Raw genomic sequence first — 253,431 nt, forward strand, 5'->3', positions numbered from 1 at the left:
AAAGTTTCCTATAAACTGACTTTGGTTTGGAGGGCAAGAACAGGAAGACTAGAGCGCTAGAGTCTCAGCTATGTCTTTTGGAATAACATTAAAAAAGTAACACATCTGAATATTATCTTTTATCAGATAATTTGCATTGTCATTGTTGAGCAGCTTATGACTATTTTGAGTAGGAGAGGCAATAAATAGGAAACTTAAAACAAACCATTCCATTCCCATCTAAATTTAATGCTGGTTAATTTAATCCAGACACTGTTTGGTTCAATCTTTGTGTTGCTTATTTGTAGACAAAAGGCCTGCTATTGGTTTCTGTGACATCTGGAGCACAAGACTGCAAAGCTGATCGATTTGCTCCTATCACATGCTTCCTGGTTAGCATTTCAGGCATTTGTTTATCTTCCCTCATCTGCTTTTGTTTTTCTCCACAACCTTTTAAAGATTTTAGAAAACAGTTGATTTATGTAATGCTCTTAATGTGATTAAAGGACCAAAAGAACTTTACAGGAACACTTCCAAACAAAGTAACATATTGAACCTTATAAGGAAATCAGATAACCAGTAGTTTGGTTCAAGAGTTAGATTTTAAGTTAAGATTCAAAAATGAGGTTGAGGAGGTTGGGTGTGTGTATATGGTGGTGGGGAGGTGGTGATGGTTGTTCCAGAACTTAGGAAAACAAGGATGAGATTTTTAAAATCTAGATGTCTCTCGACTGGGAGCCAGTATAGGTCAGTGAGCAATAGGGAAGTATGTCTTGGTTTGAGTTCAGGTATAGGCTGCAGAATTTTGAATGGCTGGAGTTTGAAGGGTACAACGTAGGTGACCAGCTAGGAGTTCATTGGAATAGTGGAGTAACAAAGGCATGAAGATTTCAGTCACTGATGACTTGAGGCAAGGGTGAAGTCAGATAATGTCACTGAGCGCAAATGAAGTTGTGACAGCAAGATTGCAAACAGGTTGAGTTATTCTCTCTGGCGTGAAGTCAGTAACTGGTAGTGTTTGGAGTGAGAGCTAGAAGATGGATTTCCAATATTTAATGGGTGGAAGTTTAATGTTCATCTGCTGGATGTTAGATAAGTATTGGTTTAACAGCAGTTAATATCATAAGAGAAGCAGAAGTAGGCCACTTAGCCTGAGTCGTCATCTCCATCATAGCTGCTCTGATGATCCTCAGTACCACTTTCCTGTTGAATTGAGTGAAGTCATGGTGCAGTGTGGCTGGTATGTATCAAAATTGCATTCAGATGTTATTACAAAGGGGTGGTGTGTAGATGAGAAATGGGAGGAGGCTGACTACGTATTCTCCTGGCACCAGAGATCCATAACAGGTGTAGGAAGACAAGCCATTGCAAGTGATTGTCTGCAATTTTGTAAGACTGGAGCTAGGTAAGAGTAGACTCCTCCAACCCCACAAATTTCACCATTTTTACCTTTGACCAGAGGTCATTTGGTGTCATGAATGGTGTCTCATATGGAATTCTGGCAAGATTTAGAATGCATAGGGCTAAGAGCAGCCAGGAGGAAACATGCAGAAAAGTGTGAGGTAGTTCACTTTGGAAGAAGTAACAGGAATGTAGAGTACTCTGCTAATGGTAAAATTCTTAGCAGTGTAGATGAACCTGTCTGTGTCCAGGTGCATAAGTCCCTGAAAGTTGCCACCCAGGTTGTTAGGGTTGTTAAGAAGGCATATGGTGTGTTGGTGTTTAGTGGTGAGGGATTAAGTTTCGGAGCCATGATGTCATGCTTCAGCTGTACAAGACACTGGTAAGGCCGCACCTGGAGTACTGCGTGCAGTTCTGGTCACCACATTATAGGAAGGATGTGGAAGCTTTGGAAAGAGTTCAGCAGAGATTTACTAGGATGTTGCCTAGTATGGAAGGAAGGTCTTATTGGGAAAGGCTGAGGGAACGGAGGCTGTTTTCGCTGGACAGAAGAAGGTTGAGAGATGACTTAATCAAGACGTAGAAGATAATTCGAGGGTTAATAGGGTGGACAGAGCCTTTTTCCTCTGGTGAAGGCTAACAATAGGGGACATAGCTTTAAATTGAGGGGTGATAGGTTGAGGACAGATATTAGGGGTAGTTTCTTCACTCAGAGCAGTAGAGGCGTGGAATGACCTGCCTGCAACAGTAGTGGACTCGCTGACGTTAAGGGCATTGGACATACATATGGATAGTAATGGAAACGTGGGCATCAGATTAATTTCACAGGTTGGCACAACATCGAGGGCCGAAGGCCTGTACTGTGCTGTAACATTCTATGTTCTGTGTATTTAGGTGACAGCACTTTCAAGGACTTTGAAGAGTAAGGGGTTGGAGGAGTGGCTTCACGGGTTGGCTGTTTTGAAGAGAGTGGTAATGACAGCAGATTAAAAGGAGAAAAGGGCAGGACCTGAAGAGAGAACGGTTTATCAGTCAACATGGGGGACGGGCAGGGAGATTGGGACGATCAGTTTTGAGAGATTAAGTTTCAGGGATTAGGATATGGATCTGATAGGGCAGGAAATGAGATGGGAGTTTGGGGGTATGGCATGGGGGCCATGGGAAGTTTGGTCAGGTAGACTAGTGAAAGGGAGGCACCTGATAGGCAGCTGATCAAGTTTTCTTGCTTTTAGCACCAAAGTAGTCCATGAGTTGTTGGCAGGTATTCCTGGAAGGAGAAGGGCTTTACAAGACGGTTATCAATCAAGAAAATAAGCAGGAGCTTAGCTTTGTATTCTATGGAGATCTACACACAAAACGGACTTTGACCGACTGAGTCTGCACTGGTCAAAAACCAAGCATCTATCCATTCTAATCCCAATTTTCAGCACTTGACCTACAGCCTTGGCATCACAAGTATATATCTCAACACTTCAATGTGATGAGAGTTTCTGCCTTTGCCACCATTGCAGTGGGTTCCAGATTCCCCCCACAGTCTGGTGGGAAAATGCTAATCCTGCCATCATCTGTAAACCTCTTGTCCCTTCAATCTGTGCCCCTGTCCATTGATCCCTGCACCAAGGGACAAAGTTTCTTCGTGTCGATGCCCCTGTAGTTTTATAATCTCAATCATGTCTCTGCACTCCTTCTCTGCTCTTCCAAAACTGCTCCAAGAAAAACAATCCTGGTCTATCCAATCTCTGGTCAGAATCGAAACTCTCCAGCCAAGATGACCGCCTGGTAAATCTCTTCTGCAGACTCCAATGCAGTCACATCCCTCCTCCAGAACTGCATGCAATCCTCTAGCTGTGGCTTCACCAACTTTTTGAACAGTTCCAGCATCACTTCCATGCTCTTACAATCTTAGTTTCTGCTAATAAAAGCAAGTATCCTGTGTGCCTTAACCACTGTATCTGTCTGTCCTATTGTCTTGGTGTGGACATGCACACCAAGTTTCCTCTGATCCTTAATGCTTCCATTCATCATGTATTCCCTTGCCTTACTTGTTCCGCTCAACTTGAATTTAATTTCATTTCCCTCTCACCATCTTTATCCTCCTATAATTTAAAAGTGTCATAGAGTCATAGAGATGTACAGCATGGAAACAGACCCTTCAGTCCAACCTGTCCATGCCAACCAGATATCCCAACCCAATCTAGTCCCAACTGCCAGCACCTGGCCCATATCCCTCCAAACCCTTCCTATTCATATACCCATCCAAATGCCTCTTAAATGCTGCAATTGTACCAGCCTCCACCACTTCCTCTGGCAGCTCATTCCATACACTTACCACCCTCTGTGAAAAAGTTGCCCCTTAGGGATGTCTCATATTTTTCCCCTCTCACCCTAAACCTATGTCCTCTAGTTCTGGACTCCCTGACCCCAGAGAAAAGACTTTGCCTATTTACCCTATCCATGCCCCTCATAATTTTGTAAACCTCTATAAGGTCATCCCTCAGCCTCCAACGCTCCAGGGAAAACAACCCTGGCCTGTTCAGCCTCTCCCTGTAGCTCAAATCTTCCAACCCTGGCAACAACCTTATAAATCTTTTCTGAACACTTCCAAGTTTCACAACATCTTTCCAATAGGAAGGAGACCAGAATTGCACGCAATATTCCAGTCCTGTTCACTATTTATCAAACTACCAATTTTTGTATCATCTGTGAATTTACTTATCAACCCTCCTACATTCAAGGTTAAATCCAATTCCAGAATAAACCTGGAATACTGATCAGTTCTAACATTTAACAACAGGGTCCAAGAATACTTCATGTTCCAGCCAGATTTAGTGGTGGAAGGCTAAGCTGTTGCCCATTAGGTATTTTAAAATGTGTGCCCTGCAGATGTAAATGAATGAAGACAGGGTCCCTAGTGGGAGTAATAGCCAGGAGAGAAGTGATGGTTTTAGTGGGGACTAGAGAGCTAATCTTTCTACTTTCAAGCTGGATTTGAGGATATGTTTCAGCCAATCAGTTGCTGCAGAAATGGGGCAAACTACTAAATAGTTGGGATATTAAAGCTGCAGTTGTCAGTGAATTAAGGGATTTTTTTTTTTAAGGATTAGTAAGAATTGGGCATGGAAGGAGGATGTGTGTGATAGAAGGAAGTGATGAGAGAGCTTAATTTGTAATTGCAATTTAATAGGAGAAAGTGAGGACTGCAGATGTTGGAGATCAGAGTCGAGAGTACTGGAAAAGACAGTAGGTCAGGCAGCATTTGAGGAGCAGGAGAATCGACGGTTCAAGCATAAGTCCTTTGTCAGGAATGAGGCTGTGGACCAGGGGGCGAAAAGTAGCTGAGATTGCGATAGGTAGATGAATGGGGGTGAAAAGGTGATAGGTCGGAGAGGAGAGTGGAATGGATAGATGGGAAAGGTGATGGACAGGTCATGAAGGTGGTGCTGTTTTGGAGGCTTGGGACTGGGATAATGTGGGGGGAGGGGAAATGAGGAAACTGGTGAAATCCACATTGATCCCATGTGGTTGTAGGGTCCCAGGGTGGAATATGAAGCGTTCTTCCTCCAGGCATTGGGTGATAAGGGTTTGGCGATGGAAGAGACCCAGGACCTGCATGTCCTTGGCGGAGTGGGAGGGAGAGTTGAAGTGTTCAGCCATGGGGCGGTGGGGTTGGGTGGTGCTGGTGTCCCAGAGATGTTCTCTGAAATGATCTACATGTTTGACAATCTGTCTCCCCGATGGAGAGGAGACCACATCGGATGCAATGGATATAGTCGATGAAATTGGTGGAGGTACAGTTAATTTCTTTTGGATGTGGAAGGATCCTTGGATGGAGGTGAGAGGGGAGGTGTGGGCACAAGTTTGCACTTCCTGTGGTGGCAGGGAAAGGTGCCAGGAGTGGGGTGAGGGCTGGTGGGGGGTATGGATCTGACAAGGGAGTTGTGGAGGGAATGATCTTCTGGAATGCTGATAGGGTTGGGGAGGGAAATATATCTCTGGTGGTGGGGTTTTAATCTCAATATAATTAAATTTTAATAAGCAAGATGCTTTTTAATTGGTGCACAAAGCAACTGATTGGAAAATGTTTTAACCAATGAAAGACAGAGTGTCATACGGCATGGAAACAGACCCTTCAGTCCAAGTTTCACAAAACTAAATAAGTCTCACTTGCCTTGGTTTGGCCCTTTTCCCTCTAAACCTTTCTTATTCATGTACCCGTCCAAATATCTTTTAAATGTCGTAACTTACCTGCATCTACCACTTCCTCTGGACATTTATTCTATACTTTAACCACCCTCTGTGTGGAAAAGGTTGCCCCTTGGGTCTTCCTTAAATCTTTTTCATCTCATCTTAAAAATATGCCTCCTAGTTTAGAATTCCCCCACCCTAGGAAAAAGACTCTTACTATTTACCTTATCTATGACCCTCATGATTTTATAAAACAGCATAAGGTCATCCCTTAACTTCCTACGCTCCACAGGGGAGAAAAGTCCCAGCCTATCCCGCCACCTCTTATAACTCAAAACTTCTGTCCCAGCAACATCCTGGTCAATCTTTTCTGAACCCTCTCCAATAATATCCTTCCTATGGCAGGGCGACCAGAACTGTGCATAATACTCTAAAAGAGGCCTCATCGATGTCCTGTACAACCTCAACATGACATTTCAACTCTTAAACTCAAAAATATGAGCAATTAAGGCAAGTGTGCCAAATGCCATCTTAGCCACCTTGTCTACCTGTGATGCAACTTTCAAAGAACTATGTACCTGAGCCTCTAGTTCTCTCTGTCCCATCACCCAGGGCCCGACCATAAACTGTATAAGTCCTGCCCTTGGTTGTTTTACCAACATGCAATATCTCGCGTTTATCCAAATTAAACTCTATCTGCTGCTCCTCAGCCCACTGGCCCAATTAATCAAGATGCCTTTGCGAACTCAGCTCTTGAGTCAAGGTGGTTACAAGTTGTGATTTAATACTTCACTGAAAAGTTGCTGATGTTAACTATCGCTGCTTTAGGAAAGTGATCTTCTACTTGCTGATCCTGTAGATTACTTTAGGCCGTCAGTCCCAATCCTGATTCTCTTTTGCTGATTCAGTTCTACGTTTGGAAGCTTCCTTTTGTTTGCATGATCAAGGTGCTCGAGACTATTGACCCTGCAGTGGCTGAATCTGCTCTCTATCTCCATATTTTTAACAGGGATGTTTATCCATTTTTAAAAACTAGTATCTTCCTGTCCCTTATATGGTGAGCTGGTGATTTCAGATCTTCCTGTTCTGGACCTGACTCTCTTCCTCTTTCAAATGTAACTTACATCTTCTCATTGTTAAAATTTGCTTAATTTCATGGTCATTGTTTCAGGACTCCATTCTTTCTAAAGCCAAAGTATATTTAAGACTCTTAATCTAGTTCCTTTTCAGTTAAAAATGGAATTATTACCTTAGAGGGAATGCAACATAGGTTCACCCGAGAGATTACAAACTAGGCCTATGTTCTGTAGTGTTTGAAAAATGAGACCTGATCTAATTGAAAGCTACAAAATACTGAAAGGGATAGACAAGGTAAATGCAGGTATGGTATTTCCCCTGGTTAGGGAGTCTAGATCCAGGGGCACCATTTAAAAATAAATTGCCATTTAAGATGAAGGTGAGAATTTTTTTACTCAAGAATTGTGAATTTTTGGAATTTTCTACCACAGATGGTTGTGGCAGCTCAGCCTTTGAGTATGTCTAAAGTCAAAAGGAATAGATCAATTTTTCTGATTACCAATGGCATGAAAGATTATGTGGATAGTGAGACTGTAATACCATAAGATATAAGAAAAAGGCATTGAAGTGTTTGATCAGTTGTGATCATATTAAATTGTGATACAGGCTCAATGACCAACTCCTATTCCTGCATTCTTCAGCAAGTGTAGATGATATGACCCTTAGGTCTGCTGTGTTGTTCAGTCAGACATTGCTGACCAATTTCACTTTCCTGGCTAACCTCATACTCCTTTGATTTCCTTAGGGGGACGGTCTGAGAAAAGGATATTTTACTGAGCAAACCCACCCCTTTTACATAGGAACAGGAGTGGCCTGTTCTGCTTTACAGTGGTCGTTCTGTGGCCGAACTCCGTATCCCTACCTCTGAGCCATATCTGATAGTACCTTTGCTGAATGAAAAGCTATCTCTGATTTAAAACAAACAACTGATCTAGCACCAACTGCCGCTTGTGGAAGACAGTTCCAAACCTCTCCCAGCCTTTGTGTATAGAAGTGCTTCCTAACATCTCTCCTGAATGGTCTGGCCCTAATTCTCAGACTATCCCTCCTAATTCTTGAATTTCCAACCAGTGGAAATAGTTTGTTTTTATCTAGCCTGTTAATATCTCAAAGACTTTGACCAGATAACCCCTTAATGTTCTAAACACACAGAAAAACAATTTGTAATTTATATAATCTCTCCTCATAACTTAACCCTGAACTCCAGGTATCATTCTGGTAAACCTGCATTGTTCTCCTTTCAAGACAGATCTATCCTTCCTAAGGTGTAGTGCCCAGATCTATTCACAGTGCTCTCAGTGGGGTCTAACTAGGGTTTTGTATAACTGCAGCACAACTTCTGCAAACTTGTACTCCAGTCCTCAAGATATAAAGGCTAGTTTCCAATAGCTTTCTTGATTATTTTCTGCACGTTTGTGGCATTTTAAAGATTTATACATCTGCACCCCAGGTCTCTTTGTTCATCCACTGTATTTAAATTCATACCATCTAGAAAGTTCCCTGATGTATTCTTTTTCATCCAAAATGAATAACCTCTCAATTGCTCACACTGAACTTCATCTGCCACGGTTTTGTCCATTTATCAAATCAATCAATTTGTCGCCTACAATGCTAACTAACGTTGTGTCATCAGCAAATTTGGAGATTTGATTTCAATGCCATTATCCAAGTTGTTAATGAGCAATGTGGATAATTACAAAGGTGCAAGTGAAGAAACTTCTTTCACCTCAATCTTAAACAATCAATCCTTTAAATCTCAGTTTTAGCGTCCCTAACCAAGGGGAAACAGCTTCTAGATATCTTCCCTGTTCAGCCCTTTCATTTCAATGAGTATCTATTTGTCATATCACCAGAAAATAGAGACATATCCAACTCCATCTCTCGTCTGGAACTGCCATCTATCCCGGTATCACTCATCACTGATCAAGTATATCCTCCCTTAAGTATGAGGTCTGAACAAAATGCAGTGTTTCAGCTGTGGTTTCACCAAAGCTCTATATAAACGCAGCAACAATTCCTTACTCCAACCTTTTTGAAGTAACTTGCCTTCCTTATTGCTATTTGTGCGTGCACGTAAGCTTTGAGCTGTTGATACCATCTAAAGACATCTGAACGCTAACGTTTCTCCCCTGAATCTCTTGTTTAGTTTACCTGTTTTATTGCAATTGTGGTGCCCTGCGAGACTGGGGACTGGAGAGTAATCTCAGTGGCTGCTCCTCCTGCCTCTGAGCCAGAGGGCCTGAGGGTAAATCCCACTCTGCGACTCAATGGCTCCAGAAGGACTTAGCCACTGGAGCAGGCAAAGCCAGTGTGTTTCAATGCTGGTCATTAACCTAGATACGTGGGGTAGGGTTAGGGACAAGAATATCCGAAATAATGCTTAATGGGAATTGAGATCAGCCAGCATCATAGTAACCCGATGTAATAAGTGAAACGCTGAAGGAGGAAGGAAACTCTATGCTTCTCTGAACTTCCTTCTTTCTTTACTTTTTATACTTTCTGTTCCTTGCATGTTATCATGGAGTGTCCTGTTGTAAATTGTTCTTTCTCAAGACTTTAAAGCTTTGTAGGAGAAAGTGAGGACTGCAGATGCTGGAGATCAGAGCTTAAAAATGTGTTGCTGGAAAAGTGCAGCAGGTCAGGCAGCATCAAAGGAACAGGAGAATCGACGTTTCGGGCATACGCCTCTAGGAATTCCCTGTCTAATCTCTGTTTGGCTTGTCCTATAATAGTAGTGTTGTTCCAGTCGAACTCATGTTGCTTGTCACCTGAGGGTGTGGCTACTAAGGATAGCTGGTCATGTCGTTTCGTGGCTAGTTGGTGTTCATGGATGCGGATCGTTAGCTGTCTTCCTGTTTGTCCTAAGTAGTGTTTTGTGCAGTCTTTGCATGGGATATGTTTTGCATAGGTTTTGCTCATGCTGGGTATTGGGTCCTTCGTCCTGATGAGTTGTTGTCTGAGAGTTGCTGTTGGTTTGTGTGCTGTTATGAGTCCTAGTGGTCGCAGTAGTCTGGCAGTCAGTTCAGAAATGTTTTTGATGTATAGTAGTGTGGCTAGTCCTTTGGGTTGTGGCATGTCCTCATTCTGTTGTCTTTCCCTTAGGCATCTGTTGATGAAATTGCGGGGGTATCCGTTTTTGGCGAATACATTGTATAGGTGTACTTCTTCCTCTTTTTGCAGTTCTGGTGTACTGCAGTGTGTTGTGGCCCTTTTGAATAATGTCTTGATGCAACTTCTTTTGTGTGTGTTGGGGTGGTTGCTTTCGTAGTTTAGGACTTGGTCTGTGTGTGTGGCTTTCCTGTATACCTTTGTGGTGAATTCTCCGTTCGGTGTTCTCTATACCATCACGTAGGAGGCATGGCACTCATCCACAGATTCAATCAATAAGCACATCGACCTGGACCAAATATACCGGCCACTGCAGCAGTCTGCTGGAACTGACAACCGGAAGCGGCAGATACAAATCACTATAAATGCCGGAGGAAAGATCACAGATGCGCTTCACTGGAGGCTCCCAAGCACTGAGGATGTCACCTAGACAGGGGACGAAACATCTGCAACACAAATTCCCAGCTCGGTGAACAGAACCACAACAACTCATACTATAGTGTTCCAGTCAGTATTTTCTTGCCCATGTTTGAGAGAATTGCAAATGAATGGGAACATCAGTTTCCTGTGCAGCCCATGGCAATGTATGATGGTGCTGGCAAGAGCAAGCAGCTTGCACACTTCTGATCTCATTGATTACATTGATCTGGTGAACAGCTACCATTTGAGAACTAAGACAGGTCTAATCAGAGTGTGGCTGGAGGAGGACAAAAACCAATCAGATTCTTGCATTTAATACCACATTCATGCCACTTCCTCATTTATTCTTGCCTTGAGAAAACAGAAGGATGGTAGTTACAGACATCAGACAGATATTGCCTGGTGAAACAGGCAGAGGAAATCTGGGAAAAAAAAATGTGAAGCAATGTGTTTTCAGAAACTGCTTGAAAAGCTCAGCAGGTCTGAGGAGAGAAATCAGTTAATATTTTGGGTTCAGTGACCCTTAGAAAATTTTTGAGGAATTCAGGCTAAGTAGTATTAATGAAAAGGTACAAATTTGAGGGTGATAGAGTGGAGATCTGGGACAGTGGGGTCCAGATATTCTAATTTGAAGTTGGTAGGGCAAGTTGCTAAGGCTGTTGGCAAAAGCATTTGGGATTTTTGTTTTATAAATGAAGGCATTAAGTGAAAAAAACTATGTCTGTTACATTAGATCATTGCCTGTCTTCTGCTACAATATAGGTCCAATACTCCGTTTCAGTAAACTGTTGGAAAGAAAGCAGAGGAGATTTACGAGAGTGCCCTAAGGATGGAGGCCTTGGTTATATGAAGAGACGAAAAGGAACTGGAATCCTTTCCATCTCCCAGCCTTGCCCATCAGCATCGACAAGGGCAGCAGGTACATGGGAGCACACCAGCTGCAAATTCCTCTCCAAGCCACACACCATCCTAACATGGAAATATATCATCGTTCCTTCAGATCAAAATCCCAGAACTTTCTCCCTGACGGCAGCGAGTATGTATGTGCCCCACATGGTCTGCAACAGTTTAAAAGTACTGTCTCACTGCCATCTTCTCAAGGGAATTAGTAATGTGCAATGAATAATGGCCTCTACAGCAATGCTTGCATTGCCTGAAGAACACTGAGTATAGGAGTTGGAATGTCATGTTGTGGTTGTACAGGACATTGGTTAGGCCACTTTTGGAAGTCTGCATTCAATTCTGGACTTCCTGCTACAGGAATGATGCTGTTAAAAGTTGAGAGGGTGCAGAAAAAAATATAGAGATGTTGGAGAGTTTGAGCTATAGGGATTGGCTGAATCTGCTGAGGCTATTTTCACTGGAGCATCAGAAGCTGAGGGGTGACTTTATAAAATTTTAAGGGGCATGGATTGGGTGAATAGCCAAGGTCTTTTTCCCAGGGTAGGGCAGTCTGAAACTAGAGGGATGAGAGGGGAATGATTTAAAAAGGATCTGTGGTGTAACTTTTTCACACAGAGGGTGGTGTGTGTGTATGTAATAAGCTACCAAAGAAAATGGTGGAGGCTGGTACAATTACAACATTTAAAAGGCATCTGGATGGGTATATGAATAGGAGGGGTTGAAATGCTGGAAAATGGGGCTAGGTCAGATTGAAATGTCTGGTTTCTGTGTCGTGTGACTCCATGAAAACAAAATCTGTTCAAACACCAGATTGGTTGAAGGGAGCTTTAATGAAGTGTCCAGTTTTTAAGTTTTTACTCTAAGGAAGGACAAACTGTTTCCATCAATCGGGGAGACCAGTAATTAATTCACAGATCTAAGTTAATTGGTAAAAGAATCAGGGGGTATGTTTATTTTTATGTATTTTGCCCAATGATTCTTAAAGAATGATGAAAACAGATCTCTCAGTAATTTTTAAAATGGGAATTGGATGTTTGCTCAATAAAGATCAGTTTTCAAGACCCCTTTCTATTTCTGAACCTTACCCAGAACACTTTCCTTATTTCATAGGCATTAACTAACCTCTGGAAGTTAATTTCTGAAGGTGTGAGCACAGATTCACTAAGGTCACAGCCAGATTGTCATCTCAGTGAATGGGACTGGAGTGGCAGTCCAGATATTTAAGTCTACTGATTGATGACCATTGTTGAAGTAAGATTTTTTTTTTTCTGGTTTGTTACATGTAAGAACATGGCAAGGTAACATTTTGCTATGTTAGCTATTTTACTGAAACTGTCAACTCTGGAAATCACCAGCGCTGTATCGAAGTATTAATGAGAAGAGAAATAAGTGTTTTCAGCAGTTTCCATTTCATATTGTGAGAATAATGAATCTGATTGCTTCCCAAATACAGGGGTAAATTTTCAGCTTGTGAGTTCATAACCTAAAATTATAAAGAGATCTTGATTATTTAATTGGGTCACTGGGCTGAGGAGTGGCAGATGGAGTTTAATTTGGATAAATGTGAGGTGCTGCATTTTACTAAAACAAACAAGGACAAGACTTCTTCAACTAATGGTACGGCCTTGGGTGATGTTATAAAACAGAGATCTAGGGGTTCAGGGACATAATTCTTTGAAGTTTGCTTCACATGTAGACAGGGCGATTAAGGCATTTCGCACACTTGTTTTCATTGTTCAGACTTTTGAGTACAGGAGTTAGGATGTCATGTTGAGGTTGTACAGGATGTTGGTAAGGCCTCTTCTGCAGTACTGTGTCTAGTTCTGGTCGCCCTGTTATAGGAAGAATAAAAGTAAACTGGAGGGTTCAGAAAAGATTAACCAGGATGTTGCAGGAAATGAAGGGTTTGAGTTATAAAATGATTATTGGTGATTCTGTTTCCATTATTCTTTCAACCATTCAAATCATAAGAATGGTATAAGCAAAATATTCCTCCTTCCTCTTATTGTGTGTCAATTATCTTAATAACTATGTTATGTTGTAGAACAGAGAGACCAGGGGTTCAGGTGCATAGTTCTTTGAAATTTGCATCACAGGTAGACAGGGTGGCTCAGAAGGCATTTAGTACGCTTGCCATCATTGCTCAGACCTTTGTAGTGGAGGAGATGGGATGCCATGTTGAGGTTGTACAGGATGTCGATGAGGCTCTTCTGGAATACTGTGTTTAGTTCTGGTCACCTTGCTATAGGAAGGATATAATTAAACTGGAATGGGTTCAGAAAAGATTAACCAGGATGTTGCTAGGAATGGAGGGTTTGAGTCATAAATATAGGCTGAAGAGGCTGGGACGTTTTCCACTGGAGTGTAGGAGGTTGAGGAGTGACCTTATAGAGGTTTATAAAATCATGAGGGGCATAGATCAGGTGAATGGCAGGTGTCATTTCCCTAGGATGGGGGATTTCAAAACTGGGAGGCATATTTTTAAGGTGAGAGGAGAAAGATTTTTAAAAAAGACATGAGGGACAACCTTTTTTCACACAGAGAGTGGTTCAAGTATGAAATGAACTTCCAGAGGAAGTGGGAGATTACAATACTCAAAAGACATTTGGATAAGTTCATGAATAAGAAATGTTTGGAAGGGTATGGGTCATGGGCAGGGACTAGTTTGGGATTATGGTCAGCAAGGACTGGTCGGACCGAAGATTCTGTTTCTGAACTGTATGAGTATGACTCTGTAATCAACCATTCACTTGTGAACGTGTGCCTCCCGTTTTATTGTGTGCCTGTCACTGAAACGATAGCCTGTCTTGCTCAACCTACTAAGACATTCTGCCCACAATCCTGCCTCAGCTTGTGTCGACGTGAGTCAGAACTACGGTGTTGGATGTACAGTGGTTTGAGAAATTATAAAGAGCTGAGATTATCTTCACCCAAAACTCCTGGCTCTCCCCTTATTGAAAGGCTTATGCCCGAAACGTCGATTCTCCTGTTCTTGGATGCTGCCTGACCTGCTGCGCTTTTCCAGCAACACATTTTCAGCTCTCCCCTTATTTGGAAAACAAGAAAAGACAAAGTGAAGGGTAAACCCGGCACTGGAAATCTGAGTAAGGCCAGAAGCAATCACCTCACCTGAAATTATGAAGAAATATATTTCTCAACCACTTTGCCACATCCATATTGTTTTTCTTCAACTGTTTATATCTTAAAAGATCTTTTATCTGTGTATTTTTGAAGTATGTCATACTCACATCCTGCGACATGTTTTTACATGCATTTCAAATTTGCTAATGTAAAGGGTTCAATGTTCAAATTTTCCATTAGTTACACAACATTCCATATGGTACGGAACAGTCACAGCCTCTGGCCACTAGATGGAGCTTTCTTTAAACTATTATGTGAGGTTCTCAGTGTCACCCTTTCAGGAGCGCGTTTCAGAAATAAATTTGTCAACTCCCCTCTCATCCTGTCAAACACTGAATTGTGTCCACCAGGGGAGTGACCAGTTGTGGAAATCAGTCCTTCCTTAACCGTTACCAATGAGGCTCATCAGGGCTTTATGCACCTCAATTAAATCTCTCCTTAGCCTCCTCTCGTCTAGAGAAAACAACTCCAGCCACTTTTCACAGCACAGTTGCTTGTTCCTGGGAATAAGCTTTCCCTGTACCTGTTAAGTAGAATCACATTTCTTTTGTAATGCAGTGCTTGAGCTGCACCCTAGTGAATATTTTTATACATTTACAACCTCCCGATGTTTCTGTTCTGTGCCTCCGTTAATAAAAGTATGCTGTATGTCTTCTAAACCATCTTTACCCAACCTGCTAGTTTCAGGAAATGTTTGGACATGCACTCCACTGTTCCTTTGTCCCTCTACATTTCTCAGCATTTTGGGTATTCCACAAGGCACCAGTCAGGAGCACTGGGGGAGAACTGCTTGCCTGGATTAATGCAGCTCAAACAGCACTCCAGAAACTTGATAACATCGAGAATAAAATGACCCTCAACTTCCTGCCACTTACCCAGTTCTCTGGAATACCACCACTCCTTGCCACATTGAACGTTTTTTTCTTTCCATTTGATGCTATCCTTGACGTGTCTGGTTAAACGTGTTTGGCTTATCTCCTTCCTGGAACTCTTCTTTCTCACTGGAATATGTCTTAGTCGTGAGTCATGAATATTTTCTTAAACGTCTGTCATTGTTTCACAACTGTCTTTGCTGCTAAACTCCTTTCCGAATCCACTCCAGCCAGCTCTGCCCTCATTCCTATGTAATTACCCTCAATTAAGTTGAGCACACTTGGTTCCGATCCAAACTGAATGCTAAACTCTACCATGTTATGGTCACTATTCCCAAAGGAATCTTTTACTTTGAGATAATTTATTAAACCTTTTTTGTTACACGTTACCAGATTCAAACAAAGAACTGCAGATGCTGGAGATTTGAAACAAAAATCGAAATTGCTGGAGAAACTCAGCAGGTCTGATGAAGAGTCACTGGACCTGAAACATTAACTCTGCTTTCTCTCTGCACAGATGCTGCCAGACCTGCTCGGTTTCTGCAGCAATGTCATTTCTGTTCTAAAGTACCAGATACCTGGTTGAAGCCACAACATATAGTTCTAGGAAAATGTCCTGAATAGCCGAGGAGATATTCCTCGTGGCCACCTATGCCAACTTGAATATTCCACTTGAATATTAAAGTCCCCATGAGTAATTATAGATCATAGAATTCCTATCAGTGTGGAAACAGGCCATTTGGCCCAATAAGTCCGCAACGACCCTCCAAAGAGTAACCCATCCAGACCTAATCCCCTATCCTATTACCCTACATTTACCCCTGACTAATATACCTAACCTACACATCCCTGAACAATATGGACAATTTAGATGGCCAATTCACCTGACCTTTGCACAGCATTGGATTATGATGAGTAATATACTGCCATTTTTTACACATCCTCTGTCTCCAGACATATTCTTTGTCCAAAGCACAGACACTATTGGGGGCCCTCTGTTGCTATATAAGCCTATGCTTCCCTGCTCCCAATTTATTAACTCTTATTAGCTTAAAGCCCTCTCCACAGCCCCAGTTATTCAATTTTGCCAGGTCACTAGTCCCAGCAAAGTTCAAGTGATGCCTGTCCCATTGGAACATCTCCCTTCTACCTCAGTACTGGTGTCAGTGCTCCATGAACTGAAACCCATTGCACCCAGACCAATTGTTGAACTAGACACTTAACTCCTTGACTTTACCTATCCTATGATATTGGCTAGATGGTGGGTTTCGAGAGTGTGGTGCTGGAGAAGCACAGCAGATCAGGCAGCGTCTGAGGAGCAGAAGAATCAGGATGAAGGGCTTATTCCTGAAACATCGATTCTCCTGCTCCTCGGATACTGCCTGACCTGCTGTGCTTCTCCAGCACCACAGTCTCGTCTCTGATCTCCAGCATCTGCAGTCCTCACTTTCTCCTGGATGGTTGGTTTGCAAAGCAGTGTGATGGCAACAGTATGGCTTAAATTCCCATCACTGGTGGAGGTTACCATTGAAGCATTCTCCTGCTCAACGTCTCCCCTCGCCTGAGGTATGGTGGTCCTCAGGTGTCTCTGCCTAACGAGAGAGTAGCCCTATGTTCTGGTAAGACTATGGTGGCTCGACTTGATGTTAGTCAACTTATTAATTACTTACAAAAATACCCTACTAAAAATTTACAATTTTAAAATAAGTTCAACAGGCCTACTCACCAATGAGCTACTTTCTTTGTAGTTGCATCACATTTGGTTTGTGATGTCTCTCGGACACTGGTCTTACCGCAGGTTGGTCTCTCCATCCATGCTTTTTATCCTTTCCCACTCACCTCTCAAACTGGAGTCTTTACTTCTTGTAGTAAACCTTAGTTAAAGCACCTCTGTTACCCTTTACCCCAAATTCTGAATTTGAACAAAACTCCATAAGACACTCGCCAGACTACAGCTGGAATACTGATAACAGATATGGGCCCTGTATCTAAGTAAAGATAGTCCAGAGAAGATTTACTAAGCTAATACCAGGCATAAAGGTACTGGCTTATGAGAAAAGTTGAGTAGCTTGGGCCTGTACTCATTGGAATATAGAAGAATGAAAGGTGACATAATTGAAATACAAGATCTTTAGGGGACCTGACAGGTTTCCCATTGTGGGAGAGTCCATGACCCGATGGCATAATCTCAGAATAAGGGATAAAATGAAGGAAGAGATGAGACAAATTTCTTCTCTCAGTTGTGAATCTGGAATTCTTTCTCACAGAGGACTAGGTGATTAAATATATTCAAGGCAGAAGTAGACAAATATTTCAGTACAGAAATCAAAGAATATGGGGAAAGGCAGGCATGTAGAGTTGAGGATTTATTTTTGCAGGTGTGAGACACAGTGAGAGACACAAGGTGTACGAATCTTTATTCAATTTCCACCACCAGGAAGATAGGAAAACACCCGGGTGGCCAGTGATAAGCAGTGCCCTTCACATCAAAGGGCAGTGCTGTGTGATCAAAACAGTGAAGGGGAGGGTAGGGACTAAATCAAAATAGAGTTGGAGGGGGAAATAATGCACTCCACTCCCTGCGGGGCCTACCTCTCCCTGAACAACTCCAGGGTGTTGGTGGACACCGCGTGCTCCTTCTCCAAGGACACCCGGGCCCTAACGTAACCGCGGAAGAGGGGCAGGCAGTCGGCCCTAACGACCCCCTCCATGGCCCGCTGCCTGGACCGGTTGATGGCCAGAGTTGAGGATTTTTTTTTTTTCCTTTCCCTTTTTTTTTTAACCCCCACACTACCACCTAAGTGCGGTAGTGCTTATTTTATCCCCAGCACCCATGGTGTGTGTGTGTGCAGGTGTGAGACACAGTGAAAGACACAAAGTGCACGAATCTTTATTCAAATTCCACCACCAGGAAGATAGGAAAACCCGGGTGGCCAGTGACAAACACTGCCCTAACACTCCTGTTTATTTTTTTTTTATTTTTTTTTAATTCAAATTGCACCACCAGGAAGATAGGAAAACACCCGGGTGGCCAGTGACAAGCACTGCCCTTCACATCAAGGGACAGTGCTGTGTGATCAAAACAGTGAAGGGGAGGGTAGGGACTAAATCAAAATAGAGTTGGAGGGGGAAATAATGCACTCCACTCCCTGCGGGGCCTACCTCTCCCTGAACAACTCCAGGGTGTTGATGGACACCGCGTGCTCCTTCTCCAAGGACACCCGGGCCCTAACGTAACAGCGGAAGAGGGGCAGGCAGTCGGCCCTAACGACCCCCTCCACGGCCCGCTGCCTGGACCAGTTGATGGCCAGAGTTGAGGATTATTTTTTTTTCTTTTTTTTTTCTATTTTTAGACACAAAGTGCACCAATCTTTATTCAATTTCCACCACCAGGAAGATAGGAAAACACCCGGGTGGCCAGTGACAAACACTGCCCTTCACAGCAAGGGACAGTGCTGTGTGATCAAAACAGTGAAGGGGAGGGTAGGGACTAAATCAAAATAGAGTTGGAGGGGGAAATAATGCACTCCACTCCCTGCGGGGCCTACCTCTCCCTGAACAACTCCAGGGTGTTGGTGGACACCGCGTGCTCCTTCTCCAAGGACACCCGGGCCCTAACGTAACCGCGGAAGAGGGGCAGGCAGTCGGCCCTAACGACCCCCTCCACGGCCCGCTGCCTGGACCTGTTGATGGCCAGAGTTGAGGATTATTAGATCAGCCATGACCTCATTGATTGGTGGAGCAGACTCGATGGGCTGAATGGCCTATTTCTGTTCCTGCACTCAACGGTCCACCCACTCAGACTTTGCCTCATTCAGGTGAAGTCTCCATACACATTGACCATGCCTTTTTACTGATCATTATCAACATATTCCTCCACTGAGACACATTCCAGTGACCCAGCTTCAATCGAAAGCCATAAGTGTCCCTGCTTTTGGTGGGTTTGCTATTTACTGCTCAAAAAAAAATCAACATTTGTATTTGTGTTTGTAATTGTGTATTTCAAGAACCCTGCACACTCCATGCCTTTTACAATTATCTTATTTTATTCCATTGAACATTAGGATTGTTAAAATCCCTGACTATTGCTTCCCTCTTGTTCCTGTATTTCTCAGCAATCATCTCCTTTAGAAATTTCATTGTCAGCAACTTTTCATTATCTATCTCTTTGAATGTTCGGTGGCCTTTATTAATTCCCATTAGAGTAACTGCCTCTTTTTTGGCCTTCAGTTCAGCCTGTACAACTCTATTTAATGATTCGTTTCACATATCATCCCTTCGCACAGCTTTCTTCAACTTGTTGCGAGTACCTCCAACCTTTTTTATTCCACCTTTCTCTTGTGTGAAAATCCTCTAACAGGGACGTTCAACACCATTCCTACTCTCTTTCAAGTCATGCCTCTGTAATAATTGCTCTAATATAACGCCTTGCTCTGTTTATGATTTGGAGATGCCGGTGTTGGACTGGGGTGTAGAAAGTTAAAAATCACACGACAGCAGGTTATAGTCCAACAGGTTTAATTGGAGCGCTGCTCCGTCATCAGGTGGTTGGTAGGACACAATTGTAAGACACAGAATTTATAGCAAAAGTTTACAGTGTGATGTAACTGAAATTATACATTGAAAAATACCTTGATTGTTTGTTAAGTCTCTTATCTGTTAGAATAACCATGTTAGTTTCACTTCTTTCATATGTAAGTCACAAAACTTTTTTAAAAAGTTACATTCAAGTGAAACTATCACTTGAGCTAGTGCTTCCAATTAAACCTGTTGGACTATAACCTGGTGTTGTGTGATGTTTAACTTTGCTCTGTTTAAACAGCCTATGTTCTGTATATCCTTGTCTGCTATGATCTGCCTGTACTGTTCACAAAACTAAACTTCTCACCATACTTAGGTATGTGGCAATAATAAGTTAAATCAAAATGCTTCAGTGTCTCTCTCTGCCCTCAGTTCATTCGCATTATTCACTAGACTCCCTTGTCTTGAAGTATGTACATTAATCACTAAATAGCTCCTTTGTTGACTATGTTCTAGCCTTTGTTTCACCTGCCTTCATAACTCTCTAATATTCTGCCATCCACTTTCAACTACTTCAATGCCCTTACAAATCTGCACTCAGATCCCCCTCCCTCTGTCAAGGTAGTTTAAACTTTCCTTTTCTTGCTCACTGTGTGCAACTCTGCAGATCAGGTGGCGTATTATCAAAAGCCTGTTGGGTCACTTTCTCTCCAGACTTCCTGTCGTTCCAAGCTTTTGTAATATTTATAACAATAGGAAAACCACCAAGCCTCTCCCCAACTAACAACTCATATCTCCTTCATATTGACTTTTTCTTCTACTCACAGAATTCTCAGATCAGCCGTGATCTCATCGAAGGGTAGTGCAAACTCAATAGGTTGAAATGGAGAAAGTGAGGACTGCAGATGCTGAAGATCAGCGTTGAGAGTGTGGGGCTGAAAAAGCACAGCAGGTCAGGCATCATCAGAGGATCAGGAGAATCGAAATTTTGGGCATAAGCCCTTCATCAGGAATGAGGCTCCTTGTAGAGAGAGGAGGAGAACTTCTTCGAGGTAGGCATCCTTGGAAGAGGCTTCGCAGCAAGGTTAAAACCATTCCTGATGAAGGGCTTATGCCCAAAACGTCAATTCTCCTGCTCCTCGGATGCTACCTGACCGGCTGTGCTTTTCCAGCACCACACACTCGATAGGCTGAATAGCCTATTTCTGCTCCTATGGATGTTGGCGTCACTGACTGGGCAGGCATTTATTGCCCATCCCAGTTATCCTTGAGAAAGTGGTGGTGGTGAGCTGCCTTCTTGAACTGCATAGGTTTAGGGTGAGAGGGGAAAGACATAAAAGAGACCTAAGAGGTCCACATGCTGTAGGTAGACTCTTAATGCCATTAAAGGAGGGAGTTCCAGGAGTTTGACCCAGTGACAGTAAAGGAATGAGAATATATATCCAAATTAGAATGGGCAAGTGGCTAGGACAAAAACATGCTGTAATGTTGTTCCCGTGTATCTTGATGGAAGTGGTCATGGTTTGTAAGGTACCATTTCTGCAGTGCATCTTATAGATAGTACACACTGCTGCTACTGAGTGTTGGTGGCGGAGGAAGTGGATGCTTGTGAATGTGCTGCCAATCAAGCATGCTGCTTTGTGCTGGATGATGTAAAGCTTCTTGAGTGTTGTTGGAGCTGTACCCATCCACCTTCTGCCAAGCTGTTCCAGTGCAGCTACAACACTGGCATCTATCTGACACTGTGTCAGAGTACACAAAGTGTAGCACAAAACCAACTCGACCAAAAAAAATCTTTTCCCTGGGGTGGGGGAAGTCCAGAACTAGAGGGCATAGGTTTAGGGTGAGAGGGGAAAGACATAAAAGAGACCTAAGAGGCAATGTTTTCTGGTGCATGTATGGAATGAGCTGCCAGAGGAAGTGGTGGAGGCTGGTACAACTGCAACATTTAAAAGGTATATGGATGGGAATATGAATAGGAAGGGATTAGAGAGATAAGGGCCAAGTGCTGGCAAATGGGACTAGATTAGGATGGGATATCTGGATGAGTTGGACCAAAGGATCTGTTTGTGTGCTGTACATCTCTATGACTTTAATTAGTGTCCCATGGGTCAAATCAATTATCAGCCAAATGATGGAAAGGACCGTCAACTAGATTATCAAGTGGCATTTGCAAAGGAATAAGCAGCTCACTGCAACTCATTTTAGTTTCCACAATGGCCATTCAGCTTCAGACCTCATTAGAGCTATGGTGTGTATGTGGACAAACAGCTGAACACCAGAAGTCAGGTGAGTCACTCTCCTTGAAGTCAATGATAGCATAGAGCAGCCCCTGATATTTTGGAGCCCATGGAAATTAAGGAAAAAATCCTCTGTTGATTGGAATCATACCAACTACAAAAGATGATCTTGTGATTGTTGGAGGTCAATCATCTCAGCACCAGAACTTCACTGCAGGAGTTCCTTGGAGTGGTATCCTAGGTCTAACCATCTTAAGCTACTTCTTCACTGCTATTATCACATGTAAGATGCTCATTGAGTTGTTGATTTGTGCAATCATCAATCAGTGAAACAGTCCAGGTACAAATACAACAAGACCTGGATGACATTCAAGGCTCCGGTTGACAAGCAGCAAGTAACATTTGAACCAGGTAATGACAATCTCCAACAAGGGAGATATCGTCCCTTGATTTTCAATGGCGTTGCCATCACTGAAACCAATGTCTTGGGGTTACCAAAGACTAGAAACTGAATTGGACCAGCCATTAAATGTTATGGCTACAAGAGCAAGTCAACAGCTGGTAATTTTGCAACAAGTAACACGCCTCCGGCTTTCCCAATGCCCATCCACCATCTCCAAGGCATAAGTCAAGAGAATGATTGACTACTCTCCAATTGCCTGAACAAATGCACCTCCAACAGTCATGAAGCTTGACATGAGCTAGGATAAAGTAATTCACTTGATTGGCATCCTATCCACAATCATAGAATCCCTAGTGTGAAAACAAACCATTTGGCCCAATGAGTCCAGACCGATCCTCCGAAGAGTATCCCCACCCAGACCCATTCCACTACCCCATTACTCTACATTTTATCCCTGATGAATGCACCTAACCTATATAGCCCTGAACACTATGGACAATTTAGTACGACTAATTCACCTAACCTGCACATCTTTGGACTGTGGGAGGAAACTGGAACACACTGAGCAAACCCACACAGACAGTCGCCAAAGGCTGAAATCAAACTCAAGTCTCTGGCACGGTGAGGCAGCAGGGCTAACTACTGAGCCACCGTGCCACCCAAAAAAAAAAACGAGCCTTTAATTTGAAGCAAAGGCACCACTAATCTTCAGCATTCACTCCTTTCATCATAGACACACAGTGGCAACAGTACGTACCATCTGTAAGCTGAACCGTAGTAACTTACTTATGCTCCTTCAACACATCTTACAAATCCATGTCCTTTAAAAGGACAAGGACATGAGATACAAGGGAATACCACTTTCTGAAAGTTCCCCTCCATGCCACACATTGCGAAACAGAAGAATTAGATTAGATTAGAATCCCCTACAGCATGGAAACAGGCCCTTCGGCCCAACAAGTCCACACCGACCCTCTGAAGAGTAACCCACCCAGACTCATTCCCCTACTCCTTACTAACGCACCTATCACTATGGACAATTTAATATGGCCAATTCACCTGAATTGCACATCTTTGGACTGTGGGAGGAAACTGGAGCACCCGGAGGAAATCTATGTAGACCTGAGGCTGGAATCGAACCTGGGTCCCTGGCGCTGCGAGGCACTGAGCCATTGTGCTGCCCTAAGAAGCAGCTGACCATTCAGCATCTTGAGATTGCTCCACCATTTAATAAAATCTCAGCTGATTGTGAAATTCAAAACACAAACCATTCTCATTAACCTTGAAACTTTTATTCCCTTGTCTAACAAAAAAATATCCTTGTCCTTTATGACTGACCCCCTTATCAGAAGGAACATTTTTTTCTTCCAGTTACTCAATGTCCTAAATGTTCATTAAACTTTTGGCAGGCCTTCCACAAGAAAAAAAAAGTTCAAATGTAACATTTAAGTTACAGGCAATCAAAACTAATAATCATGTTTTTTTAAAAAAAGTTTCATGCTTTATGTCAGATTCTGTTAATGAAAATGGAGAATTATTTAGAATCAATTTTGACAACATGGAAAGAAATACACATACAAATCACAAGCAGTTGATGCTAACTGCCTGCTGAGCTCAACAAAATGTAACTGAAGATTTTTTTTAAAAAAAGTGAGAAATTAAGAGATGCCAGCCTCTGAATCTTGCAGAATACACGATGCAGTGCCAGAACTGCCACCAGATGGCACAACAGGCACAGTCTCACCATACTGTACACATGAAAATGAACAGGTAACCTCAAATATAAATGACGACTTTCTAAAATGCAATTTTTTTTTGGAGGTATTTGGTTGCACTGGTAGCTACAATCTTGTAGTGAAGTGTGTAGGTTGCAGACTAGCCTGCAAAATCAGCATTTACAGTCCTAACACCTTCACACAGAGCTCCGATTTCCTTTCTGCAGGCTTATGGTGCTTGAATTACGAGACCGTGGAGGTTTGAAAAAGACTTTATTTGAAGTCCCATTACTTTTTCCTAGAGAGGAGAAACCAATTTGGGCAGCACTGTTGCCTCACAGCGCCAGAGACCTGGGTTCAATTCCCGCCTCAGGCGACTGTGTGTGGAGTTTGCACATTCTCCCCGTGTCTGCGTGGGGGTGCTCCGGGTGCTCCGGTTTCCTCCCACAGTCCAAAGATGTGCAGGTTAGGTAAATTGGCCGTGCTAAATTGTCTGTAGTGCTGGGTGAAGGGGTAAATGAAGGGGAATGGGTCTGGGTGGGTTATGCTTTGGTGGGTCGGTGTGGACTTATTGGGCCGAAGGGCCTGTTTCCACACTGTAAGTAATCTAATCGAAAGACATCAAAATCAGTCAGCCTCAGCTACTTGAGAATAGAAGTGACAAGAAGTCACTTGACCCCTCACGACCCACAACATGCACCTCTTCAGCACTCAAGAATAAAAAGGACCTAATGAGTGGACCTAAAGAACGCTTGAAGGATCATTTTCCCCTTGAAAGAGAAAATTCCCCTTCCATAAGTATCTTTCCACTTGTGGGGGAATTCTAGAATAAAGTGATCACCTGTTTTAAGATCAAGATAAAAATTCTCTCGGTGAATCTTGAACCTTGGAAATTCTCTGGCCTGAGAGTTGTGCAGACTGAGTCGAATATATTGAAGGCAGAGCTACTCAGACTCAGAACAAGGCAAACATTTTCCCCCACTTAAGATGCCTATTTTGAGAGTTGGAAGTTGTTGTGATGTCCAGGTAGGAACCACAAAGGAGTTGGGAAGGTGAAAAAAAAAAGGGTGAATTTCAAGGGCATGGGAGGAGGGTGCTGAGTGCAGGAACCATGTGTTTTAGTTCAGATTAAATTCCACAATAGCCATTGCTGCCTTGGAAGTTACAACACCAAAATTTCAACTCATGAACCCACTCAGGGTACTGACCTCCACTATCCCACCATTGAAGAATTGAGCATCAGGACAAGCCAACAGGAAAGCAGAGTATTTCTGGCTCAATATATTCACGACCTTCTGAAAGTTATAATTAAATTCTTCCACCATCCTTTCAGGTAATAAACTGTGGATTATAAGCAGCTTAAAAACCTGCATTCTCAAGCTAGTTTGCCTGCCAATGGTTCCAATTGACTTGATCAAAATTCCTTAATTTTGATCATGCATATCAAATATTGTCCTAACCTTCTCTGCAATTTGAATGATCCCAATTTCTCCAGTCACTCAACCAATGGTCTCATCCAAATAAAGGCTGAACCTAGAAAGGGGGGCTGTCAAAAGTGCAGCTTTTCTGCTGAGATTTTAAATAGAGATCCCATCTGCCTCCTGGATTAGATGTAAACAAAAAATCCCATGGCCATATTTGAAATAATTAAAGTAATTTCCGATGTCCTGGCCAGTATTTATCCCTCAATGAACAGCATAAAGTCAGTGATTATTATATTGACGGCTGTGGGATCTAACTGTATACATCTGGCTGTCATTTCCTTACAGTAACAGTGAACACACTTCAAAAACTTGTGTAAAAGTTCATTTTTTCTGCGTGCATTTTGAACTGGAGGAATCTGCAGAAAGGATTTCATCAGAAAAAGGACAGTTCTAAGGGACAGAAGATAAAAATCCCCCTGCCAGTTTCTAGGTTTTATTCTGCTGACTAATAGGATCACTGGAACCAAAATGTTAACTGATTTCTCTCCACAGATGCTGCCAGACCTGCTGAGATTTTCCAGAAATTGTTTTTGTTTCAGATTTCCAGCATCCGCAGTCCTCTTTTGGTTTTTTTTTATTTATGACCACAACTACCGTCCTGTGCCAAGCATGACTCCGACCCTTTCCCCTCAGGCCTTCCAGTTTTCTCTTCAGATGATTCTCTTTTGAAAACCATCTTGGAATAGGCCTCAACCATATTTTCTGGTATGTAAGTTATGTAAACCTCAGCTCAGTTTGATTGAATGATTAAGCAACTGGATTGCCATGTACGAGACACCAGTCAAAAATAATATAAATCATCTTAATACAGCGAAATGTAATGTGTTCAACAAACCAATGAGAGACTACTTCATGTTTTTAAGGGTATGACAGTAAATGTTTTCTAAAACAAAGACAGTTTGGACAATGGAAAATGCTGTCTTACTCTTAAGCATATTTGAGGAAGTACTACTCTATCCAAAGCCAGGTGGAAACTATTGGCATCAGAAGAGGCCTGAACTTCTGTCTGGGAGCAGCAGGCTGGAATACTTGCAGTGAATGTGTTCTGCTTGGAGTGTATCTTTTTGCCTTTCAACCCTTTCATTCAAACTCTATAAACTAGAACCAAGAGGGAAGTATTACTGGAGAGATTTTAAATACACAAAGAGAGGCAATTTTATTGGCAAATATAACCTTTTATGGAGGAATTTTCATTGGTTGTACAGTCAAGCTGAGACAGCAAGATGGATGCTGACATTTCCAACCCAATCAATCTTTGCTGCTGCTTCTGCTCAAGGCATTTTTAAAGAAATTATTCAATCAAGGGATGAGTGTGTCCCTGGTGAGGTGAGCATTTATTGCTCATTTCTAGTTGTCCAGAAGGCAAACAAGGACTGTACATATAACCTATGGTCTTATATGATACAAAGGGAGTGTTGAATTACATCAGTTTGATCTGGTCCCTACGAAAAGGCTACACCTGGCCTTAACTCCCAACAGAATATCAACACAGCATGCATATTTGGTTAAGATTAATCATTGTTTTCCTCTCATTAACTGACACAAAAAATGAGTTGTATTGGAGACCATGAGAATTAGAGTACATCAGCCATTTCAAGCAAAAATATATTTATTTCAGCAACAAGTGCTGCAGCTGCTTACAGTCAAACACAATCGATTGGACCTGGTAAGACAAAGCAGCAATCAAGCGATCACGAAATGTGGAGTTATCAGCATGCCGTGATTCACAACATTATCAGACCATACAGTGTTGGCAATGGAGAAGCTTCTTACATTTAGCTTGTTTCAATTACCACCAAGAGAAGAAATTGCCTGTGGACATAACCGCCTTGGAACTGGCTGCTCACCCAAGAGAATCGGGCAGCTTTAGGCTCGTAAGCATACAGATGACTGCCTTGGGTCGCTTAAAACAGAACCCACTCCCCTCCCCCAGCCATTCTCTTCGGCCTCCTGAATTCAGCTAGTTCTTGAATCGATCAGACACAAATATATTAAAACACGAGAGGAGATTACCCTTAATTCAACAAAAATAAACAGCAAAATCAATTCACGTTCTAAGATCAGAGAAGCATTCAGACCTAAGCCCTAAAATGGTTGTACATTTTAATATACAAAAGAAGGCACTTTTCCGGAATTATAAATTTAATTTAGAAAGATGCACATTTTGTATCTCAAATTGAACAGGGAGGAGAACCACCTTCTCTACAATTTTCAAGGATTTGTGTGAAAGAAAGGGGAAAAAACATCTGAGTACACCAAAAAGGTTTTTTTTAAACCTACATACCAACTATATATAATGATAAAGTATTCACATTAAATATGATCTTACAAACTATTTCCCTGATTAAAATACAAAATTAAACTGTTGGATGGCTTTTACTATATCCTTGCCTTCTTGGGTCACACGAAGGAACGAACTAGACTTTTAGCAACACCATGGAATTAGAAGTTTCTTCAAAAGCAATTACAGAAAGATGAATTCTGTAAAATCCATTGTTTGTAAGACAAAGGAAGTGTTGGAATGGTCAGACTCACAGCTGGAATTAACAGCAAGACACTTAAAAAGGTAGAGATTTGAATTTTGTCCATTTCACATGCCCATCCGGATACTTTGAATAATCTGGAAGATAGCTGAGGAAGGAGAAAAAAAAAAGCAGTGTCAGTTTAAAAATCAAATTACAAACAAATGCCAGTCTTGGAAAGGTTGCGATCACCATCAGAACTGTTTTCGTATTTAAAAAAACAAGGTTACATAAGACCAGACATGAGCACAGAATCTATGTGAAGGAATCTGAATTAATTAGCACCTTTTGAAATCAGAAGGCTGTTACAGGTTTAGTTTGAACACTAATCCAATATTTTCAGAGTGTTGGAATTAACTGCAAGTTTAATCTTAACAGCCAAAGCAGGTTCAACTTAAGTTGTGCATAGCCCCACTTTCAATTAACATTCAGAAAACTTTCACTTTGCTAAACAATTGTTGGAGGGGAGAGGAAGTGCATGCTGTTTCAGTTAATGGCCATCTGCTGATTTGCTTACCAAAATGATTTAAAATAGGTTTCTTAGTTTAGAGCAGGAAATCAAATAGGTAGCCACGAAACGCAGAATTGTCTAGTGGACTTGTACAAGATGCACATAAGCAGGCAGCAAGTGTCTAATACATTATACTCCACGAAGTACTGGAGAAAAGATAGTGTCACTCCACGTAACACGTCTGACATCATTTCTATTTCATCCATGTCTTTAGGACCTGTAACACCACAACATATTGCAGTGATTATTGGTTATTGAAACTGACTAACGAACTTATGTACAGTTTCCAAGTCTGTTTGAAGTCATGAATACGACATTGAAAGTAATCCTTTACCCAAATCATCCGTGGAAAAGGCTTCAAAATGACCAATTTCTGTACTCGTTGGTGCACTGACTTAAATTATGGAAGAAGGGAACCAAAACTAAATACTGGAGGACGAACGAGTTGGATTTGAAGCTCTTTACTATGGATGTTCTGTTGGTGGGTAATATTGTAAGACCTGGATTCCATCACATCTGACAAGGCTCCCGCGCTGGGAATCAAATAAGATGATAACGTTATTTGTTGAATGCTCCCTGATGTAAGGCATCAGACAGTCTTCTTGCAGTCTTCAGTAGGATTTGAAAAGCAAACAGCGCCTTACATATGTGCAAAGCGTTCTCCCATTGGAAATTCAACATTACTTAGAAGATGATTGCCCCAATCTGTAATACCTGGTTTCCCAATGTTTATATTCTATAGAGGCAAGGTAGACAGGAGCAGGGAAGCTTTCAGTCTTATTCCCAGCTTAGGACTACATCAGTGTTTTGAACTTACAACATTTGGCATTGTGATCCGTACCACCTAAATTACTCAGTAAAGTGATGCAAAGCAGCACCATCCCTGCCAAAGTCTATGGAATGATTCTGAATGGAAGAGAGCTCCAGGTTGATCTGCTTGTTAACATCATCTTCAAAATATCACCAGAACTCTGCAGCTTCCACAGTTCAGAGACAGAAAGCCATTTCACTCTTGCTCACCTTCTAGAAACCTGTTTCAGAGGCCTGACATTGGTGGACAGCCTCAGCATGGAAGGAATGGGAAAAGGAAGTGAACGGGGACTCACATTCAGCTCTAATTCAACATGAATTTCTGAGTTGTGCCTCTAATACTGTATTCAGGGAGCCACACTTAACCGCCTGGCAACTGGCGGAAGTCGGCAAGTTGGTACCAGCAGTCGAGTATCCTGGAAATTAGTCCTTAGCGTTACAAAGAGCACAGGAGCAAGTCCCTAGCCTATCAACTCATTAGTGAAGGAAACTTTGATTCAATTTGTTTCTTTTGTTCCCTTTGCAATGTGCTCTTTGAAAAGATCACAACAGTACATACTGAATGTATATAAACAATACATTAGCAACAGGCCAGACTACGTGATTCCACAACCAATGTTTTAGATCTAAGTTTTGTAAACTTGCCACAGCCAATGGTGGTGGGGAATTAAACGTAACAGAAGGACGAGCACTCCAAACATCCCTATCTTTAGTAATGGGAGAGTCCAACATACCAGTGCAAAAGTCAAGACTGAAGCATTTGCATTCGACTTCAGCCAGAAGTGCTACACGGCTGATCCATCTCAATCCCCTCCTGAAGTGCCCAGCACCCTAGACTCCAGCTTACTCAATTCATTACACGTGATAAAGAAGATGAAAGTACTAGAAACTGTAAAGGCTATAGGCTGACAACATTCCCTGCATCAGTACTAAAGACTGTTGCTCCAGGACTAACAAGGCCTCTATCAAAGATGCTCCAATATAGATACAATACTGGCATCTATCCAACAATATGCAAAGTTGCTCAGCTATGATCCACCCAAAGTGCAGGAGAAACCAACTTTGCCATTTACAACCCCATCAGCCTACTCTTAAATCAAAGCAATGCAAGAGGTTGTTGACAGTGTTATTATGCAGCTATTACATTCGATTTGACAGGGCGCCTCAGTTCCAGATCTCATTAGCACCTCGGTCCAACTTTGACAAAAACGCTGAACTCCAAAGGAGAGGTGAGAGGGACTGCCCTGGAGTTCATGCATCAAAGGAATATGACATCAAGGAAATCAAGCAAAATTGGAGTCAAGGGAAACAGGAGAAAAGGTCTCCACTGGTTGGAGTCATACCTAACATGAAAGAAAAATGGTTATGGCTGTTGGGAGGTCAATTATCACATTCTGAGGACATCACTTCAGGAGTTCCTCAGGTTAGTGCCTTAGGTCCAATCATCTTCAACTATTGTGTCATTGACTCTACTCCATTAGATGCCACTACCATCGGCACTATTCATGACTCCTTACATTCTGGTGATCCATATCCATATGCAGCAAGACCTGGACAACAGCCTCACTTAGGCTGCCACATTTGTGCCAATGATCATCTCCAGCAGAGAATTTAAACATTGTCCCTCGATGTTCATTGATTGTAGTATCATTGAATCCTCCACTCCAACATCCTAGGGTCACCAATGATCAAACACTGAACTAGATGAGCTATGTAAATAGAAGTTAAATACTGTGGATGCAGGAAATCTAAAAAACAAATTAAAAATGCTGGTAAACTCAGGTCTGGCACCATCTGTGGAGACTGAAAAATGAATGGCATGACTATTCTTCACAACTGAAGGGTTTACAAATGGAAAATGAGCCTTCTCCTGTTCCTTGGATGTTGCCTGACCTGCTGCGCTTTTCCAGCAACACATTTTCAGCTTTGACATATGGCGATTACAAGAGGTCAGCTGCTGGGAATTGCTGTCTTCCCAATACCCATCCACTATCTCAAAGGCAGAAGAAATGTATTTGATGAACTACTCTCCACTCCATGAATAGGTGTAGCCAGAAAACAATTCAAAGCTCACACCACCCAGAACAAATGCAGCCCACTTGACTGGCATCATATAAACCACCTTCAACACTCATTCACTTCATTGCAAGTGGTAGCAATGGGGAGCATAAGATACCACCAGCCCAACCATCTTCAATGACCTTTTCTCCAACATAAAAGGTCAGAAGTGGGGATAATCACTGATAATTGCACAATATTCAGTTCCATTTGCAGCTCCTCAGACATTGAAGCAGTCCATGTCAAAAGGTTAGTTAAGTTTGTAGATGACAACAAAATTAGTGGTATAGTGCACAGCCAAGGAGGTACAATCGGTTCTTGATCAGATGGACCAATAGGCTGAGGAGTGGCAGACTGAGTTTAATTTAGATAAATGTGGAGTGTTGCATTTTTTGAAAAGGCAAATCAGGGCAGGACTTATAGACCTAATGTTAGAGCCCTGGGGAGTGTTGCTGAACAAAATGACCTTGGAGTGCAGATTTATAGTTCGTTGAAATTGGAGTCTCAGGTAGATGATAGTGAAGGTGGTGTTTAGTATGCTTCCCTTTATTGATCAGTGCACTGAGTATAGGAGTTGGGAGGTCATGTTGCGGCTGTAGTGGCTAGGCCCCTTTTGGAATACGGAGTTCAATTCTGGTCTTCCAGCTACATGAAGGATATTGTGAAACTTGAAAGGTTCAGATAAGATTTACAAGGATGTTGCCAGGGTTGAAGGGTCTGAGCTATAGGGAGAGGCTGGATAGGCTAGGGCTATTTTCCCTGGAGCATCAGAAGTTAAGGGTGACCTTATAGAGGTTTATAAAATCAAGAGAGGCATAGATAGGGTGAACAGCCAAGGTTTTTTCCCCAGGGTAGGGAGTCCAAAACTAGATGGTACAAGTTTAAGGTGAGGGGGAAGGATTTATAAGGAAGCCAAGGGGCAACATTTTCACACAGAGGGTGGTGAGTGCATGGAATGAGCTGCAAGAGGAAGTGGAGGAGGCTGGTACAATTACATTTAAAAGGCATCCGGATGAGTATATGAATAGGAAGGGTTTAGAGGGATACGGGCCATATGCTGGCAAATGGACTAGATTAATTAGGATGTGGTCAGCATGGACGAGTTGGACCAAAGGGTCTGTTTCCATTGTGTACAGCTCTGATTACCTTGTTGCATTTGGACAATATCCAGGCTTGGTCTAAAGAGGCAAGAAACATTTCTGCCAAACATATACCAGGTCATGACTACCTAACCATCACCCCTTGACACTGCATCTATTTCCCCTATCTAAACACTTCTATCAACATCCTGAGGGTTATTCATTGACCAGAAACTGGACTAGCCATATAAACACTACAACTACAAAAACAGGCCAGATGCTAGAATACTGCAGTAAGTAACTCACTAAATTCCCCAAAGTCTGTCCACTATTTACAAGGCACAAGTCAGGATTGTGGTGGAATTCTCTGCTCTTGCCTGGATGAGTGCAACTCCAACAAAATTCAACAAGGTCAACACCATCCGGGACAAAACAGCCTCTTGATTGGCACCATATCTACAAATATCCACTGCTGCTGCTGAGCAGTGATATGATCTATCTGCAAGATACACTGCAGAAATTCAAAGCTCTGCCAAGAGCACATTTCAAACCCACAAACACATCCCTCAAAGAAAAAACAAGGAAACAGATAGAGGGAAACACCACCTCCTTAAGGTTTTCCTCAAACTAATCCTCCTGACTTGGAAATATATTGTTAGTTCTTTTGTGTCAGTGGGTCAAAACCTTGGAGTTCCCTCCCTAACAGCATTGTCTACTTAGAGCACCTTGACTGCTGTGATTCCAAGTGGCAGTTTATTACCACCTTCAGCCAGTGATGCTCACATCCCATGAGTGAACAAGAAAAGACTTTCCATCTACCTCTACCATCTATAAACTCCCTCCAAATCTCACACACCACTGACTTGGAACTACATCACTGTTCTTTTACTGTCACTGGGCCAGAAATTCCCTTCCTAACAGCACACTCAACATATCTTCCAAGGACAGCAGTTGTTCAGAAGACAGTAATTAGGGATTTGCAATAAATGATGGCCTGGCCAGCAATTTCCACATCCCACAACTAAATTTTCAAAATCATGTTTTTATCTCTTATTCCAAACTCCTCTACCCATGACAGTAATTGCTTTTTGGCTAACCAGTCATTTCCTTTTTGGAATCTTAAAAGCCTCAAAATTCCCATAAAACATTTTTCCCCCTCTCTGGAATGCAGAGCATTATGCAATCACATCTCAATGCTAATCTTTGGAACCCTGATCAAATTCTGATGGATTTGCCCAAGGCCAGCAGTGAAGGTCTGTGAAAAGCATGACAGAAAGTTGGGCCTCTACTTGAATATTTTACAACTGTCATACATATTTAGTTTAAAAGCACTGTAAATGAATGTGGCAAAATTGTTATACGGTAACCAGGGCAATGTAAAAAAAAAATCAATAAAGTAGCATATTTTAATAGGGACACTGTGACCTTATACATGGTAATGTTTGAACAGTATTGTGAAACCTCTGCCAATGGGCATGAATACACTGCTGAAAGGAGAACTACTACCTTGGATCACCACTTTCCCCACCTTCTAGTTTAACAAGTTTTCATAGAATCCCTAGAGTGTGAAAGCAGGCCATTCAGTCCAATGAGTATATATCAACCGTCCAAAGAGCAACCCACCCACACCCACTACCCTATCCCCTGCATTTCCCAAGGTCAGACCACCTAACCTGAACATCTTTGAACTGTGGGAGGAAACCAGAGTATCCAGAAGAAACCCACGCAGACACGGGGAGAATGTCAGTATGGAGTTTGCACAGTCGCCCAGGGGTGTAACTGAACCTGGGTCTGGGGTGCTGGGAGGTAGCAGTACTAATCACTGAGTCAACGTGCTGCCCTTTTAATAGTTACTTGCTCTGAACATCTTAGAAGATGCCGATTTGTTTATGAAATGGTCAGTAGTATTGACCCTTTCTTCAGGGTCTTTGGAGCACCTGAATCGAGAAGTGTAGTGCTGGAAAAGCACAGCTGGTCAGGCAGCATCTGAGGAGCAGAAGAGTCGATGTTTCGAGCGTATGCCCTTCAACAGGCAGCATCTGGTCCTTCAAATTAAGGTGGAACCACTAACATAGTTAAATCAAAATAGCACTGAAAATGACTTCAATTTAAAATATTGTTGGCATTCATGTGACATTCCAATCTTCCTATGATACCCAGTATTTTGGGAAGGCATCAAGGACATTACTTACACCTTATCAAAAGCTACCCAGATGTTGATTAGAGAACAAGGCTGTCATTCTGAACAACAATATCCAACATCAACACTGGGTCACACTCACTCTGAACTCATGAACAGACATTGCCAGGCCTAGGGAAAGGTCCTACAATGTGCCCCTCTCACACAGGGCAACCATAGACCAGGAAGTGCCAGCTTGTGTGTTATTCATTCATGGATGTGGTGAGGCCTTGTCCAGTGCTAAATGCCCTCAGTAAGATGGGGTGAATCACCACCTTGAATCACTGCAGCCCTTGAGGTGCAGATAAACCCATTGTGCTGAGAGAGAGTTCTACAGGATAGTAAAACAAAAGCTATTAAATTCGTAATGAGAATGGTGTGGGGACAGATCGAGTAGATTGTGCCTGTAAGCTTGGAGGAATGAGAGGTCACGTTATTAAAACACAAGATTCTTAAGAGACTTGACAGGGTAGACGCAGAAAAAATATTTTCCCCTATGACAGAGTCTGGACCAGAGGGCATAATTTAAGAGTAAGGGGTTGCCCACTTAAAAGACAGGAGGGATTTCCTCTCTCAAAGCGTAGCAAGTCTTCGGGTTTGTTGTTCCTGCAGAGAACTGTTGAGGCTCGTCATTACAAATATTCAAGACTCTGACTGACATTTTAAATCAATAAGGTTTGATGTGACTGGACTCTATGCGGTCTGTGCTGTTTCTCTTTCAGTGTTGCCACAGTGGCATTGGAATGTCTTCTTCAGACAGACAGTGGTAAACAGCTTTTTTGTTTTGCTGGAAAAGCACAGCAATTCAGACAGTATCTGAGCAGCAGGAAAGTCAATGTTTTGGCCTGAAACTTTGACTTTCCTGCTCCCTGGATACTGTCTGACCTATTGCGCCATTCCCACTCCACATGGATTCACTCATGCTGAGCTAAAAGTTTGAGTTCCTGGCTGCTAAAATCTTAGTCAGTGAGGCTTCCCCTTAAAAATCAAAAGATTCAGATTGTTTCTTTTTTCTGGACTAGAAAGAGACAGCACATGAGAGCCATAACAGTTTTGCTGGATTACATTATTATAAAATTGTGTTTGTGTGGGATGCAGCTTACACTGGAACAGCTGTTAAGTATCTTAAGTAGCTCAATAAAGTTAAGATTAGGCCAATATGTTTGTATTTTAACTGCATTATAAGAATAAAGTGTGTTTTAATTAAAGCTTGGTGGTGGACCAATAGGATCACACTTGCCTTCAAAGAAATATAACGGATGGGTCTTGTTATCTCCTTACAGTACTGTGGACGCTGGGGGAGGGGGGGGGGGGGGAAGAGGGGAAGAGAGAGAAGATGGCTGGATGAGTGTGGCGTTGGCAATTGAGATCTGGTCAGGTCTATAACATAGGGAAACAAAGGTTATTGGGATTAAGCAGGAAAATGGAGTTGTGGATTATCAGGTCAGCCATGATCTCATTGAATGGAGGAGGAAACATGGGCCGAATTAACTACTACTGCTCTTCCATCCTATGGTCTGATTGACAGAAACAGGCAGCCAGAGACAGAATCAAATTTAATATAATTTTAAAACAAATTAGATGAATGCTAGAAAGGAGTAAAGTAGGAAAACCAATTGGGAAATGACAGGCATGTTGCACTAGTTAGATAGTTCTAGTACAGTGACCTCTTTCTATGTTGTATGATTCTATAATAAACATGTTCAATGTGAAATCCGAGTCTCCAGTCAACCAGGGCAGAAGCAAAGCCACTTGCCACTAACCTCTTAACAGGTCTTGCTGAGAGATCAGGCAATCTTTGGCCAGAAATTCACCTCAATTGCCTTGCTGTGCAAGTGTAGCTGATTGCCATCTCCATTGATGGCACTGACAGCCTGGAGCTGCAGTGAGGTCATTAAGGTGTCCATGCAAACCATTACATTAAATAATCTATACAGACATTGTGAAGAAACACAAAGCACAAAATAAAATCACTTGAAATTTATCCAGCTATTTTTAAAATCGGGAAAAAAATAAAGTTAGGTCAATGTGAAAGAAGAAAGCTTAGCAAATTAGAACTCCATCAAAAATTCAAAGTAGAAATTCCTGAAACTACTCAATAGGTCAGGTAAAACGTGTAGAGAGAAACAGAGTTAATGTTTCAGAATGCTGAAGAGACTTAAAGGGTTATCACCATGAAATGTTAACTCTTCAAAGCATTTTTAGTAGTTTCTTTCAATTTCAAGTTTGCAGCTTCTGCAGCATTTTATTTTCCTAACAATTTTTCAATCTTTTCAAAATGGACCTGACAATTCAACAGCACTCAGCAATCAAGACCTTGTCCCACTCCTCCCCAGGCCAGTTCTGTTGTTCAAATTTTATGAATTATATTGCAGTTAAAAATCCACTAACACTTCGTGAACAAGATGCTAAACTTTTCAAGCGGTGTCAAATAGCAGGAATCCTAACATTCTAACTGGCTTCATGATTGTTAGTTCTGGGGTCAGCCATAGGAGAGGGAATCCTGACTGATAGACCGTCATTACAGGATTTCTTCACTAACTTGTGCTTACCCAACATCCTGAAATTGCAGTCAGTATTGGAAACAATTGTGAAAGCCCACCATCAATGTGCTACACCACCAGAAACCCCTATCAGCAAAATCTGGGATGTTGACCTTTATTTCTCTTTCAGATTCTGATCTGATGCTGAGTGGAGGTTCAAAGCTGCTTTAAATGTACATGAACACACTAATAAATTGCCCGAAGAACAAGTTAGCGTCGTTGAATCTCACGAAATTGAAGGCAGCTCATTGACCTACCTAGACAACCGGTCGAGCAGCACAAGAGACAGTACGGATTGCAGATCCTGTAAATAGCAGACTGTGGACTAGTGTCATTCTATGAGGATATGTTGGGACCTGAACGATTCACTGCATTTATCAACTTAAAATAATGAGGTCAAAAGTCACATACCCAAGTGTACCAGTGACACAAAAGGAGAGGTCATTGCAAATAAGCAGGTAGAATCAAAATTATATCAGCAATTTCAATGAATAAGCAAAACTGCAAGGCACATTAATTGATGTCAACAAATGGGAGGTCAGCCATTACAGACCTAAAAAGAACAGGACAAGGCACTTGCAAAACTGCAAAAAGTTAGAAACTGGTAGGCCCAAAGGGACATGGCAGCTCATATAAATACACTGGAAGATCAGGCAGATAGTGGCATGGTGGTGATGTCGCTGGTCCAGTAACCCCAAGGTATTGGGTCAAATACTACAGAGCTTAAATTCAACTAAAGAAATCAGGAACCTGAAAATTGGTTTGAATAATTGTTATAAAAACTTCTGGTTCATTAATAATGCTCTTTATAGAAGTAAATCTGCTGTCATATCTAGTCTGATCCATATGACCACAGACTCACTGCAACGGGCAATTAGGGATGGACAAGTGAAAGCCCTTCCAATGACACCCACATCTCATGAAACGAGAAAAATTATCATGCACTTGTATAGTAAGTAATGAAAACCTTTACTTGAATGCTGGGTTTCATCTTGGAATTTAAAAAAAAGTACAACATATACTCCAAATATGGTTAATCCACATCTGAAGCACTGAGAGCAACTCCTGATGCTACAGCTATTTACAGAACAATACTGCAGCTACAAGGGTTAAATTATACCATGGGATCATAGCAACCAGGATTGTGTTTTTTTGAATTTACAAAGTTCAAGATTGATCTGAAATTTAATAAATTAAGTGGAACACAGAAGTAGCTTCTCCAAATCTATTCGAAGTTGGGAAATCTAGGACGAGGGGCAATGTCAAAAAAAACCCAGCCAGGGTTTTCAGGAGTGACCTTATTTTAAAAATTTTAAATTGAAGATTGATTTGTTTTGCTATTGGCAAAAGCTGGCACATGGAGTTTAGTCACTGATCAGCCATGATTGTACTAAATGACAATAGGAGGTTAAATGCCCTACTTCTGTACCTATTAGCTTGGTACCCACGTCTGACATTTTATATGGTGATTAGTTGGGCATTATTTTCACTAATTCAGTATATACTGCAAGAAGGAACTATTACCTTTTGGAACGCTTGCTGATTTTTAATTATTTGTTTGATCAATTATGGTGTGAACTGAAAACAGGTCTGAAAATGACCTTTGGATTCTGAGCAGCAGCTTGTGTTGAAACAAAGAGGAGAACAGAAACAAACGTTTGTGAGATAACAACTAGAAATTAATTGCAGGTCAGTTCTTAATCAAATGGTTCTACAGAATCTTTGATGAAGAAGAACAATATGTTTAAATATATAGCACATATGGTCACAAACAAGGCTGACACATGGGATTTGGTTCTAGCAGGTCTGGAAGAAACCTTGCGCTCGAGCAGAAGTCTGATGTTGAACACTAACTAGGACCTCCTGAGGAAGACTATCAATCTGACAGGAAAAGACAGAGTTTGGACATAGATTTTGGGGAAGAGTTTGGCAGTTGATGCTACAACATGAAGATTTGAAAGCTACCTGCCTAACCTCGCATTATCAGCTCTTGAATGTTCGGGGATTAGAAACTAAGTATCACAAACTTTCGCAGAGGACTGAAAAGGAGGCCCTGATAGACATCGTCAAAAAACCAAAAACAATTATCTATGCCTGTGGTACAATGCATTGTGAAAACCAATGAAATCTAGCCAACTTTATTAGTTCTTTTATTTATCCCTTAACTATGTTTGACTATCTTTTGTATGAGTGTGACTGAAAATAAAGGCTATTGGGTTTAAAATCATTTAGATCACTTCATTTTTTAATTTTCCTCTGTTTAATTACTAAGTCCTTTGTTTACACTACAAACCTAGGTGTCTAGAATTGATTATTCAAAGAGTCTGGGACTGGTTATTCAAAAGTCTGAAGAACCATTGGGGTCAATCTTAAGGATATCTGAAGGTTTTTACTGTCCTGCAAATACAGAGGCTGATTTGGTTTGGCTAGCTGTCTGAAGAATAACAGACGTGGTACAGGTGGTATTTTTCCTTAAACGCAAGGACGGATTCATAGCAAGTATATTATTGACCATTCCAAAACTGACTAAAGCTTCTCCACCCACTGCGTTGCATAATACAAGGTCACTTTAAGATAAAGCTGGTGGAATTAGGGGGAAAAATAAGTCAAGGTGACCCATACAGCTTCCAAATACAAACACTGCTGTGCTGTCAGAAAGACAAAGCGGACAATGAGATATTTCCTCACAAAAGGTTGAAATGTAGAAATGAATAGAATCAGGTGACAAAATCTTATCACAGAAGCCATTTGGCCCTTTGCTTTTCAAACAATTAGCATGGACACAATCTAAAGAGTCTCACTCCCTTGTTTTTTTTCCTGTAATTATACAACTTGTTCCTTTTCAAATATTTATCAGATTCCCTTTCGTAATGTTGCTTCCAATACTCTTTCAACCATTCCAAATTATAAGAATGGGATAAATAAAATATTCCTCCTCCCTTTTTTTTGTTTCAATTATCTTAATAACTAGGTTGTGATTAGATTCCCTACAGTGTGGAAACAGGCCCTTTGGCCCAACAAGTCCACACCGATCCTCCGAAGAGTAACCCACCCAGACCCATTTCCCTCTGACCAATGCACCTAACACTATGGGCAATTTAGCATGGCCAATTCACCTGACCTGCACATCTTTGGACTGTGGGAGGACACCGGAGCACTCGGAGGAAACCCACGCAGACACGGGGAGAATGTGCAAACTCCACACAGTCACCTGAGGCTGGAATCGAACCTTGGACCCTGGTGCTGTGAGGCAGCAGTGCTAACCACTGAGCCACTGTGCTGTGTTGTGTTGGAGAACAGACACACCTCAGGGTTTGGGTACACAATTCTTTGCAATTTGCATCACAGGTAGACAGATCGGTGAAGGCGGCATTTAGCACGCTTGCCTTCATTGCTCAAACCTCTAGAGTATAGCAGTTGGATGTTAGGTTGTATAGGACATTAGGGAGGCCTCTTCTGGAGTACTGTGTACAGTTGTGGTCACCCTGTTATTGGAAGGATATTATTAAATTGGAGGGGGTTCAGAAAATATTGACCAGGATATTGCCAGGAATGGAGAGTTTGAGTCTGACAAAAATAGACTGGGACTTTTTTTCACTCCAGTATAGGAGGTTGAGGGGTGACCTTATATAACTTCATACAATCACGAGGGGCACAGATAAGATGAATAGCAAAGGTCTTTTCCCTAAAGCGTAGAAATTCAAAACTGAGACACATTTTTAAGGTGAGGAGAAGGATTTATAAAGGACATTGGGGCAACGTTTTTTTTTAAAAAGTGACTAGTGTGTGGAATAAACTTCCAGAGGAAATGGATACAGGAACAGTTACAATGTTTAAAAGACATTTGGATAAATAGAGGAATACAAAAGATTTGGAGTGATATGGGCCAAATGAAGGCAGGTGGCACTAGTTTAGTTTGGGAGTTTGGTCAGCACGGACAAATTAAACCAAAGGTTCTGTTTTCAGATGCTTTGACTCATCCAGACAATGCCTGCACAATGAACAGAATTTGGTACAAGGAGCAGCCCAGTCTTACATTCAAGAAAAAAGTGCACCACCTGTGATAAAGGGGAACAGCAAAGACTGCTAGGAATGGAGAAAGCGGAATTATCTTCACCAAACCTGTCACAAGATATTACTGATAGTTTATTTTTAAATTTTGTGAGGAAATATTTCAAGAACACAAAGGGCACCTTAAAAAAAAAACCATGGCCAAATGTCACGCTTGGAGAATAACAATGTGTTAAAAGCAAAGGGTCATGTTGACTATTTACTCAAGTTATTGCTTAAAAAGTGTAGTAACTGATTTAATTTGAAGTAATCAGAGGCTGGGACAACTTGTTCCAAGATCAGTAATAATTTTAAATTTAGCAAATTCAACATGTTACTTTGGAGAAAATAAAAAATCTGACTATACCTGATACTAACTATACTTGATGTTTATCAGACTCCTCTTGGCATCAATGTCATTTGCACCAAAACAATTCTCACTACTGTGAAGCAAGAGGAAGGTGTATATGAAATGCATGACCCAAGTAGCCTGCTTTAAAAATAAAGGTACTTCTGACAACTTGCCAAATTTTTCGGAACATTAAAAAAAACTAATCGTTTTTTCTTTCTCGGTTACAAACTTAGAGACCTAAAAGTAGGAAGGAGGCAAGCCTCTCAGATTATTTACCTTGCCTTTCCAATAAAACCTTCAATTCAATCAACGGTATCAACACCATGGGGTTACAATTGACCAGAAACTGAGCTGAACTAACCTCACAAAAGCCTACCCCACCATCTAAAAAGGCACAAGTCTGAAATGTGATAAAATGCTTCTAACCTTGCATGGATGAGTACACTCCAACAGAACCAAGTTTGACACTGACCTGGACAAACCAGCCCACTTGACTGGCATGACATCCACAAGCATGTATTCCCTCCACCACAGATGCTCCGTAGTAGCAGCACAAAGGCAGCAGATAGATGGGAACAATACCATTTAAGATCTCGTCCAAATAACACCATCCTGACTTGGAAATATATCATTTCTGACTGTCCTACTCTTCTTGTTTAAGACACTACTGACAGCCTAAAAGCCTACCACTTTGACCAAATGTTTGATCACCTGCCCTTGTGTAACATGCCTCAGTCAAGACTGTGTGCCACACTCCAATTAAGATACATTTGTGACATTGAAGAAATATGGTCTTGTATATTCAGCAGTCTGTTTACTTTGACAACTGCTGCTTCACCATGACTGGTTAGTCAATATATTCCAGATCTCATTTTGTGTCTCACCTCGACATTCAAATAGAAAATTATTTGATTTGTTGAATGTTATTCTAATGCACAAATTGATTTTTTCTGACCCATTCTAGCTTAGAGGTTGGCTAGGTCTGTCATGTCATTGCTCACAGGCTCTCACCAATTCAATACATTCTGGGGATATTTGGCAATACTGGAATATAGGTCAGTTATGCAAAAATCAAGAAGAAAAAGAAGTCCAAAACTGGAAGGCCATAAATAGCAGGCTGTCTGCATTAGCAAACACAATAAGGAACTATTGAGAAACTTCATTCAGAGATTACATGTAGAACTGGCTGGCTAACAGTAAAAAGCAAATAAACAGATGCAGCTGGGGGGAAGCTAGCTAAGTACATGAAACAGCAAGGACTATGTTATACTGAATGATCAAATCAAGTGACAGCAGGATCTTGTGCAGCAAGACTTGTTGAGCTGAATGGCCTTTCGATATAGAGTCATAGAGATGCATGGAAACAGACCCTTCAGTCCAACCCGTCCTATGATGAAACATTCTCTGCAAGTGTCCAACATCAATGCCTGACCACTCCATTCAATCCTTCCCCCTCAGAGGACAGTGTCCTGAATTAGTAGGTCAAGGACAGCTATAATATGAGCACCAACTTGAAAAGGACAACTGTTCACCTACATCTGATTCACAAAGAAGGATAAACCAAACTCAGGCTGTTATCACCCTGCTAACTACTCCCATGTGATGGAAGGCTTCAACAGCCAAGCCTTTCACCAATACTCCAAATAAGTTCCATCAGGAATATAAATCTTAAACACTCAGACACTGATACCAGGGTTTGAGCGGGGGAAAAAAAAACAAGAATCTCTGCCTTCAACATTCAGGCATTTTCAAATTAGGAGCCATAGCAAAAAGATAAATGAAACCAGGGGTATGGAGACAAAGAAAAGTCAACTGAAGGGGCGAGAAAAATGAAAATGACACCAAGATACTCAAAATATGAGGAGTAATGTGGAAAGTAAAAGTCAAATTTAAAGAACACTCAAGACATTCATAAAAAGTCTGATGTTCAATTAAATCAAAGCAAATTAATTCTACTATTTACAGGACATCAACTTTTGATTAAAAGGCAAACTGCCCGAAAAAGTGAGACTGCACAAAATTGAGGAATTACTCAAATGGTCACTGGTTTCTGCACATGTGCAGAGAGCTGGTGATATCAGTTGGCTGTGACATACGTCAGGATACTGCCACGTCTGTATTGCTGATTTCACCATGTTATGTGCACAGTGACACCAGCTCCAGCACATGAATAGACTGTCCCACTTTTACTTCATATTAATTAGTGTTTGAAAGCAAAGACCAATCCCACCTCTCCTCTTCTCCCCCCCCCCCAAAATGCCTTAGCCACTTCGTCCTGACTTCTCACACAATTCAATCAATGTTGGGTGCTGACAGCAGTGGACTTTAGTAGCTATGGAAAATGCACCAATTAATTATGATTGACAGTCAACTGTCAGGCATAGTTTAAGTTATTAAAAAGTACGAATGCTGGTTTTTGTCTTCAAATTGATAATTTGAAAATTATCTCCCAATGAATGCAAAACAAAAAACGATTAAAATATCTTTTTCCAGCAGTACTCAGGTTCTATGCTGGCAAATGACAATTTACATTATATTTCGTAAAATGCATTATACTAGACAAACAAATTAACCATCAATGGACACTCAATATCATTAAGCATTTTGAAGTAGCTCATCTTCACTATTGAAGCTTCATGATGGCAGCTTTCACCAGATTTTATTCTCAATTATGCTACGTTTCACATAGCTTGAATGCTGATATTACAAAAATGAGTTTTAAGAAGTTAAAAGTTACCTGATCCACAAACAACAAAAATGAAAAGTGCCAACAGCCAGGGACCAACTGATGATTTTTCATCTGGTGCTGTTTTCTGGAATGACAAACATGCCATTCATTACTTCACAACATAGTAATAGAAATAACTGATGCTGGGTATGTTTGAAATGATATTGCCTGAAATAACTAGAATGCATAATATTGTTTCTTATTACTGAAACTTGCAGATTAACTATGTAGTACAGCACAGTAGCTTAACAGGTAACAATGATAAACACATGCCTAAGATTCCAATCAGTTTATCACTGCCTTATGTTGATGAGGTATTATGAAGCTTTCAATCAATTAAGACAGAACTACCAACATTACCACCAGAAAACAGTATCGCAGCTTGGGGATCTTCAGTGGCTCATAAAAGCTGATCAATTCATATTGTGAAAAATTTGGAAAGACTGTCAAGAGATGGAAGAGGAAACCAGTGATGGAGGGAATAATGTTAAAAAAGGGCAGTGAAATTTTTTATTAGGAGTGGTGAACAGACTTTAAGAGGCTATTACTTTCAAATTTTCTAGTACTAAAAATTTAACAGAACAGAGCCTGAAGCTTTCTGTGTAACATAAAATCCCAACAGAGATGAGGTTTGGAAGGGGAAATAAATTAATTCTCAAAGCCCCAGTTATTAGTTGGACAATCTAATTATTGAACCACTTTATAGGTAAATTTAGTTGAAGTTTAATTTATTATTAGCCATAAATCAAGCAATTCCACGGGGCAAAAGGACACAAGTGATTTAATTCAATTTTACAGCACACGTAGAGACATAAAAACTAAGACTTACTGAACTTTTGGGAACATTCCCTCGTTGCGTGATGTTCTTACTGTGTTTCTCGTTTGCCATCCGGATTCTCTGTTTGGCCACCATTATTTTGCTGGGCCAAGCTGGTTTTGTACCACACAAGCTGACTAAAATTCAGTAAAACAAAAGTGAATTAATTCCAAGCATAAGGAAATTAAGTTATCATTTAAATAGGTAATTTGGATTTGCATTAAAAAGAAAAATCACTTTAAAGAAATCACTTCAAAAAATTCACTAATATTTAAATTTTCCTGTCATAGAGATGTACAGCATGGAAACAGACCCTTCAGTCCAACCTGTCCATGCCGACCAGATATCCCAACCCAATTTAGTTCCACCTGCCAGCACCCGGCCCATATCCCTCCAAACCCTTCCTATTCATATACCTATCCAAATGCCTCTTAAATGTTGCAATTGTACTAGCCTCCACCACATCCTCTGGCAGCTCATTCCATACACGTGCCACCCTCTGCGTGAAAAGGTTGCCCCTTAGGTCTCTTTTATATCTTTCCCCTCTCACCCGAAACCTATGCCCTCCAGTTCTGGACTCCACGACCCCACGGAAAAGACTTTGCCTATTTATCCTATCCATGCCCCTCATAATTTTGTAAACCTCTATAATGTCACCCCTCAGCCTCCAATGCTCCAGGGTAAACAGCCCCAGCCTGTTCAGCCTCTCCCTGTAGCTCAAATCCTCCAACCGTGGCAGCATCCTTGTAAATCTTTTCTGAACCCTTTCAAGCTTCACAACATCTTTCTGATAGGAAGGAGACCAGAATTGTATGCAATATTCCAACAGTGGCCTAACCAATGTCCTGTACAGCCGCAACATGACATCACAACTCCTGTACTCAATACTCTGACCAATAAAGGAAAGCATACCAAACACCTTCTTCACTATCCTATCTACTTGCGACTCCACTTTCAAGGAGCTATGAACTTGCACTCCCTAGGACCTTACCATTATGTGTATAAGTCCTGCTAAGATTTGCTTTCCCAAAATGCAGCACCTCACATTTATCTGAATTATACTCCATCTGCTACTTGGCCCATCTGGTCCAGATCCTGTTGTAATTTGAGGTAACCCTCTTCGCTGTCCACCACAACTCCAATTTTGGTGGCATCCGCAAACTTACTAACCATACCTGTTATGCTTGCATCCAAATCATTTACGTAAATGACAAAAAGTAGAGGACCCAGCACCGATCCTTGTGGCACTCCATTGGTCACAGGCCTCCAGTCTGAAAAACAATCCTCCACCACCATGCTCTGTCTTCTTCCTTTGAGCCAGTTCTCCCTGTATTCCATGAGATCTGACCTTGCTAATCAGTCTCCCATGGGGAACCTTGTCAAACGCCTTACTGAAGTCCATATAGATCACATCTACTGCTCTGCCCTCAATCTTCTTTGTTACTTCTTCAAAAACTCAATCAAGTTTGTGAGACATTATTTCCCACGCACAAAGCCATGTTGACTATCCCGAATCAGTCCTTGCCTTTCCAAATACATGTACATCCTGTCCCTCAGGATTCCCTCCAACAACTTTGCAACCACTGAGGTCAGGCTCACTGGTCTATAGTTCCCTGGCTTATCTTTACCACCCTTCTTAAACAGTGGCACCACGTTAGCCAACCTCCAGTCTTCCGGCACCTCACCTGTGACTATTGATGATACAAATATCTCAGCAAGACGCCCAGCAATCACTTCTCTAGCTTCCCAGAGAGTTCTCGGGTACACCTGATCAGGTCCTGGGGATTTATCCACCTTTAACCGTTTCAAGAAATATAGCACTTCCTCCTTTGTAATCTCGACATTTTGAAAGATGTCACCATCTATTTCCCTACAGTCTATATCTTCCATATCCTTTTCAACAGTAAACACTGATGCAAAATATTCATTTAGTACTTCCCCCATTTTCTGTGGCTCCACACAAAGGCCGCCTTGATCTTTGAGGGGCCCTATTCTCTCCCTAGTTACCCTTTTGTCCTTAATATATTTGTAAAAATCCTTAATTCTACTTGTCAAAACTATCTCTCGTCCCCTTTTTGCCCTCCTGATTTCCCTCTTAAGTATACTCCTACTTCCTTTATACTCTTCTAAGGATTGACTTGATCTATCCTGTCAATACCTGACATATGCTTTCTTCTTTTTCTTAACCAAACCCCCAATTTCTTTAGTCATCCAGCATTCCCTATACCTACCAGCCTTCCCTTTCATCCTGACAGGAATATACTTTCTCTAGATTCTTGTTATCTCATTTCTGAAGGCTTCGCATTTTCCAGCCGTCCCTTTACCTGCGAACATCTGCCCCCAATCAGCTTTCGAAAGTTCTTGCCTAATTCCGTCAAAATTGGCCTTTCTCCAATTTAGAACTTCAACTTTTAGATCTGGTCTATCCTTTTCCATCACTATTTTAAAACAAATAGAACTCATTGGTTCCTTTCTTGGATTTCCCCTTCAATTGCTCTGAACAGTTCCCAGCATTTACTAAAGCTTTGCTTAAATCCACAAAGAACAAAATGATCAAGTATAGTCTGATTTCTTTTACCACCTGCCCTGCAGCAGCTCTCCCCGACTCTCCCTCCCCGATTCTTCCCCAAACGAATCTTGGAAAAGTAGCTGAACTTTTATCTTCACAACTGGTAGCAGCCAATACAGGAGGCTACACATGACAACAACCAAAATTAATCCTTGTCCCACCAACAGGATACGAAAAATTGAAGAGGAGGTAATACACTTCTCCAACAGATTGCATCAACCTGTGCTCCTTGACCAGAACCTGGTTGACTGTTCTGCTTCAAGTTTGTATAATTCATTGTGAATGAACCCTGTGCCAACTAAAGTATGCACACTGTCCACAAATCAGCTGCACATAGGTAGTTAAATAAATGGCTATTTTTCACTTTGAATAATAGGCGTATTGGAGATTAAAATCAACATTGTCAAAACTGAGTCTTGAAATTATAGGGAGGATAATACGGTTTAGAAAGCAGCAGCGAGTATGTAAACACAAGCAATAATCCAGACTTAGTGAACAATCTACTCAAATAACCCAACGGTTAAAAAACAAGCATTTTGCATTTCCTCCTCCACAGTCTCTATTTTGTAGGGCTCACCTTATACAGTTAATTAGAACATAAAGACAACTTGCATTTGTACAGCTACTTTAATGTGGGAAAAACATCTAAGATTCAGTAAAAGATGAAAATGGATACTAAGACAAAGGAGGAGGTTCTGATAACATGACCAAGGTTTTGTCAAAATGGTAAGAAATAAAAGTACAGTTCTACAGAGGGAATTCCACAGTGTAGGGCCCAGGCAGTTGATGACCTGGTCAACAATGCAAAATGAGAAGAGGTTGCATAAGAGACCATAATACAGAAGAAGAGAGTAGAGCTTTAAAAGATTACTGAGATAGGACGGGCAATACCAGAAAGAGATTTAGACATAAGAATCAAAGTACAAATACAAAGGCATGGGAAATGGAGGGGGAAATTGGGAACCAATGCAGGCTAAGAAGAACAAGTAGGTAGGGTGAACAAGACTGGAAGAGGATAGGCAGAGTTTTGGGTAAATTGGAACCTACAGGTCCAGAAGTCTGGATTGCACAGCTTTAAAGCAGCCAATTGTGGAAGTGTTCACAAAGCTAGATGATCTAACAAAGATGCGAAGTCAGTAATTTCTGTTGGAGGATATATGGGCAAAAACAAAAGTCAAATGGGATGCAAACATTCCATACAGTCTGGATCAGCATGGAACTGTGGCCATGGAGAGGGATGGAAAGACTAATGAAAACTAAGTTTATTAGGTAGAGTACTTCATTCTTTCATGTCTTAAGAAAAAACACAGTTCACCCAGGAGTAAATATCAAGTGGTTTAATAAAATGTTAATGGAAGGCACAAAGGAGTCAAAATGTTGGTGTTACCAGCGTAGTTTCACAAAGTGGAGTTGTTACCAAAGAGCAGCCTGCAGCTGCACATCCTTGAGGAACTCCAGAGACATTAGAAATTAATGGAAAGAGATACTAATGCTAAAGATTCATTTATGACTGAACAGACAAGAGTGAAATTAAGTGATGGCATTTCCACTGAGCTAGACAACACAAGAAAAAGTCAAAGAGGTTGACGTGGTCGACCATGTCAAAGGTTGCACAAAGTTCAAAGAGAGAGCACCCTGTCAGAAATTTATATCTGTGGATTGGATTGGATTGCTTCAGTGCAAGGTCAGAAACCCATCTGAAGGAAGAGCTGATCTGCTCCCACACATACCTGCTGCAAAAGACATGCATTACACACTAATCCAAACCTTGTTAATATAAAATAATTTTTATTTTGAAGGTCACTTTCTTCATGCTTATTTTAAACGTCATCTACATCCAGAACAATACCATCAATTCAAAAATAACGCACATTTAAATTCCTACTGTTCATTAAAGTTATTTACAGAAGACGACTATGGAGGCAACTTCTCAACTTTAGGCAATTTATTTTCGGGCAGGGGACAGACAGGATTCGAAAACTAAGACAGGCACTAGTGTTCCAGAGACTTTCACTTTCTCCAATGTATGTAACTGTCAACCTAGCAACACCAGTCCTCAGGAATAATTAATAAACTATGCATTTTCTTCACGGGGCATGATATGTGGTAACTTTAAACTGGAAAAGGGTCAAATTAAAAATAAACAGATGGCTCTTCACATTATTTGATTAAATCTCTTCTACTCCAACAAGAAAATAAAAACAAAAATGGAAAAGCATTTCTGGAAAAGCACGATGTTATTGTGCTAAAGGCTTCATAAACCTAACAACCACAGATGACATGATGAAAATGCACAGCTGTCTTGACTCAATCATGACACACTCTTGACCTAATTTCTAAACTATTGCACCATTACAACTGACAGGTACCACTACTGAGCTGTGTGTATAGCTCCAGACTGGAAGAAAACTCATCAAATGCACACTTGCAAAAACAGAAACGATTGTTATGCACTTAAATAAAATTGAAAGGATTTTTGCCTCAGAGGCAGAAAGTTTTAGGTTCCTGGATCTGAGTACTGAAATACCTATTGAATATGTTTTATTGGCATTTTAAATTCAGATTATTGATTAAAGCAAAAAAAACTGCAGTATGGGACTCAGGTGATTCAAAAGCCTATGGCAATATTCAAACAGTTTTCTCAAGTGTTCTGGGCAAATTCATGTGGCATTAACTAGTTTTTCATTGCATTGTAATTTGTAGAATCTCACTGTAACTAAATCCTATTTGCCCACTTACAAGAGTAACTGCCCAATATAATCACATTCTACCTGAAATATTTCCTAAAGCAAGGAGAAGGCCCACACGCAAATTCTTTTATCTTCTCTTAAATGCTGCATACACTGCAGCACAACAATCCTAACATCTCTGCCCTGAGATAGATGAATTACAAAAACATTGGACTAAACAAAAAAGACAGTTGATGCAAAACAAAACTCAGAAGTTGAGAAAGCGAACAACCAATCCCCAACCACAAGCACAGTTGTAATCCATCCTGACATTGATACTAAATGACAAGTTTGCCCAACCATTTTCATTATTGTACAAATATCTATACATCATCACAGCAACACATCATTAAGGCAGGTGCGCAGTGGAGAAGGGGGGTAATCTTTTAAAAAAAGCTTTAAAACTATCCATCTTCCAAAAAAGTCTATTTTGTCTGATTTTCACATGTCTAGTCTTTTTGCACATTTAATGCTGATTTTTGTGCCAGAATTTGACTTAAGGCATGCTAGTGAGAAATACAACCTCTTTCAGCAGCAGCTGTCCAATCAACAATAGTAAACAGCATGGTAAAGTGAAAATACGATACAGGAAAACTACTTTGGACAAAAGACACTAAGATACACGTAAACAAGGTGAATTAACATATACTTATAAATAACAGAGTTTGAGCCCTGGTTTCCTGGGTGCATTTAGAGCCTTGAGCCCAGACTATTGGGTGCATTTAGATTCCCTACAGTATAGGAACAGGCCCTCCGAAGAGTAACTCACCTAGACCCATTCGCCTACTCTTTATTTAAACCTGACTAAAGCACCTAACACAATAGGCAATTTAGCATGGCCAATTCACCTGACCAGCAAGTCTTTAGATTGTGGGAGGAAACTGGAGCACTGAGGAAATCCACACAGACAAAGGGAGAATGAGCCCTCACCCCGGTCCATTGGGGGCATTGAGAGCCCTCACCCCGGTCCATTGGGGGCATTGAGAGCCCTCACCCCATTCCATTGGGGGCATTGAGAGCCCTCACCCCATTCCATTGGGGGCATTGAGAGCCCTCACCACGGTCCATTGGGAGCAATGAGAGCCCTCACCCCGGTCCATTGGGGTACATTTACAGCCCTCACCCCGGTCCATTGGGGCACATTTACAGCCCTCACCCCGGTCCATTGGGGCACATTTACAGCCCTCACCCCGGTCCATTGGGGCACATTTACAGCCCTCACCCCGGTCCATTGGGGCACATTTACAGCCCTCACCCGGTCCATTGAGAGCCCTCACCCCGGTCCATTGGGGTACATTTACAGCCCTCACCCCGGTCCATTGGGGTACATTTACAGCCCTCACCCCGGTCCATTGGGGTACATTTACAGCCCTCACCCCGGTCCATTGGGGTACATTGAGAGCCCTCACCCCGGTCCATTGGGGGCATTGAGAGCCCTCACCCCGGTCCATTGGGGTACATTTACAGCCCTCAACCCGGTCTATTGGGGGCATTTTAAAGCCCTCACCCCGGCCCATTGGGGGCATTGAGAGCCCTCACCCCGGTCCATTGGGGGCATTGAGCCCTCACCCTGGTCCATTTGGGGCATTTTAAAGCCCTCACCTTACTCACCACAGCCGTCGTCTATAACCTATGGAGACTAAAACCAGCGCCCCGCCGGAACCGGAAATATATTGTTCACTCTCCGCCCGCATAACATAGTCCCCTCCCAAACTCCTGCTCCCTCCGCTCAAACCACCGAAAATAACCCCAATCCCAGTTGAGAAACCTTTCCCATTCCGTACGGCGCGGGTGGAAGTACGGTACACCTTCAGCGGGTCCCGTACCTGGTCGTTTTCCGGCTTGGCGGTTGAAAGGAGGCGGATTGGTGACCGGGGCACGGGCGCTCCTGGAGCGACGTGTTGCTCAGCCACGGGAGGAGTGGGCGGGGCGCGACTCCAAGCTCTGGGGGCGTGGTTCCCGGCGAGGGAACGTGGTTCCGAGGCGAGGGGGCGTGGTCCCGTGGTGAGGGGAGGCGGGGTCCGTCTCCGTGGAGAACGGAGGCGTGCGTTCTGGAGCGGATTGTGGATCCGGCCAGGGGGCGTGGCCTGTGATGACACTTCCGGTTGAAGATGGCGCAGTCCACGCCGCTGCTGGCAGGTCGGTGCACGGTTTTATTAAAATGGAGCAAGGCTACCTCTCCCTTCTTAACCCAATTTATTCATTGTCGGTGGCCCTGGCATTGCTAAGAATTAAATATATTTGCACGCGATTTTGTAGAGATCGGCATTTCTTTTTCGTACCGTACGGAAGGAGGCCATTCTGCCGATCGTGTCAACGCTGTCCCTCCAGTCTCCATCCATTCTGGTCCCATTTTTCACTTCTCAGCCTTGTCTGCTGTACCGTTCATCTAAATGCTCCTTAAATGCCTTGAGAGTTATTGCCTCGATCACCCTTTTAGGGGATGGTGAAGTCACCGTTCCGCGTGTAAGCCTTCTTCAAGTCCTGAAGAAGGGTTACACTGAAAGTCGATTTCTCCACCTCCTGATGCTGCCTGGCTCGCTGTGTTCTCCCAACCTCCTGCTTGTTTACCTTGGATTCCAGCATCTGCTTTTTTTTTTGTCTCTACTCCACTCTTTCAGGCAGTGGTTTTCGGATTCCCAGACCCTCTTTACCTCAAATTCTTTTCTGTTCCTTGCCTTACAACTGCACCTTTTGGTTACTGAGCCCTCTACAAAGAGGAAACGCTTTTCCCCCCACCGCTCAAGAAATTTACACTGGAGTGACCAGGTTGAGATGTGTAATCAGATTATCTCCTAAAGTGAGGTGACCAGAACTGCTAACAAGGCCAGCAATTTTTGTCCATTGCTAATCACTCTTGAACTGACTGTTGTCTCTGACCATTTCAGAGGTCGGTTAAGAGCCATATTGCTGTGGGAATGGAGCTGTATGTAGGCCAGACTCGGTAAGAATTGTAGATTTCTTTCACGAAAGACCTTTCTTCAATCAGATGAGATTTTACAAATGTCAGTGTTAATATCCAGGCCTCCATTTCTGAGCCAGTTTTCAGTTCTGGGGTTTATTATTAGTTGCCATGTTAGGATTTGAACTCATGTTTCCAGAGCGATAGCCCAGGCTGCTGGATGCCTTAATTGATATTCAGCAGTGGGCTGGGGTACCTGCAAATGTCTGCCAAGTAGTCAGATTGAATCTGAGTTGAGAGTGCAGTGTTTGGCTCTGCTTGTAATTAGTTGCGGAGGTCATAGTTTATGGCTAAGAAATTTAGCTTTATGTAGATTTAAAATACAAATGAAGAGGAATTCTTCCCAAAGGATCATGAATCTGTTGAATTCACTCCTTTGGGACTCTGAATAAATTTAAGGAGGCAATAGATAGATTTTTGTTTAGTAATGGATAAAAAGGATATGGGGAGTGGGCAGGAGAGTGGAGTTCAGGTTGGGATGAGATTTGCTATATTTGTGTTAAATAGTAGAAAGCCACAAACTTGAGTTACCTACTTTTTGTCTTTGGATCTTATGTTCATTTAAAGGCTTGAAATTTGGCTGGACATTTGCCTTCTTTCCAGAGAGAGAAAGTGAGGGCTGCAGATGCTGGAGATCAGAGCTGAAAATGTGTTGCTGGAAAAGCGCAGCAGGTCAGGCAGCATCCAAGGAACAGGAGAATCGACGTTTTGGGCATAAGCCCTTCTTCAGGAATCCTTTTCCAGCAACACATTTTCAGCTTCTTTCCAGAAAGGTTGGGTTGGTGTGATGAGGGATAACTTGCTTGATGTTTGCTAACTTTGAAACGCAGCAGAAAACTAGATGAGTTGTGAAGTGAAAAAAGCAGGTCTAACAATGCTGGAATTGGAGTCATAGATCCATACTTCATTGAAACAGATCCTTTGGTCCAACCTGTCTGCACCGAACAGATATCTCAATCTGACCTACTCCCATTTGCCAGCATTTGGCCCATGTTCCTGTAAACCTATATTCAATGCATTGATTAATAACGGCAAGCGTACCAAATACCTCCTTCACTACCCTGTCAAGGAACTATGAAGCTGCACGCCAAGGTCTCTTTGTTCAGCAATACACCCCAGAACCCTACCATTAAGTGTATAAGTCCTGCCTTGGTTTGCTTTTCCAAAATGCAGCACATTCCATTTTTCTAAATTAACCTCCATCTGCCACTCCTCAGCCCATTGGCCCATCTGATCAAGGACCTGTTGTACTCTTAGATAACCTTCTTCACTGTCCACTACACCACCAATTTCGGTGTCATCTGCAAACTTACTAACCAATCCTGCTATAATCAAATTCAAACCATTAATATTAATGACAAAAAACATTGTACATACGCCGATCCTTGTGTCACACCGCTTGTCACAGGTCTCCAGTCCAACAAACGGCCCTGTGTCTCCTACCTTAAAGCCAATTTTGTATCCAAATGCAGGCTCTCCTGGATTCCATGTGATCTAACCTTGCTAACAATTTTACTATGCGGAACCTTACTGAAGTCAATGTAGACAATGCCCACCACTCTGCCTTCGTCAACCTTTTTTGTCATTTCTTCAAAAAACTCAATCGTGATAGTGAGACATAATTTCCCACGCAAAAAGCCGTGTTGGCTATCCCTAATTATTCCTTGCCTTTCCAAATGCAGTACAACCTCAATTATCCGAACATCAATTGTCTGAATTTCAGATTATCTGAATGAGATCTCAAGGTCCCATAAAAACGGCAGTAGGCCACTCAGCATTCAGTTATCAGTTAAACAGCATTATGGTGTGCATTGCCGGAAAACTGAGAAATGTCCAATAACCGGCATTCAAATTACCGCTTGTTTACGATAGATCAGTTATTGCTTAAGCAGCATTATGGCATCCATTGCTGGATAACCGGCACTCATAAATTACTGCTTGTTTATGATTACATCGATTATCTGAACAATCAATTATTCGAACAAAATACTCCCCACCCATTTCATTTGACAATCGAGGTTCTACTGTATGTGTAGATCCTGTCCCTCAGAATCCCCTCCAATAACTTACCCACCACTGACATCAGGCTCAACATTCTATAATTCCCTGGCTTTCCCTTACCACCCTTCTTAAATAGCAGCACCACACTACTGCCCTCCAGTCTTCTGGCACCTCACCCTGGCTACAGATGATACAAATAACTCAGCAAGGCACCTAGCAATCACTTCCCTAGCTTCCCATAAAGGTCTGGGATACGCCTGATCAGGTCCCAGGGATTTATCCCATCTTTATGCATCTTAAGACATCCAGCACCACTACCTCCTCTTGTAGTATGGACACTTTTCAAAATATCAGTTTTATTTCTCGAAGTTCTCTAAATTCCATATCCTTCTCAACAGTAAATACTGATGTGAAATACTTGTTTAGTATCTCACCCATCTCCTGCAGTTCCATACATAGATAGCTTTGTTGATTAGGTTAGGTAGCAATCTGTAAAGGGAGAAACAGGAAAAGATTCAACTGGTTGGCCTTTTTATCAGAAGGAGGAATGTATCTTAGGTTTGTTTGGTTTTTGGTTGCTTTGTGATGAGAAAATATCTTAATGCCTTCAGATCATTGGACATAGAAGTAATGAAACAGTTTATAGTCTTTCTTTCCAGTAAATTGAGACTTTGAATTCTTGTTTGCATATCAGTGATTCCTGAGCAGGACAGTCTTAAATTGAGTCAATGTCAATCCCAGGTGAGTCCAGCAAAGCTCTGCAAGCTACATTAAACTTTGAAAGTAGGCCTTTTACAACACATCTATTTGGGCAAGATGCAGTATAACCGGAAATAAGATAAGTCTTACTTATTGAGATTTGTCACATAGATGATGATGGCACGTATATATTCATTGTGATGAAAGAAATTTGAACCACCTTGGACTGCCACTCTGGAACTCCTCATCACCCCTTTAGTTGTCTCCCACTTTCTTAAAATCCACCCTTTTCCTTTAGATCATCTCACAGAGTCATACAGCATGGAACCAGATCCTTCAGTCCCACCATGTTCCCAAAGTAAACTAGTTTCACTTGCCTCCATTTGGCCTATATCCCTCCAAGCCTTTCCTGTTCATGAACTTAATTCAACTGTCTTTTAAACATTGTAACTGTACCTGCATCCACCACTTCCTCTGGAAGCTATTTCACACACGAACCACTGTCTGTGTGAAATAGTTGCCCCCATGTCTTTTTTAAATCTTTCTCCTCACCTTAAAAATATACCCCCTAGTTTTGAATTTCCCCCACCTAGGGAAAAAGCAATTCCTTGCTATTCACCTTATCTATTCCCTTCATGTTGTGTAAACCTCTGTAAAGTCACCCCTCAACCTGTTATGCTCCAGTGAATAAAGTCCCAGCCTATCCAGTCAAATTTTTATAATTCACACCCTCCATTTCCGGCAACATCCTGGTAAATCTTTTCTGAACCCTGTCCAATTTAATAATGCCCTTCCTATAACTGGGCGACCAGAACTGGATACTGTACACCAAAATCCTGTGCGACCTCAACAAGACATCCCAACTCCTATACTCAAAGATCTAAGCAATGTCGGTAAATGTGCTAAACACCTGGCTACTTGTAATGCAAATTTCAAAGACTTACGTACCCGAACTCCTTTGTCTCTCTGTTCTACAACATCACCCAGGTACCTCCTATTAATTGAATGAGTCCTGCCCTTGTTTGTTTTACCAGAATGCAATACCTAACATTTATCCAAATTAAACTCCATTTGCCACTACTCAGCCCATTGACCTAATTGATCAAAATCTCTTTTTTGTCTTCATTTGTGGGACTTGGGCATTGTTTGCTGGCCAGCATTGATAGCCCATCCCTATTTGCCCTTGAGAAGGTGATGGTGAGCTGCCTTCTTGAATCGCTGCAGTCCCCTTGCTGTGAGTTGATCCACAATGCCGGTAGGAAGGGAGTTCCGGGATTTTGATCCAATAACTATGAAGGAACATATTTCCAAGTTTGGGTAGTGGATGGCTTGGAGGGGAACTTGCAGGTGATGGTGTTCCCAAGTACCTGCTGCCCTTATCCTTCTAGGTGGAAGTGGTCGTGGGTTTGGAAGGTGCTGTCTAAGGATCTTTGGTGAATTTCTGCAGTGCATCTTGTGGATAGTACACACTGCTGCTACTGAGCGCCGGTGGTAGAGGGATTGAATGTTTGTAGATTTGGTGCCAATGAAGCATGTTGCTTTGTCCTGGATGATGTCAAGCTTCTTCAGTGTTGTTGGAGCTGCACTCATCGAGGCAAATGTGGAGTGTTCCATCACAATCCTGACTTGTGCCTTGTAGATGGTGGATCGACTTTGGGATATCAGGAGGTGAGTTACTCGTCACAGTATCTCTAGTCTCTGACTTGCTGTTGCAGCCACTGTGTTTATGTGGTGAGTCCAGTTGAGTTTCTCGTCAGTGGTAACCCCAAGGATGTTGACAGTGGGGTTGATGGTTATGGATGAGCTTACCGTTGAATGTCAAGGTGATTAGAGTATCTCTTATTGGTGATGGTTATTGTCTGGCAATTGTGTTACTTGTCACTTGTTGGCCCAAGCCTGGATATTGTCCAGATCTTGTTGCATTTGAATACGGACTGCTTCAGTATCTGAGGAGTTGCGAATGGTGCTGAATGCTGTGCAATCATCGACAAACATCCCCACCTCTGACCTTATGACATAGGGAAGGTCGTTGATGAAGCAGCTGAAGTTTGTTGGGCGGAGGGCACTACCCTGAGGGACACCTGCAGACACATCCTGGGGCTGAGATGACTGACCCTCCACAACCACAACCATCTTCCTTTGTGCCAGGTATGACTCTAACCAGCAGAGTTTTTGCCCTCTGTTTAGCCTCCAGTTTTGCCGGGGCTTCTTGATACCATACTCAGTCAAATGCAGCTTGATGCCAAGGGTTGTCACTCTCACCTCACCTCTGGAATTCAGGTCTTTTGTCCATGTTTGAACCAAAGCTGTCATGAGATCAGGAGTTGAGTGACCCTGGCAAAACCCAAACTGGACGTCACTGAGCAGTTTGTTGCTGAGCAGAATTTGCTTGACAGCACTGTTGATGACCCCATCCATCTCTTTACTGATGATGGAGAGTAGACGCATCGGGTGGCAATTGGCCAGGTTGGATTTGTCCTGTTTTTTGTGCACAGGACATACCTGGGCAGTTTTCCACATTGTCGGGTAGGTGCGAGTATTGTAACTGTACTGGAAGAGCTTGGCTAGGGGAACAGCAAGTTCTGAAGCACATGTCTTCAGTACTGTTGCTGGAATGTTGTCAAGGCCCATTGCCTTTGCAGTATCCAGTGCCTCCAGCCGTTTCTTGGTATCACGTGGAGTGAATCGAATTGGCTGGAGACTGGTATCAATGTCTAGCAATTATATCCTTTAAGACCCAACCAGTTCAATCAGTAATGCTGCTGCCGAGCCATTCTTGATGGTGGACAGTGAAATCCCCCACCCAGAGTACATTTTGCACCCTTGCCACCCTCAGTACTTCCTCCAAGTGTTGTTCAACATGGAGGAGTATTGATTCGTCAGCCGGAGGAGGACGGTACGTGGTAACCAGTAAGAGGTTTCCTTGCTCGTGTTTAACCTGATGCCATGAGACTTCATGGGGGTCTGCAATCAATGGCTCCCAGGGCAACTCCCTCCTGACTGTATACCACTGTGCCGCCACCTCTGCTGGGTCTGATCTGCCGGTGGGGCAGGACATATCCAGGAATGGTAATACTGGTGTCTGGGGTGTTATCTGTAAGATATGATTCTGTAAGAATGACTGTCAGGCTGTTGCTTGACTAGTCTGTGAGACAGCTCTCCCAACTGCGGCACTAGCCCCCAGATGTCACCCTGTCCTTCACCATGGGGAGGCGATGGCCTAGTGGTATTATTCCTTGACTATTAATCCAGAAACCCAGAGTAGTGTTCTAGGGACCTGCGATCAAATCCTGCCATGGCAGATAGTGGAATTTGAATTCAATTTTAAAAATCTGGAATTAAGAGTTGACTGATGACCATGAAACCATTGTCAATTGTCAAAAAAATCTATCTGGTTCACTAATGTCCTTTAGGGAAGGACATCTGCCATCCTTACCTGGTCAGACGTATTGTGAGTCCAGAGCCACAGCAATGTGGTTGACTCTGAACTGCGCTCTGAAATGGCCTAGCAAGCCACTCAGTTGTATCAATCGCTAGAAAGTCTTTATAACCTTAGATAACCTCCTTCACTGTCCACTGAACCAACAATATTAGTGTCATCCGCACTCTTGCTAATCATGCTTCCTATATTCTCATCCAAATCATTTATATCAATGACTACAAATGTGGACCCATTACCTATCCCTGTAGGCCTCCAGTCTGAAAAAACAGCCTTCCACCACCACCCTATGCCTCCTACTGTGAATCTAACTCTTAAGCTCACCTAAATCCCACGGGATCTAACTTTACTAATTTGTCTACTAAGCAGAACCTTGTCAAAACCTTTACAGAAGTCTCTCAGAATCTCTTGTAATTCCTCCCATTTGAAGTTCCTTGGCATAGTTCTGCTATCTAAGTATGAGTCATGGCGATTGTTAAAATGATTTAATGTGGGTATCCCTGTCCTTCGCAACGTAATGTTTTCACCTAAGGCACAAGGAGAAAATAAGTCTGAAATTCAGGTAATAAGTCAAATAATAATTCAAAAGTACATGTAAAATATTTATTATGATTTACTTTCAAATAAATTAAATTGTAAGCACTTTAGATGCAGTTAAAAGCATTTTTGAGATGAAAGTTTGTACAACAGTTTAAATGAAAGATTCACAGAAGTGAAGTTTGTCAAACGTCTTAAGTTTCAAAACACTTCATGTGCAATGAATTATGTTGATGTAATTGCATAAAATATTACTGAACTAAAATACATTATCGGAACAAAGGGGTGCTTCAGTTTCATTTTGAAGAGGACAAACTCTCTCTGAGTAGTTTACTGCCATGTACAATTAATTCTGGTGAAGGCTCTACATAAACATGAAATATTTCAATGGAGGAAATTAATCCATTTTTAAACAATCACTATCCTTAATACAAAGAAAAGATTTTCATTCATTTGGCCATTCTAAGTTTCTTTGACTGACTATAATTCTTTTGCAAGACAAAGCTGCACTTTGGGAAAAAAAGATACATGTCCTGTGGTGTATAGGAGATAAAAATAGTGTTGTCTGTGAACACTTGCTTGGCCTAAATGTGCCATGAATGATATTGAACAACTTTCAAACTGAATTCTTTGTACTCTTGAGATAGGAGCTTTATAATGCTGCTCACTTAAAACAAAAAATGTTAAGTGGTTACATTGACTTTGCAGTTTTTTTATTCATTGGAATTTTGCAGCGACCTAATTGAAAGAAACTGATTCAGAATAGACACATTTAGGTGATTTTCAGTGAATGACTTCATTCACTAAATTAAAATTAAGCCAGGTTTTGTACATTATCTCTGTTTTTGACTTCTTTGAGCTAGATCTTCCAATCATATACTAAATTTACAATGTGACGAAGCTGCACCTTTGACAAGGTTATGCAGTCCTTGGCTTTCTTTTCAGAGAGGTTGTAAACGATACAGATTCTGAAAACTCTGGAGGTGATGGGTTTTAGGGCCAAGTTGATAATAGCTAATAGAGACTGCCTCAGGCAGAAGGCGTTCAAGTGTTTAAAAAAAACCCTTGTTCAATGAAAGGGGAGTGGCCAATTCTCCCAGTTCAGCTTTCTCTGATTTGGTTTGTTTTTAGCAGTAGTGTGAGGAAAAACTGCTGGACCCAATGAAGCAGGTTCAGGCTGGTACTCTTTCTCTGATTTATATCCTGTAAGAACCTGTGTTTGAGTTTACCTTTTGTGCCATGGGGTGTTGATGCAAGTGTTTGGAACAGCATCATTATGTTAGGAAAGTCTATTGGGTTTTTGGATAGGTTAAGTTATTTGGTAATCTGTTTTGTTTGTGTTTCATTCAATAATCTTGTAAAAAAATTCTATTTTGTTTAAAACTAAGTAGTTTGACCAGCTGATTCTCTCCTGGAATATCCACTCTACACCTGCCTAAAACAAATGGCAAAGGTCGGGTCTGGGCTACCTTCTTGAACTATTTTGAGGGGCCTGGCCTGGTCCATAACAACAAATAATAAGCAACAGAGGTGGATTTAAATCTTCCTCAGCTAGCTGCCCTCAGTTTTTACCCCCAAAACGTTGAGTGTGTCCACAACTCTGCTGGCCATATTCTAACTCACATCAAGTTACCATTTATCTTTCGCTTCTGCTTTTATTGGCCTGTATTGTTTTTCGGTCTGTCAAATTTTACAGTTCTCATATCACTCTATGGCCTTGCCCACCCTTTTCTGTAATCTTCTCCAGCCCCCACAACCTAAGATCCCTCCACTCATCTAATTCTGCTCTCTAGCAGATCTCAGATTTTTAATTCCTTCACTATTGGTTCAGTTGCCTAGACCCCAAGCTCTGGCACTCCCTCCTGAAATCTTGCTTCTCTTTCATCTTTTGAGATACCTCGTAAAAATATACTTTTTTGATCAAGTATTTAACCACTTATTGTAATATTTCCAAATGCAACTTAATATCAATCTTTGTTTCATTCCAGCTAGGCACCTTGGGATATTTTGCACCAGTAGGGCACAATATAAGTTCTTCATGAGTTCTTTTGAGTCTCATGCTACATCACCACATACCAGCTGGAATCTCTTTTTAACCCTATGCTTTTGGCATCAATTTGGTCCAGTCAGCTGAGCCAACCAGCTCCCTAAGGAGTTCCGATCGCCGTAGCTATGTGCATTTTTGCATGATGTAGCCTCGAGCAATGAATTGTGATATTTGGGGTGCTAATTTAATTCCATTATGTGACTGATCAGCAATTTCACCCATTCTTACCATTAGCCATTGATCTGTGTTAGAAGGATTTGCAAGTTGATAGTGAACCTGTTTGACAACATTATGATCATGCCTTTCTTGGCCATCAATTTCCAGAGTGGGACTTGAACTGGAATGTAACCCACTCCTCCTCAAGACCTCCACTTTGTAACAAAGGAGCAGAAGTAGATAAGTATGCTCTTGACTATCGCCTCTTGACTTCATTATTCTAAATCACGGTTAACCATTTCTATCAAGGCTATATTCCTTCATCAGTCCCATATCATAGGATCATGGACTCTCTACAGTTTGGAAAGAGGCCTTTTGGCCTATCAATTCTACACTCCCACCCCATTCCCAAAACCCCACATTTAGAATGACAACCTCCCCAACCACCACTACTAGCCTGCACATCTCTGGACACTATGGGGCCATTTCCCATGGCCAATCCACATAACCTGAATATCTTTGCACTGTGGAAGCAAACCAGAACACTTGGCGGAAACCCACGTAGACATTGGGAGAATGTGCAAACTCCACACAGACAGTCATCCAATGCTGGAATCAGACTCAGATCCCTGGCACTGTGAAGCAGCAGCACTAATAACTGAGGCACTGTGCTATCCCTTATCCCTTCATAATCTTAATATCAAGAAAGCTGTTGATCTCTTGTCTTGAATATAGTCAGTTATTGAACTTGTACAGCCTCTTGGGTACAGAAATCCTTTTCGTTCACCACAAGTGAGTGAAGAAATTGCTTTTCATTTCAGTACTAAATGGCTTGCACCTTATTCTGAAATTTGCATCTAACCTATACAATCCTGGACAATTTTTAAAATTTTCCATGAGAATTCTTCTCATTCTTCAAAACTCTCAAGAATGCAGGCTGATTTCCTCAATCCTTCTTCATAGGACAGTCTGACCATCTTGCGAATTCAGTCTGGTGAACCTCCATTGCACTTCCGAGATGGCAAATACATCCTTCCTTATGTCAGGGATCCAAAGCTACACACAGTACTCCAGTTGCGATTTCATCAATCTCCTATATAGTTGAAGCAAGACATCTTTACTGTAGTACTCAAATCCACTTATGATAATGGCTATCATTACATTTGCTAAGTGCTTATGTTGTCGCGCCCCCCCCCAAGCAAAACACTCATACGCAGTATAGTGTTACCTCCTTCATCTTTATTCTGGGCACTGGAGGGAGAGAAAACGATTGCCTATGTGCACAGAGACATGAATTCACAGTCTTCTCTGGACAGCAGTTTTTCAATGAACTATATAGTCATTTTATGGGGAGGAGCATCCAGATAAGGCAACATACGTATTGATTGGGTGACCATTCCAATCAGCGAGCATCAACGATTAAGATTAAGCCATCTGGTGTTACACAATGAATAATTGGTTTCACATAATGTATACTTTTCACCTTGTTAACTGACATTACATACTGAATGCTACCTCGTCTTGTTAAATGGCTCGAAATAATTAATGGTTTTCCACCTTGTTAACCCTTGCCTGCAGTACCCCATTGTTAACTGTAAATTCTTATCTGATCTGAGTCATGCTCAGTTGAACCTCTTCTTTCACAAAACTCCAAACTTAATTCTTTCCCTGCCTGCTTATACCCTAAACAAATTCTCACTTGAGACACCTGCCTTTTGTTTTTTGGTGACTTAGCAATAAGATCCCTTTGGACATCAACACTTGCTGATCTTTTACAATTCAAGAAATATTCTACAACTCCATTTACCCTACTAAAAAATGGAAAACCTCAAATTTATCCATATTATGTTCCATCTGCCATGTTCTTGCTCAATCATGCAGCCTGTGAAAATCCTGTTAAAGCCCTTTAATGCGGTCCTCACGACCCACATTCCTACCTAGTTTTGTGTCATCTGCAAATTTGGATTTACCATGATGTTGCTGGGAATGGAGTGTTTGATTTATTAAAAATAGGCTGGGGTGTTTTTCATTAGAGCATGGGAAGTTGAGGGATGACCTTATAAAAGTTTATAAATCATGAGGAGCACAGATAAGGTAAATGACAAGAATCTTTCCCTAGGGTGAAGGAGTTCACAACTAGGCAGCATATTTTTAAGCTGAGAGGAGAAAGTTTTAACAAGGACATGAGGCGTGATGTTTTACACAGAGCGAAGTGGAGAGTGTGTGGAATGAACTGCCAGAGGAAGTGATGGATGCAGGTATAGCCACGTTTAAAAGAAATTTGGATAGGTTTGTGAATAGGAAAGGTTTGGAGGGAAATGAGCCAAATGCAGGCAGTTGGGAAGAGTTTAGTTTGGGCTCATGGTCTGCACAGACAAATTGGACCGAAGGGTCTCTTTCCAGGCTGGAGAACTCTATGAGTAAATGTAGCAGTATTTAAATTCTGATGTGTTGTCAGACACTAACTCACATATAACAAAGAACGTCTCCATATCTAAATTATTGATATCAATCATGAAAAGCTGGGGCCCAAACACTGATCCTTGTAATGCTCGGCAGTCACAGCCTGCCAACCTGAAGATGAACCATTTATTAGTCCTCTCTGTTTTTTTTCCATTGACAAATCCTCAATCCATATCGATATATTACCACATACACATGTGCTCTAATTTTATCCACTGGCTTCCTGTGTGGGACCCTACCAGAAGCTTTCTAAGAATCTAAATACCCAACATGCACGGGTTCCTCCTTTATCCTATGTGAGTAATATCCTCAAAAGCTTGTCAAATATGATTTGCCTTTCATAAATCCATGTTGATGTTTTGCATTCATATCATTAATCTCTAAGTATCCAGTTATCACAATTATTCGAATCAACTCTAGTAATTTCAATACCGCTGACAGCAGACTCGCAAGTCTGTCATTCCCCATTTTCTCTCTCCCTTCCTGAAATAGTAGGTTTCCATTTACAATCTTCTAATCTGCAGGCACCATTCTAGAATCTTTGGAATTTCAAAAGACCACCACCAGTGCATCCACTATTCCTGTTGTTGCTTTTTTCAACAGTGTAGAATGTTGATTATTTGGTTGCAGTGAATTATAAATTTTAGACCCATTAATTGATCCAGTTTTTTTTGGTAATAATTTATTCCAGTTACTCATTCTGACTAATCTGTTGGATCTCAATTATTTCTGTTTGACCTGTTGTGAAATAGACACGCTGTTTAATAATTAGTAGTGCCATTTTATTAGTTCCCGTTATACACTCTCTCTCTCTCTCTCTCTCTCTCTCTCTCTCTGCCTGTAATGGGCTCACATTTGTTTTTTACAAATCCTTTCTTTTCACGTATCATTAGAAGTTTTTATTCGTTTGTTCTGATATTTCCAGATAATTGAATTTCATTTGCTGTTCTAGCTTCATTCATCAGCTTGTTAATCTGCCTTTATTAAACCACAAACTTCAAATTGTTATTGAAAGGGTGTCCAGGCTAAATCACAGTTTTTTTGTGCTTATTTCAAACAATAACTTAGTCAGCTTTGTCAAAAGTAAAATGCAGTGAATAGTGAGAATGCAATGGATACAATATACATTAAGTTTCAGAATACCTTTGTGAAATTACCAGACAGGCAACCTTTGGGGAGGATTAGGGGTAGAGTAACAAAATGAATTAAAAACTGCTTATGAGGGAAGAAGCAGAGGATTGGGTGTCCAAGGACCCTGGACCAGGAGGCCGGATTCATGTCCCACCTGCTCTAGAGATTGTTTCGAAAAATAGGTTAAGTCGAATTATAGAATCCCTGCTGTGTGGAAGCAGGCCATTTGGTCCACTGAGTCCATGCCGACCCTCCTAAGAGCATCCTACCCAGACCCACCCCCATACCCTGTCCCTTTAACCATACATTATCCATGGTTAATGCACCTAACGTGCACATCTTTGGACTAAGTAAAATTAAATAGGTTAAATAAAACAAAGATACAGAAATTTGGAGTTCAGGTCAGTTTCTCAGAATGGTTGAAAATGAATCCTTGTGTCCTTTTATTGAGATTACGCTATTACACTGCAGTGTATTAATCACATTCTCTACTCCAGGCAATTGTGCAAGGTAGATCATTGAAGGTATTTAAAAGAGGACACAGATTTTTGAAATATCAAGGAGTAGAGGGCCATGAGATGGTGTGAAAGGGGAATTGAGCCTGGGGCAGATCTGCCTTGATCTTATAATATGGTGGGGAAGGCTAGAGGGGCTTAATGGCCTACTCCTACTCCTGTTTCTTATACTGGATCAAATTTTATTCGAAAGCATGAGAGGCTTACCCTTATGACAGAGATAAGGGCAGAGACAGGAGAATTTGTAAGAGGTAGCTGGTGGAGAAAGTAAATATTGCTGTATTTTTATCTTCGAGGAAGACGCAAGTCTCCCTGAAATAATTAAAATCCAAGAGTCAAGTGGGAATATGCAAGTGAAAAAATTAGTAAAAGAAAAGTGCAGTTAGAAAAAATAGTAGTGGGACTGAAAGTAGACAAATTTCCTGAGATTCAATGATCTTCACTCTGGAATGTTGACAGAGATGTAGATAGAGATAATGGGTCTATTCCTGATCATCTTTCAAACACTATTAATTCTGCAATGGTGTCTGCAGATTGAAAGGCAACAAAAATAATCCCACTGTTTAAGAAAGGAAAAAGATAGAAAACGGTGAATAAAAGACTGGCAAGCTTGACTTTAATCAGACTCAAAATGTTAGAATACTGTATGTTAAAATGTGATTAAGGTATATTGAGAATGTTAGTATTTGAGTGGGCAGAATTACATGAATTTTTGAAGAGAGAATTACTTTTGTCAAACCTAATAGAGTCTTTTAAGGATGTTACCAGCAGAGTCGATAAGGAGGAACCTGTGATGTATTTTGGAAGTTTTATAAGTCTTAAAGTCCCTGACAGGAGGATAGTAAACAAAATTAAAATGCTTGAGATTGGGGGTAATATACTGTCATATACTGAGGGGTAATTAACTGGCATAGAGCAGACAGTAGGAATAAATGCGTCATTTTCACTATGCCCAGTGAAGAAGTGCCAAAATCATTGCTTTTCCCAGTGTAAAGCAATGATTTGGATATGGGGGCGAAAGAGCATTTCTCCAAGTAGTAGATGATACATCCCCATGAAGTTTTGAGAGCTGTGAGGAGGAAGCATGAAAAGACGCAGACCCTCTCTCATACGCTCACACGTTCACTTCCACACTCTCACACATGTGCACCCTCTCACAAACTTATACCCCTTTACACTCACACACATACACACTCTGTCTCACAGACACTCATACCCATCCCACACACATGAGGTTGGTGGGCAAGAGCATGGTATATGGAACTGAATGTGGATAAATGTGAGGTTATCCACTTTGGTGGGAGGAACCAAAGCGCAGAGTATTTCTTAAATTGTGGGAAATTAGAAAGTATTGATATCCAAAGGGATGTAAATGTTTTTGTTGATAAGTCACTGAATACAAATGTGCAGGTCCAGCAAACCTGTATGTTAGCCTTTGTTGTAAGAAGATTTGAGTACGTGGTAAAGAAGATTAGCTTCAATTATATGGAACACTGGTGAGTCTGCACTGAGTGTATTGTATGCATTTCTAGGCCTTTGTCGGAAGAGGGATGGATTTACTGTGGAGGGAGTACAGCAGCATCAGTGTTATGGACCAGACCAGACCACCTCAAAATATTTTAAGAAAGTAGCCTAGACCCTAGCTTTTACTCATTTTCATATAAAGTGTTTGTCGTAGATGCAATAACACAACTAAAGTAAGAAGAATTTAGAATAATTTAACTCTTGGAAACTTAACAGAATAATAGATACAGTAGCTATTACTAATTAACTGGTCCAATATAGTAATATGCGATAAACATATCACTTGGCAAAAGAGGCATATTCAATGCAGTTCTCCAATCGAGGAGGTAAAATACATCAAGAGAAAATTCAGAGAGAGTAGCAGCTGAGAGATGTTCACTGAAACTTCCAACTCTTTTGAGACCCTAACAGCTTCTGATCCTGCTCAGAAATCCTGACCTGTAAGAGCATTCAGGTCGGCGTTTAACAAAAACCCAAGGCCTCCGAAGCTGTTTATCCAAGTGGTTTTCAGTAGCTAGCTCACTACCTCTGCCTTACAACCCCTCTTCAAAACAAAAACAGGACAAAATAACCTCAAAGTGACATCACACCAGACTGAACCCTAGGATTTCTTTGATTGATTTAGGTACTGAATTTTTATTCCCTGATGCTTAGAAATATAAGCTGCGATTTTGTAGAAATTTACTAAATTGTTAAAGGGATTGGCACTGTAGATGCTGAATCGTTATGGAGTAGAATGAAGCCATTTGGGCCACAGTGTTTACATTAGCTCTCCAAATCAGCATGGCATAGTGCCATTCTCCCACCCATTTCACGTAGGCCTGCATATTCATCTAATGCCCTCTACCTCAGTTGAATCTGACTACTCCACACTTTCAGGTAATGCCTTTCAGATCAGAAACTGTTCCCACTGATGAAAGGATCAAGAATGAGAAAGCACAGATTTAAAATGATTTGCAAAAAGAGCAAGAAAAATTCTTTTCATGACTGGGAACAGTTTCTCCTTATCTGCTATTCTGGGCCACTTATGATTTTGAAAATTTCAATCAAATCTCATCTCAACCTTCTCCTCTCCAAGGAAAAGAGTCCTAATTTCTCCACGCTATCTTCAAAACTGATGTTTCTCACCCCAGGAATCATTCTCGTCAACCTGTTCTGTACTCCAGTGTGTTTGTGTCCTTCTTAAAGTGTGTCATATTTAGTTCTCATTATCCACTGAACTGCTACCTGCAGATCCATGTAATCCTGAGGTCGACCCCAGATCCTATCTCTTTTTTTTCCCCATTGTCTTGTCTAATTTGCCTCGGTAAACTGATTGCGCAGTCCTTTATGGAACATGGGATTATTATCCATATTGTTGTTATCTATTCCCCTATCCCTTGCTTGTTAATGAGGATTGAGTGAACTTTAGCTGAGATCTGGGTTTGGCATAACTTCCCTGCTCTCTAATGTAGGGCACAATGAATAAAGCCTAGGTTACTGTATTCTTTATTAACCATATTGCTATTCTCTATTCTAGTGCTGTCTGTCTCTCCCAGTATTTTGTGCACTCTGGTGTTGTTTTCTAATGTTTTCTTCTGGTTCCTGCACCCCTACAGAATTAGTTTACAGCCTCCTCAACAGCACTAGCAAAAAGTACTGCACAGGTACTTAGTCCTGGCTCTTTTTAACTGTCCCACTTGTATGGGTACCATCTCCCCCAGGACCAGTCCCACAGTCCCAGAACTTAAAGCTGTCCCTCCTTCATCTTTCAACCACGCATTGATCTGTCTTATCTTCCTATTTCTGTATTCACTTAGTTTGATATTGGGAGTAAACAAAAATTATTACTTGTGACATCTTGCTTGCTAATGTTTTATCTGGCTTCCTGAGTTCTGAATACATTACCCTTCCTATCTGTGCAATTGGCATCAATGTGACCCACATCCTCTGGTTTTGCTCCTTCCTGCAGAAGAATATGTTGCAGGTCATTCAATGACATCCTTGACCCGGGCACCAAGTGGCCAAACATATCATCCTAAAGTCATGTCAGTGGCCACACAAGAACCTGTCTGTTTCTCTCACTAATGATTTTCCATTCTCTACAGCTTTTCTACTTCTTTTCCTTCCCTCCTGTACAGCTGGCCCACGCGTGATACCATGTGCATGACACATGTTGAACTTCCCTGAGGAACTATCGCCCTCAACACAATCCAGACTAAACAACCAATTCTTGAGCAGGACCTCAGGGAATTCATGCACTGCTTGCCTGGTTCTCTTGCCCTGATGAAGGGTTTTTGACCGCAGTGTTGATTCTCCTGCTCCTCGGATACTGCCTGACCTGCTGTGCTTTTCCAGCACCACACACTCCACTCTGGTTCTCTTGTCCTGTCTGGTGATCAACAATTTTGCCAGCCTGTACAGCGAAGTCCACCTTAGCAGTGTGTAACTCAATTACAAGATTGGGAAAGAACCACAATGCAGTTTTAAGGGAATAGCTTGTCTTCAGTTTGTCGCATATGTCGTGCAGTTGTGAAGATTGCAATTCTAACAACAGTCTTTCAAGTAAAAATATCTAATTGAAAAGGTATGATATGTAATATCTTGAAATATTCAGTGATCTGGGAATTGATTCTGTTAATTAGACACCACTGTCAAATTTGGGTGTGTAAGATTATCTCACATATATTCGGACGATTTCTCTCCTTCCTCCTTTTTCCTGGAGTTTGAACAGTTTACGTGAATATTCAAAGAACGACAGTCAGTGGGAGATGAAATGATCTGGGGATAAGACCATAAGAAATAGGAGTGGAAGTAAGGCCATTCAGCACATCGAGCCCACTCTGCCATTCAATCATGGCTGATGGGCATTTCAATGCTACTTACCCGCGCTCTCCCTGTATCCCTTAGTTCCTTGCAAGATGAATAATTTATCACTCTCTGCCTTGAAGACAGTTAACGTCCCAGCCTCCACTGTGCTCCGTGGCAATGAATTCCAGAGGCCCACCGCTATCGGGCTGAAGAAATGTCTCCTCATTTCCGTTCTAAATTGATCCCCTCTAATTCTAAGGCTGTGTCCATGGGTCCTAGTATCCCCACCTTTTGGAAACAATTTCCCGGCGTCCACCCTTTCTAAGCCATGCATTATCTTGTAAGTTTCTATTAGATCCCCTGTCAATCTTCTAAACGCTAATGCATACAATCCCAGGATCGTCAGCTGTTCATCGTATGTTAGGCCAACCATTCCAGGGATCATCTGTGTGAATCTCCGCTGGACATGTTTCAGTGCCAGTATGTCCTTCCTGAGGTGTAGGGCCTAAAACTGGGGCCTAACCAGAGCTTTATAAAGTCTCAGTAGCACATCACAACTTTTACATTCCAACCCTCTTGAGATAAATGACAATATTACATTTGATTTCTTAACCACGGACTCAACCTGCAAGTCAACTTTTAGAGAATCCTGTACTAGCACTCCAAGATGCCTTTGTACTTTGGCTGGGGTAACTGGAAGAATATGCTTTGAGGAGGCAACACTCTGCCCTTCTGAATCCTGTTGTTAAGCTCGGAGATCAGTTGTGTCTACATAGTTGAAGTGAGTGATTGGTTAAGTGCGGTATCCCAGAATTAAAGAAAGGTGTATCATTGGAACACACCAATGTGTGAACAATAACTGGGACAAGCTGAACAGTTTTACAATACCTTCTGGTCTGAAATGTTTCACTTCCACTGGACTATGAGGAATCACTGAGGTGAGGAGAGTGTTGAGTAGTCATCAAATGTTGCAAGGACGGTACTTTTATATTAAGATAACATTCACTGCAATCCAAAAACCATGAATTGTTTTGAGATGCTTCAAGATATTGTGGCAGTAGAAACATATCTTTTTCTTTTCCCTTTTGTAGTAAATATTCTTTAATTTGCACATTCTTTTTGTATTTAATCATGTCCCATAAGATTGGAGGACAAATTTATTCCTGGATTTGAGAATAAAACTTGTTTACAATGATATTTTCAGTTTGCTCATTTTTAATGCCTGGCTGATGACCTGGTTACCAGATTGCACACATGGCGTTGGACAAATATTTCTCAGTGTTAACTGAAAGAAAACATAAATGATAATAACTCGAGAAATAGATAAAGTTTTAGATTTTAAAGGCATCAAAGGGCATGGAGAAGGAGGGGGGAAGGGAAGGGAGTGGGGTGGTTGCAGTGAGGATGAGGGTTGTTTTAACTTTGTTGAATGTTATTCTGTTTAGATTTTAATAGGTAAGGAGTTCTATCTAGTAAATTGATCCCTTTATTTTTGTTTGAAACCAGTTGATTAAGTGGAAGCCATTGCTGAAGAAAAAATTGCCAGGAGTTGCAATATTCTGAAGATAGAATATTGAAATAAACATTTTTCAGAGCTTGAATGACATAGTGTTGTTCTGAATCTCCCAATAAATGAACTTCATGTTGATAACTGTAACACAATTCCTGACTTGTATGTGATCTGACTAAACATATGTGATCAGCAAACTTGGAAGCCATGTTTAATGTCAGTTTCATCTTTTGGTATAGTGAAACAATAATATTCTGAATGAAATGTGAAATGATTTTACAGTGAACCTATATAATTGTGTGTTACAGTTCGAGGCTCGGAAGGAATCTATATGCTCGACGGCCCTCCGACTTATACAGAAAATAGCTCTTTCACAAGGTATTTTAAATTCAGCTGTTTTTATTGCACTTGCGATTTTTGTGTTGATTGCGGCGCAACATTTAGGTGAAAATCCTAGCAAGAAAATCATTTCAGTGTTAACTGTGACTCAGTTGGTCGTATTCTGAGTCAGCAGGTTGTGAGGTCACGCCCCTATTCCAAGGGCTTGCACACAAAAATCAGATGAAGCAGGACAGCACTGTTGATGGTTATGTCTTTAAATCGAGGTCGCCCCCTTGATTCCCACGGACTTACTCTGGAAAAGACCAGGGTAGTTCTCAATGGTGTTCTTATCAGTATTTATCCCTTAAATAAGACCATAAAAACACATTACTAGGTGATTGTCACATTGCTGTTTGCAGGAGCCTGCTGCATGCAAATTGGGTAACCCATTTCCTGCATGACAACAATGGCAACGTTTTAGAAGTACTTATTTGGCTGTAAAACCATCTGGGATATCCTTTGCAAATGAGAAACTATGAAAATCTATAAATACAAGTCTGTCTATGTTTAGAAGCTGAAGCTATGCCCACTGACACAGCTGGTTAATGAACCATTGTGCTTTAGCATAAAATGAGAGGACATGGGAATTACATCTGCGGTCCTAAGTCAAAATTCCTCAGAATGATGGGGTCATGCATTGGGGCCAAGACCAGAAGTCATGTATTTCTGTCTAAGTAAAGAGGTCCAGAGGTTGATTTGTTCTGCGCCACTCTTTGTCAGCTGTTTAGCCCAGTTGTAGCATGGCCAGTTGCAGAACCCCATGTGGCTGTTAGAGATTTATAAACAGTAGAATTGGAAGAGGAGTGGGTGACTGACCAACATTAAAGCAGCCCCAAGTAAAATGGTTGAAGTTGAAAGTGGAGCAGGAAGATTGGCAAAGATCCATTCATCGATCTTCTGTGTCTCTACTCCATCAGCCAGAAACTTACAGACACTATGGAGAGTTGCCCACTCCCTTTACACAAAGAGAATGCTTTTAATCATGAGGAAACTAGAATTAAAATAAGTTTGAATTGTATCGATTGTTTATCATCTTACCAACAGGAAATCCTGCATAACCTAATGGATTTTGCTTCATTGGATTTTGTGTCATTTAAATCATAGCATCCCTACTACAGTGTGGAACCATGCCATTTGGCCCATTGAGTCCACACTGACCCTCCAAAGAGCATCCCTGATAAACCCACCCCTCCTCCCTTTTACCCATATTTCCAGTGGCTAATCTACCTAACCTACACATCACTGTGCAACATGGGCAACCCACCTATCCTGCACATCTTTGGACTGCGGGAGAAAACCCATGCACATACAGGCAGTCACCTGAGAATTGAACCTGAGTCCTTGGTGCTGTGAGGCAACAGCGCTAACCAATGAGCCACCATGCCACCCTAAATGTGCACTATGTCAATATTTTCATGAATTTACTTGGGGAAAGTTGATTTTCTGCAGAGAAACGTAAGAGAATATTTTCAATGCATTATTTTTCTAATCCTTCTATTAATCATGTGCTTTCCATTTTGTGTTTTGCAGAGAAGACAGCAAAAATTGCAAAGGCTTCACTTTCAGCAATGATGGTTCCCTGTTTGCTTGGTGTAATGGTGAAAAGTCAGTAGCAATCTCCAATTTCTTGTCATTGAGCCTTCTACATGTAAAATGAATCACATACTTTAAGGTTCCATCTTTAACCAGGTTGCAGTCCCACCAAAAACAAAATCAGTCCACTGTTGGACCTTAGACTGCTGAAAAGTTTCATTTTTTTCATTTAGCTGCTTGCTCATGCCACCATCTTTTAAGGTGGTGTGTTGATGTACAAATGAGCAAAAGAACGTAAGGAATTTCACACTTCACTGGGGTAGTGCACTGAAAATCAAGACCTGATATTCCCAAATTGTCACAAAAGTTCAAAACTTTACAAAAGTGTACAAAATCCTCACTTTATCGGTGTTGGATAGACTAGGTTAACATAAAACACGATCAGGTTTCTGCATTTAACAAGAACCATTAATAATTATAAATAATTAGATTCTAATCACAGGTAAGCACTGACTAAATTCTGAACCCACTTCTAAAACCCCCTCCACACATGTACACACAGACATGGGTACGGGGAAAAAAATACTGGAGAAACTGCTTAATAATGGCAGACTTCCTGATTTGAAGGAGTATTCCTTTTAATTCCTTCAGTTCTCTGATCTTTTCCTTCAAGTCCTCTCTCTTCTTCACAGGAGGCATAGAGCAGCTGATTCGTAAATTATGAACTCTTTGATTTATTGGTTAAAAGCAACAGCTTACAGCAACTGGTAGAAGGCAGTAAACTGGATTTCTTCATGATTTAGGTGTTTTACTGGAGTGAGAAAAACACACTATCTGTCCTTTCAGTGGTCCAAAGGCTAGTATCATTCATACTAACTAAGCCATTCAGCTACCTAGGAGACAAACAGATAGTTATTGTCACAACTGGTGACAACTCCACAAACCAATTATCAATGTGTTGTTTGCTGAATTTCACTTAGTACAGACACCCACTTTAACCCCAAAGCCAGCCCATGTACAAATGTCTTATATCACTGCTTGAACAAAACAGATGAGCTTTAATAACTTGTTTTTTTTGAAAGTACAACAATTCTGTCCTCAATATTTTTCTGTAGAACAGTCATCTTCCCAGTTCAGTCCACTATTAAAGTAAAGTAAAAAGATGTGGTCTTGACGGAAGGTAAACTTTGATAGACAGGATAACATTAGATGAATGAATACACCAGTCCCTGTATGCATGTCGCTATTTGATCTATATTTTTCAACATGCTGCTCACAGCCAGTTAATCAACCCTTTCCTTTTTAGCTATCATGTTGTATTGACTATTATGCAACCACTTGTGATAAGCTTTTGTTTGAATAATTTATCCTCTTTCTCTCTAGTGTAAATATTGTGAATACCCGAGACAGTCGGTTATTACACACACTTGACCTACCTAGAGTGACTTTGCTGGAATTCTCTCCTCAAAGCAATGTCTTGACAACGTGGCAACCTTACATGAGTGAGTAACTCAGTGTAGAGTAATTCCTTGTTCACCACTTTGTCCTTTGTTCTTACATCAATGATTCTTTTCATGAGACTGCTTAAAAAGACGAGAGGTGGGTTGTGTTTGGTTCGAGGAAATGTCAGTGTGACAGTATTTATTTTGTTAAAATATGACTGTCCCATGCGATGTCTGACTTGTTGCAGAGAAAATAACAAGCCAGGATTTTCCATCAAGTGACAGGGGGCTGCCAGATGATAGCCATTGCTGTCCAACCTTTTTGTTTTCATTAGTCACATAAGTGCAAACTATGGAGGCTTGCAAACACAAATTCCAGTCAAATGGTATATGTCTTGGTATGAACAGATCATGGTTTTCCACTTTAATATGATGTTTCCAGCAATGATGAAACCATAAGATGTAGCAGAAGTAGGCCATTCAGCCCATTGTGCATGCTCCACCATTTATGGTTCATGGCTGATCTGATTGTCAACATCACTTTCCTGCCTTTTCCCCCCACTCCTTGATTTCCTCACAGATTAAAAGTATGCCTGTCTCAGCCTTGAAAATACTTAATGATGTAGCTTTTACTCACTGCAGTGTGGTTTATTAACGACCCTCTAAAATCACCAAACAAACCACTCAGTTCAAGGAAATTAGGAATGGACAACAAATGCTGACCTGGTCAGTGACATCCATTTCATGTGAAAGAACAAAACTCCCCATCAAAGTTTGCAAGTGATTCATTACCAGTTAAGTAAGATATGGTGGGTATGCTACACATGCAATCAAACCCGTGAAGGAATAGATTATTAACAAGAATGTGAGTCTAAAATAAGTATGTTGTATTTTCATAATACAAACTGCAAAAATCTCTCCACACCAGGGTAACTATATCGCATATTTTTATTTAAGGCTGGAATACGCTGCCTTAAAATGTGGTTTGTTCAGGTTCAATTGAAACATTCAGAAGAAAATTAAACTGTTATCTGAAAAGGACAAGTATACAGAGTTATGGGGAGAAGCCAGGAGCATAGCATGAAATGAATTGCTCATTCACTGAGCTGGTGCAGATATGATGGGCTGAGCGACCTTCTGTACTGTAATTTTTTCTGTGATTTTGTGAAGTATCCGCCTCAAAAACTAATAAGTTACATTTGCAAATTTTTATGGCCAGATGGCAACCTGCCTATCGCATGTACATTGCAGACTATCTTATTGTGAAATCCAATGTTATTCGTCAAGGTCGTTTAGTGGAAAAACAAATGTTAATTGCAATTGATCAATATATACTTGGTAATGCTCTCAACTTTGATATTTTATACGAGTAGCGTTGTTTGCAGCAAAATGATTATTTCTTGCTATTTTAGACTTATTTTGTATGAGGATGCAATGGATTATGCAGTTTGTTCCTGTTTATTACTTGTAGCTTTCGGTAGAAACATCAGGAAAATGTGAATGGTATCGGGCAACGTCCTTTCAAAGCTGGCCTCTCCAAGGGTTCATGCGTGGCAGTTGGCATGGCGATCTCAGCATCGACCTTCAGTTCCAGAAGTCATTGCCATGCACAGGCCTCAGAGGCCCATGCGGCCTCAAAGAAAATTAGACTTATCACTGCTGTTCGAGTTTTCTTAAATCATTAATCATATAGTCATAGAGATGTACAACATGGAAACAGACCCTTCAGTCCAATCCATCCATGCCAACCAGATATCCCAACCCAATCTAGTCCCACCTGCCAGCACCCGGCCCATATCCCTCCAAACCCTTCCTATTCATATACCCATCCAAATGCCTCTTAAATGTTGCAATTGTACCAGCCTCCACCACATCCTCTGGCAGCTCATTCCATACATGTACCACCCTCTGCGTGAAAAAGTTGCCCCTTAGGTCTCTTTTATATCTTTCCCCTCTCACCCTAAACCTATGCCCTCTAGTTCTGGACTCCTCCACCCCAGGGAAAAGACTTTGCCTATTTATCCTATCTATGCACCTCATAATTATGTAAACCTCTATAAGGTCACCCCTCAGCCTCCGATGCTCCAAGGAAAACAGCCCCAGCCTGTTCAGCCTCTCCCTATAGCTCAGATCCTCCAACCCTGGCAACATCCTTGTAAATCTTTTCTGAACCCTTTCAAGCCTCACAACATCTTTCCGATAGAAACATGGCTCAGGGATGGGCAGGACTGGTAGCTTAATGTTCCAGGAAACAAATGCTACAGGAAGGATAGAAAGGGAGGCAAGAGAAGAGGGGGAGTGGCATTTTTGATAAGGGATAGCATTACATCTGTGCTGAGGGAGGATGTTCGTGGAAATACATCCAGGGAGGTTATTTGGGTGGAACTGAGAAATAAGAAAGGGATGATCACCTTATTGGGATTGTATTATAGACCCCCCCAATAGTCAGAGGGAAATTGAGAAACAAACTTGTAAGGAGATCTCAGCTATCTGTAAGAATAATAGAGTAATAGAATAATAGATGGTGCTGGTCGGGGATTTTAACTTTCCAAACATCGACTGGGACTGCCATACTGTTAAAGGTTTAGATGGAGAGGAATTTCTTAAGTGTGTACAAGACAATCTTCTGATTCAGTATGTGGATGTACCTACTAGAGAAGGTGCAAAACTTGACCTACTCTTGGGAAATAAGGCAGGGCAGGTGGCTGAGATGTCAGTGGGGGAGCACTTTGGGGGCCAGCGACCATAATTCTATTCGTTTTAAAATAGTGATGGAAAAGGACAGACCAGATCTAAAAGTTGAAGTTCTAAATTGGAGAAAGGCCAATTTTGACGGTATTAGGCAAGAACTTTCAAAAGCTGATTGGAGGCAGATGTTCGCAGGTAAAGGGACGGCTGGAAAATGGGAAGCCTTCAGAAATGAGATAACAAGAATCTAGAGAAAGTATATTCCTGTCAGGGTGAAAGGGAAGGCTGGTAGGTATAGGGAATGCTGGATGACTAAAGAAATTGAGGGCTTGGTTAAGAAAAAGAAGAAAGCATATGTCAGGTATTGACAGGAAAGATCAAGTCAATCCTTAGAAGAGTATAAAGGAAGTAGGAGTATACTTAAGAAGGAAATCAGGAGGGCAAAACGGGGACATGGGATAGCTTTGGCAAATAGGATTAAGGAGAATCCAAAGGGTTTTTACAAATATATTAAGGACAAAAGGGTAACTAGGGAGAGAATAGTGCCCCTCAAAGATCCGCAAGGCGGCCTTTGTGTGGAGCCACAGAAAATGGGGGAGATACTAAATGAATATTTTGCATCAGTATTTACTGTGGAAAAGGATATGAAAGATATAGACTGTAGGGAAATAGATGGTGACATCTTGCAAAATGTCCAGATTACAGAGGAGGAAGTGCTACATGTCTTGAAACGGTTAAAGGTGGATAAATCCCCAGGACCAAATCAGGTGTAGCCGAGAACTATGCGGGAAGCTAGAGAAGTGATTGCTGGGCCTCTTGCTGAGATATTTGTATCATTGATAGTCACAGGTGAGGTGCTGGACGATTGGAGGTTGGCTAACGTGGTATCACTGTTTAAGAAGGGCAGTAAAGACAAGTCAGGGAACTGTACACCGGTGAGCCTAACCTCGGTGGTGGGCAAGTTGTTGGAGGGAATCCTGAAGGACTGGATGTACATGTATTTGGAAAGGCAAGGACTGATTCGGGATAGTCAGCATGGCTTTGTGCGGGAAATCATGTCTCACAAACTTGATTGAGTTTTTTGAAGAAGTAACAAAGAAGATTGATGAGGGCAGAGCAGTAGATGTGATCTATATGGACTTCTGTAAGGTGTTTGACAAGGTTCCCCATGGGAGACTGATTAGCAAGGTTAGATCTCATGGAATACAGGAGAACTAGCCATTTGGATACAGAACTGGCTCAAAGGTAAAAGACAGAGGATGGTGGCGGAGGGTTGATTTTCAGTCTGGAGGCCTGTGACCAGTGGAGTGCCACAAGGATCGGTGCTGGGTCCTCTACTTTCTGTCATTTACATAAATGATTTGGACGCGAGCATAAGAGGTACAGTTAGTAAGTTTGCAGATGACACTAAAATTGGAGGTGTAGTGGACAGCGAAGAGGGTTACCTCAGATTACAAAAGGATCTGGACCAGATGGGCCAATGGGCTGAGAAGTAGCAGATGGAGTTTAATTCAGATAAATGTGAGGTGCTGCATTTTGGGAAAGCAAATCTTAGCAGGACTTAGACGCTTAATGATAAGAATCTAGGGAGTATTGCTGACAAAAGAGACCTTGGAGTGCAGGTTCATAGCTCCTTGAAAGTGGAGTAGCAGGTAGATAGGATAGTGAAGAAGGCATTTGGTATGTTTTCCTTTATTGGTCAGAGTATTGAGTACAGGAGTTGGGAGGTCCTGTTGCGGCTGTACAGGACATGGGTTAGGCCACTTTTGGAATATTGCGTAATCCTTATTGATTGTGGATGAACTCTGAGTAGGATCGTGGAGGCAATAACCTGGAGTCATTTAAGAAACGTTGGGTGCGGGGGAAGACATGGATTTAACGTTTTTCTTGGGTAGATGCGTTTGGAGATATAGGCAAAAGTGAGGACTGCAGGTGCTGGAAACCGGAGTTTAGATCAGAGTGGTGCTGAAAAAGCACAGCAGGTCAGGCAACATCCGAGGAGCAGGAAAATCGACTTTCAGGCAAAAGCCCGATATGACATTGCCTTTCTCATCCAAGTACGACCATGTTAACATTGAATGATTCTCATGATGAACAAAGAATATTCCCTTACAATTTTGCCCAAAAAGCTATGTTTATTGATATGAGCACCAGCATTTTAACTCCAAACCCCTGCTTATCCTTTATTCTGTATAATTCTGTCGAATATATTGCCTTTGTGGTTGCTGACTGTCTTCAATAATCCTTTCTCCTGCTTAACAACATTTCTATTATCCCATTTCTACCTTTATTAATACCCTCCTACTAGCTGGCTCCGAGAAGGTTGAGGGAGGTAAACTAACAGAGTTAGTAGGAGAAAGTGAGGTCTGCAGATGCTGGAGATCAGAGCTGAAAATGTGTTGCTGGAAAAGCGCAGCAGGTCAGGCAGCATCCAGGGAACAGGAGAATCGACGTTTCGGGCATAAGCCCTTCTTCAGGAATGAGGAAAGTTTGTCCAGCAGGCTAAGATAAAAGGTAGGGAGGAGGGACTTGGGGGAGGGGCGTCGGAAATGTGAAAGGTGGAAAGAGGTCAAAGTGAGGGTGATAGGTCAGACTGGGGTGGGGGCGGAGAGGTCAGGAAGAAGATTGCAGGTTAGGAAGGCGGTGCTGAGTTCGATGGATTTGACTGAGACAAGGTGGGGGGAGGGGAAATGAGGAAACTGGTGAAATCCAAGTTCATCCCTTGTGGTTGGAGGATTCCTAGGCGGAAGATGAGGCGCTCTTCCTCCAACCGTCGTGTTGTTGTGGTCTGGCGATGGAGGAGTCCAAAGACCTGCATATCCTTGGTGGAGTGGGAGGGGGAGTTGAAGTGTTGAGCCACAGGGTGGTTGGATTGGTTGGTCCGGGTGTCCCAGAGGTGTTCTCTGAAACGCTCCGCAAGTAGCCGGCCTGTCTCCCCAATATAGAGGAGGCCACATCGGGTGCAGAGGATGCAATAGATGATGTGTGTGGAGGTGCAGGTGAATCTGTGGCGGATATGGAAGTTTCCTTTGGGGCTTTGGAGGGAGGTGTTGGTGAAGTGGATGAACTGTTCAACCTCCTCGTGGGAGCACGAGGCGGCGCCGATACAGTCATCGATGTAACGGAGGAAAAGGTGGGGGTTGGGGCCAGTGTAGTTGCGGAAGATGGACTGTTCCACATATCCTACGGGAGGAAGAGCGCCTCATCTTCCGCCTAGGAATCCTCCAACCACAAGGGATGAACTTGGATTTCACCAGTTTCCTCATTTCCCCTCCCCCCACCTTGTCTCAGTCAAATCCATCGAACTCAGCACCGCCTTCCTAACCTGTAATCTTCTTCCTGACCTCTCCGCCCCCACCCCAGTCTGACCTATCACCCTCACTTTGACCTCTTTCCACCTTTCACATTTCCGACGCCCCTCCCCCTCATTTCCCCATCCCTACCTTTTATCTTAGCCTGCTGGACAAACTTTCCTCATTCCTGAAGAAGGGCTTATGCCCGAAACGTCGATTCTCCTGTTCCCTGGATGCTGCCTGACCTGCTGCGCTTTTCCAGCAACACATTTTCAGCTCTTAACAGAGTTAGTAACAAAGTTAAAAATCGCACAACACCAGGTGATAGTCCAACAGGTTTAATTGGAAGCACACTAGCTTTCGGAGCGACGCTCCTTCATCAGGCATCAGGTACAATCACCTGATGAAGGAGCGTCGCTCCGAAAGCTAGTGTGCTTCCAATTAAACCTGTTGGACTATAACCTGGTGTTGTGTGATTTTTAACTTTGTACACCCCAGTCCAACACCGGCATCTCCGAATTAGAGTTAGTAACAGTTGGAAAGGATGTGTGTGGAGATGGTACTTCCACTCTTGGGTGTGACCAAAACAAAGTCTTGTTAGTAGAAGAAATTCACTAAGTCGGCAACACAAGTGCGGCTATTTTACCTGAACTGTGGGAAGTATACAGAACTCAGCACCACAGGGAGTAGTTAAGACAAATAGCATTGATGCATTTAAGGACAAGGTTGCTGTCAATATAGGGGAGGGAGGTATAGAGAATACATGGCTCGGATAAATCAAGCTGTGTGTAGCAAAAGTGCTGGCATGGCCCATTTAAACAGGATGACCAATATCCTGTGTCTAAACCCTGTAATTCTTTAAGCCAAACATCATAAATCATTATTGGCATGCAACTTATCACAACTACAAAATGCAAAAACCCAAGGGGAGGTGAAATTTAAACATATGTTTTTTAAAACAGTTTTTCATTGCAGTTGTAATCCCTTGATTAAAAAGGATCTATTCAACCCTCAGTGGCTTGTCTTACTTTCCTGATATGGTATAAAGCATTTTGGCCTAGCTATAAATAGCACAACAATTTTAATTTGCTTACAATCGACACATTGGTTAAGAATGTCTTGCAATGTTAGTTAATGGAAATTTCACATATATAACAATAACATGCAAATTTCTGTTTACATCTCTATGTGATATGAGTGCTCAGCTCTGGCACTAGCGCTTCCATGACCAAGACTAGCTGAACTGTACAGATCAGGAAGATCCCAGACTTATTTTATATTGAACATCTCGTTTGACTTTAGCAAGAGGAAAATTTGACCGGGCTTACTGCACTCCTTATTGACAAAGACACACTGCTGACTGTGTGTGACTGTAAATATTGGGTGAGGACAGTATCAAGCCGATTATAATGCTTCTATCGTCAGGTACCCTGATAACATTCAACGCCAATGTACATACATAATACTAGCCTCAGCACTAAAGCTGTTCCCATGCCAGCAATGAATACATTTTCAAAATAGACTGGAGTAGAATGAAAATTGGCAAAAAAAAGCTTATATTTTGCTTATTTATTTTGCAAGTCTCTGGTGTCTGGTGGCTATGGGGGAGGAATAGTGTGCATACGATAAAAATGTAGTCAAGACTAGCCTTGCAAACAGTGCAAACACACACACTTCATCGTGCTATCGTGTTTTCTTTCTTTTAGCAACCAAAAATAATCCACAAGGAGAACCAAACCTGCAGATTTGGGATCTTCGGACTGGTCAATGCCTCAAGTCATTCTACCAAAAGAAAATGCAAGGCTGGTAAATATGAGAGATTACCTGCATTAAATGTTGTTGTATGTTATAGATATTTTTGAATCAACCTGTTCAGAGTTGCTATTCCACAGCACTGGAGGAGGTGGGACTTGAACCTGGGTCTGCTGTCTTGGAGATAACCTTGTGTGTTGTATTATCAGTGCAGAAATTGTGCAATGTACTTAAATGATATCATGGGACTTTGAACTTGATTTCTTTCTTCAGTTATAGTGTACAAATGGCTTATTTAATCAAGGACAGTTAATTCCCTATATAAACTTGAGGTTATATCATGGATATCCGAAATAAATATTATCTCAGCCTTGCAAATATGCTTCCTATTGATATCTATGAGTCTTGGATCAAGAGCTCTAGCAAAGACAACTTGATCTTCAGGAGCAGTCATGTACATCTTTGGACGGCTTTAAGATTTGCATGTTGAGGTGCAAAGGAATTTTAAAAAAGGACCAAGGTCCCTTTCTACTAGCCACATGACACAATGATTGTGGAGTTGTTGACTAACCATAGCAATCAGTTTCAATCATGTTACTCTCTATCAGGCCCAGAAATGATATGCAATCAACTCTAAGAGCTCTGGGAACTTTTTCCTCCCCAGCCTGCTAGACCTTCCATGTAAAATGGGTCAAATTACAAAATGATTCCAGGTATTGATGAGGTGCTGTGCACGGCACTTTCTCATACAAAATCAGCAAGCTTCATGCCTCTGGCAGTGCCTGAGACCTAAATCTTTGATAATTTCCTTGACTTCATCCATACAGAACCCAGCATGAGTGCAGAAGAAGATGACTTGGTGGTTGTGGGCCATCGCCCACTGGACTCTCAAGCCATCAGCAATGATGACTGTTCCCTCACAAGTTGTAGTGAAGTTGACTATCTGAAGTAGGAACTTCGTAGTGGTGAAAACTCTTAAAATATACCTTCTTTCAATAATGCAACAAAACATTTGATCACTTTCAATGACAGGCAATAAAATGTCATCAGCAAAATTCAAATGCAAAATTGTAAAAATCTTATATTGAGATCCATAGCTGGATCCATGTGGAAAGACTAGCTGACCTTAATAATGCTTTCAATGCACATAGCAGAATTTACATCTAGAAGCTTATAAAATCATGAGGGGCATGGATAGGATGAATAGTCGAGGTCTTTTCCCCAGGGTAGTGGAGTCCAGACTAGAAGGTATAGGTTTAAAATGAGAGTGAAAAGTTTTAAAAGGAACCTAAGGGGCAATTTCTTTCACTCAGAGAGTGATATGTGTATGGAATGAACTGCAAGAGGAAATGATGGAGGGTAGTACAATTACTATATTTAAAAGGCATCTAGATGGATCTTTGAATAGGAAGGGTTTAGGGGAATATGGAGGAATTGTGCTAGTTGAATGTTGTCCGGAGTCCTTGTGGGATCAGTTGGTTGCGGAGGCAAGCACTGAGGAAGGGCTCCTGCCAGAAACGTCCATTTTCCTGCTCCTCGGATGCTGCCTGACTTGCTGTGCTTATCCAGCACCACTCTAATCTTGACTCTGATCTCTAACATCTGCAGTCTTCACTTTCGCCTAGTTGATTTTAACCTTAATGCGAATCCTCTTGCAAGGATGCCTACCTTGAAGAAGTTATTCTCCTCTCTCTACAAAGATCTCAGTGAGTCTCTCTCTCACTGCAACCTCCAGGTCATCTCCTCTGCCCTGAAGCTCTTCAACCATGTCCTGAAACAAACTCGCTACATGGGCCAAATGCTGGCAAATGGGACTAGATTAATGTAGGATATCTGGTTGGCATGGACGAGTTGGACTGAAAGGTACATCTCTGTGACTCTACTTCCCTGGGTCAAAATAGTTGTCCCTACTGGCAGATTTATGTTACATTGTGAAGCAAATTCAGAAAGGGTTTTCAAGGCATGGTAGTGAGATATTGGAGAAAAATTCAGTAAAATGTAGAAAATATTTAACAATATTTAGTGTGCAGTGACAGCTGACTGATTTTGAAAACAAGATTGCTGATGTTTTAATTGTTGGTGTTAACAACTTTTCTTTTCTTGGTTTAGGTGCCCCTGTTGGTCAGATGATGAAAGTATTTGTGCTCGAAATGTAAACAATGAAGTACAGTTTTTTGAGGGCAATGACTTTGGTATGTGACCTCCTCTGAATCATTGAGGAGTCCCTTAAATTGTACAGGATATTAGTTAGTGAATGTTGGATGTAATTATCGCATACAATACAAGTTGTAAGAGTGTCTGCATAAAATTTATATTACATGCTTTTAAAACAACCATTTTCAATGTTGGTGTGATGTCACAGCAAAATGTGAAAAAAAATTAGCAGTTCAGTGGTCACTACAGTACACATCAAATTGGGATAAGATTCTGTTTTCCAAGATATGTATTGTAAAGTGTGTAAATACTCACCAGTCTCGATAGAAAATGGCCTCAACAGCTTGAGAAAAGGACAAACTATGCACAGTCCCCTCTACATACAGAAAAACATAAAATTGTGTGATGCTAAATCAAACCCAAAAGATCCTTACTTCAGTCCATAATCTGCGTTGAGTTGTCTACTTCTGTTTGTGAGAATACCTTTGACATATCTAGGTTCAAAGGAGAAAAACAGAGAATCAGTTTTGTGTCAGTTTTGTGGGCGGCACGGTGGCACAGTGGTTAGCACTGTTGCCTCACAGCGCCAGAGATCCGGGTTCAATTCCCGCCTCAGGCGACTGACTGTGTGGAGTTTGCACGTTCTCCCCGTGTCTGCGTGGGTTTCCTCCGGGTGCTCCGGTTTCCTCCCACAGTCCAAAGATGTGCTGGGTCAGGTGAATTGGCCATACTAAATTACCCGTAATGTTAGGTAAGGGGTAAATGTAGGCGTATGGGTGGGTTCGCTTCGGCGGGTCGGTGTGGACTTGTTGAGCCGAAGGGCCTGTTTCCACACTGTAATGTAATGTAATCTAATCTAATCCAAACTATCAGAAACTAAAAAGGGCCATTTGGGAGAAGGTCTGGAGGATTGTTCCTCTGCAAGAACTGATACTTTTATGGAGAGGCTGGTAGAAAATTAAGATTTTTTTTCTCAAAGTGGTTATTCTGAAATCATTTTGAAAATTAAACATAAAATTATGTCGATAGTGTGTTTGGTGGGATTTGATGTGATGCACATTGAATTATATTGTAAAAAAAAGCATGTGTAATTTCTATCAAGGGAAACTAGAGGTGGGCCATAAATGTTGGCTTTACCAGGGAGACCCAAATCCCTCAAAGAATAAATTTTAAAATGACCCATAACTCACCGATTCCCATCATGCCCTCTATTTCATTTCTTGTACAAAATCCTGATTGTGAAACAGTATGTTTAGAAGGCTGTGACACAAAGTTTCCTCATAATGTTTGCTCATATATAAATACAGTACTGCAATTTTGCAAAACACCATTCTTGGACCATTTTAACTGATGTTGATTTTCCCCAACCCAGGTAAAATAGCAAACAAACTCCATTTGCAGAAGGTGGCAGATTTTGCTTTGTCACCAGGACCTCAGCCCTGCAAGGTACTTCATCATTCACTTCGAGTTGTTATGTGTGTTGCTGTTTGTTTACCAATAGTGTGTTGACAGTGATGTTTGTTGTTGGGTAAAGTCATTTCTAGTTAGAATAGGAATTAAAGTTATCAAAGCCTTTTAAGTTTGGGTGCTTATTTTGATTAATTTAACTGCAATATTTGTTTTGCATATCTTGCTTCTGTGACAAATGAGAAAGTATATTTAGCTAATTCCAGCTCAAATTATCCACCACAACTCCAATATCCTCCCATCATCCCAATCACTATCATTGCACCATCCAACTGTACCTCAAATTATTCCAGGATTCATTCCTAGTGTTTGTTACTTTTTACGCGATGCACTTCCTAATGCCAGTCTAATATTTGCCTTTTGATGATTTGAACCTTTCTCCACTTAGGTACAGGTACAATTTAATGTGAATTTACCATTCCCAGATTGTTTACTTTTACATACTTAGCATTGTCATAGAATTCAAAGTTTGGGAGAAGATTTGTAGCTTGGGTGCTCGTTGTTGTTGTGGGGGGTTCTGTTCACCGAGGTGGGAATTTGTGTTGCAGACTTTTCATCCCCTGTCTAGGTGACATCCTCAGTGCTTAGGAGCCTCCTGTGAAGCGCTTCTGTGATGTTTCCTCCGGCATTTATAGTGATCACTCGGCGAACAGAACCACAACAACAGTGTCATAGAATGTATAGAACAAAAGTTTGCTCTAAGCCCAAGACATCAATTTTTGCAATCCTCTCTGCCGTTCTTGTGTTGCTGTTATTCAGCAGAGGGAAGTCCCAAATTTTGCCAATTTTCCTTATAACTTAGTCTTACATTACCAGGGGTCAGCCTTGTGGCTTTTCTCTGCACAGCCTGCAGAACCTTAATGCCCCTGTGGCTCAACAGCTAAATCTTTTGGCGGTCAGATAACTCAGTTGCTGGACAGCTAGCTCATAATGCAGAGTGATGCCAACACCATGGGTCAGCTGAGGTCACCCGTGAAACTATTAACTTCTTGACTTCACCCCTAACCTGAGTTGTGGTGAGCCTCAGATTAAACCACCACCAGTTGTCTCTCTCTAATGAAAGAGCGGTCCTCCAGTTCTCTGGGAGCATGGTGACTTTAATTTTGCTTATTCACACTTACTTGTAAAAAAAATGCTAAAGGTAGTAGCAAATGGGGACCATATGGTTTTGTCAACACTGCTCCACTATTAAATATGATTATGGCTGAACTTGAGCTTGAACTCAATTTTTCTACCTGCTCCCGATATCTCTTGGTTCCCTGAGGCACCAAAGATCTGCCTGTCCAGCCTTAATTGTATTCAGTGATGGAACATCCATAGCCTTCTGGGATAGACAATTCTAAAGAGTCACACTTACTGAGTGGAGTAAATTTTCATCATCTCAGCACTAAATTATCACCCATTTATCTGAAAATGTGCTCCAGTGCTTTGGATTTCCCAACCATTGGAAACCATATCTCAGAGTCTACCGTATCAAGAATCCTGCATGAGAGATCACTCTCTCATTCTTCTAAACTCCAGAAAATATAGGCCCAAATGTCTCTGCTTCTGGGCATACCCCAACCACCTCATTGCAGGGGCTAATTTATTGAACCTTTGCTGTACTGCCTGCAACGCAAATTTATCATTCCTCAACTCAGGTGACGCAAGCTGCAGACAGTATTCCAGATATGGTCTCATCAAAACCCAGTATAATTGTGGCAAGACTTACTCTTGTACTCAAATCTTAATGTAATAAATATCAACATGCTGTTCGCCTTCAAAAATTACTTGCATTTTAATTTCCTGTGTTCTGTGCATGAGCACAGTCAGAATTCTTTCTGCACCCACATTTACAAGTTTTTAAAAATGTTCTGCTGTTCCATTCTGAACTACTACACACTTTCCCATGTGAAAATTGCATCTATCAACTTGTTGCCCCTCACTTAAACTTGCCTATACAGTACATGTTCTCCCCACAGCTTGCTTTCCACTTAGATTTATATTATCAGCAAACTTTGATGTTTTACTCTGTCTCGTTATCTAAATCTGAATGTAGCTTGTAAATAGCTGAGGCCCCAGCAATGACATTTGCAATACTACACGAGTAACATTCTGTCAGTGTGAAAAGGCTCCATTTATGTCCACTCTTTCTTTTCTGTTTGTTACCTAATCCCTTTCCAATTCCAGTATATTACCCTCCTACTCCATGACCCTTTTGAGGTCTAAGGCTTTTGTCATATGTTAAGCAACTTAATTTGGAAGAAAATTTCCGTCTGTAATGTTAACCATCATAAAACAATGGTTTTTGAAACAATAAATAAAAGTTACTGTTAGAAATATCCCGAATTCTGCTGTCTCTTACAAACTACCTGTCTTTTCTTTAATTGGTGAGAATTTTAGGGCAGATAGAATTTTCAACAGCATTGATCAGTGGCAATTCATATTGACTACTTAGAACTATGATTTCAGTTGCATTATTTGTGCATTTATGATTACAGTCATTCAACATGGCAGATTTCACGTTGATTTACAGAAGAGGTGGAGGAACTTGCCATGGAACTTAATGATACTTCAGGCAGACAGGAAACCTATATAGACATCAATAATTTTTTTTTCTTTATTCATTCACGGGATGAGGGCGTCACTGGCTAGGCAGTAATTATTGCCCGTCCCTAATTGCCCAGGGTGCAGTTAAGAGTCAACCACATTGCTGCGGGTCTGGAGTCACATACCAGCCAGACCAGGTAAGGATGGCAGTTTCCTTCCCTAAAGGACATTAGTGAACCAGATGGGGTTTCCTAACAATTGACAAAAGATTCATAGTAATTATTAGACTCTTAATTTCCAAAGTTTTGAAAATTGAATTCAAATTCCACTGTCTGCCATGATGGGATTCAAAACTAGGCCCCCAGAACATTACCTGGGTCTCTGGATTAATAAGGAGAAAATGAGGACTGCAGATGCTGGAGTACCAGAGTTGAAAAATGTGGTGCTGGAAAAACAGGAATGATTCCTGAAGAAGGGCTTATGCCCGAAACGTCGATTCTCCCTGCTCCTCGGATGCTGCCTGGCCTGCTGTGTCTTTCCAGCACCACATTTTTCATCTCTGGATTAACAGTCTAGGCCATAGTCTCCCCCCTATAAATGGAACGCAAAATCATGTCAAGCTTAGCATACCACAGAAGGAAGCAAAACAGAAAGAAAAATGGTAATTAGATGTGTATGTGAGGTGAGGATATCTTCTCAAAGTATATGAAGTAGGGATGTCAGTCGGTAGGATAATGTTATCTATTGTTTGGTGCTGATGTCCTTACATGAAGTGGTGAGAACTGTACATGATATAGTAGATGTCTGTGTAAACGATATTTTCAAATACAAATTTAGAATTGACCAGAACCTACCTTTTTATTGTTGTAAAAGGTTGCAGTTTATGTGCCTGGATCCAAGGGTGCGCCGTCATTTGTTCGATTGTATCAGTACCCAAAATTCGAAGGTCCTGCCTCTGCCTTGGCAAATAAAAGTTTTTTTAAGGCTGACAAAGTGACAATGCTTTGGAATAAGAAAGGTAAGGTTGACTTGAATTGAGACTAACACATTGGGGCTGAATTTTACATCCTCTCACGTGCAGTTTTGCAAACAGGGAAGAGCCTGTAAAATGCTTCGAATGGTCTTCTCACCAGGCTCCTATCTGCTCTGACCTCTTCACAGTGACATGTGCAAAGCCCAGACCAGCCTGTCCACCTAGCCTCGTCTAAGTTGAAGCCCTTGGGTGTTCCATACATGACCGGCTAGATGGATCAAATCACCTCTTCAACTCTGTAATAATTCTGTGATGTTCGGGCTATTTACTGCTCAGCCTGAATTTACAGGGAAGTGGTGTGTTCAGGCCATATGGCAAGGTGGGGAGGGGATGTCTCCATTTAACAACAGGCGGGTTTTGTACCTCTCTACTGCCTTCCCACTCTGGGTGCTCCCTCTCAGGCTCTCCATTTTCACCTCCCTCAGCCCAGTTTCCTGGGACTCATCTTTCCTCCCTGCTCTGAGATCTCAATAGTTAGCTGAGCTTTAGAGTCCTGGGACTTTGAATGTGTGGACAGCTTGCAGTCCCAGTCCAGTCCATTTCAGTTTCTTGTACTGCTAGAATGAGAAAGTAGCTGGACCATGTGATTGCTATCTGAACTGGAATTTCAAATTGAGTGAGGGATAGAATTAGGAGAAAGTGAGGACTGCAGATGCTGGAGATCAGAGCTGAAAAATGTGCTGCTGGAAAAGGGCAGCAGGTCAGGCAGCATCCAAGGAGCAGGAGAATCGACGTTTCGGGCATGAGCCCTTCTTCAGGAATTATTCAGGCTTAAGCCTGAAACGTCGATTCTCCTGCTCCTTGGATGCTGCCTGACCTGCTGCGCTTTTCCAGCAACACATTTTTCAGCTGTGAGGGATAGAAATCCCAAGACTACATAATCAACATTCTTAGTTTTGAAGAGCTGTGGGGCAGTAATATTGACGGTGATGGCAGGAAAGGAAAGCCCAATCATCCTTTGAGTCTTTTAGTTAGACAAGGAACACAGAATAGTAAAGCACAGGAACTAGCCCTCCAGCCCACCTGCATCTTTTGCCTCCATGCAGTCTGTATCCCTCTATTCCTTGCCTATTCATGTATCTCTCAAGATGCCTTTTAAACATTGCTATTGTATCTGCTTCTGACATCCCCTCTGGCAGTACATTCCAAGCACTTACCACCATTTGTATAAAAAAATTGCCTCTTATGTTTCCTTTGAGCTCACTCTTTATTTTAAATCTATGTCCCTCAGTAATTGACATTTCTACCTTGGGTAAAAGACTCCAATCAACCATTCTATCTATGTCCCTCATACCTCTATCAGAACCCCTGTTAGCCTCCAACATTCAAATGAAAACAAACTGAGTTTGTTCAATCTCTGTCATAACTAATACCTTCCAAGCCAGGCAACATCCTGGTAAACTTTTTCAGTATCCTATCTAAGGGCTCCACATCCTTTTGTTGTGACCAGAACTGTACGCAGTATTCCAAATGTGGTCTAACAAATATACAGCTACGTGCAGATGAAACATGACTTGCCAATATTTATACTCTGTGCTCTAACCAATAAAGGTAAGCATGTGATATGCCTTTTTAACTAAATTAACCACTTATGTGCCTAGATCCCTCTGTATGTTAATGTTTCTAAGGGTTCTGCCATTTACTGTATACTTTTCTCCTGCATTAGACCTTTCAAAATGTATCACATTGCGTTTGTCTGGATCTGTTATTTCTCTGCCCAAGTTTCAGCCTACCTGTATCCTAAGATATCCTCCTGCAATCCTCCTCACTATCTACAGCTCCCCCAGTTGTTGCACGTCATTCACAAACTGATTAATCAGACCACCTATAATCCCCTCCAAATCATTAATATTTATATTACTAACAACAGGGGCCCCTACACTGATCCCTGCAGAAACCACTGGTCACAGTTCTCTCGTCAGAAAGACACCCTTCCATTTTTATTCTGCCCTCCATGACCAAGCCAGTTCTGTATTCACCCTACCAGCACATCCTGGCTCTCATGTGACTTTACCTTCTGTATTAGCTTGCCATGAGGAACCTTGTCAAAGGCCTTGCTAGAGTCCATGCAGACAACGCCTACTACCCTGCCCTCATCAAACATCTTTGCCACTTCCTCAAAAAACTCAATCATGTTTGTGAGACATGGCCTCACCCGCACAAAGCCATACTGCCTATAACTAATAGTCCGCAGTTTACCAAATATGAATAAATCCTGTCCTGTAAGATTCACCAGCCTGTAACTTTCCAGATTATCCCTGTTGCCCTTCTTAAACAAAGGAACACATTGGCTATTTTCCAGTCCTCTGGAATCTCACCTATAACTAAAGAGGATACAAAGATTTCAAGGCCCCAGCAATTTCCTCCCTCACCTCCTTCGCTGTTCAGGGATAGATCTTGGGGACTAGTCTACGTTAATGCTTTTCAAAACACCAAACCTCTTGTTATACAACAATGCTCTAGAATATCAAGGTACCCCGTTTTAGACTCACCATCCACCATGTCCTTCCCCTTTGTGAATACTGATGCAAAGTATTTGTTAAAGTCCTCACCCACTTCCTCCGGCTCCATGCATAAATTCCCTCCTTTGTTCTTGAGTGGATCTACCCTTTCCTTTGCTATTAGCTTGCTCCTAAGTTATGTATAAAATGCCTTGGGATTTTCCTTAATCCTGTTTGGCAGAGTCATTTTTAGCACTCCAACTCCTTGTTAAATTCTTTCTGCTTTCTTTATATTCTACGAGGGCTCTGTCTGTCTTCAGTTTTACATATGGCTCCTTTTTCTTTCTGACTAAGCTCACAATTTCTCTTATCATCCAAGGTTCCCGAATCTTGCCATCCTTATCCTCCACTTTTACAGGAACATGCTGGTCTTGAGAAATCTAATCAACCAGCCTTTAAAAGATTCCCAAATGACAGATGTGGATTTACCTTCAAACAGATGCTCTCAAACTACATTCCCCATGAACATTGTATGAACATGCCATATTTCAAGTGAATTGTCGTTAAGACATGTTGCATTAAACTGCACTATTATATAGCCAGTTTGAGTGCTTAATACATACTAAGTGGAAAAAACCTTTCCCCTTGAAGGTTTGTAAATGCCAAAATTAACAGAATTCTGGGGCTTGTTCAACTGATTGGGATAATCAGTGTGTGTGTGATTCTGGAGTAAAACTGAGAAGAGAGTAATTGCAGATTTTCCAAAGCATTTATTGAGTTAGCTTCACTTTAACATAATCTGAGTCCCATTCCAAGTGTTCCAGGTTTAGCCTTTTTCCACATTACTTCAGGCTCATTTGTGGCGTACGAAAGACCATGAAAAAGATGAGAAAATAAGCTCTTGTACATTGAGCTGCCAGTCGCAGATGTGCACACTTTGTACATTTGTCTTGGTCATTGATATGTCCTCCTTAATTTCCTCTCGTAAGAATGGGATTTTTCCCTGTGGAGACATGGCAGGCCGAAGGGCCTGTTCCTGTGCTTTAATGATATGAACCCATTTTGTGTGGCTCTGATGCCTAGTATGTTGCCCTCTTGTGGCCTTAAAGCTAAAGAACATTAAAATTTCAGTTCTTTGGTTTAAATGTGTCAGTATTTTGACAATATTGATAATTGAATTTCTTAAATTAATGTAAGTTGCAGAGCAGTATGGCTTCTCTTTTCAGTTTTATTAAGTTACTGATCTGAATTGTCAGCTTCAGAAATTGGGATTTTTGGTTCAAAGAAAGAATTCAGCAAGTGACCACTAAAACATAAAGATTTAACAATAACTTTTTGGATGCCATAATCACCCATTGTAGTATCAAACCACAAAGAGAATAAGGTTCCAGAATGTAACAATAGCAGTGTTGCAATTCCCCCATCACTCACAGAGAGGTAAATGAGACAGAGTTCAGTGAACCTGATAGAAAGTACATGTGTGACTGCAGGGTCAGTGTAAAACTTGAGATATCAGTTTTAATCAATATCTCCATTTGCTTCCATTTTTAAGTAGTCTGTCAACAATTATTTGAACCATAATGGACATTTTGGCCATGTGTCAAACACCATATCTGTGGCCTACACCAGAGTGTGAATCATAGAATCCCTTCAATGTGGAAGCAGGCCAGTTAGCCTAACAAGTCCATGTTGACCCTCCGAAGAGCATTTCACCCAGATCCACCCTGTTCCTGTAATCTCACATTTCCCATGGATGTCTCACTTAGCCTGCTCCCCTGCACACCCACTATGGGCAGTTTAATATGGTCAATCCACCAAACCTGCACATCTTTAGACTGCGGGGGTAATAGAGTAGAATATCCTTTATTGTCATGTGTACTCAACTGAGTACAGTCAAAAGTGTAATTGTCGCCTTTTATGATGCCATCTTAGGTCCAAAATACCTCGGTAAAAATCTTAGATACAAAAAACAGTTGCATTACTTTACAGTGATTCATAGTATAAATTAGAAATATGACATAGTTATAAGGATAGATATTACAGTCAAATAAATATTAGATTAGATGATTAGATTCCCTACAGTATGGAAACAGGCCCTTCGGCCCAACAAGTCCACACTGACCCTCCGAAGAGTTACCCATCCAGACCCAGTCCCCTACCCTATATTTACCCCTGACTAATGCACCTAACACTATGGGCAATTTAGCATGGCCAGTTCACCTGCTCTGCGCATCTTTTTTGGATTGTGGGAGGAACCCAGAGTACCTCCACATCGACCCTCCAAAGAGTAACCCACCCAGACCCATTCCCCCTTACTAATGCACCTAACTCTATAGGCAATTTAACATGACCAATCTACCTAACCTGCACATCTTTGGACTGTGGGAGGAAATTGGAGGAAACCCACGCAGACACGGGGAGAATGTGCAAATTCCACACAGACAATTGCCCAAGGTGGGAATCGAACCTGGGTCCCTGGTGCTGTGAGGCAACAGTGCTAACCACTGAGCCACAGTGCTGCCCCATTGCAGTAGCTCAGCACAGGGGTTTCCACATGTTGTTTGACAGCCCAGCCCAGATCCCAGTACAACAACTGTTCCTGGTTTGCTCCAAGCCTCCAGTCCATTCTGTACTGGCTTTCAGATGTTCCGAGGTAAGTTTTCTCCAGGACTCGCTTCTCCCTTGCTAGCCTCCGTTCTGGGGAACCACAGCACCTGAAGTAAATCCATGCAGATGAGGGGAGAATGTGCAAACTCCACAAAGATAGTAACCGAAGGGTGGAATCAGACCTGAGTCCCTGGCACTGTGAGGTACACTTGACCTCCTGGCCATTGATTCCATGCCTCAGCTTGGTAATTGGCTGAAGCTAATGTAGAAGGTATTTGCTATTCTATTTTCCCCAAGATGATGAAAGGATGTTGCCAGGATTGGAGGGTTTGAGCCCAAGGGAGAAGCTGACTAGGCTGGAGCTGTTTTCCCTGGAGTGTTGAAAGCTGAGGGGTTACCTTACAGAGGTTTATAAAATCATGAGGGGCATGGTTAGGGTAAATAGGTAAAGCCTTTTCCCTGGGGTGGGGGAGTCCAGAACTGGAGGGCATAGGTTTAGGGTGAGAGTGGAAAGATATAAAAGAGACCGAAAGGGCAACTTTTTCACACAGACGGTGGTACGTGTATGGAATGAGCTGCCAGAGGAAGTGGTGGAGGCTAGTGCAATTGCAACATTTAAAAGGCATCTGGCTGGGTATATGAATAGGAAGAGTTTAGAGAGATATGGGCCAAATGCTGCTAAAGGGGACTAGATTGGGTTGGGATATCTGGTCGGTATGGACGAGTTGGACCGAAGGGTCTGTTTCCGTGCTGTACATCTCTATGACTGTATGTGATTCAGGCCACACATTTAGTCGGTCTGCAAGACTGCCTAATTCCATTTCTGTGACATTGTGTATCTCCACTGCTGTCTCAGCTCCTCTGCTGATGAAACCTTCATCCTTAATTACCTCCAGACATGGCTACTCCAATTCACAGCTGGCCAGCCTCCCATTTTCCATGAACTTGGACTCTGCTGCTTGTATCTAAACTCGCACTAAGTCCTGTTCACGCATCAGCTGTATGCTTGCTGACCCGCATTCACTCCTGACCTGGCAACTTCTCAATTTTAAAATGCTTAATCTTGTTTTCAAATCTCTTCGTTGCCTCATGCTTTCCTATTTTGATAGCTCTATCCGGGGTTACAAGTCTCCAAGTTCCCTGTATTCCTCCAGTGATGCCGTCTTGAGTATTCTCACTCTGAATTTCATTAATTGGTGGCTGTTTGTTTAGCTGCCAGGGCTGTCAGCTCTGGAACTTCTTGTTTAAACCCCTCTACTTCTCTCTCCTGCTTAATGACAAACCGTACAACCTACATCTTTGATCACGTCTAAGGCCAGCAGTTCTAACACCTTTTCACAGTTCACTGCTTGGTAAGGGCCCTGTGAAGGGCGCTGAGACATTTTAAAGGTATTAAGGTACTATGTTAATGCAAATTAGTGCATGCCTGAGATTACTAATAACCACTGTCTTCCTTTAGGAACTGCTGTATTGGTGATAGCCAGCACAGATGTCGACAAGTCTGGAGCATCATATTATGGTGAACAAACCCTGCACTATATAGCATCAAATGGAGAAAGTGCATTAGTGCAGCTGCGTATGTATTCTTTTTCCACATTTGTTTTATTAAATATGTTCTGAAAGCTGTTAATGCCTGTTAGTCGGTTGTTTGGTAAATGCAATCAAATTTTTCTTTCTTGCGTAAATCTGTTTGTCACACAATAATGTCAAAGATATTTGTTAAAAATTCAGTCATGGGCACGTGTGCATTGCTGGCTGGGCCAGCATTTATTGCCGATCCCTAGTTGCCCTTGAAAGGTGGTGGTGAGTATATTTCTTGAACTGCTGCTGTCCACTTGATGGAGGCAACCCACAATGCAGTTAGGGAAGGAGTTCCAGGATTTTGACCCAGCGATGCTAAATGAAGGGGGATATGTTTCCAAGTCAGGATGGTGTATGGCTTGGAGAGGAGTTTTCAGGTGATGGTGTTCCCATGGATTGGCTATTCTTGTGGCAATGTTGATTGAATTGGAAGGAGCCTTGGTAATTTCTGCAGTGCACCTTGTGAATGGTTCATACAGCTGCCCCTGAGTATTGGTAATAGGGGAGTGAGTTTTGTAGATGTGATGCCAGTCATATGGGCTGCTTTGTCCAGGATGGTGTCAATTTGCTTGAGTGGTTTGGAGCTGCACTCATCCAGACAAGTGGGGGGTATTGCATCACTCTCCTGATCTGCAGCTTGTGGATGGTGGACAGGATTTGGGAGAAAGGAGGTGAGCTATTTACTGCAGGATTGCTGGCCTCTAATGTGCTGTGGTAACTACAGTACTTATATGGCTAATCCAGTTCAGTTTCTGATCAGTGATAAGTCCCCAGGATGTCGATAGTAGTTGTAAGGCTGTTGAATGACAAAGCGTGATGATTAGATTCTTTGTTATTGGTATTGGTCATTGCATAGCACTTATGAATGTTACTTGCCAGATATCTGGAAATTATCTAGGCCTTCCTGAATTTGGACATGGACTATTTCAGTATCTGAGGGGTAGTGATGGTGGGACATTGTGTGATCATCAACGACCATCCCCACTTTTGACTTTATGATGGAGGCAAGGTTATTGATGAAGCAGCTGAAGATGATTGGGTCTTGGACATGACTCTGAGGAAGGCTGCAAAGATATTCTGAAGCTGAGATGACTAGTCTCTAACAACTACAATCTCTTCCTTTGCTTCGCAACAGCAGAGGATTTTCCCTCTTCTTTCAATTGATAGTTTCGCTCAGGCTCCTTGATGCCACACTGAGTCAAATCCAGTCTTGATGTCAAGGGCAGTAACTTGCACCTCAGTGATTGGCTGTACAAGTCTAGTATTTGCATGTTATTAGTAGATAACTTATTTGAAAAATAGGGTTATAGAAATCACAAATTTTGAATAATTTGATTTGATTAATTACTGTCATGTACCACAGTACAATGAAAACTATTGTCTTATATGCTTTACAGGCAGATTGTTCTAGACAAGTGCATCAGGGTAACAGAACAGAGTGCAGTATACAATGTTACAGCTGCCAAAAATGCAAAGAGAGATCAATATTAACATTAATAAGGTCCATTCAAAAGTCTGATAACAGTGGGGAAGTTCTTATATGTATACAAGCTTTTATATCTTTGCCCAATGGAGGACGGTGGAAGAGATTATAACAGGGGTGATTATGTTAATGCTTTCCTGATGCAGTGGCAGTATAGATGAAGTCAGGAAATGATTTGTGTGATGGACTGGCCTGGATTCACAACTCAGTAATTTCTTTCGGTCTTGGGAAGGGCAGATGCCAAATCAAACTGCCATGCATCTAGATAGGATGCTTTCTATGTTGCATCTATAAAAATTTGTAAGAGTCTTCATGGACATGCCAAATTTCCTTAGCCTCTTGAGGAAGTAGAGACGTTGATGTGCTCTCTTGACTGTAGTATCAACATGGGTGGACCAGGACAGATTGTTGGTGTTCATCACTCCCAGGAACTTGATGTCCTCAGCCACCTCCACCTCAGCACCATTGATGCAGACAGGGCGTGCCCTCCACTCTACTTCCTGAAGTCAATGACCAGTTCCTGAGATAGCTGTCATCTGTGATGCGCACAACTGAAAATTCTCAGGCATTAGATTTGAAACATTTAGGTTGTTTTGGATTATAATCCAATTCTCTAAAAGGTTAGAGATTGTTAATAGATTGCCATGTCTATTTGAGATCCATTGAAATACAGCATAAAAATTGCAACTTCTGCCTGAAGGCGTGAGCCTCAAGGTAAGTATTATTTCTTTAATATTCTGGGGAATGGGGTAACCAGCCCTCCCAAACAGAACTGAAGATTGGTCCCTCGAGCATGATTGCATACAACCTGGAAGAGAAACCCTTTGCATTTGTGGTTCAGCTGAGTTGCTTCTGCAGTTAGCATTTGCAGTTCCCACCTAACCATCATTCCTAGCTATCTCCTGGCTCAGGCATTGCCTACCTGCTTTGAGAATTTTAATTCTCTCTACTATTAACAGTAACTTTCATGCATTGAGGTTGCAACTTTTAAGGGTTAGCTTGGTATGTAAATGTTTTGTTGCTACTACACAATTGCTAATGCTGTCACTTCTTATAACTCACAACATAGTCTGCAGGCATTGCAAAGGCTGCAGTGCACTGCTAGGTGGAAGTGGGTACTGCAGATGCTGGAGATTAGAGTCAAGATTAGAGTGATGCTGGTAAAGCACAGCAGGTCAGGCAGCATCCAAGGAGCAGGAAAATCGACGTTTTGGGCAAAAGCCCTTCATCAGAATGGCTTTTGCCCAAAGCGTTAATTTTCCTCCTCCTCGGATGCTGCCTGACCTGCTGCGCTTTTCCAGCACCACTCTAATCTTGGCTGCAGTGCGCTGCTGTCCATTTCAATGCAATATTTTCTATTAATTAGAAAGGCAAAAATAAGAGAAAATTGCCATGTTGTTGCTTATGAACTTCTTTCCTAATGCTGGTTAGCCAACTTAAGACTTCCAGGACTTTACCGTTTGAGTTATCCCACCAGTTATGTCCCTCCAAAAGCTAATGAGCTACTTCCTATTCTCCAATCTACTTCCTCTCCAATGGAATGGTGTCCGCGCTGTATAATATGTCAGAACTTGAGCAGGTGCAAGAGATTAAATATTTTTTCAATTCAATCCAGGAAATGGGTATGACTGACTGGAGCAGCATTTATTGCCCATCCCTAGTTGCCCTTGAGAAGCTGGTGGTGAGCTGCCTCCTTAAACCCCTGTAAGTCTAATAGATTCAGGTATAACCCATAATCCCACAAATCAAAATAGTGAGTGACTAGGGGGATCCTTCAGTTGGTGGTGTTGCCATGTATTGGCTGTCCTCTCCCTGTTAGATAGACATGGTCATGGGTTTGGAGGGTGCTATCTTACAAGACTTGGTGAATTGACCTGCTTTTGTGCTGTAAATTCCCATAGCTTGATGTGCCTGTATAGTATTTAGTGCAGGAGAAAGTGAGGTTTGCAGATGCTGGAGATCAGAGATGGAAATGTGTTGCTGGAAAAGCGCAGCAGGTCAGGCAGCATCTAGGGAACAGGAGAATCGACGTTTCGGGCATTAGCCCTTCTTCAGGAATGAAAGAAGAAGGGCTAATGCCCGAAACATCGATTCTCCTGTTCCCTAGATGCTGCCTGACCTGCTGCGCTTTTCCAGCAACACATTTCCATCTAGTATTTAGTGCAGTTTACTGCTTCTCAAGTTAGTATAACCTTGAATGCAGTACAATTTCCCCAAGCCACTTCAAAGAACTGTTATCAAAAAAATTTAGCAGTGAAACACATCAGGACATATTAGCATAAGTGGCCAAAGTCATGGTCAAAGGCATAAGTTTTAAGGAATATCTTAAAAGGGGAGGTAGAGATGGGCCAGTTTAGGGATGAAATTCCAGGCTTTAATATAGGGGTAGCTGAAGGTTCAGCAACCAATGGCAGACTAATTAAAAATTGAGGGTGTAGAAGAGGTTAGAATTGGAAGAGTGCAGAAATCTCTGAGGGTTGTTGAGGTGAAGAGGGTTCTAGAGATCAGGAGGGGGAAAGATGTGGGAGAGAATTGAAAATGAGGAAGAGAAGTTTAAAATTAAAGTGTTGCACGACCAAGAGCCATTGTAGGTTAGTGAGCACAGGGTGATGGGTGAAAAACACTTGATGCAATTTAGGAATGTTTTGGGTGAGCTCAATTTTATGAAGGGTGTTCGGCATAAGACTGACAGGGAATGCATTGGAATAATGGAATACAGCTGTATAGATTGAAGTAACTTGCATTCGCATTGTGCGTTCTCAGGCCTTTGTCATGTCCCACATTGCTTTTCATCTTATGGATTGCTTTTTGAAGTACAATTACTGTTGTTATTTACAAATTTGATGACCAATTGGAACAAAAAAAATTCCACAAATAGGTTAATCGATGATCAGATCTTCTGCTCTTAGTTGAGTTTTGAGGGTGTGAATGTTGGTCAGAGTACTGGGAGAACTCTACAATTTGCCATTGGATCAATTGCACACAGTTAAACTTGCAGGGCCTTCATTTATTCTGGCATTCCGCATTACTGCAAAAATTGTCAACCTAAATTTATGTTGAACTCTATGAGAAGGCTTGAACGTATGGTCTTGTCTTGAGCAAGAATGCCAGTGACTCACCAAAATTCCTAATGTCTTCTTTAGTTTAGTATCCATTTTTCTAGGATTACCCCTCTGTGAAGTGCCCTGTTAAAGCCACTATGTAAATGAAAAGCTGTTTTTATTGCGATATTACGCTGGAGTGACAGCACCTTACTGTTGAAACAATTTTCTCTTTCAGCAAAAAATGGCCCAATTTATGATGTAGTCTGGAATCCAAACTCGCTTGAATTTTGTGCTGTGTATGGTTTCATGCCTGCCAAAGCTACAGTCTTCAACCATAAGTGTGACCCAGTCTTTGATTTTGGCACTGGGCCTCGGAATGCGGCCTTCTACAGCCCTCAGGGACACATTCTTGTGCTAGCGGGCTTTGGAAACCTCCGAGGACAGATGGAAGTCTGGGACGTAAAAAAATACAAGCAAATTTCTAAGCCCCAAGCTGCTGATACAACTGTCTTCTCATGGTGCCCAGATGGAGAGCACATTGTAACAGCAACCTGCTCACCAAGACTACGGGTTAGCAATGGCTACAAGATCTGGCACTACAGTGGCGCAGTCCGTCATAAAGTTGAAGTGCCAGCAAACTCTGAGCTCTGGGAAGTACACTGGCAGCCTTTTGTAGATGGGGCTTTCCCGGAGAAACCCATCAAATATCAGACCGTTCCTAATGATGTCCCGAGTATTGATGTCAAACCTGCACAGGCTTACAGACCCCCCGCATTGAGAAACAAGCCAATAACAAGCTCAAAATTGGTGAGTGTGGTTCTGTACTTTTGCTTATTTGAGTTTGGGTTCCCTTTTTAACATCTGTACAACTTTTTATTGTGTTTTTTTGCTCTTGCTCTTAATTTGCCATCATCCAAAAGTCTGTTCTGAATATACATTGAAGTCAAATTAATGTTTCAGGACTCAGTGTAAAAATGCCCTACATTCTTCTCCCACCCGAATATTGAACAGCATGCTATGAATTTAATAGGGAAATAAGTAATGAAAAGTTTGGATTTTAATTCATCTGAACCCTTTCGTTCACTCTGGGTTAATCACTCCTGCAAGATTTGATCACTGGCACTTCAGTGCATTTTTAAAGACTTCACCACTACAGGAACAAGGATTTCTTGCTGCAGTTAGACATGACATTGGCGAGAGCACACACCTGGAATATTGTGTGCAATTTGGTCTCCCTATCTGAGAAAGGATGTTCTTGCTATAGGGAGAGTGCCGTGAAGGTTTACCAAGTTGATTCCCAGAATAGCAGGACTGATCTATGAGGAGAGATTGAGTCAGTGAGGAATTGTATTCACTGCAGTTCAGAAGAATGAGGGAATATCTCATAGAAACCTATGAATTTGTAACAGTACGAGACAGGTTGGATAGTGGGGAGAGTCCAGAACCAGGAATCATAGTTTGAAAGAATAAGGGATAAGCACTTTGGGACTGAGATAAGGAGAAATTTCTTCACTCATAGTGCGGTGAGTCTGTCGAATTCACTGCAACAGAAAATGATTGAAGCCAAAACATTGTGTTTTCGAGGAGTTAAATGTGGCTGAATGGATATTGGGGAAGCTGGGTGAGTGTATTGAGCTCGATGATCAGCCTCAAATGGCCTACTCCTGCTCCTATCTTCTATGTTTCTATCATACCCTCGTTGCTGTTTTGCACAGTCAGCAAAGCAGGGGGCATACACATTACTGTTATAATTTATTTACATCATCAATCACTTATATAACAATGCAATTTTGCCATAATTAAAATTTACCAGTAGAAATCCTTCTCACTCGCATCCTCAACTGATTAAACAGATATTGCAGAGATCACGATAATGCAGTAAACGTCTGGGATTTGAGGTATGTAACTTTTTGCCAGTTAATCGATAATGCCAGTTTAAAGGTACCAGTTAAAACAAAGTTTGCTGTATATACATATATGTGTCATTGTGAGTTAGCCTCAATAAATACAGGATATTTCAACTGTGTATGGAGCACCATGTTCCACGAACCCAAAGAGAGATCTTTGACAGACTTATCTTGTGAGCGATTGCACCAGTTCCTGGTGCTATTCACACCACAGTTAAGACTGCTGCTTTCTTTCTGACTTTTAGCATCCAGGAGTTTGAAATGCACACCTGGAACACTTCTTGCATTGTTAAGTATGCCATACCCAGTATTCAAGTAATTCATTTACACTTCTTTATCTTTTGAATTGAAATGAGTTGAAGAGGTACTCACCTTTAGTACCGTGTACTGTATTATCCTTACAATGTCAGTTTTAAGACTGATGCAAGCAAAGCAGTGGATGTTGTCCATATGGACTTCAGCAAGGCGTTTGACAAGGTTTTACATGATAGACTGGTTAGCAAGGTTAGATCACATGGAATCCATGTGAGTGAGAGCTAGCCATTTGGATACAAAATTGGCTTGAAAGTTGGAGGCAGAGGGGGCTGGTAAAGCGTTGTTTCTCAGACTAGAGGCCTGTGACCACTGGTGTGCCACAAGGATCAGTGCTGGATCACTGCTGTTTTGTCATTTATATAAGTCATTGGGATCTGAATATAAGAGGAATGGTTGGTAAGTTTGCAGATGACACCGAAATTGGTGCTGTAGTGAACAGTGAAGAAACACTGTTATCTCAGAACACAACAGGATGTTAATCAGATGGGCCAATGGGCTAAGGGGCGGCAGATATAGTTTAATTTAGATAAATGTAAGGTGTTGCATTTTAATAAGGCAAATCAGGGCAGGATTTATACACTTAATGCTAGGGTCCTGGGAAGTGTTGCCGAACAAAGAGACCTTGAGGTGCAGGTTCATTGTTTCTTGAAATGGAGTCCCACATATAAAATGAAGAAGGTATTTAGCCTTTATTGGTCTTTGCATTGAGTATAGGAATTGGGATGTTATGTTGCGGCTGTACATAACACTGGTTAGACCACTTTTGGAATATTCCATTTAGTTCTGGTCTCCCTACAATAGGAAAGATGTTGTGAAACTTGAAAGGGTTCAGAATAGATTTACAAGGATGTTGCCAGGGTTGGAGGGTTTGAGCTATAGGGAGAGGCTGAACAGGCTGGGGCTGTTTTCCCTGGAGCGTTGGAGGCTGAGGAGTGACCTTACAGAGGTTTATAAGATCATGAGGGGTATGGATAGGGTGAATAGCCAAGGTCTTTTTCCCAGGGTAGAGGAGTCCAAAACTAGAGAACCTAGGTTTAAGGTGAGAGGGGAAAGATATGAAAGGGACCTAAGGGGTAACATTTTCACACAGAGGGTGGTGCGTGTATGGAATTAGCTGCAAGAGGAAGTGGTGAAGGCTGGTACAATTACAACATTTAAAAGGCATTTGGATGGGTACATGAATAGGAAGGTTTAGAGGGATATGCGCCAAATGCTGGCAAATGGGACTAGATTAATTTAGGATATTTGGTTGGCGTGAACTGTTTGCACCAAAGGGTCTGTTTCTGTGCTGTACATCTTTATGACTCTAATGTAATCAGCAGCTATTAAGCAGAATCACATAATCATAGTTAATGATATAGAAATAAATTCTGTGGATTGGAAACTACCTGAAAAGCTAGGTAATGCCTTCCTTTTAGCTCCTGGTTCCTGGATTCATGTACCATCTCAAGCTGATGAGGATGATCACATCAGCATTCAAGTACTTAATGTACATCACCTGGACCGTGTAAAACAGTGAGCCTTGGGAACCAACTAATTTAAACAAGAGGACCTGATCCCATTTGCCCTTGTTCTTCTTACTCACTGGCTTGACCAGTTTGCATTTGGCCTTTGTCGAGTTCTGAATATGGCTGTTTTAAGCTTGTTAGCTCATTGATAGATGAATTCTAAATTAGAACACCCAAGATCTGTTGATATCCTAATTTGAAATGCATAAAATTGATTTGAATTTATATGTGAGTTAAAGAGCTCAATGAAGCATACCTATAATGATCCATAAAAACATGGACATAATTGATTTCACTCTAAGGTTATCATGTAGACCGGTGCTAAATGTCAAGTTAGTCAATTCATGCAAAGGCTGTATTTTGCCATGCCTCAGTCAGACTAGTTATGTTTTATATCACAAAGATAGCCCATAACTCTACACGTTTTAATTCCTCTGTGAGGGAAATATCAGGCCTTTCCTCATCCTGTTGAATATATTTAAGAGAATATATTATGTTGAATATATCTTCAAGTGATAAATAAGAACATTAAAAATAGATGCAGGAGTTAATCCTTCGATTCATGTTTTGCTCTTCAGTGAGATCATGGCTGATACTGGTTTTGTTTCCCACTTCATACCCATTTTACTTGATCCCCTTCCTAAATTTTGCCAGTCTCTGTTCTGACTGTTTTCAGCAATTAAGTCCCCGAGGATGGAAAATTTGCTCTGTTCGCTGAATGAAGGTATTTCTCCTCATCATAAACCGACACTTTTCACGGTTTCTTGGTACATGTGACAGTAATAAGTCAAATCATCTCAGTTCTAAATGGCTATCACTTATTCTGAAACATTAGGTTGTTTGCAATTTTCGAGCCAGAGGAAACGAGCATCAATGTCTACTCTGTCAACTGCTTGGATATTTGAATGAGATGACCTCTTATTCTTCAAACTCCAAAGATTGGACTCAATCTCTCCTCCCAGTAAAAATGAGCAAGGAAAACCATTAAAAGTTGTTTCTGTTCCTTCAAAAGTATTTTGTTCAAAATGTAAAAATGCATACATTTTTAATCTTAATAAAAGTTCTCTCTCCTCCTGCCTTGCTGATCTTATATCAGACAACAGTATTACAATTGACTTAAATGCACTTGAACAGGAATTGGAAAATAACTAAGGGTTTACATCCCTGATCTCAACCTAGACACTGCTCTTTAGTAGTATGTCTGTTGAGGGCAGGATCTGATTTTGCAATAATGCAGCCCATGGCTATTTAACATGCTGACATTCAATGTTAAAATTTCTACATGTTCACGAAAGCAAGGTGCTGGGTCCTGTCTAGGGGAAGGAAGGACATTTGATGGATTTGAAATGAATTTGGTAACATTTGTTGCATAGCTTGCTTAGTGGTGAGAAATGTTGTGTACTGTGAACCGTAAATTTGTGAGTGCAAAATGAGTATATGTAAGATTTAAACCAAAGATTGCTGATTGTACATTGATTAAATGTTTATTTATAATACCATGTACACCTGCATATCATGTATAACCCATTTTCTTTCCAACTAGCATGAAGAGGAGCCACCTCAGAACATGAAACCACAAACTGCGGATAAGCAACTTTCAAAAGCTGCTCTAAAAAATCAAAAGAAACGAGAGGCTCGGAAGGCAGCAAAACAGGTATTTTCACACGCTATCTCAATCACCTCAGATCACCCTCGCAATATCTGCTACTTCCCTAACCTATCAGAATCACTTTTCTCTGTGGCTCCAAGTTGTTAAGAGCTTGGCTTTACAAAAGCATTTGGGAGTGCGAGCAGATATTGTTGATATTAATGACCCTCCTTTCCGCTCTCCCCTCCCCCCCTCCCCCCCCCCCCCCACTGCAGGAGAGCAAGTCAGACGTTACACATGAAGCACCATCTGACCCAGAACCTAGAGCTGTACAGTGTTCTGAGGGCCACGGTGACCCAGAAGTTGATAAGAAAATTAAGAACATCAAAAAAGTAAGCTTTCAGGAAGATATGTGGGGCTGGTGGGGGAGAAGGCGAATAGCAAAACAAGTCAGTGTGTATATGTTGATGTTTCCATTTTGATGAATGAATTAAAAATATTTTTCCTATTTTTGCAGTAAAACCATGTTTTGCACTTCCATTTATCACAGAAATGGGTTTGATCACATCGCAAAGCCTTTGACTGCTCACCACTTAACAAAAGACATTTTTGTTGCAGAAACTTAAAGCAATTGAACAACTAAAAGAACAAGAAGCATCTGGCAAGCAACTAGAAAAAAACCAGGTACTGAAAAAGTTAATGGTTTCTATCTAGGGGTTTGCATGCAGCTGGCAAATAGCCAAGTACCAAACAATTCTCTGTTCGCTCCGTGCTCTCATTTGGATGCCACCTACAAGTCTCTGTTCTTTGTCCCAGCGATCTCTGAAGGGTTTGGTGTGCTGAAACGAAACTCAGAAATCAAACAGTAGATCTGTCAGTAAATGACGAGAGAAATCAGAAGTTGGGAGTTTGTTTTTCTTCTTTCCTCAGACAGTCCTGAAGATTGAAGATATTTGCTTCCACTTTGGTTCGATGGGTTCTGAAATGTGTTACGACCAAGGCTGGAGGAGTACATTGACTCTCTCAAGTCCTTCTCCTACACAGGTCATAACATAAATTTAATGGTCAATTGTACACTTGCTTTATATCAAATCTACAACAATGAAACCACCAATCAGTAATCATAAAATGGAGTATTACCAAAACAGACACACTTTGTCAAAAGTTTACACTTTGTACTAATCAGGATAATTCACAAAATATACAAAAATAAAGGAAAAAGAACGTATAGTCCATGGGAGTGCTGGTTGTTCAATAAGTGGACTCATGTTTGATAAAAACACTGTCATGGAGAATGCACCTGTTAATGACCAGGGTTTGTTTAAAAGCAGCTGCGACGTGAGTGGTGCCTCCATTAACAGGATGCTGCTAACAACACATTCTGTCTGTATCATAAATTGGTGGCATATGAATTTCAGTGCCATTGTAATGCTAGGGTGCAGGACATATGTCGCAAAGACTGGCAGCTTGTGTGAAACAACATACTGCTGCAAACAGCACTAATAGCATCCTGTTTTGACTGTTCTCAACTAGTAAGGCACTGACTGTACTTAACCAGACGGCACTTGCAAAATTCCCAACACTAATGCGATTGCACACTTGGACAATATTTGCAGGATAATCCTAGGTGTAAGAATTATACTGATAGCCAGTTTAGGATTGACATTCCGGCTTGCTTCTATTGAAAGCTGCATGTATTAACACATCGGCCCCTGTTCCTTTACAGACAGAGCGAACATGTACATGCATTCTGCTTGTTTCAACTCAACAATGGTCATTCACTGGTTTATTTTTCAGAGCAATGCATTGACCAATCAGCATTAACCTGACTTACTTAAACAAATCCTAGCAGTTACAAATGTTGACTAAAGTTCAAATTGAAATCTTGATCCAAAAGGATTTCCATCAGAAATCCATATTGAACGAAGAACCTGGTTAACTTCTCATCAATTAATTTAGCAGTGATTGTTCACAAGTGTATAGTCTCCAGAAATCTAATAGCAGATTAGTAAAACTATATAGGTGTCCTGCTTTGTTTTTATTAAAGGTCCAACATAGTCCACTAAATGGTTTATGAAGAACTGGTATGGAAATTAGAGGTACGAGGTTAACTGTTTTCCCACCATCTGGCAAATGTGGCACCATGTCCTTGTGAAGACCTGGCCAGTGTAAATATCTACCTACATCTTTTGGGGGCTTCCAGATTCCCATGTCTTGCCCTAGCAACTTCCTATTTGACAGTATTTGAGGTGGTGCCACCAGCTGGTGAACTGCCATTCCACTCCTGGTTCTTTTGTCTGTGAGGAGATCTCCACTTCCTCATCAGAATCACATTTTTATTACAGTACTATTCTGGCATGCCTTCTCCTTCAGCTTAAGTTAAAACCAGTTGGGCTACTTAATTCTGCACTGGTTTGGCCTGTTCAATTGGAGGAGAATTACTGAACGTTTCTCTCGGATTTTCCAAATCCCCAAAGAAATGTTCAGATAATCAAATTATGTCTTTGAATGCCAACTTGACCTTCAGTTATGGTCTTTGTTAAGTCATTTCTCAGGTCATGAAGCATGAAGGAAACATCTCTGGAACTACTTCCTGTAATTGCTCTGTCTCTTTGACCTCATGTGATCTTTCCATAACTACTGGAGAAAGCATTACCTTTTCTCCAACCAGATCGTTGTCCAGGAGTAGGTTGACTCTAGCTACAGATATACTATGGACAACCCTTACAGTTACTTTTCCAGGCAATAAGTCACAATCTAGGTGTACCCTCTCCAGAGGTACAGGTGTATACACTCCACTGATACTATTCACTAAAACCTTGGCAATTATGTCACACTGCCTGTTTGAAAAGCCATGCCTTTCCCTAACAAGAGTTTGGTTGTCTTCTGCATCCTTTAAAAAAATTCCCTGGAACTCTCATTGTCCCAGCTGTATTTATACTTGATCCCACAGAGCAATCAATGTGTTTGTTTACTCTGTCTTTCTCTGCATTGATCTTGTGTGCATGACAACGTGGAATATAGGACTAGATTTATTTAGGATATCTAGTCGGTTTGGGCGGGTTGGGCCAAAGAGTCTGTTTCTGTGCTTTATATTTCTATGACTCTTAAGTCACATGATTTACCCTATAACTTTCAGCAGTCTGCATGATGGTGTCTTACCTTGTGACAATGAAAATCTTCTATCCTTCTTGGCTTTGTGGGGGTAACGGGTAAGGGATAGGGGTCTTGTTCCTAGTCTTCACTTTCATAACATGTGCATGTTACCATCTTGGTTGAGACTAACTTGTTCTAGGGAGATTAAGATCAAATCTTGGACTTTTCTGGTCTTTTGTTTCAACTCTAAGCCAGGTAATTGCCCATTAAAGCTGCTAGAGGGAGTCAAATTCAACTTTTCTTGATTTGAACTATTCTGCTGACGTGGTTATATTAGCATCATTGCTATGAACTGACTACACGCCTCTCTATTTACAGCTGGAGAAAATACTGAAAGAAGATGCTCTTTTGAAGGAGCTTGAAGACCTGGAATTGGGCCTGTAAATATACCAAGATGATCACAATACCTGGTTTCATTTGTCATTGGAAAATTATTTTCATTGTGAATTTATGTGATTGAAATCCAATACTGTACTATGCAATGTAAAAGATTTGGACAGTGTTAAAATAAATGATGATACAAGAATATAAAAAAAATGTTTATTGGGAGTAAAATATACTACTTTGGTACGATAGTCAAAAACTTGTATTTCAGTTCAAGAAAAGGAACTTTTAATTTTTTGTACTTTCTTGCAAATTTAGCACTTCTTATCAATTTTACAGCCAATAAAGTAATTTTCAGTAAATCTGTTGTTGAAACATAGGTGAACGAGGCAGCCAATTTGTACACAAAGACCCCACAAACAGCAATGAATTGCTGATCAGATAATCTGTTTTGATTGAAGGTGAAATGCTGGTCAGGATATGAAGAAGAGCTTTCATATCTGTTGCTTCAAACAGTATGGTGTACATGCGGGGGTGGGGTGGGAGCTGGGGAGCAGCAATGATAATGCACGTGGTAAAATGGCTACAGCGATACTGTAGGTTTTAGTTGGAATATTCTAGGAAGATTCCAACAACTTCAAGGTTCCAACAAATTGGAAAGCTGACAATATGATGCCCCTGTTCAAAAATAGAGAGAAAGCAGCAGTTAGCCTAGTCAAAAGTGAGGACTGCAGATACTGGAGACCAGAGTCTAGATTAGAGTGGTGCTGGAAAAGCACAGCAGGCCAGGCAGCATCCAAGGAGCGGGAAAATCAATGTTTTGGGCAAAAGCCCTTCATCAGGATGGCTTTTGCCCGACACATTGATTTTCCCGCTCCTTGGATGCTGCCTGGCCTGCTGTGCTTTTCCAGCACCACTCTAATCTAGAGCAGTTAGTCTAGTATCTATCTTCAGAGAAATGCCAGAGTCCATTATTAAGGAGGAAATTGAACATCTATAAAAGCTTAACACAACAGAGTCATCATGGTTTTGTGAAAAGTAAATGAAGTTTAACAAATTTCCTGAGATTCTCTAAGCATATAACAAGCAGCATTGATTAAGAGGAACCAGCAGATGAACTGCATTTTGTTTTCCAGAAGGCTTTCAATAAAGTGTTACATAAAAGATTATTGCACAAGATAGAAGCTCATGGTATTTGGAGTAATGTATTAGCATGGATTGAGGATTGATTAACACACAGAGTACAGAAAGTTGGGATTAATGGCTGTTTTTCAGATTGGAAAGATGTATCTAGTAGACTGCAACAATCTTCAGTTCCCGGAGCTCAACTGTTTACTATCCATAGAAGTAATTTGGAGGGTGCGCAGGATGTAATGTATTCATATTTACTGATGATACAAAAATAGGTGGGAGGGCATGTTATAATCAGGATATAAGAAATCTGCAAGGGAATATAGAAGGGTTGAGTGAGTGGGCAAAAGCCTGGCTCTAGGCTTTGTAATGTATGTAATTCTGGTCTCTCTGCTATAGAAAAGATGTTGTGAAACTTGAAAGGGTTCAGAACATATTCACAAGGGTGTTGCCAGGCAGAGGGTTTGAGCTATAGACAGAGGCTGAATAAGCTGTGGCTATTTTCCCTGGGGTGTCAGAGGCTGAGGGATGACCTTACAGAGATTTATAAAATTATGAGGGGCATGGGTAGGGTGAATAGACATGGTCTTTTCCCCTGGGTGGGGAAGCTCAAAACTAGGAGGCATAGTTTTAGGGTGAGTGGGAAAGATTTCAAAGGGACCCATGGGGCAATGTTTTCATGGAGTGAGTGGTGCATGTATGGAATGAGCTGCCAGAGGAAGTGGTGGAAGCTGGTACAATGACAGTATTGAAAAGGTATCTCGGTGAGTATATGAATAGGAAGAGTTTAGAGGGATTTGGACAACATGTTGGCAAATAGGACTAGATTAATTTAGGATACCTGGTTGGCATGGGCAAGTTGGACTGAAGGATCTGTTTCCATGCTATACATCTCTGTGACTCAATGTAGTTTAATGTAGGAAAGTTTGGGAGGAAAAATCAAAAGGTAGGAGGAGATGAGGCCTGGGGCAGATCAGTCATGATGTTATTGAATGGTGAAAAGAGCTTGAAAGACTGAGTTGTCGACTTCTGTTCTTTCTTACGTTCTCACCATGATCTAGGTGAGTGTCAGAATAGGCTCGATGGTTGAATGCCCAGTCCTATTACGATATTCTGAAGGGCATTTACAAATGTGCATATAATCTAGTCTGACCAGCAGTTCGTAGATTGCATGACCAAATTGTAAAAACAAGTTGCTTCCTTCATAAGCAGGAACCAGTCTGCATCATTAGCATGTCATGAATACTCATTTACACCTTACACCACCAGGATTTTGTTGGTGGGCCCAACTTTGAAAACCAAGGAGTGTGTTCACAACCCAACTACATATGAAACATGTACCTGCTGGCGTTATTTTTATTTTGTCCAAGCTCAGTTGCGTATAAATGTCTTCAGTTCTTCTCCCCTGCATAACCACTTATTGACAAATGCTGACAGTGTTAGAGGTGAAACCCATATACGTTAATCAGTTCAGTCATATTCAATGTAGCTTGTTATTGTTAACAATTCAGATTGTTTGGGGTGAAACCTGATCAATCAAGGCAATCACTGGCTGACTGTAACAAATCTAAGCAGGGCAGAATTCAAAAGTGCACTCAGCTCAAAAGAGCATCTTTTGCGGATGTGTCCTTTTCCCATTAAAGTGTGCAGTGAAAAGCTTTAAGGTGAGCATATTGTATAGTTATGATGAGAAACCAGGTGGTATGTGATCAGCTGAATATTGTAACTTGTTTTATGTTTTACATGTGTACCCTGACAAATGTGACTGGGTTAGTACCACTGTAGTGCTAGGAGTGTTCCATTGATTGTAATGAAGTGGCAGACATTGATTGCACATGAAGCATCTGATGGAGTTATCTGGCATGCAGCCTCCTATTTGACAGACCTCTGCCATAGCAACTTTACAATGCCAGCTCTCATTCATACGGAGTTAGGACCACAGTTGATGTGAAGCAGACTTCAGTGGAGTCAGATGGAGGCCGAGTGAATGTGCTGCTGGAAATTTGGTTCAAGAGGGAATTTGATGCAAAGGGGAACATGTGCTTTAACTCAAGTTTATTGCAATAAGTAAACATTTTTAAATAAGAGATGGGTGGGAGAAGATGAAAGGCATGAAATTCACTAAAGATCCTTAGACGGCACTTTCCAAACCCACAACCACTTCCATTGAGAAGGACAAGGGCAGCAGGCACTTAGGAACACCACCACCTGCAAGTTCCAAGCCACTCACCACCCTGACTTGGAAATATACCACTGTTCCTTCTCAGTCGTTGGGTCAAAATCCTAGAATTCCTTCCCTACCAGCATTGTGGGTCAACCCACAGCAAGTGGACTGCAGCGATTCAAGAAAGCAACTCACCATCACCTTCTCAAGGGCAAATAGGGATAAGCTATCAATGCTAGCCAGCCAGCGATACCCAAGTCCCACAAATGAATAAAAAAAGTGAAGTGACCTGCAGTGAGACCACCAAAGGAGTGATGTCATGAACTGCAGCGTCATCTGGTTGTCGGGAAAGAAGGTGATTTTATTCACTTACAGGATGTGGGCTTCTCTGGCAACATTTATTGCCTATCCCTAGTTGCCCAGAAGACATTTAAGAGTCAACCACAATGCTGTGGATCTGGAGTCACATGTAGACCAGACCAGGTTTGGACAGAAGTTTCCTTCCTAAATTGATATTCTTGAACGAGGTGGGTTTTTCTGACAATTGACAATGGTTTTATGATTGCCATTCGACCCTTGATTCCTGATCCTTTATTGAATTCAAATTCCACCATCTGCCATGATGGGATTTTTGTCTGGTTTCCCAGAACATTCGCTGAGTTTCTAGATTAATAGTCCAGCGATAATACCACTAGGCTATCACTTCCTACAGATTCAGGTATTCAGGTTCTAAAATTATTGAACTTGATATTGAGTCCTTAAGGCTATAGAATCTCCAGGCGAAAGTGAGATGTTGTACCTCGAGCTTGCACTGAATCTGACTGGTGCGTTGCACCAAGAGTGAGACAGAAATCTCGGCATGGGAACTTGGTAGTGTATTGAATTGGCAGGCAACTGGAAACTCTGGTCATTTTTACGACTAGAATGTAGGTCTTCTGCACTTTGCTCCCCAAGTCTGCGTTTTGTCTCCCCACTGTAGAGAAGACCACATTGTGAGCAGCTTCCTGATTCAGAACTGGGGGTCTGCACACTTCTTAGGGTTGCTGAAATCCATGGTTCTTAATTTTTTTTTTGGAAATCCAAGCACACCACATCTACCAGTTTCCCTTCATACACCTTGCTGTCAACCCAGTTAACCTGGAACTTTTTGAACCACATAAATGCCAGGCAATGACCATCTCTAATAAAAGACAATCTACCACCACTCCTTAACGTTCAATGATGTTACCATCAATGAATCCCCCACTGGGTGTTATCATTGACCAGAAACTCAACTGGACTCACCACATAAACACAGAGCAGGTCAGAGGTGAGGAAAATTGAAGCGAGTAACTCATCTCCTGACTCCCCAAAGCTTGTCCACCATCTACAAATCAGGTATGTAATTGAATACTCCCTAATTGCCTGGACAGGTACAGCTCCAATAACATGAAAGAAACTTGATTGGCACCACATCCTCAAGCATCCATTCCCTCTATCACTGGTGATAAGTTGCAGCAGTGTGTACTCTACAAGATGCACTGCAGAAATTCACTAAAGGTCTTATGACAGCCCCTTCTAAACCCATGACCACTTCCATTTAGAAGCACAAGGGCAGCAGATACATGGGAACACCACCATACCTGCAAATTCCCCTCCAAGTCACTAAATATCATGACCTTTCGTTGTTTATATAAATGATTTGGATGTGAACATAGGTATGGTTAGTAAGTTTGCAGACGACGCCAAAAAGAAAGTATATTTCTGTTAGGGTGAATGGGAAGACTGGTAGGTTTGGCAATGCTGGATGACTAAAGAAATTGAGGGTTTGGTTAAGAAAAGTAAGGAAGCATATGTAAAGTATGGACAGGATAGATCAAGTGAATCCTTAGAAGAGTATAAAGGAAGTAGGAGTTTACCTAACGGAAATCAGGAGGGCAAAAAGGGGACATGACATAGCAATGGCAAATAGAATTGAGGAGAATCCAAAGAGCTTTTACAAATACATTGAGGACAAAAGGGTAACTAGGGAGAGAATAGAGCCTCTCGAAGATCAGCAAGGCGGCCTTTGTGTGAAGCCACAGAAAATGGGGGAGATACTAAATGAATATTTTGCATCAGTATTTACGGTGGAAAAGGATATGAAAGATATAGACTGTAGGGAAATAGATGGTGACATCTTGCAAAATGTCCATATTACAAAGGAGGAAGTGCTGAATGTCTTGAAATGCATAAAAGTGGATAAATCCCCAGGACCTGATCAGGTGTACCCTAGAACTCTGTGGGAAGCTAGAGAAGTGATTGCTGAGCCTCTTGCTGAGATATTTGTATCATTGATAGTCACAGGTGAGGTGCTGTAAGACTGGAGGTTGGCTAACGTGGTGCCACTGTTTAAGAAGGGTGATAAGGACAAGCCAGGAAACTATAGACCAGTGAGCCTGACGTCAGTGGTGGGAAAGTTGTTGGAGGGAATCCTGAAGGATAGGATGTACATGTATTTGGAAAGGCAAGGACTGATTAGGGACAGTCAACATGGTTTTGTGTGTGGGAAATCATGTCTCACAAACTTGATTGAGTTTTTTGAAGAAGTAACAAAGGGGATTGATGAGGGCAGAGTGGTAGATGTGATCTATATGGACTTCAGTAAGGCGTTTGACAAGGTTCCCCATGGGAGACTGATTAGCAAGGTTAGATCTCATGGAATACAGGGAGAACTAGCCATTTGGATACAGAACTGGCTCAAAGGCAGAAGACAGAGGATGGTGGTGGAGGGTTTTTAAGACTGGAGGTCTGTGACCAGTGGAGTGCCACAAGGATCGGTGCTGGGTCCTCTACTTTTCATCATTTACATAAATGATTTGGATGTGAGCATAAGAGGTACAGTTAGTAAGTTTGCAGATGACACCAAAATTGGAGGTGTAGTGGACAGCGAAGACGGTTACCTCAGATTACAACAGGATCTTGACCAAATGGGCCAATGGGTTAAGAAGTGGCAGATGGAGTTTAATTCAGATAAATACGAGGTGCTGCATTTTGGGAAAGCAAATCTTAGCAGGACTTATACACTTAATGGTAAGTTCCGAGGAAGAGTTGCTGAACAAAGAGACCTTGGAGTGCAGATTCATAGCTCCTTGAAAGTGGAGTCGCAAGTAGATAGGATAGTGAAGGCGGCGTTTGGTATGATTTATTTTATTGGTCAGAGTATTGAGTACATGAGTTGGGAGGTCATGTTGCAGCATGGTTAGTCCACTGTTGGAATATTGTATGCAATTCTGGTCTCCTTGCTATCAGAAAGATGTTGTGAAACTTGAAAGGGTTCAGAAAAGATTTACAAGAATGTTGCCAGGGTTGGAGGATTTGAGCTATAGGGAGAGGCTGAACAGGCTTGGGCTGTTTTCCCTGGAGCATCGGAGGCTGAGGGGTGACCTTGTAGAGGTTTACAAAATTATGAGGGGCATGGATAGAGTAAATAGGCAAAGTCTTTTCCCTGGGGTCGGGGAGTCCAGAACTAGAGGGTTTGGGGTGAGAGGGGAAAGATATAAAAGAGACCTAAGGGGCAACCTTTTCATACAGAGGGTGGTACGTGTATGGAATGAGCTGCCAGAGGAAGTGATGGAGGCTGGTACAGTTGCAACATTTAAGAGGCATTTGGATGGGTATATGAATAGGAAGGATTTGGAGGGATATGGGCCGGGTGCTGGCAGGTGGGACTAGATTTGGTTGGGATATCTAGTCGGCATGGACGGGTTGGACCGAAGGATCTATTTCCGTGCTGTACATCTCTATGACTCTATGACTTGATCAGATGGGCCAATAGGCCCCGGTGTGACAGATGGAGTTTAATTTAGATAAATGTGAGGTGCTGTATTTTGGAAAAACAAATCAGAGCAGGACTTATACACTTAATGGTAAGGTCCGAGGGAGTGTTGCTAAACAAAGAGACCTTGGAGTGGTTTCATAGTTCGTTGAAAGTGGAGTTGCAAGTAGATACGATAGTGAAGAAGGTGTTTGATATGCTTTCCTTTATTGGTCAGAGCATTGAGTACAGGAGTTGGGAGGTCATGTTGCGGCTGTCCAAGACATTGGTTCGGCCAGTTATGGAATATTGCATGCAATTCTGGTCTCTTTCCTGTCGGAAGGATGTTGTGAAACTTGAAGGGTTCAGAAAAGATTTACAAGGATGATGCCAGGGTTGGAGGATTTGAGCTACAGGGAGAGGCTGAATAGGTTGGGGCTGCTTTCCCTTGAGCATCGGAGGCTGAGGGGTGACCTTATAGAGGTTTATAAAATCATGAGGGTATATATAAGATAAATAGACAAGGTCTTTTCCCTGGGGTGGGGATGTCCAGAACTAGAGGGTATAGGTTTAGGGTGAGAGGGGAAAGATTTAAAAGGGACCTAAGGGCAACTTTTTCGCACAGAGGGTGGTACGTGTATGGAATGAGCTGCCAGAGGAAGTGGTGAAGGCTGGTACAATTACAGCATTTAAAAGGCATCTGGATGGGTATATGAATAGGAAGGGTTTAGAGAGATAGGGGCCAAATGCTGGAAAATGAGACTAAATTAGGTCAGGATATCTGGTTGGCATGGATGAGTTGGACCGAAGGATCTATTTCCGTTCTGTACATCTCTAAGACAGACAAAACAATTTGCACTGCCAGCAACACTGGAGTCTGGAATCAAGACTTCAGTTTTAATACATATAATTCCTGTCATTACTTGATTTATATTAATCTCATTGAATGCTGTACACAGGATGTAGAAAAGATTTCCAAGAATGGTTGCAAGGATGAGTGATTTCAGATGCATGGATAAAAGTGCATTTTCCTGACTTCAGAACTGAGAGGAGATCTAATGGATAAAGTCAATGGGGAGATTTGTTTTTGTTATTTCAAAAATATACTTTATTCATAAAATACATGTCATACATATGTAAACATTCCATTTGTTTGCATACAGAAAAACAGAGTAATCATTCCTATTTACAGGTCGGTACGATTACATTCTTAGCTGAGGCGTCAGCAGAGCCCAAATGTCTGCGCGGGCCCCCTGTTCTTATTTAGGCAGGCAGATGTTACACGGTGGTCTTTCCCCACCGCGCCTTGGCGGCAGCTGCCCCAAGCTTCAGCACGTCCCTCAACACGTAGTCCTGGAACTTGGAATGTGCCAGTCTGCAACACTCAGTCGGGGTCAACTCCTTCAGCTGGAAGATCAGCAGGTTTCGGATTGCCCAGAGAGCGTCCTTCACCGAGTTGATGATCCTCCAGGCACAGTTGATGTTCGTCTCAGTGTGCGTCCCGGGGAACAGGCCGTAGAGCACGGAGTCACGCATCACGGCGCTGCTCGGGACGAACCTCGACAAACACCACTGCATTCCTCTCCAGACTTCTCCTGAATAGGCACATTCCAGAAGGAGGTGTGTAACAGTCTCATCCCCCCCGCAGCCGCTTCAAGGGTGGCGTGCGGTGCGGCAGAGAGTCCGGGCGTGCATAAAGGATCTCACAGGCAGAGCCCTTCTCACCACCAGCCAAGCCATGTCTTGGTGCTTGTTGGAAAGTTCTGGCGATGAGGCATTCTGCCAAATGGCTTTGACAGTCTGCTCAGGGAACCGCTCGATAGGATCCGCCCTCTCCTTTTCCCGAAGGGTCTCAAGGACACTACGTGCTGACCACTTCCCGATGGACTTGTGGTCAAAGGTGTTTTTCTTCATAAACTTCTCCACGAAGGACAGGTGATACGGAACGGTCCAACTACTCGGAGCATTCCGCGGCAGCGAGGCCAGGCCCATCCTTCGCAACACCGGGGACTGGTAGAACCTCAGTACGTAGTGACACTTGGTGTTTGCGTACCGGGGATCCACGCACAGCTTGATGCAGCCACACACAAAGGTGGCCATAGGGTGAGGGTGGCATTGGGTGTATTTTTTCCCCCATTGCCCAGATCTTTGTACAGCGAGTCCCTTCGGACCCGGTCCATCTTTGACCTCCATATAAACTGGAAGATGGCCCGGGTGACTGCAGCGGCACAGGTTCTGGGAATAGGCCAGATCTGTGCCACGTATAAAAGCAATGACAGTGCCTCACACCTGATGACCAGATTTTTTCCCGCGATGGAGAGCGACCATAGCTTCCATCTGCCCAGTTTCTGCCTCACTTTGCAGCACACAAACAAGGCAGGAGCTGCTACCATTGTGAAAACCACAGCAGAATGATTCTGGTATTTGCAAAAACAGCCAAAGGCAGCAGGCAGAAAAGCCTCTTTTAAACATGGTGAGTGATTATCATCTGGAATGCATTGCCTCTGAATGTGATAGAGGCAAATATAATTAGGTGTTTTGAAAGGGCATGTGCAACAGAAAGAGCAAACAACCTATAGACTTCGAGGAAAGGGCTGCTAGTGAGGATAAACTGATTTGCTATGCTGCACGGACACTGAATTGAATGGCCTCTTGCCCTGTAGCCTTTCAGTGATTTAATATTAAATACTTCTTTTTAAACATTGCAGTTTGTTTTTATGAAGGTTTCAATAAAGTGCAAATCTGTCACATCTGCATTATTTGTTACTTCTATCTGTGTTTGACTGTAAACTAATATCAGAGTTCAAGTGATCTTTTGGGATCGGATTATCATTCTAAATGTCTCAGGCTTTTCCTTAGTACTTAATTGTGTCACATGATCGCTGATCAGATTACAATCTGTAAATGTTCCTTCCTACCCATGATTCCTCTTGGAGCAATGTAAAATCAGAACTGCTGATCCTAAAAGAATCTTTCGAGTATTTCCCAGAATTTTGGAGGCAACTGTGTAGTGGTCTTATTCTAAACTATACAGCCAGAGACCCAGGTCTGGGCACATGGGTTCAAGTCCTGTCATGGCAGATGGTGTTTTCCATTAAAATAAAACTAAGAACGGTGGATACTAGAGGTCTGAAATTTAAAAAAAAACAGAAATTGCTGGAGAAACTCAGTAGATCTGCCAGCATCTGTGGGAAGAAAGCAAAATTAATGGGCATTTCATTCAAATCACTTCTGACAGTGCAGAATACCTTCAAATGTGCACTGGAGCATCATTATTGATGTTTTATGCTCATTACCTGTTGTGGGACTTCAATCTGGCATTTTTGTAAGATTTTAACCTTTTTCTTGTTGCATGTACAAGGGTAATTCCTTTTAAATTCATCCAAGGACATAGTGCATTGCTGTCTGGGTCAGCATTTATTGCCCTTCATTGTGGCCTTTCAGAAGGTGGTATTGAGCTGTCTTCTTGCGGTACTGCGGTCCATTTGCTGTTGGTAGGTCTGCAGTGTCTTTAGGGAGATCCAGTATCCACATATATATCATATATATACACATAGTGTGTGTGAGCACATATACATACATATAAATCATGAAACAATGTAGCATAGCAGTAAAATTAGAACATGCTGGAGAAACTCAGCAGGTGTGATAATATCAATGCAGGGAGAAACAAAGTTAAAGTTTCAAATAAAATGTAACTCTTTTCCCTCTCCAGACGCTGCCTGAAAGCTGAGATGTGCCAGTCAAAAACAACCACCTAAAACTTTAATCCCATTTTCCAGCACTTTGTATGCCTTGGCATTGCAAGTGCTCACCAAAATATTTTTTAAATGTCATGAGGGTTTCCACCTCTACTAGCTTCATAGGAAGTGACTTCTACATTCCCATTGCCTTCTGGGTTAAAATACTTTTCTCACATTCCCTCTAAACTTTCTTTCTTACCCATGATTCCTCTTGGAGGATTATAAAAGCAAAACTGCTGATCATAAAAGAGCATTTCCCAGAACTTTGAGGCAATAGCGTACTGGTCTTATCCTAAACTCGTCCACTAAATCTATGTCAATAAATCCTCCATGAAGCTTTATTACTTCTACGACAAAGTAATAGCCTTTTATATTTAGATATGCAATTTATTTTTTTTCATCCCAAATCATTTATCCATTTTGAAAAATTTCATAAATGTAATTTATTCATCAATAAGTAAACGCAAAAGTTACAAAACAATTCAAGAATGGACATTCTGGAAAGTACAATTGATCTGAGCGGCAGAGATAAGGTGAATAGCAAAAATCTCATCCCTAGAGTAGGGGATTTCAAAGCTTGGGGGCAGATTTTTAAGATGAGAGGAGAAAGCTTTAAAAGACACTTGAGCGGCAACTTTTTCACACAGAGGGTGGGTCATATGTGGGATGAACTGCCAGAGAAATTGGTAGATGCAGGTTCAGTTGCAACATTTAAAAGATATTTGGACAGGAACATGAATAGGAAAGGTACAGAATGGTATGGGCAAAATGCAGGTAAGTGGGACTAGTTGAGTTTGGGGAACTTGGTCAGTATAGACGGGTTGGACTGAAGGGTTTATTTCCGTGTTCTGTGACTATGACTGTGACTAATTTTGACATTTCTCATTAGAGCTTCAATTCAGTTGCATTTGTAAACATGAGAATATATCTATATTCCATATAAAGCCATGAGGGGAACTTGACAGACCCTGGTTATGATATGGCAGGAAGACCTTAGATGGTAGTTTTTACCCATTTTTTACAGATGCTGGTCGCTCTATTACACAAGACTTGAAGGTAGACTTTAGGGCAGCACAGTGGCTCAGTCGTTAGCATTGCTGCCACACAGCACTAGAGACCTGAGTTTGATTCCAGCCTCAGGGACTGTCTGTATGAAGTTTTCATATTCTCCCTCTGTCTGTCTGGGTTTCCTCCCACAGTCTGGATATATGCAGGTTAAGTGAATTTCTATGCTAAATTTCTCATAGTGTTCAGGGATGTGTAGATTAGGTGCATTAGTCATGGGAAATGTAGAGTATTAGGGTAGGGAAATGGGTCTGAGTGAGATACTCTATTGTGTGGACTTATTGGGTCTAATGGTCTGTTTCCACACTGGAGGGATTCTGTGATAAAACAGAACAAAGAACTGTGGATGCTGGAAATCTGAAATAGAAATTGCTGGAGAAACTCACCAGATTTGTCAGGTGATGCATATATGGAATGAACTACCAGATTTTTCATGGAGGCTGGTACAATTGTAATTACAAAGGCATCTGGATGGGTATAAAAATAGGAAGGGTTTAGAGGGATATGGGCCAAATGCTGTCAAACGGGACGAGATTAACTTAGGATATATGGTCAGTATGGACATTGGACCGAAGGGTCTGTTGGAATATTGCATTGCAATTCTGATCAGAAAAGATTTACAAGGATGTTGCCAGGGTTGGAGGATCTGAGCTATAGGGAGAGGCTGAACAGGCTGGGGCTGTTTTCCCTGGAGCATCGGAGGCTGAGGGGTGACCTTATAGAGGTTTACAAAATTATGAGGGGCATGGATAGGATAAATAGGTAAAGTCTTTTCCCTGGGGTTGAGGAGTCCAGAACTAGAGGGCATAGGTTTAGGGTGAGAGGGGAAAGATATAAAAGACACCTAAGGGGCAACTTTTTCATGCAGAGGGTGGTACGTGTATAGAATGAGCTGCCAGAGGATGTGGTGGAGGCTGGTACAATTGCAATATTTAAGAGGCATTTGGATGGGTATATGAATAGGAAGGGTTTGGAGGGATACGGGCCGGGTGATGGCAAGTCGGACTAGGTTGGGTTGGGATATCTGGTCGGCATGGACAGGTTGGACCGAAGGGTCTGTTTCCATGCTGTACATCTCTATGACTCTAAGATTAGAGTAGTGCTGGAGAAGCAAATCAGGTCAGGCAGCATCTGAGGTGCAGGAAAATCGATGTTTCGGACAAAAGTCCTTCATCAGGAATCCTTTCTTTTTGGAAGAGAACTTCTTCAAAGTAGGCATCCTTGGAAGAGGAGAAAGTGAGGTCTGCAGATGCTGGAGATCAAAGTTGAAACTTTATTGCTGGAACAGCACAGCAGGTCAGGCAGCATCCAGGGAACAGGAGATTCGACGTTTCGGGCACAGGCCCTTCTTCAGGAATGAGCAGAGAGTGTTCAGCAGGAGAAGATAAAAGGTAGGGAGGAGGGACTTGGAGGAGGGGCGTTGGAAATGTGATAGGTGGAAAGAGGTCAAGGTGAGGGTGATAGGTCGGAGTAGGATGGAGGCGGAGAGGTCAAGAAGAAGACTGCAGGTCAGGAAGGCGGTGCCGGGCTGGAGGGATTCGGCTGAGACAAGGTGGGGGGAGGAGGAATGAAGAAACTGGTGAAGTCCAAGTTCATCCCCTGTGGTTGGAGGGTTCCCAGTCGGAAGATAAGACGCTCCTCCTCCGACCGTCGCGTTGTTGTGGTTTGGCGGTGGATGAGTCCAATGACCTGCATATTCTCGGTGGAGTGGGAGGGGGAGTTGAAATGCTGTGCTACAGGGTGGTTGGGTTGGTTCGTCCGGGTGGCCCAGAGGTGCTCTCTGAATCGCTCCGCAAGTAGGCGGCCTGTCTCCCCAATATAGAGGAGGCCACACCGGCTGCAGCGGATGCAGTAGATGATGTGGGTGGAGGTGCAGGTGAATCTGTGGCGGATATGGAAGTTTCCTTTGGGGCCTTGGAGAGAAGTGAGGGGGGAGGTGTGGGCGCAAGTGTTGCACCTCCTGCGGTTGCAAGGGAAGGTGCCGGGAGTGGAGGTTGGGTCGGTGGGGGGGTGTGGATCTGACAAGGGAGTCGCGGAGGGAGTGGTCTCTACGGAAAGCTGATAGGGGAGGGGAGGGAAATATATCCTTGGTGCAGGGGTCTGTTTGGAGGTGGCGGAAGTGACGGCGGATGATGCGCTGTACATGGAGATTGGTGGGGTGGTAGGTGAGGACCAGTGGGGTTCTGTCCTGGTGGCGGTTGGAGGGGCGGGTCTCAAGGGCGGAGGAGCGGGAAGTGGAGGAGATGCGGTGGAGGGCACCGTCGACCACGTCGGGGGGGATATTGCGGTCCTTGAAGAAGGAGGCCATCTGTGTTGTACGTATTTTGTACAAAATACGTACAACACAGATGGCCTCCTTCTTCAAGGACCGCAATATCCCCCCCGACGTGGTCGACGGTGCCCTCCACCGCATCTCCTCCACTTCCCGCTCCTCCGCCCTTGAGACCCGCCCCTCCAACCGCCACCAGGACAGAACCCCACTGGTCCTCACCTACCACCCCACCAATTTCCATGTACAGCGCATCATCCGCCGTCACTTCCGCCACCTCCAAACAGACCCCAGCACCAAGGATATATTTCCCTCCCCTCCCCTATCAGCTTTCCGTAGAGACCACTCCCTCCGCGACTCCCTTGTCAGATCCACACCCCCCACCGACCCAACCTCCACTCCCGGCACCTTCCCTTGCAACCGCAGGAGGTGCAACACTTGCGCCCACACCTCCCCCCTCACTTCTCTCCAAGGCCCCAAAGGAAACTTCCATATCCGCCACAGATTCACCTGCACCTCCACCCACATCATCTACTGCATCCGCTGCAGCCGGTGTGGCCTCCTCTATATTGGGGAGACAGGCCGCCTACTTGCGGAGCGATTCAGAGAGCACCTCTGGGCCACCCGGATGAACCAACCCAACCACCCTGTAGCACAGCATTTCAACTCCCCCTCCCACTCCACCGAGGATATGCAGGTCATTGGACTCATCCACCGCCAAACCACAACAACGCGACGGACGGAGGAGGAGCGTCTTATCTTCCGACTGGGAACCCTCCAACCACAGGGGATGAACTTGGACTTCACCAGTTTCTTCATCCCTCCTCCCCCCACCTTGTCTCAGCCGAATCCCTCCAGCCCGGCACCGCCTTCCTGACCTGCAGTCTTCTTCTTGACCTCTCCGCCTCCATCCTACTCCGACCTATCACCCTCACCTTGACCTCTTTCCACCTATCACATTTCCAACGCCCCTCCTCCAAGTCCCTCCTCCCTACCTTTTATCTTCTCCTGCTGAACACTCTCTGCTCATTCCTGAAGAAGGGCCTGTGCCCGAAACGTCGAATCTCCTGTTCCCTGGATGCTGCCTGACCTGCTGTGCTGTTCCAGCAATAAAGTTTCATCCTTGGAAGAGGCTTTGCAGTAATGTTAAAATCAACAAGGCCGAAGTGGGTACTGCAGATGCTGTAAATTAGAGTCAAGATTACAGTGGTGCTGGAAATGCATGGCATGTCAGGCAGCATCCGAGGAGTAGGAAAATCGACGTTTCGGGCAAAAGCCTTTCATCAGGAATGTCCTGATGAAGGGCTTTTGCCCGAAACGTTGATTTTCCTGCTCCTTGGATGCTGCCTGATCTGCTGTGCTTTTCCAGCACCACTCTAATCTTGACTCTAATTTCCAATATCTGCAGTACCCACTTCTGCCTAGCCAAAGAGTCTGTCTCCATACTGTACAACTCTATGACTATCTGTGGAGAGAAATCAGTTAATGTATTGAAGCCTGTGACTCCTGTTCAGAACTGATAGCATTTGGGCAAAAGTGATTTTTATCTTGATGACAGATATGTTCTGTGTTCCCATGCCAATATTTTTGTCTTGGGACCTATTGTAGGTCCAGTGAGGCCCAATACAAAGTGGAACAGCACCTCATTTTCTGCTTGGGAACCTTACAGTGTTAAACCAGAAGACCATAAGGAATAGGAACACGACTCAGTGTCTAGCTGTTAAAACCTGCTCCGCCATTCAATATGATCATGGCTGGTCTGTCATTCCTCATATCTACTTTACTCTATTTTCCCTGTAACCCTTTATTTATCTACCAATCAAGAATCTATCTATCTCAGCCTTAAATATGCATAAGGACTTTGCCCCCACAGCTCTCAGTGGCTAAAATTTCCAAAAGCTCATAACCTTTTGAGAGAAGAAATTCCTTGTCATCTCAGTTTAAAATTGGCATCCCTTTATTCTGAGACTATGCTTTCTGGTCCAAGGCTCCCCATAAAGGGAAACATCTTCTTAGCCTGAAAGGTCAATATCAAACTCAGTAGTTTTAGAGGCTGAACACCTCCTCCCATTACCCACCCCTCTATTGTAGATTCTGTCATGACATGGACAACAAAAACAAAAATTGTTGGAAAAGCTCAGCAAGTCTGTTGTCAGAAATCAGAGTTAATATTTTGGGTCCTAGAGTCAAAGGTGTATAACTCGTTATGCCTACCAAATATCTGAAATAAATCCTATTTGCGAGCATTTGGCCCATATCCCTCTAAACCCTTCCTATTCATATACCCATCCAGATGCCTTTTAAATGTTCTAATTGTACCAGCCTCCACCACTTCCTTTGGCAGCTTGTTCCATAAATGACCACCCTCTGCATTAAAAAGTTGCCTCTTAGTTCCCCTTTAAATTTTTCCCCTTTCACCTTAAACCTATGTCCTCTAGTTTTGGACTCCCCCACCCTGTGGAAAATACCTTATCTATTCACCCCCATCTATGCCCCTCATGATTTTATAAACCTCTGTAAGGTCACCCCTCAGCCTCTGGTACTCCAGAGAAAATAGCTCCAGCCGATTCAGTCTCACCCTATAGCTCAAATCATTCAACCCTGACAACATTCCTGTCAATCTTTTCTGAACCCTTTCAAATTTCACAACATCCTTCCTATAACAGGAAGATCAGAATTGCACACAGTATTCTGAAAATGGCCTCACCAAAGTTCTGTAAAGCCACAATATTATCTTCCAACTTTTATATTAAATGAAAACTGAAAGAACTGCAGATGCTGAAACTCAGAAACAAAAACAGAAGTTGCTGGAAAAACTTAGCAGATCTGGTAGCATCTGTGAAGAGAATTCAGAGTTAACATTTCAGGTCTGGTCACCCTTTCTCTTCACTGATGCTGCCTGACCTGCTGAGCATTTCCAGCAACTTCTCTTATACTCAATGAACTGACCAATAAAGGCAAGCATACCAAATGCCTTCTTCACTACCCTGTTGACCTGGGACTCCACTTTCAAGGATCAATGAGCCTGTACTCCAAAGCCTCTTTGTTCAGCAACACTCCCCAGGACCCTACCAGTCCTGCCCTGATTTGCCTTTCTAAAATGCAGAACCTCACATTTATCTAAATTAAACTCCATTGGCCACTCCTCAGCACATTGGCCAATCTGATAAAATCCCATTGTAATCTGAGGTAATCATCTTTGCTGTTCACTACACCTACAATTTTGGTGTCAAATGCAAACTTACTAACCATACCTCCTACGTTCACATCCAAATCATTTATATAAATGACAAAAAAGAGTGAGCTGAGCACCGATCCTTGTGGCACACCTCTGATCACAGGCCTCCAGTCTGAAAAGCACCTCTCCACCACCCTCTGTCTTCTACCAGTGACCTTTCCTCAGATCCAGCATCTGCAGTTCCTTTGGTTTTTATTCTGTCATGACATGGGTTGCTTTGAGCAGGGCCAACCCATTTTCACCCACTCACAGTCCTCATTATCAACCATCCAGTTTTCCTTCCCCAGTTTCATATCCACAATCACTTTGTTCCTTTTTCTTTCTCTAGGCTTCCATCTCCAACGATCCCCTCAAAACTTGAGATATTTTCTAATCAACCTGTCAAGAGGTGTCACTTGCACACCCCCTGGAGCAAGTGAGCCTCCTGGACCACAGGTAGGGGACACCTGCATTGCTTGGGAGGCTGGGTGCAGAGAAGTTGCAGGTTGGGGGAGCGGGTCACGTGACAGAAGCGGGGTCACGTGTGTCCCCCGAGCCGGCCGCGCAGGCGCACTGTTCCCCCCCCCTCCCCCGCTCCCTCGGTCTCCGCGGTGACAGCAGCCGGCTCCGCAGCGACGATGGCTCCGCCGGGTATGGCCGCGCTCTCCCTCCTGCTGTTCGCCTTCACCTGCCTGGGCAGCCTCGGACAGGGGCTGGCCGACAAGCGGCTCAAGATGCAGTATGTGACCGGGCCGGTGCTGCGCTTCCAGATCTGGTGAGTGAAGAAGTCGGAGCGGGACGTTGGATACCGCCTCCCCCCCCCTCCCCCCCCGCCTCAGGGCGGAGCTCGCCCCGGCACCCGCTCAACTCGGAGACTCAGGCTTCTGGAGGTTGTAGGCCCCGAGCCTAGGGAAGGAAGTCAAGGGGCTGCCTCGTATGTACATGATACTGATTCATAGGCCAGGCAGGAGATGAGCGTCAGCATGGCAGTGCCAGAAAAACATCATGTTCTCAAAATCAAGTGGGGAAACTCATACTTGTGCCTCTTGACTATAATTTAATTTTAGATTTTGCCAGGCCGGCCGCAATTCCTGTAGGTTTTGCCAGGCCGGCCGCAATTCCTGTAGGTTTTGCCAGGCCGGCCGCAATTCCTGTAGGTTTTGCCAGGCCGGCCGCAATACCTGTAGGTTTTCCCAGGACGGCCGCAATTCCTGTAGGTTTTGCCAGGCCGGCCGCAATTCCCGTAGGTTTTGCCAGGCCGGCCGCAATTCCCGTAGGTTTTGCCAGGCCGGCCGCAATTCCCGTAGGTTTTGCCAGGCCGGCCGCAATTCCCGTAGGTTTTGCCAGGCCGGCCGCAATTCCCGTAGGTTTTGCCAGGCCGGCCGCAATTCCCGTAGGTTTTGCCAGGCCGGCCGCAATTCCCGTAGGTTTTGCCAGGCCGGCCGCAATTCCCGTAGGTTTTGCCAGGCCGGCCGCAATTCCCGTAGGTTTTGCCAGGCCGGCCGCAATTCCCGTAGGTTTTGCCAGGCCGGCCGCAATACCTGTAGGTTTTGCCAGGCCGGCCGCAATTGTTATAGTGTATTAAGTATTTTTAGCACTGCTGTCTATGGTTTTTTTTTCCTTATTTGCAGTGTTGACTGTAATTCAGTGTTTTGTCATGCTGAATAGAAGTTTATTTTTAAAATCCATCTATCATTACATTTTCAGACTAAAAATTGCGCATTTATTCTGTAAATTTTGTTTTTTGGAATACAATTGTGTGTGGATGTTTATGGTACAATGACAAACAGGGAAGATCTGTTAGGCTAGTTGTTAGCTTGTGACACCTGAGGACTAGCTGGAGAAATTTAGATTTGGAACAGAGTAACTGAGAATGAATTGTATTAAAGCATAAGTTGATAAAATGGTACATCTATATCACATAGTGTGCACTCAGATTTTAATTCAGTTAACTAACTGTTGTTGCTATGATTGTTGAAATCTGTTATCTGACATATAAAAACTAAAGATGGCAACCAAGATATTTCTTTGTTGTCAATGTATGTATGTAGCCTGTAATCGCATCATAAATTAAATCCTCTATCTATTCTCTCTCTCCCTCTCTTTCCCCTTCTCCCCACCAAGTTGCAACATGTAGATGTGTGCAGAATTTCTAGGGTTTTACTTCCGTTACTCTACAACGCTTATTATTGTATCATAAAATATCAGATGATAAAATGCAGTCAAACTAACTGTTAGATAATCTTTGTTGGCAATTTCTATAAAAGTCCATTCCATTTCTTAGCTCAACGTTCCTTCCTGCTCGCAGATCTAAATGACTCCTTTCTTCTCTTGAAGTAGATCATAATTTTTTCCTTGAAACCTAGTTTGGAATAATTTAAGTGCCATTTTACAAACTTTTATAGGCCCCTGTCAGATTCATTCTTAGTCATTTCCTTTCAAGTACTTTCTTCTCTTGTCATTCTCATACTCCTTATTCTTGAGGATCTTCTCTTGTTTGTCTTAGCAATTTGGATATCACTATGTGCTTCTATGTCAAGCCAAGCCGCCAGTATGTGTGATACTGACTTAACCAAACTCTGACTTCCTGTGATTTGTGCTATAGTTGAGCACTTTTATTGCTGCTATACAGTTCCCCATATATATATGTCTGTTGAAATCCAGAATGTCTTGACATCATCCTCATGTGATTTGAGAGTATAGGGAATCTCCAATTTACAAACAGACCTAATGACTGATCCTATACAGGGATGTAATTTTAAAGATCAGATATATGAACATTTCCTGCACTTACGACTATTTTATATTGTCCTGTATTGTGTTCAGACTTAGATACAAATCAACTTGTGAAGGGACTTCAGTGTCGAACCTGTTTGCAACTTGGTTACTGCCTGCATATTTTGTTCACTTTCTTGCATATACTATTTTATATAAATTTCCCCTATCTGTTTTGTAATACTTGAACTGTCCTGAGTTGGCTAATTATTATCTGGTAATGTGACCAGCTTTCATTGGATTTATGAATCAATGATTGATAAAGAACCTACAGCTCAAATTTTAAGTCCCGTGATGTTGCTTGGCAAATGTCCTTTATCAGTGATAACTGGTTTAACACCTTTCTTAATAATAGTAATATTGAAAGAGGAAAGAACATGGCTTTGGGCTGAAGAGGCCTTTCATCTTGCTTTGAATAGTGCTTTAACATTAATTAGTTTCTGCTTGATCTTAATTAAATAGCTTATCTCCATTGTGGAACCTAACTTTGTAATAATCTACCTAGTTGATGGGCTGGAGCCCATAATATTTTTGAGCAGTAACCGTGATGGAATATTCAAGACATTGGCTCATGGTGGAAAGGATTGCCCAGTTTCAATCCCTGATTTGTACTTAATTACTTTCCAGTTGTGACATCAAAATAATTCGGACATTATTTGCTAGTGTAGAGAACATTCATCCAAGGGTTTCTCCAATGCTCAGTGAACTATGCTGGAAATGATTGATTTGTGAACTTTGGATGAAAATAGAATTGAGCTCAGTTTTGATGTACATTTTAGTAACTTGCACCTTACAGTCTTGTAAAGAAAGACTACCTAGCCATGGTACTGATGGCTTCTTTTTTGATAAATTCACAAGATGTGGATGTGGTATCGTGGCGTGGCCAGTATTAGAATCCAATTTTCATGAATGATTGCAACCTGTGTGGTGTACAGCTTCTCTCAGTGCTATTGTCATGAAATGACAAAAGGGAGGTAATGAGAAAGCCTATAGCCATAAAGACTTGTCCTTAAACATTTAGGCTGAAATTTAATGTTAAATTATAGAACACATTTGCTGCACACTAGAAAATAGACAAGCAGGAAGGGTTGGGCCACGACAAAAAAGGGGAACCCAAGTTATGCAGAAGGTTAAAAACATCGGTTCTCATCAAGTGATAACTGGATGCTGTAAGGCAATTAAGAGCATTTGCCTTCACATCAGTGAATCTGTAAAAACAGGACACTGAGTGATAACATTCACGTTTGTTCCCTTGTAAACTTAATAAAGTGTTTGATTCTGACCTCGAAATGAAACTTGGTATCAATTAACTTCTCTCCCTTACGAATTATTGTCCTTCACCGTTATCTGTCTAGTTAAGAACATGCAGTGTTTTTGTAAACTTTTTGTATAAAGGAAGACTGTCTGTGATGGTACAGCAGAGTAGCCTGCTAGGGCTCTTGAAGAGCTGATATCCTACTCTCGGTTATTAGAACCTAGTTAGTCTAACTTATCAGTGTTATTTTGTAACAGTAATGCTATTGGTAAATAAAGGGGATGACTAAAATTAAACTAAACTGTCTGTAAGAGTTTTTTTTAATTCCAGACTACCAGAGAGTACGATCTCTGGGATGAACCAAGAGACGCTTATAGGTCCACAAGGGCTTCCCTGGGCTGCTTCAAATCTGTACTTTAATACTATTAGGTACGAATTTCTAGAATGTTGACCCAGTGCTGATGAAGGAAAGGCAATTGGTTCCAAGTCAGGATGTTGAGGGATTTGTCAACCATTGGAGATGGTAGTACTCCCATGCATTTGCTGCCCTTATTCATCTGGGTGTAGACATTGTGAGTTTGGGAGATGCTACTTCCCGAAGAGTTGCGAGTTAGCGTAATGTCTTTTGTGGGTAGGGTCCACTGCAATGATATTACCACAGGGAATGCATCTTTAAGATGATGGAGGGAAGCTGTTCAAGGGGGCTGCTTTATCTTGGAGGATGTCAAAACTGCACTCTGCCTGGTGTTCTGAGGTCTCTTGAACTGCTGGTATGAGTTGTCTGTTAATGAAACTAGGATTTACTAATCTCTTTCAGGATGGTGCCTGGATTGGAGCAGTTACATTATGCAGAGAGCTGAATATGTTCAGATTGGCTTCTTTCGAGCTGAGAAGGCTCAGATTGAACTGATTGAGGTGTATAAGATTATGGGGGACATGGATAGAATGGCCAGGAGGGGTCAGTAGTTGAAGGGTCATTAACAAGCAAGCATAATTTTAAGGAGAAGGGCAGGAAGTTTAGTGGGATTTCAAATCATAGAATCCCTACAGTGTGGAAACAGGCCCTTTAGCCCAACAAGTTCATACTGACCTGCTGAAGAGTAACTCACCCAGACACATTCCCCTACCCTATTACCCTACACTTATCCCTGACCTAACCAACACATCCTTGAACACAATGGGCAACTTAGCATGGTTAATCCACCAAATTTGAGGAAAACATTTTTCACTGAGGGTAGTGGGAATCTGGACTGCATTGTCTAGGAGGGCAATGGAGGTGGTAAACTTAATAGAATTTTTAAAAAGGTACATGTATGAGCAGTTGAAATATCATAACATTCAAGTCTATGAGCCAAGTGCTGGAAAAAGGAATTCATGTAGACAGGTGCAGAATTGGTGGGCCAAAGGGCCTCTCCTGTGCATGACAAAGGAAATAGCAGCAGGAGAGGACCATTCAGCCTTTCATGTTAATCCTGCGTTCGGTGAGAGAATGTGACTGACCTTCCACTTGAGCACCATTTTCCTGCACTATCCCTTGATGTTTTCAATATGTAGAAAACTATCAATCTCAGTCATATGCAACAACAGAGCATATACAGCCCTCTGGAGCAGAGATTTCTAAAGATGCACTGCCTTTTGAGTGAAGAAATTTCTCCTCCTCCTCCATTCTCAGTGGTCTGCCAAACATGTTGAAGGATGAATATGGCTTAGAGTCAGTAGAGCACAGAAACAGACCCTTCTGTCCAACTCGCTCTGGTCCAACTCCACCAGATATCCTAACCTAATCTAGTCCCATTTGCCAAGCATCTGGCCCATATCTCTCTCAATCCTTCCTATTCATATACCCATCCAGATGCCTTTTAAATGCTGTAATTGCACCTGTCTCCACCATTTCTTCTGGCAGCTCATTCTGTACATGCACCACCCTCTATGTGGAAAAAGTTGCCCCTTAGGTCTCTTTTTCATCTTTCCCCTCTCACTCTAAACCTATGCCATCTAGTTCTGGAGTCCTTGGTTGCAGATATTTTCGAATCAACCTGACCAGAAATGTTATGACACACCTGTAGAGCAGGTGGGACTTGAACCCAAGCCTCCCAGTTCAGGGATAGGGACACTACCACCACATCACAAGTATCCTCCGTGACTTAGTTACATTTCTTAATTTTTAAAAATTTAACTTAATTTTCTAATTAGCTTGATCAGAAATGTTATTACACACCTCTGAAGCAGGTGGGACTTGAACCCAGGCTTCCCTAGTGTCCCTGTCCCTGCACCACAAGAGCCCTCTATGACTTGGTTACATTCAGAGAATTTTGTTTAGGGACCATTTCAGTATGCTTAATCAAATTTGAGCATTTGAAGCAGGAAAGATGCACATGCCTTTGAGATGAACAAACATGTTGCAGGATTTCAGGGCGGAAAGAAAGGTTGGTTACTGCTGAGTGCAGATTTAAATAATTTTAGGAAAATACCTGAGATGAGGCAACCACTACCCCTTCCCCCGCAGCTTGTTTTTCGTTTAAAAAGTGCTAAATTAAATAATGGATTTTAGCTAGCAATGTAGATGTTTGGATCAAAACATTTTGCCTTTTGTAATGATACTGACAATTAAATTCTGTCTGGAAAAGTTAGGATCAATGAATAAGTTGCTGCTTTGAGGTTTAAATTTTCAGGTATTTTGCAGACCTTTGGATGTTTTGGTTTAGTATAATGCAGCATTATTGTGACACAGTTTGCTTGTTTACCCAAGGTATTTCTCTCTACACAAGATGAAGCTGGTTGCCTAAAGGTTCACTGAACTGAATAGCAGGAATTATACAAAAACTTTGCTTCCAGCAATTTAAATATTCAGCTCATGAAATGCTTACTTTCTAAATGTATGTTGTCTTTACAAATTTCAATACATCTAATGTCCTGCCAGAAACTTAAAATATCTTGTGCTTTCATGCCATTGTTCCTCATTTCAAAGGTTGGGGTTCTAAAGAGTAATGGCTAACCCAGTAGTGTTCCAAAAAAATAAACCTCTGCCAACTTGTCACCTGGCAAAAAAAGGGTTGAGCCAGCAAAATTTGACTAACAATGTGCAATTAAGTTGAAATAACAACTAAAACTCAGGTATTCCACGCTGTTCAAGCCCTGTAGCCAGATTGTTCTAATTAGATTTTATATCATGTGTGGTTTGATCAGCCCATGAGGTGCCGCCACCATCCAGGATATTGACGCATTTTTTCCGTACTTCGTATGAGCAGAGCAAAATGTGCAGAATGATTTGGACTCCAGTAACACCCTTCCCTCTAAGCTAAGGAACAATAAACAATCCCTTCACAGCTGCGCTCCGATCACAGGAGCAGCAACATTTCAGCCTCATAAACACAGTAGAACTTGAAGCTGGACTTGTCACTTGAGGATAAGTAATGTTTTTTTGCTTTGTGACATGGCAACATGTTTTTTTTGTCACCCTACCTGTATTTGGAATTTCACCTGAATTGGGCTTTTCTAAATATTGCGATGTTTGCCTTAAACTTGTCATTTCTGATGAACATTACAGTTGTCGAGCCGAATGCATATATTCATGTTACTTTTCCAATTAGAAAATGGGCCAATGACATTGCAGCTGTTTACATTGCAGCTACCTTTGCAGGGAAAAAAATGACATTAGGGTTGTTCATTGGGTGGCTCTGATTAATTTGGTTGCTTCACTCTTGGGATCAGTGTGTGTGTTGTCGATTCTGATTAATCACCTGCCAATTTAATTTTATTTGAGCTTGATCTGAGATGTTTATTTGTAGGAATGCTATTTTGTAGTCTTTCCCTCAGGATGATAGGTTAAGAAATAGATAAATTGTACATATTGTTGCATCCTATCTTGAGTGGCTAGGTTTGTGTTATGCATACTTATTATACTTCATTACTGATGAAGGGCTTATGCCCAAAACGTGTATTCTCCTGATCCTCAGATGCTGCCTGACCTGCTGTGCTTTTCCAGCACCACTCTCAATTCTGATCTGCAGTCCTTACTTTCTCCTCATATACTTTTTACAATGCAAGTTTGTACAATACAAGGTAGTGTTTTGAAGCATATTTAAGAGTTATATAGTGCCTTTCACAATTGTGAGCATCTCAAGTCATAAAGAACAAATCTTTTGGAAGTTTTTGAATTTGATATTGTCAAATTCCGCACCCCATCCCCGGTCGAAGCAAAACATTGAGACACAGTATAGCTTTACCTCCTTCATCTTTATCCTGGACCCTGGAGGGAGAGAGAACGATCGCCCATGTACACTGAGACATGAGTTTATGGTCTTCTCTGGAACAGCATTTTCTGAAGGGATTATATCGTCACTTTACAGGAAGGAGCAGCCAGATAAGACAACATACATATTGATTGGGTGACCATTACAATCAGTGAGTGTCAATAATAAAGATTAAGCCATCTGTTTTGACATAATGAATACTTTTCACTTTGTGAAACTGACCTCACATACCGAATGCCTGCAATATTGTTAAATGGCTGTACCTAATGACTGCTTATCTATCTTGTTAACCCATTACCCTTGCCTGCATCGCCCCATTGTTAATTCTAAGTTCTTATTTAATGCAAGTCATGCTCAGCTGAACCTCTAGTCTCACAAAACTCAGAACTTAACACTTTCTCTGAATGCTTATACTCTATACACATTCTCAAAATGAGCAAGGCCTATAGGAGAATTGGGAGCATACGTGTACTTGCATTTTCAAAAGATGCCACAGAAAGTTACTACAAAAAAGTAGAGCTCATGGGATGAGGGATAATACATGAGCATGGATTGAGAATTGTTGAATGGACAGAAAAGACAGGAAGTGAGTTATTCACAGAATTTTCAGTTGCTGAGTTACTCTTGTAGCTGCAGAATTTATATGGTTGGTCCAGGTCAGTTTCTAGTTGTTGACAACTCCCAGCATGTTGACGGTGGGGATTCGGTGAGCATCCCCACTTCTGAGCTAACGATGTGTGGATGGTCATTGATAAAGCAGCCGAATATTGGGTCTTGGACACCTCTCTGGAAGTCTCTTGGGAATATCTGATAACATATGGTTGAAATTCAACATCCACAACGGTCTTCCTTTGAGATGAGTATGGCCGGGGGATCCAAGATGGCGGCGACCCAGTAAGACTGAGTCTATAGTGCTCCTCCCAAGACTTGAGATGAGTATGGCCTTAACCAGCGGAGGGTTTATCACCAATCCCCATTGACTCGAGTTATGTTTGGGTTTCTTGATTTTATGTCTGATCAATTGCAGCCTTGAATTCAAGGACAGTCACTCTCACCTTGCCTGTGGAGTTCAGTTCATTGTACATATTTGCACCAAGGTTGTCATAAGGTCAGGGACTGAGTAGGGGGCTCTGGCTGAATCCAATTGAAGCATCAACAAGGCACTTATTCCTTCGCAAATGCTAATTGTTAGCACTGTCAACAGCCCCTTTGATCAGTTTGCTGATGATGGAGAATAGACTGGTAGGTTGGTAATTGGCGGATGTCCACCATTGCCAGTCGCTGTTACATAGAACATAGAAAAATACAGCGCAGTACAGGCCCTTTGGCCCTCGATGTTGCGCCGACCCAAGCCCACCTAACCTACACTAGCCCACTATCCTCCATATGCCTATCCAATGCCCGTTTAAATGCCCATAAAGAGGGAGAGTCCACCACTGCTACTGGCAGGACATTCCATGAGCTCACGACTCGCTGAGTAAAGAATCTACCCCTAACATCTGTCCTATACCTACCACCCCTTAATTTAAAGCTATGCCCCCTCGTAATAGCTGACTCCATACGTGGAAAAAGGTTCTCATGGTCAACCCTATCTAAACCCCTAATCATCTTGTACACCTCTATCAAGTCACCCCTAAACCTTTTTTTCTCCAATGAAAACAGCCCCAAGTGCTTCAGCCTTTCCTCATACGATCTTCCTACCATACCAGGCAACATCCTGGTAAACCTCCTCTGCCCCCGTTCCAGTGCCTCCACATCCTTCCTATAGTATGGCGACCAAAACTGCACACAATACTGCAGATGCGGCCGCACCAGAGTCTTTTACAACTGCAACATGACCTCAGGGTTCCGGACCTCAATTCCTCTACCAATAAAAGCCAGTGCGCCATATGCCTTCTTCACCGCACTATTTACCTGGGTGGCAACTTTCAGAGATCTGTGTACATGGACACCAAGATCCCTCTGCTCAACCACACTACCAAGTATCCGACCATTAGCCCAGTACCCCGTCTTTTTGTTACTCTTACCAAAGTGAATCACCTCACACTTACTTACGTTGAACTCCATTTGCCACCTTTCTGCCCAGCTCTGCAATTTATCTATATCCCGCTGTAACCTGACACATCCTTCCTCACTGTCAACAACTCCACCGACTTTCGTATCATCCGCAAACTTGCTCACCCAACCTTCTAGCCCCTCCTCCAGGTCATTTATAAAAATGACAAACAGCAATGGTCCCAAAACAGATCCTTGCGGAACACCGCTAGTAACTGCACTCCAAGATGAACCTTTACCATCAACTACTACCCTCTGTCTTCTTCCAGCCAGCCAATTCCTAATCCAAACCTCCAACTCCCCCTCAATGCCATACCTCCGTATTTTTTGCAGTAGCCTACCATGGGGAACCTTATCAAACGCCTTACTAAAATCCATATACACCACATCTACCGCTTTACCCTCGTCTACCTCCTTAGTCACCTTCTCAAAGAATTCCATAAGGTTTGTGAGGCACGACCTGCCCTTCACAAAACCATGCTGACTATCCTTGATCACATTATTCCCATCCAGATGTTCATAAATCCTAAGCCTTACAATTCTCTCTAAGACTTTGCCCACAACAAAAGTGAGACTCACCGGCCTATAGTTACTAGGGTTATCCCTACTCCCCTTTTTGAACAAGGGAACCACATTTGCGATCCTCCAGTCTACTGGCACCATTCCTGTAGACAACGAGGACATAAAAATCAAGGCCAATGGCTCTGCAATCTCCTCCCTTGCTTCCCAGAGAATCCTAGGATAAATGCCATCAGGCCCAGGGGACTTATCTATTTTCACCCTTTCCAGAATTTCCAACACCTCTTCCCTACATACCTCAAAGCCGTCCATTCTAATTAATTGTGACTCAATATTCACATCGGCAACAATGTCCTGTTCCTGAGTGAATACTGACGAAAAGTATTCATTCAGTGTCTCCCCAATCTCTTCAGCCTCCACACGCAACTTCCCACTATTATCCTTGACTGGACCTATTCCTACCCTAGTCATTCTTTTATTCCTGACATACCTATAGATAGCCTGGAACTGCTTGGTTATGGACGTAGTTAGATCAGGAGTACCAGTCTTCAGTACTGTTGTTGGGAATGTCGCCAGTACCTTTGCATATATAATGCCATCAGCTGTTTGTTGATAGTATGTGGCAGAGATGGTTCATCCATTTTGCATTCTGGCTGAAGGCTAATACAAATGCTTAATTTTTGCCATTTGTTTTGATATTCTGGGCTCCCTCACCATTGAAGATGGGTATACTCAAAGAGCTTCCACTTCCTGAGAGTTGTTTGGTTGCCCACCGCCATTCATGACTAGATGTAGCAGGACGATAAAATTTGAATGAGATCCATTGCTTGTGAGATTGCTTAGCCTTGTCACTTGCATACTGCTTCAATTGTTTGGCATGGAAGTAGTCCCGTGTTGTAGTTTTACTAAGTTAACCCTGCACTTTTGGGTAAGTCCAGTCTTCTAAGGTGTAGTTACTGTTGTAATACTGGAAGTATTATAGATTCAGGACCTGTATATTAAAAGGAAATCTAATTCTGAGCGGAGATCAGGGAACACAAATGGCCAAATACTGATATATAATAGTCTCTGTTGGTTTGTGCTCATTCCAGTTTCATAGTAAGCTTTGCTGATTGTGATGCGAGAACACCAGTCTGGGATATGCTCGCAGAGTAAGTCACAGGGTATATTTAGGTTTGCAAAGAAAATAAAAGGCTCCGCAAAGGAGTGATTGAAATAAAAACATAACCTAAGAACTAGGAGCAGGAGTAGGCCATCTGGCCCTTTTGAGCCTGCTCCACCATTCAATAAGATCATGGCTGATCTTTTTGTGGCCTCATCTCTATTTATGCACCCTCACTGTCACCCTTAATGCCTTCATTGTTCAAAAAAAAATGTATCTTAGCTTTAAAAACATTCACTGAAGTAGCGTCAACTACTTCACTTTGAATTGACACTAGAGAAAAAGCCGAGCACTGAGTATTGTAGATTAATAGAATCAGGGAAGAAACATAATGTGACGCTTTTCTGTAATATTACCTTAGGCGGACGCAATCTGAAACGTCAACATTTTAATTGATTCTGCACTCAGTCTATTCTTGTATCCCATAGGAAATCAAACCAGTCACGCAGGATGCCTCAGTGATGAAGCGAAGTATATTTTGCACATTATTTTTTATTCTACGTTGGCAGCATTCCATCTCTTAAGACTTTGGTTGGCATCATGGTGGTCAACTGTGTGTACACTCTAGCAAAACTGGAATGTCCTCTTGAGAACACAAGCTTGGGCAAAACTATGGAGAACCTGAGCTCCGCACAAGTCGGGTCCCCCTCCCAGCCTTCCCAGTGTTCCTTAGGTGAAAATGAGAAGTGGAATAGATTGGTGCTGGAAAAGCACAACAGTTCAGGCAGCATCGAGGAGCAGTAAAATCGACGTTTCAGGCAAAAGCCCTTCATCAGGAATAAAGGCAGAGTCCTGTGCCCATGACCTGTCCTACCGGCTTATCTTCTTTTCCACCCCTATCCACTCCGCCCTCCTCCCTGACCTATCACCTTCATCCCCACCCCCATTTACTAATTGTACTCTACGCGACTTTCTCCCCACCCTCCTCTCATTTATCTCTCCACCCTTCAGGCACTCTGCCTGTATTCCTAATGAAGGGCTTTTGCCCGAACCGTCAATTTTACTGCTCCACGGATGCTACCTGAACTGCTGGGCTTTTCCAGCACCACTCTATTCCAGAATCTGGTTTCCAGCATCTGCAATCATTGTTTTTGCCTACGAAAATGAGAAATGAGCTGGCAGAGCAAAGTAGAAAGTTTGTTGTCTGAACTCACCACCAGACTTGATACAATACGTTGACCCATTGGGTGGACTTAGCAAAGGAAGACTCCGAACTTGTAACTGTTTATTGAGTTGGTGATATTGCAGAACTTTGGTAGCATTTTTGTTTTAAATTTGCTTTAATTTTACAATTGAACCCCAAATTTTAAGTTTAATTATATTAATAAATCTGATATTTCTTTATTTATATACCTTTTAATGCCTTTGGACTTGTCAGTGAGGAAACAAAAGGAATGGAAAGCATCTTGCTTGATAGTGTTTGGTGGCAGAGTTGTCAGAAAGATATCATGTTTAGATATTAGTCCATTCCCCCCCCCCCCACCTTTGGGCTATGCTCCCGATTTTGTCCAGATTTATTCTCTTAACCTCGTCCTCTCCCAAGATATCCATAAGACATTGGAGGTATTCAACAATAACTGCTGCGAGTTTGGTTCATGAATGCCAGTTGTGTGTCCACGCACTGGTGGGATAAACCTCCTCCAGGTTTCTTTGAAGTTTCAGGTTGGGCTATGAGGGACCCAGTTTTCATATTGCCAGTAGGAGGCATAGCTGAGGACATGAAACTGGAGAAGCTGTGTACTGACATGAAAATACTTTGTTTTAACATTGTGGCCAACCAGTGGTGTAGACTGAAAACGAGAGGCAAACAAACGAAGATGTGCAGAAAACTTACTGACTTTGCTAACCTACATATTACACGATATATCATACACCTGTGGATACACATAGTAATAGACCCTAAACAAGAAGGATTACTGGACCCAAAACATTACTTCTGTTTTCTCTCCATAGGTGCTGCCTGAGTTTTTGTAAAATTCTCTCGGATGTGTGCATCCTGGTTGGCCAACATTTATTGCCTGTCCCTAACAGCTCTTGAACTAAGTGGCTTGTTAGGCCATTTCAGAGGGCAGTTGAGAGTCAAACACTGTGTCTAGAGTCACATGTAGGCCAGACGAGATGAGGGTGACAGATTGCCTTCCCTGAAGGTCATTAGTAAGACAGAAGGGATTCTTTGGACAATTGGCAATGATTTGACAATATTCAGTAGATTCCTAATTCCAGACTTTGTTACTGAATTCAGATTCCACTGTCTGCCATGGCAGGATTCAAACCTGGGTCCCCAGAACATGAGCTGAATTTCTGGATTAGTAGTCTAGCAATAATATCGAGAGACCATCGCTCCCCCAATTTCTCCTGCAGTTTCTGTTTTTGTTTGTCAACAGACCCTAAACAAGTTAGGGTGTGTGCCATTGAGTTGGTGATCTTGCTAACTCTGGTGTTTTTGAAATTTGCTTTAATTTCACAGCTGAACTCTAGGGTTTCAATTTCATTATTTTCATCAGGTCTACAATTTCCTTTGAGATTCAAAGAGCTGTTTTCAATGCCTTTTATTTTCTCTCAGGTGTTTTTGATTCTGAGTTTTATTGATGAGAAACCAGAGAGTACATGGGCCATAAAAAGGGAAAAAAAACAAATTCCTCTAATATCTCCCTTTGGAATTTACATAAAAATAAACAAACTGTGTTTCTTTCAAAAACTTATTGTATTTAGATCTTTGAAATGCAGTTACACACTGTAGTCTGCCAATCCTGTCTGCTGTTATTTTGTTGGCTGGAAATGGACCTACATAACTGGTGTAAATGCACAATACCTGCAAGTGTTTTGTACTGTTGCAGAGGTTTACAGGGACAAAACTAGTCATCGGTGTGGTTTCATGCTCTTGTCCTGACCTGGAAAATTTCATACACTTCGCTTCCAGATTCCATCCCTCCATCACCTTCACCTGGTCCATCTCTGACACTTGCCTTCCTTTCCTTGACCTTTCTGTCTCCATTTCCGGCAATAGTCCATCCACTAATATCCATTACAAGCCCACTGACTCCCACAGCTATATGGACTACAGCTCTTCTCACCATATGTCCTGTAAGGACTCTATCCCTTTCTCTCAGGTCCTTCGCCTCCGCCGCATTTGTTGCGATGAGGCCACTTTCCAAAGTGGTGCTCCTAATATATGCTCCTTCTTCTTCAACCGTGGCTTCTCACCCAAAGTTGTTGACAGGGCTCTCGACAGCATGCGGTCCATCTCCCGTGCCACGATCCTCAACCGCTCCCTCCCCTCCCAGAACAAGGATAGGGTCCCTCTTGTTCTCACCTTTCACCCCACCAGCCTTCACATGCAAAGAATAATCCTCCGCCATTTTTGCTAACTCCAACACGACGCCACCACTAAACACACCTTCCTTTCCCTCCCCCTGTCTGCACTCGTTCCCTCTGGGACAACCTAGTCCACTCCATCACACCTAACACCTCTCCCATCACACACAGCACTTCCCATCACACCTAATACCTCTTCCATCACACATGGCACCTTCCCATCACACCTAATACCTCTTCCATCACACATGGCACCTTCCCATCACACCTAACACCTCTCCCATCACATACGGCACCTCCCCATCACACCTAACACCTCTCCCATCACACCTAACACCTCTCCCATCACACATGGCACCTTCCCATCACACCTAACACCTCTCCCATCACAGCACTTCCCATCACACCTAACACCTCTCCCATCACACATGGCACCTTCCCATCACACCTAACACCTCTCCCATCACATATGGCACCTTCCCATCACACCTAACACCTCTCCCATCACACATGGCACCTTCCATCACACCTAACACCTCTCCCATCACAGCACCTTCCCATCACACTTAACACCTCTCCCATCACACACGGCACCTTCCCATGCAATCGCAGAAGGTGCAACACCTGCCCTTTTACCTCTTCTATGCTCACCAAGGCTCCAGACACTCATTTCAGATTAAGCAGCGTTTCACTTGTACCTCTTTCAATTTGGTCTATTGCATTCGTTACTCCCAATGTGGTCTCTTCTTTATCGGAGAGACAAAACGTCGACTGGGTGATCGCCCGGCTGAGCACCTTCGGTCTGTACGCAATCAGGTCCCGGACCTTCTGTGGCTTGCCACTTTAACACCCAATCCTGCTTCCATGCCCACATGTCTGTCCTTGGCCTGTTGCAATGTTCCAGTGAAGCTCAACGCAAACTGGAGGAACAGCATCTCATCTTCCGACTAGGCAAGTTACAGCCTGCCGGTCTCAACATTGGATTCAACAACTTCAGATAATTTTATTTTTTTTTTAGATTTTTTTTTCACTGTTCTATACCTCTTATTTCTTGATTTGTCTCTTTCTCTCGCTCCCCACTCTCTCATCACCTTTTCCTCTCCTCTTCCCCCTTTGCTACCCTTCTCCCCTGTTTTCCATTTTGCCTCTGCTTCACCCCTCTTCCCCCCTTCTGACATTCTTCCATCCACTGAATTTTTCTGCACTTCTTCAACAAGTTAGTCAGTCGAGCAAGCACACTGTTAAAATTTGGTATGAACTTCTGATTTAACAGCTACTCAATCTCAGGAATCATAGTATTTTGTTGATGGTATGGGAAACTTCCCTGTAATCTTTGTTTTCACATCCCATGAGGCTGTACATGTCAAACAACATGGTTCAGGGATGTGACTTGGCGTTTGCAAACTCAGTCCTAGCCCGGTTTATCACAAACCTGCCTCCTGTAGTTGAACAGTTCCAATAGATGGTCCAAATATTCCTTGTGTGTGTGGCTAAAACTCACCAGATCATCTATGTACACCACACAATTGAGTAATCCCAAAATAACTTTATGGCTTGTCTTTGAAATGTGGTTGGTGAACTTTTCATACCAAATGGAATGACTCTAAACTGGTGCAGTCCATTTGCTGTCACGAAAGCCAAAATTTCCTTCACTCTTTCGGATGAAGATACCTGTTGCCTTCTCAATACAGTCATCCAAATGTGGAATAGGATAGAAATCAGACTTTAACTGCATTGACTTTGTGATATTCTGCACATAGCTACCATCTGGTTTTGGCACCATTACTATGGGGAACTACATTTGCTGCTACACACCTAAGACAATATAATCCAACTCTTTTTGAACCTGTGCCAACTTTAGATGGCTACGTAGATTAGAATAGATTACTTACAGTGTGGAAACAGGCCCTTCGGCCCAACAAGTCCACACCGACCCGCCGAAGTGCAACCCACCCAGACCCATTCCCCAACATTGACCCTTTCACCTAACACTACAGGCAATTTAGCATGGCCAATTCACCTAACCTGCACATTCTTTGGACTGTGGGAGGAAACCGGAGCACCCGGAGGAAACCCACGTAGACACGAGGAGAATGTGCAAACTCCACACAGTCAGTCGCCTGAGGCGGGAATTGAACCTGGGTCTCTGGCACTGTGAGGCAGCAGTGCTAACCACTGAGCCACCGTGCTGCCCAAGTGTATAGGATGTAGCTTTATTAGAACTGTATTTCCTTTTTCTACATGATGCATATTCAGATTAGTATTTCCCAGTTTCTCAATAGCTGTGTTAAGGAATTGTAATGACTCCCAGTTATCTCGACCAGAGGATAGCAAGTGCAGACTTGTCAGATTGTTAGTTTGTCTGAGATCACAATGCATTGAGCATCTGTTTATAAAATCTCAGCCACAGGATGCAAGTGCTCCTGTCTGGATTAGCATTTATTGTCCAGTCCTAGTTGTCCTTGAGAAGATACACCCACAATGCCATCAGGGAAGGTGTTCCAGGACTTTGATCCAACAATACTGAAGGAATGGTGATATAAGACCATAAGACATAAGAGCAGGAATTAGACCATTAAGTCCGCTCCAACATTCAATAATGGCCGATAGGTTTCTCAACCCTATTCTCCTGCTTTTCCTCTGTAACCCTTGATCCCCTTGATAATCAAGAACCTATCTATCTCAGTCTTAAATATACTCAGTGACCTGGCCTCCACAGCCTTCTATGGCCACAAATTCCATAGATTCACCACTTTCTGGCTGAAGAGGTTTCTCCTTATGTCCATTCTAAAAGGTCTTTCCTTTACTGTAAGGTTGTGCCCTAGTCTCTTCTACCAATGGAAGCATCTTCCCAACATCTACTGTGTCCAGGCCACTCGGTATTCTGTATGATTTAATTAGATCCCCTTTTATCCTTCTAAACTCCATTGAATATAGACCTAGAGTCCTCAAACATCCCTCATCTGTTAAGCTGTTCATTCCTGGGACCATTCTCGTGAATCTCCTCTGAATATGCTCTCGGGCCAGTACATCCTTTTTGAGAATTGAGGCCCAAAACGACGCACAATACACCAAATGTGGGCTGATCAGAGCCTTATAGAGCCTCAGAAGTACGTCCCTGCTTTTATATTCAAGTCCTGTCAAATAAATGCTGTCATTGTAGTTGCCTTCACCTGCAAGTCAGGATGAGGGGTCACTTGGAGATGTACTTGCAGGCTTATGCCCGAAACGTTGATTCTCCTGCTCCTTGGATGCTGCCTGACCTGCTGCGCTTTTCCAGCAACACATTTTTCAGCTCTGATCTCCAGCATCTGCAGTCCTCACTTTCTCCTAGTGTGTACTTACCTGTCCAGGGCAAATAACGTTCTGTCTGCAACAATGTACTTTTCTGTAAATTGGAAGCGTAATTTGTACATTCATCTTTCTCCTTGATCAATCAGGTATCAGTGTTAGCACCCATACATAGGGTCAGTGTTCTGCATGTTAAAAAGTCATTTGAAGACTAAGTTTTTTTCCGGTTCCAGCATCTGTCAGGCTGTGATGATAAATATTAAAAGTCTTTCTTTCACGTGTAAGTTTTGATCATTACCATTTCTGTCACTGTCAAGGGGAACCTCAGAATTTCAGGTTTTTATACTTGATCCATTTTTAATATATTTTAATATCTTTAGTCAACTTGTTTGGTCATGTTACAGCACATCTCCAAGGCAGGTGGGACTTGAATGAGCACAATACCACTGTGCCACGAGAGTCAGTGGTTTTTAACAGCCTGAGGTGGGACTTCAACCCAGATCCTCTAACCCAGAAGTAGGAACACTACCAATGTGCTCCAAAGATCTTGTTCTGTTGAGCATTTATTGTGATTTTTAAAAAATTCCTGGGATATGGGTGTTGCTGGCAAGCATTTACTGCCCTAATTGCCCAGAGGGCTGTTATGAGTCAACCGCACTACTGTGGGTCTGGGGATCACATATAGATCAGACCAGATGAGGATGGCAGTTTCCTCTTCTAAAGAATGGTAGTGATGTTCGGTTTTGGACCCTGAATTCAGATTTTTTTAAAAATTCAAATTCCATGAGAATTACCATGGCGGGAATCAAACTCAGGTGCCTGGAACATTACCTGGGTCTCTGAATTGTTTAGCAATAATACCACTCAGCCATCTTTTCTCTTGAATGTAATGCAATCAAAGAGCCTTCTCAATCTTACTGCCATGTCCATTTTTATCATGTTGGGTATGGGTGATGTGAAATATGTCACTCCCTCTTTAGATTGCACAGCTCTATGACGGAGGTCATGGCATAAGACCTCAAGCTATAAACTATGTCAGTTGTCTTTTCCCATATCCCTTTTCTTCAGATATTTAATCCTTGCTGAGTTGTACTCGCAGCTTTCTAGATGAATTAGTCAATCGTTTTGATTATGGAGGGTAAGCAACTGTGGGAAGTAGTATTGCCAAATCTATCCAAGCATCCCTACTCATGTTTCAACTTTATGGTATTTTTTTCTCTCAAAAATGATTGGATAACTCTCAAGTTATGAAACCCTGGCTCATATTCGGATGCTGCCTGAATTGTTGTGCTCTTCCAGCACCACTGATCCAGAATCATATTTATAAATGCCAAACGAAATCAACAGGCAATTCAAATCTGGTGTTGCCTTCTGTGCCCTTCTGTTTCATTGAGTAGTGCCATTATCTACAAAGGGACCTACTGATTAAATGTGTTTAGATGGCTTAAAATCTGAAATGTCACATTGGTTTCAAAAGAAAATGCCATATAAAGCTATCTTACTGAGACAGAGAACTTAGATCATGCCATAAGATATGGAAGCAGAATTAGGCCATTTGGCCCACTGAGTCTGTTCCACTATTTGAGCATGGCTGATACGTTTCTCAACCCCATTTTCCTGCCTTTTCCCCATTACCCTTGATCTCCTTACTAATCACAAACCTGTCTATCTCTGTCGTAAATACATTCACAGAGTTCTGTGGCAATCTTTTCCACAGATTCACCACTCTGACTGAGGAAATTTCTCTTCATTTCAATTCTAAAAGATCGTCTCTTCATTCTGAAGCTGTGCACTTGGGTCTGGTAGTAGAAACATCATCTCCACTTCCATTCCATCCAGGCCTCTCAGTATTCTCTAAGTTTCAATGAGATCCCCTTATCCTTTTAAATTCCATGAAATGCAAACCCAGACTTGTCTACCACTCCTCATATGATGAGCCCTTATCCCTGTGAACATTCTTGTAAACCACCTGTGGACACCTCCAGCACATTGATCGTTAGATGAGAGGTCCGAAACTGCTCTCAATATTTCAAATGTGGTCTGACTAGAACCTTATTCTGGATTAGTACCTCCCTGACCTAGAACCTTTTACAGCCTTTCCTGTGAGATATAAAAGAGTTAATTTGCTCTGCTGACCTGCAAGAAATTGAATGCCCCGGGGGTAAGGTTGTGTGTCTTTGTCTTATAGATGAAATGTTGGGAGGTTTACATGGCTATTTCCTTGCCATTCAGGATGATTTACATTTTCATCCAGAAATCAATAAGAACTTTACAGTTGGAATTTGACTACTCCCCTATAGTTACAAAAAACAATTTGCAACAGATTTGACCATTAAAGGATGATTTGCATTCCATTGTTTCTGGAGGTGAGGTGGTCACTGCATTGTATCTTGAGTGGCATGTGACTGAGGGGATGGCTGAGCGTTATCTTGCGGGCAGTACTGACTATGATGTTGAGAGTTTTGTACAAAGACTGTTCTCCTTTGTTTAGGGAGAGCTTTTGCCACGACCCCGTAAGCTCTGTGAGGTGTGTGTTAAAGGTTTCTCCAGAAAGCTTGTACTGTACTGTGCTTTTAATAAACTTGGTTGATTGTTCACAGAAATTGGTGTGTTATAGTTGCATCAAGTGTGAAAGAATCTCACGGGTAAAAGAATCTAACAGCTTTACAGCAGTACATCTCTGCTGTTGTATTCTAGCCCTCTTCAAATGAATGCTAACATTGTATTTGCTGTCTTAACTGCCAACTGAACCTGCACATTAACTTTCAAAGGACTTGGAACTAGGACTCCCAAGTCCGTTTGTGCTACAGATTTGCTAAGCCTCTCCCCACTTAGACAATAGTCTACACCTCTTCTGACCAAATGCATAACCCCACACTTTTCCACATTGTATTCCATGCGTAACCACTCTCCTGACCTGTCCAAGTCCTTCTGCAGCCTCCTCGCTCCATCTAAGCTATCTGTTCCTACCTTTTTTTTGTCATCTGCAAACCTAGCAACAATGCTCTCAGTTCCTCATTCAGATGATTAATGTTATAGTGTGAATAGTTGTTGTCTCAACACTGACTCCTGAAAAACTCCAGTAGTCAGTGACTGCCATCCTGAAAAAGACCCAGTTATCACCACTCTGTCTTCTAGCCAGCCTTCTATTCTTGCCAGTACCTTGCCCCAACACCATGGGCTCTTAGCTTGTTTAGTAGCTTTCTGTGTGGCACCTTGTCAAAGGCCTTCTGGAAATCCAAATAAATCACGTCCACTTACTGTCCTTTGTCTAACTTGCTCATTACCCTCACAAAGAATTCTAACAGGTTTATCAGACGTGACCACAAAGCCATGCTAACTTAGTTGAATTTTACCAGGTGCGTCCAAGTACCTTGCAATCTCAATTTTAATGATGGACTTTAAGTTTTTACCAATGAAGCAGGCTAGGCTAACTGGCCTATAGTTTTGCCTTCATCCCTTCTTGCATGGGTGCTAGATGTAGCCATTTTTGTCCAGTCATACAGTCATAGAGATGTCCAACTTGTCCACGCCGACAAGATATCCCAACCCAATCTAGTCGCACCTGCCAGCCCATATCCCTCCAAACCCTTCCTATTCATATACCCATCCAGATGCTTTTTAATGTTGCAATTGTACTAGCCTCCACCACATCCTCTGGCAGCTCATTCCATGGATGCAGCACCCTCTGCGTGAAAACGTTGCTCCTTAGGTCTCTCTTATATCTTTCCCCTCTCACCCTAAACCTATGCCCTCTAGTTCTGGACTCCCCCACCCCAGGGCAAAGACTTTGTTTATTTATTGCCCCTCATGATTTTATAAACCTCTATAATGTCTCCCCTCAGCCTCCGACGCTCCGGGCAAACCGGCCCCAGCCTGTTCAACCTCTCCCTATAGCTCAAATCCTCCAACTCTGGCAACATCCTTGTAAATCTTTTCTGAACCCTTTCAAGTTTCGCAACATCTTTCCGATAGGAAGGAGACCAGAATTGCATGCAATATTCCAACAGTGGCCTAACCAATGTCCTGTACAGCTGCATCATGACCTCCCAACTCCTGTACTCAATACCCTGACCAATAAAGGAATGCATACCAAACGCCGCCTTCACTATCCTATCTACCTGCGACTCGACTTTCAAGGAGCTATGAACCTGCACTGTTGTAATCTGAGGTAACCTTCTTCACTGTACTCTACTTCAATTTTGGTGTCATCTGCAAACTTAATAACTATACCTCCTATGCTCACATCCAAATCATTTATATAAATGATGAAAAGTAGTGGACCTTTTCCTGACTGCAGTAATTCTTGAAAGACCAATGCCTTTATGATCTCCTCAGCTATATCCTTCAGAAAATTGGGGTGTAGTTCATCTGGTCCAGCTGATTTATTGACCTTCAGACCTTTCACCCTAGTCAGCACCTTCTGATTAGTCATTGCCCGTGTGCTCACCTTGAGCCTCCTGCCTGCCCCCTTGAAGTTCTGGTAAAAAGCATACAATGGTGAAGTCCAACATGAAAACTGATGCCAAGTATCTATTTAGTTCCCCAGGCATTTCGTAGTTCCCCATTACTGCTTCTCCAGCCTCTCTTTCCAGTGGTCCAATGTCCACACTCACTTCTCTCTCACCTTTTATATATCTTAAAAAAAGACTTGTGATCATGTCTGTTATTACTCCCTAGCTTACTGTTATATTTCATCTCTCTCCTACACGTCCAAATAGCTCTTTTTAAGTTTGTTTTTAATAATAGGCTTACCAATCCTCTAGCTTCACCACATTGTATGCTTTTTCTTTTGCTTTCATGCTATCCCTGTCTTCTCTTGTCAATGATGATTGCTTTGTTCTTCCCTTAGTATTTTTCTTCTTCCTTAGGATGAAACTAATTGCATTGTTTTCCCCCCCCCCCCCCCACAAGTATCTCCTGAGGGTACAGGAAGGTGTTTGAGGAGTATACGCGGGTTATTAGCCAGCGGTATCCCGACATCCGTATCGAAGGAGAAAATTACCTTCCACAACCTATCTACAGGTAATGTCTGTCTTATAATTATTTTAAAATATGTCGTAAGTTTTTTGTTTTGTAAAGTGAGTTGTCCTTCCAACTGCTGCAACCTTTCCTTGGTTGATGGTGGTCTGTGTCGTTCAAATATACACTATGAGCAGTTAATGGATATTTAGCTTTTCTATGACAAAATGCACCTGTCTTTGAAATATTAATGTAGAGACTTCTGGAGTTTTGAATATAACTGCCAAGCTTCACCATTGGAAGGTAATTTGTTGAGAAATTAATTCTACTAATTGGTGATAGTTCACTTTTTTGAACAATCAATGGTGACAGGATATAGTGAAGGATTTTGACTGACTATGCCACTTGGTAAAGTCAGAAGCACACAGCACAGAAACAAGCTGTTTGGCCCAACTCTTCCATGCTGACCTGATTTCCTGAACAGAAGTAGTCCCAGTTGTCTGCATTTGACCCATATCCCTCTAAAGCTTTCCTATCCAAGTACCTGTCAAAGTGTCTTTTAAATGTTGGAATTATATTCGCCTCTACCACTTCCTCTGCAGTTCGTTCCAAACAGTCGCCATCATCTGTGTGATAATGTTGCCTCTTGGGTACCTTTTACATGACTCATCTATCTGTCTGTGTCTGTCTGTCTGTCTGTCTACCTCTCTCTCTCACTCACTCACACTCACTCACTCACTCACTCACTCACTCACTCACTCACTCACTCACTCTCTCTCTCTCTCTCTCTCTCTCTCTCTCTCTATCTCTCTCTCTCTCTCTCTCTCTCTCTCTCTCTCTCTCTATCGCTCTATCTCTCTCGCTCTCTGTATCTCTCTCTCTCTCGCTCTCTGTATCTCTCGCTCTCTCTCGCTCTCTGTATCTATCTCTCTCTCTCTGTATCTCTCTCTCTCTGTATCTCTCTCTCTCTGTATCTCTCTCTCTCTGTATCTCTCTCTCTCTGTATCTCTCTCTCTCTGTATCTCTCTCTCTCTGTATCTCTCTCTCTCTGTATCTCTCTCTCTCTGTATCTCTCTCTCTCTGTATCTCTCTCTCTCTGTATCTCTCTCTCTCTGTATCTCTCTCTCTCTGTATCTCTCTCTCTCTGTATCTCTCTCTCTCTGTATCTCTCTCTCTCTGTATCTCTCTCTCTCTGTATCTCTCTCTCTCTGTATCTCTCTCTCTCTGTATCTCTCTGTATCTCTCTCTCTCTGTATCTCTCTGTATCTCTCTCTCTCTGTATCTCTCTCTCTCTGTATCTCTCTCTCTCTGTATCTCTCTCTCTCTGTATCTCTCTCTCTCTGTATCTCTCTCTCTCTGTATCTCTCTCTCTCTGTATCTCTCTCTCTCTGTATCTCTCTCTCTCTGTATCTCTCTCTCTCTGTATCTCTCTCTCTCTGTATCTCTCTCTCTCTGTATCTCTCTCTCTCTGTATCTCTCTCTCTCTGTATCTCTCTCTCTCTGTATCTCTCCATCTCTGTATCTCTCTATCTCTCTCTCTGTATCTCTCTATCTCTCTCTCTGTATCTCTCTATCTCTCTCTCTGTATCTCTCTATCTCTCTCTCTGTATCTCTCTATCTCTCTCTCTGTATCTCTCTGTATCTGTATCTCTCTGTATCTGTATCTCTCTGTATCTGTATCTCTCTGTATCTGTATCTCTCTGTATCTGTATCTCTCTGTATCTGTATCTCTCTCTGTATCTGTATCTCTCTCTGTATCTGTATCTCTCTCTGTATCTGTATCTCTCTCTGTATCTGTATCTCTCTCTGTATCTGTATCTCTCTCTGTATCTGTATCTCTCTCTGTCGATCTCTTTCCCTCCCCCTCAAAAAAAATCTTAAATCTATGCCCTCTAATTTTGGACTCCCCTATCCTGGGGAAAAGACCTTAGCTATTCACCTTAACTATGCCCCTCTTGATCTTATAAGCCTGTATGATGTCACCCTTCAGGAGACAGTGAGGTCTGCAGATGCTAGAGATCAGAGTTGAGTGTGTGTTGCTGGAAAAGCACAGCAGGTCAGGCAGCATCTGAGGAGCAGGAAAATCAAGGCTTCAGGCCAGAGCCCTTCCAGCCCAAACATTGATTTTCCTGCTTCTTGGATGCTGCCTGACCTGCTGTGCTTTTCCAGCAACACACTCAACTCTGATGTCACGTCTCAGTCTCCTACGATCCGGGGAAACAGCTATTCTAGTCTTTCCTTTAAATTCAAATTTTCCAGTCTCAGTAACACCTTTGTAAATGTTTTTTGCATGTTTTGCAGTTTAGTAGCATCCTTCCTATAGTAGGGAGACCAGAATTGTGAGCGGTACTCTAAATGTGGCCTTATCAATGTCTTGTACAACTTGCTGCCAGGCCTCAGTTTTTATTACAGTGGATTAGCTTGTTTCAGGACCAATTTATTATGGTGCAGAGTATGCAGCACCAACAGGGTCCACATCAATTTCTACAGTCTATCTGTTCAATTTACACCAACAGTGGACTCCAAATCAATATGGAATATCTTGATTTGTTCTATTTATCATTTCCTTTGTGTAATGAACTATTTTTATGTTAATAATCTGCAATGTTGTGCTTGTGTTTCAGTGAAGGATTACCTCATCAAATAAAACAACAAAGTATGACCTATAGAACAAAAACAGAAATTGCTGGAGAAACGTAACTATTCTGGCAGCATCCGTGGAGAGAAAGCTGATTTAGCAGTTAGAATCCACTGAATTCAAATCAATAACTTCGCATTCTATCTGCAAATGTTGCCAGACGTGCTGGGTTTCTCCAGCAGTTTGTTTTTATTTCAGATTTCCAGCATCAGCAATGCTTTGTTTTATTTTGTGAGCTATGGAGCTAAATTTCAATGTGGGATCTGACTTTTCCAGTTGTAATATCAGCTGGGATTGTAACAATATGGCATGTAGGGTAGCAAAAGGGAACACATTAGTCATACCTAAAATAGACCTGAATGCTCAATTGACAAATTTGTGGTGGACATCAAGCAGCCTTATTACCACTTTGGGATGTTGGAAAGCACTTCACAGCCAATTGCTTACTTCAGGATTAATGGAAGTGACTAAGAAAGCCAAAGTTGGACAGTTTTAAAGACAGTAAATTAAATAAGCAAGCAATTAATCAGTTTCTTGGTTAATATGAAATATTGATACAGAATATTATTAGCCATGCATGCACTACTTTGAACAGTGCCATTGGATCTTCTGTGCGTAATTAAACAAGCAGGTAGGATTTCTCTTCAACATCTTGTCCAAAAGACAGCATTTTTGACAATCTAGCACACATTCACCTTCAATGTACTATGATGTCCGCTTGGGTGATATGCCTAAAAACCCATAACTTTGACTCCAATTTGAGGGTACTGTCACTGAGCTGATGTGGCTGTTGAGGAGTGATGAGCCAAATAATCATCGTTTCTATAAACTTCTCTTCAGTTATTTTATTAATCCAGTAATTTAATGAAATGACCAAATGCCTGTGTTCCAGCAGTCATTTACAGCCCATTGATTTTGGTACTGTTTTAGGGGTTTGGTAGTAATGTGCAGGAACAGAGTTAGAATGCGGACCTAATTTGTATATAATATGTGGCAAAGCATTTGACTTCACCCTTCGTTTTGTCGTCTTGTTTTACAGACACGTAGCATCCTTTCTATCAGTCTTCAAGCTGGTCTTAATAGGACTAATTATAGTTGGTAAAGACCCCTTTCCTAGTTTGGGCATGGAAACACCTAGCATTTGGCACTGGAGTCAGCAGAACAAGGTAACCAGTTATAGGAAAAAAAGTGCTCAAGTGGAAAATTTCTCCTCAAATGCAGTGTTTGAAAAAACAATTCCAGCAACAGCAAGCTATGCTTATGTTTTGAAAAAAATGCTCCACTTGCTAAATTTTGACCTAAAGCCATTTAATAGCTGATCGGGATTTATTGATGTGTAACTGAAGTTGTCAGAATTTGTCTCACTGTGGTCGCAGCGGGTATCATACATCCAGTTTTTATTGTGAAGTGTTTACCACTGTTAAAATCTACATTGTTTTTGACTCACAATGAAAGTGCTGATCTTTGACTCAATGATTGTTGCAGCATTGAGGTAGAAACATCACTGCACAGGAGGCAACCAATTGGTCATCTTGGTGCTAGTTGAAAAGACTATCCAGTCTTAATCCCATTTTCTGCCTCTTGTTTATCGGCCCATGGGTTGCAGTACCATATCCAAGTTTTTTTTTTAATGTGAGGCTTTCTGTCTCAACCACCCTATCAGGTTGTGCATGCGGTCGATACATTCTCAAGATCTTTGCTGTCACAGTTGGTGGCTAACAATAGAGCCATCTGCATAGGCATTCTTCCTTGGGAAAAAAAATGCCCAAACAACAGAGGAACTTCAATTACCAAGCAAGATTGCAAGATTCTGATGTTTGGCTCAACAATGTATCCATCATTCGATTAACCGAACAAAACACGTCCATGCCATCCGGTTACCCAAACTAAACGAGTCCCATTTGACTGCATTTAACCTGTATCCCTCTAAATGTTTTCTATTTATGTACCTGTCCAAATATATTTTCAAACTGTCCTTGCATCTATCACTTTCTCTGGCAATTCATTTCACATATAAAGTATCCTCTTTTTAAAAAAAAGTTGCCCCTCAGGTCCCTTTTAAATCTTTCACCCCTTATCTTAAAATTACACCCTCTAGTGTTGAACTCCCCTCCCATCGGGGAAAAACCCTTTGATATTCACCTTATCTGTGCTTCTCATGATTTCATAAACCTCCTTAAGGTCACCCTTCAACCTCCTATGCTCCAGGGAAGAAAGATTCCTGCCTATCCAATCTCTCCTTAAATTCAAACTTCCCAGTCTCAGTGGCATCTTTAATTCTTTTCTGCAACCTTTCCAATATAATAACATCCTTCTTATATTAGGGTGACCATCCTATATAGAATTGCACACAGTACTCAATGTCTTCTACATGTCCCATCCTGAATGCTATGACCACTGAAGGCAAGCATGCTAAATGCTGTCTTCAGCACCCTGTCTACCTGTAATGTCACTTGCAAGGAATCATGCACCTGCACTCCTAGGTTCCTGTTCAACAACACTCCCCAGGGCTCTATTATTAATTGTATAACCCCTGCCCTTATTCATCTTACCAAAATGCAGTACCTTACATTTATCTAATTTATCTAAATTAAATTCCATCTGTCAGTGCTTGGCACATTGGCCCATTTGATCAAGATTCTGTTGAACTCTTGGATAACTGTCTCCATTGTCCACTATGCCGCCAATTTTGGTTTCATCCGCAAACTTGCGAGCCATGCTTTGTGTATTCTGATCCAAATTGTTTGTAGAACAATGTACAATCTTGTCCTGGAGCATTTCATTTACAAGACAGTTCTGTGTCCAGATATGTCCCTGGTTTTGATGAATTTGCATGATCAAATACAGTCCTGTATTTTGAAATTTTTTGTTTGATTGTTCTCTGCCTTTCCTCACCCTGTGTACTGCTACAGAAGAAGTAATGTCAAAGTCAGAATGTTAGCTCTGTTTCTGTGTACAGAGATGCCACCAGACCCACTGAGTTTCTCCAATATTTTCTGATTTTGTTCCAGATTTCTAGCATCCAACCTTTTTTGCTTTTACCTGCTCTAATTAGCCTGTTCTAGATTGCCCCAAGCCCTACTTTTCCTTATTGCTGTATTAATTTGCCTTCTGCAATATGAACATTCCCAGTAAATAAATGGGGCCTCCTTTTAGATGTGTTTTTTGTCATCCATTTTACATCTGATATCAGATGGTATTAACTATTGACCAAATATGAAAAACCATGCAATCTAACGGTCATTGGGAAGTGTTTCAGTTAGAACCTCACATTAAAACTGATGCATTTGTTTTATTTAGATCTATGCATGTATGATGGTGTTCTTCCTTAGCAACATGATTGAAAATCAGTGTATGTCTACAGGTGCATTTGAGATTACATTAAATGGTAAGTCGTAAGATTAACACTATTGCACTTTTAAGCAACTGCATTTGTGGTCCCATTGAAATATGTTGGTCCAGTAAATTTAAAAAAACTAGTGAACTAATTTAAGCATCAGTAAATAACACTTGGTGAACATAAACAAGGTTACACAATGTTTTTATATTTACCAAATGATGTGAAAATTAAATGTGATGTCAGTTAATATCACATTTTGATGCCATTTTTAAAAATTCCAGCAACGTGCAAATAAACAAACTGAAGAAAAAAAAATCACTGAATTATTTTGCTCTAATGTTTTCATTAATGTTTTCACTATATTTAATTGGCTTTTTGTTTAGAGTCATAAAGATGTACAGCATGGAGACAGACCCGTCCATGCCAACCAGATATCCCAACCCAATCTAGTCCCACCTGCCAGCATCCGGCCAATATCCCTCCAAACCCTTCCTATTCATATACCCATCCAAATGCCTCTTAAATGTTGCAATTGTACCATTCTCCACCACATCCTCTGGCAGCTCATTTCATACACATACCACCCTCTGCGTGAAAACGTTGCCCCTTAGGTCTCTTTTATATCTTTCCCCTCGCACCCTAAACCTATGCCCTCTAGTTCTGGACTCCCCGACCCCAGGGAAAAGACTTTGACTATTTATCCTATCCATGCCCCTCATAATTTTGTAAACCTCTATAAGATCACCCCTCAGCTTCCGACGCTCCAGGGAAAACAGCCCCAGCCTGTTCAGCCTCTCCTTGTAGCTCAGATCCTCCAACCCTGGCAACATCCTTGTAAATCTTTACTGAACCCTTTCAAGTTTCACAGCATCTTTCCGATAGGAAGGAGACCAGAATTGCACGCAATATTCCAACAGTGGCCTAACCAATGTCCTGTACAGCCGCAACATGACCTCCCAACTCCTGTACTCAATACCCTGACCAATAAAGGAAAGCATACCAAACCCTGCCTTCACTATCCTATCTACCTGCGACTCCACTTTCAAGGAGCTATGAACCTGCACTCCAAGGTCTCTTTGTTCAGCAACACTCCCTAGGACTTTACCATTAAGTGTATAAGTCCTGCTAAAATTTGCTTTCCCAAAATGCAGCACATTGCATTTATCTGAATTAAACTCCATCTGCCACTTCTCAGCCCATTGGCCCATCTGGTCCAGATCCTGTTATAATCTGAGGTAACCCTCTTTGCTCAAAAACTGCATGAATCCATGTAAGATTCTGTAAATCCGTTTTTTACATTACAATCAGTCTGCATTTTGTGGCCCAGACAGCCTCACACAGGGCACCTCACACCTTCAGTGCATTATCTGGGCCGACATGACGCCAATTGTTAATGTTCACTTGAGAATGTAACAAAAAAGTTCTGCGATTTACGTATGAAAGAACTGAAACCAACATGGTCATTCTAAAAGGAGAGCGTTAAAAAAAAATCCAGGTCTTTTTCAATATATAATTTCAGTCACATCACACTGTGAACTTTGGCTACGAATTTTGTGTCTTATGATCTTATACTCCACAACCACCTGATGAAGGAGCAGTGCTCTGAATGCTAGTGCTTCCAAATAAACCTGTTGGACTATGACCTGGTGTTGTGATTTTTAACTTTGTATTTAACAAGAATTGCTACTTATTGCATGTAAATGGACTCAAGTACTGTCACAATATAACTCACCTGGTTAAAATACTCTAATCAGATTATAAATTTCACCTGTGCACAAGGAAAGAAAAACGTGTGCTATGGATGGAGGGAAAAATTAGGGAAGTGGTTCAGTGGTCCCTATTGATGAGATCTGACAGCATTCTTGTATTGATCAGAATTCGGCTTCCCTGTCTTTCTTCTCTGATCCTTTTACTTTTTAGCAGAAGGCACATGTTGACTGGTTCACACTTGTAATTTATCTCTGACTCACTAATTGAAAGTCACAGTTCATAGCAATTGAAGTAAAATATAAACTGGGTTTCTTCAGGCTTAAAGTGGCTTTTACTGCGGAGAGCAGTAAGAACTCTTGAGCTGGTGGAGATCTGATGGCTTCTCCCTGCCTTAATCGCAGCCCTGAGCTGTTCAGTTATCTTGCAGGCAGAAGGCGTTTGTCATCTGTAAATGGTCATTAGTCCGCAAAGCAATCAGCTATTTGTTGCCAGCTGACTTGTACACGCCGTTAGCTCCAGCTCATCTTGTTTGTCTACTACTTCACCTAGCTTCTGTGTAAACATTGTTTGTGGTGACTGTCAGGTTACTTCTTTTCAAAAACATGAAGTAATCCTTCAGCAAGTTTTTGTTTCAAAAACCTTTCTTTTCCCATTTCATCCCACAATTAAAAAATTCAGGAATATAATGACGTGGCTTTTATGTGAGAGTTGTAAATTCTGTTTGTGTAGTTTGAAGCTCTTCCTCATACAGTCATACCCAAAGTACTGGTAACTTATGTTTAAGAAGCTTTTCATTCTACTGTTCTTTAGATGTTCCAGTATGGTCCAAACTAGAGTCTGGCCATCTTCCATCCATGCAACAGCTTGTGCAAATTCTGGACAATGAAATGAAGCTCAATGTACACATGGATTCAATCCCACTGCATCGATCTTAGCTAGATCTTAAGGCATTGAATAGCCTTTTTTGTGAGTATCCCTTTCAAACGTATAATTTTATTCAGCAAATGAAAGATCCTTTATCCTTTCATCAATCATTTCAGTCTTAGAGTATTTTACTATTATAGAAATAGTTTTCTTAGTTAACTTTGTTTAATTTATACTGCTTGAAAAATTTGCAAACTTGATTCTGAAGCAATTCTCTGTTACAGAAATAGCTTTAGAAGGGAAAAAAAAATGTTGGAATTTGAGCAGAAGCATTTGAAGGTGATTAGAAGACTGTAAATGGAACAGGTTAAGCAGGCATGATGTGGAGGCAAACAGTTTTGAAAAATCCATGAATCTTGTGTTTCTCCTGATTAGCCAGAAAACTTTGTGTTTTGTCTGAAAGACTGTGCTTATAGTCATTTAGCGTTCAGGTTTTAAAAAGTGACTGCCAAACGCGGTATTTCCGATTAGACCATAAGACGTAGCAGCAGAAATTAAGCTATTCAGCCCATCAAGTCTGCTCTGCCATTCAATCATGGCTGAATAGTTTCTCCTTGTAACCCTTGATCCCCCTTACAATCAAGAACCTATCTATTTCCGTCTTAAATATACTCAGTGACCTGGTCTCCAGAACCTTCTGTGGCAGTGAATTCCATAGATTCCACACACTCTGGCTGAAGAAGTTTATCCTTATCTCTGTTCTAAAAGATCTTCCCTTTACTCTAAGGCTGTCCCCTTGGGTCCAAGCCTCTCCTACCAATGGAAACATCTTCCCAACATCCACTCTTTCCAGACCATTCAATATTCTGTAAATTGATCTCCCTCTCATTCTTCAAAAGTCCAGCAATGTACAGACCCAGAGTCCTCAAGTATTCCTCATATGTTAAGCTGTTCATTCCTGGCACCAAATTGAAAATCCCACAACAGCAGGTTATAGAGCAGCAGGTTTAATTGGAAGTACTAGCTTTCGGAGCGCTGCTCCTTCAGGTGGTTGTGGAGTCCACAACCATCTGATGAAGGAGCGGCGCTCTGAAAGGTAGTGTTTCCAATTAAATCTGTTGGACTATAACCTGCTGTTGTGTGATTTTAACTTTGTACACCCTAGTCCGATACCGGCATCTCCAAACCATTCCTGGGACCATTCTTGTGAATCTCTTCTGATCATGCTCAAAGGCCATTGCATCCTTCCTGAGATTTGGGGCCGAAAACTATGCACAATACTCCAAATGTAGCCTGACCAGAGCCTTATTGAGCCTCAGAAGTACATCCCTGCTTTTATATTCAAGTTCACGCAAAATAAATGTCATAATTGCATTTGCCTTCCTAACTACTGACTCAACCTGCAAGTTTACCTTGAGAAAATCCTGGACAAGAACTCCTAAGTCTCTTCGCACTTCAGACTTTGGAGTTTCTCCCCATTTAGAAAATGGTCCATGCCTCTATTCTTCCTACCAAGGTGCGTGACCTCACACTTTCCCATATTATACTCCATCTACCACTTCTTTGCTCACTCTCCTAACCTGTCCACATCCTTCTGCAGCCACCCAGCTCCTCAATACTATCTGTCCCTCTATCTATCTTTGTATCATCAGCAAACTTAGCCAGAACGCCCTAAGTTATAGAGTCAGAGTCATAGTGATGTACAGCACGGAAACAGACCTTTCAGTCCAACTCGTCCATCCCAACCAGATATCCCAACCCAATCCAGTCCCACCTGGCCCATATCCCTCCAAAGCCTTCCTATTCATATACCAATCCAGTTGCCTTTTAAGTGTTGCAATTGTACCAGCCTCCAGCACTTCCTCTGGTAGCTCATTCCATACACGTACCACCCCCGAATGAAAAGGTTGCCCTTCGGTCTTTTATATCTTTCCCCTCTCACCCTAAACCTATGCCCTGTAGTTCTGGACTCCACCACCCCAAGGAAAAGACTTTGTCTATTTATCCTATCCACGCCCCTCATGATTTTATAAACCTCTGTAAGGTCACCCCTCAGCCTCCGACGCTCCAGGGAAAACAGCCCCAGCCTATTCCGCTTCTCCCTATAGCTCAAATCCTCCAACCCTGGCAACATCCTTGTAAATCTTTTCTGAATCTTTTCAAGTTTCACAACATCTTTCTGATAGAAAGGAGACCAGAATTGCACGCAGTATTCCAACAGTGGCCTAACCAATGTCATGTATAGCCGCAACATGACCTCCCAACTCTGTACTCAATTCTCTGACCAATAAAGGAAAGCATACCAAACGCTGCCTTCACTATCCTATCTACCTGCGACTCCACTTTCAAGGAGCTATGAACCTGCACTCCAAGGTCTCTTTGTTCAGCAACACTCCCTAGGACCTTACCATTATGTGTATAAGTCCTGCTAAGATTTGCTTTCCCAAAATGCAGCACCTCGCGTTTATCTGAATTAAACTCCATCTGCCACTTCTCAGCCCATTGGCCCATCTGATCAAGATCCTTTTGTAATCTGAGGTAACCTTCTTAGCTGTCCAGTACACCTCCAATTTTGGTGTCATCAGCAAACTTACTAGCTTCTACCTCTTACGCTCTCACGCAAATCATTTATATAAATGATGAAAAGTAGTGGACCCAGCACCGACTGTTGTGGCACTCCACTGGTCACAGGCCTCCAGTCTGAAAAACAACTCTCCACCACCACCCTCTGTCTTCTACCTTTTGAGCCTGTCTTGTATCCACCTGGCGAGTTCTCCCTGAATTCCATGAAATCTAATCTTGTTCACGAGTCTCCCATGGGGAACCTTGTCGAACGCCTTACTGAAGTGCATATAGATCACATCTACCGCTCTGCACTCATTAATCCTCTTTGTTACTTCTTCAAAAAACTCAATCAACTTCCTTCATCTCGATCGTTAATGTATAAAGTGAAAAATTGTCCCAACACTGAGCCTTGCGGAACAACACTTACCAGCTGCCACCCTGAGAAAGGAGCCTTGCTTTCTGCCAGACAACCAGTCCTCTATCCATGCTAGCATTTTGCCTCCAACACCATGGCCCCTTATCTTACTCAGTAGCTTCCTGTGTGGCACCTTTTCAAAGGCCTTGATTCTGATGGGCATGCAACCAATTGAACTAAGATGACATATTGCCTGCTATCCACAGGCAGCTGCATGAGAGATGTGTTATATTTAGCTAATTTAATTACTAACTACCGATTAAAATATCATCAAAGTTTTCAATGTATTAAAACCATTCTTGTATTTTATGGTGAATGGATAATGAGTAACGAAGTTTTGCACCTTTAATTGTTGAATGATGCCAGATAATGTTCTCATGTCTTATTCTCCCTTTTTTGTCTTGCAGGTATTTTAGAGGATGTTTTCTAAGAATGGTAAGCCTGATGATTATGAAGGACTGCGCTTAAAGCAGCACTGACTGTTTGTGCAGACTGGATGCTCCCCATCAGTCATACCGGTCCTTTGAAAACCTCCTCTGAAAACTGGAAAGGACCTCAATGCTCAGATACACTGATCATGTTCACCTTGTAGTGTACTGCACATATATCAAATTGTAATATGAACATAGTTTCTTTTTTATATGTAATTTAATATGACTTTATGGTGACATTTAATGAAATAATACAGATGGCAAATAACAGTTCTGTTATTTTGTGTTTTAAATGAGTGGTATACTATAAATTTTATGTTTGATATTGTAATTTAGAATTTAATTATAATTTAAATGCAGGCACGTTTAACCTGTAGCCCTGGTGTAAACCTGTCAAATCCACACTATGTAGGAGATTAAGGTTGACATGTTTGTACCTAGTAGGAGTATTGTTAATTTGAAATCATACACTGAAATATTTGCCAACAGGGAAAAAGTTTTTTTTTTGTTATGCCCTATTCTAGAGCTTCCAAGTAGCCTGAATATTATTTTTCACGTGATTGAGAAAATGGCCATTTCAGTTCATACAATATTGTTAAAAAAAGACTTGATGCATAAAGAGTCTTGCTTCAGGAGGTGAAACTAGCCTTGTAGCAAAAGAGAGTGCTGGTGGAATGCTACATAAAAGCCCGGTTAAATATGTCTGATTTGCATGGAATAATATAACCACAAAAATGATCTCTGGGCCTTGAATTGGAGAACCAGCATATAAGAATGAAAATTCCAAATTTTACACACTGTGCAGTGAAAAGATGAAACTGGAATTCAAAAGATGATGCAGAGGTCAAGTGTCTCAAACCTATTTGGAATACATATTGAGTCCATGACAACTTTGGATCAACTATAAACTGGCCCATTGAGCTCATTTGTAAGGGGAACAAAAAGAAATCACACGTGGCCAGCACTTTTGAAATTTAGTTTGAAATAAAATGGAGTAAACATTTTTGGCCAAAATTCAATTTGATAATGCCATTGCAGCGCTTTGAAATTTTATTTTCTTGTCTGCCTTTGATTATTTGTTTACCGGAAGAAAAATTTTACTAAGTTTTATTTTCTGATGTCTCATTTTGTTTTTTGTGAATCTCGTCATTTGCCTGCTATGTTTTGGTGAAAGGGTAAACACCCACAACATTCCCTAACTACCTTTGTGGGGTGCACTGCGCTAAAATTAGAGGTGATGCACATTGTCCCAATTAAATAGTTAAAATACTTCTGGGCAACATTCTATCTGTATCAATTTGCAATATCAAATAGCACATAAAATATATCAATTCAGTGAATTATTGGTTACCACTTACTAAACTTTGAGGGATAGATGGAAAGAAAATGTGGGCAGCCCTCAAAATCATTCCCATGAATTCTCAACAGATTTCTCTTCCTCACCATGACTTTTTTGAGAGTGGGTGGGAGTGATGAGTGAGTTCCAATGGTGAGGAACAAAGATAAACAACATAAAATAAATCAGCACAAATCATAAAGTTACTCTTCTTGCAGTAAAATTTCAATTTTAATGTATCAGATTTTCAAAAGAATTATTTTGTACTTGGTCACAGCACTGAAAGATTTAAGATGAGATTGCCAGCATGTGACTTTCACAGCTTTAGTTTTCTTGATCTATAATAATTTCTTCAATATGGATTATTTCAAACTGTATGTATCTGTGCATTCTGTTCTATCTTAAACTCATTAGAAAATGGACTTTATTTTTAAAGAGTATTTGATACATTTCCTTTAGTAAAAAAATCTCTTTAGCCATAGTTCCATACATAAATGAGAAAAAAGTGTCATTATTCCTCATACTGCTTAAAGATTTGAATTACTTTAAATCTTTGAATTCACATGATGTAAGAATATCTTGTTGAGTGTATTTTGAACAGTCATGTGTTGTGTTGCTCTTTGAATTTAATTGGAAATTTTTTCCTCCTTGCTTTATCTGAAACAACATTTGTGACTTGCCTAAACCATCTTTCTTATCTTGTTCTGCATCCTCATCTTTTGAGAACAAGTTACACAATATCATCTTTCGTAAATTTCTTCTCAAACCTTTCAATAAAGTCTGCTTTTGAAACACAAGGGCATTGATTTCACCAAGATGCTTGAGTTATAGTGCTTTTTCTAAAACAAGTAAATGGGGGAAAAAGTGACATTTATCTTTGTCTCTCTTTTTTGTTCTTTCTCTATCAAAAAGCTGATGCTTTTTACCCTGTACTAGCTAACCTGCTATTAACACAAATTCAGACTGAGAAACTGATTAATCCATGATTATGCTTGCTTACTGAGATAGTCAAACACAAGGTAAATTAGTGTGTTTTATATTTAGCCATGCAGGTGGAGTGTTCATTCTTAATGTATTTAAACATTGCATCCAAAATCTGAGTTGCATCTTGTGGTTCTGCTTTTGTCCGGACAAGGCAGTCGCTTTTTGATTATTCTAGCTGTAACGAGCTTGGCAATACCACGTTGTATTGGGTGTGTCAATAAGGTGAGTTGAAACTGCAATGATTTTGGTGGTACTGAATTTTAAACTTGGTCACCCCTTGCTCCCTGTCTAATCATACCTCAAACATGAAACTCCTTATCTCTGTTGCCTTGGGTATTCTGGAAAAATTACTTGGAGTATGTTTCCATTACTGACCTTGAAATGTTGATCTTTGAAGTAAGGGCTGCAAATTTTAAAGAACAAATTCTATTTGTATTTAACGAATGAGATGTTTCATATTAGCCAGGTGCTATTCAAGAATGGTTTTTAAAGGTGGAAAGAGTCAGAGTTATACAGAATGGAAACAGACCCTTCAGTCCATTACATCCATGCCGACCAGATAACCTAATCTCGTCGCACCTGCCAGCATTTGGCCCATATCCCTCTAAACCCTTCTTATTCATGTACCCACCAGTTGCCTTTTAAATGTTGTAATTATACCAGCCTCCACCACTTTTTTGGCAGCTCATTCCAAAAATGCACCATTGTTTGCGTGAAAAAGTTGTCCCTTAGGTCTTTCTCCTCTCATCCTAAACCTATGCTGTCTAGTTCTGGACTCTTTCCCCCTATCTCCCTACATCCAACCCACTCACACCCAACCCAAGGAAATGACATTCTCTATTTACCCTATCCATGTGCCTCATGATTTTATAAACCTCTATAAGGTCACTTCTCAGCCTCTGATGATCCAGGGAAATCAGCCCTAGCCTATTCAGTCTCTCTGTATAGCTCAAACCCTCCAACCCTGGCAACATCCTTGTATATATATTTTCTGAACCCTTTCAAGTTTCACAACATCCAAGCTATATTGGAGACCAGAATTGCACTCTATTCCAAAAATGGCCTAATATCCTTCCAGCCGCAACATGATCTCTCAAGTCCTAGACTCAATGCTCTGACCTATCTATCTGAGACTATACTTTCAAGGAACTATGAACCTGCACTCCCAAGGTCTCATTATTCAGCAACACTCCCCAGGACCTTACCATTAAGTGTATAAGTCCTGTTCTGATTTGCCTTTCCAAAATACAACACCTCTCATTTATCTAAATTAAAATTCATCTGCCACTCCTCGGCCCATCGGTCCATGTGATCAAGATCCCATTGTATTCTGATGTAACCTTCTTTGCTGTCTGCCGCACCTCCAATTTTGTTATCATCTGCCAGCTAACTAACTGTTCATATCAAATCATTTATATAAATGATGAAAAGCAGTAGACCCAGCACCAATCCTTGTGGTACACTACTGGTCAAGGCCTCCAATCTGCAAAACAACCATCCACCACCCCCCTTTGTCTTCTACCCACAAGGCTAGTTCTCCCTCTCTCCTATGTGATCTAACCTTGCTAACCAGTCTACCATGTGGAACTTTGTCAAACGTCTTGCTGAAGTTCATATAGATCATATTCACCACTCTGCCCTCATCAATCCTCCTCGCTGCTACTCGCAAAAACTCAATCAACCTAGTGAGCGCCATGATTTCCCACTACAAGGCCATGTGACTATCCCTAATTAGTGCTTGCTTTTCGAAATACATGTGAATTATGTCCCTCAGGATTCCCTCCAACGACTTGCCCACTACCAACATCAGGCTCACTGGTCTATAATTGCCTGGCTTTTCTTTATCATCTTTCTTAATAGTTGCACCACATTAGCCAACCTCCAGTCTTCTAGCACCTCCCCTGTGACTATTGATAATTCAAATGTCTGAGCAAGAGGCCCAGCTTCACTTCCCTAGCTTCCCATCGAGTTCTACGGTATACCTGATCAGATCCTGGGGATTTATTCACCTTTATGCGTTTCAAGACATCCAGCACCACCACCTCTGTAGTATGGACATTTTTCAAGATGTCACCATCTTTCTCCTCACATTCTGTATCTTCCATGTCCTTCTCCACAGTAAACACTGATGCAAAATACTCGTTTAATATCTTCTCCCATCTCCTACCGTTCCATACAAAGGCTACCTTGCTGATCTTTGAGGATTCCTATTCTCTCCCTAGTTACCCTTTTGTCCTTAATGTATTTATAGAATTCCTTTGGATTCTCCTTCACCCTATTTGCCAAAGCTATCTCATGTCCCTTTTTGCCCTCCTGATTTCCCTATTAAGTTTATTCCTACTGCCTTTATACTCTTCTAAGGATTCACTTGATCTCTGCTGTTTATACCTGACAAATGCTTCCTTTTTCTTGACTAAAACCTCAATTTCTCTAGTCACCCGGTATTCCCTACACTTGCTAGCTTTGCCTTTCACCCTAACAGAAACATACTTTCTCTGGACACTCCTCTCAATTTTGAAGGCTTCCCAATTTCCAGCTGTCCCTTTACCTGCAAACATCCACACCCAATGTCTGAAAGTTCCTGAAGAAGGGCTTATGCCCGAAACGTCGATTCTCCTGTTCCCTGGATGCTGCCTGACCTGCTGCGCTTTTCCAGCAACGCATTTTCAGCTTTGAAAGTTCTTGCCTAATACCAAGAAAATGTATTTCCCAGTAATGTCTGCTTCCCTATTAAATGCTCAGTTTAAATTTATTCTTTGTTGTTATAAACTGCAATAGACTGCCTTATCTCATTCGCATCTTAATTGCTTTGTGTCTAAAGGGTTAATTTGCAGCTTGTCTTTTGTTTGCTCAATTGTGCAACTACCCAGTGTTTCCTCGGTCCATGTGAATTGTAGGAAGGGACTGTATGCATTCTTGAAATGTCTGAAATCATCTCAACCTTTTCCTCATTGAACTCCATTTGCATCTCTCAGCCCAGCTCTGCAGCTTAACTATGCCCCTCTATAACCTGCAACATACTTCGGCACTATCCACAACTCCACTGGCCTTAATATCATCTGCAAATTTCCTAACTGATCCTTCTACGCACTCATCAAGCCACCTGTACTGATCTGTGCCTATTTAAATGCCAAAATTGTCCAAGATTTTAATTTGTCATAACCAACAGTAGCAGAATGGAGTTGAATTTATTACTTTGTGTGCAATTAGCTATTTTATAAATGTGTTTTCTTGCCTTTACTCTAAAATTAGTGTTGTTAATGTACTGTACCCTTTCCACCTGATATATAACCAGATTAGGGTGAATAAGGACGTTACTGGCTTTGTACAATTCATCTGTCATCTTGTGTTAACAGATTATTAAAATTGAATTCACAATTTGCCATCTGCTATGAAGGGATTTGACATTAGCCTGGGGTCCTGGATTGCAAATCTAGTGACATAGTAACAATGTCACAGCCTCCCATTCTTTGTTTTCAAATAATAAATACAAAAATCTAAAGTTTGAGCTTTAAGAAATGATCAACATTGATAAAGTAATATAAGCACAAAACATGGTTTGATTTTGACCAGTCAGAATAAACATGATTAAACAGAGAACACCTCTGGGACACCCGGACCAACCAATCCAACCACCCTGTGGCTCAACACTTCAACTCCCCCTCCCACTCCACCAAGGATATGCAGGTCTTTGGACTCCTCCATCGCCAGACCACAACACCACGACGGTTGGAGGAAGAGCGCCTAGGAACCCTCCAACCACAAGGGATGAACTCGGATTTCACCAGTTTCCTCATTTCCCCTCCCCCCACCTTGTCTCAGTCAAATCCATCGAGCTCAGCACCGCCTTCCTAACCTGCAATCTTCTTCCTGACCTCTCCGCCCCCACCCCAGTCTGACCTATCACCCTCACCTTGACCTCTTTCCACCTATCGCATTTCCGACGCCCCTCCCTCAAGTCCCTCCTCCCTACCTTTTATCTTAGCCTGCTGGACAAACTTTCCTCATTCCTGAAGAAGGGCTTATGCCCGAAACGTCGATTCTCCTGTTCCCTGGATGCTGCCTGACCTGCTGCGCTTTTCCAGCAACACATTTTCAGTTCTGATCTCCAGCATCTGCAGACCTCACTTTCTCCTCTGCGGATGAATAGACTAGTGATAATATCACTAGGCCATCACTTGCTCCATCCTTGCATGTTGTGTCTTCTGAGATCTTCAAAAGGATGTGCTTGTTTTGAGGAAACCAACTTGCTCCTCCAACCTTCACGTGCTTTTTTTGCATCAGTATATTAGAGTGAAACGGAACATTTTGTAGCTTCATGGAAAAAATGTTAACCTTTGGCCCAATGACACCAGCATCAAATTGCATCTGCAAAAAGTGTTCCATCAAAGAGATTGGGAAAAACTAATTCATCTGTGAAAAAATATTGCTTTGTATCGCAACTTTAAAACTGCTAAAACTTTTTTTAATGCACAAATAGCGGCATCATTATATCAGCTGGTTCCGTTAACGAGCAAAGTGCCTGTTCCTTTGCGGAAGGAATATTAATTATATATAGATAAGATGTTATATCTAACAGGCTACAGCAATGTCTTAGTAAATGCACTGCCAACATGCCAGTTCGTAACCAGATGGTGTTTGGGCACTTAGGTTGGTTAGCTTTGATGACTCCAGTTAACTTGCCAGTAACATTCACGGTCTAAACATTTATTAAAATGTAACTACATTTCAGTACCTTAGCTGTGTCAGTGAGCTTCGAAGGAGGGAGGAACTGTTGAGATGGAGTTTGAAAGTAATCTGTAGCAGTAAGTGCAATATCAAGAGACTGGCGAAAGGGTCTATTGCATTTGCAATGGAAAATGAAAGATAAAAGTCCCTATATTCCAGCCAGGTTATAAGGCTGCTCTCTCATTAGAGAGAGGCGACTGGTGGTGGTTTGACCTGAGGGGTCACTATGCCTCAGGCGAGGGGAGAGATGGAAAAGGAGAGTTCCTCATAGTATGCTCAGTCAGTATGAGAAGTCATGCTACTGGCATCACTGTATCACAAGCCATTGATCCAGCATCTGTGCTAACTGGAAAATCATAATCAATTAAAACACCTAACTTGCTGAAATTGAAACAAGTAATGGTTAGTATCATTTTGGCATCTTAAACACTCCTAATTCTGCCCTCAGATGAATTCATCTTTGTTTTATTAGAAATGTTTATTGCTTCATTGTTTATTGATCCATTTCTATACATCTGCTGTTGTTAGCATTATTCTTGAATTCCTTTCTACTAGTACCTTTCTCTGGTAAAACTCCAGACTCCAAGTGGAATAACACAAACAATGCATTTTGTAAAATAATCAGCTGTAGAAAGATGCTAAATTTTATTGAGATTGGTTTTAAACTGATGAAATAACATTAGCATTATATTAATTTACCCAAAAATTGTCTGAAATATAAATGTTCATGATCTTGATAATAAACCTGATACATTGTAAGAATGACAGCATGTAAGATTTAAGACAACACCTCCATTCTGGTATAATGAAAAACTTGTGGGTCTGACTTAAAAAAGGAGGGACAGGACCTTCAACTTAAGTCAGACTCCTTACTTTAACCAATGTTACTCCCAGGTGCAACACTGGGAGAGTAACAGATTTTTTTTTCAATTTTGATATCTTTTAGTCCAAATTGAAATTCAAAACTTATATAATCCACACAATCATCCCACCACAGCCCTGACCCCATACAGAAACTGTACTGTCAAATTCTGTATCTTCATCTGTATTCCACAGATGACTTTTCTTACATCTTAGCAATTTCTTCCATCCTAATAGTTTCCTGGAGTTGGGAGAGCCTCTGTTGTTGAGAAGTAAGATAAAGTGGAAGTGGAATTTTTTCTGGGTCGTTACTTGGAAAGTTCAGAGCAATGCACAGTTTGTTGATCGCTGTTCGAACCTTCAGCTGGCTGGCCTGAAGGAGAAGCTCATCCTCTGTTATCAGATTGCTTATAAGGGATAGCTTTGATGTTTTTCTGAACTGAGTGAAAGAAAGCAAACAGGAAGATATAGTTAATATGGCACAGTGGCTCAGTGGTTAGCACTGTTGCCTCTCAGCGCCAGGGACCCGGGTTCGATTCCACCCTCGGGTGACTGTCTGCATGGAGTTTGCACATTCTCCCTGTATCTGCCTGTCCAAAGATGTGCAGGTTGGGTGGATTGGACATGCTAAATTGCCCAGGCATATGCCAGTTAGGTGCATTAGTTAGGGGGAATGTAAAGTAACAGGAGTAAGGGAATGAGTCTGAGTGGATGCTCTTCGGAGGGTCGATGTGGACTTGTTGGGCCAATTCCACACTGTAGGTATTCTAATGGGACTGTTAGACTCCGATGTGGAAGTTGCGAATATTGCATTTTGCTTAATCTTAACATGTGGCCAAGCTGTAAAACTGATTGTAAAGGGTCTATCTGTTATTAAATCTGCTGTATTTCTATCCCCAGCATTCATTTATAGTTCTTCGGAAACAAGAATATCGATTGGGTTCGGATATTTTTCAGCAGCAGTCTGCCACATGAAAATCAAAGTGAACACGTTCTTGCTGATGTTGGGTACCGTATAGCCATTGGATAAATGGCAAAGCTGAAATGTGCAACTTTTGCTAATATTTACATCAACACACTTTTCTAAATGATCTATTCCAGTTTCAGTGCTTTTGTGTGTGAAACAAATGGAATAACAAATACAGCACACTAAATTTCAATTCCAGAATTGGAACTTGTGTCTCTTTACAGGATCAGTCTGGGCCTGTAGATTATTTGTCTAGTAATATTACCACTACATCCATTTCCTCCTCATATGAATAAGGAACAAGATCAGGTCACTCTGCCCGCGTCTGCCATTTACGAAGATCAAGGCTGATACAGGAGTTGGGAGGTCATGTTGCGGCTGTACAGGACATTGGTCAGCCCACTGTTGGAATATTCCTATCAGAAGGATGTTGTGTAACTTGAAATGGGTTCAGAAAAGATTTACAAGGATATTGCCAGAGTTGGAGGATTTGAGCTATAGGGAGAGGTTGAACAGGCTAGGGCTGTTTTCCCTGGAGTGTCAGAGGCTGAGGAGTGACCTTATAGAGGTTTACAAAATCATGAGGGGAAAGATATAAGAGGCCTAAGGAGCAACGTTTTTACACAGAGGGTAGTATGTGTATGGAATGAGTTGCCAGAGGAAGTGGTGGAGGCTGGTACAATTGCAACATTTAAAAGGCATCTGGATGGGTATATGAATAGGAAGGGTTTGGAGGGAGGTGCTGGCAGGTGGAACTAGATTGGGTTGGGATATCTGCTCAGCAAGGACAAATTGGATCGAAGGGTCTGTTTCTGTGCTGTAATTCTCTGACCGCAGTCCACTACAGCCGCTTAATGTCGTGCCCAGATCTGCTCTCAGTACTCCAAATAGCTAAACAAATTGCAAATTTCTTCATTTCCAATCTTATATTATCAAATTACTGAACTGTTGCTGTGGCTATCAAAGTATTGGAGGATTTGGAATGAGGACCTGGGAGAAATGAACACAGGGTTGAAAATTAAGCAAATAGTTTACACATGCTGACTGTTTTACCTTCAGTTTTGTTCCCACTTTGAACCTTGCTTGCTTCCCCATTGCCAGAAAAGTAATGAAAATCCGTTCTTGCTCTATAATCCTAACACCAATGTTTTCATTTAATGATATGAAAATTGGTTTAAAAGGTATGAAGCCAAGAGACAAACGGTCTCTCCAGTACCAACGCCTCACTCGCGTGCCTTGATTATCCAAATAGTGGCCACCCAATGCGTTTATATTTATCCTGTGTATAAGAGAAGTATGAGAAATGTCACCTAAAGAAACATGCATCTGTTATCTATACATATATACACAGAATTTCAACAAAAACTACTTATATTTATGTTCTGCCTGTAACTTAATGAAATGTTTTGCGTGCTTCACAAAATATGACATTCAGCCGAGTAAAAAGGTATCAGCTCAGATGACAACAGCTTGATCGAAGAAGTGGATTTTAAGAAATGTCTCCAAGGAGGAAAGTGAGGTGGAGGAATAGAGAGTTGTAGTTTGACACCTAGGCAACTGAAGGCACAGCCACCAATGATGTAGCAATTATAATTGGGAGTGCACAAATAGTCGGAATTAGAGGAACGTAGATATCTCAAGGACTGTGGGGCTGGATGAGACTACAGATATAGGGAGAGATAGCAGAGGATTTGAGAGCAAGGATAAGAATTTTATAGTCAAGACATTGCTTGACCAGAAACTAACACAGGCCAGATATCCATTGAGCAGTACAGCCTGAAAACAGAACCTTTGGTCCAACTTGACCAAGCTGATCAGATATTCTAAATTAATCTAGTCCCATTTGCCAGCATTTGGCCCATATCCCTCCCTTTTCATATACCCACCCAGATGCCTTTTAAATGTTGTAATTGTTTCAGCCTCCCACTTCCTCTGGCAGGTCATTCCAGACACACATCACCCTCTGCGTTAAAATATTGCTTCTTAGGTCCCTTTTAAATCTTTCTCCTCTCACCTTAAACCTATGCTCTTTAGTTTTGGACTTCCCCAACCTGGGTAAAAGAGCTTGGCTATTCATCCTATCCATATCCCTCATGATTTGTATAAACCTCTATAAGATCACCCCTCATTATATTAAGAGTTAATAACATTATTCTAAGAGATAAACAGAAACTAGGAGCAAGAGAAAGCCATTCGACCCTTAAGAGCCAGCTCTGCTATTCAAAATGATCATGGCAGACCATCTAACTCAGTACCCTATTCCCAATTTCTCCCCACACCTTTGATCCCTCTAGCTGTAAGAACTATATTTAATTCTTCCTTAAAATATTCAATGTTTTGACCTCAACTGCTTTCTTTGGCAGAGAATTTCACCGGTTCACGAGACTCTGGATGAAGAAATTCTTCCTCATCTCAGTTCTAATTGGCATGCTCCATTTTCTTAGACCGTGGCCCTAGTTCTGGACTTCCTGGTTATCGGGAACATCTTCCCTGCATTTATCCTGTTAGGATTTTACAGGTCTATATGAGAGACACTCTCATTCTTCTTAACTGTACAGCACATAATTCTAACTGGTCCAGTCTCTCTTCATACGTCAGTCCTGCCATCCCAGGAATCAGTCAAGTAAACATTTGTTGCACACACTCCATAGCTAGAACATCCTTCCTCACATAAGATAAGAACTGATTAGAATGTACCAGGTATGGTCTCAATAAGATACTGTAGAATAACCTTTCATTAGACTGAGAGAAGTTGGATTTTATGTAATATCATTCACTACCTGAGGATACCATTAAACTAATTAATGGTAACCAAATTGTGCACAGCAAGATCCCACAAACAGCACTGTAATAATGACTTGACAACCTACTTTCTCACTGATGTTAGTTGAAGAATAAATATTGGTTTGGATACCAGCTCCCTGCTCTTCTCTGGCATTGTCATGCACATCCAACCAGCAGTGTAAGACATTGTTGTGTAATAATGTTATAAAATCTTAAGAAGTTTGCCTATTATGAAGAATGCATGCTGGCTGAAAAACATATCATGGGCCTGTTATCTCTCAATGTCTCTGGCTGACATTCCTGATAAGGTGGGCTCTCATGAGCTGAAACAAACCATCTGAGAATAAATTAGAAACAGGCCCTTGAAAGGGAAGATAAGCAAATTGGGAGAATTTCTTAATCTATTATGATTGCAGCCTTTCACAGATAGAAGAAAATGGAGAAAGAATTCCTTCACACTTTGGTAAGAAGCAGAAGTGACTACGATCACCAGCCATGGAGACCAAGACTCACTTTGTATTACTGGTCCATCCGTCCCTATCTCTTAGATCCTTGCAGACTGATAAACCGACTCTTGCCTGTCGCAGGTTGTACATTTGTCCATGTAGTTCATTCATTTAAGTCATTGTTTCTTAATTAGCTGCCTTAAAATTGCTGATGAGTTTAATCCTCTATTCTTGTGTAACCTGTACCTTCCAAACTCAAACTTTTCACTCGAACCTTTGTTCTGGAAAGTTGCTAACCTGCAGTTCTGCCAAGGTGACGTTGTTGGTTTACAAATTTGATGGAAGAACACCTAATGGAACCTCTGGTCTGATAAATGTGTGTAATATATGTTACCCTCATTTTAAAATTTGGATATTTTAAAAAAAACAGCTGCAAAAGGGTTTTAGTTTCAGTTCTGAGAAGGTGACTTTAACAGATTGGAAAGTCATTTGGAAATGTAACGTAAATACATAATTTCCAATAAATCGTGTGATTTAGTAAGTGCCTAGCCAGATACCTATGATGTTAATCAATGAAGTGTTTACACTGCTGTATTTATGACATACAGAAGAAAATGGTTGGGGCTGCTGGTTCAGAAGAAACATTTTCACTCAATTTTCAGCAGGGCATTTTTTAGGTTGGTAGAATCTTCAGGCTGTGAATGTTTGTAGAAATATCTTGACTGTCAAAACTGAAAGGGAATCCAGGCCATCCAAACTAGACAGAAATCTTTAAAACATTTCAGCAGTCCAAAAAGAAAATTTGGAAAGAGTCGGTTAAGTAAGAATTTTAAAGTTAGAAGTGCTACTTCTCTCAGATTGAGTATCTGAAAAGGATACTGCCGGGGTAACAAAGGCTGAAAATTTGTTGTTTATGTTAAGATTAGCTATCATACATGCAACATTTCTATGATGTAATAAACCTGTGTTCGTTTATTAAGGAACATTGGTAGCCACGTGTGAATAGTTTACTGACTAAGTGCCATGTTAACCAACTGACAAAAATTAAGCTTAAGATCTGTTAAGTTTTACTCTGAGATCTGCCTTGTTCACTATTACCATCAGTAATAAGAGGCACATCTTCTCTCCACTGTCACCCCCCTGCCCCTGCGCCACCCACACACACACAAACACACACACACACCACCGATCTCATTTATTACGAAAATCTAGTCATAAGAGAGTCATAGAGATGTACAACATGGAAACACACCGTTCAGTCCAACTCTTCCATGCTGACCAGATATCCTAAATTAATCTAGTCACATTTGCCAGCATTTGACCCATATCCCTCCTTTCCATATAACTATCTAAATCCTTTTAAATGTTGTAATTGTACCAGCTTCCATCACTTCCTCTGGTAGCTCATTCCACACACACACACACCACCCTCTGTGTGAAAAAGTTGCTCCTTAGGTTCCTTTTAAATCTTTCCCCTCTCACCCTAAACCTATGCCCTCTAGTTTTGGACTCTTATATCCTGGGAAAAAGAACGTGACTATTCACCCCATCCATGCCCCTCATGATTTTATAAACCTCTATAAGGTTGTCCCTTGGCCTGCAATGCTCCAAGGAAAATAGCCACAGTCCTGCCAATCATTTGGATCCACAGACCATCACACTCAAGTTCCTACTGTGGCCCTGCTTTGGCCCTTTATATATGGGTCTCGATCCAAAATTGATTTTTAATAAACAATGCCATGTCACTTTCCTGATGTGAACCCTTCCACTTTCACCCATCTGGATGATGGAAAAGCACAACCAATCAGGCAGCATCCAAGGAGCAGGAGAATCAATGTTTCAGGAATCCTGATGAAGGGCTTATGCCTGAAATGTCGATTCTCTTGCTCCTCGGATGTTGCCTGACCGGCTGTGTTTTCCCAGTGCCACTCTTCGACTCTGATCTCTAGCATCTGCAGTCCTCACTTTCTCCTACCCGGAGGATGACCCACTTCATCATTTCCAGCTACTACACTGACCATGTTTCTGAAGTAATTGATGCTCTTGTGGATGGAAGTGGTCCTCTTAGAAGTTGATGGATGATTAAAACATCATTCTGTCTACCTTCTCACCATCTCACCCATCTCTTAACAGAAACTTTGTTGGTGAGCATCAAACAGGTGCATGGAATAATGGAAGTATAGTTAAGATGATGTTTCAATGTTACTTACTAAAATACATTGATATAATCGATTATTTTGGAAACAGAAGCCAATTTTTAGAAAAAAGACAGAATTGAAATTATAAATAGTTTTTTTAAAAACTCATTTACAATGTGTTGGCATCACTGGCTAGGTCAACACTTATTGCCCATCCCTAATTGCCCAGAGGACAGTTAAGCATCAACCACATTACAGTGGGTCTGGAGTCACTTGTAAGACAGACTGGGTAAAGATGGCAGATTTCCTTCCCTAAATGACATTACTGAACCAGATGGGTTTTTCCGACACTTGACAATGGTTTCATGCCAATCATTAGTGTCTTAATTCCAGATTTCTTTTTAAATTGAATCACAAATTCCACCATCTGCTGTGGCAGGATTCAAACCTGTTGCTCCAGAACATTATCTGGGTCTGTTAATTAACAGTCTTGCAATAATACCACTCGGCCATTGCCACCCTACTGTCTTTGCAACAATTAATTAACCAACAATCAAATAAACAAACAACTCCAGCAAAGTAGTACAGCAACATGCCCACCGATAGGGGGAGGCAATGGCCTAGTTGTATTATAGTTGGACTATTAATCCACAGTCCTGGGTAATGTCCTAGGGACCTAGGTTTAAATCCTGCTGAGGCAGATGGTGGGTTTTGAATTCATATTTTTTTAAAAATCTGGAATTAAGAGTCTAATGGAAAATCTGGAATTAAGAGACCATGAATCCATTGCCAATTGTTGGGAAAAACACATCCAGTTTATGAATGTCCTTTAGGGAAGGAAATTGCCATCCTTAGTTGATCTTGCCTTCATATGACTCGAGACAGACAGCGATGGGGTGGATTCTTAACTGCCTTCTGGGCAATTAGGGCTGGGCAATAAATGCTGCCTGGCTAGCGACACCCTCATCCCATGAATGAATAATAATAAAAAAGATACTTAAATCTTTGGAAAGGATAAGATTTTCAATGTGGTTTAATTATAGGGAGGATGTGACCTACCAGATGACTCCATTCGGATGGTAGCAGGTACACCTGCCATAGGAGGAAAACACTGCCTGAATTGCTGGCTCGTCGGCTTTGTCCTCCAGCACAATGCAGTTAATTTTCTTCTGCTTGTCCGTAAAAATCTGAACTGCCAGATTTCCAGAGGGATAACTGATTGTTGTTAAGGAAACACGGCAAATCAAACCTTCAGGTTATTGTTCTGAAATGAAGGCTTGAAACTCCTGGGAAGGTAGATACATTGCCTGATGCGAGTTTGAACGTCAGTCTGGTGAATGCTAACCCTCCTGGCGAGGACAGCAGTGGCAGTGCAACAATTGGCTTCAGGACCAACAACGAAGGATCCTATCTTTGATCCACAACTCATCGTCGGTCCTGACAACCTGAAATCTGCAGTGGAGGGTGTGTGCTGGAAAAGCAGTTGGTCAGGCAGCATCCGAGGAGCAGAAGAATCAACGTTGCAGGCAAAAGCCCTTGTGGCCGAAACATCGATTCTCCTGCTCCTCGGATGCTGCCTGACCTACTGTGCTTTTCCATCACCGCACTCTCAACTCTGATCTCCAGCAATTGCAGTTCTCACATTCTCCAACCTGAAATCTACAGTTTTCTTCAGAAGACCAGATGTGCTCCACCATTCAATAAAACCATAGCTGACCTGATAATCCTCAACTCACCTCTGAACATGTTGAGTATTTCCACCATTTTTTGCTTTTCTTTCAGTTTTCTAACATCTGCAGCACTCTATGCCTACCGTCTCATGCTGCTGCCGAGTGAACCTTGCCAGGAAGTATGAGTCCCTGGAGGTTGACTGAGGAAAGGGTTATCCTGCAATATCCGAGCACCCCACAGGCTGCCCACCTAGATCCACATTTCCAACCTGGCGGGAAAAAGCATTTGAATAGATGCTGTGAAAGCAACCAGCAGGAGGACTGGGGCTGAAATCAGTCCTTGGCACTGGTAGGTAGCAGACTGGCAGAGGATCGCCAACCTGTTTTATGCTGCCCATGTTTCCTTGCCACCAGAAACCGGTGGACGTTGGGCTGGATATTACTGAGTGGCCCCACTGGGTGTATTTCTGCAGGAGGTGTATTTGTCACGTGGCCCCACAGATGGATCGTCAGCTGGTAAATCCTTGCGATATGCCTGACAACAGGCAGAGGGTGCGGGGCATCTCTGGGTCAGCTACCCTGCTGGAAGTATTGGCAAAGTACTGAAGTACTTTACGCACAAATGTGGATCAATCTCATGGAAGTTCACAGGCCAACCCTTAAAAACAAGGAGGGGAGAAAAGACAGGCAAATGAAGTGTACTCAATAATTTATAGAACCATAGAGTCATACCGCATGGAAACAGACCATTTGGTCCAACCAGTCCATGCCAAACATAATCCCAAACTAATCTAGTCCCACTTGCCTGCTCCTGGCCCATATCCCTCCAAACTTTTCCTATTCACATACTTATCCAAATATCTTTTAAACAGTGTAATTTTACTCACATCCACCACTTCCTCAGGAAGTTCATTCCGCGCACGAACCACCCTCTGTGTAATAGATTTGCCCCTCCTGTCTTTTTCAAATCTCTCTCCTCTCACCTTAAAAATGTGCCCCCTAATCTTGAAATCCCCCATCATAGGGAAAAGACAGCTACCATTAACTTTATCAATACCCGTCATTATTTTATAAACTTCCATAATATCACCTCTCATCCTCCTGTGCTCCAACGAAAAAAGTCCCAGCCTTTCCTTATAACTCAAACCTTCCATACCTGGCAACATCTCTTCTGAACCCTCTCCAGCTTAATAATATTCTTCTAAGTGTTTATCAGAATTTTCACCGCATCACTTGGAGGGAAATATTGCATGTTTGCTCCCCCAATAAAATGCATTCTGCATCTAATACAATTCACTTTTCACAAAGGATACAATACTTGAGCCATTCCGTCTGGGAAAGCAGTAAGAAACTTATTCCCGTTCTTGTAGTATTTCACCATGAAAGATGAGTGAAGATCCTTTGTGCAAAAGTAAACATGAAACAAAGGTGAAGGTTGCAGTCTCTACATTAATCCTAAAACTTCACAGAGACAGTGAACACTCAATTGGTTTGTTTGAGTCACTGTTTTGCTGAAGGTGTTGATGTTTTTGTTTTAAGAAGTTTAACATTCATAAATTGGGAGGGATTTCAGATAAATTGGTTCAGCTTTTGGCCACTACCCATAGTAACATCATAATAAATGCCAGAGAGAAGATCCCACTGCCGATCAAACATTCCCTCACCATTACCAGCTACAACATTTAATGGTCATTGAACAGTAAAACATTGAACTCCTCCCTGATAGTTTTCTGAACTTGATACCAATCACCCTAAACAGATGTCCTGTCCTCTATCACGGAGGTCTTAGACGACAGAACACGGGAGAGGCTGGACCAGACGCTATCTCTGGACGAGCTGACCAAGGCCCTCGAGTCCATTGAAAAGAATAAAACTCCTGGAAGCGACGGGCTTACCGGTCGAGCTCTGTTCCGCTCTGTGGGACTTGATTGGCCAGGACCTGCTGGGGGTGTATGTCAGTATTCTTCGGGCAGGTACCATGAGTGAATCCATGAGGAAAGGCATCATCACCCTCATCTACGAGTTGAAGGGGGAAAGGGAGGAACTCAAAAATTGGAGACCAATCACACTGTTGAATGCGGATTACAAAATTCTGTCAAAGGTAATCGCCAACCGTGTCAGGTCTGCTCTAGGGTCGGTGATTCACCCTGACCAAACCTGTGCTGTACTAGGCAGGAAGATTGCTGAGAGTCTCACACTCCTCAGGGATACGATCGTCTACGTGCAGGACAGAGGGTTGGACACCTGCCTGATCAGCCTGGACCAGGAGAAAGCCTTTGACAGGATATCACACACGTATATGAAATGGGCTTTGGGGAGGGAATCTGCAATTGGATCAGACTGCTCTACACCAACATTGTCAGTGGAGTCTCAATCAATGGGTGGGAATCAGGTAGCTTCCCAGTCAGATCTGGAGTCAGGCAGGGCTGCCCTCTCTCTCCTGCCTTGTTTGTGTGCTGCATAGAGCCATTTGCTGAATCCATCAGGAAGGATGCGAGCCTGAGAGGGGTGACTATTCCTGGCAGCGGGGGCCTGCAGGTCAAGGCCTCCCTGTACATGGATGACGTCGCCGTTTTCTGTTCGGATCCGCTGTCCATGCGCAGACTCATGTGCATATGTGACCAGTTCGAATGGGCCTCGGGGACCAAGGTAAACCGAGGCAAGAGCGAGGCCATGCTCTTCGGGAACTGGGCCGACCAATCCTCGATCCCCTTCACCGTCAGGACTGACCACCTGAAGGTGCTGGGTATTTGGTTCGGGGAGGGGGGGGGGGGGGGGCTGGGGCGTGCGCCAAGTCTTGGGAGGAGCGTATCAGCAAAGTCAGGCAGAAACTAGGTAGATGGAAACTACGGTCGCTCTCCATCGCGGGAAAAAACCTGGTCATCAGGTGTGAGGCACTGTCATTATTGTATACGTGGCACAGGTCTGGCCTATTCCCAGAACCTGTGCCGTTGCAATTTATGTGGAGGTCAAAGATGGACCGGGTCCGAAGGGACTAGCTGTACAAAGATCTGGGCAACAGGGGAAAAATACACCCAATGCCACCCTCACCCTGATGGCCACCTTTGTGTGTGGCTGCATCAAGCTGTGCGTGGATCCCCGGTACGCAAACACCAAGTGTCACTGCGTACTGAGGTTCTACCTGTCCCCGGTGTTGCGAAAGATGGGCCTGGCCTCGCTGCCGTGGAACGCTCCGAGTAGTTGGACCGTTCCGTATCACCTGTCCTTTGTGGAGAAGTTTATGAAGAAAAACACCTTTGACCACAAATCCATCAGGAAGTGGTCAGCATGTAGTGTCCTTGAGACCCTTCGGGAAAAGGAGAGGGTGGATCCTATGGAACGGTTCCCTGAGCAGACTGTCAAATTATTTAATGAATAAAGTATATTTTTGAAATAAAAAAAATCACCGTAAACAGATGCTGTACGATCTTGCGACTTGGGTCTTTTCCTTGTTTTCCATCTGTGCTTTCTGGCTTTGGAAACATATGACTAACAGACAGATTCATCGGAAACTCTCTATGTTTTCCAATTTTTTCACTGTGTGGGTGTCACTGGCAAGGCCAGCATTCGTTGCCCATTCCCAAATGGCAGTGAATTGGATGGCAAACTAGGCTATTTCAGAGTTGACCACATTGTCATGTATTTTGAATGTATGAAGTTAAACCTAACAGTGTTGCATTATTGTGAGACTCTATTCCTCTAACACGTACATTCAATGTAGTCTGGTTTAGAAGGTTATCCAGAAAGGGATTGACAAAGAGTATTGCTGATAAGGCGTATAAGCACTGGATTGGGCCAGTTGGATTGAAGGGTCTAAAATCTTTATCTTGTATATTCTATGTAGTCCTACGTAATAAACAGGTAGGTAAAAACAAGGACTGCAGATGCTGGAAACCAGATTCTAGATTAGAGTGGTGCTGGAAACGCACATCAGTTCAAGCAGCCTGCTCCTCGGATGCTGCCTGAACTGCTGTGCTTTTCCAGCACCGCTCTAATCTAGAATCTATGTAATAAACAGTCAGGTGATAAAACTGACAAAATTATAATGACAACACGTACCTTGTGCCAACTGAATGAGTCATCCCTTGACTCCGTGAAAATGTTATCCCAATTTTCACCTTCACCTTTCACTTCTTTTAAGGTTACGAAATCCAGTGACGTGGATAACTGAAAAGTAATTGTAGTCAGTTTCTTTGGCCCTGGATGAACATGGCAGAGGGTGAGGTGAGAAACAGAGAGAGAAAAGCAATGATAGAGAATTCATAAACTGCTAACATTTTCAAACATGCAACATGTAGGCAGACAAGGGCAGCTGATATATGGGAACACCACCACCTTCAGGTTCCCTCCAAGCCTCTCACCATCCTGACTTGGAAATATATTGCTATTCCTTTACTGTCACTGGGTCAAAACCCTGGTATTCTCTCACTAAAGATATTAAGGGTGTACCTACAGCACATGGACTGCAGCTGTTCAAGAACGCAACTCACCCCCACCTTCTCATGGGCAAGTAGGGATAGGCAATAAATGCTGGCTCAGCTAGTGATACCCATGTCTCATGAGTGAATTTTAAAAAAATTTAATGGTATGGCCTTGGGTAGTGTTAGAAAACAGAGGGACTTGGGGTTCACGTACATAATTCTTTGAAGTTTGCATCACATATAGACAGAGTGATTAAAAAGGTATTTAGCACACTTGCCTTCATTGCTCGGTCCTTTGTGTACAGGAGTTGGGATGTCATGTTGAGGTTGTATAGGACATTGGTGAAGCCTCTTCTGGATTACTGTGTCCAGTTCTGGTCGCCCAGTTGTAGGAAGGATATTATTAAACTGGAGAGGGTTCACGAGAGATTTATCAGGATGTGGTTGGGTATAGAAGCTTTGATTTAGACTGGATTGTGGTTTTCTATTCTTTCAAATGAAGTGAATTCCCCATCCTGTACTCCATCTCAGAATAACAGAATTGCTACAGAGCAATGGGAGTCCATTTGGCCCATCTGCCACAGTACTGCTCATCACACCTGCTGTCAAGGGAGATTTAGAGGCGACCACATAGAAGTTTTGTAAAATAATGAGGGGTATAGATAGACTTAATGGTAATTGTCTTTTCCCTAGGATGGGGAATTTCAAGACTTAGGGGGCACAGTTTTAAGGTGAGAGGAGAGATTTAAAAAAGACATGAGGGATAATATTTGTACACAGAGGTTCGCATGTGGAATGAACTTCCTGAGGGAATGGTGGATGTGGGTAAATTACAATGTTTAAAAGACATTTAGATAAGTACAAAAAAAAGGAAAGGTTTGGAGGGATATGTGTCAGGAGCGGCAAGTGGGACTAGTTTAGTTTGGGATTATATTCGGCATGGACTGGTTGGACCGAAGGGTCTGTTTCCGCTCTGTATGACCCATGACTCTTGATAATCTCACCCAGGAATCAATCTAGTATGCCATCACTGTACAGCCCCTAGTTAAGCATCTCTATCCTTCAATAATATAACCAAACTGTACAATATTCCATGTGTGTTTGCACCAAAGCCCTATACAATTGGAGCGATTGTCCCTTACTCTTCTACTTTAGATTTCCAAATTTCCTTTTTGCTCACTTTTACTATGGTTCTAGTAAAAGTATGCCCGTGTCTCTGTGAAAATCTAATTTTAAAAGTTTCTCATTATTTCAAAACAAACATTCTGGTATTCTATTTCTCACAAAATGTATTCCTCATCTTCGACTCCATCTCAGAATAACAGGATTGTTACAGAGCAGCAGGAGACCATTTGGCCCACCTGCCACAGTATTGCCCACCACAACTGCTGTGAAGCCTCTTTGTGTCTGCCTCACAGATTACTGTCCCACCTGTCTCTGCATTGTCAGCAAAGTTACATAAATTATTCTCAGACTGGCAAGACCATAATAAGGAGCAGCACTGACAGGCCATTTAGCCCATTGGCTCTGCTCTGCCCGACAATGAGATTGTGGCAGATCTGATAAACCCTCATCACCACATATTCCAGGATTCCTTCACTGAGTAAAACCTCAGCCTCGCATATACTTCATCAGTCAGCTTCATCAGCTCTCTGAGGAAACAGAGGGAATGGTCAATGGATTTTTTTGGCGGTGGGGGGGCGGGGGGTGTTGAAAGACAGTTTGCCATAGAGTTTCCTAGGGGTCAAATTTAGACCTTTGTTTTCCTAATGTATATTAATAATCTAGAACTTGGGTGTGTTGGGGCCAATTTCAAAGTTTGCAGATAACACAAATTTGGTAGAACTGCAAACTGTAAGGAGGACAATGGGGACAAATGAAAGCTTTTCATTGTATTTTGCTGTATTTCACATGAATTCATCCATTCATTCATTCCCATCCATTCAACCATTCATTCATTCATATATCCAAAAGGACATTGACAGTTTGGTGGAGTGGGTAAATAGGTGGCAGCTGAGATTCACTGCAGAGATGTAGGAGTGATGCATTTTGGTGGGAAGACCATTGAAAGACAATGCAATGTCAGTGTGCAGTTCTAAGAGGGTGAAGGAGCAGAGAGACCTGGATGTGTATGTAGACATATCACCATAAGCGGCAGGACAGGTAGAGGCAGCAGTAAGTAAAGGATACAGTACTCTTGGCTTTACTAATAGGGCCATAAAATACAAAAGCAAGGAGGTGATACAGAGCTTGTACAATACACTTGTTAGGCCTCAGCTGGAGTATTGAGTCCAGTTCTGGTGTGGGCATCATATTTTGTGAAAGATATCAGAGAAAGTGCAGAAGCAATTTACAGGAATGGCTCCAAGGATGAGGAGCTTCAGTGATGAGGATAGATTGAGGAAGATGGGACTGTTCTCCTTGGAGAGAAGAAGGCTGAAAGGAGATCTGATTGAGGTTTTCAAAATCATGAGCGGGCTGGATATGGAGAAACTGCTCCCGCTCGCAAAAGCAACAAGAAAACACATGAATTTAAAGTGACCTGCAAACGAAGCAAGGCTGAAGCGAGGAAAAGCTTGTTCACCCAGCAAGAGAATGGAATGCATTACCTGGTAAGGTGGTGGACGGAAATTTCAATTTAGGCATTCAAGAGGACATTGGTTGAATATCTGGAGAAAAATAATATGTTGGGGTATGGGGCAAAAGCAGGAGATTGGCACAAGGTCATGATGCTCAATTTTTAAGCAGATACCGGCATGGTGGACCAAATGACCTTCTTCTGTGTCATAACACGTCTGTGAACGAAGGGTGTTCTCTGCATCTCTGTCTTAAATGGGGAACCTCTTTCTCTGAGATGATGCCATCTGGTTCTAGATTCTACCACAAGGGGAAATAGCTTCTCCGTGTCCACTCTGCCAAGCTCTCCAAAAATATTCTAGGTTTCATCACAGTCATCTCTCATTCTTCTCAACTCCATTAAGTCATTAAGTTAGATTAGATTCCTTAGTTTGGAAACAGACCCTTCGGCCCAACAGGTCCACACCGACCCTCCGAAGAGTAACCCACTCAGATCCATTTCCCTCTGACTACTGCACCTAACATTATGGGCAATTTAGCATGGCCAATTCATCTGACCTGTCTGTCTTTGAGCTGTGGGAGGAAACCCACGCAAATAAATGGTTTATTTGAAATCACAAGCTTATGGAGCACTGCTCCTTTGTCCGGCGAAGTGACCTATGACTGTGATTACAAACAAACCTGTTGGACTATAACTTGGTGTCGTGTGACTTCTGATTTTGTCCAGCCCGGTCTAACACTGGCACCTCCACACCAGAGGTTATAAATAGTTGAGGCCTCAGTAATGATCCCACTCGTTACAGCTTACCAACCCGAAATGTCTTGTTTATCCCAATTAACCCTGCCCGTTAAACAATCCTCAACATGTGCTGGTATGCCCAAGAATGCCCAAGTCCATGATCCATTTTCTAGGAGACACAAAGTAAAATTACATAAACAAAACATATAAGGAAAGTCAAATGAAACTCTGAACTATAGGAGGGAAACATACCGGCAGACACTTTGAGCTGACTTTCTTTTGCCTTTTTCATGTATTTTTCCATTTCTCTGTCACGTAACCTGGTAAAACATCACAGAAGTACAAGTGCGCTGAGAGCTAACGTGGCCTGGCAAAGCACCCCCGCACAAAGGAACAGAAAGAGAATACTGCTGATGCTGGGAATCTGAAATTATGAAAAAGTAGGAAGTGCTGCAGAAACTCAGCAGCATTTGTGGACAGAGAAACTGAGTAAACGTTTGGAGTCCGGTATGACCCTCCTTCATTAGCCTTCCTCAGCAAGGGAACCATTGGCTTTAAAACTTACCCTTAATGTGTAGCTGAAATAAACATTTTGCACATTTTTTCTTAGAAGCTTGAATTCCCCTTAATTTCATCAAGTGACATAACAAAAATATACAGTAACAATAAAATTGATGAAATTTATTTGGATTAAAGCACGGTCTGCTGGAGTAGGCAATAATATAATATTTAAACATGTTGTTTGCACATTATTTTGAGTCTAAGCCTGACTTCAGTTGTTATACTTTGGGTGATTTGGAGATGCTGGTGTTGGAGATTGGGGTGTACAAAGTTAAAAATCACACAACACCAGGTTATAGTCCAATAGTTTTAATTGGAAGCACTAGCTTTCAGAGCACTGCTGTTTCATCAGGTGGTTGTGGCGTACACAATTGTAGGACACAGAATTTATAGCAAAAGTTTACATTGTGATGTAACTGAAATTATACATTGAAAATTACCTTGATTGTTTGTTAAGTCTCTCATCTGTTAGAATGACCATGATAGTTTCACTTCTTTCATCGGAAAATTGCAAAACGTTTTTTAAAAGTTACATTGTCAAGTGAACTTAAACAATTGGTGTCAGCCTAGATAATGTATTGAAGGTGTTAGCACCCCTCTGTGCTGCTGTCTGGGCCATAATGTTTCGACTGATTCTAATCTAAATAATTAATTAACAGAATCTTATGTGGATTCATGCAGTTTTTAAGCAAAGTACAACGTAACTCTGCAAGTATAAATTCACCCCACAAACTTATATATGTATGTGTGCGTGTGTGTAGGAGTGTCTGGGTGTGTGCACAGTGTAATGGGGTCACCTGTAGTGTGACATGAATCCAAGGTCCCGGTTGAGGTCTTGTCCATGGGTATTGAACTTAGCTATCAGCCTTTTCTCGGCCACTTTTCCCTATTGTCTGTTCCAAAGTCTGCCTTGGAGGATGGTCACCCAAAGGTCCGAGGTCGAATGTCCTGGACTGCTGAAATGTTCTCCAACTGAAAGGGAACAATCCTGCCCATTGATTATTGTGCGGTGCCCATTCATCCGTTGCTGTAGCCTCTGCTCGGTTTCACCAATATACCACATTTTGGATCATAACTTTTCTCCATTTGTCCTCTATAACAAATACCTCCCACCAGTGGTGATGCTGTAGCATTTCCTCGGCTTTACCTCAGAGATTGTATAATGCTCCAAGACGAAAATAGAAATTGCTGGAAAAGCTCAGTGGGTCTGGCAGCATCTGTGGAGAGAATTCAGGGTTAATATTTCAGGTCGAGTGACCCTTTCTCAGAGAAAAGGCTGTTCTGATGAAGGGTCACTCAACCCAAAATGTTAACCCTGAATTCCCTCCATAGATGCTGCCAGACCTGCTGAGCTTTTCCAGTAATTTCTATTTTATCTTTGATTTACACATCTGCAGTTCTTTCAATGTTTATTTGTACAATGCTCCAAATCATTTTGCTTTCAAAACTGGTATAAGCTTTTATCTTTAATTCTAAGGAATATTTGAAAAAACAGGGAGTTGTGCAAATGTAAACTCAGAATGTATGATGGGATGGAAACTGAGTTACTTTGGTACATTAGTTCAATTATTTTCCTGTCTTCTATGTGGGGATTACAATTCTTTCCTGAGTCATTTTATGAAAATTAAACCAATTGGGGATGGACTAACCTATACTCAAAAAGAAAGAAAATGAGGCTTCAAAATGCAAATTCATTAGACAGTTGTGATTGAGTAGTCATCTAATGTCATCTTCTAGCAATTGACTCTGGCAATCCATGTAATGAGACAACTATTTCATGCTTTTTTGACAAAAGGAAATATAGCTTCTACATAAATGATTTGGAGGAGAACACAGCTGGTCTCATTAGTAGGTCTGTGGACAATAGAAAGATTGTGAGGAATAATGTCAGAGGATACAGCAGGATATAGATCAGTTAGAGGCAGGGGCAGAAAAATGGCAGATGGAATTTAATCCAGATAAATGTGAGGTGATGCATTTTGGAAGGTCAAGTACAGGTGAAAATTACACAGTGAATGGCAGAACCCTAAGGAATCTGCAGAGGGATCTAGGTATGCAGGTACACAGATTTATTTATTTATTTATTCATTCATTTTGTGGCATGTAGGCATTGCTGGCTGGGTCAGCATTTATTGCCCGTTCCTAGTTGCCCTTGAGAAAGTGGTGGTGAACTGCCTTTTTGAGCTAATGCAGTCCACCTGCTGTGGATTGACTCACAATGCCCCTAGGGAGGGAATTCCAGGACTTTGACTCAGCAACAGTGAAGGAACAGCGATGTATTTCCAAGTAAGATGGTGAGTGGCTTGGAGGGGAATTTGAAGGTGCTGGTGTTCCCATATATCTGCTGCCCTTGGCCAAGATGGAAGTGGTCATCGGTTTGGAAGGTGCTGTCTGAGGATGTTTGGTGAATCTCTGCAGTGCATCTTGTAGATAGTACACACTGCTGCTACTGAGTGTCGGGGTGGAGGGAGTGGATGCATATGGATGTGGTGCCAATCAAGCGGGCTGCTTTGCCCTGGATCTTCATAGAGTCATAGACATGTACAGCATGGAAACAGACCCTGCGGTCCAACCTGTCCATGCCGACCAGATATCCCAACCCAATCTAGTCCCACCTGCCAGCACCCAGCCCATATCCCTCCGAACCCTTCCTATTCATATACCCATCCAAATGCCTCTTAAATGTTGCAGTTGTACCAGCCTCCACCACATCCTCTGGCAGCTCATTCCATACACGTACCACCCTCTGTGTGTAAACGTTGCCCCTTAGGTCTCTTTTATATCTTTCCCCTCTCACCCTAAACCTATGCCCTCTAGTTCTGGACTCCCCGACACCAGGGAAAAGACTTTGTCTATTTATCCTATCCATGCCCCTCATAATTATGTAAACCTCTATAAGGTCACTCCTCAGCCTCCGATGCTCCAGGGAAAACAGCCCCAGTCTGTTCAGCCTTTCCCTATAGCTCAAATCCTCTCCCTGTAGCTCAAATCCTCCTACCCTGGCAACATCCTTGTAAATCTTTTCTGAATCCTTTCAAGTTTCACAACATCTTTCCGATAGGAAGGAGACCAGAACTGCACGCAATATTCCAACAGTGGCCTAACCAATGTCCTGTACAGCCGCAACATGACCTCCCAACTCCTGTACTCAATATTCTGACCAATAAGGAAAGCATACCAAACGCTTTCTTCACTTTTTTGGATGGTGTCAAGCTTCTTGAGTGTTGTTGGAGCTGCACATATCCAGGCAAGGGGGAGTATTCCATCACACTCCTGACTTGTGCCTTGTAGGTAGTGGATAGGCTTTTGGGAGTCAGGAGGTGAGTTATTCGCTGCAGAATTCCTAGCTTCTGACCTGCTCTTGTAGCCATTGCATTTATGTGGTGAGTCCAGTTGAGTTTCTGATCAATCATAACTCCCAGAATGTTAATAGTGGGTGATTCAGTGATGGTAACACAACTGAATGTCAAGGGCAGTGGTTAGAGTGTCTGTTATTGGTGATGATCATTGACTGGCATTTGTGTGGCACAAATCTTACTTGTCACTTGTCAACCCAAGACTGGATATTGTCCAGATATTGCTGCATTTGATCATGGACTACTTCAGTATCTGAGGAGTTATGAATGGTTCTGAACTTTGGGTAATCGTCAGTGAACATCCCCACTTCTGACTAATGATGGAGGGAAAGTCGTTCATGAAGCAGTTGAAGATGGTTGGGCGTAGGACACTACCCTGAGGAACTCCTGCAGAGATGTCCTGGAGCTGTGGCGACTGACCTCCAAAACCATGACCATCTTCTTTGTGTCAGGTATGGCTCTAACCACCAGAGAGTTTCTCCCTGATACCCACTGATTCCAGTTTTGCCAGGACTCTGATGCCACACTTGGGCGAATGCAGCCTTGATATCAAGGGCTGTCACTCTCACCTCCCCTCTGGAATTCAGCTTCATGTTTGAACCAAGGCTGTAATGTGGTCAGGAATTGAGTGGCTCTGGCAGAACTCAAACTGGGCATCACTGAGCAGGTTATTGCTGAGCAGATGCTGCATGATAGCACTGCTGATGATATCTTCTATCATTTTACTAATGATCGAGAGTAGACTGATGGAGCGGTAATAGGCCGGGTTGGATTTGTCCTTTTTATGTACAGAACATACTTGGGCAATTTTCCACATTATCAGGAAGATGCTGATGTTGTAACTGTACTGGGACAGCTTGGCTATGGGATCAGCAAGTTCTAGAGTACAAGTCTTCAGTACAATCACCGGAATGTTGTCAGGGCCCGTAGTCTTTGCAGTATCCAGTGCCTCCAACCATTTCTTGATATCATATGGAGTGAATCAAATTGGCTGAAGACTGGTATCTATAATGCTGGCCCCCACCGGAGGAGGTCGAGATGGATCATCTACTTGGCACTTCTGGCTGAAGACTGCTGCAAAAGCTTTAGCCTTAACATTTGAAATGAGGTGTTGAGCTCTTCCATCATTGAGATCACTGAAGGTGGCAGTGCAGGTATACAAGGTACTAGGAAAGGGCTACGGCATGTTTGCCTTCATTGGAAGGGGCATTGAGTATAAGGAGAGGCAGGTTACGCTGCAGCTTTATCGAACTTTAGTTAGGCCACGCCTGGAATATTGTGTACAGTTCTGGTCACCACACTACCAGAAGGATGTAGATGCTTTAGAGAGGATACAGAAAAGATTTACCAGGATATTGTCTGGTATGGGAGATTTTAGCTATGAAGAAAGATTGGATAGATTGGGTTTGTTTTTACTGGAACACAAGAGATTGAGGGGCGACCTGATAGAGGTTTATAAGATTGTGAACAGCATGGAGAGAATGGAAAGTATGAGGCTTTTTCCCAGGGTGGAGGGTCAATTAATAGGGGACACAGGTTCAAGGTGTGGGTGGTGGGGCATTTAAAAGAGATGTGCGAGGCAAGGTTTTCACACAAAGGGTGGTGAGTACCTGGAACATGCTGCCAGAGGTAGTGGTGGAAGCAGACACAATGGCAGCATTCAAAAAATATCTGGATGAATATGTGAATAGGAAGGGAATAGAGGGATACAGATCCTGTAAGTGAAGACAGTTTTAGTAAGGAAAGGAAAAATGTGTCGGTATGGGCTTGGAGGGCCGAAGGGTCTGCTCCTTTGCTGTATTGTTCTTTGTTTGAAGCTAAACTTTGAAACTAAACTGAAACACAAATTACAGGTAGTAAATTACCTCATTGCTGCTTTTTCCTTGGCTTGTTCTCTCTCTTGTACACTGCCAAAGGGAAGGTGAGGAGAGATATCAATCATTTGCTGAGCCACTTTCAAACGCATCTCATCCTCTTCTTTCAAGAGAAACTCAAACAAGTCGCGATATTGTTTACAGCAGAAGAGCTGCCAAGAGAAAAGAAACACATTATTAAAGGTTTATAAAGAAATGTAGAAAACAGGATCAGGAGTAGGCCATTCAGCCCTTTGAACCTATTCTGCCATTCGACTCAATACCCTTTGGCTGCTTTCTCTCCATACTCTTTGATTGTTTTAGCCCTAAAAAAGTATATTTAATAGCTGTAATAATATAACTATTTTAGTTAATATTAATGACCTATATTAGTTAATATTACGAGATTTAAAATAAGAACTGGAAAAACTGCGGATGCTGTAAATCAGAAACAAAACCAGAAGTTGCTAGAAATGTTCAGCAGGTCTGGCAGCACCTATGGAGAGAAATCAGAGTTGAGTGACCCTTCCTCAGAAATGTTAACTCTGATTTCTCTCCACAGATGCTGCCAGACCTGCTGAGCTTTTCCAGCATTTTCTAGATTTAAATACGGTTATGAAACAAAGAATGGTGGAGATCCGAAACAAACAAAAGCAGAAATCACTGAAGAAATGGTAGAGAGAGAAACAGAGTCAACGTTTCGAGTCCTGTGATCCTTCTGCAGAACTGAAGAACTGACTCAGAGTGGAAAGACTGTGGATGTGTACACATGGGGTTCCCTAAGTTTCTTTCGAGATCGAGTCGCTTTATTTAAAGGAGTAGCGAGGCAACAGGCGTGGCTGCATCAACGAGGAAAATAAACCTGAGGAATGTGTGTCATCCAAGACAATGTTCACATTTCCCCTGAAGACAGATGCTGAGAGATGCCTGAATAAAGCCATCAGTCTGTCCTGAAGCTTAACCCAATAGATTAAGCAGTTAATCGAGGCAGGGGGATTTAAAAAAAAATTATTGTCACATATATTTTACAGTAAGAGTACAATAAAATACATTCATTTGTCACCACAATATGGTGCCATTTGAATAATTTAAGAATAAGGAAGAAAAGATCTAGCTTGAAGAGAGAGACGGGGTGAGGAGCAATGAGAGCGGATGATGTTTTGTCAAACTTAAACAGAATTGAGAAGTAAGGAGGAGAGTGGAGGGAATTCTGAAGAATAGGGTGTCTGGAAAAGTGGGAATACTGACACACAAGAGATCTAGGAGAGTTTGGAGGGTGTTATTAACACAACAGAGATAGGGAAACGCAAGATCTTGATGGATATTGAAATGCCAAGGCAAGAATTTTTAAATGTTTGGCTCTGAGAGTCCGGGAAGCAAACTAAGATAGCAAGGATTATGCTGGAGAGTGCATTATAAAATAAAAGAACATGAGTAGCAGCAGCATAAGTGGATCATTTGAAACCTGTAGCCCATTCAGTAAGATCAGGGCTAATGTTCTAACCCAATTCCATATTCCTGGGCTATCATCATATTCCTTAATTTCCTTCGTAGCCAAAAACCTTTTCACCTTTACCTAATTATACTCAACAAATGGGCATCGGCAGCTGAGGGAGAGCTCTGAGCAAACATTTTTGCCTTCTTGGTCTCAAATAGCTGGCCCATAATTTGAGACAGCGACTCCTGGTTTCTAGACTTATCAGCCACAGGAAACATTACCCCAGCATCTACCCCGTCCAGCCCTTTTAGAATTTTGTACACTTCAATGTGATTACCTCGATGCTGCCTTGATTCCAGTGGCAAATGATCAGAATTTCAGATGAACTGGAAGTTACGGAAGATGAAAAGAGAAACCAATTGGTTTAGCTGGGAGGTGGCCTCTTCATCACTGACACATATTGGCAGCAATGTCTTCTAAATGCTTTACAGCAACTCCCCAAGGCTCCTTCGACAGTACCTTCCAATGACATTGGAACACCATGACCTGCAAATTTCCCTCCAATCCAATTTGGAGCAATAATGATGTTCATTCACTTTTGCTGGGTCAAAATCCAGAATTCCTTCCTAATGGCACTGTGGATGAACCTACACCAACCAATACTTCAAGAACCTGGCTCACCACTGCCTCCTGAATATGCTATAAAAACTACCAATGACATTCAGAGGCTGCGATTTTTGAGAGGACTTGTAGCTCAGGTTGAGGTTCAGGTTGTAGGTTTGCTCACTGAGCTGGTAGGTTTGTTTTGAGATGTTTAGTCACCATGCTAAGTAACATCATCAGTGAAGTGCTGGCGTTCTGTCCCACTTTCGATTTATGTGTCTTGGTTTCTTAAGGTGGGTGATATCAATTGCTGTTCTTTTTCTCAGAGGTTGGTAAATGGGGTCCAAATCAATGTGTTTATTGATAGAGTTCCGGTTTGAATGCCAGAAATACCCTGCAAGAACTGCCACAAAGACTACATTGGACAGACCGGCAAGAAACTAACCACCTGGATACATGAGCACCAACTAGCTACCAAAAGACATGACCATCTATTCCTGGTAGCTGAAAATGTGTTGCTGGAAAAGCGCAGCAGGCCAGGCAGCATCCAAGGAGCAGGAGAATCGACATTTCAGGCATGAGCCCTTCTTCAGGAATTCACCTTCTTCAGTCCTCACTTTCTCCTCATCTATTCCTGGTATCCTTACACACAGATGAAGAAGGACACCACTTCGACTGGGCTAAACAGAGATGCACCCAGGAATTCCAAGAGGCCTGGTATTGAAACTGAAACTTCATCAATAAACACGTTGATTTGGATCCCATTTCCCAACCTCTGAGAAAAAGAACCAGAAAATGTTACCACCCACCTTAACAGACCAAGACACACAAATAGGATGCCGGACGGAACACCAGCACATCACCAGAGGCTCACTGATGATGTTACCTAGCATGGTGACAAAATGTCTGAGAATAAACCTACCAGCTCAGCTAGCAAACTTACAACCCGAACGTTCAGAGGCCACGAGTGAATTAAAAAGGCAAAGTCACTTTTGGAAATGACTAGGACTAGCACCAGGATCAGTTAGATTTATGACATTCAATGTAAAACCTCACACAAGAAGAATGGTTACATAGATTCAGAGTCAGCAAGAAACATTGAACTTAAATTATTGCATTTGATAGATCACCAACAAAAGATCTCGCAGAAATAGATGAAAAGTAGGGAAAGCATAAGACTGAATGTACTTACAGTTTCAAATGGCTCTGTTCCCAGTTGTTTGGGAGTAGGTAAGGGCTTCAAGTTTTTGCCACAAAATTGGCACAAATCAAATCCGACTGATACCTAGAGAAGAAATCGCAGTGGTCAGTTCTAACTTGTACACAGCATGCTGAAGTCTGTAACTGACACAGCTACAGCTGTGTGAGGGTAATGGAGAGGAACTCTGCTGCTTTGTACAATACAGTGCCTGGACTTGGTCTGAGAATGAAGGAGCAAGAGGAAGAACTCATTTGGCCTCTCATTCCCATGGCATGTCTCTAAAAGAATTATCCAGCCTGACCCACTCCCTGTTCTTTCCATGTTGCTCCTTCATATTTTTAATATTAATCTAATTCTCTTTTGGAAGTGCTTTTTTATAGAATTGCTACTGTGTGAAAGCAGGTCATTCAGCCCATCGAGTCCACACCAGCCCTCCAAATAGCATCTTACCCAGACCCACCCCCTACCACCCCTATCCCTGTAACCCTGCATTTCCCATGGCCAGTTCAGCTGACCTGCACAGCTTTGGACTGTGGGTGGAAACTGGAGCACCCGGAGGAAACCCACGCAGACACAGGGAGAATGTGCAAATTCCACACAGGCAGTCGCCCGAGGGTAGGAATCGAAGCTGGGTTTCTTTTAAAATCTGCTTCCCTTCAGGAAATGCACTCCAGTTCATCGTAACTGGATTTTAAATCCATTCCTCAGGTCACCAACTATCAGTTTCTTCTTAGTTACTCTAAATAAATCAGAAAGCAATGTAGCAATCATAGCAAAATCTCTGTTTTCCTCAGAAACGTATACTGGTTATCAGCCTATAGACAAAGGAGGGAGTATGGGCAAGATGGAGGATACATCACCTTGGACTGCCATCTCAAAGTGACTTGCTCTGAAATCAGCATTGCCTGGAAATGTGGTATCTATACATTATTATCTTGTCATGAACCTGCAGCATGAAGATTAAATGTAAAAACAAAGCCGTGTCTCATTATAGGGATTGTCGAGTCCTATGGCACCAAAAGTAGCCTGTTGTGCTTGAGCTGCCTTTTTAAAATAGCCTTTGCACATGGTGCTATAACCACACTCTTTGTCCGTAATCCTGCAGGTTCCTGATCCTCACATACATTCATTTAGTGTGTCAGTTCCTGATATGGTTCCTTGGGTTAAATACCACTGCCTGTATGATAACAGTCTGAATATTCCCTATATGTTTGTCCTTATAACATATGCCAGGAATACTGAGTTCTTGTTGAGACAGATGTCTTGAAGTTTATTAACAACATAAATGCTTTACACTGCTGTAAGATCTCGGACATGCACATCACCTTGGTTCTATGCTTACTGTTGTTAAGAAAACACTAAGTGATTGCATCATCATTCATGGTCAGCTGATTGACTGACTATACACTTTCCTGTGACTGCTGAAGATGGGAGAGAGATCTCTATACTGGAACCTCATATGGCGCGATATCATCTAATCATCTTAAATGAACACCGCCTGCCTGGAATCTATGCAATAATACAACAGCTCTTTCAATTGGAGCATTCCAGATCTCTAGTTAGTCACGCACTCAGCAAAAGGAAGTTTTTGTACCCCAAGTGCTTCAAAACTTCTCATGGTCTTGAAAACCTCAGCTCTTACCCATCTTCGTTCAGAGGGGAACAGTCCAAACCTTTCCAACCTGTCCTCATAACTGAAGTCTTTCATCCTGGCAAAAACCTCAGGAAACCGCCTCCCTCTGTATCTTTTCCAAAGGTTTGATATATTTTCTGGAGTATGGGACCCAGGATCATCTTCCATTTTTCTGCTGAGGCCAAATCAGTAATTTATAAACTTAGAGAATGATCTCTTTCTTAATCTTACATTCTCTGCCTGAAGGTCAGTCCAATCCATATTATGATAATCTTCACCATGGGCAGGAATATCACAATAATCTCTACCATGGGCAAGGCCATGAAGCAGGTCCCTAAACCACCCTATCAGGGACAGGGGCTAGAGCCATAGAGATGTACAGCATGGAAACAGACCCTTCGTCCAACCTGTCCAGGCCAATCAGATATCCTAATCTAATCTAGTCCCATTTGCCTGCACTTGGCCCCTATCCCTCTAAATCCTTCCTATTCATATACCCATCCAGATGCCTTTTAAATGTTCTAATTGTACCAGCCTCCACCATTTTCTCTAGCAGCTCATTCCATACGTGCACCACCCTCTGTGTGAGAAAGTTTCTCTTTACGTCCCTTTTAATTTTTTTCCCCTCTTATCCTCAACCTATGCCCTCTAGTTCTGGATTCCCCCACCCAGGGAAAAGACCTTGCCTATACTAAAGGCCGTCCTGTTGGTATTGATCAAATCCACATTCACCATCCAACCAACTAGCAACCCAAGGAGTCTGAGTTGTTGTAGCAACATACACCTTTACTGTGGTAGTCCTGTAGCTATGGGTAGTAATGGTAGATGGTAGAGGCTCCAATCTCTCTCTTACTCTTATAGCCTGTCACGAATGCATATTGAAAGGACTGACAATACTTGACCTCTATGATGACATTATGAACACATCTTCTTTGGATTACTGAATCCCAGCATGGGACTTGAACCTGGAGCCTCTGGCTCAGATACAGGTCTATTGATCACGATGTGACAAGACCTCCTCCTCTCTTAATAACCCCAAATACTTCTGCGATTTGCCTTGTCACCTTTGTTTTGTATATACACAAACAAATATCTACATGTTTCAAAATAATAGCATTTATAACATACTGCCTTTCTATGGTTTTGCTCCCAAAGTCACTTTGCACCTCTCTGGGTTGAAATCTATTTGCTGAGCCTCTGCCCACTGAATCCTTCTGAATCCAATAATTATCCTCTTGTAACGTCTTATCCATTGTTTCTCCCTCCACAGATGCTGCCAGACCCCTTGAGTAATTGAAACTTTTTGTCTTTTTATTTGAGTTTTACAGCATCAACAGTCATTTGCTTTTCCATTAGTAGATACCTTGATGGGAAGTTAATTGATATCTTGGGATTAGCATGTGTGACACCAGCGTTTTCCTCTGCAATGATGAGATATATGTGTTACCATCGCTGAAACCCCTACTATCAACATCCTGGGGGTTAACATTGACCAGACACTCACCTGGACTCACCACAAAACAAGAGGTCTGAGGCTAGGAATACTGTGCCAGGTAACTCAACTCCTGACTTCCCAAAGCCCATCCACCAGGTACAAGGCACGAGTCAGGAGTGTGTTGGAATACTTGCCTGGATGAGTGCAGCCCCAACAACACTCAACAAAGAAACTTGACACTACCCAGGACAAAACAGCCCGCTTGATTGACACCACATCCACAAACATCCACTCCCTCCACCCCCAACACTCAGTAGCAGCAGTGTATACTATCTACAAAATGCACTGCAGAAATTCACCAAAGATCTTTAGACAGCACCCTTCAAACCCACGACCACATCCACTCAGCAAGACAATGTCAGCAGATACATGGGAGTACCACCACCTGCAAGTTCTACTCCAAGCCACTCACCATCCTGACTTGGAAATATCGCCGTTCCTTCACTGTAACTGGTTCAGAATCCTGGAATTCCCTCCCTCGGGCCATTGTGGGTTGAGCCACAGCATATGGATGGCAGCAGTTCAAAAGAGCAGCTCATCACCACCTTCTCAAGGGCAACTAGGGATGGGCAATAAATGCTGACCCAGCCAATGACACCCACATGCCACAATTGAATTTTAAAAAATTTACACAATGAGTTAATTCGTTAATCCAGCTCTTGCTGGATGAGAGACATTGCATTGCATTAGGATCCTGTACCTACCACAGACTTTCTGAACTGGTTCCACCCAAGGTGACTGGAAGCTTTTGAAAGATATGAATCCTCAACCTAAAGGAAGGAAGATGTTTGCGTCAGTAGTGATAGAGATGTACAATAACAAAAACACACTGTTTTCCTGTTACCTACTGTGCTGAGAAGGAATCAAGAGGCATTTCGCAGCGTGGAAGACCCAGTGGAAATTTAAAACTCTGCCCCCTGCAAGTACAGACACCAGGGGTCAATAGATAGATTTTTAATAAGAAAGGGTGAGTTATGGACCAGGCCAGACACCCTCAAAATGCTTTAAGAAGGTAACCCAGAACCTAACTTTTTATTTTCTTTTAGGTAGGTGTAGAGTGGATATTCCAGGAGTGATGCAGCTGGTCAAACCACACAGCTTTAAACAAAACAGAATTTATTTAAACGTTACGGATGAAACACAAACAAAGGAAAACAGAATTTAGAATAACAACATATTAAGTAAGCCATAGGACGCAATATTGCAACTTAACAAAGCTGTTCCCATCCCTGCAACATCCTATAAACACACCCCTTGGCAAAACGCAAATTCAAACACAGGTTCTCTCAGGCAGGCAAGTTTTCAGGGAGGAGGTTCAGGCAAGACTTCTGTTGAAACATGGAACCTCTTTTCACTGCAGCTGCTTCTCGCGGTCCCCCACTGCCTGCTAAAACTAAACCAGACTAGAGAAAAAAAACAGAACTGGGAGAACTGGCCACTCCCCTGCTATTGTTCAAAGTATGGATCAGTGGTTCAAAGTAACCATTTCTAGACAAATCAGCACCTCTACCTTTATGATCCCTCTTGAAAAGTACCAAGGACAACATAACCTTGTTAAAGGGGCAGCATCGTCACAGATGTCAAGGGATAGGGAGCAAAGAAAGGGTAAAATAGAGTTGAACTAAAATTCAAATTGCTGCTTTGAGAATTTCCTGTTTCAAGTCAAAATTGAGTTGAAAACCATTTGGGTTGGAGAAAAAGAGGAGACCAGAGAAATGAGGAAAGAAAATTAGGAGGTGAAGAAAGCAAAGAAGGAATAGAAGGGATGGGGTAAAGAGTGCAGACTGATGCAGCACAATGGGATTTTGGATAAAGAACAAAGAACAAAGAAAATTTACAACCCAGGAACAGGCCCTTCAGTGCTTTAAGCCTGAGCCAATCCAAATCCACTGTCTAAATCTGTTGGTCAATTCCTAAGCATCTGTATCCCTCTACTCCCCACCTACTCATGCATCTGTCCAGACACATCTTAAATGAATCTACTGTGCCTGCCTCTACCACTTCTGCTGGCAACGCGTTCCAGACACCCACCACCCAAGTACTTGTAGTGTGTATCCCCCTTAAACTTATCACTATGACCTCTCACCTTGAAAGTGTGACCTCTCATTATTGAATCATTGGGAAAAAGCTCATTTCTATTCACCCTGTCTATACCCTTCATGATTTTGTAAACCTCAATCAGGTCCCCCCCAATCTCCTTTTTTCTAGTGAAGACAAACCTAACCTACTCAAGCTGTCTTCATAGCTAGCACCTTCCATACCAGATAATATCTTCGTAAACCTTCTCTGCACCCTCTCCAAAGTGTCCACATCCTTTTGGCAATGTGGCGACCAGAACTGTACAAAGTATTCTAAATGGGGCTGAACCAATGTCCTGTACAATTTTAACATGACCTGCCAGTTCTTATACTCTATACCCCATCTGATGAAGGCAAACACACCCTATGCCTTCTTGACTACTCTATCCACCTGTGCAGCAACCTTCAGGGTACAATGGACTGGAACTCCCAGATCTCTCTGCCCATCAACTTTACCCAAGGTTCTTCCGTTCATTGTATAATTCGCTCTAGAATTAGATTTGCCTAATGCATCACCTCACATTTGTATGGATTGAACTCCATCTGCCACTTCTCTGCCCAACTCTCCAGTCTATCTATATCCTCCTGTATTCTACTCCACCAATCTTTGTGTCACCTGCAAACTTGCTGATCATACCAACAGTGCCCTCTTCTAGATCATTTATGTATATTACAAACAACAGTGGCCCCAACACCCTGCACATCATGTGACTTCACTTTATCCATTAGTTTACTATGGGGAACCTTATCAAACAGGTCAGGCAGCATCCAAGGAAAGAAGGGCTTATGCCCGAAACGTCGATTCTCCTGTTCCTTGGATGCTGCCTGACCTGTGCGCTTTTCCAGCAACACATTTTCAGCTCTGATCTCCAGCATCTGCAGCCCTCACTTTCTCTCAACCTTATCAAACACCTTACTAAAGTCCATGTATATGACATCAACAGCATCTTCCTTCATCTATCAAATTGGTCACTTCCTCAAAGAACTCTATTAAATTGGTAAGGCACGATCTCCCCCACACAAAACCATGTTGCCTATCACTGATAAGCCCATTCTCTTCTAAATATAAATAGATCATATCCCATAGTACCTTCTCCAGCAACCTTCCCACCGCTGCCATTAGGCTCACTGGTCTGTAATTACCCAAAGTATCTCTACTATCCTTCTTGTACAGGGGCACAACATGAGCAACCCTCCAGTCCTCCGGCACCTCACCTGTATTTAAGGATGCCACAAAGATATCTGTCAGGGCCCCAGCTATTTCCTCTCTCTCCTCCCTCAGCAACCTGGGATAGATTCCATCCAGTCCTGGGGATTTGTCCACCCCAATAACCTCTAGCCTACCCAACACATCTTCCCTACTTATGTCAATGTGATCCAGAGTAATCAAACTTCAACCTCTAATCTCAATATTCATCATGTTCCTCTCCTCAGTGAACACTGATGCAAAGTAATCATTCAGAGTCTCACCCATTCTCTCAGGTTCGACACACAGCTTTCCTTCCTTACCCTTCAGTAGACCAATCCTTTCTCTAGTTACCCTCTTGCTTCTTATATAAGAATAAAAGGCTTTGGGATTCTCCTTAATTCTGCTTGCTAAAGCTATTTCATGACCCCTTTTAGCCTGCTTGATTCCTCGTTTAAGACCGGTCCTACTCTTCTGATATTCCTCCAGGGTCTATTCTGTGCTGCCTAGACCTTATGTATGCTTCCCTTTTTCTCTTGGCTAGTCGTACGATTTCTCCTGTCATCCACGGTTCACAAATCTTGCCTTTCCTATCCTTTGCCTTCAATGGGACATGCCTATCCTGTACTATCTTTCACCTATCTTTGAAAGCATCCCAAATATCAAATGTGGACTTCCCTTCAAATAGCTGTGTCCAATCCACATTCCCCAACTCCTGCCTAATTTTGATATAACTGGCCTGGGTCCAGTTTAGTACTCTTCCCTTAGGACCACTCTCATCTTTGTCTACGAGTATTCTAAAACTTACAGAATTATGGTCACTGTTCCCAAAGAAATCCCCCACTGCAACTTCTACCACCTGGCCTGGCTCATTCCCCAACACCAGGTCCAATATGATACTTGTGCATAAGTCACAAAAAGCTGACATCCAAGTTCAACAAGTAGTAGAGAAGGCAAATACACTGTTGGCCGTTAATTCAAAGGGAATGGAGTATAAAATGGGTAAGTCTTGCTCAAACTATAAAAGACACAAGTCAGACCACAGCTGAAATACTGTGACCAGTTTTGTCCCTTTTTGTAAGGAAACACACACAGACATTGGAGACAGCCCAGAAAAGGCCTAGCCCGGGTATGGAGGGATTTATTTATGAGGGGAGGTAGAATTGGTTGAGCTTCTATTTATTAGAGTTTTGAAGAATGAGAGGTGACGTTATTGAGACACAAGCTACTTAAGGGACTTGTCAGGGTAGATCTGGAAAAGTTGCTTTCCCTTAAGGGGCTTGGACCAGAGAGTATAATTGCAGAATAAGGGGTTCCCAGTTCGGCGAAAGATGAGAAGGAATTTCTATTATCAGAGGGCAGTGATTTTTTTGCCACAGCGTGCTGCTGAGGCTGGGGCATTAGGGCCAAGATAGATAGATTTTTAATTAGCAAGGGAATGCAGGGTTAAGGGGATAAGGTTGAGTTGGGGATTATCACGTTAGTCATGATCTCATTGAATGCTCTGAATGGCCCACTTCTGCTCCAGAGTCGAATGGTCCTTTGGGATGATCACAAAATATTGAAATGATCAGTACAGCATTCTACAGTAAGGGTGAAAAAAGGAACTTGCTAAACATTGAACCCATGAAAGGAGGAAACAGTGAGAGATCGGAGAATACAATGAAATCAGCAAGGATTCCTCAACTCAGTACTTGATGGAGAAGAGATTTGAGGAAAAGGTAATCCATGATTTGGCAAAAGTGAGATGGAAAAGGAAATGAGATGGAATAGGAAATGAGATGATTTAACTCAGCTGAAGGAAAACAAAGGTCTGTCAGAATACTTCCAAGGATACGTTCTCAGGATAAGGGGTAGGCCTTTTAGACTGAGATGAGGAGAAACTCCATCACCCAGGAAGTCTCTGCCACTGAAAGCAGTTGAGGCCAAAACACTGAATGTTTTCAGGAAGGAGATTGGTATAGTTCGTTGAGCTAAAGGGATAAGAGGGTATGGGGGAACAAGGTACTGAGTTGGATGATCAGCCAAGATCATATTGAATGGTGGAGGAGATTTGAAGGGCCGAGCGGCCTCCCTCTGCTCCTATTTTCTATGTTCCTAAATTCTTTGGGAAATAAGGAAATAATGGGAGCTCTTAAGAATTTGATTTCATTATTCAACATGGGAGGATTGAACAATATAACACCCATTTCAAACATGAACAGTAGTTACTACATCACAACACTATTTATATCCCTCGTGACTTCCTTTGGTGTTGTTGTGTACAGTTTAGTTATTTTAGTTCCAGCTAATTATAATAATTCTTGTCCTATCTCATACAGTTAGGCCTTTAATAAGAAACCTTGGTGATGACAGAGTTTGCTGGGTTTACTTTGCGCCCTGTGCCTCCGTCACTGGGTCCTGTGCTCACCATTGGCTTGTTGCTCCTCTTGAACTGTTCTTCAGTCATAGTATGTTCTTCTTGCATCTGTTTGGAAGTTAAGAAACAGCTTCTGTTAGTGTCATCGGAGTGATGTGTTTGCATTTGCATGGAATGCTCTTTGTACTTTGACCCAGAATGAGGAAGCAAGTGAATTCAGAGCTTACCCTTGTGCGGCCACTAGGAGGTGTATTTCAGCAACTTGTAGTTCAGACAGACTCACTCCTACTCTATAGAGGAGCATCTCAGATGTTGACCACATTAAACTGTTGGTCTGTCTGAGAATGGGGACAAAGATTGCAGAGAGAATAATGTAACCCCGACTGAATCCAAATAGTCTGGAATGTGACCCCACAGTTTGCAGTAATACACAATGACACTCCAACAAACTTTGGAATCTCCAACTTCTGAATTTAAGTGTTCAGGAGTGAAGGGAAGGGCAAGGGGTGGCATTTGGCAAGTGAGTTGGTCAAGGCTTATTGTTGAGAGGTGATGGAAAGTGGGACTCTTTTCCACATTCTACACCCTGCATCCACAACACAAGCTCTAACCCCACTCTCAGTGATGATTCCCCAACAATACATCATTGTACTGTCCCCAATTCCCAAACCAGTTGTCCTGGTGGTATCTCTGTGTGACTTTGAAAACTGGTGTGAGGGTCTAACTAAGTGCCCCACCACCTTAACATTGCACTCAGTCCTATCATCGAAGATGTAAAACAAGGGCTTTGATAAACTCAGAAACAAAGCAGGACAGCCTACTTTTTTACTTCAATCCAAATCCCTACAGCGCCCTTCTACTGTCCTTTAGGGAAGGAAACTGCCATCCTTACCTGGTCTGGTCTACATGTGACTCCAGACCCACAGCAATAGGGTTGACTGTTAACTGTCCTGTGGGCAATTAGGGATGGGCAATAAATGCTGGTCTAGCCAGCGATGCCCTCATCCCGTGAATGAATAAAAAAGATTTTACCAGACGTTTGTCATTCTCTAATTTCTCTAGTTGTGTCATTCACTCCCTGCCGCCTGCTAGCATTCTCCCACTCCTGGTCTAATCGGGTTATTGGGGTTGGTATAATGCCTGCCCTCTGCCATTTCTGTGAGCAGCCAACAGAGGGCAGGCTTGCAATCTTCAGTATTGGCCTGGAGTCTCCAGGAATTGAGCATCAATCTCTGTGCAGCCAGGAAAAATCATTGGCAAAACAACAAAGATTGATTTCTCCATCATCATTGCCTTGAACACTTCTCTTTACCTGTCAAGAGAGAAAAAAAAGTAGAAAACGGGGCTCGGAGAAGGAGGCTGTTTGGCTGACAGTCAAGCAACCTCCAGTTGGGTAATGAGTCCTCTTGCTTTCCAAGTGGATGAAAAGGCTGGATGGGTTGGCCAACTATTGGCTGGAACCTGGGGGAGGTCATGTGATGAAACCTCCAGGAAGACACTGAATCGCAGTTGGCAACCTTGAATGGGGGGCCCATGAGAACAGACATGTTGGGGAAAAGTTAACGCCCAGCCTCCCTATCAGGATGGGGTGGGGTGGGTTAGTGTTTTAACACTTAGCCCCGTCAGCTTTCCAATGAGCAGGTGAGGCTAGAATCGTCTCCCCAGTTGCTCCCACTTACACCTCTCTTTGACCAAGGTGAGGATCTTGGACAGGAGTGATGAGCACAAACCCAATTGCACAATTTCCCAAAATAATGCTCTTGCCAGCTCAGTGCCATGTTAATTTAATTTATTAGCCTCAGGGAAGTGTGAGAGCAGCTTCTACAAACCATTATTTACAATATACCTAATGCTTAACACTAACACCTCTATGTCCCTTATGAAATGGAAGCACTGTTTGCATTTTCAAATAGCTTGACAAATGCACAGATTTAAAACATCAACATGGGAACCCTTAAGGACCCCATCCTGAGTTAGTAGGATAATAGTATATAGGCACTATTGACAAAAAGGCAGGAAAATTGAGGATGATCAGATTGATTGGTGGAGCAGAATCGATGGGCCAAATAGCTTGCTTCTGCTCCTACATCTTATGGTCATAGTTAGATACACTGGTTCTGGGATATGTATGATATATATATTGCTGGGATATAATGTAATGATTCATTATTGTAATAGACTGATAGAGTCACTGCTTTGCTGATATAGAGCTGAGCCAATAGTGAAACAGTTACATTCAGTATCAACATCAGAAAACATCACACTTACTAATTTGTTCTGGCTCCACTGCCAATACTCTTTAAACTCATTGATTTCCTTTAAATCTTTTAACCAAGTGTTCTTTACCTATATTGAAGACAGCAATGTGATGTTATACAGAATATACATAATAGTACACTTGTTTTGTTAAATTTCATTTTCTCTACATATTACAAATGAGACCAAGACATAGAATGGGCACTAGGGAAAGACATTGTAGATGGTCAGCCATGGTCTGTTGAACTTATGGAACAGGCTCGAGGGGCATATTGGGCTGTTACCATGTCATATGTTCCAATTCTCTCTTACTTTTAGGCCAGGACAGTATTCCTAGATTGAATAACTACTCCTTCCCAGTCCTCTCTTTCCAGAAGTTAGGAGGTAAAGAATCAGGACTCAGCACACAGAACGCTGAAGAAACTCAGCAAGGCTGGCAGCATCTGTGAAGAGAGAAACAGTTAACACTCAATTCTGTCCTCATTTCTGGAGAGGAGTCAGACTGGACTTGAAGTGTTAACTCTTTCTCTCTCCACAGATGCTGCCAGACTCACTGAGTTTCTCCAGTGTTCTCTGAGATTTTTTCCCTCCCAGACCACATCCTTCAAATTGATTGGTCCATCATTTGAGAGTGTAGTCATGGAATGGGGGCTAACACTCAAGTAGCAATGAACCAGTGGTTTAACAGTCCTGCAGGGGAGTCATCTTAGAATTAGAAACAGTGTGGAAGCAGGCCCTTCAGCCCATCAAGTCCACACTGACCATCTGAACAACATCCCACCCAGTCCCACAAACCCCTACCCCTGCATTTCCCATGGCTAACCCACTTAGCCTGCACATCCCTGGACACTATGGGCAATTTTGCATGGCCAATGCAGCTAACCTGCACATTTTTGGACTGTGGGAGGAAACCCACGCAGACACAGGGAGAATGTGCAAACTCCACACAGAGTGCAAAAAGAGTGTCCTGGATTTGGCACAAGTGAGATGAAAAATATGCAAAGTAAAAGGAAATGAGACCATTTAGTTAAACTAAAAGAAATAAGGGTCTGTTTAAATACATCCAAGGATTTTGTGGGAAATGAGGAAAGGAATCCTGAACTACAATCCTCCCTCCTTTGTTCTTTTTACACTTGGGTAATGGTGTTCTTCAGGTTACTTATGATCCATTGTCTCTGTATCAGGGATGGAGATGCCTTTGGTACTTTGTGTACCCTGGCTATTTCCTTTATTTGGTCCAGTCCAACTTGAAGCATGCCACCAATATATTAAAAGAAGCTTCACTGGGAATTTCCCGTGGGAGTCCCAACAGCACAGAGGACTGCCAGTATGACTGGCAGACAGGAATATCTGCTGGTCTCCTATCAAAGGCCCTGGCTCAAAAAAACCCTAGATCCATGTCGATCTAAGATTGTTGGAATCTCTGCCATCACTGTCCTTAGCTCGATGTAAGTAAAAGTACATGATGTGACAGCAACTCACACTCTGAGTGACCTGTAACACACCACCAACCTCTGGGAAGGCAGGCAAAAATAATTTTATTTGTGGAAGAGGTGACCTTAGCTAAAATGGGTACATTTAATTATCCTGAAAATAATTGCTTTTAAAATTTACCAAAAAAATGTAAACAAATAAATCGAGCAAATTGTCCTGTTTATTTTAGAGAATCAGTTTCGTTATTTAAAATCAGGTATCTCTCAGATGACAAATTGGATTCACAGAATTTTGCAAAGGTCAATTGTAAATATTACATGACTCTAGATTCCTGTTCTTAAATACAACAAGGAGTATATTTTAAAGTACATTTTTAATTCTACATTATCTTCGAAAACATTGTTTCATTGCAGTGGGTCTTGTGGAAGAGGAGAACTTAGCTAAAATAGGCAAATTTAATTATTCTGAAAATAATTGCTTACCAAAAAAGGTAAACTAATATAGCGAGCAAATTGTCCTGTTTGCCTGAGAGAATTCAGTTATTTAAAATCAGGTATCTCTCAGATGGCAACTTCTGATTAGCAGAATTTTGTGATAATCAACTGTAAGAATTACACTACATTAGCTTCCCGTTTCTAAATACAGTAAGGAACATATTTTAAAGCACAATTTTAATTCTACATTATCTTCTGAAACATTGTTTCATTGCAATGGGTCTTGGCAGATTTTGGCACAATCCAAAGGCACTTGGTGGGCAGCACGGTGGCACAGTGGTTAGCACTGCTACCTCACAGTGCCAGAGACCTGGGTTCAATTCCCGCCTCAGGCGACTGACTGTGTGGAGTTTGCACGTTCTCCCCGTGTCTGCGTGGGTTTCCTCCGGGTGCTCCAGTTTCCTCCCACAGTCCAAAAATGTGCAGGTTAGGTGAATTGGCCATGCTACATTGCCTGTAGTGTTAGGTGAAGGGGTAAATGTAGGGGAATGGGTCTTCAGCGGGTTGGTGTGGACTTGTTGGGATGAAGGGCCTGTTTCCACACTGTAAGTGATCTAATCTAAAAGAGTGGGGAACTTGCAAAACGAGTGGTTTTGGGAGCAATCTTCCAATGAGCTTCAAACAGAAACACAATATTAATTCTGCGAAGGTTAGAATTTCACCAGCACAATAAGGCAAGATGTATTTGAAGCGTCATGCTCACATTGGTTATACCCCATTGGTATCTATAGTTAGCACCCATGAATCCTTTGTTACCTATTGCATCCTCTGCAAGAGGGTAATGGTGTTTGATGCAGCCCAGTCAAAGGAGCAGCAACTACCAAATCTGATGGTGATGCAAATAAACCATTTAAAAGGAGTGGATACACCAAGGGCGTCAACAGGAGCACTTCTACCTTTTGCATGCTATATTACAGAAAGGTATAGAAGAGATGTCAGTCATGGCTCCGTTGTAACATTTTCACCTCTGAGTGAAAAGGTTGTGGCTGGTTCACCACAATCTCTGCAAAGAAAAATGAGCACGACATCCAGGCTGACACTACAGTACTGAGGGAGTGCTCTCAGATGTAGGTGAACGCAATATATACTGCACTATTTCAAAAAGGAGGCCTGCATTTATATAGCATCTGTGATGATCTAAGGATATTTTGAAATGCTTAACAGCCAATGATATACATCCAAGTTGTTATAAGTTTGGAAGTATGAGAGCCAAACTCCCATAAGCAATGATACAGTAACAATCAGATCATCTGTTTCATTTGTGATGTTGATTGAGGGACACAATTGGGCAGGACACCAAGGATAACTTTGTGGGCGGCACGGTGGCACAGTGGTTAGCACTGCTGCCTCACAGCGCCAGAGACCCGGGTTCAATTCCCGCCTCAGGCGACTCTCTGTGTGGAGTTTGCACATTCTCCCCGTGTCTGCGTGGGTTTCCTCCGGGTGCTCCGGTTTCCTCCCACAATCCAAAAATGTGCAGGTTAGGTGAATTGACCATGCTAAATTGTCCGTAGTGTTAGGTGAAGAGGTAAATGTAGGAGTATGGGTCTGGGTGCTATACGCTTCGGCGGGTCGGTGTGGACTTGTTGGGCCGAAGGGCCTGTTTCCACACTGTAAGTAATCTAATTTAATCTAATCTAACTTCCTGACTCTACTTTGAAAGAGTCATCTTGCAGCACCACCTAAAACAGCAGACATTTTTTAATTTAACGTCTTATGTCGAAGACAGTCCAACAATGCAGCAATGGGCAGGTGATAGTTTAGTGGTATTATCGCTAGACTATTAATCCAGAAACTCAGCTAATGTTCTGGGTTTGAATTCCACCATGGCAGATGGTAGAATTTGAATTCAATAATGAAAGAAAAATCTGGAATTAAGAGTCTAATGATGACCATGAAACCATGGTCAATTGTCAGGAAAAACCCACCTGGTTCACTGATATCCTTTCGGGAAGGAAATCTGCCAACCTTACCTGGTCTGGCCTACATATGACTCCAGACCCATCGCAATGAATCTTAATTGCCCTCTGGGTAATTACAGATGGGCGAACAAATGCTGGCTTAATCACCGATGCCTACATCCCGTGAATGAATAACAAAAGTACTGCACTGGAGGATCAGCCTAGAGTTTTGTGTTCCAATTCCTACAGTGAGTTTGAACACGCAGCCTTCATGTTAGAGACTACACAACTGAAGAGAAAATGAGGTCTGCAGATGCTGGAGATCAGAGATGGAAATGTGTTGCTGGAGAAGCGCAGCAGGTCAGGCAGCATCTAGGGAACAGGAGAATCGACGTTTCGGGCATTCCTGAAGAAGGGCTAATGCCCGAAACGTCGATTCTCCTGTTCCCTAGATGTTGCCTGACCTGCTGCGCTTCTCCAGCAACACATTTCCATCACTACACAACTGAAGCAAGCAAGTTCTCCCGGTGTACAGTGTCAATGGTTATCCCTTAATAACAGCACTAAAAAGAGCAGTCTGTTTAAGGGAAGTTGATGTGTGTACATTGGCTGCTGTGTTTTCTATGACAGTGACTACATACGAGACAAATTGGATGTTAAATGCCTTGGGACATACTCGATGCATGAAAGGCAAGCTATAAAATGTATTCCTTCCTTTTGCATCTAAGAAATTATTTTCTTATATTTCATTCATCTGATAGAGTCTTGACTGCCTGGGAGATTCACAATCCTAAAGTATAAAACTTATTACGGGCTGAATAATGGAACCACAATTACCTTTGGTCTTATCGCTTTATAATCAATCGGTTGCTCTTTGGACTCTTGTTTATAAGCCAGGATAGTTGGTGGTCCAACACTGGGCAATGAGTAGATGCCAGAATCAAATAATCTTCCAGATATCTTATCATCAATAAACTTCAACAAAGAGATCATAGTTACAATCAGGGAAAAGCACAGAGACTATGGGATAAATTAACAGTATTTGGTGAATATTATATGCATGACTTGATGTCAGTATAACTTGAGTGACTTCTCATATTGGCTATTGTGGATCAATAGTCACCTTTCCCCTATAACACAATGTACTGTGTTTTGGGGCAAGATGCAAGATCATCTCCTTGGGTCAACCATCTCAGACAATCCCAATTAAGTTAAAAATCACACAACACCAGGTTATAGTCCAACAGGTTTATTTGGAAGCACTAGCTTTCGGAGTACTGCTCCTTCATCAGGTGGTTGTGGAGAATAGGATTGTAAGACACAGAATTTATAGCAAAAGTTTACATTCGGATGTAACTGAAAGTATACATTGAAAAAGACCTGGATTGTTTGTTAAGTCTCTCATCTTTTAGAATGACCAGGTTGGTTTGAGTTCTTTCATATGTAAATCGCAAATCTTTTTTTACAAGTTACATTCTCAAGTGAGCTGTTGCGGCTGTACAGGACATTGGTTAGGCCACTGTTGGAATATTGCGTGCAATTCTGGTCTCCTTCCTATCGAAAAGATGTTGTGAAACTTGAAAGGGTTCAGAAAAGATTCACAAGGATGTTGCCAGGGTTGGAGGATCTGAACTACAGGGAGAGGCTGAACGGGCTGGGGCTGTTTTCCCTGGAGCGTCGGAGGCTGAGGGGTGACCTTATAGAGGTTTACAAAATCATGAAGGGCATGGATTGGGTAAATAGGGTCGGGAAGTCCAGAACTAGAGGGCATAGGTTTAGGGTGAGAGGGGAAAGATATAAAAGAGATCTAAGGGGCAAATTTTTCATGCAGAAGGTGGTATGTGTATGGAATGAGCTGCCAGAGGATGTGGTGGAGGCTGGTACAATTACAACATTTAAGAGGCATTTAGATGGGTATATGAATAGGATGGGTTTGGAGGGATATGGGCCGGGTGCTGGCAGGTGGGACTAGATTGGGTTGGGATATCTGGTCGGCATGGACGGGTTGGATCGAAGGGTCTGTTTCCATGCTGTACATCTTTATGACTCTATGACTCTAATTGGTGTCATGTCGGCCCTGATAATGTATTGAAGGTGTTAGCTTCCTGTGTCAGGCTGTCTGTGCCAGAATGGTCAGACTGTTTCTAATTGAAAAAACGGATTTACAGACTCTGACATGGGTTCATGCAGTTATGGAGCAAAGTAACATGTAATTCTGCAAGTACAAATTCACCCCACAAATTTATATATGATTAGATTAGATTCCCTGCAGTGTGGAAACAGGCTCTTCGGCCCAACAAGTCCACACCGACCTCTGAAGAGTAACCCACCCAGACCCATTTCCCTCTGACTAATGCACCTAACACTATGGGCAATTTAGCATGATTCTGGACTAATGGTTCTGGAAGAGCACAGCAGTTCAGGCTGCACCCGAGGAGCAGTAAAATCGACGTGCTACTGTCTCCCCACCCCCACCCTCCTCTAGATTATCTCTCCACCCTTCAGGCTCTCTGCCTTTATTCCTGATGAAGGGCTTTTGCCCGAAACGTCGATTTTACTGCTCCTCGGATGCTGCCTGAACTGCTGTGCTCTTCCAGCACCACTAATCCAGAATCTGGTTTCCAGCATCTGCAGTCATTGTTTTTACCAAGTTGATTTTAACCCTACTGCGAATCCTCTTGCAAGGATGCCTGCCTTGAAGAAGTTTTCCTCCTCTCTCTACAGGGAGTCCCTCTCCCACTGCAACTCCCAGGTCATTTCCTCTGACCTATCACCTTCACCCCCTCCCCCACTCACCTATTGTACTCTTTGCTACTTTCTCCCCACCCCCACCCTCCTCTAGCTTATCTCTCCACCCTTCAGGCACTCTGCCATTATTCCTGATGAAGGGCTTTTGCCCGAAACGTTGATTTTACTGCTTCTCGGATGCTGCCTGAACTGCTGTGCTCTTCCAGCACCACTAATCCAGAATCTGGTTTCCAGCATTTGCAATTTAGCATGGCCAATTCACCTGACCTGCACATCTTTGGACTGTGGGAGGAAACCCATGCAGACATGAGGAAAATGTGCAAACTCCACACAGGCAGTTGCCCAAGGCTGGAATCGAACCTGGGACCCTGGTGCTGTGAGGCAGCAATGCTAACCACTGAGCCACCGTGCCGCCTACATGTATGTGTGAATGTGGGTGTGTGTGTGTTGGGGAGAGAGGGTTATGAGTGTCTGTTACAGGGTGTGCGTATGTGTGTGAGCGTGAGTGTAAAGGGGTTTAAGTCTGTGAGAGGGTGTGTGTGAGAGTGTATGTGTGAGTGTATGAGAGAGGGTCTGCATGAATGTATGTGTGTAGGAGTGTCTATGTGTATCTGTCTGAGTGCGTGTCCTTCTGTCTGTGTGTGTGTGTGTGTGTGTGTAGCGCGGTGGGGTCACCTGTAGTGTGACATGAACCCCACGTCCCAGTTGAGGCCATCTCCAGGGGTACCGAACTTGGCTATCAGCCTCTGCTTGGCCACGTTTTGTTGTTGCCTGTCCCGAAGTCCGCCTTGGAGGATGGTCACCCTAAGGTCCGAGGTCGAATATCCCGAACTGCTGAAGTGTTCTCTGACTGGGAGGGAACACTCCTGTCTGTTGATTGTTGCGCGGTGCCCATTCATCCGTTGTCGTATCTTCTGCTCGGTCTCGCCAATCTACCATGCCTCTGGGCATCCTTGCCTGCAGTGTACAAGATTGACAACGTTGGCTGAGTCGCATAAGTACCTGCCACGTACATGGTGGGAGGTGTCCCCACGTGTAATGGTGGTATCTGTGTCGACATTCTGTCACATCTTGCAGTGTCTACCGTGACAAGGTTGTATGGAGTTGTCCTGAAAGCTTGGCGATTTGCTGCAAACAATGATCTGTTTGAGGTTTGGTGATTGTTTGAAGGCAAACAGTGGAGGTGTGGGGAAGGTCTTGGCGAGGTGCTTATCCTCATTGACAATGTGTTGCAGGCTGCGAAGAACATGGCGACGTTTTTCGGCTCCTGGGAAATACTGAACAAGGAAGGGTGCCCTGTCGGCTGCAGCTCTTGTCTGTCTCCTGAGGAGATCATTATGGTTCCTTGCTGCGACAGGTCGGAACTGGTGGTCGATGAATTAAGCAACATACCTCGTTCTTATGAGGGCATCCCTAAGTACGTCCAGGTGCCCATCGCGTTCCTCCTCATCTGAACAGATCCTGTGTATGCATAAGGCTTGTCTATAGGGTATGGCTGTTTTAATATATTTCAGGTGGAAGCTGGAGAAGTGTAGCATTGTGAGGTTATCCATGGGTTTGGGGTACAGTGTGGTGCTGAGGTGCCCATCCCTGATGGAGATGCATGTGTCCAAGAATGAGACAGATAGTAGAGAGTAATCCATGGTGAGTTTGATGGTCGGATGAAACTTGTTTATCACCCCTGTGTAGTTTTCTTCAGTGATTCCTCTCCATGGGTCCAGAGGTAGAAAATATCATCAATGTACCTGGTGTATATTATTGGTTGGAGGTCCTGCGTAGAGAAGAAGTCTTGTTCAAATCTGTGCATGGAAACGTTGGCATATTGGGGTGCAAATTCGGTCCCCATGGCTATTCCATGTGTCTGGATGAAAAACTGGTTGTCAAAGGTGAAGATGTTGTGATCGAGGATAAAGTGGATGAGTTGTAGGATGGCGTTTGGAGATTGGCAGTTGTTGGTGTTGAGTACTGAGGCTGTTGCCGCGATGTGATTGTGGGGGATGCTGGTGTAGAGTGCTGAAACGTCCATTGTGACAAGGAATGTTCCTGGTTCGACTGGTCTGAGGGTGCTGAGTTTCCGTAAGAAATCTGTAGTGTGGCGACAGAAGCTGGGGGTCCCCTGTACAATGGGTTTCAAGATGCCTTCGACATAGCGAGAGAGGTTCTCACACAAGGTCTAATTTCCTGATACGATGGGACGTCCTGGTGTATTGGCTTTGTGTATCTTCAGAAGGTAGTAGGAGTCGCCTACACGAGAAGTACGTGGGATGAGTGAGCGTATGGAACTCTGAAGAGCTGGGTCCAAAGTCCTGATCAGTGTGTTCAGTTCATGGGTGTGCTGTTTGGTCGGGTTGGCCGGTAGTTGCCTGTAGTGTTGCTGGTTGTTCAGTTGAACAACAACCACGGACCAGTCAAACCGGGAACATTCCTCATCACAATGGATGTTTCAGCACTCTACACCATCATCGCCTCAGTTTGGTACCCATGGGGAAGGCCTCAATCAGGACCTTGGGTTCATGTCACACTACAGGTGACCCCCTTGCACTATACCCACACAGACAGATGGACACACACACACACAGATACACACAGACACACACACACACATTCACGCAGACCCTCTCTCATACACTCACACATACACTCCCACACATACCCTCTCACAGACTTAAACCCCTTTACACTCACTCTCACACACATACACACCCTCTCACAGTCACTCATAACCCCACCCCTCACACACACACACACACCCACACCCACAGGCACATATACATATATAATTTTGTGGGGGTGAATTTATACTTGCAGAATTACATGTTACTTTGCTCAAAGATTGCATGAATCCATGTCAGATTCTGTAAATCTGTTTTTTGATTAGAATCAGTCTGACCATTGTGGCACAGACAGCCTGACACAGAGAGCTAAAACCTTCAATACATTATCTAGGCCGACATGACACCAATTGTTAAAGTTCACTTGAGAATGTAACTTTTAAAAAACTTTTTGCGATTTACAGAACTGAAACCAACATGGTCATTCTAAAAGATGAGAGACTTAACAAACAATCCAGGTCTTTTTCAATATATAATTTCAGTTACATCACACTGTAAACTTTTCTATAAATTCTGTGTCTTACAATCTTATTCTCCACAACCACCTGATGAAGGAGCAGCGCTCCGAAAGCTAGTGCTTCCAAATAAGCCTGTTATACTATAACCTGGTGTTGTGTGATTTTTAACTTTGTACACCCCAGTCCAACACCGGCGTCTCCAAGCCAATCCCAATAAATGTACACAAATCTCTCATCATCCTTCGCTGATGATGATAAACGTCATGATAGTGACATCTCTGATCAAACAAAAATGCATTTCTATTCTACCCCAACCTACGATGATATACCATATACCAAAACATGAGTCTCATTATCTTCAAATGGTAAACTGAATATACTTACCAGAATATAACTTAGACTAAAAGTCAACAAACACATTACGCAATGTTCAACAGGAAAAAATATATGGACATAGCCTCATTGTGAAGCAGTATTATATTCTGGTAGGCTTTGCTTTCTCCTCAATGTATATTTTTTCCAAAAATATGCTTTACCTTATAAAATTTATGAAAGTATATTACTTGACTGGTCAAAGTAGACATTATGCAAAACAAAAGCAATCACAATGACTGAATAGCCTCTTGTTGTGATTCTGTGAAATCTGTTTCCTTCTATATTGTCTGGTACTCACTGCACTTACCATTGGCATCTGCTATTGAAGAGTCATCCTGCCAGTGTGCTACTTATTTTTGAAGTGAAATGTTAATCAAAAGCTGTTAGGAGGTTGTCGAATCATGTAATGTGTTTCTCATCAATTTGTTGTCTTTGTTATATATAGTCTGGTGTTTTTTTCCACACGGTAGGGAAGTATGCTAATCTGTTCTATATTTGATTAGGAATATTTGGAACATAAGAATGAGGAGCAGGATTAGCCAATTCAGCCCCTATCAGGTACTCCACCATTTAATACAATCATGACTGATCCCATCTTGGCCTCAACTCCACTTTCTTGTCCGCTCCTCATATCTCTTTAACCCATTATTTATTAATATCTATCTATCTCCTCAATTTTCTTCAGTGCCCCTGCATCCACTGCACAATTCCACAGATTTACAATCCTTTGAGAGAAGTAATTCCTCCTTAATGCTATTTTAAATCTGCCACCCCTTATCCTAAAACTATAACCTCTTATTCCAGACTTCCCCACAAGGGAAAACATCCTTTCAACGTCGATTTTGTCAATCCCCTTTAGCATCTTATATGCTTCAATTAGATCTCCTCTCATCCTTCTAGACTCTGCACTCTGTTCCACTACCCAAATGCACTTTGTATGGTAAGATGTGCCTGTACTGCAGGCAAAACAAAACTTTTCACTGTACCTAGGTACATGCGAAAATAATAAATCAAATCAAATTAGAAAGATAAGGGCAGCAGATACATGGGAACACCACCAGATGCTAGTTCCCCTCTGAACCACTCACCATCCTGACTTGGAAATGTATTGCCATTCCATCACTGTTGCTGGGATAAAATCCTGGAACATTCCGCTCACCAGCATTGTGGGTGCATTGCAATAATCACGAAGGTATCTCACCATTACCTTCTGCAGGGCAACTAGGCATGGGAAATAAATATTGGCTCAGACAGAGGTGCTCACATCCCATGAATGAATAACAAGACCAAGGGGAATGTGTCTGTGTGGGATTGGGTGGAATGGTTGAGATCAGTGGTGTGGGGAAAATGGCAGCCATGGTCAAAGTCCTCATCAACCACTGTTGGGGAAGTCTTCAGTTCAGAAAAAAAAAGAGTTTTCAGAAAGTTGTTCCAATGGAAAAAAAACAATGAAGGTGGAGGAAAGGGGAGAATGGAATTCTTCCAAATAAAAGCTTATTGCCAGAAATCTAATCCAGCTAAAAACTAATTTTGTCACTCATACATCGATAAATCTACCAGTCACTTTCCGGTATGTTTTACAAGCACCCATTATTCAATCTATGAGTTTTCACAGTGAGACTTGTTCATAAGGACGTTGTAGCCACATTTCAATCTTGTCCTCACTGATGCTTACTTCCAGCACATAAGGGGAAGATTAGGACTGTATACCCATGGTACCTTAAAAGACTAGTCTTGACTCGTTCAAGAGGCTCCTGTCTGATCTCCCATATCCTACTCTCCATAAATTTGAGGTTGTCCAAAACTCCACTGCATTTGTTCTTACACACACCACACTGTCACTCCTGTGCCTGTTACGCGATATCAGTTCCAAGTCAATCAGCACATAGATTTTAAAATTCTCATCCTTGTTTCTAAATTCCTCCAGGGCCTGGTGTCTTCTGTACCCCTGCAGCCCTTTGTCTGATCAGCATTGATCTAATTCTAGCCTCTTGGCATTTCACAAATTTTAATCTCTTTGGTGTCTGCATCTTCAGCTGTCTATCAGTAAACTCTGGGATTTCTTCTTTAAATCTCTCCATTAAACTAAATAATTTTTCACCTTTAAGATGCCCCTGAACACTTCCCCTTTTGACCAAATTTTGAAAATCTGATATGGCTCAAATGTGTAAGTTTGGCCTTACAGTGATTCTGTGACTTACTTTCCTGTGTCAAGGGCACAGTATAATTAAGCTACAGTGCTGCTATTTTGTTTGTGTTAGTCAGAGGACACTGACAGTGGATACAGTACCTTTTCTATTGATGGAAATGAGAAACACTCCCTCAACATAGACCAAGGACTAAACCCTCCTGGTCTGTAAGGCTAAGCCATTGGAATCATTTAAACTTAACCAGTTCACCTTTGTTACAGCTTGATGTCAAATATCAACGCAATAAAGATAGTAATGTTTGTCCGATGAGCGAAGGGGAGCAGTTGAATAACAATTACAAACTTCAGTGGTTACGTTGCTGTATTATTCTTCTTATTTCAATTCAGTTAAGTGCACCCTTAAACACAAATGATGAAGGGCCTCTTCAACACAGTGAAGCAAGTGGTTGATTTGAAGGAGTGTAGACTTTAGCATGTTCTTCTCTGAAACTTGACAATGCTGTACTATCCTAACCAAAAGTGTAGCCTACTGAGGATCAGCACGTCTGATCAGTTCACCACGTAAAAAGGAGGAATAGACCATTCAGCCCATCGAGTCTGCTATGCCACTTAATGACATCATGGCTGATCTGATAATCCGCAACTCTCCCCTAATTCCCTTCTTGATTTAGAATCTGCCTGTCTCAGCCTTGAATATTCTTAATGACCCAGCCTCTACAGCTTTCTGAGATAAAGAATTGCACAGATATACAACTTTCTGAGAGAAGATGTTCCTCCTTATCGCTGTCTTAAATAGAGTCACAGAGATGTACAACATGGAAACAGATCCTTTGGTCCAACTCGTCCATGCTGACCAGATATCATAAATTAATCCTGTTCCATTTGCCAGCACTTGGACCATATCCCTCCAAATCCTTCCTATTCATATACCCGTCAGATGCCTTTTAAATGTTGCAATTGTACCAACCTCTATCACTTCCTCTGGTAGCTCATTCCATACATGTACCACACTCTGTGTGAAAAAGTTGCCCCTTAGGTCCCTTTTAAATCTTTCCCCTCTCACCCTAAAAGTATGTCCTCTAGTTCTGGACTCCCTCACGTCAGGGAAAAGATTTTGTCTATTTTTCCTAGCCATGCCCCTCATGATTTTATAACTTTGAAAAGGTCACCCCTCAGCCTCTGACGCTCCAGGGAAAACAGCCCACCCTATTCAGCCTCGCCCTAAACCCTCCAACAATGGCAACATCCTTGTAAATCTTTCTGAACCCTTTCAAGTTTCACAACATCCTTCCTATAGGAATGTGTGATCCCTTATCCTCAAATTATACCCTCTGGTCTTAGACTCTCCCACAAGGGGAAAAAATTTCTGCAGCTACTCTGTCAAGACCTCTAAGAATCCTGTATGTTTCAATAAGGTCACCTCTGATTTTTCTGTATTCCAGGAGTTCAGGCCTAATGTACTAACCTTAGTCACTCCCTCCATACCTGCTATTCTCATTGAAACTTACAGAATACTGAGAGGCCTGGATAGAGTGAATGTGGAGAAGATGTTTCCACTAGTAGGAGAGACTAGGACCCAAGGGCACAGCCTCAGAGTGAAGCGGCAAACCTTTCGTTCTGAGATGAGGAGAAATTTCTTCAAACACAGGTTGGTTAATCTGTGAAACTCATTGTTGCAGAGGGCTGTGGAGGCCAGGTCATTGAGCATGTTTCAGACAGACTTTGATGGGCTCTTGATTAGTAAGGGGATCAAGGGTTACAGGGAGAAGGCAGGAGAATAGGGTTGAGAAACATATCAGTCATGATTGAATGGTGGAGCAGGCTCAATGGGCTGAATGGCCTAATTTTGTTCCTCTATCTCATGGTCTTATGGTATCAACTTGGTGAACCTTCTCTGGACAGCCTCCAAAGCCGGGATATCTTTCCTTAGATGGGGACCCAGACCTGTTCACAGTATTCCAATTACGGTCTTATTCGTGCTTTGCACAATTTTGGAAAAAAACTCCCTACTTTTATATTCCATTCTTCTTGAAATAAAAGCTAACATTCTATTTGCCTTTCTTTTTATCCATTGAACTTGGAGGCTAGTTTTTTTTTTGTGATTCGTGGGTGAGGACTCTCGGGTCCTTCTGTTCTGTAGCTTTTGACAATACCATACTGTATTTCAAGATAAGTCAATCTGAGGGAGCTCACAGTTTTGTAATCAATCAGAGAATTGAGGTAGTGATCAGAATTGGCTCAAAGCACATGGGATCTGTGGTGAACTGATGATACACAGGTCCATTGAAGGTGGCAATGTATACAGCCTGCAGCTTCAATACAAAGCACAGCTGGTCAGGCATGCAATATACTGCAGATCAGTGCATTTGACAGAAGGCATACACAGGAGGCAATATGCTTTATTGATGTTAGATGTTTCAATGTGGGGCTGTATGCAATGTTTGCAGTCTGTTTATTTTACTAAGCAACCTGTTCAGAGATGTTCCCACACACCTCTAGAACAGGTGGGACCTGACATCTAACCGGACTAGACGAGACAAATCCTGGATGTTCATGATGACCAGGGAGTCTAGAACCAGGGGTCACAGACTAAGGATATGGGCCTGGCATTTTAGGACTGAGATAAGGAGACACTTTTTGCCCAGAGTGGGGAGTCTGGGATTCACAGAGAGGAGTTAACATAGAACATACAACATAGAACATAGAAAAGTACAGCAGAGAACAGGCCCTTCGGCCCACAATATTATGCCGAGGTTTAATCCTAGTGTAAAATAAAATAACCTATGCGCCCCTCAACTCATTGCTATCTATGTGCATGTCACTTGTATGTCCCTAATGACTCTGCTTTCACCAACACCTCTGGCAATGCATTCCATGCATTCACAACTCTCTGCATAAAGAAGCTACCTTTGACAACCCCTCTATACCTTTCTCCTAATATCTTAAAACTATGACTCCTCGTGCCAGTCAATCCTGCCCTAGGGAAAAGTCTCTGGCTATTTACTCTATCCATGTCTCTCATTATCTTGTATACCTCGATCAGGTCTCCTCTCTTCCTCCTTCTCTCCAGAGAAAAAGGTCCAAGCTTAGTCAACCTCTCTTCGTAAGACAAGCCCTCCAATCCAGGCAGCATCCTGGTAAACCTTCTTTGCACCCTCTCCAAAGCCTCTGTATCTTTCTTATAGTAGGGCGACTAGAACTGGACACAATATTCCAGTGTGGTCTCACCAGGGACTTGCAGAGCTGTAGCAAAACCTCACGGCTCTTAAACTCGATCCCCCGTTAATGAAAGCCAAAACACCATATGCTTTCTTAACAGCCCTATCCACTTGGGTGGCAATTTTGAGGGATATATGTACTTGAACACCAAGATCCCTCTGTTCCTCCACACTGCCAAGAATCCTGTCTTTAATCCTATATTCAGTATTCGAAAATGCATCACTTCCCATTTATCCAGGTTGAACTCCATCTGCCATTTCTCAGCCCACCTCTGCATCCTGTCTATGTCGCGCTGCAGCCTGCAATAGCCTGTAATATCAACTGCACCTCTATCTTTGTGTCATCTGCAAATTTACTAACCCACCCCTCAACCTCCTCACCCAGGTTAAGGCCAAGACTTTGAATGGAGCTAGACATAGATCTTGGGGCTAAAGGGATCAAAGGGCATGGGGGGAGAAAGTGGCAACAGGATACTCAGTTAGATGATCAGCCATGATTACATTGAAAGGTGGAGAAGGGTTGCCTATTTTCTATGAACCTGGGCCTCCTGGTTCAAAGGTAGAGGCACTAATAGCCCTTAATAGTCTACATTCTACACTACATAGGGAACAGAAGGATCTACAAATCCCTTAACCTGCAAATGTTTAATCATCCAGAGCTCTGAGCAGTTGTAAATCATATTGCTCACCTCAGAATGAACAATGATGTCATCAAGGCTCCCTTTTGAAGTTACATCACTGACATCGTCTTCCAGGATTGACTCATACTCTTTATCTGAAACCAACACAGAACAAATCATCCAACATTTGCTTTCTGAGAAACCTTTCTTCACAAAACTGAGTGATACTTTGCCAAGTGAAAACAAAACACTGCAGATGCTGGAAATCTGAAATAAAAAGAGAGCATGCTGGGGAAACTCTGTACAGAGAGAAACAGCGTTAATATTTCGGGGGATAAAGGAACCAGTCACAAAGAACAGTCTTTAGACTTGAAATATTAACTCTGTTTTTTTCTCACCAGACCTGCTGAGTTTTTCCAACATTCTCTGTTTTTATTTTTGTATTTAGTCAACATTCAACATCTTGAGGAGCTTAATATGATGAGGCCTTCCAGCCAAATGTTATTCATCAAATAATAGACCTTGTGCTTTAAAATCTAGTTGTGACTGCAGTAATCCTCATGCAAGCAAATGGGAAACACTATCCTCTTTACATAACCCATGAATATTTACTTAATCTGGAGAGAAGGTGGCCAGGTGATAATGTCACTGGACTAGTTTCTTTATTATTCATACGTAGGATGTGGACATCACTGGTTAGGCCAGCATTACTGGTGAATTACATTGCGACACCAGGTGAGGATGGTAATCTTCCCTCAAGACTATTAGTGATGGGTTCCTATGACAATTGACTGTGGTTACATGGTTACCACTAGTCTAGCTTTTTATTAAATTGTTTTATTCACACACAGGACGAGGGCATCTCTGGCTAGCCCAGCATTTATTGCCTGCCCCTAATTGCCCCAGAGGGCAGTTGAGAGTCAAGCATATTGGCTTGAGTCAAGCATAAACCAGACCTGGTGGGGAGAGTTGTTTCCTTTTCTAAAGGACATTAGTCAATCAGTTCGGTTTTTCCAACAATCTACAATTTTTACTGAATTCAAGATGCACCTCCTGTCCTGGTGGGATTCTGAACACGAACATTACTAATCCAGTGACTTGACCACTACAGCAATACCACTCCAGGTGACTCCAAAGGCTTTGGGATTATGGTATCAAATCCCATCACTGGGCAATTAATAAATCTGGAATTGAAAGCTAGCCTAAAGTGAAAATGATAACCATCACTGGTTGTGGTAAAAATGCATCTGGTTTCTTAAGGGAAGAAAGTCTACCATCTCAACCTGGTCTGGCCCAGTGATTCACTTTGTTCAAGGGAACTTAGGGATGGGTAACATTTCATGAAAGAATAAAATGGAGCAGGAGGATAAAGCTGAGGTTTTAAACAAATACTTCCATAGCTCCTTAAAGTCAGCAGGGCAGGCAGATCAGGTGGTTAAGGGGATACTTAAGGCACAGGGGATACTTGTCTTTATTAGTCACGGTATTGAATACAAGAGGTTACAATGGAGCTGTATATAACTTTAGAACAAAGAAAAGAAAATTTACAGCCCAGGAGCTGGCCCTTTGGCCCTTCAAGCCTGAGCCGAAGGGCCTGTTCCTGGGCTGTAAATTTTACAGCTGGAGTGCTGTGCAGTGCCGGAAGTCACACTATAGGAAGGATTGGTTGCATTAGATAGGGTGCAGAAGAGTTTCGCCAGGATGTTGCCCAGGCTGGAGTGATGAAGAGAGATTAGATAGGCTGGGGTTATTTTCCTCAGAGCAAAGGGGCTGTGGGGAGATCTGATTGAGATGTATAAAGTTCTGACAGTCATAGACCTGGTAGATAGAGACTAACCTTTCCCTTTAAATAACCAGAAGCACTGTTTTAAGGTCAGGTGCAGGAGGTTTAGAGGGAATGTGAGGAAAAGAATCTTTCACTCAATGGGTTGTGGATATCTGGGCCTGAAAGGGTGAGAGAGGCGGGAACCCTGAGGAAATTTAAGGACCAATAGGATGAGCACTTCAAACATCATACCACACAAAGCTACAAACCAAGTGTTGGAAAATGAGATTAAAATAAATGTTTAGTGACTGGCATAGACAGGATGGGCTGAAAGGCCTCTTTCCATGCTATAAATATCCATGCTGACTCGATTATTGAAAGGCTCTGAAATGAGAAAACACATTTAGTGTACAAGTGTCAACATTATGTTGTCATGTATAAATTTAACACTATTCTGTTACCGGAAAGTTTATCTGTGCTTTTGTCAATTGTTCATCATCAAGGATATAACTGTTGCAGTAAATGTGGTCCTAACCATTTGGGCAAAGTGAGTATAAGTGTTGAAATTCACGACAGACAGTAAAGATGCCTCAGAGGGCATCACCAAGGCTAGTGAATGAGAGAAACTCTAATCAGTGTTGGAACTGTACAGCTGCAGGTGTGTGTGCCACAGAATGGCAAGTGAATATAAGTGTGCAACGTATATTATAAATCTCAAAGCAGTTTTGGTCTCTGCATTGCAGAAAAAAAAAACATTTAAAAATGGTGGAGAGGTGCAAAAGTGATTTACAATCATCAGACCAACTGAGAGTAAAGACCTGCCGGGAAAGTTAGTCTGGTTGAGATTGTTTTCTCTCAGGGAATATAGAAGATTGAGGGGCAACCAAATAAAGATTGTTAAAATCATCAATGACCAGAGCAGGATAAACATAACGTTTCCACTTGTGGGTAGATTCCAAATCTAGGGTTTTTAAAATTCTAAGAGAAATGATTGGAATGGAGAACTTTTTGCCACATGAGGTGCTTGAGACAAAGGATATTTTTAAAGTAAATAAGAGCATGAGGTAGAAAAGGGACAGGAAGAGGTTATTCTGACAGGGTGAGATGAAGTAGGTTGAAAGAGATGGGTGCAGAGAACAAATATGACAACACTGGGCCAGACAGTTTGCTTTCATGCTGTAAATTCAAAGTAATATCATAGAGTATTATTATGTTAAATTAACACTGCAAACAATTTTTAGAAAGCACATGAACAGCTGGATATTGTATCAGAGACCAGAAATACTATGATTTACTTCTGGCCGATAGCCCATCTGAGCCAAGTAGTTGAATTTTATTTTATTCATTCACAGAATGAGGGAATCACTGGCTAGGCCAGCATCTATTGCCCATTCCTAATTGCCCAGTGGGCAGTTAAATGTCAACAGTGCTGTGGGTCTGGAGTCACGTGTAGATCAGACCAGCTAAGGACAGAGTTTCCTTCCCTGAAGGAGAGTAGCAAACCAAATGGGCTTTTCCTGACAATGGATTCATGATCATCATGAGATTGTTAATTCCAGATATTTATTGAATTTAAATTCCACCATGGCAGGATTTGAATGCAGGTCCCCAGAGCATTACCTGGGGTCTCTGGATTAAGAGTCCAGCGATAATACCATTTGGTCATTATCTCCCCAGTTAAGGGTTTTTGCAGTTAGCCTCAGTGCCTTGAGCTAGAGAAGCCAGCAGACTTGAGACTCCTGACAATTTGCATAAATGTTATCTCACGATGCGTCCTATTTTTCAGCACTGGGGAACCAATCTTTTCTTCACAGAAAGAACGTTGAGATTGAGATGCAATTCAGATATCAGCCTTCATTTGGCACATTGCACCCTCTGCTCAAAGCCTCTTGGTTTTGGGTGCAAGGCCCATTGCAAACATTATAATATGTCAGGCCTTTGGCAAAGATGTCTCCTTATAAGATGAGGGCATCACTGGCTAAGTCAGCAGTTATTGCCCATCTCAAATTACCCAGAGGGCAGTTAAGAGTCAACTACATTGCTACGGGTCTGAAGTCACATGTAGGCTAGACCAGAGGATGGCAGTTTCTTTCCTTAAAATACATTAGTGAACTATATGGGGTTTTCCTGACAATCAGCAATGGATGCATGGTCATCATGAGACTCAATTCCATATTTTATTCTATTCAAATTCCACCATTCTGGAATTTGAACCTAGGTCCCAGGTCATAACCTGGGTCTCTGGATTAACAGTCCAGTGATGATACCACGAGGCCATTGCCTATACCCTTGTTGTGCTAAGGTTAATTTGATTCTGGGTGCAGAGGATAAGTGGAGCATGATTTTGCTTTATTTACTCCCACTGACAGGTTGTTCCACCTTTGCAGGAATCAACTTGGTTGAGGAAGGATTTTGGATAGTGCCACATCAAGTGGGGATGGGTAAGGGCAGTTGAGTGTGGAAGGATAAATGAAAGCCCCTGAAAATTGGTTAACTTGATGCAAAACGTTAACTTTATATCAATAGAAATACCTGTGGATGTTGAGCTAAAAAACGCTGAGAGCTGGCTAAAGAGTTCTGATTCTCCTCTCTCTAAAATTTCGAGTTTCTCTTGAGGCATGATCATAAAAAATGGATGAGATTCAAGTGAACAATATGTTAGAAAGCAGATTCTGCAGGAAGTCATTACAACATTCTATTCACATCATACTCCCCCTGTAGCTCAAGCTCTGTTTCCATTCAGTGAATGTGTCTCTTTTCTGGAAACAGAACACAAGTTAAAGAGGTAATGCCGGAACCCAACTTGTTATTAATTAAAGAATCCAGTCCCTATAAATAACTTACAAACTTATAGGTCTTAGATTGTAAATAGACTATCACAGGACATGAACCGTTTATGAAAAATACCCTGGTTTAAAAAGATATTTCAGAGATTGCCCAATGTTTACAATTTTGCAAACATGGGACTAAAATATTTGTGCATTATTAAATTCAGTATAATTAACAAGATCCATCCACCAGTGAGTACCAGTTACCATTAGATGTAGAAGCAGAAGTAGGCCATTCAGCCCATTGAGTCTGATCTGCCATTCAATGTGATCCTGACTTTCTTGCTTTTTCCCCATAAGTCTTGATTCCCTTAATGATTAAGAATCTGTCTCAGCACTGAATATCCTCAATAAACCAGCCTCTACAGCCCTCTGCAGTAGAGAATTCCACAGATATACCATTCTCCAACAGGATGAATTCCTCCTTAGTTTTCTTAAATGGGTGACTGCTTACTCTGAGATTATGTCACCTTCAGCTGTCCCTCAATACATCAACTCAGCCTTCTGAGTCTCTGCCATAGATCTTCATGTGAAATAACAAATTCCTATCGCACAAATCTTTGGAGGCATGGAGCAGGATGTTCCTCAAGGAAGGAGGATATAAAAAGCAGTGTCTGCTTTCTTTTCTTCCCCTCTCCTCTGATGCTCTGCCTCATCATTAAGACTTCATGACTCAAAACATGAAGCAGCTTAATGGATAAGTTGTCACCATTTCAACCCATTGGCAGCAGGCTCCTCCTAACCATTAATGCCAATGCTGCAGCAACTTCAAGGAGAGCATCAGGGTGTCATTAAAGTGCTTTCTTTGTCCCTTCCTGCAACTTGGCCATTTGGTGGTGGAGAAAACAGGGCCTGGTGGGGAAAACTCCTTTTGACCATCCAGGCAGAATGTCCAGTTCAATAAAATTGACTTTGCAGGGATTTTGCCTGAATGCTTTGGCAGTGGCTTCAAGGAAGAGACCAGCCTTTGTTCAATATACTTCCAATTGAATTCAGAGGAGTGACAATGCTAATGGAGTCTCTCCAGGGCTCTTATGTGTTGCTAGTACACAGTCCACGGCAGTACAGGAATGTGGTGTAAACAACCACTCTATATACTTGCAATTTTGATTAAGGAGTTTTCTGCTGTCGAACACTTGAGGATTCAGTGACCTTGGCTCTTCATAACCTTCTTTAGCCCTGCAGGATCTTTGTGTACCTCCAATCTGGCCACTCACATAACACCCCCTCCCCCCCCCCCCCCCCCCCCACCACCGCCACCACCACTGATTTTCTTTGCTGTGGAAATGGTGAACATACCTTCAACTGCCTAAACCTCTCCTCCACTCTATTGTCTTTGCCCCTTTTAAATTCTTTTTTTAAAACCTACTATTCCTTGTGTGGCTTGGTGTCACACTTTCTCTAGTGAAAAACCTTGAGCTGTTTCATTAAATTAAAGGTGCTATGTAAAAGCTAGTCATTTTTGTCATTGAAGCAACACTGTAAAATTGGACTATCTATAATCAATGCACAAAGAAGGAACTGGAGATGTAGTTGAAGAATGCAGACTTCCAGATCAAGTTTTTCCTTAATTTTGTCTAAATGCCAGCATGGAAAATGTACAAGACTGCAGGCGACAGTACAGTATGTAAGTACATAGGGAGGAATATGTTGGGAAAAGCCCAAAAAAACTGTAAACAATGTTCACCTTAACTGAACTATCCTAAATGTTACAGAAAAGAAAACTTGTCCATTTTACAAGTTGTCTCAATTATCATTGGAGTCTTTTTTTTTAGGGAGAGGCGATGTTTCAGTCATCCTTTACAGTTAAGACAATGTGTCGATTCAGGCGAACAGTCATTTTTCTCCGTCCTTGTTTCAGTGTTTGCTTTCAGAGACAATGCAGCTCCTTACCAAATTTCCTGTGGCTCTGATTGAGCAGCCAGCTGGAATCAGTCTGTGTGAGAACTGATGTTAGTGGAAGTTGGTCAGAATCCACAATTGTAACAGTAGAGTCCACAATGTCCGGAATGATTTCACTGGGCCTGTTTCACGGAGACAGAAGTCAATACAAACAGACTCAAACAAACATGCAATTAAAAGTGCAAATACTCTGTTGTTTGCAGTTCACAGAATTATACCTTTCTATCACTGTTACTTTTAATAGGTATCTGTTTGGAGAGGTCCATGGAATGTTGATGAGAATAGTGAGGTTTGGAAATCTCTGTCTGAAAGGATGGCAGAGGCATTAACTTCTATTATCTTTTTAAAAAGTATCTGGATAGACACTTGAAGTGCCTTAAACCTACAATACTACAGAGCTAGAAAGTAGGACTAACCTTTACAAGGCACCAATGGCTAATTTAAGTAAGGAGAAAGAGTCAGGAGAAGTTTCACTTATGCCAGTATAGTTTTAATCGTCAACTTAAACCTTATGTAAATGATAGACAGAGTTCCACGTTTAGTCAGGAAATTGGGATGTTAATTTTCATGCAACATATTATTAGTTTAAGGGTGAAAATGAAAACCACTTTTTGGCTGTTCTAAGAGCTGAATGGCCTTATTGCATGCTGGAACACTCTATTTTCTAATCAACCTGTTCAGAGATGATTAGGCTCTCAGGGTTGGAATTTCCTTTCTATTCCACTCCTTTTAGACTGTCATTAAAGCCTGCCTGTTTCATAGAGTCATGGAGTCAAAAAGGACAGAAACAGACCCTTCGGTCCAGTTAGCACACAATGATCATATTCTCAAACTAAAGTAGTCCTACATGCCTACATTTGGCCCTCTAAACCTTTTCTATTTATGTACTTATCCAAATAACTTTTAAATGTTAACAGTACCTGCATCCACCCCTTCTTGAGAAACTCATTCCACGCATGAACCACACTGACGATTAAAGGCAAGCATACCAAACGCCTTCTTTACAATCCTGTCTACCTGCGACTCTACTTTCAAGGAACTATGAACCTACATTCCAGGGTCTCTTTGTCCAGCAACACTCCCCAGGACCTTACCATTAAGTGTATAAGTCCTGCCCTGATTTGCCTTTCCAAAATGCAGCACCTCACATTTATCTAAATTAAACTCTATATGCCACTCCTTGGCCCATTAGCCCGTTGTACTCTGAGGTAACCTTCTTCGCTGTCCACTACACCACCAATTTTGGTAGCATCTGCACACTTCCTGACCACACCTCCTATGTTCATATCCAAATCATTTATATAAATGAGGAAAGGCAGCAGACACAGCACCGATCATCGTGACACATCACTGGTCCCAGGCCTCCAGTCTGAAAAGCAACCCTCTACCTTTAAGCCAGTTCTGTATCCAAATGGTTAATTCTCCTTCCATTTGATCTGACCTTGCTAACCAGTCTATCATGAGGAACCCGTGTCAAACACCTTATTGAAGTCCATATAGATCATGTCCATCACCCTGCCCTCGTCAATCGTCTTAGAACATAGAAGAATACAGCGCAGTACAGGCCCTTTGGCCCTCGATGTTGCGCCGATCCAAGCCCACCTAACCTATACTAACCCACTATCCTCCATATACCTATCCAATGCCCGCTTAAATGCCCATAAAGAGGGAGAGTCCACCACTGCTACTGGCAGGGCATTCCATGAACTTACGACTCGCTGAGTGAAGAACCTACCCCTAACTTCAGTCCTATATCTACCCCCCCCTTAATTTAAAGCTATGCCCCCTTGTAATACCCGACTCCATACGCGGGAAAAGGTTCACACTGTCAACCCTATCTAACCCCCTAATCATCTTGTACACCTCAATCAAGTCACCCCTAAACCTTCTTTTCTCTAATGAAAACAGCCCCAAGTGTCTCAGTCTTTCCTCATACGATCTTCTTTCCATACCAGGCAACATCCTGGTAAACCTCCTCTGCACCCGTTCCAGTGCCTCCACATCCTTCCTATAGTATGGCGACCAAAACTGCACACAATATTCCAGATGCGGCCGCACCAGAGTCTTATACAACTGCATCATGACCTCAGGACTCCGGAACTCAATTCCTCTACCAATAAAAGCCAGTACGCCATATGCCTTCCTCACCGCACTATTTACCTGGGTGGCAACTTTCAGAGATCTGTGTACATGGACACCAAGATCCCTCTGCTCATCCACACTACCAAGTATCCGACCATTAGCCCAGTACCCCATCTTTTTGTTATTCTTCCCAAAGTGAATCACCTCACACTTAGCTACATTGAATTCCATTTGCCACCTTTCTGCCCAGCTCTGCAGCTTCTCTATATCCTGCTGTAACCTGCCACATCCTTCCGAACTGTCAACAACTCCTCCGACTTTCGTATCATCCGCAAACTTGCTCACCCAACCTTCTAACCCCTCTTCCAGGTCATTTATAAAAATGACAAACAGCAATGGTCCCAAAACAGATCCTTGCGGAACACCGCTAGTGACGGCACTCCATGAAGAAACTTTGCCATCAACTACTACCCTCTGTCTTCTTCCATCCAGCCAATTCCTAATCCAAACCTCCAACTCACCCTCAATGCCATATCTCCGTATTTTCTACAGTAGCCTACCATGGGGAACCTTATCAAATGCCTTACTAAAATCCATATATACCACATCTACCGCTTTCCCCTCATCAACCTCCTTCGTCACCTTTTCAAAGAATTCAATAAGGTTTGTGAGGCACGACCTGCCCTTCACAAAACCATGCTGACTATCCTTGATCACATTATTCCTATCCAGATGTGCATAAATCCTTCTTACAGGAAACATCATAGCTTGGAAAATAGTGTTTTAATTTAAAATAGTTTAGGGTAGTTCGACAGGGTTGTTAACTGAAGATGTGCATGGTTGGTATGGGCTGGTTGGACCACATGGTCTGTTTCCATGGTGCATGACTCTATGACTTCATTTAAAATAGATGCTTCTGAGGAAGGGAGAAGATAATTTAGAATTGTTAATAATAGTTTACCTCAGTGCAAGGAGTTTAGTTCAAAAGTTCCAAAATCATAAAGACTTAGCTAAAACACAGCAAATGTGAAGTGAAACTGAAACAGCCTCAGGTCAGTTATATGATGGATTAAGGAAGATGCTATCAGAGTCTCAAAGATCAGGAATTGAACTCACAAATGAGGTAGACCTGGTGTGGGATACAGCAAGGAATTCTCTCTGGTGTTTGAGTACTGTAATGGGATGGTGTTGGGAATAACAGGATTTTGTTTTTATGTGTTTTGAAATCTCAACATGTGTTATATGTAATTAGCTCTGTTCATTCTATTTTATCTTCATTTCTTTTGCATAATAAACTGCTGTTTTATCGTTAAAACCAAATCTGCAGCGTTGTGCACTTATGTTTCACTCCATGCTAAAACCGAAAAAGCAAAGTCCATTCCATCAAGACAGGTTTCAGTTGTGAGATCTGACCTGTCCAATAACATCAGCTGCAATTATAACCCCTGTAATAAAGAAAACAAAGGTCTTGCATTCATGTAGAACCATATTACAATTCAAGATCTCGCATGATCTGTAACGATATAATTATTGTTGAAGCCCAGTGACAATTGTTGCAGCTTCATGAAGCTTTCTAGAACCCCCATTGCTTGGTGCCTAGTCTTATCCGATTATTTCTCCTTGTAAAAGGTGCTATATTAGTGAAACTCCTTTTTTTTGTTTTCATTATTGTTGCTGTTTCTTGCACACTCTTCAAACCATTCTGCAGAGCTGACATTTCTTGGTATGGACACAAACCTGACAAGCTTCAAGTATTTTCAGATTTTCAATTCCTTGTCTACATTGTTATGTTTAATCCTAATTCAAAATGTCATACAAAAATTAATGCTGAAAATCTAATATTAATACCAGGAATGTGTCATGTCAGTCATAGCCTTGTGGCAGACTAATGGTAGACTATTAATTCAGAAACGAAGCTGAAAATGTGTTGCTGGAAAAGCGCAGCAGGTCAGGCAGCATCCAGGGAACAGGAGAATCGACGTTTCGGGCATAAGCCCTTCTTCAGGAACGAAACGTCGATTCTCCTGTTCCCTGGATGCTGCCTGACCTGCTGCGCTTTTCCAGCAACACATTTTCAGCTCTGATCTCCAGCATCTGCAGACCTCACTTTCTCCTATTAATTCAGAAACCCAAGTAACATCCTGGGAGAAAAGAAATGAAAGAACTACAGGTTTCAGAAATCAGAAACAGTTCTGAGGAAGGGTCTCTGGACCTGAAATATTAACTCTGATTCCTCTCCACAGATGCTGCAATACCTGCTGAGTTTTTCCAGCAATTTCTGTTTTTGTTTCTAATATCCTGGAGACCTAAATTTGAATCAGGCTATGGCAGATAGTGGGATTTAAATTCAGTTAATAAAACCTGGAATTAAGAGTCTAATGCTGGCCATGAAACTGTTGTTGATTGTCAGATTGTTGTTGATCTGGTTCACTAATGTCTTTTAGGGAAGGAAATCTGCCATCCTCACCTATTCTGGTCTCCATGTAACTTCAGATCTATAGTATGTGATTGCTGCTTAACTGCCCTTTGGGCAATTAGGGATGGGCAATAAATGCTGGCCTAGCCAGTGATGTCCTAATCCTGAGAACGAGCGAGTAAAAAATGGCAGAAGGACAAAAGTTGTTTAGTCAGCGTCTGAATCGGTTAAAGAAGTTAATGCTTAAGGTGATTAAACAAAAAATTGCCCTTCACCATTTCAGATTCTGTGGTGAATTCCATTGAATATTTACAATGTGAACTTTTTAATTCCAGTTGCAGTGTATTCTTACCCATCAATGAATGTTGATTCTGTTTGTGTGAAGCTTTCTGCTATACTTGATGTGCTTGAAGCAACTGAAGAGGAGAGAGAAAAAAATGGTAAAGGTGGATAATGTTTAGACAAAAGAATAGTTAGATCAATGGAATGCTCAGTTTTACTTATGTCAGCATAATTGTCAACTTAAACCTCACGAGAATGACAGAGAGAAACAGGCTAAAATGTTTAGACAGGAAATTATGGAATTAATCTTCATGCAACATCTAATGTTATTAACTAAGGGTGAAAATTGAAATATCAACATGGAGGTCAATGGAGTTTGATTGAGTGCCTCATCCATTATCATCTGAATAAGATTTAATACAAAATGCAGCTTTCAGTAGCAGATATTTCATTTTTATTCTGTAAATTAAGCAGACCTACATTTTGTGTTATAATTATAATAAAAAGTGAAGGTATCCAGCACACAACAGAACCCACCCAATGCTAGTTAGGAACAATACCTGCTAACCCATTGTAGTTCACGGATATAGTAGGTATTGATTAGAAACATGGATGGAAATGTGTTGCTGGAGAAGCGCAGCAGGTCAGGCAGCAACTAGGGAACAGGAGAATCGACGTTTCGGGCATTAGCCCTTCTTCAGGAATGAGGAAAGTTTGTCCAGCAGGCTAAGATAAAAGATAGGGAGGAGGGACTTGGGGGAGGGGCGTCGGAAATGTGATAGGTGGAAAAAGGTCAAGGTGAGGGTGATAGGACAGATTGGGGTGGGGGCGGAGAGGTCGGGAAGAAGATTGCAGGTTATGGAGGCGGTGCTGAATTTGATGGATTTGACTGAGACAGGCTGGGGGGAGGGGAAATGAGGAAACTGGTGAAATCCGAGTTCATCCCTTGTGGTTGGAGGGTTCCTAGCCGGAAGATGAGGCGTTCTTCCTCCAACCGTCGTTTCGCTGTGGTCTGACGATGGAGGAGTCCAAAGACCTGCATATCCTTGGTGGAGTGGGAGGGGGAATTGAAATGTTGAGCTACAGGGTGGTTGGGTTGGTTGGTCCGGGTGTCCCAGAGGTGTTCTCTGAAACGCTCCGCAAGTAGGCGGCCTGTCTCCCCAATATAGAGGAGGCCACATCGGGTACAGATGATGCAATAGATGATATGTGTGGAGGTACAGGTGAATCTGTGGCGGATATGGAAGTTTCCTTTGGGGCCTTGGAGGGAGGTGAGAGGGGAGGTGTGGGCGCAAGTCTTGCACCTCCTGCGGTTGCAGGGGAAGGTGCCGGGAGTGGAGGTTGGGTTGGTGGGGGGTGTAGATCTGACGAGGGAGTCACGGAGGGAGTGGTCTTTACGGAATGCTGATAGGGGAGGGGAGGGAAATATATCCTTGGTGGTGGGGTCCGTTTGGAGGTGGCGGAAATGACGGCGGATGATGCGCTGTACATGGAGGTTAGTGGGGTGGTAGGTGAGGACCAGTGGGGTTCTGTCCTGGTGGCGGTTGGAGGGGCGGGGTTCAAGGGCGGAGGATCGGGAAGTGGAAGAGATGCGGTGGAGGGCATCGTCGATCACGTCGGGGGGGAAATTGCGGTCCTTGAAGAAGGAGGCCATCTGGGATGTGCGTTTTTGGAACTGGTCCTCCTGGGAGCAGATGCGGCGGAGTCGAAGGAATTGGGAGAATGGGATGGCGTTTTTGCAGGGGGCAGGATGGGAGGAGGTGTCGTCCATTAGAAACATGCCTTGCCAGACTGCAACCTATAGAAGCTTAGAGCCTGTATGCCTCTGACTCTTCACTTTAGGTAATGAAGGGTAAATAGATCAACCAGGGAAGATGGAGGCCGAGGCAAAATGTCTGGAAACCACAGCAGCTGGTAGAAGTTAAATTCAATTTTAAAAATCCGGAATTGAAAATTAGTCTTAGTAATGGTGACCTTGAAATTATCATTGATTGTAAAAACCCATCTGGTTCACAAATATTCTTGAGGGAAAGGAATCTCCCATCTCTACCTGTTCTCACCTATATGTGACACCAAGCCCATAGCAATGGGGTTGGTTCTTAACCAGCCTCTGAAATGGTCTAACAGGTTGCTCAGTTCATGAACAATTAGGGATGGACACCAAATGTTGGCCTTGCCAGTGATGCCCACAGCCCATGAAAGAATAAAAAAAACGTACAATCAAGCCTGACGTCGGTGGTGAGCAAGTTGTTGGAGGGGATCCTGAGGGACAGGATGTATATGTGTTTGGAAAGGCAAGGACCTGTTAGGGATAGTCAACATGGCTTTATGTGTGGGAAATCATGTCTTACAAATTTGATTGAGTTTTTTGAAGAAGTAACAAAGAGGATTGATGTGGGCAGAGCAGTAGATGTGATCTATATGGACTTCAGTGAGGCATTCAACAAGGTTCCCATGGGAGACTGGTTAGCAAGGTTAGATCTCATGGAATACAGGGAGAACATGCCATTTGGATACAGAACTGGCTCAAAGGGTGGTGGTGGAGGGTTGTTTTTCAGACTGGAGGCCTGTGACCAATGGAATGTTACAAGGATCGGTGCTGGGTCCACTACTTTTCATCATTTATATAAATGATTGGATGTGAGCATAAGAGGTATAGTTAGTAAGTTTGCTGATGACACCAAAATTGGAGGTGTAGTGACAGCTAAGAAGGTTACCTCAGATTACAACGGGATCGTGATCAGATGGGCCAATGGGCTGAGAAGTGGCAGATGGAGTTTAATTCAGATAAATGTGAGGTGCTGCATTTGGGAAAGCAAATCTTAGCAGGACTTATACATTTAATGGTAAGGTACAAGGGAGTGTTGCTGAACAAAGAGACCTTGGAGAGCAGGTTCATAGTTCCTTGAAAGTGGAGTCGCAGGTAGATAGGATAGTGAAGAAGGCGTTTGGTATGCTTTCTTTTATTAGTCAGAGTATTGAGTACAGGAGTTGGGAGGTCATGTTCCGGCTGCACTGTACACTGGTTAGACCACTGTTGGAATATTGCGTGCAATTCTGGTCTCCTTCCTATCAGAAAGATGTTGTGAAACTTGAAAGGGTTCAGAAAAGATTTACAAGGATGTTGCCAGGGTTGGAGGATTTGAGCTATTGGGAGAGGTTGAACAGGCTGGGGCTGTTTTCCCTGGAGCATCGGAGGCTCGGGGTGACCTCATAGAGGTTTATAAAATCATGAGGGGCATGGATAGGATAAACAGACAAAGTCTTTTCCCTGGGGTGGGGAGTCCAGAAGTAGAGGGTTTGGGGTGAGAGGGGAAAGATATAAAAGAGACCTAAGGGGCAATCTTTTCATACAGAGGGTGGGACGTGTATGGAATGAGCTGCCAGAGGAAGTGATGGAGGCTGGTACAATTGCAACATTTAAAAGGCATTTGGATGGGTATATGAATAGGAAGGGTTTGGAGGGATTTGGGCCGGATGCTGGCAGGTGGGACTAGATTAGGTTGGGATATCTGGTTGGCATGAACGAATTGGACAGAAGGGTCTGTTTCCGTGCTGTACATCTCTATGACTCTATGATTCATACAGACATCACTATTTTAGACAGTAATAGCAACACCTGAGGGGAATATCAGAGATTTTGGAAAAGGTGTATTTTACTATATACTGAAATATCCAATGCACACAAACCTTTTAATATTTTATACTTGATTTTATATTAATGGCTGTCCCTTACCCAGGCTTTATATTTTGATTACTTGTTTTTTTTTATTAGATTACTTACAGTGTGGAAACAGGCCCTTCGGCCCAACAAGTCCACACCGACCCGCCGAAGCGCAACCTACCCATTCCCCTACATTTACCCCTTTTTACCTAACACTATGGGCAATTTAGCATGGCCAATTCACCTGACCTGCACATCTTTGGACTTTGTTTTATTGGTAACATTATTACAATTTGGTATCTAGTGCCATAATTACATTAGATTAGATTACTTACAGTGTGGAAACTAGCCCTTTGGCCCAACAAGTCCACACCGACCCTCTGAAGACCAACCCACCCAGACCCATTCTCCTAAATTTATCCCTTCACCTAACACTACGGGCAATGTAGCATGGCCAATTTACCTAACCTGCACATCTTTGGACTGTGGGAGGCAACCGGAGCACCCGGAGGAAACCCATGCAGACACGGGGAGAATGTGCAAACTTCACACAGTCAGTTGCCCGAGGCAGGAATTGAACCCGGGTCTCTGGCACTGTGAGGCAGCAGTGCTAACCACTGTGCCACCATGCCGCCATATTTTTCTTTTTTTTTAGTGTTTGTACAGCATATGATACCATATTTTTCTGTTCTCCTTTCTCTACCGTATTCACTTAGGCTTCTTGATTAGATTAGATTACTTACTTATAATGACCTTTCAATCTTTGTTTCTCTATCTTTCTCTGTCTGTTTACACTATTGATCAGGTTTCAAATGATCAAATAATAAATCATTTTCTTCTAACCTATAGTCTGTCAGGTTCAACAGGTAAGTCAAAACTTCCTGCAGTTTTCAGGAACCAAAAGTCTCCAGAAGGCCATAGAGCAAGATATTAATCTTCAGGTGAGTTTCAATCCAATTTGAGGTTGCCAAATCTAATTTTTCTGTCATAAAAATGACTCAGAGTTGCCTGCCATTTCAACACACCACCACATTTCCATTCCAACATCTCTGAATGGGCCCACTGTAGTGCTCCAGTGAGACTCAGCATAAACTGGAAGAACAGTATCTCATCTTCTGCTTGGGGATCCTTCTGGACTCAATATTGAGTTCAAAAATTTTAGAACCTGAACACCTCCTTCCATGTTCGTAACCCCCCTCCACACCCTATGTCCTGTCATGACATGGACCGTTTTCAGTGCAGGATCTCATTTTCACCTACTTATTATCCCCATTATCAGCTTTTCTCCTTCCCTAGTTTACCACCATCCATCCCTTTTTCCACTAACTGTCTTATCTCTCCAGGTTCTGTGTTTACCTGTTTACTTACTCCCACCCCAACCCGGTCATTAGCACATATGCCATCCTTTCCCAGTGACCATCAGTTCTGAAGAAGGATCACTGGACTCGAAACATTAACTCTGCCTTCTCTCCACAAAAGAAAATCAAGATTGTTTTCTCCAGGATTTTTTTTTATTCATTCATGGGAAAAGGGTGTCGCTTCCTAGGCCAGCATTTAAGGCCCATCTCTAATTGCCCAGAGAGCAATTAAGAGTCAACCACATTGCTGCGAGTTTGCAGTCACAGAAAGACCAGAACAGGTAAGGATGGCAGTTTCCTTCCCTAAAGGACATTAGTAAACCAGATAGGTTTTTCCGATAATCAACAATGGATTCACGGTCATCATTAGATTCTTAATTCCAGATTTTTAAAATTTAATTCAAATTCCACCATCTGCTGGGATGGGATTTGAACCCAGGTCCCCAGAACATTACGCCACAGCAGGATTCTCAACACTTACATGTCATTCCGAAAGACTCCAGGCCAATGCTGGAGGGCTGGCAACCCTAATGTATAGGCATTAGACTGAACCCAGACTCCCTCGAACAGCCACATCAGTGTAAATCAAAACTGCTTCAACTTTGTAACGCAAATGCACCCTGAAGATTACAGGCTTGAGTGAAGCTATGATGCAGTGCACTGAGGGAAGACTGCTACCAACCGAGCCCACCTTCGCCTCATGGTTAGGTAACGAACGATGGAAGGAGGCTGGTTTGGAGGGTAAATAGTCACATTAACCTGTGAGTCAAGGGGTGCTGGAAAAGCACAGCAGGTCAGGCAGCATCCAAGGAGCAGGAAAATCGACGTTCAGGGCAAAAGTCCTTCATCAGGAACGTCTATGCCTGACCTGCTGTGCTTTTCCAGCACCACTCTAATCTTGACTCTAATCTCCAGCATCTGCAGTATCCACACTAACATAGAAACATAGAACAATACAGCGCGGAACAGGCCCTTTGGCCCTCGATGTTGCGCCGACCTGTGAACTATTCTCAGCTCGTCCCCCTACACTATCCCAAAGTCATCCATGTGCTTATCCAAGGATTATTTAAATCTCCCTAATGTGGCTGAGTTGACTACATTAGCAGGTAGGGCATTCCACGCCCTTACCACTCTCTGCGTAAAGAACTTGCCTCTGATATCTGTCTTAAGTCTATCACCCCTCAATTTGTAGTTATGCCCTCTCGTACAAGCTGTCGTCATCATCCTAGGAAAAAGTCTTTCACTCTCTACCCTATCTAATCCTCTGATCATTTTGTATGTCTCTATCAAATCCCCCCTTAGCCTTCTTCTTTCCTTAGCTTTCTTCTAACCTGTGAGACCTGTCTCTCTGCAGGGTGTCCCTGGCGGGGCCAGCATTTATTGCCCACTCCCAAAACAGAACGGCTTGGCTCAGCCATTTCCGACAGCGGTTCAGAGTCAACCTCCCTTTGCTGTGGGTCTGAAGTCATATGTGGGTCAGACTAGGTAAGGACAGCAGATTTCCTTCCCTAAAGGAGATTAGTGAACCAGATCGGTCTTTATGACAAACCATGATATTTTGTGGCACCTTTGCTGACCTTAGACAGAATCATAGAATGCTTAAAATATGCAAGCAGACCATCAGCCCATTGAGTCCACTCGGAGGAGATCCCTTGAAGATTTCATTAATCGAATTTAAATTCTGCAATCATGGCCCGGAGGCTCTGGATTACCCAGTCTGGGGGGGAAGGGGGCATCAATCACAGTTACCTCTGTTCCCCTGAAGAAGGAGCAGCGGTCCGAAAGCTAGTGCTTCCAAATAAACCTGTTGGACTGTAACCTGGTGTTGTGTGATTTGTCCACCCCCAGCCCAGCCCAGCCCAGATGTCCCAGAAGGGCGGAGCTAGTTCGGAGGGGCTGAGTGGCCTCCCCTGTGTGGTCGGGCAGTGGGGGAGGATGAATGAAGTCGCATTGTTTCCTCTTGTTTTCTTTGTCTGACAGTGGTTACCTGATTTGTCCGCGTCCTGGGCTGAACTCTCCAGGTCCTGGCTGTCGCCGCTTCCCGTCTGGCTCACACTGGACTCGCTCATCGCGGGACAGGCTGATTATGGCACCGGCTCCGCGGGGAGTACAAACCATTCAGCCTGCTGCCCCCCGCCGCTGTTCTCCCTTTTATTCCGCTTCGTGTCGGATTTTGTACCGACCCTGATCCAGAGCACCGCCACAGAGGGTTCGCTCGCCCGTTGTTGTGACCCGTTGCCATAGTGACCGGGCCGCTCGCCCATTGGCTCGCCACGCCCCCCTCACTCTGATACACTCGCCGAATGTTGCTGGTCCGGCCTCAACCGGCCCCGCCTCCTTGGATGGCCGTTCGGCCCAGGGCTGCTGGGTCTTCTCATCGCCCAGCATTGAGTGGGATTACCGCACCCATGGTGGCAATTCGGCCCATCGTCTCTGTGCATAAGCAATTTGGCAATCCCTTTCCTCCACCCTCTGGTTCCTCCCCCCACCCAGACTCTGGCTCTTTCCCTCTGATCCCGCAGATGTTTTTTCACCTCATCCAATTCCCTTCATTTTCCTGATCCACCACACTGGCAGAGAATTCCAGATCTTAACTGCTCATCATGTAAAAAAGGAGTAGGCCATTCAGCCCCTCATTCTGGATTAGTGGTGCTGGAAAAGCACAGCAGTGGGCGGCACGGTGGCACAGTGGTTAGCACTGTTGCCTCACAGCGCCAGAGACCTGGGTTCAATTCCCGCCTCAGGCGACTGACTGTGTGGAGTTTGCACGTTCTCCCCGTGCCTGCGTGGGTTTCCTCCGGGTGTTCCGGTTTCCTCCACAGTCCAAAGATGTGCAGGTCAGTTGAATTGGCCATGCTAAATTGCCCATAGTGTTAGGTATAGGGGTAAAAGTAGGGGTATGGGTGGGTTGCGCTTCGGCAGGTTGGTGTGGACTTGTTGGGCCGAAGAGCCTGTTTCCATACTGTAATGTAATGTAATGTAAGTTCAGGCAGCATCCGAGGAGCTGTAAAATCGACGTTTCGGTGCAAAAGCCCTTCATCAGGAATACAGACAGAGTGCCTGAAGGGTGGAGAGATAAATGACAGCCCCTCAGTCCCTCCGGCCTGTTCTGCTGTTGTGGTTCTGTTCGCCGAGCTGGAAATTTTTGTTGCAAACGTTTCGTCCCCTGTCTAGGTGACATCCTCAGTGCTTGGGAGCCTCCTGTGAAGCGCTTCTGTGGTGTTTCCTCCGGCATTTATAGTGGCCTGTCCCTGCCGCTTCCGGTTGTCAGTTTCAGCTGTCCACTGTAGTGGCCGGTATATTGGGTCCAGGTCTATGTGTTTGTCGGTGGAGATTGTGGATGAGTGCCATGCTTCTAGGAATTCCCTGGCTGTTCTTTGTTTGGCTTCCCCTATAATGGTAGTGTTGTCCCCAGTCGAATTCATGTTGCTTGTCGTCTGCGTGTGTGGCTACTAAAGATAGCTGGTCGTGGCGTTTCGTGGCTAGTTGATGTTCATGGATGCGGATCGTTAGCTGTCTTCCTGTTTGTCCTATATAGTGTTTTGTCCAGTCCTTGCATGGGATTTTGTATGCTACATTAGTTTTGCTCATGCTGGGTATCGGGTCCTTCATTCTGGTGAGTTGTTGTCTGAGGGTGGCTGTTGGTTTTTGTGCTGTTATAAGTCCTAGTGGTCGCAGTAGTCTGGCTGTCAGTTCTGAAATGTTCCTGATGTCTGGTAGTGTGGCTAGTCCTTTGGGTTGCGGCATGTCCTCATTCCGTTGTCTTTCCCTTAGGCATCTGTTGATGAAATTGCGCGGGTATCCGTTTTTGGCGAATTCCTTGTACAGGTGTTCCTCTTCCTCTTTTTGCAGTTCTGGTGTGCTGCAGTGTGTTGTGGCCCTTTTGAATAGTGTCTTGATGCAACTTCTTTTGTGTGTGTTGGGGTGGTTGCTTTCATAGTTCAGGACTTGGTCTGTGTGTGTGGCTTCCCTGTATACTTTTGTGGTGAATTCTCCGTTCGGTGTTCTCTGTACCATCACGTCTAGGAATGGGAGTTGGTTGTCCTTTTCTTCTTCTCTCGTGAATCGGATTCCTGTTAGTGTGGCGTTGATGATCCAACGAGCACCCGAGCTACAAATCTTCACCCAAACTTTGGCCTGTTCTGCTATTCACAGAGATCATGGCTGATCTGTGGCCTAACTCCATTTATCTGCCTTTAGCCCGTACCCCTCAATACAGTAGAAAGCTTTCATTCCTCATCTACAAGGAGGATGTTGAATTGCCTGAATATTATTAAAACATGGTCAGGACAGGTAAATAAGATGATCAATAATGGACATGTTCCCTACTTGTTCAAGGATGAGAATATAAGAGCAGGGACGTTATTGCTACAACGGTACTCTGTACTGGTCAAGTCTCAGCTGGTGCCATGTGGACAGTTGCAGTCACCATGTGGATGGAAGAATAATCTATCAGCAAGTCTGCAGCTCAGAAACAGGCCTTTCAGCCCAAAAGGGGTATGCTGGGGTCTTTGCTCCACACAAACTTCCTATCACCTTTTGCAGAGGAGAATCAATCAGGCTGAGTAACTAAACCCATAAATTGTGTCTACCCTGGGTCTACAGCTATAATTTGATAAGGCCCACGAACAGACTCCCAAGTATCTAAAACAAAAACAGAAATTGCTGGAAAAACTCAGCAAGTCTGCCAGCGTCTGTGGACAGAATGTTTTGGATTCACCAGCCCTTCAGAAGTAACTATGCTGCCTCACCTACTTCCAGTCATCACTCATCCTTTTCTATTAATGCGTATTTTTGCTTATTTTCTTGTCACTCGTCTTTTGCATCTCCTTCTTGAATTGAACTGAATTTATTGTCACGTGTACTGGGGGTACAGTAAAACTAAATGAGCCATAGTGTGATCAGAACATTCAGGACTCAGATCCAACTCGAGAAACTTGATTCCAAGACATCAGCTTGTAATTCTGAGCAACAATTCTGAGCAAGTGCTGAATTGCATAAGATGCCATTTTCTGGTGGCAATGTTGTCAAATCCGAGGCCCACGTGCCTCCTCATGCAAGCAGAAAAATTGCTGCAGTTCTTTTTGAAAGGAAAATAGGTGAGAACTTGGGGTTTTGGCTTAAATTTACTTATTCAACTGCCTTCAAGAATAAAGAATCCTGTCATTTGCATTTTGTAAATTGGTTGCTATTTTTCCTAAGTCATACTTCCTGCCCAATTGAAGACAATTTAAAATCAAACAAATAACTTTAAGACAGGCCGCAAAGTTGTCAACAAATCAAAAGGGGTCAGTTATGATCAAGACTAAAGCTATGTAACTGAGATTGCAGTGAGACATGCATTTTCCCACCATTTATACTGGCAGAAAATAGTGATTAAAAGTTTTGATCATTTTATTGAAAGGTGGAGCAAGCCAGAAGGGCCAAATGGTCTAATCCTGTTCCTATTTCATACATAATCTTCTCCAGAGAAGCTGGGAATAAATCCTGCTCATCCTTGGTTTACAGCTCATTGTTTAAACTGGCCTAAACTTGCTGAGAAGTGTATCACCTTGATATTTGGATGCTCAACATCTCCATTTTCCGTTAAAATGTTGCATTTCAGATCTTTCTGGTGTCTGTTCTACATCTCAACCTAACACTCTAGTTTACAGATGCATCAACTCATACACCTCTTCCCAATGTTTATCTTCCCTGAGAAGATCTTCGGGACATGTTATTACATTAAAAGTGCCTGCTGTTGTGATGGAATATGAACGTATTGACATTGAGAAGAGGTGAGTGAACTGTAAGTCCAGAAGATATTAGGTCACACAGGTGGGTTTTAAGGAGCGTCTTAAAGAAAGGAAGAGTGATAGTGAGTTTGAGGCGAGTGGGGAGCAGAAATTCTAGAGTTGAGAGTGTGGTGCTGGAAAAACACAGCTAGTCAGGCCAAATTGGGCCCTTGAAGACAGAAACAGAGGAATATATTACGGGGAACAAAGAAATGGCAGAAGAATTGAATTGGTACTTCAGATCTGTCTTCACTGGGGAAGACACAAGCAATCTCCCTGAGGTAACAGTGGCTGAAGGACCTGAACTTAAGGGAATTTATATTTGCCAGGAATTGGTGTTGGAGAGACTGTTAGGTCTGAAGGTTGATAAGTCCCCGGGGCCTGATGGTCTATATCCCAGGGTACTGAAGGAGGTGGCTCGAGAAATCGTGGATGCGTTGGTGATTATTTTCCAGAGTTCAATAGATTCGGGATCGGTTCCTGCAGATTGGAGGGTGGCTAATGTTGTAGCACTTTTTAAGAAAGGTGGGAGAGAGAAAGCAGGAAATTATAGACTAGTTAGTCTGACCTCAGTGGTGGGAAAGGTGCTGGAGTCTATTAAAAAGGATGAAATTACGACACATCTGGATAGTAGTAACAGGATAGGACAGAGTCAGCATGGATTTATGAAGGGGAAATCACACTTGACTAATCTTCTGGAATTTTTTGAGGATGTAACTCTGAAGATGGACGAGGGAGATCCAGTAGATGTAGTGTACCTGGACTTTCAGAAAGCTTTTGATAAAGTCCCACATACGAGGTTAGTGAGCAAAATTAGGGCGTATGGTATTGGGGGTGAAGTACTAACTTGGATTGAAAGTTGGTTGGCTGACAGGAAACAAAGAGTAGTGATAAACGGCTCCATTTCGGAATGGCAGGCAATGACCAGTGGGGTACCGCAGGGATCAGTGCTGGGACCACAGCTTTTTACAATATATATTAATGATATAGAAGATGGTATTAGTAATAACATTAGCAAATTTGCTGATGATACAAAGCTGGGTGGCAGGGTGAAATGTGAGGAGGATGTTAGGAGATTACAGGGTGACCTGGACAGGTTAGGTGAGTGGTCAGATGCATGGCAGATGCAGTTTAATGTGGTTAAATGTATGGTTATCCACTTTGGTGGTAAGAACAGGAAGGCAGATTACTACCTAAATGGAATCAATTTAGGTAAAGGGGCAGTATAAAGAGATCTGGGTGTTCTTGTACACCAATCAATGAAGGTAAGCATGCAGATACAGCAGGTAGTGAAGAAGGCCAATAGCATGCTAGCCTTCATAACAAGAGGGATTGAGTGTAGAAGCAAAGAGGTTCTTCTGCAGCTGTACAGGGCCCTGGTGAGACCACACCTGGAGTGTTGTGTGCAGTTCTGGTCTCCAAATTTGAGGAAAGACATTCTGGCTATTGAGGGAGTGCAGGTTGACGAGGTCAATTCCTGGAATGGCGGGACTACCTTACGCTGAAATACTGGAGCGACTGGGCTTGTGTACCCTTGAGTTTAGAAGACTGAGAGGGGATCTGATTGAGACATATAAGATTACTTAAGGATTGGACACTCTGGAGGCAGGAAACATGTTTCCGCTGATGGGTGTGTGCCGAACCAGAGGACACAGCTTAAAAATACGGGATAGACCATTTAGGACAGGGATGAGGAGAAACTTCTTCACCCAGGGAGTGGTGGCTGTGTGGAATGCTCTGCCCTAGAGGGCAGTGGAGGCCCAGTCTCTGGATTCATTTAAGAAAGAGTTAGATAGATCTCTCAAGGATAGTGGAATCAAGGGTTATGGAGATAAGGCAGGAAGAGGATACTGATTAAGGATGATCAGGCATGATCATATTGAATGGTGGTGCAGGCTCGAAGGGCAGAATGGCCTACTCCTGCACCTATTGTCTATTGTCTATTATCTGAGAAGCAGGAAAATTGACGTTTCAGACAAAAGCTCTTCATCAGGAATGAGGCTGTGAGCTGAGGGGGTAGTGAGATAAATGGGAGGGAGTGGGGCTGGAGGGACGGTAGCTGAGATTGCGATAAGTAGAAGGAGGTGGGGGTAATGGTGATAGGTCAGAGAGGTGGGTGGAGTGGATAAGTGGGAAGGAAGATAGACAGGTAGGACAGGTTATGAGGGCAGTGCTGAGTTGGACAGTTGGAACTGGGATAAGGTAGGAGAGAAAATGAGGAAACTGATGAAATCCACATTAGTGCCGTGGGGTTGGAGGGTCCCGAGGTAGAAGGTGAGGCGTTCTTCCTCCAGGCGTCGGGTGGTTAGGGAGTGGTGATGGAGGAGGCCCAGGATCTGCATGTCCTTGGCAGAGTGAGAGGGGGTGTTCAAGTGTTTGGCCTCAGGACGGTGGGGTTGGTTGGTGCGGGTATTCCGGAGATGTCCTCTAAAGTGCTCAGCAAGTAGGTGTCCTATCTACCTAGTGTAGAAGAGACCGCATAGGGAGCAACAGACACAGTAAATGACATGTGTGAAAGTGCAGGTAAACCTTTGATGGATGTGGAAGGCTCCTTTGGGGCCTTGGACGGAGGTGAGGGGGGAGATGTGGGTGCAGGCTTTGCAATTCCTGTGGTGGCAGGGGAAGGTGCTGGGAGGGAAGGGTGGGTTGGTGTGGGGCATGGACCTGACAAGGGAGTTGCGGAGGGAATGGTCTTTACAGAAAGTGGATAGGGGGGGGAGGGAAATATATCTTTGGTGGTGGGGTCTGTTTGTAGGTGGCGGAGGATGATGTGATTTATACGGAGGTTGGTGGGGTGGAAGGTGAGGACTACAGGAATTGCAAAACCTGCACCCATACCACCCCCTCACCTCCATCCAAGGCCCCAAAGAAGTCTTCCACATTCATCAAAAGTTTTACCTGTACTTCCACATAAATCATTTACTGTATCCACTGCTCCCGATGCGGTCTCCTCTATATTGGGGAGACAGGACACCTACATACACAGCACTTCAGAGAACATCTCTTGGACACCTGCACCAACCAACTCCACCGCCCTGTGGCCGAACACTTCTACTCCCCTTCCCACACTGCCAAGGATAAGTAGGTCCTGGGCCTGCTCCATCGCCACTCCCTAACCACCTGACACCTGGAGGAAGAACACCTCATCTTCTGCCTTGGGTCCCTCCAACCCCACTGCATTAATGTGGATTTCAGCAGTATCCTCATTTCCCCTCCCCCCTCCTTATCTCAGTTCCAAACTTCCAACTTGGCACCGCTCTCAAAACCTGTCCTACCTGTCCATCTTCCTTCCCATCTAACCTCTCCACCCTCCTCTCTGGCCTATCGACATTACACCCAGCTCCATCGATCTATGGCACTCTCAGCTACCTTCCCCCCAGCCCCACACTCCCTCCCATTTATTTCACCAACTCCTCGGCTCACAGCCCTGTTCCTGATTCTCCTGCTTCTCGGTTGCTGCCTGACCTGCTGTGTTTTTCCAGCAACACACTCTCGACTCTTATCTCCAGCATCCACAGTCCTCACTTTTGCTACAAATTCTGGAGTTGAATTCCTGAAGACCTGCCCACCAACGTTGGAACAATTGTTATTGGAAATACTCAGTCAAGATAATTGGTACCCAAAGTAGCCAATCTGATGCAGAAGTTCCCCATTGACAGGTTAATCAGCCAATGGCTGCTATTTCTCTGAACTAAATCAACCAGTAGACCTTTCGGACATGCCCAGAATAATTGATACTCCCCCTTCTTTCCTGCCCACCCTGTATCCTGGGCAATTCTATTGCAGCGTGCAGGACTCAGTGAGTTTAAAGGGACAGCAAATGGCTCTTCCATACCCTTTCCTCTGAGATTCCCCTCCTCAAGTTGGCTTGGTTCCCAAAGAAAATTTGAGGAGTGCAGATATCTCAGAGGGTTGAAGACCTGGAGGAAATTACAGGTGTAGGCCTGCATGAGACCAGTGAGGGAAATAAGAAAAATAAGATTTGGAGGAGCTGGTGTTGGACTAGGGTGTACAAAGTTAAAATCACACAAACCAGGTTAGAAATCAACTGGTTTATTTGGAAGCACAAGCTTTCAGAGTGCTGCTCCTTCAGGTAGTTGTGGAGTATAAGATCATAAGACAGAATTTATACCAAATATTTACAACGTGATGTAACTGAAATTACATATTGCAAAAGACCTGGATTGCTGGTTAAGTCACTCATCTTTTAGAATGACCATGTTGGTTTCAGTTCTTTCATATGTAAAAATCCCAGAACTTTTTTAAAGTTACATTCTCAAGTGAACTTTAACATTAAGTGCCATGTCGGCCCTGATCATGCATTGAAGGTGAGAGGCGCTCTGTGTGATGTTCAGATTGATTCCAGAAAAATATGAGAACTTTAAAGCAATGATATTACTTAAATGGCAGTGAATGCCAACCAGTGAGCACAAAATGATCAGGTAACAGAGCAGTGAGGTGCTGCATTTTGGGAAAGCAAATCTTAGCAGAACTTATACACTTCATAGTAAAGTCCCAGGAAATGTTGCTGAACAAAGACACTTAGAGTGCAGGTTCATACCTCCTTGAAAGTGGAGTCGCAGGTTGGTAGGATCGTAAAGAAGACGTTTGGTATGCTTTCCTTTATTGGTCAGAGTATTGAGTACAGGAGTTGGGAAGTCATGTTGTGGCTGTACAGGACATTGGTTAGGCCACTGTTGGAATATTGCATGCAATTCTGGTCTCTTTCCTATTGGAAAGATGTTGTGAAACTGAAAGGGTTCAGGAAAGATTTACAAGGATGTTGCCAGGATTGGAGGATTTGAGCTACAGGGAGAGGCTGAACAGTCTGGGGCTGTTTTCCCTGGAGTGTTGGAGGCTGAGGGGTGACCTTATAGAGGTTTACAAAATCATGAGGGGCACGGATAGGGTAAATAGACAAAGTCTTTTCCCAGAGTGAGAGGGCATAGGTTCAGGGTGAGAGGGGAAATATACAAAAGAGACCTAAGGGGCAACTGTTTCATGCAGAGGGTGGTATGAGTATTGAATGAGCTGCCAGAGGAAGTGGTGGAGGCTGGTACAATTGCAACATTTAAAAGACATCTGGATGGGTATATGAATAGGAAGTTCTGGAGGGATATGTACCAGATGTTGTCAGGTGGTTCTAGATTGAGTTGGCATATCTGGTTGGTATGGATGAGTTGGGCCAAAGGATCTGTTTCTGTGCTGTACATCTCGCTGACTCTCTGACTCTATGACTCACGGTATGAGCAATAGAATTTTCAATGACATCAAGATTACGAAGGGCAAAATGTAACAAGATGGGTCAGGAAGCTTTGGACTAGTCGAGTTTGGAGGTAACAAAAGTTCCAGTTCCTGGACGCAGTTGGAGAGGTCCCGAGGTCTCCAGGGAGTAACGGAGCCTATTGGGATACATGAGTATACAGTTTAAATTTCTTCAGTTCCTGGACACAGTCGGAGAGGTCGCGAGGTCACATATTTGGGCGGTTGCATTACCCAAAACACTACTCGGGTAGTGTCTCCCACCCATCCTCCTCCTCTAACCAAAAGAAAAAGATCTGTACATTGGTTGGTAAGGTGACAAGTGTTTTCTTTTGTGTTTCATTTGTTTTCTTTTTCCGGTAGTCTATTTGGGAATTTAGAATATTGGGAATAGAGGTTAGGGCAGTTGAATGTTCCTCCTGCAGTATGTGGGAGGTAAGGGTCTCCTCTAGTGTCCCTGCTGACTTCATTTGTGGGAAGTGCACCCAACTCCATCTCCTCGAGAACCATATTAGGGAACTGGAGCTGGAGCTGGATGAATTTCAGATCATTCAGGAGGCAGCGGGGTTATTGAGAGGAGTTACAGGGAGGTAGTAAATCCACAGCCATGTGAAGAAGGTAGATGGGTTACCGTCAGGGGTAGGAAAGGCAACTGGCAAGCAGTGCAGGGATCTCCTGTGGTGGTTCCCCTCAACAAATATACCGTTTTGGATACTGTTGTCGGGGGGGGGTTACTTACCAAAGGTAAGCAATGTGGCACAGGTCTCTGCACAGAGTCTGTCCCTGTAGCTCAGAGGGGAAGGGGAAAGAGGAGCAGAGCTTTAGTCACTGGGGACTCCATGGTTAGGGGGACAGACAGGAGGTTTTGTGGGAATGAGAGAGTCTCACGATTGGTTTGTTGCCTCCTAGATGCCAAGGTTCGTGATGTCTCTTTTTGTGTTTTCGGGATCCTTGAGGGGGAGGGGAGCAGCCCCAAGTTGTGGTCCACATAGGCACCAACGATATAGGTAGGAAGAAAGGTGTGGATCTAAGGCATAAATTCAGAGAGCTAGGATGGAAGCTTAGAGCTAGAACAAACAGAGTAGTTATCTTTGGTTTGTTGCTTGTCCCACGTGCTAGTGAAGCGAGGAATAGGCAGACAACGGAGCTGTACAGGGATAGTGCAGGAGGGAGGATTTTGGATTCTTGGATAATTGGAGCTCATTCTGGGGAAGGTGGGACCTCTACAAACAGGATGGTCTTCACCTGAACCAGAGGGGTACCAATATCCTGGAGGGCGGACATTTGCTAATGCTCTTAGGAGGGGTTTAAACTAATGCATCAGGGGGATGGGAACTTGAATTGTAGTTCCAGTGTACAGGAGGTTGAGGGTAGTGAGGTCAGGGATAGGTTTACAAGGTCGCGAGAGGGCACCAGAAATCAGGTGTGAAATGTGTGTACTTCAATGCCAGGAGCATCTGGAATAAGGTGGGTGAACTTGCAGCATGGGTTGGCACCTGGGATTTCGATGTTGTGGCCATTTCAGAGACATGGTTAGAAGAGGGACAGGAATGACTGTTGCAGATTCCGGGATTTAGGTGTTTCAGCAAGGACAGATAAGATGGTAAAAGAGGGAGGGGAGTGGTATTGTTAACCAAGGGTAGTATTACAGCAGCTGAGATAATGTTTGAGGACTCATCCACTGAGGTAGTTTGGGCTGAGGTTAGAAACAGGAAAGAAAAGGTCACCTTGTTGGGAGTTTTCAATAGGCTTCCGAATTGTTCCAGAGATGTAGAGGAAAGGATAGTAAAGACGATTATGATAGGAGCTAGAGTAACAGACTAGCTGTTATGGGGGACTTTAACTTCCCCAATATTTTCTGGGAATACGATAATTCAAGTAGTTTAGATTGGTCAGTTTTTGTTCAATGTGTGCAGGCGGGTTTTCTAACAGTATGTAGACAGGCCAACAAGGAGCAATGCCATATTGGATTTGGTACTGGGGAATGAACCCGGCCAGGTATTAGATTTGGAGGTAGATGAGCTCTTTGGCAATAATGACCATAATTTGGTTATGCTTACAATAGCAATGGGCAGGGATAGGTATATACCACAGTGAAAGAGGTATAATTGGGGGAAAGGCAAGTTTGATGCGATTAGGCAAGATTTAGAATGCATAAGATGGGGAAGGAAACTACAGGATGGACACTCTTGAAATGTGGAGCTTATTCAAAGAACAGCTACTGCGGGTCCTTGATAAGTATATACCTATCAGGCAGTTGTCGAGAGAGGGAGCCATGGTTTACTAAAGAAGTTGAAGTTTTTGTCAAGAGGAAGAGGAAGGCTTATCTGAGGATGAGGTGTGAAAGCTCAGTTAGAGGGCTTGAGAGTTATAAGTTAGCCAGAAAAGATCTAAAGAGAGAGCTAAGAAGAGCCAGGAGGGGACATGAGAAGTTGTTGGTGGATAAGATCAAGGAAAACCCAAAATCCTTCTATTGGTATATCAAGAATAGAAGAATGAGGGCCCATCAAAGATAGTAGTGGGAAGTTGTGCATGGAGTCCGAGGAAATGGGGGAAGCACTAAATGAATATTTTTCATCAGTATTGACACTAGAAAAAGTCAATGTTGTCAAGGAGAGTACTGATATGCAGGCTACTAGACTAGATGGGATTGAGATTCACAAGGAAGAGGTGTTAGCAATTCTGGAAAGTGTGAAAATAGGTAAGATCCCTGGGCCACATGAGATTTATCCCAGGATTCTGAGAAGCCAGGAAGGAGGTTGCAGAGCTTTTGGCTTTGAACTTTACGGCGTTATTGTCTATAGGAATAGTGCCAGAAGATTGGAGGATAGCCAGTGTTGATCCCTTGTTCAAGAAGAGGAGTAGAGACAGCCCTGGTAATTATAGACCAGCGATCCCTATTTCGGTTGTGGGTAAAATGTTGGAAAGGTTATAAGAGATAGGATTTATAATCATCTGGAAAGGAATAATTTGATTAGGGATAGTCGACACAGTTTTGTAAAGGGTAGGTTGTGCCTCACTAACCTTATTGAGTTCTTCGTGAAGGTGACAAAACAGGTGGATGAAGGTAAGGTGTTGATGTGGTGAATAAGGACTTCAGTAAGGCATT

General features: G+C 42.4%; 3 protein-coding genes and 1 pseudogene across 8 annotated transcripts; 2 read left to right on the plus strand and 2 right to left on the minus strand.

The window, feature by feature from the left end:
* Window positions 1-27,036: 27,036 nt before the first annotated feature.
* On the minus strand, window positions 27,037-52,353 carry LOC122556205 (stress-associated endoplasmic reticulum protein 1). Of its 2 annotated transcripts, none has more exons than XM_043702753.2 (4): window positions 52,223-52,353; window positions 45,111-45,235; window positions 44,291-44,366; window positions 27,037-28,080 (listed from the first exon to the last, which is right to left on the minus strand). In XM_043702753.2, exons 2-4 carry the CDS (start codon window positions 45,192-45,194, stop codon window positions 28,040-28,042), a joined length of 201 nt encoding a protein of 66 aa, XP_043558688.1. In that variant the 5' UTR covers window positions 45,195-45,235; window positions 52,223-52,353; the 3' UTR covers window positions 27,037-28,039. The 2 variants fall into 2 exon arrangements, with proteins under 2 accessions (XP_043558688.1, XP_043558689.1); XM_043702754.2 differs by lacking the exon at window positions 52,223-52,353 and adding an exon at window positions 52,008-52,033.
* A 102-nt stretch (window positions 52,354-52,455) lies between these two features.
* On the plus strand, window positions 52,456-110,761 carry eif2a (eukaryotic translation initiation factor 2A). Its single transcript, XM_043702751.2, has 14 exons — window positions 52,456-52,535; window positions 72,479-72,548; window positions 74,082-74,156; window positions 75,468-75,586; window positions 83,214-83,313; window positions 85,369-85,451; window positions 86,786-86,859; window positions 90,283-90,427; window positions 96,950-97,066; window positions 101,834-102,405; window positions 106,872-106,982; window positions 107,192-107,308; window positions 107,535-107,600; window positions 110,391-110,761. The coding sequence occupies exons 1-14, from the start codon at window positions 52,508-52,510 to the stop codon at window positions 110,454-110,456; spliced, it is 1,743 nt and encodes a 580-aa protein (XP_043558686.1). The 5' UTR covers window positions 52,456-52,507; the 3' UTR covers window positions 110,457-110,761.
* A 17,598-nt stretch (window positions 110,762-128,359) lies between these two features.
* On the plus strand, window positions 128,360-165,463 carry LOC122556204 (thioredoxin reductase-like selenoprotein T; annotated as a pseudogene). The gene is made up of 6 exons (XR_015759107.1): window positions 128,360-128,535; window positions 151,300-151,410; window positions 155,025-155,151; window positions 157,286-157,373; window positions 159,846-160,001; window positions 163,287-165,463. The product of XR_015759107.1 is annotated as a thioredoxin reductase-like selenoprotein T (transcript).
* A 5,518-nt stretch (window positions 165,464-170,981) lies between these two features.
* On the minus strand, window positions 170,982-241,636 carry LOC122556201 (glutamate-rich protein 6-like). 4 transcript variants are annotated; one of them, XM_087993334.1, is made up of 17 exons: window positions 241,274-241,623; window positions 234,335-234,398; window positions 229,476-229,606; window positions 227,287-227,364; window positions 223,059-223,144; window positions 211,647-211,784; window positions 206,993-207,070; window positions 204,776-204,832; window positions 199,806-199,871; window positions 195,965-196,057; window positions 192,744-192,904; window positions 187,214-187,281; window positions 183,284-183,423; window positions 180,538-180,623; window positions 178,614-178,769; window positions 173,240-173,465; window positions 170,982-171,658 (listed from the first exon to the last, which is right to left on the minus strand). In XM_087993334.1, the coding sequence occupies exons 1-17, from the start codon at window positions 241,353-241,355 to the stop codon at window positions 171,425-171,427; spliced, it is 1,944 nt and encodes a 647-aa protein (XP_087849460.1). In that variant the 5' UTR covers window positions 241,356-241,623; the 3' UTR covers window positions 170,982-171,424. The 4 variants fall into 4 exon arrangements, with proteins under 4 accessions (XP_087849460.1, XP_087849461.1, XP_087849463.1 ...); XM_087993335.1 differs by lacking the exon at window positions 211,647-211,784 and having other exon boundaries at window positions 241,274-241,624; XM_087993338.1 differs by lacking the exons at window positions 170,982-171,658; window positions 173,240-173,465 and adding an exon at window positions 181,120-181,240 and having other exon boundaries at window positions 178,630-178,769; window positions 241,274-241,636.
* Between the last annotated feature and the right edge of the window lie 11,795 nt (window positions 241,637-253,431).

Source organism: Chiloscyllium plagiosum, unplaced genomic scaffold (assembly GCF_037043375.1).
Source record: "Chiloscyllium plagiosum isolate Xiang-an unplaced genomic scaffold, Cpla_swu_hap1 HiC_scaffold_13, whole genome shotgun sequence".
Lineage (NCBI taxonomy): Eukaryota > Metazoa > Chordata > Chondrichthyes > Orectolobiformes > Hemiscylliidae > Chiloscyllium > Chiloscyllium plagiosum.

Coding starts and splice junctions, on each gene's coding strand:
- LOC122556205 (XM_043702753.2), bottom strand. CDS start 45,194: ATGGTGGCCAAACAGAGAATCCGGATGGCAAACGAGAAACACAGTAAG. Junction 44,367..45,110: donor GGAATGTTCCCAAAAGTTCA/GTAAGTCTTAGT, acceptor TTGTCATTCCAG/AAAACAGCACCAGATGAAAA. Junction 28,081..44,290: donor TTTTGTTGTTTGTGGATCAG/GTAACTTTTAAC, acceptor CTCCTTCCTCAG/CTATCTTCCAGATTATTCAA.
- eif2a (XM_043702751.2), top strand. CDS start 52,508: ATGGCGCAGTCCACGCCGCTGCTGGCAG. Junction 83,314..85,368: donor CAAAAGAAAATGCAAGGCTG/GTAAATATGAGA, acceptor TTCTTGGTTTAG/GTGCCCCTGTTGGTCAGATG. Junction 107,601..110,390: donor AGCAACTAGAAAAAAACCAG/GTACTGAAAAAG, acceptor CTCTATTTACAG/CTGGAGAAAATACTGAAAGA.
- LOC122556201 (XM_087993334.1), bottom strand. CDS start 241,355: ATGAGCGAGTCCAGTGTGAGCCAGACGGGAAGCGGCGACAGCCAGGAC. Junction 187,282..192,743: donor AAGGAAAAAGCAGCAATGAG/GTAATTTACTAC, acceptor ATGTTTTACCAG/GTTACGTGACAGAGAAATGG. Junction 180,624..183,283: donor ACTCATTCAGTTGGCACAAG/GTACGTGTTGTC, acceptor TTTTGCACAAAG/GATCTTCACTCATCTTTCAT.